This window comes from Tasmannia lanceolata, unplaced genomic scaffold, assembly GCF_043159265.1.
Source record: "Tasmannia lanceolata isolate RefF3 unplaced genomic scaffold, GAP_Taslan_0.1 ptg000002l, whole genome shotgun sequence".
NCBI lineage: Eukaryota > Viridiplantae > Streptophyta > Magnoliopsida > Canellales > Winteraceae > Tasmannia > Tasmannia lanceolata.
In genome coordinates this window covers 36719219-36966217 of record NW_027518679.1, presented here as the reverse complement: position 1 = coordinate 36966217, position 246999 = coordinate 36719219, and the positions used below count along the sequence as shown (strand labels likewise).

Here is a 246999-nt window from a genome sequence, read left to right as displayed (position 1 = left end):
TTGGAGCATTCCAGTGCCTCCAAGAGTTGGAGCGTTAGGTTGGTCCGCTTTCCGGAGTAGCCTTGAGATTACTGATCAACGGATCCGTTGATGCAAAATTTTCATTGTAGATCCTTGTGCCCTATGTGTGGGAGCGAGCGAGCCTATGGCCCACATGCTAATACACTGTAGATATGCGAGAGAGATATGGAGCAAGATATTGGACCTCTTTGGGATTTCCTAGGTCTTTCCAACCCTCATGTCAGATCTTTTGGATTGTTGGAGTTTTGTCCCTTGGCCTAGTAAAGGAAAGACCCTATGGAATTTGTCCCTGATGGCTTTCATTTGGGAGCTATGGAAAGAAATGAATGCTCGTATGTTTGATAATGTGGTTAAGTGTGCTTCCGGCTCCTCCGAGATAATCTCTTTAGTCACTTCTTGGATTAAAGTCCTCCCTGTCTTCTCTTTTTATTTAGCCTCATATATAAAAAGATTCGGAGGGAAATTTGTATGAGCAGGGAAGTGAAGCTATAGTTGCCCGTAGATGGTCCCCACCCGACACTTATTAGATGAAGTTAAACTTTGATGGCTCAAGCTTCGGAAACCTGGGGCCCTCGGGTATAGGAGGTGTTCTTAGAGATGAGAATAGCTTCATTAAGTGGGCATTCTCTGGTCCTATAGGTATTACAGACTCAAATGAAGCGGAAGTGAGGGCAATCCTCTAGGATATTAGATTGATGTCAGCGATAGACATGGACAACCTTATCGTGGATGGGGATTCCCTAAACGTCATCACTTGGTCGGAAGGCCGAACTCCATCGCCCTTGGCGATTTTTAGAGTTCACTGACGAGATCTTCGATTATGTCGAGGGACATTTGGTTTGATTCCATCGCGTTAGGGAGTCGGCGATGGAGAGGCAGATCACCTTGCTTGTATAGGAATAGCTAGAGTGGGTTTAGAGACTTTTTATTATTCACTCCCCCTTGAGGATTTTTTAGCGTTTGCATCCTTGACTTCTTTGTTATGTTCTCTTGGTCTCGTGATCGCCTTGGTCATGGTGCCCCCTTCCTTTATACATGAAGATCTCCCCATTTCAAAAAGAAAAAAAATGACTAACTTCTGCAAGTTAGACTAATTTTGATGTTATTTCCGCATGCGCCTTTAGCGGAGGCTGACAAATTCCGAGATTTCACTAATTCTTGGATAAATTACAAACAGAATTGATGGTGCTTATATAGAGCACTTACACGATAAGTATAGAATGAAATCAAGAAAACAATGGAAAGAAATGATAATAAAAGATTCTAGTCTAGCCTAATTTCTAATTCAACCTTATTGCTTAATCTAGCTAGGTTACCTCTCTTAACCTACTTGCCTAATCTACACCAAGACAATCCAACGGTGAATCTCAACCAAATCCAATGTCTCACATATTCCAACATGCCCCCTCAAACATATATGGATTGAAAATCGATATACGTTTGATTACAATAAAAATCCCCAATATGAAAAATAAAATCTTCCACTTGAAATTCTTATAAGAAAATAGAATCCTTTGATTTGAGCACACTGACGAATTTTGATGATGAATATCCCTTGATGTTATGATATTTCGATGTTGTTGATGAAACACCGCTTGTTGATATGCCGCCAAGAGGGCTTATAAAAGCCAATGGATTATAGATCATAGCCTCAATAGACTAGAGAAGACTCAAGCCTCGATGGGCGAGTGAGAATGGGTCACTATGGACCAATGCCTCGATGGGCAAGAATGGGCCTCGATGAGCAAGAAATGGATCACAATGGACCAAAGTCGCAATCAGCAAGAATGAGCCTCTATGGGCAAGAAACCTCAAGAATATGAAACTATTCTCTCGGGCACGCACTTCAAGGATCACGGGCATATTGCTTGAGGGATCGAAGCACCTCAACTGAGTAGAGCAACTTTATCTATTTCAGGCACACACCTCGAAGAAAAGTACCTCAACTGAAATGAGACGGAGAAGAATGAAAGGTTTCAAAAAAAAGAAGATTGAGAAGAAGACAACGGGTGGTTAGGATAGAGCGACGGCATAATACAACGTGAAAATGCAAGGGAAAACTTTTGAATCAAAATGAAAGGGGTGCAAATTCCATTGAGATTGGAGAAAATATGTAAAATTGGGAAGGAAGATGTGCCTCTATCAATGTGGGTATTTGCAAAGAACAAGGAGAGGTTATTCCCACTCTGTTTTCTCACAACAGCGCACGAAAACCCCCATGCATGGCAGCCTTCTTTAATTATCACTATGCACATCTAGCTCCCAAAAATTACTCATCATTGCAACTCTCAAAATTTCTCATCCTTTTCTTTTACAGCCACAAGCAACCATAGCCGAGAGAAGCAATCCATGGCGAAGAGAAGGAGACCATGGAGATTTCAGATGCGGATTCATCCGGAATGATGATCATGGCGACCACGAGATAAAGATTTCCACGGATACTTTTGTAGAACATAGGCACAAGGGAGATAGTGGGGAGACAAGTTGAACATTGTGATGGGCTCAACAGAACCCCAAAGGGAAGAAGGATCAAGGCAATGGAGGAGGTGGATTTAGGATAGAAAGAGCACACGGATCATGGCTCGGATAAGAGTATGGGGCACAACAGGCATTGGGTGGGCAGGAGGAGATGGCTTAGTGAAGGTTGGTTATTTGGAGGCCGGGCGGACGACCATTGTGGCCGTCCGCCGGAGAACACAAATTCTGAGATTTCACTAATTCTTGGATAAATTACAAGCAGAATTGATGGTGCTTATATAGAGCACTTACAGGATAAGTATAGAATGAAATCAAGAAAACTATGAAAAGATATGATAATAGAAAATTCTAGTCTAGCCTAATTTCTAATTCAACCTTATTGCTTAATCTAGCTAGGTTACCTCTCTTAACCTACTTGCCTAATCTACACCAAGACAATCCAATGGTGAATCTCAACCAAATCCAATGTCTCACATATTCCAACAGAGGCGATACAGATTCATCCTCCATTCTTCTTGACCTCCCATTTTCCATTTTCCAATCTATGACAAGAAAAGGAGCACAATCAACAACATCTCGAGACGAAGCGAGATGAGAGCGAGGACTCTGCTAATTGACATGTCACCTACTCTAAATATTGAATTGGCATTGTGAAGAACGCCAAGGAGAACGCCAAGGAGAACACCATCTTCTCTGATACCATGGCCCCTCACACTTTTTCTCCTCGTTGAACTCTTTGGGATTTGGATCGTGTGGCCACCAGCCCTCAATCAATGATTCATGACGATGTTGATCATCACATGACAAATCCTAGGTACATGTTGCACACATCCACATCCATTGATTTTTAAGTTATACTTACAATTACTATTTTCATATAAAAATTAACTTTGTAAATGGGTCTCTTTTTTAAATAGATGGCATGTGTATTGAAATTTGGAGAGAAGACGAGTCTTCAACATCAACAGTTGATTTGGCTTGATGTGGGTGACTCATGAGGTGGTTGGAAGATATCTTGCCAGTATGAAGGGTATTTATCTTAAGTAATATATGTGATTAATTAAAGGATTTAGGAAGCCTTGGTCATTTCCCTGATATGGGAATTAAAAGACTTAAAAAATCTGTTATGGTTGAGATGAAAAATAACTTTCGATAGGTGCTGCAATGTACAATGTACAATCAATAAGCCACCAACAGGAGAAACATAAGAAGACTTGTTCTTTTAAAAGAACTTAAAATCCACACTCCATAAATATACATGAATGAAAGGAGGGGTTGGGATCTTCATCAACAATTTCGATTTGTTGTCTGCTACCTTCATGCTCTTTCCTCTTTGATCCTTTGGTTTGAATTCTGCTGAAATCGAAGGTTTGGAATTAGTTACTCCATTAGGTAAGTTGAACATGATTTTTTATTTTAATTTGATCTTTATGATCAAGATGATAATAGTGATGAATTGATAGAACGATGCTAGAGATTTATGATTTGATTGCAAAATTTGTCCTCTTAATTTTCAGCCTTGCTCACGAACCCACTTACAGGGTAGGCCCATTAACACCCCTAATCCAAACCCATGCATAGGGTGGGGCCAACAGTTTTTCACCTCACGTTTTGATGGGGTGGGCCCATCATTTTACACCCATGGACGGGCCACCATCTCCACTCAAACCCATGCATAGCGTGGGGACCACCATTTTACACCATGTTTTGGGGATGTTTTATATATGCCCCATTTTGTTTTTACTTGGGACAGCCCCCTCTAGTGTATTGTTGACTTTTCTTTTACACTGGATGGGCTATCGCGCTGAAATCCTGTCCATTAACATTAGGATCCTCATGATCTATCGGATTTCAGGTCCATTGACACCCCCTTATCTAACCCATGCATAGAGTGGGCCCAACCAGGGTCGGAGCTACATGTGGCATGAGGGGGGCAGCTGCCCATGTTGAGTTGGGCCAAACTCCTTAATAGGCCTAGCCACCTTTAAAATTTGAAGACTGCCCCCCTTATGCATAAGCTTGCCCCTCTTATGTATAAATCCTGGCTCCGCCACTGGGCCCAACCATTTTACACCTGATGGGATGGGCCCAACCATTTTGCACCAATGAGTGGTACCACCATCTCCACCCAAGCCCATCCATAAATAGGAGTTTCAATGGATCTAGACGGTCTGATGGATACTCTGAATCTGAACTTGAATGGACGGGATATGGGCATACTAGAAAGATCCATGGATGTGTTTGGGATCCTCATTATAGGATCCGAAAATATTTAGGATCAGATCCAGACACACAAAGAAAATCCACAAAGAAAATCCGATGGATAGTCATGATCCGAAATATTTTTACAAGAATACCCTTATAAAATATGTAATGTGCAGGGTATTTTCTGTAAAAGTGAATAAATTTCACATTTATTTGACTTCATGATTCACTTTCCTTTTCCTCTATTTTCGTTGATCGATACATGTCTTTCTCTCCCTCCATCGTTTTATTCCCGTAACCCTAATCCATTCACGCCATTCACACCATCACTAGTTGCTCATACATACCCTAATCCACTAGGCCACTCCATTCAGTCAATAATCACAATCTTTTTTTGAATGTGCTCCATCCGCAATAACTAGAAAGGGACGGACTATTTGGATCACATTTTTAGCTCACTCTCTATTTGGAATCTTTGAGTTTTAGTCAAGATGAAAAAGAATCACATTTTTATTCATCTGTATATTCAAAAGACCTGTTTGGATTTCATCCAGTGAATAGCCTCTCTTCATCGATTTCCTTCATTGTGCAAGCACTAGACCTCTGAGTCATTTGAGAGAAATTGCATATCTTATGATCTCACAGTGGATAGTGGTTTTCTCATAGCTGACTAAGAATTCTAACGTCTTTTTAACATTGTGTACAATGTAATTAGGACATATTAGGACTCTCATATGGACGCTCCAATTTGAAAAAGGATCATGAGCGGGACACCAGAAGTAGGATCCGAAGAACACTCTGAATCCGATCGGACCGGTAAGGGATTTGAATGGATCGTGATTCGTGACTGAAACATACGTGGATCCGATCCATTAAGGTGGGGCCCACCATTTTACAACATGTTTTGAGAGTACAAAATCCATGCATAAGTTGGGCCACCATTTTACTAGAAATACTATAAAAAGGGGGTGGAAGGCAATTCGGCAAACAAACACCCCATCATTTTCCCCTCATTCCCGTGGTTATTCCACATCTTCTTTCTCCTTCTTCCCACCCAAACCCAAACCCAAACCCTTATCTTCTGATCTGATCCCTCTCCCCCTCGCATTGATAACGACACCATGCCACTCTTCCTCTCCGACGAGGAATTCCGCCTCTGCTCTCACGATTCCTCTCTAGTAGCCGAAAAAGCCGATTCATATATACAAAACCTAACCCTTCAGCTCGAAAATTTCAAGGCTCAAGTTGAAGCCTCCTCCATAACCGCCGAGCAAACATGTGCGCTCTTAGAACAGAAATATCTTTCCCTTTCTGCGGAATTTTCCAATCTCGAAGCCGAGAATTCTCGGATTTCAGCTTCTCTTGAGAAAACCCTTTCCGATCTCGCTGAAGCTCAGGCTCATAAGCACCAGCTCAACATCAAGGCTGTAAGCTCCCTTTTTTTCCCTTCTAAAATAGATAAGAATTAGGGTTTTTTTTTTCCTTTACTACTCTCTAGGTTCATAGATTTTTTTTTTTTTTTTGTTTGATGTGCTTGATTCACCAGCTCCATATAAAGGCTGTATTATCCCATTTCTAATAGATAAGAATTAGGGTTTTTTTTTATTAGGGTCTTTTTCCCCCCTTTACTACTCTCTAGGTTCATAGTTTTTTTTTTTGATTCATCAGCTCCACATAAAGGCTTAAATAAATAAGAATTAGGGTTTTTTTATCAATTTTTCTCTCTCTTTTACTACTCTATAGGTTCGTAGGTATTTGTTTATTTATTTTTTGATGTGCTTGATTCACAAGCTCCACATAACGGCCGTAAGCTCCCTCTCCTCCTTTCCCAAACAAATAAGAATTAGGGTTTCTTTCTTCTACTACTCTCTAGGTTCATGGGTATTTATTTATTTATTTTTTAATTTTTTTTTATGTGCTTGATTCACCAGCTCCACACAAAGGCCGTAAGCCCCTTTTTTCTCCTTTTCCACACAAATAAGAATTAGGGTTTATTTCTTCTATTATCTAGGTTCATATTTACTTGTTTTTTTTTTTTTTTTTGATGTGTTTTCAGATTGGCAAAGATGGAGATGCAGAACGACTGTCTGTTGAAATCTCCGAGCTTCATAAATCCAAGAGACAGTTGCTGGATTTGCTGGATCAAAGAGATTCGGAGATTGCGGAGAAGAATACCACCATAAAGGGCTATCTTGACAAGATTGTGAGTCTTACCCTCTTCCTTTTTTTTTTTGTTTTTTTGTTTTTTCATGGTTATCGTGTATTGAATTCGCATAGTATTTGCTTTTTTCGTTTCCATATTAAGTGTATTCTCCCGTAAGGGTTGCTGCAATTGCAAATTTATGGGTCATAGAGTTGCTATTTATGAGTAAAGTTGGCATCCGACAATGATCTTTGTTGTATTTTGTAAATGCTGGAAATTGAATCCAATGACATGTGGAGTGCTTAAAAGCATCCATCAAAGGTCCGAATGGTACAATATGATTTGGGACGGATCGTGCCAGGTTTTCTGAAACATAATGCACTTTCCCTTGGATGTAAATTGAACTCATAGTGGTTTTAGGAGGAGGACTATTTTGGCATGTTTGGTAATCCCAAATGGAGTTAATTGGTGAAACTACTCGTCATTAAGTCTTCACCATTGCAATGCATTTAATTCACATGCACACGTATGTGTGTGTGTGTGTATGTCACTCAACTCAACTCAACAAAGCCTTTGTCCCAATCTAGTTGTGTGTGTATGTCACTGATGGTCTATATTGAGAGGGCTTCTGTTAGGTCTGTTAGGACAATCATACGGTGGCTGTGTCACTTGAGGTAAATTGGGTTGCAATTATGGTGTAGGAAGAAGTTTCCAGGGGTGAATGTTTTCTCAGGTGGTGTTTGTTAAGTTGGGTAATTGTTTGAGATGTTGCAAAGATTGGCCAATAGTCCCCATGGTGAACACTGCATTTACAGTTAATGTTGATTCCAGATCTCCCAAGCTCGAACCGCCGAAATTCAATTACGTAACACTAGGTGTGGTACTCATCCTGGGAATGACCCTACCATGCATCTCGTTACTTTGCAAATAGTAAGGCCTCATCATAAGTAGGTTTGTCGCACCCACGTCCATGAAAACCTTCAACGGCAGTTCCCAAACCACTGCTTATTTGAAAATGATTATCGTAATTGCGGCTACACTTCTACTTTTCCCTTTGAAAACTAATGGTAATAGTTTCATTCCACTTGGTCCAAACTATTTCTGGTAAACAAAGGTACTGTAATGTCTTGCCTCATGTTGACCTCAAGCAAATTGGCCAATTGAGCAAAGATAGTGTGGATCCCCACAATTCAGTGGCAATGGAGGCTATGGATCAGAAGGTGGTCCGCCGATTCCTTGATTGCAACATACATAATGCAATGACTAGATATGTGTCGCTACTCGCTAGTGATGAATGAGATGATCAATTGTGAGAATATTGTCCAAGTCTCTTGTCCAGCACAAGGTAATGACTAGATGGTCCTAGAAATGCTCACAATAGGTATGTTTGCGCTACTCCATTTCCTGTTTGCCACTTCCATATCCGCCTGTACTTGTCCTCATTCCACATGTATGCCTTCTAATAAAGACATTAAATATGTCGCCACATCTACCCCCCTATCCATAAAATTTTGTTTGAACATAGGTGTCCACATGATTCTCTCACTGGTTCTTGTATAAAAGTCTGCTATGCTAGGTTTCCTATTCCTGGGTATGCTGGGTTCCCTATGCCGGGCGTCTTGCAAGTTGATGGATGAAATGTATCTCCACAACAAGACTCTTTCCAAATCTTGATTTTGTCACTGATCCCACCTTGTATCTTATTCCTAAAGAGAAACCCTCTCACATTATTGATAATTCGCCACACTTCGGATCCCACACCTCTGTTGGCTCTTTAAGCGTCCGCCCCCGATCTGCGCCGTACTTTTTTGGCAGTTAGATTGCTTCATAAACTTTTTTTTTTTTTTGAATGATGATAAGCTTCGTTGAGAAGAAGAGAAGCAAACGACAATTGAGATGGTCAACAGCACATGATAAAAGCCATGAAAAAAAAAACAGCACAAGATAAATAAAGAAAACAAACAACCTCACTTAGAAAAGCTCTTTAATAGGGAAGTTGGCACTGAGAAACAAGGTTTGATGTAGAAGATGGAATGAATGATAAATTTTAAAATAGGATAGGGAGGACTCATACTCAAAATGACAATTGCAAGTATGCAATAAAAGCAAGCAAAAAACATGATATTTAATTTGGAGAGAGTGAGATTATTTATGATCAGTGATAGCTTTTTTGACCACCAGATAGGTTTTTTGACCAAAAGAATATCCGTGAAGTATCTGGTATGAGTATCCTTATTGTATCGTGTCAGACATGATACTTTGGTCGCTGGGCCTCCACTAGTATCCAGATATAATAGATATTATCAACTTATCATGATGTCATTGTGACATCATCATAATGTCATCTTGGGTTCGATGTTCCTTCAACTTTTTTGCAGCTCATTGTCATTGCTTCTAGCATTGGTTTGCATAAGATACTTGCAGTCCATTGATGCTGTCCACCAAATATCATTATCTACATTAATGAAATGAAATGAAATGCATAGTAAAATGACTTACAAAAACATTTCCCCTTTTTGTGCTTATTAGTTAGAGACTCATCATTTGTATGATGCATAGGTTTTGAAATTTGAAATTCCCGTGACTTATCATTGAGATAGAAATTGGGCCCACCCTCGATTAAGCTAGGATGGGCCCACAAAGCATGTTGACAGAGATAATTTTTTTAATATATTTTCTACCTTAGCAATTGGTATTGACACCACTATTTGAACTATTTACATCCGAATGACAATTAATCTATAAGTGCATCAAATCAAAGGTTGAAAAATCAAATAAACACGCTTTATGGAAATATTCCAAATGCTTTATGGTTTTACAAATTAGGGTTTTCCAGAAGAAATTCCAAAATTATTTATTTTTTCTTCCAAAACAAGTGTTTCCATAAAAATTCCATGAAAAAGCAGGGCAAAACGTGTTTCTTTAATTTGTAGGGTTTTTTTTTCCAACTTGTTGCATATTAGGGAAGATCTTTTTTATTTTGAGGAAAAACATTTTTATACGCTATAAATCGGAACGTCTTTCCTTTTTTTTTTTGGTTGTTTCAACTGTTTCAGTCAAATTTCGGTAATTTCGGTCGACGAAATAATGAAGTGGAACGAATCCTTTGAGATTTCATTTCGGTGGTGATGGAAACGGGAACATTTTGGCAATTTCGTTGGAAATTTAAAACCATGGTCATGAGAGAGAAGTCCCATAACCTATATGTAGTTACTGTGTAGGTGTCCCTAAGATGTATTTAGAATCACGGCTAGTCAAAGAGAGTCTGCTCACAGCTAGGACGTGGAGGTTCGTGTAAGAGAGCTTTGATCTTTGGGAGTGCGAGTGAGGTTTGACCTTTGGGAGTGGGGTTATCATAATAAATAACTTATATTATATTGTATGAGGGAGGGAAGACCTATTATAATTTATATCATAACAATTAAGGTATATTCGAATATCAGAGGTAATAGTAGCTATGAAAAATAAGAAATTAGGCCTGACGGTATTCCTATTGAGACTTGGAGATGCTTTGGTGATGTAGGTTTAGTTTGGTTAACTATATTATTTAATAATAGTTGAAGACTAAGAAGATGCTTGTGAGTGGAGGAAGAGTACATTAGTACCTATTTATAAGAATAAAGGGGATATTCATAGTTGCACCAATTATCGTGGAATTAAGCTAATGAGTCACACCACCATGAAGCTTTGGGAGAGAGTAATTGAGCATAGACTAAGAAAAGAGACTAAGGTGTCAGAGAATTAGTTTGGCTTCATGCCCGGACGATCGACTATGGAAGCTATCTTCTTCATTAGGCGGTTAATGGAGAGATTTAGAGAAAATAAAAAGACCATCATATGGTTTTAATTGATAAGAGAAAGCGTATGATAGGGTTCCCAGGAGTGTTATGTGGTGGGTCATTGAAAGGAAAAAAGTGCCTACTACGTATGTTGATGTGATTAAGGACATGTATGATGGAGCAGAAACTAGTGTGAGAACTGCGGATGGCACGTCGATTGAATTCCCAATTACAATAGGACTGCACCAAGGATCAGCTCTAAGCCCTTATCTTTTTACGCTAGTTATGGATGAGCTTACGGAGGGCTATGAAGCACGGGTACGGGTATGACACGACACGGGTACGTGATTTTTCAAAAAAACAAGGTGCGGGTACGTTCGGGTACGCCGAATATAATAATATATTTTAATATTTTATTATATATTTATAAAAATTAAAAAAAATAAATGGAGAGCAATCAAATAACAATAACATCACCAAAATGGAAAATTCTAATATTACTCTTTATTTCATAAGTGATTAAGTTCCATATTTCATAACATGAGGCTTCAATACATCATTCATTTGAAAAAGAGTCTTGTCGCCAGTGTGTTGACCAGTGCCTGACAAGATAAATAATTTTTAGAGACCGAATTATGAGATTTCTTTTACCGGACTTTTGAGATTTAATAATGTTTGGACATGATAGATTTTATGAATTTTTAAAATTTGAAAAATACCCCCACTGTTTGGAAGTTAAGAAAGTTAAAATTTTGACCTAACCCTTTTTCTGCGAATTTTGTACTAGAATAGGAGAGTTGACTTTTTTTCCTTTTAAATTTGAGTCTTGAAACTATTTTTAATAAATCTAAATGGGGGTAATCCGTTATTTACATGTAAATCTTACTTAAATGGTTTACATGTAAATACTAAGTACAGAAAAGGAGAGAGAAGAAGCATGAAGGGTTTACAGACCAGGTAAGAGAAGCAGGGTGTGTCGGGTACGCGTGGGTGCGCACCCCTAACGCACCCGACACGCACCCAGTACAAGAAAAAGGATTTTTATTTTTTTAATTTGGGGGTAACGTACCCGGGACGTACCCAGGGCGTACCCGAACGTACCCACACCCCATACGTGTTAGGTACGGGTACGGGAGGCCCGGGAGAGTACCCGTGCTTTCTAGACGGAGGGTATTCAGGATGAGGTGCCATGGTGTATGTTATTTGCAGATGATATAGTATTAATCGACGAGACCAAAGCAAGAGTTAATGCGAAGTTAGAGTTATGGAGAACTACCTTGGAATCCATAGGTTTTAAACTACGTAGGACTAAGACAGTATATGGAGTGCAACTTTAGTAATGTAAGGAGGCGAGGCGAGGGTGTAGTAAATATGGCTGGACATGAGGAATGTAAGGGGGATATCTGTTGCTATCTTGGTTCAATTCTATATCAGGAAGGAGAGATTGAAGAGGACGTTAACCATAGAATAAGCGCAGGTTGGTTGAAGTGGAAGCTTGCCTCAGAAGTTCTGTGCGATCGTAAAAGCCCTTCCAATAGTTGAAGGGAAATTTTTATATGACAGCTGTGAGACCCGCCATGCTGTACGGCTCAGAATGTTGGGCCACCAAGAAGCAACATGTGCATAAGATGAGTGTAGCGGAAATTCGAATGCTTCGATGGATGTGTGGCCACACAAGGTTAGATAGAATTAAAAATGAAGACATTCGTAAGATGGTGGGGGTGACACCAATTGAGGAGAAGATGAGAGAGCACCGCTTAAGATGGTTTGGACATATCCAACGTAGGCCTTTGGATGCTCTAGTGAGAAGAAGTGACTGGTGCCAAGTTGGTTGATTAAAAAGAGGTAGGGGCAGACCGAAAACGACTTGGGTAGAAACAATGAGGAAAGACTTGATGGCTAGGAACATAACAGAGAACATAACCTTGGACATGAGAGAATGGAAGAAAATGATCCACGTAGACGAACCCAACTAGGGCCAGGATTAGACTTAGTCCATTTGAGCCGGGTAGATTCCTTTCACCTGCTTCATGAAATTTTTCTAGAGGATTCATTTAGCCGACCCCAACTATTCTGGGACAAAGGCTTTGTTGAGTTGAGTTGAGTTGAGTTGAGTATGGGTAGGAGGGAGGGAGGAGCTATTATAATTTATATTTTAAAAAGTAAGGTATATTATGCCGTAAAAAACAAGTTATATTAAAAGTTGCATAATATAATAGCTATAACCTAACTCGAGTTAATTTTATCATCATAATGAGGTATAAATTATGAGTAAAGTGTTCATGCGCAGCTGCTCATATAGCTTATCTGAGCAGCTGCTTCAAAAACTCATGTGGCCCCACATATTTGGGGTGATCCAAAGCATTCATTTGGAAGGCCCTTCCATGAATAGGGTGTGTACAAAAAATGAGCCCTTTAGGATCATCCTAACCCTGCCATTTGTGGAGGGAAAAAATGGTCAGAAACAATGTCTGTCCATTTTTCCCTCGACCTTTGATTGGGTTAGGATGATGCTATAGGGCTGATTTTTGGTACACACCCTATCCATGAAAGGGCCTTTCAAATGAATGCTTTGGATCACCCCAAAAATGTGGGCCACATGAGTTTTTGAAGCAGCTGCTCAGATAAGTTATCTGAGTAGCTGTGCAGGAACACTATTCTCATAAATTATAATGAAAAATAAAATAGCCAGAGATTATTCTTGTAATACATTCTTTTTTTAGAATATTATTACGATGGTATATTTATTATCAAGATAAATTGAATCTGGGGATATTTCTTGCAATAAATTCATTTTATTTGGATATTATTACGATGCTATATTATTTATTATCATCAAGATAAATTGAATTTATTGCTGATAATTGTCATATAGGTCTAACATGATTAGTGTGGTTCTAATGTCAACTGCATAGTTGAACAGTACGCACAAAGTGACAATAAGCCTGTTGTTAGCTAGCTCTCCCAATACGTAGGGTGTGGATCTAGAGTTATATTATGAATAAGTTCAAAGAAGAAATCAAGATCAACACATTTGGTTAATGCTCCTCAGATGAATTAAATAAAATGAAGAAACCTCGATTTCTTAGGTTCTTCAAAGAGATGGAGGTTATATTGAAAGATTTTGACGTGTATACCTTCCCACCAAGGTTTTAAATTTCGGTTTTGGTTTCAGTTGCCATGGAAACAGAAACGCTTTGTTTTCACTTTGAAATTTCAGTAAAAATCTTGTTAAATCACGAAATATATGGAAACATATGCAAACCATAAGAATTTCAAGATAAAACTTCATGAAATGCTAGAACAAGCACAAATGCACACTTAGAAACCATCACATAACCAAGAAAACCATCTACAATGGTTTAACAATATCGAACACCTAGTGAGATGCACTGTCGCGCATGTCTCATAATTCATTAGGTACCACATTTCACATGTATTCGTATAAATATTTAGACATAATCGTACACCACATTTTACATGCAATTCATATATAAATATAATTATGTAACACATACTGATATAGTATACCACTAATACACTCTCGGTTTTTGTTTTGGTGGAGATGGAAATAGAAACATTTCAGTCATTTCATGTTGGTTTCGGTGGAAATTTAAAACCATGGTTTTTTCTTACCTATATAGAGAGAATGTCAGTGATGGACTGATGGCGCAATTTTTGTATTTTGCTATGATTTGTGGACACGGACACGAGTGTTGTGTGTTGACACTGAGACGGAGTGTCGGACACGGCAAACCCCCAAAATTTAGCAACTGGGACACAGCTAAAATAGAAAGTATATATAATCATAATTTGTCGATATGGATTCGTGTGTCGACTCATACATCCTCATAAAATTATTGATTATTACACAAATGCGTGTCCACACGCGCACATTAACTCACTCGCAATACATTTAAAAGTGTCCAAAGGAGTTTCGACATGTGTGGTCACGCGTGTCGTGTTGGACCCATCAGGGCACACGTGTCAGCAATAAATTCGAAGTGTCAGCTGAATTATAGATATTTTGTAGTAATATAGTCTATTGGCATCATATGCTTAATATTTGGTTTTGATTCAGTGTTTGTGCTCTTAGAGATGCTGGGATGTTTTGATCTGCATTTTTCTTTTTGTTTTGCACACTTAAAAATGGAAAAAAGAAGAAACAACAATATTTAGAGAAAAACAGAGTGATTACCTTGTACTTTTCTCTAAGGCTTTTTTGCTTGACCCATGTCACAAATATCTCCCATATTTTCAAAGTATCACGTTTTTATCTCGACTTTTTGATAAAACGACAAAATCCCGGAATAAACCCAAGATTTTAAAAATGTAGGGGTATTTTCTTTTTTATCACAAAATATAGCAATAATATCACGATACTATATGGATATTTTTACGATATTTTTTTATTTTTTCTTGAATTTTAAATATATATATATATATATATTTAAATAATTTTATTTTTATCTTTTTTTCCGATATAAACCCGAAATTTAAAAAAAAAAACATCCCGAGATTTTCCCTTGCCGAGAAATTTCCGAGAACGATATTTGTGACATAGGCTTGAACCCCATTATCCTTATTTACATAGAGGACATTAATAACGCTAACTCATATAGCTAAATGACATAAGGTAAGGACAATAATGCCCCATAGAAAGGATAAAATACTTCTCAATAGATGCTACCCTGTTTCAAGCATTTATTTGGCCAATACACAACTCCAGGTTTTTGGTATTACTCGTATTATACTACTTCTGCACCATGCTAAGTATCGCCATGGAACTGTTATTTTAGATGTTGGATTCACTACCACACTATTCTATGTTGTTCATTTGCAACCATATCAATTGCCTGTAATCTGGTCGTCTGGTCTCTTTAACCTACTGTTGATTTTATTTGGCATAATTAATCCCATCTCCCACCATTAAAAAAAAAAAGATCAATTAATCTCATTTCTCATATCCTTTTTTCTTTTTGTTGGTTGCGATTTAATTTATTTAAATTTTGAGAGCCTTCATACAAATTACATTAGAGTCATTGTACAATTTCTTGGAATTTTCTTGCTAGTATTGCATTCTGAAATTGCTATTATTGGATACTGGTGCTAGGTAGCGCGGAAACCAATCCGATAAGAGGTTTCAAAAATGGTTTTGAATATACATCAACTTTTGGCCTGTACCTTTAACATTTGTTTCAGTGCATTAAAGATTGGATTTTAACATAAATCAACTTTTATCTCTTACATTTGACTTCATTTACAATGATTGCTGCTCAGAGATTGTTGATGTTGGCTTTGTCGAATCGTTTTTGAAAATGCTTTATGTTGTTATCAGTAGTTGTACTATTTTGATATTTATGTACTTGGTTCATATAAGATGTTGTCACCAAATACATCTTCATGTTTATTTTTGTTACTTTCTGGTAAGTATGCAATATCTATTTATCAAATTTATCTAAGTTATCTTTTCTTTCCTTGCGGTAAAGGTTAACTTAACAGATAATTCTGCTCTGAAAGAGGCTCGATTGCATGATAGCGAGGCAGAATTGGCTCGCTCCCGGGCTACGCATTCTCGTCTTTCACAGGCCAGTGAACATTCTTTCATGCTTTCTTTAAGACAGTCGATGTCTCTCATCCGTAGTTTCATTTATTAAGCTGTTGCCTAGTAATGGTAGGGTTTTGTCCATTTAAAAATAAAAATAAAAATAAAAATGGTAGGGTTTCGTCCATGATCCTTCTACTCTATTATAACATGCAGTTGCCGTAAATATATTCATGCATTTCCTGTATATAATTATACATTCAAAGCATATTGAGGTTTTTCTTTTAGCTTCTTTACCTTTTGCAGCTGAAGGCATACGCATAGAATAGATGCCTGTTCTTTACTTCTCATCAGTTTCTTAAATTCAACAATTGTTAAGGGACATTTCTACCCTATATAAAATTGTTTTTGCTCTTTTTATCACTAGACATGGACCGTATAAGTATCCTTGTTTTAAGTTGTACAAACCATTTTACTAGTTCCAATTGAAGAAAAACAGTTTAGTGCCTTATTCTACTGGATGGTGTTTTCACATTAGCCAAGTGAATTACCCTAGTTAAAGAGAAAAATAAAACAATAACAATGACTAAACTACCCTTGACTAAAGTACAATAACAATGACATTCTTACAATTCACACCCCCCCACCCCACCCACGCACCCACCGACACCCACATGTTGTGCCGATATTTCTTCTTGAAACACCTAAAGTAAGAAATTGATGCCAGGCTCTTGACACACCTCTTATAAAATATAAACCACTTGATGTATGTAAGACATGCATTTTGGAATCAATTCACCATTTCCTTTTCACGCTCAAAATAATTTCCTTTGTCAGTGTGTCTTGTTCGCACATGAAAGACTGATTTAAATAGTTTTCTAGAGTGGCAAGTGATGATCTGCTTGCAATGAGAAGCTCAAAGGATGTTTAGGGGTTTTCTCAGACCTCCTCTAGCTTTACCCTACGCTTGGTATTATTGATAAAGATGGATATACAAAAGGGTGCTGATCGTCTTGAAGAGTGTAGGATGATTGATCTTCGATATGATGGACTTGCAGATGAGTGAAGGGAGATCGGGAATTGAGGTGGTGGTCGGGATGCTCTGAAAGTTGGAAGAGCTAATTGTGGCGTGATCTTTAGTCTCATGGTGGGAGAGTTAGGGGAGGCATAGACCCTCTTTTCCCTTCGCAGACCGCCTAAGGAGAGCAATTTGTGGAGGAGTCTTGCATCGAGCAATATATGATCACATCTCCGTTCTATGCCGCTCGAGCCATATGTTCCAGATGATTGTATAGGGAATATACTTCCACATCAATTGCCCTAATTTTCCGTAAAATGCACCACCCCAATTTAGAATGACCTTCGTTACACTCCCCTGGGTTACCCACATTACTCCGAAAAACAAAAGATTCCCATCCATATCTTGTGAGAGGAGCAATGTAGAAGGAGATGAGCTAAGGTTTCTTCCGCAGAGTGACAGAGTGTGCACCAGCTTGTGAGGTTGAGTGATCTTTCTTTTAGGCGATCACAAGTGTTAATGCATTTATATGAGACGGTCCAAGCAAAAGCCGCGATACGTGGGGGCAGCGTGATTTGCCATATGCGGACGTGCGGAGAAGTCCTTCCGCGATCGTTGCTAAGTTTCCAGGAAAATGATCTGGCAGAAAAGCCACTTTGCGGATCTGGAGTCCATAGACATCTATCCGCTTGATTTGCTGATAAGTAGCACTTGGAAAGTATTTGAAGCAGATTCGCAAAGGTGTTTATCTCACTCTTCTTGAGGTGCCTCCTGAGCCGGATATCCCAAAACTGATCCCCAAGGGCAGCACCTCTTACCATATAGTCTGCCACAGTGGCCTCCGGATTTACTGCAAGCCTGAAGATCTCAGAGTAAGACTCAGATAGGCATGAGTCCCGTGACCATAAATCCTTCCAAAAACGTACATGATCTCCCACCCCCACCCTGTATCTCACGAGTGATTGAAAATCCGATCCAACAGAAGATATCGATTTCCAAGCTCCAGAACCCTTTCCCCGTGGGAGCTCACGAGTGATCCAGTCTCCCCATCCCCGGCCGTATTTCCCCCCTATAATACTGTGCCGTAATGCTTCTTTTCGGTTCCAAATCTCCAAAACCATTTCCCAGTAGGGATTTATTCTGTAGCTTTATCTGTCCGATGCCCAGGCCCCCATTCTTCTTGGATCTGCAAACTTTCTTCCACTTTAACAAATGTCTCATTCTCTTGCCCTCTTCAGACCCTTCACATAAAATGTCTCTTTGTATATTTTCAATCCGACTTGCAATCTTAATCGGGATTTTAAAAAGGGACATGTAATATATGGGCATTTTTTACAGGGCCGCCTTAATCAGGGTAATTCTACCCCCAAAGGAAAGGTATGACTTCTTCCAGGATGCTACCTTCCTTTCAATTCTTTCCAGTACCGGATCCCACATCGCTTGCTTAGGAATCCCAAAGCCCAATGGTATTCCGGGATAGGTAATAAGGAATTTGTATTCCGCGCACCCCAAAATTTCAGCAATGGCAGCAGTACAATGGTCATCCAGATTGATGCCAACGATACCACTTTTAGAGAGATTTACCTTTAATCCCGTAGTTATGTTGAACCACCAGAACAACCGTCTCAAGTTGGTTATCTGCTTTATATCGTCTTTCAAAAAAACCAGCGTATCGTGAGATGTGATACCGTTTCAGAATTTCGATACGCCCGTAACCCAGAAATATAACCACACAATTCCGCCTTCTTAAACAACAAACTCAATGCTTCTGGTTACATGATGAAAAGGTATGGAGATAGAGGATCACCCTGTCGGAGGCAGCGAGAAGATCCAAGGAAACCTTCAGCAGAGCCGTTGGTGGAGACTGAAACCGAAATTTGCCGAAATTTCGGTTAATTGTAATTTAAAAAAAAAAAAAATGTTACAAAATTTCGAAATGAATTAAATATTCTTTTTTAATTATTACCAAATTTTGACCGAAATTTCGGTTTTCCGAAGGTCCGAAATGGTTACCGAAACCGAAATTTTAATCCATAGATGACACACAAGCATTCTTCCACCCTCTCCACTTCGTACCAGAACCCATCCTCTTTAAAATATAATCTAGCACGTTCCAATCAACATGATCATAAGCTTTCTCAAGATCCACCTTGACAATTACGCCTCTTTCCCTCTGGCTTTTCAGAGTATCTAGAATCTCATTAGCAATTAAAATCGCATCCAAGATCTGCCGCTTCTGCACAAAGGCTCAATGTAATTTTGAAACAACATCGCCCATCACCACCTTCAATCGTATCGCCAGAGCTTTAGCAAGTAGTTTATATAAACTATGTAAAAGACTTATAGGCCGGAAATCCCCGATTTCAATAGCACCAACTTCTTTTGGTATAAGAGTGATAAAGGTAGTATTGACCGCCTTGTTCAGTTTGCCTCGAGCATGGAATTCATGCATGAAAACAAGTACCTCATCTTTTATGATATTCCAATACCGTAGATAAAAGCCCATTGGAAAGCCGTCGGGTCCAGGTGCCTTTTCCTTCTGCATGATGTTCAGAGTCTTTTCCACTTCCTCCATTCTAAACGGTCTTTCGAGCCACGCCATTCTATCCTCTGATATTCTCCTAAAGTTCAGAACACCAAGCTTTGGGCGCCATCAATGCTTTGCCGTATACGTTGTCGAGTAAAAGTCCACAATGTGGTCACGAATGACGGCCTTGTCCTCCACCAATTTGTCCCCCACCCAGAGGCAATTTATAGTGTTTATCCTTCGATGGACACTTGCCATACGATGAACTTGGTATTTCTGTCACCTTCTGTTAGCCAGATAGCTCTGGATTTTTGCCTCCAACTGATCTCCTCACACAGAATTATTTCTTCGTATTCGGTCTTCAACTCAGATCTTTTTTGCTGGTCAGCATCCACCAACATAGCATTCTCCTCCAGATTTTCCAAGGCCCCCAATTCCACCAATAATTCAGTTTTACGATTCTCAGTGGCTAATTTCATCCGTTTTGCCTATTCCTTTATCCTTACTTTGAGTGCTTTAAACTTCTCGCACAGAACGTGCCCCCTCCACCCTTCGAACTGCAACTCTTTCCACCATGCTACAATTTTCAAGGAGAACTCTTCAGCTTCACAGAGTGCCATGTCTAATCTGAAGGGTCGCGGCCCACCTGAATACTCCTCTAGCTCTAGCATTACCTGATTATTATTTGAGATCGGCTTCGGCAGTGCACGCTGATGGTTCTGTGGGTACATCTCCTCCCATTCCTTTGAAACTAGAATCCGGTCCAATCTACTGAGACCTAATCGTTCCTGGTTATTCGTCCACGTAAATCATTGACCTTCCAAAGGTAAGTCGATCAGCTCACAATACTGTATTGTGTTAGATAGATTACGCATACTGGTGGTAATTCGACCCACACGGTTTTTTTCTTCCGGGAACCGAATGGTATTAAAGTCCCCACTGAGAATCCACGTTCCTTGCCATTGACGGTGTATTTCCTTCAATTCCGTCCGTAAGGACTGCCTGTCCCGAGCCCTAGATGGTCCATGGACAGCAGTAAACAACCATTGAAGGTTAGAGGTGCGGGATGTGAAAGCAACCGATATGGTATGTTCCTTGATAAATGACTCCTCCATATCAAACATATTGTCCTTCCAGATCACTATGATCCCCCCAGAATTGCCTCTGGAACCTTTAGCAACCCAACTGCTATTAGTTCTTCCCCAAATGGTATTAATAGCATTCTCCGTCACCATCTCCATTTTTGACTCAATTACCGCAACTATGCAAGGGCCCCTTGCCATACACATATTTTTTACGGCCAACTGTTTTCTTTCCGAACACAAACCCCTAATATTCCAGAAGATTACCTTCATCTTTAACCTCATTTTATCCCAATGTAACCCGAAGCTAGCACCCGCCTCATTGCAGTCGCGCTAACTCCCTACTCCCCTTCCCCCTCCCCCTCCCCCTATTTTTCACCACGGAGGCCGTCTTTTCATCCCTCACTACGATTTCAGTGATAATTTCGCGAGTGGTTTCTATGTCGTCCTGAAAGAGAATACACATATCACACCCCATTTCAGACATGGCTTCAAACTCGTCCGACTTGTTACTGTCGGAGGATATTTGTACTTCTGTTCTTTGCATACATGCCTGAATTTGACCATGGAGGTCAGCCTCTAAAGAGTCCTCTTTACCCCGATTTTCCGAATCTCCAGACATAGCTTCCGTAATTTTCATTCCTTCTCCATGGTTCTCAACATCTTGCTTGTTTTGGTTCATCGTCTCTGGCATCGACTCCATACCAAATTCCTCAGCCGGGGCTCCTGCCCGTTTTTTTTCGCCTCATCAAAAGTTTCTTTACCCATAATTTGAGGAATAATAGAATTCTTCCCCACCGACGATGGCATAGCCGAAGTATTTTCCATTCTACTCCATTTTAGAGCAAGATATTCTTGAATTACCTCCTCCGTTTTGTACGGACTTTCCTTGCAGATACGATCATTAGAACCCCATTTTGTCACCAACTCCACAACTTGTTGTACAAGACTTTCAATCTTAGATCCAGCGTCTCGCCGGTTCCTTTCCTGTCTTTCCCCCGTCATTGAAATACCGCCTGAATCACTACCGCCAGACCTGCCCAGGGATATTTTTCTTTTTTTCTTCAGGTGAAAGCTACTATAGTGGTGGTTTGCAGCTTTGAAATACCTGTCCATTTTTTATGGACATCTGTTGTAAGACGTGTCCCGCCTTGTGTGGGGGACCACACCGCCCAACACTTGTCTGTCATTATCAGAGCGCACCTTTGACGCGTTATCAAGACATAGAGCACGCTGCACGCGTCTCTTTTTCGTCCACGATTCTGGTACGGATTGTGTTTGAAACAATGGTGCTGATCGTCTCGGTTGATGCGTCTGTCTCATTATCTGAAGGACCATTTTCCAACCAATTATTTCCATCCACCTTGCCCCCCCTTAGTCGCCACGTTATACCGGCAGCTGTAGTGCTTATCCTTCCCGTTCTCAGCGCGCCTTTTTGACCAGTTTGAATCAACGGTCACGATCTCCTTACTCGGAAAAACCGCCCCTGGATCCAACGGCTCTTTCCCTTTTCTCAATCTTTCTCTCCGCCACTCATCTTCCTGTGGGTCCACCTCTTTCATGTGATCCAATGGCACAGGGATCGTCTTCCCGGAATTAGTTTTTGCTTTTTGTCCATTGACTTTAAAGTGGTTTTCCGTCCTCCCCTCTTCTTCCGCTCCGTTTTTACCAATACCTCCCTCGTCAAATGGATAAGGTTCTGTATTGGCAATTCCAGCCGCCGCCGGAATTTTGATTTCATCCCCGAACTCGCCTGCCACGCCGATGGAGTAGCACCTCTTTTCAACTTTCAGATTCACCACTGATCTTAGGAATGCCCACTCCGATGTAAACACCTTCGCTTTCGCATACTCCATGCTTTGAGAGTTGTCACCTTCCATTTTCACCCCCATTACCGTACCAAACAGACTTCCCATATTGCTCTTGGAGCATCTTTCGTCACTTACTTTCTTCTTCCTGTTAACTCCCGCATTCTCGTTCTCATTTTGCCATCCCCTTGGTCGTTAGTTCCTTTGGTCCTTTGTGCCTTCGTACCACGTCTCCTCTATTGTTCCGTCGCCTCCTCCATCCTTCCAACTTCCACCACCTCTCTCTCACTCTCTCCACCTAAAATTCGGCGAGTATTTTTTTGTACTATTGATTATTTTTTTCTGCTGAGTTGCCACCAAACTATCTATTGGATGAGGAAGACAAATCCGCGAGTTTGCCGACGATACGTTGGTTTTTCGACAATACGTCATTGTTAATTTTCAAAAAATAATAATTTATACATCATTGTTTTCTCTATTTGAAGGCTATATCTATGATTTCCTCTCAGATTGTTTTGACACTCCGAGTGCGTGGAAATTAATATCCACTTAAATGCAAATCTGTCATAACACATGAAAATTTTCCTACAGCAACTCAAGGAAATCGTAGCCAAACAGGCGGAGTTAGGCGTTGAAGTTGCTGTGTTGCCACCAAACTACCTATTGGATGAGGAAGACAAAGCTTATGAAATAGAAGATCAAAGCCGTGTTGGGAATAAGATGGGCAGATTCCAAAACAAGTTTAATAAAAGATTTAAGCATTTGCCGACACAACCAGCGTTCCAAAAGGCAAAGGTTAGATTATGAGCCATTGCAAGCACCCAACTCAGACATTAGGAAGCCAACCCTTTTGGAGAAGCTACTGAGTAGGGATATAAAGTGGGATAAGAGCCATATATTGCAAGTTTTCAGGTTCATGATTTTGAACTCTTTCTTCAAGGACTGGCCTGAGAAGCCTTTAGAGTTTCCAGTGATTACATTGAAAGATGGAGGCTGCAAGGATGAGATTGTCAATGAGAGATTTCCTTTAAAAGAGGGAAATGATTCTGTTTCTAAGGTGGTTGAAAATGTCATGGTTCAGGAAATTGAAATTGAAAACTATGATCGCAGTATAGTTGATGAAGAGAACAATGACGATGATGATGAAAGTGGAGAAGAGATGATTTGTGAGGATGTTGGTGTAAAGGATTTTCTGGAGAGCAAACTGAGAAATCAGAGGGAGAGGAGGGAGAAATCGCGTTAATGGTAACATTGGAACGATGAATCAAGAGGCTTGGAGATTGGTATTGGAAGTGATGCAACTATGTAACTTAAAATATAGACAGTGTTGGAGATTCTGCGGAAAACTATGATAGAAGAGACAAAGACAGACCACAATGCAACTGTGTGGGAGCTGAAGGGAGGTAGCCTTGCAGACTAATCACTGGATGTCATCAATCTTCTCTCTCATGCAGGGATTCTTTTTCATGTAGGGATTCTTTTCTCTCTACTGGCTGAGTTGTTTGTCTACTTTCTTTAAGGCCTATGAGGTGGATTTCTTTTGCAGAATTCAAGTAGATCTTGGTGATATGATTGTTTTCCAGCTTAATATGTTGTTGACGCAATTATTGTGGCTGAAGCCACTGTGAATCAAGCAAGAACATAAACATCTTCTCGTTTTTATAGAAGAATCCATGGGGCGAAGGATTAATTGGATTAAATTGTTGTTACGTCGCCTCCTCCATCCTTCCAACTTCCACCACCTCTCTCTCACTCTCTCCACCTAAAATTCGGCGAGTATTTTTTTGTACTATTGATTATTTTTTTCTGCTGAGTTGCCACCAAACTATCTATTGGATGAGGAAGACAAATCCGCGAGTTTGCCGACGATACGTTGGTTTTTCGACAATACATCATTGTTAATTTTCAAAAAATAATAATTTATACATCATTGTTTTCTCTATTTGAAGGCTATATCTATGATTTCCTCTCAGATTGTTTTGACACTCCGAGTGCGTGGAAATTAATATCCACTTAAATGCAAATCTGTCATAACACATGAAAATTTTCCTACAGCAACTCAAGGAAATCGTAGCCAAACAGGCGGAGTTAGGCGTTGAAGTTGCTGTGTTGCCACCAAACTACCTATTGGATGAGGAAGACAAAGCTTATGAAATAGAAGATCAAAGCCGTGTTGGGAATAAGATGGGCAGATTCCAAAACAAGTTTAATAAAAGATTTAAGCATTTGCCGACACAACCAGCGTTCCAAAAGGCAAAGGTTAGATTATGAGCCATTGCAAGCACCCAACTCAGACATTAGGAAGCCAACCTTTTGGAGAAGCTACTGAGTAGGGATATAAAGTGGGATAAGAGCCATATATTGCAAGTTTTCAGGTTCATGATTTTGAACTCTTTCTTCAAGGACTGGCCTGAGAAGCCTTTAGAGTTTCCAGTGATTACATTGAAAGATGGAGGCTGCAAGGATGAGATTGTCAATGAGAGATTTCCTTTAAAAGAGGGAAATGATTCTGTTTCTAAGGTGGTTGAAAATGTCATGGTTCAGGAAATTGAAATTGAAAACTATGATCGCAGTATAGTTGATGAAGAGAACAATGACGATGATGATGAAAGTGGAGAAGAGATGATTTGTGAGGATGTTGGTGTAAAGGATTTTCTGGAGAGCAAACTGAGAAATCAGAGGGAGAGGAGGGAGAAATCGCGTTAATGGTAACATTGGAACGATGAATCAAGAGGCTTGGAGATTGGTATTGGAAGTGATGCAACTATGTAACTTAAAATATAGACAGTGTTGGAGATTCTGCGGAAAACTATGATAGAAGAGACAAAGACAGACCACAATGCAACTGTGTGGGAGCTGAAGGGAGGTAGCCTTGCAGACTAATCACTGGATGTCATCAATCTTCTCTCTCATGCAGGGATTCTTTTTCATGTAGGGATTCTTTTCTCTCTACTGGCTGAGTTGTTTGTCTACTTTCTTTAAGGCCTATGAGGTGGATTTCTTTTGCAGAATTCAAGTAGATCTTGGTGATATGATTGTTTTCCAGCTTAATATGTTGTTGACGCAATTATTGTGGCTGAAGCCACTGTGAATCAAGCAAGAACATAAACATCTTCTCGTTTTTATAGAAGAATCCATGGGGCGAAGGATTAATTGGATTAAATTGTTGTTACGTCGCCTCCTCCATCCTTCCAACTTCCACCACCTCTCTCTCACTCTCTCCACCTAAAATTCGGCGAGTATTTTTTTGTACTATTGATTATTTTTTTCTGCTGAGTTGCCACCAAACTATCTATTGGATGAGGAAGACAAATCCGCGAGTTTGCCGACGATACGTTGGTTTTTCGACAATACATCATTGTTAATTTTCAAAAAATAATAATTTATACATCATTGTTTTCTCTATTTGAAGGCTATATCTATGATTTCCTCTCAGATTGTTTTGACACTCCGAGTGCGTGGAAATTAATATCCACTTAAATGCAAATCTGTCATAACACATGAAAATTTTCCTACAGCAACTCAAGGAAATCGTAGCCAAACAGGCGGAGTTAGGCGTTGAAGTTGCTGTGTTGCCACCAAACTACCTATTGGATGAGGAAGACAAAGCTTATGAAATAGAAGATCAAAGCCGTGTTGGGAATAAGATGGGCAGATTCCAAAACAAGTTTAATAAAAGATTTAAGCATTTGCCGACACAACCAGCGTTCCAAAAGGCAAAGGTTAGATTATGAGCCATTGCAAGCACCCAACTCAGACATTAGGAAGCCAACCTTTTGGAGAAGCTACTGAGTAGGGATATAAAGTGGGATAAGAGCCATATATTGCAAGTTTTCAGGTTCATGATTTTGAACTCTTTCTTCAAGGACTGGCCTGAGAAGCCTTTAGAGTTTCCAGTGATTACATTGAAAGATGGAGGCTGCAAGGATGAGATTGTCAATGAGAGATTTCCTTTAAAAGAGGGAAATGATTCTGTTTCTAAGGTGGTTGAAAATGTCATGGTTCAGGAAATTGAAATTGAAAACTATGATCGCAGTATAGTTGATGAAGAGAACAATGACGATGATGATGAAAGTGGAGAAGAGATGATTTGTGAGGATGTTGGTGTAAAGGATTTTCTGGAGAGCAAACTGAGAAATCAGAGGGAGAGGAGGGAGAAATCGCGTTAATGGTAACATTGGAACGATGAATCAAGAGGCTTGGAGATTGGTATTGGAAGTGATGCAACTATGTAACTTAAAATATAGACAGTGTTGGAGATTCTGCGGAAAACTATGATAGAAGAGACAAAGACAGACCACAATGCAACTGTGTGGGAGCTGAAGGGAGGTAGCCTTGCAGACTAATCACTGGATGTCATCAATCTTCTCTCTCATGCAGGGATTCTTTTTCATGTAGGGATTCTTTTCTCTCTACTGGCTGAGTTGTTTGTCTACTTTCTTTAAGGCCTATGAGGTGGATTTCTTTTGCAGAATTCAAGTAGATCTTGGTGATATGATTGTTTTCCAGCTTAATATGTTGTTGACGCAATTATTGTGGCTGAAGCCACTGTGAATCAAGCAAGAACATAAACATCTTCTCGTTTTTATAGAAGAATCCATGGGGCGAAGGATTAATTGGATTAAATTGTTGTTACGTGTAATTAATATTGGTGAGGAGTTGACTACTAATTTGATCTCTGTCCATGGTTGTGAGTTTTTCTTTCTTTGCTACTTAAGCCTTTCACTAGAAAGGGTGATATAAGTCATCATGATTGGGACCTGATGGTGGAACGGATGGCAGCTATGTTGGAAAATTAGGAAGGTTAATATCTTTACCTTCCCGGTAGGCTTAATCATGTACAGGTGCCTTAATGTGACATTTTTGGTTATTTTCTGTCTGCCCAATCAAATAAATTCATATGGATTTTCTTTGAAACGATGACTTCCCCCATACCATGAAAGTTCACCTTGTAAACTAGAATAAAGTTTGTTTTTCTAACAGGGTTGGTGGGCTTTGAATTAAGAACATAAGGAGTCGCAATTTTGCCGATTTTCTATCCATTTATAGTATTCATGCCCCTTTGAAAAAAAATTTGAAAAAGTTCATTGGAATTCTCCTTGGGCTGATGCTCCCCTAATCAAAGAAGTTCACTTTGTAAATCGACATCAAATTTGTCTGAGAGGGTTGGTGGTGGACTTGCCATTCAGAGCATAAGGAGTCAAAATTTTCCTTTGATAGCTAAGGATTGTGCATTGTCTAAGAGGGTTGGTGGTGGACTTGCCATTCAGAGCATAAGGATTGTGCATAATCATATCCAATTCTGACAATCTTAGGGCCAAAATCATCATCACAAAAATACAAAATCAAGGCAAATGTCTCCAGTTTGGGTGATCGAATTTGGAAGGATCACATATTTTTTGTACTTAGAACCAAGGATATAAGTCTTCCATCGGTGGATTTATATATGATATTGGATATGTGGCTACCTTTTCGGGTTGGATAAGTGGTATGAAGAAACGACTTTTGCTTTGACTTTTCCCACTTTATTCAGAACGGCTATAAATAAAAAGAAGATATTTTTGTTACTTTATACTGAGATGCTTGTAAGCGCCTTAAATAGATTTTGATTAAATAGCTTCATTTTGATGCGGATGTATACGAAAGTCTCCTCTTCCCTCTTTCGCTTCTCCTGTTCACTTTTACAATCTTGTCCACGAGCTATAAGGATCCAACCCTTTGAAAGTATGAAGTTACCATTGGATAGCTTGGTGGAAACAAGTTCAGGTAAGAACAAGAAGGAAAGAAAAAAGAAAAAGAAAAAATTAGGGTGCCATTAGATGCAACCACAATAGGAGTACAAACTGTTGCCATCTTGGCAACATGGAGCAAATGCCTCGTCATAACCAATGCCATTGGAGAACGATGTATTTCTGATAGTCAAAACTCAATCTGATGGGAGTAAAGAGCGCTACAAATCGCGTTTGGTAGGTCAAGGTTTTTCTTTGTATTTGGGGGTGATCAAGAAAGAGTGAGACAGAGTTATGATGCTTACAACATGCACGTAAGTTAAGTTACCATGCTTTTGCTAACCTGCACTAACTTAAGGATGTGTATTGTAGCAAAAAAAATTGAACAAAACAAGTGAGAGATGCAACTACTAAAAGTGGTTTTGAAGTTAGGGGTTTGAATAGAGAAAAATAGGCCGAAAGAAGGGATAAGGCAAATAAAAAGGAAAACATGGGCTGACAGTAGAGAAAGGACACATTAGGGATTTGAAATGAAGTTCAAAGAAGAAATGAGAAAGATTTGATAAGAAGAAAAGGAACCAGAAGAGGAATTCGAGGGATTTCACAAGAACAAGAAGGGATACCTTTACTCGCAATCCACTATGTTATCATGTTGGACAAATTAAAGAAAAATTAAGGATGAGAAGAAGGATGAAAATAACAGAAGGGGGGAATTAGGCTGGATGGACATTTTCCACTATTAAAAGCATGGGTCAAATGACATTTAAACCGCAAAACAAAACAACAATAAAAAACTGACCAAACGACCCTATATGTATATATTTTGAAATGATCCAAACTACCCTATATTATCAAATATTTACATTCTAACATATGCATATATGATGATATGTATATATAATGATATTCACACACGTACATCCTTAGGCCATTTTGTGGGTCAAAGTCGTGACAAAGGCAGGGCAGTTTATCTTGGAATAATTATGGTCTTAACATCCTGCCAAGCAGTACATCTTTACAATTCTTTTTTTTTTTTTGAAATGGCAATATATTGAAAAAGAGAACCGAGATGGTCCTCAAGGAATACAATGGATTACAAAGAAAAAAAGAAAACATCAAAACAAAACAGCTCACGGAGGGAGAAAGTCAAACCACTCCAACCCCAGTCTATGAACCCCCGATCTAGCAAGGGAGTCAGCTTCACCATTAGCTGATCTCCTAACTTGCTTAAACACAATAGAAGAGACTGAGGTAAGATCAGAGATCTCCTCAAAGTAGCTAAGGAATCTCCAAGGAGGAACCACTCTCCCCGAAAGCCAACTAATAACATTGGAGGAATCACCTTCCACTATCACCCTATCATAAACCTCTCTACTCAGATGCTTTATCCCATGATATGCCGCTCCGAGTTCCGCTTCAGATGAGTCACTTCTACCAATAGGACCCGAGTAAGCCCAAGATACCAGACCTAGATAATCTTTACAAAGACCTCCAACCCCCTATTGCCCAAGATACCTCCAACCCCACCTTTTTCTACAAAGCCCAAGATACATCTTTACAATTCTATCATGGGATGGAAGAATCTTTTTCACTCAAATCTAGTTTAATGCCTCTTTTTTGTATCGTAGTTTATTATGCAGTTTCTTGCATCACATAAGCTTAAGGTGCTTAATATGTGGCCATACTTCGTGAGTGTTTTCATGTTGTTTTACTTGAAAATGGATGCAATTAATTGTTACATGACTTTGATGTCATATTTTGCGATTCATATTTGGACAGGAGAAAGAACTTATTGAGAGACATAACGTGTGGCTTAATGATGAGTTAACAGCGAAACTAAACAGTCTCATTGAACTTCGCAAAGCACACACTGAATTTGAGGCAGATATGACGGCTAAACTTGTTGGTGTAAGTATGTGACCATTTTCTCCAGGCTACTGATGTCAGAAGTTTTTGAACCATTTTCTAATTTTGTCTTTCAGGTTGAGAAACGAGTTAATGATTGTTCAAGTGCTTTAAAGTGGAACAAAGAAAGAGTCAGGGAACTAGAATTGAAACTGACATCAGCCCAAGAGGTATGATTTGTTCTAGCTGGAGTACATCAATTTGCATGTCTTGTTCTGTATCTTACCCAAGGTTTAAAATTTCGGTTTCAGACATATCCGAAACCGAAATTTCAGACGAAATACCGAAATTTTGTCCGAAATCCTTAAAAAAAAAAAAACGAATATCATTATTTGGCCAAAATTTCTGAAAACGTAATTTTAGAAAAAAAAATTTTAAAAATAATATTTTTTCCAAAATTTTGGACTCTTGCTGAAATTTCGGATTCATGTGATTTTGGTTTCGGTCCCAACCAAAATCCGAAATTTAAAACCACGATCTTACCTTATCCATTTGCTGTATTTCCTCAATGCAGGAATTATGCTCATCTAAAAATACTGCTGCGGCTAACGAAGAGCACTTCTCTGCTGAGCTATCAACTGTAAGATTGACAGGAAACAATTATATTTCAAATTGGAGCTTTCTAAATATCGGAATCTTGTCTATTGCATGATTAATTTAGTGCTGCTGTGATTAGTGTAGTCTTGAGAGGAAGAATATAATTTCTTCAAATGGATTATGAGTTGGTACAGTTTGGAAGTTATCTATCCCTAATCTTAGGTTTCTGTGTCACTGGTTAAGTTATTAATTTTCTTTCTTGTAATCAGGTTGCAATACCTAATCAGAAAAAGTTGGTTTTGGTTAGCCTTATGGGTGTGTGCAGTTGTTGGTATATATTTTTTCCATTGGTTGGGATAACATTTACTAGTCTTTTCTCTTGAACAAACAATGTGTTTTTATTTGTTACATGAGATCATGGTTTTTTCTTCCTTTCATTGATTCTGCTAGAATAAGTTTGGTTTCGAGGGCCAGAAATTATACCTTGGGAAAATTTCCTTCCCCATGAATATGGGAACTGGTGGGTGCTAACTTCAAATATCTTGACAGAACTTGGGGTTTCCTTGAAATAGTCAGTGAATACCAATGGGAACTGGTGGGTGCTAACTTCAAATATCTTGACAGAACTTGGGGTTTCCTTCAAATAGTCAGTGAATACCAAAGGGACAATCCCATTTCTTTAGCCAATTGATTACCAGCATAGAATAACCTTTGACCCACACTTAGGAAAGACTCAATTCTGCCAAAAAACTTGAACCTGCTCCAAAACATTTTTACTTCAGCATCATTTGCATGATAATCACCCGATTATACTACATAAGGAAAAACTACAACCCTTGATGAGTCAGTAATTTGCTTTAACTAAGACCATCTCAGTCTGTTTTTAAATGAAACTTTGACCATTCAAAAAAAAATAAAAAAATAAAATCCTTAACTCAGAAGATCTTCACATGAGAAAACTACAACCACTGAAGAGTCCGTAATAACAGCTACATTGCCATCAATCTGCTCTTTGCATTTCCATTATTAATTAATTTCCTACTTTTGCCAATGCTGAGTTTCATATAACCAGGAGACAGTTTACAACACATGCCCTTTTTTCTTTGGGACTTAGAGAAATCCCTACATATCCCACCAGTCATGAACAAGTACGTTTAAGGGGATACAAATGAAGCAATCCACTTTTAAGACATGCTCTGAGAGTTCGATAATGATTGACTGAAGTATCTACCTTAGGCTAGATAATACGCCAGACTTAAGGTCTTTATGTTTGCTAAGCCAGAGAAACAGAATTTCCCATGGACTTTTTTCTCTTATCACCCATTTGTCTGCGAAACCATTTCCACTATTGACATTTTTTGGATCAATTTTTAAAATTATTTTCATTCCGTCCTTGTCACTAGATGAATGTTGTCTATGGACACGGGATGAACAGGTGGGAACGATTCTCAATTCTAATCACAAAATTTGCAAGCAGTCATAGTGCATATCCTGCTAGTCTTCATTTGATTGCTAATAGTGAAAATCCACTATCCCATGGGAGGCAGTTTTGTCCCAGATCGATGGGTAGGTTAAGGCTAGTCATAATTTTTACAATTGGCCAATGTATCATGTCATGTATGAAGTGGGAAAAGGAATTTTTAGACCATTTGCCTATTCATTCTATTACTATTCATATTGTTTGGAGTTTCATTTTGTCTGTTTGGTTGTTGTATTTGGGTAAAGCTGAAATTTTGGCTCTGTATAAATTGCTCCTTGTCTGTCAAGAGGTAAAGCTCAAAGAACATAGTAAAAGGATATTCCAAAAAAAAAAACAAGGAGGCAATGTACTGTCTCAAGGATCATTCTCAAGACTATAGTTTGGTGGGCGATCCTCCTTAAGTGCTTCCATGGGGTTGGGGTGTATGAGCTTAGAAAGATGTGGGATTTCTATCTCAAAGTTCTGAGATTCATGATAGGGTTTTCCCCCATTGGTATCATTTTCTCTTAGAGCTCTCAAGCTGAATTTTGATGGGTCAAACGTTGTCAATCTTGGTTAGATAGGTGTTGTTGCATTGGTCCTCAGAATAGTTGGGGAAAGGATTTCATTGAAGCGGAAATTTTTGCTTTTTGTCAAGGAATTAAGCTTCTTACAACTTTTTGCGGTTCACTTTTTTGTTGAAGAGGATCCCCTCAATGTGTGATGATTTGGAATGGATATGGGCTGGTCTTTCCATGGATGTTGGCAAATACGATTGAAGAGATGTCGGAGCTCTGTTGAGTTGTTCAAGCATTCTTAACTTACATTGGGATTGGGAGAGATGCTAACTCTGATGCGGATTCTTTGGCATGTGAAGGTGTCCAATGTATGGAGCTGGTGGCTAGCGATCATTTCTCGATCTAGGGAGGGGGCATTGCCACAATTTTAGTATGTTTAGTTCTTAGCACGGTGTATGTTTTTTCTCCTTAAAGAAATTTCTCCATTCAAAAATAAAATAAAAATGAAAGCCTATGAGATGAGTCAAAAGCCCAAATTTCTTCATCCTCAACAATTGAAGGCTCCACATACACTCCATGGAGGTATGCAATGAGACTCAAATTCAGTTGAAACTTTTTAGGATACATAATCTCTAAGAAGGAGTGACCAAGGTTTTAAATTTGGTTTCAGTTTCGATTTCGGTTGCCATGGAAATAGAAACATTTCGGGTTTTAGTTGAAAATTTTGGTGGAAATACTGTAAAATCACGCAAACATATAAAAACCTATGCAAATGATAGAATTTAAAGATGAAACTTCAGGAAAGGCCAAGCATTGCTTGGGATGTTGGGGTACGGTAACGTGGAAGCAAAAGTGAAAAGTTTTATGGCATGTGTCCTTTCTTGCAACCATATGGGTTCTATGGAAAGAAAGAAATGCGCGAGTCTTCAAGGGAGTTTCATGGAGGCCGCTATTTCTCTTCAACAAAATCATTGCAATCACAAGCACATGGGTAAAAATGCTTCCGTAGTTCGCCTTTATATCAGCATATGATCTATGGTATGGATGGAAAGTAATTTGCACTGAGGCTAGTGAAGACCAAAGTCTCATCCAAGAATGGAAGCCGCCGGATCAAGGATTGCTTAAACTCAATTTTTTTTGATGACAATAGGTATCCCCACCCAATTTTTAGGGTGGGACTATTCCCTACGGATGTGCGCAATCACCCGTAAACAACGTGCATCGGGTAAGCCCAGGGGATTCGAACTCGCGTCACTGGGGAGCATAGATATAAATTCCGTTCCGTTCCGGCCGGAACGGACCGGATTTCCGGTTCCGGACTGGATTCCGGAACGGAATGGGCATATTTGCCGTTCCGGCCGGAATTCCGGTCCGTTCCGGTCATTCCGGTCGGAATTCCGGTTTCCGGCCGGAATGTCCGGAATTCACTGTTCCGGCCGGAAATGCGGAAAAATTCAAAAAAAATAAAAAAAAAAAAAATTACAAAAATGCCATTAAGGCGGTTGGGGAGTGTATTTTACAGATTTGCCCTCGTTTTATGACCGTTTTATAGTTGTTGGGAGGGCATTTTTCGTCTTTTTACAAAAAAATTCAAAAAAAAAACAAAATCCAAAAAATTACATAAATTCATTTATGGCTGTTGGGGAGTGTATTTTACACATTTGCCCTCATTTTGTGACTGTTTTGTAGTTGTTAGGAGGGCATTTTTTGTCTTTTTGTTATTAAACTTTGGTTTTTAAGTAATAAATATGTCTTTTAGTTCATTTAAGTGTTTCTTATATTTTTCTAACAATTTCTAATTTTTAAGGATTTTTTTCATATTTTTAACTATTTTTTTCAACCGGAACGGAAAGTTTCGACCGGAACGCTGAACGAAACGGCCGGAACACCGGAACGTTCCGTTCCAGTAGCCAAAACGGAACGGCGACCGGAACGGAATTTATAACTAAGCTGGGGAGCATACCCATGACTTTAAGCCAAAGAGCCACACCCGTACGGGTTTCTTAAACTCAACTTTGACAGGTCTAGTATTGGAAATCCGGGCCTATCTGGAATCCGGGGAACTCCTAAGAGATGACCAAGGGATGGTACTATGGGCTTACTCAGGCCAATAGGGATAACAAACTCAAATGAGTTGGAAGTGAGAGCGGTTCGCCATGGAATTAAACTTTTACATAGTACAGATTTGGAAAAAGGTGGAAATTGAAGGCAACTCGTTGAATGTCATCAGGTGGCTCAAAGGAACATATCTAATTCCTTGGAGATTTGCCTCCTTTGATGAAATCCACGATTGGGTGGATGGGGCATCTTTGTCCGTCCACAATATCAAGCGCTCAGCAAATGATGAGGCGAGCAGACTTGCAAATGGGTATCTAGAGAAAGCATCGAGTTGTTCAATTCTCTTCCTCAATATGGGTTGAGGCTATGCCTTTCCCTCTTCTTGTACTTTTATTTTAGACCTTCTCGGTCTATTCTTATTAATAATATCTTTTCACCATTAAAAAAAAAAAACAAAAACATGCAGGAAAGGTCGAAATAAGGAGAAATTCTCATTTAGAAAACATCGTGTGAGCAAGACAGCCATCCATAATGGTTTAAAACCATCAAACACCTAATGACATGCACTGCCACACATGTTTCATGATTTAGTAGATACCAAAATTCATATGTAGTTCATATAAATATATATACAAAATACATGCACCACATTTCACATGCAATTTATATAAATATAATTATGTAATACATACTAACATAGTATACCAATGTTACACTTACAATTTTTTTATGCGTTTCGATGGGAATGAATATGGAAATATTTCGGTCGTTTCGTGTCGGTTTCGTAGAAATTTAAAACCACGACATGGAACGTTATAGTGACCATACCCCGACCATCTTAGAGCTCATTATAGTATGGAACGGTAGGTGGGGAAGTTATAGCCGCTTTGAACATGCAAGTAATGGTATCTGCCCAAACTATCAACTATCGGCTCAGGATGCTGAGTCACCCGCATACGTTGAACCCTCGAAAAAACATCCACCAGGGTGGGAATGGGTGGGGAACTCACAATCTGCTGTCGGAGTTGAAGATAGTGAGGCCCTAACGAGTCAAGAAAACGGACAACACGCAACTCCTCCTGTCGTTTCTTGAGAACGACTGGATCAGTTGTAAACTGCTGCAATAGATCAAGTTCCTAACAGAGTGCGAGATAGTCCATGTAGTGGCCACTCACCGACTTGTCTCCCCTCTGAAGTCTAAACCATTCTGATAAACGATCACAAATACGCATATGATTATCTGCCCCAGAATACATTGTGGCTGTTTGTCCCAAACCTCCTTCGAGGACTGAAGATACATCAAGGAGGCAGCTATAGGGGGTTCCATACAACCCCAGAGAAATGATCTAACAACGGCATCATCTTCACGCCACTGATCATACTGCAGATCAGTAGTAGCTGGCGGTACACGTTCTAGAAAACGTATTTTTCTATGTCCAAGGAGATAAGTATATACGGCCATCTTCCACGGAGATAAATAATTTGTCCCATCTAACCTGATGGACGTCATCTGAAGGGGGGTTCCACATGCGAATTACTTGATTGGCCCGTAGAAATCGAAGAACGGGCCTCATCAAGTCGGGGGCAGCAGTTTGGTGGGAGGTTTGATCCTCAGAAGCCATAACAAAAGCACTACCAATCGCCAAAAAAGACAACAACCAACACCTTAAGGAATAAATCAAATCTCACAACCACTACAATTACCACAACGAACAATCAACTGTATAAAGTTACTAAAGAAAACATCTAGGAATCACCAAACGACCCCCTTCAACAACAACCACCAGTAATGAACGAAGATAACCCTTAGAAGAAACGAACAACACACCAACCAACAAAATCCATATGCGACAGAATCAACAATAACATAAACTACGAGAAGGGAACAACTCACATTACGAGAGGATAGGGTTAGGGCTTGGGTGAAGGGCTCTGGAAAGTGTATAGGTTGGAATAGAGGGTGCGGTTAGGGTTTTGGGTGTGAAGAGGAGGTGCGGTTAGGGTTTGGGTTTTGAATAGGGGTTGCAGCTAGGGTTTTGTGTGCTTGGGAGGTGCGGCTAGGGTTTTGAGGAGTGGAGAAAAGGAATGAACACAACTCAGAAGGGTGGAGAAAAGAAACGATCACGACTCGGAAGAAGGTTGGGTGGGGAGTGGAGAAAAGGAACGAACGCAACTCAGAAGGGTGTGGGTGGAGAAAAGAAACGAACACGACTCAGAAGAAGGGTTAGGGTTTAGGGAAAGAAGAAGAAAACCTACCTTTCTTCACCCATGGCTCTGATACGATGTAAAGTTACCAACTTCTCCAAAAGCTTAAGCTGTTGGAGAAAGGCGTTATTTATCTTTTATACTTTAACAAAACCAATATCACATTAAAATCACAGGACATTAGAGCTGAATTTGTTTTTATTTTCTGGAATTCCATAATGAAGAGGCCCTGAAAATGTGGACCCCATCCGTAATCTCCATGCCCCTCTTTTGATAATTTCCTTTTCCTGCTTACTTTTACACATTAAGGTCCAAATAATAAAATGAAAGTTTTTAAACGAGGCCCTCGAAGAGGGTGGGTGGGTAGGTTCGGATGGGGTGGGGAGTAATTTAATTCCATAAGAAATCTCTTTGTATTTTTTTAATTCTATTAATGCTCATCAAGAGAATTGTAATCATTGATTGGTGAAGAAGTTGGGGTGTTGGCTAAAGTAACCTTAGTAATTATTATTTTACTTGAAAAATATCGGTACTCAACTCTCAATGATTTGAGTTAGAGTCTCCATTTGCTCCACTGCCCTGATCCCATTCATGCTCCGTGAGGCCTCTCTTCTTAAGTGGAAGCCCAAGGTATCTAGGTGGGAATTGAACAGTCTCGCATCCCATGTCGATTCAATTAACTGTAACCTCTTCATCTAAGCATGTGTATGATTTTCCTTCATTGTTCATTTGTCCAATTTTCTTGTCAATAAAAGTAATCAGAGGCTATGGTTTCTTGCTCGATAGTCCGATTCTTCCGATCACTCTATAGGGTCTCCACACCATTTATCAAGCCCATAATTGGTATTCAACCCATCGTTTTTCCTCAATCTGTCTACTTGAACAATCATGAACACCGTGGTTTGGAGATCTTTAATGAAAACAGATTCAAATCAAAATGGAGATGCCGCGTTTTGAATTATATTTTCTTAGAATTCCTTGTGGGGGATCGACCATAAATCCATTCACCTAAATGCAAAGACTTTATAGTAAATCACCTAATATCGTAACTCTTAAGATTGAAAAATCTTCACGACCATTTGGCTAAGAGAGTCGCATGTTGCAGCCCAATGTTCTTTGGTTGAGACACCCGCTCCTAGTTCATCAAGTAAACTCTCCTAAATTTGGGGTCATCATTTCTTTTGGAAGTTCTGATGGATCCTCTCATTTCGCTTCACAACATAAAGGAAGATATTCTACACATGGAGAGAAAGTAAGTGGGATGTTAAATAAAGAGGCCATTAGGAGGGTGATCTTGCATGGGGGAGAGAAATATATACTTTCCCATGTCTCTAGTCTTGGCTGAATCCATTCTTGTAGTTGATCCTAGTAGCAGGGACACAGGCTGTCGTCTTGTAAGTGAAGGCTGAGGCATGGATGCCACATTGACTCCCAATTGACGAACGCCGATTCCATAGACGAAGGACTTGTGTCTAAAATTTTTTTGTGCGCTTATATTGTCATGGTGGGTGGCGTAGGGATGACATGCAGCATTGACCAGGCGAGCTAAAGAGAGGGGGGCAAGTCAGCGTCCGGTGGAATGAGCTTGGCCTTGATACTCGTTAGCTTCTTGAGCGATATCACTCACGGGCCAGGATAGCCACCAACCTTTGCACAACTCTACTCTAACCCATGGGTGGACTCACCCATAAACATCCCAAAGACACCATACAACTAGCCAAAGAATAGAGGACAATTTAGCAACTGGTTGATTTCTGGAGGGTGAAGTCCACACACCAAGTACAAATAGGGCTCCCTAGATAGTTCAAAGCCGAAAGCTCTATGCCCGCAAACTTCGACAACATGATAATGCACTCTCTCTGGCTGCTTTAGCTTGACAGATAAGCTAGATGCCAAAAAAAGTATTCGAAAGGTTAAATTCCTATCCAAGGTCATGTTTTAGGAACCCTATAAGCAAAAAAGTGAAGAAATTGTCCTCTATTAATTACAGTGGGAAATTGAACTGTGGAGATACATCATTGAGTCCATTTTTTCCATATGAGACTCAACTCCACTCAATTCAACTAAGCCTTTGCCCCAAACTAGTTGGGGTCGGCTAATGAATGCTTTAGAAAATTTTCATGAAGAAGGTGGAAGGATCTACCCGTCTCAAATTGACTAAGTCTAATCCTGACACTAGTTGGGTTCGTCCACATGGATCAATTTCTTCCGTTCTATCCTATTCAAGGTCATGTTTTCTGTTATATTCCTAGCCCTCAAGTCTTTCCTGACTGTTTCTACCCAAGTTGTTTTCGGTCTGCCCCTACCTCTTTTTACTCCATCAACGTGGCACGAGTTTTTCCATTTGAGCTATGCTTTGGCCGACACTTTGAATTTATTCCCGACACACGTGTCGTGTCCGACACGACACCGTATCCACACGTGTCGACACTCCTTTAGACACTTTTAAGTGTACTGCTAGAAGTGTCAGTAACTTCATATGTATGTATGTGTATGAGTGTGACACTATTTCTAAATTTTTAAAGTTGCTATGTCAGATACCTCGTATCCGTGTTGAAACTCGGCACACAAATCCGTGTCCACAAATCATGATTTTATGCACTTTCTATTTTAGCTGTGCCCCCGTTTGTAACTTTTTGGAGTTTGCCGTGTCGGACACTCCGTGTCCGTGTCCACAAATCATAGCATTTGAGACTAAAACCCATTTTTTCTTAAGTGCACGAGAGCAATGGCCATCCAACCTATCATATTCTATGTTGCATGGATTATTCAGAATGGGCGATGTACCTGTGTTGGATACAATCGGATTCCGATACTTTAGGATTCACTGCGATACTCTTTAATCTATTTTTTTCAGTAATACTGCAACAAATTTACAATTATCTTAAGTTTGGAGTTTGTTTTTTTTTCACCATCATTGTTTCAATAGTAAGTTTTTTATATGGAAACAAAAAATTATATGTACTTAACCTACCAAAATTCCCACTATATTACTGCTTTTAACCATATTATCATGTAACCTTTTTTTGAGTGTAGTCGAATCTGACAATCGGTACCCATGTCGAATTTTGGCACTTGTACCTTTACCCATGCACCATAAATCATTAGCAACAACAATGGCATCAAGAAAATTTTACCCACACCCAAATCACTCTGATTAGAAGCAACCCAACTTTTTTTATTCTAATGGAGAGAACTTTGGAGATGATTTTGTATACTGTCCCAATAAGACTAATCCACCTAAAGTCAGATAAAGGGCTCATTAAACGCTCTATTAGTGCCATGACAATAGAAGAATCTTCGATTACTTGCATAGATTAGATTAAAGATGGTCCAAAACTCTTGGAAAAAGCGAAGAAACCGTTAGGGTTTTGGGACTTGGTCTTTGAGAGACCAAGACACGAATTCCTCTTGTCTGCTCCCTAGTAGTAATTAGAATATTAATTAGTATTGATAGGGTTGTTTTTATCCACGTTTATGAAGGAGAGTTCCTAACCATATTTGATATTTAAAATTTAAAAGCCACGGCTGAGGGGTGGAGAGGGAAGGCAGGCGGTGGGGGGTGGGAGTTGTTGAGTGACCAAGACCCTAATTTGCTCTTGTCAGGACCCTAGTAGTAATTATAATAATAATTAGTATTGATAGAGATATTTTTTATCCAGGTTTATGCAGGGTAGTTCTAACCATAATTGGAAACTATAAGCCACAGTGGGTAAGGTAAGTTTCTCTGTTTGGTTTGGTACAGATTTTCTTTATTTCTGGTTGTTTCCTCATTGTTCTTGCCCTTTGGGAAGCAAGAGTACATCTCACCTGACTTGTTTGTAACCATCCTAGGAGGTCAAATAAGACGGCTGAAAAATAATGTAGTTGAATTATGGGGACTTGGTACCATTAGACGGGTGAAATTATGGTTAATTCAATACCATTTGTGCCAGCGAATGGGATGTCTTTTTTATCACCTGGCTTGGCTGGCTCTTTGTTTAGTGTCTTTCTAAACTTGCTACAACGAATAGTTCTGAGAACTTTTGAAACTTTCCCTATCCATTTTCAGATTCCTGCATTATTCTTTTTTACTTCTTTTGGTTGGTTCTTGACATGAAGGATCTGTGCTTTTATTGCCTAAAGCTGGTCAGTTTCTTTCTGATTTTGTCAATGTTAGCTTGGTTATTTTAGAAGCAAACCTTGTAATTTGTTTCACAATATCCTTCTTAAATGCGCAATGCAATTTTCTTTTTTGTTGATGTCTATCAATTTACTTGAGGACTGATGTAATAAACCTACTATTTTTTTTAATAGTTTCATCAATTATGACTATTCATGTTAATTTTTTTCCTCACGGTCTTTGATGAAGGTTAACAAACTTGTTGAACTGTACAAAGAGAGTTCTGAAGAGTGGTCCAGAAAGGCAGGAGAACTTGAGGGTGTAATTAAAGCACTGGAAGTAAGATTTTTCTGTGTGGCTAATCGATTGCTAATCACTGTACACCGTCCCAGCAGATCATTTTAATTGCTTGATGATTGTTTTGAATTTTTAATGCATATGCAGACACATTTGGGCCAAGTTGAAAATGATTATAAAGAGAAACTTGAGAAGGAAGTATCGGCAAGAAATGATATCGAAAAGGTATGTTGTTGTTATGGTTTTTGCTTTAGATCAAATATGAGAAATGGAGGATGGGGATGTAAAGCCTCTTTGTTGTATTCTTCATTTTGGTGTTATCCATCATTATATCTATTTCTCTATTATTCTGTTTTCTGTTATCTTTTTCCATTAAGTAGGTTTTCATTTTTCATGTGCATGTATGTATCTATGGCTTTTTGCATACATGATCTTTTCTTATTTGTGTTGCATTTGAGTTATTTTTTTGTTGTTGTTTTGATGCTAAGGGGTTTCCCTTTGGTGGTTGTAGGAGGCTGCAGCTTTGAAAGATAAACTGGAAAAGTGTGAGAGTGAAATTGAGGCTGCTAGGAAGGCTAATGAATGTAGCCTTCTTTCAATATGCACTTTCCGGAGCGATTCAAGTGCTGAGCAAATGTAGGTTTTATGCAATTTAGCAGCAAACAATCTTTTGAATACTTTCTCTTTCTCAATTATGTTCGTTTCTGGATGTTAGCCTATTGAATTTATTATGCTATCATAATCAAAATTACTCTCTCTTTCTCAATTATGTGATTGCTTTGTCATCAATACTGGATATGCTTGTTCATCACAACATGAACTATATTCAGCTCTTATTTACCGTGAAGTTTGACTGGTTATGACTTATGATTGCCACTGTATGTTGTGCACTGTTATTATTTTCCCCTAATTCAAGGATACTTGTAGTTTTCTATATTTTATTGGTAATATGTTACGAAACTGTTCAAAAAAAAAAACATGTAATATGTTACCATATGCCCAAATTGCAGAATTTCAGCTTTTGCGTCTTACAAAGTGATATGTCTTTGTTCTCTGCACGTGGTCCCACGATCAATCGGTTTTGGTCTTTTAAATATCTCTTAGTTACCAAGCTGGAAAGAACAATTGGCAGTTACATGCATGGAAGTGTTCGGCGTTCAAGAAACACACTCAGAAATGCTTAGGAATGATTTGCGACGCTTTTGGGAAATGTTTAATCTATAGATACCAAGGTCAAAGATTGATACGAAATGTACGCTATGTGTACCAAGTATGAGAAGGTATATTTATGCTGTATATAGGATACAACCAAGTATATTAAGAAATATAAGCTATGTATACCAAGTATGATAAGGTATATTTATACTATATAGTATACAGCTAAGTTTATTAAGTAATGAAAAGGGAGAGAGTTTCTAATATGCTATGTAAGCCAAGTATGATACGTTATATTTATACCTATGATTTGTGGACACGGACACGGAGTGTCGGACACGGCAACCCTTCAAAATGTAGAAACAGGGACACGGCTAGGGGTGGCAAAATTGGCCGAACCGAACCGGAACCGAACCGAAACCGAACCGAAAATTCGGTTTCGGTTTGGTTAAACCAAACCGATTCAAATTTCGGTTTGGTTCGGTTTGGGTATCAAACCGAACCGAAACCGAATATTTGCAATTATTATGTGTAAATGGTGGCAAAATTGGCGGAACCGAACCGAAACCGAACCGAAAATTCAGTTTCGGTTCGGTTCGGTTTGGTAAAACCAAACCGATTCAAATTTCGGTTTGGTTCGGTTTGGGGGTCAAACCGAACCGAAACCGAACCATTGCCACCCCTAGACACGGCTACATACACATATTAAAAATCAGTGCCAACACTAAAATTATGAATTTAAGAGGAAGGATACTAAAAGAGGGTTTTCCTTCTAGGAAAACAAACCATAGAAAAGGGTTTTCCTTTTGCACTCATATTCCAATATTTTAAATCTAGGGAAATGGTTTCAGCACACCCATATTTTGATATTTCCACAAACCCAGCCATCTTTTCTTCTGTAATTGTCTTGTGAGAGCTTTTGGGAAATGTAAATAACCTTTTCACAACTCTTTAAATACTAAAAGACAAGATGGTCTATGAAAATATCAAAATATGGTTGTGCTGTATGATTTCACTAGTCTTTAAATACTAGAAGACAATATAGTCTGTGCTAATATCAAAATATGGTTGTGCTGATATCATTTCCCTGAACATAGTGTCCAATTGAATCTAATGACTGTAATCCTTGTTCCTCCACGAAAGTGTAAATACATCCTTGAAACGTACTATCCTCACTTTAATGTATTCATGTTGACAGATGCTATCTGTCAGGTGCTGTCTGTCTCAGATAACCTGTCACCTCATAAGTCTACGTTTAACAAAAATAAAATATAAAAAGAAACCCTCTTATCTGTAATTCACAGTAAATAAAATTTAAAAAGTTGTAAAGACGAATGCTTTTCACAGTAAATAAATAAAGTGTAGGTGTATTGACAGCTGGTCCCATCACATCATATCTCTGCTTTTCACAGTAAAAAGTTAAAAAGAAGTTTTACAGTGAATAAAATGTACAATGACAGAGACAAGCCTGGCACACAGTATATTAAAAATTTTAAAAAGTTAAAAGACATAGTGTAAATTAAAAGGTTGCAGAGAAAAGCCTTGGAAAATTCAGTGGACGTGTCTGAATCCGTGTCGGCACGTGTCCACAGCCGTGTCAGTGTCGACACGGGTCTAGACTAAAAAACCGACGTGTGCACGAATCATAGATTTATACTACATATAGGATACAATCATACAACCAAGTATATTAAGAAATATAAGCTATGTATACCAAGCATGTTAAGGTATATTTATACTATGTAGTATTTTTTTTGAATGGTATCTATACTGTATAGTATACAGCTAAGTATATTAAGTAATGAATAATGTGAGAGTTTCTAATCATAATCCAATCGGTAATCTTGATGAAATTGATCTTTGAACCGTCACTTCAATTTTCTGTCAGTTTATTATCTCATCGGACTTGGAATGTAAAATCTCCTTGACTCTCCCAACTCCAAGTTATGACTGTAACTGATTACTTGGCTGCGTCAACCAAGTGTTCGATCTCGTTGCACCATGTCAACTAGGATTTGCCTTCGCCGCATTTTGGCCCTAATTTTGTCTCTACTCAAATTCGATTGCAATGCTCTAATAATATCCCTCGGGATAGAAGGACTATAATAAAGGCGGCAACAAGTTTCGAGTCGAAAAGTTTACCTATGGAGTACTTGGGACCGTCCTTGTCCAAAGGAAGAATGAAATTATTTACTTTGAGAAGTTTATTGAGAAAGTTAGGGGACAGCTAGGTGGCTGGAAAGGAAAGCTTCTTTTGTTGGAGGGGAGCTGATTTTACTCAATAATGTGATGTCGGCTATGCCTATCTACATCATTTCAGCCCTTAAGCCTTCTTTAGAGGTCCTTGAACGTCTTGAAAGCATATTTGCTAATTTTTTGTTTGGACCTATAGAGCATGGTAAAAAGCATCACTGGGTCGCATGGGACAAGCTTTGTTAACCTTAGGATGAACTGCTCTCAATATGAAGTCCTTAAAGGATTCTTGTAGTGCTTTCAGAGTTGAGAGCATTCATAATCTGCACCAGAAATCAAACTTATGGAGTTTCTTCATGAAGTCTTGGTATTTAAAAGGAGAGAGCTTTTACTTAATGGCTGTCAAAGCAGGGGACTTGAAACTTTGGGGAGACATACTTTATATGAAGGAAGAGTGGACAAATAATAGCATATGATTTATTGGTGATTTCACTGTTTTGTTTTGGATGGACAAATGGTTTGGTGATAATCCTCTTACTAACCATGTTTCTAATGTTGCATGCATAGTTGTCAACCCGTGACTCGATTTCTTAATTTTATGACTCGTGACTTGTAAGAGTTTTTGACAAGCATAGAAATTTAGTTGAAAAATTATAGTTATATATCGAAAGATGAAGCTTGTGAAAAATATAACCCAATAGCTCATAAATAAAGCGCTAAGCCAAAGATATAAATAGCTATATGCTTGTAAGTTGTACAAAAATAATTAAGTTCTAAGTTCCATTTCCAAGTTTTCAACTACCCAAACAAGAAAAATTCAAACCATCTAAGTTCCCAAAAAGAAATAAGAAAGAACTCAATAATCTCCAAAGTCAAGATCCTAATCATAATCAACTAATTTATTAATGATTCAAAATTTATCAATAATAATAAAATTAACACGTACTTGGGTTTAAAAAAATAAGTCGTCGCATGAAGAGGTCTATGAATTTGTTTATCCGGTCATTCATCAATTATCTTCAATGTCAAAGTACTCAACCGCATAACCATCATCATTCTTATTTTTTTCCATTATCGTTTAATAATTTTACAGACGACCCGTGACTCGATTCGAACGACTCATGACTTGATTCGAACGACTCGTGACTCGACTCGGATGATTCACCAGATGACTCAGACGAGTCTTCAACAGAGGCGAGTCAACCGTGCGGCTCGACTCGAAATCCCAGTGACTCGACTCAACTCGCGAGTTGGACTCGTATGACTCGTACAAGTTTGACATCTATGGTTGCATGTTTGAACTTTGAACTTGAAGCTTTATGTTAAAGATGGTGAATGAAATCTTTCTACCATGGAATATAATCTTCCTATTCCTATTGGGGTTATTAGTAGCATCAAATGGTTATCATTAGGAATCATCCCCCCGACCCACAAAAAAAAAAAAAACAAACAAACAAAAACACACACCAAAAAAAAAAAAACACGCTCGCGCGCACACATCTAGTGACAAATTGGTTTGGAGGGCCAACAACTCGGGTTTGTTCTTCGCTAGGTCGGCTTGGAATGTGGTTCGTAATAAGGCTACTCTAAAAAATTGGCCCAAGTATATTTGGAAGGATTTGCCATTGAAAATCAGCTACTTCCTCTGGAGAGTCTTTGAAAGGGCGATCTCTGTAGACAGTAGGGTAAATGATATGTTTATTCCTAACCCTTCAAAATGCATTTTCTATGAAGATGCTAAAGAAGAAGCCCTCGATTAGCTTATTGTTGACCGACCTTGCTAGAGCTTTGTGGAGCGGCCATTATGCGAATAGTTTAGATGTTCCTTTGGTGCATAATCAATCTATCTCTGCTAGGCTTCTGCAATGGTTTGATTTATCAAGGTGTAAGAAAGGTTTGGATGTTGACTTATCTTTAAAAATCATCCCATCTTTTATCACTTGGGAGATTTGGAAGGAAAGGTGTAAGTGTCATATGGAAGGAGTTTCTAAACCTCCTAATATCATATTTAAGGTTGTTTCAACCTGGTGCAACTTGCTATCTAGATCTTTCACTCCTACTTGCGAAAGCTCTCTCTGGGAGTTTGCTGAAACTTAGAAGCTTGAAGATAAAGTTGAATGCGGATGCTGATTCTAAATGTAATCCTAGTACTCTGGTTGTGGTCCTCTCTTTAGAGATCATAATGGTAAGCTCATCTTTGGCGTCTCCCTTTTTTATGTGGTTTGTACTCGAGTGCAGGCTGAAATGAGGGATTTTAGATAGGGGTGCAACTCGGGTAGGGTTGAGGCCAACCCTAACCCAACCCGAGATAGCTTTCTCTCAAACCTAACCCAACCCAACCCGAGCCTCGGGTTGAGGATGTCAACCCTAACCCAACCCGCCTCCAAATCGGATCGGGTTGAGTTGGGTTGGGTTGGGTTTGGGTTGAGTCAGGTTCATCTCGGGCCAAATAGAAAAATACAAGGAAAAAAAGCATAATCCTAGAAAAACAAGAGAAAACTATAGGATAGAGGTCGGGTTCGGGGTCGGGTCGCCAACGCCTCAACCCTAACCCAACCCGAAATTAAATCGGGCTGGCTTTTTCCAACCCTAACCCAACCCAACCCGAGAAAATGCCAACGCAACCCGAGCCAAAATCGGGTTGAACCCGTCGGGTTTGGGTTGAGCCCGACCCAAGTTGCACCCCTAATTTTGGATGGCCTTAAATATTCTAAGGTCTTAGGTAGGGGTGTAAACGGATCGAATTCGAAGCGGATATGGCTATATCCGAATTCGAAGATAGTTCACTTCTAATAAGAGTTCGGCTCTAGGAACATCCGGAGCATTTGGAACACCTGTAGGATCACGATCCAGCAATCACACTTGGATTCACAAAGGAACCGATGTGCCCACCTCGACGGAGGATGGATCAAATAGGTGTTCCGTGGGGTGCTATATTAGTCCTTGCTTTTTCATTGAAATAAATAGTTGTAGACCAATACTAAAGATAAGAAATAGATAATCAACAATAAAATAAAAAGAAAGAAAAATCAATTAGCTCAAGTGAAGGGGCCCTCCTCACTACTCCCCTTCCCCTTATCATAGAAGCCACTTCTTGCCGATACCAATATCTCTGACGAATCGAATATTTTGATATACTAATGGCCGGTTTTGTATCTCTTTGATTTGTCCCTCTGGTCGTGAGAAAAAGTGCTGACCGAAGGGGCTTAGGTCAACACTTATATATTAGCCAATCATCATTTGGAAGCGGGCAAGATGGTGATGAATTGCGATTGGTCCAAACCTTCGACCAACGGCTTCTTGTGACCTGCCCAGAATTCCTATACATACCTTCGGTTCCAAGACCTTGTTTGCACAGCGAATAAAGGCCGGGTTGAAGGGGGCAGTCCGCTGGCTGCTTCTTTGCCACGCCCCCTGCTTATAGATACGAGATACTTGATCTAAATTCTCAAATAGGAAATTGCATACCATTAGCCAATATACGTATAGGAACATGGGTACATGATATTGAATGTAATCCAGGTCAAGGCGCAAAGCTGGCTCGAGCCGCAGGAACATTTGCTAAAATAATGAAGGAACGAGCACCACAATGTCTTGTGTGGCTACCCTCGGGTGTTGAAAAACTCATTGATTCCCGATGCCCAGCCAATAATAGCCCCCTCTTAGCCCTTATTAGCCTCTCTCACGTAAGTTGACTTTGGAAGCTGGCCGACTATATTAGATTAGTTATTATAGAGCAAACTAAAGCTCTTCTTCGCCAAGAAAAGTTTCGACTGGAGATTTCCAAAGGAAATCATATTGATAGAGAGGATCCCCGAAAGGAGTGAATATCCCTGCCTTCTTTTATCCATCTATTGTCACACTTGAACAGCAAACCATAACGAAAACGATGACTCGTTACTTTGGTACTCTTGATGCGCAAGCACACATAATGTAATCGAATTTGGATTCGGATTTGAATTTGACGGATATTTAATATCTATTACAGAATTCGATTCCGGCGGATATTGTTCGAATTCGGATATTATCTGTATTCGTTTCTCCTATAAATTCGAACATTTTATGGCAACACTTTGTCTTTCTTCTCCTTTTTACTCCTCGAATGAATTTTTCAAACCCTAAAACCATCCTCTACCTTCTATTCTCAAAATTAACTCTCAAGCCCTAAAATATATGAGATCCTCTTCTTCCTTTTAAAACAAAGGCAGAGAGACAGAGAGAGAGAGGCGGTGGGGATGGATGATGGTGCTGGTAGTGGTCTTTGGTTTGCTTTTTTTTTTTTTGGTGTATATGATGGAATAGGTTTGGGCTATTTTGAACAGGGGAAGTGGGAGTGCTGATGGTGGAAGATGAAGAGAAATGGGGATGGAGATGGGGATTGGGTTAGAGATGGAGGTGACTGGCGGTGATGGAGGTGGCCGTGAGAAGGTGGAGAGGGGCGGTGGTGGATTTTGGTGGGGGTTGGGGGCGCCAAAGAATGCCGGAGATGGTGTCTCGGTCTCCTTTCTCCTCTCTCTTTCTTCTTCTTGCAAACCTTAGAAGTCTCATCTTTAATTGCATTTTGGGTTTTTATATAACCCTAAGTTGGAAAATTGATCTGAGCCGTCCATTTACCATAAATGACCTAGATGGCCTTTTTGCTTTAGAATTCTCTAGAAGCTATGCCATCTTCTTTCAATCACCATCATCTATTTGTCTCTTTCATCCTACAGTCCACACTTGTTGCTGTATAAAGAAGCCATGTCAAACTCCAAGAATGTCCTTAAAATGAAAGATTACTCCATTTCCCACCCAAAACACTTTTTGTTTTTTTTTTTTTCTAAAAAGAAAATTCAATTTTCTTTTAGAAACAAAAGATAGTGTGTCATTACTAAAAATAAATATTAATGATATTATTAATAATAAATAAAAAGGATGCACTTCTCGGATTCGGATGTTAAATGGATCGGATATACCATTTACCAAATTCGCAGCCGCTAAGAGCCGGATATCTCATAAACGGATTCGGATAATATCCGCTTGAAACGGATTCGGATAATATTCGCTTTAAACGGATTCGGATGCGGACGATTATCGAATTTTCCAATATCCATTTACACCCCTAGTCTTAAGGTTCACTGAGATTTTGGTGGAAGCTGATGGTAAAGTGTTGATAGATTGTAGGTTAAAAGAAAATTCCATTGCAGTATTCCTTTTTATTGAATGTAGTTGTGCAATGGATGATTTCTGTTCAAAAGATCCTGGATTTCCATTCTACTGCTTCTGTGAGGCTCTTTTCACACTTCATTGATTTGAAATGCTTATTGCTACTGTATGGTTTCTTTGGTTTATTCTATTATACAGGAGCTAGTATTTTATAACCAGAGTAGCAATCAATCTCAATAACTTTTATCTATTGTGTTATTTCCTCTGCCATTATTTGTTTTTCAGATGGATTGGAGAAAATGAGACTGATGACAAAAAAGAGCGTAGCCTCATGCTCGTACCCAAGATACCAGTAGGTGTTTCTGGTACCGCATTAGCAGCTTCTCTTTTGCGCGATGGTTGGAGTGTAAGCACATTTCTTCTTTTCCTAAGGGGGCCGTTTGGATACGCGGATGTTAGAATCTTGGATTTCCACAAAATTCTGGATGGAAGAAGAGAGAAGAAGGAGACCATCTGTTGTTTTCTGATTTCTCGCCGTTCTTTCCGTCGAGCAGGAGAGTAGGAGATCGACGTGTTTCCAGGTTTTAGAAATCTCGGGATGGGGGAGAGATTTCTAAAACCTGGATTTCTTACTCAAAATCCAAGATGGCAGACGAGAGAAGAATGATGCCCCTCGTTTTCTGCCCCTCTTTTACACGGCTTTCAAATTAAAACCTGGATTCTAAAATCCATGTATCCAAACAGCCCCTAATGGTTTCTCTGCTTCTAATTTTTCCACTTAAATTTGGCCTCTTCTAAATTCTCTCGTTCATTTTAGCTGGCTAAGATGTATGAAAAATATCAAGAGGCAGCTGATGCTCTGCGGCATGAGCAATTGGGACGAAAACATGCGGAAGCCGTTTTGGAACGGGTAAGTTATTATCTATTTTTAAATTAGTTCAATGCAATAGATTCGTATCTCCAATCCTTTTAAGATTACATTTTGTGTGTTTTAACTTTCTTTTCTGGGGCATTTATTAACTATTAGATCACTGCTTGTTGATTTATTTAGCTATTGGTTTATTAAGCCTCTCTTCTTGGTACTTCCAGTTTTTACCTTCTTGTTTTCTAGCCATATTCCTTGTCATATATGCACCTTCATATTTGTGTAAATTAGTTTATTTTATTTAAAATAAAGTCTCGAGTGGCATCTTGAACTAACTTTCGTGCTCTTATTTAAGTGACTTAATAGAAGTGTTGTATGCATACAAGTGTTGATTGGTTCCTTATATCAGTTTTTTCATGTTAATATGGTTGTTGAACACTTCTTTTCTACTGGGTTGCCTTTAAGATGGCTGTTAATAGGAATGAGAGTTATTGTCTGTTCTTGTTAGTTATTGTTTGTTCTTGTTATTTATTATTTTTTATGTATGCAAAGTGTTCCTCTTATGTTACTACTGTCCTAACCGCATTGTGCGGTACATACATTGTTTCAGATGGCATGGACTAATAACAAATGAATATTGCATCTGGCAAACTAGGCATGCACTTTCTGCTACCTATGATTCAACTGAATCCAATACATAGTTCTTGGATATGTATCTTATTGACGATACTTTAGGCATGGATTTAAATTTCGGACACTGAAACCGTTTTTTTTTTTTTTTTTTCAATTTTAGGTCATTTCGGCTGAAATTTTTACAATTTTGGTCAAAATGACCTAATTTTGGCCGGAATCCAAACTGAAATCCGAAATTTTCAGATTTTGGACCCAACCGAAATCCAAAATTTAAAACAATGACTGTAGGCATTCAGCGTCTTGCTGTTTCGCTTCATTCATATAGCTGAATGTGTTGGTTTTTATCTCTAGAGGTATCCCTAATAGCACACCCAACTTACTAAAATTATGAATCGTTGATTCTGATTTTATTACTACAAATCCTTTTTGTTGTAAAATGCTGCTGCAATTTGTTAGGAGCTTAATTTCTCTTATCCGTGTGGTATTACTCATAGATAAAGACTTTATATGTCCAGTTTTGTTTCATTTTTTTTTGGCGTATTTGCAGGTTCTATATGAAATAGAGGAAAAAGCTGAAGTCGTTCTGGATGAAAGAGGTGACTGATTACAGTTTTATGTAATGAACAAGAATAGTCTTTCTATATAACTAAATTTTATTATGGTTGATTTCCCTTGTTGTAATATCCTTTCATCTTCTTGATTAGTATTTCATGGAATGTTGTGTACAAATCTCCTATTTACTTCAAATTCGGTGAATTCACTGCAATTGATTTACAGTCAATTGGTGTCATTGTTGGGCTTCCTAGTGTCTCCATGGTTACTTTAGTTTTTGCTTATTGGAGACAAAGAATGTGGAAATGAATTATTTTCCTGTATGTGCAAGGTTTAAGTCCATCTAAGAATACCCAAATACCCCTTAAGACACTAAAAGAATATTTTCTTCCCTCTATTTTTGGAATATCACTGAATGATGTGATTTAGTATGGATGATATCCAGCTACTAAAAGAAAAGTATGGATGATATCCATTATTTGCTTTGGGAATGGAAAAAATTACATATTTATATTATACCATTAAAAAAGAAAGATACATATTGATTGGCGGTAATAATGTTGCTTGACTTAACCGCATTGTAGGCCCAAACAGTTAGTGGCGTTATGTACTTAAAGTTACAACTTGGAATTCTTGACATAGTATTTATTTTAGAGATGTAATCTTCATTTGCCTTCTCAATGGTTGTTCTTGTCCTCTTTGCTCCATATCAGAACATAGGAGGTTATGCTTATGTTCATAAGTTAATGAAGTGAAGGGAAGAAAGAGGGTTTGAAATGACTGAACTTTGCTAGAGGCGGAGTGGGGAGGTAGGAGCTGGAGTTGTTTGATTTCCTCCTCCCGTGATGATTGTTTTTTTTTTTGGCTTCTCCTGTATTTGTCTTTTCTCCTTGTCACCTCTCACGGTCGGCTCTTTCATTTTTGTACTTCTGTTTTATATTTATTTATATCATACCATTCAGAAAAAAAAGGGCTCAACTTCGCATGGCACAAGATATTCATCTCCTTCAGCTATTTCTTTTATACTTAGTGTTTTGTTGCTGCTTCTGTTTTTTTTTTTTTTGTTTTTTGGTGGGCTCCTTTTGACCCCCTTCTCTACTCTTTTACGCCTGGTGTTTTGTAAAATTTGTATGATGGATAAAAAAATCAATTTAATGTATTAGTACTAGGATCATTGCCATGTGTCTGTTCTTTTGCTTCACTTTTTCTAGACTCACATTTAAAATTTGGTCTGATGAGTTATTTTCTTTCTAATTCATCCTAATTATTTCGTTCTTTATGTGATATTGTTTCTAGTAATTTGGTATGTTTCAAAATTTTGATCAGCATCAATTTACCTATCTCAGCTGAACATGAAAGAATGGTTGAGGCATACAATCTAATGAATCAGAAATTGCAACAATCACTTTCTGAGTATGCTAGTTTTGAAAATACTATACGGGAATTAAAGGTATATGAATTCTGACTTATCTAGTACCATGAATTTAGTGCCGACACACGTTGATTCACTAGTCTCAGTGGCTCCTTTGTGTATCTTTTGCTTCTGTTATATGTTCCCTTTTTTTCAGGCTGACTTGAGGAGGCGTGGACGAGACTATGATGTTGCACAGAAAGAAATAGTTGACCTCCAAAAACAGGTGAAACCATATGAAATATATTACTCCTGTTCTCAGTGGCCTGTCATTTGTGTTGGCATTTTTCGATGATTTTAATTTTGATATGAATGTTTGATCTTATCAGCTGCAATAAACGTGCTTGTGATTCCTTGTATTTTTATATGAGATTCCGTTATCATGTGTTGGGAACACGGTTTTGAATTTCGGTTTCGGGCATGGCCGAAAACATAATTTCGGCCAAATACTGAAATTCAGTAAAAAAAAAAGCAAATTTCAAAGTTGCGCAGAAATTTCGGCCCAAATTTTGGAATTTTTTTTGATAAAAATTGCAATTTCCCCAAATTTTGAGGCCGAAATTTGGGACTGGCCAAAATTTCAGTTCATGTGGTTTCGGTTTCGGTCCCAACTGAAATCTGAAGAAATTTTGGTATTTCAGACGAAATTTAAAACCATGGTTGGGAACACAAAATAGGCAACCTTTCAGTTTATATTCTGTGTTATAATGGTATTCTTTTTATTGAATTTTATTTGTTGGGAGCTGATATTTCAGGTAACAGTTCTTCTTAAGGAATGTCGTGATATACAACTTCGTTGCGGAGCGACATTTGAGGTTTATGCTATTGATTCTCCTACTATCCCTATGATTGAGATGGGTGATGAGTCTGAAGCTGAGAAGGTTATTTCAGAACGCCTTGTGAGTAAGCTTTTTTATTAAACCTAAATTAAATCTTATTTCTTTTTTAGTCAGGATGGATTCCTAAGACTTTCTCATTACTTTGGATTTAACCACTGATGCAGTTGACCTTTAAAAATATAAATGGGTTAGTTGAGCAGAATGTCCAGCTTCGAAGTCTTGTCCGCAGTCTTTCCAAGCAGAACGAAGAAAGAGATGAGGAGTTAAGGGTAGCTATGATATCTTGTTTTATATTTTTATTATTTATTGGATTACTTGCAGGAGATCATATTGTATTGTTTCCTGAACTTCCAGATTTTGATGACTGTAGCTTTCTTTTATTCTATTATCTTTCTCCTATGGGCAGATTTTTTTAAAACTTAGGGGCCGTTTGGTTATGCGGATTTTAGAATCTTGGATTTCCTCAAAATCCTGGATGGGAGACGAGAGAAGGAGACCGTCCGTCGTTTTCTGCTTTCTCTCCCTTCTTTCCTTTGAGTGAGAGAGTAGGAGATCGTCCCGTGTTTCCAGCTTTTAGAAATCTCAGGATGGGGGAGAGATTTCTAAAACCTGGATTTCTTACTTAAAATCCAGAATTTTACTCCTCTTTCAAACTAAAATCTGGATTCTAAAATCCACATATCCAAACAGCCCGTTTGTTTTCATGATTATTTATTTTAAAAATATGGAGTTATATAGTTGATAGATTAGACCCACTTTGTGGGCTTGCAGGAGAGGTTTGAAATGGAGCTCCAAAAGCATACTGATGGGGCCACTTCGAAAGTTGAAGCTGTGTTGGAAAGATCTGAGGAGCAAGGGCGCATGATAGAATCACTTCACAGTGCTGTAAGTCTTTGATTTTGATCTGCCCTGTGTTATTATTTCTTGTCAACTGTACTATAAATCATAACAGGGTTTGAATCATAACGAATGGCAAGTGGATACCAGTTCTAATCAAGTTTGAAAATCGGAATCGAATTATAAATCATAATAGGGTTTGAATCATAACGAATCATAAATCGGATCGTAAATCGTAAGATTTTTCCATATCTTTATACATAAATGAGAAAATATTTTTTTGAATGGCAAAAATGGAAAAAATATATTAAAAAATATAAAAAGGTCAAAGACAAGAATAAAATGAGTAATTATCTATTTTTCATTTAAAACCATTAAATTAAATTAAATATATAAGGAGGAGAAGCGGTTTATAGGTTATAAGTTGGTAACATGTAGGAAGGACGAGGAGGAGAAGAATGAAAGAAGAGTAGAAAAAGGAGGAGAAGAGAGGTTTTTTTTTTTTTTTGGAAGGTAGGAGAAGAACAGGGTTTGAGCTTTCTTTACTTGTTTTTAGGTTATAAGTTGGGGCGAGGGGTTTATATACGATTTATTTCTAATCGCAAAGGGTCCATCATAGAAGAAAAACAAGCAAAAAAAAATCGTAAAAAACGTAAAAAGAAAAGTAAAAATCGCGTAAAAATCATGCGATTTTTACAAACAATTGATTTTTCATTCCGATTTGAATTGTTTTACCCACAATTCGATTTGAATCGTACCATTCAAATCGTGAATCGTTCGATTTTAACAACATTTGTTCTAATATTATACTAACTTGAACAGGTTGCTATGTACAAGAGATTATACGAGGAGGAGCTCAAAAATCATGCTTCTTATCCTAATTCTGCTGAAGCTATTCCAGGTTTTGTTATCATCCATTTTCATGTCAACTGTCTAATGGATTTCTGGTTGTAATTTATGTCTGTATTGTGACTTGCATCATTTGTAATTTTGTAGCACTATTCTGCCTTTTCTTTTTATTTTGCATACAAGTACATGTACTTGAGCAGATACGGCATTTCTTAATATTGTTGTAAAGATTCGTGGTTTGGTAAAGTAGATTATGCAAACTCTCTGTGCTTTTTATGTGCATGTGTTTCTTTAAACATAACTTGCATTTGATCATTTCAGATGGAAGGAAGGACCTTATGCTTCTATTTGAAGGTTCTCAGGTAAGTCCAGTAAGTCCAGTAAGGGATAAACTTGAACATGGGTAAGCTTTTTATCAATATTGATGTTTACTATGTTATGCAAATAATTTACAGGAAGCTTCCAAAAAGTCCCATGAGAAGGCTGCTGAACGTGCTAGAAATCTTGAAGAGGATTTGTCTAAAGCTAGGTAGCATGAGTTCCAAACCCTATTGGTGTCCTTTTTGTATGAGAATACTTTTCACGGTGCACCATACTTCCATTTTCTTGGAAAATTGAACAAAGTTTATATTTGATTTGTACCAAGTTCTTTAATGTCTTCTTACCATTTGGAAGTGGTCCTACAAGATGACATTTCTAGATGACTTAGTTGAACTGACCTTAGATGACTTGGAATGCCCATGGTCAAGGTTTGGGCTGCATCCGAGTTTTAAGATACTTCTTGTAACATACTCACTAGTGGCCTTAATTAATTTACGAAACTGTAATGTTGATTCAAAATTTGAAATGGACATATATTTCAATTTGCCACTATGTTTTTGATTATTCCATTTTGTAGTGGAAAATTTACACTATCTTTTCTTACCTCATGCTCTTTCCATTCCTTCATGTGAAGTACTTGCGAAACTTAATAAATTTTGAGTTTCATTTCATGATCTATCAATCATAAATAATGTTTTTACTCTCCATTTCGTCATGCCCCACTTTCCGTTTAAAATTGTGTAATGTATTATTTTGGAACATTTTGGTCAGGGGTGAGGCTATCTCATTACGTTTGGAGCGTGATAAAGTGGCAATGGAAGCAAATTTTGCACGAGAACGGCTTGATAGCTTCATGAAGGAGTTTGATCATCAGGTATTTTGTTTGTATTATATACTGATGTCTTGTTGACATTTTGACACATGCCATGGGTATCATATGCCAGAGAGATGAAATCAATGGAGTTCTAGCTAGAAATGTGGAGTTCTCGCAGTTGATAGTTGATTACCAACGAAAGCTTCGTGATAGCTCTGATTCATTACAAGCTTCGGAGGAACTTTCACGAAAGTTATCTATGGATGTCTCTATATTGAAGCATGAGAGAGACATGCTGATTAATTCGGAAAAAAGGGCTTCTGATGAAGTACGTAGTTTGTCAGAGAGAGTTCATCGTCTCCGGGTAGAAATTCCTTCTATAACAGAAAACTCACTTCAAGTTCCTCGTTTTTTTTTTTTTGCTTTGCTTTATTTAAGTTTTTTTTTTTGTGATACAGGCAAGCTTAGACACCATTCAAAGTGCTGGGGATGTTCGTGAGGTATGCTACTCCATTTGTTTGGGTACTGCCTTTTATCTAAGTTTTCTGCCTCAATTAATTTCATGTATTCACTTTCTCTCATTCGTGGATATTGTAGGATGCAAGGGCTATGGAAATTAGAAAGCAGGACGAGTATTTGAAACGAGTTGAAGTAAGCCTTCTTTTATGGCGTCAAAACTTTTTTTCTTCTTATGTAAAGCATACTTGGTGGGTTTATATTTTCCTTTTATCTTATATTAGTCATGGTATGTGGTTTTACAGTGTAATGGTTATAACAGAATGCCAGTTAGGGCCACTTGGCTAGAAAAATGTTGGCATCTGGAATGAATTTCGGAAGCATATATTTTACTGTTGAAATGTTTCATGGAAATTGTTTGTTATTATGAAATTTATTTGTTGATTGCTTTACTAAAATTTGGCCTTCCCTTAAGTGTATTTTTATTTACAGGCTGCACCTTTGTGATATTTAGTGATGACATTGCTTTTTGGGTCATCCTCCATTTTTTTATTTGCTTTCCTTCATCTGCTGTTCCTTCGACACTGATTCGTGCGTCGAGTTTCGACACGGATAAGAGGTGTCTGGCGTTGCAACTCCTAAAAATCTAAAAATGGTGACACGCCCATACACGTTCATACATATAAAATTACATATTACTATCATAATTTGCAACAGTATAAATACGGTTTCATGTAACAAACTAATAAATCTTAGGATTAATCAACTATAATCTAAAACAAACAAGAGATAAACAAATAACTAGCCATTCATCAAGTTTGTTAACTTACCAACTTCTCCAAAAGCTTAAGCTGTTGGAGAAAGGCGTTATTTATCTTTTATACTTTAACACTCCCCCGCACGTGTGGCCCACTTGGCAAACACGTGGCACATGTACTTTAACACTCCCCCGCATGTGTGGCCCACTTGGCAAACACATGGCACATGTGGTCCCACTTTGGGCTGACTATCGCATGTGGATTTTTGCTATCCGGGAGGTTTGAACTTGAGTCCTTTGGCTCTGATACCATGTTAACTTACCAACTTCTCCAAAAGCTTAAACTTTTGGAGAAGTTGGTAAGTTAACAAAGTTAATCAATTCTCTTTAGTTTCCAATATGCAGTGAGAGAGGTCAGTAGGATATGGGTCTTTGGTTTAGGGGACGGGATATAACATCAAATAATAGTCAAAGAAGAGTTTATACTAAAAGAGAACACAATATTCAAATATTCAATAATAAAACAAAATGTCACACTTGAACTCAACTCGACTAAGCCTTTGTCCCAAACTAGTTGGGGTCGGCTTTCATTTCATAGAAGAGTGGCAAAGTTTACGGCTAGCTGCCAACCTAACGCCAACCCTCCTCCTTTATCCTGGCTTGGGACATGTTGTGAAAAACACATGCGGAGTTAGAATGTCACACTTGACATGATACGAAAACATGTTGACATGCCCCCCTTAATGTCACACTTGACACGATACAAAAACATGTTGACATGCCCCCCTTAAGTCTGACACTTCTAGCGGTACAATTAAAAGTGTCTAAAGGAGTGTCGATACGTGTGGACACGCGTGTCGTGTTGGACACGTGTGTCAGCAATGAGTCAGCAATGAATTCAAAGTGTCGGCTAAATCATAGGTTATTCTCTTTTTGTGGGCTGTGCACAGTATATATTTCATATTTATGTTTTTGTATATATCAGACATAAAGTTGCCTCAAGTCATCCATCTTGATATCCAAAGATTTTCCAAAACATGAATAATACAACTAGAGCATTTGGATATAGTAATTATTTGGCCATGAATGTTAAAATTCCAAATATACTTGCATGATTAGGAGGGCCAATATAGACAATTTCCGCAGTATCGCCTGCCAAAATTTGGTATGCAATGTTGATGAGAGGTGCGATTTTGTTTATTGGGAAATTGACACTTCTGTTAAAGTCACTGTTTTAATCAACCGCTTCTCAATAGTTTATCAAGATGATTTTTTTTTTTTTTTGAATTTTGTTTAAATTGATTTCCTTTCTTTTTTTGATCTTTTTTTTTTCTTATGCAGAGAGAATGGGCTGAAGCCAAGAAGGAGCTTCAAGAAGAACGGGATCATGTTCGAACTCTTACACATGATAGGGAACAAACAATACAAAATGCCATGAGACAAGTAGAAGTAGTGGGAAAGGAGTTAGCAGATGCTTTGCGTGCAGTGTCTGCTGCTGAGACAAGGGCAGCAACTGCCGAGGTCTGTCTTTATGCTGAAACCACCAATTTGGCTGCTCTTAAGTTTTGTTTTATAAGAAATGCAACAAATGTTTTTCAGGCTCATAGCTCTATGTTGGAGGCAAAGCTTAAAGGTTCTGAAAGAAAGGCATGTTGTCTGTTCTCATATTACTGGCCTGCATTTTTAAAATTTTCTAACTTATACGGAAAGTTATCCAAATATATGTTTAATTTATTAACGAAAATTGGTTCAGGACTCTCTTCTCATATAAACAGACACACACGTGGGAAGTGATATTCATTTTGTGCTTTTTTAGTAATGGCACATTTATTCATTTTATGCTCTTCTAATTAGCCGTTAAACACTGTTACAGTTCTTAAAGACCAACAACCAATCCAAAAAGTTTTTGATAAAGTGAGGAGTGCCTTTATCAATATAATATGCTATGTTTTGAGAAAATACATTTATTTCATTTTCCTATATATGCAAATATAATATTCTATGTTTTGAGAAAATGGACATACTAGAATTTTTGCTGAAAATTCCATTAGAAAGTTTTTGGCTCTTATTTACCAAAAGTGATAGGAATTAGGAGATTGCTGCAACAAGTGGAGCTAAGCTATTTTATTAGAGATTTGCTAGTGTCCATCGCAGAAGGCATTTCACGGATGGTCTGTTGCATGTGAGCGCAGCCACGTCATGAATGAAGACAAAATCTGCTGAAAAGTGAGCCTGTGTGGCTGCTCTCACATGCAACAGACCATCTGTGAAATTCCTTCTGCGATGGACGCTAGCAAATCCCATTTTATTATTAAGGGTTACATGATTCATGGGCTTAAGATGTGGTGCAAGTGGCTGATGAGTTGTTGATTTGTTCAACTATAAGTTGGCTCTACACTATTCAGATGTAATTTCCTTAGAATTTGCTCTTTGTATGTGATTCACCTTTGAAAATTATGCAACGTCCCCTAGTGTAATGATTGACCCCATTAGCAATCTTTCCTTTCACTTTCCTCAAGTCTGGATCCACCTCTTTCTTTTCCTTTATTTTCGGCAATAAAAATGGCTGCACTTTGATGTTGGCAAAAGTAACCCAAAATCTGTTTGTATCAGCTGAAGGGTTCTAATCACAAATGTCTTCAAGTAATTTCCATTCCCTTCCCATCAAACAAGCAATCTCAACTATAGCCAGTCTTTCAGCTTAACGTATCGGCTACCACATTTGCTTTCCTGGGGTGGTAGGTAATGAAACAATTTTTGTCATCTAGCTGCTCCATTCATTTCCTTTGCCTCATATTTAGTTCTGTCTAGGCCTCTAGGGGAATAAATACTTTAGGCTTTTGCGGTTAGTGAAGATTTCAAACTTAGCCCCATACAAGTAGTGTCTCCATTTTTACAAAGCAAACACAATAGCCGTCAATTTGAAGTCATGCACTGGATAGTTATGTTGAAAAGGCTTTATCTGATGAGAAGCATAAGCAATTACCTCGCTGTTCTGCATAAGTTAATATCTCAAACCCTTCTGTGAGACATCAATGTAAATCACAAAGTGCTGATTGCCATCTGGAAGAGCTAGAATAAGAGCCAAGGTCAACCTATGATTCAACTCCTGAAAACTGTCCTCACACTCATCTGCCCATTTGAACTTTTCCTCTTTTTTATCAATCTAGACAATGGTGTCGCTATCCTGGAAAATCCTTCAACAAAACGGCGATAATAACCCGGCAAACCAAGAAAGCTGCGAACCTCACTAATTGTAAAAGTACGGGGCCACTGCATCACTGCCTCCACTGTGATGGATCCAGTGAAATGCCCTTGCAAGAGATGACATGGCCTAGACAAGAAATTTGCCCCACCTAGAATTCACACTCATTGAACTTGGCATATAACTTCTTTTCCCTCAACAATTTTAGCACCACACACAGATGTTGTTCATGCTCTTTTATTCTTTTGGAATAAACTAGTACATCGTCAATGGACACCGCAATAAAGTAATCAAGATAGGGTTTGGAGATACTGTTCATGAGGTCCTTCAAGTTGACAAGGGCTTTAGTAACCCCAAATGGCATGACTAATAACTCGTAGGGCATGTTTGGATCTAGGTTTTTTTCTTTCCTAGAAAAAAACTTTCTTTGCAATATGCTAAATCCAAGGTTTGGTTAAGTATTTTAATGGAGATTATAAAATTCTCGCATTAAACTTTCCACTAAAAACAAGGAAAGAAGAAAGCTTCCTTTTACTTGTTATTTCCTTTTCCAAGGAAAGTAAATTTCTTGTGTCTCGGGGTATGACAACCACCCCAGGTCGATTTGTATTTATCTCTTCCTTCTCTTTCTATCAACCATAAACCCTAAACCTAACCTTTACAAAAGATCATGGATGGTGGAGCTACCATGGCGGCGATTATCGAATCTGCAATAATAATATTATGCCATCTTGTCTTGGAAGAGATTTCTTAGACCCTTGCTCAGCACTTCTTCTGCAGTTCTGCGATAATAAACAAGGAGATAATGGATCTCCTTGGTGAAGACCCCTTGTTGATTTAAAAAATCCATTCGGTTCACCATTAATGCAAATAGAAAACCAACAATTAGATATAAACCTCTTTATCAATTGAATAAAAGAATCCCATCCAAATTTTGCCAAGACTGGTAGAAAAAAATCCCATCTCACACTATCATAAGTTTTTGCCACGTCAGTCATGAATATCACATTTCCACCATATACCTTCCTGGCAATATTCTAAACCATGTCTTGCACAATGAAAATGTTATCTACAATATTTCCACCTTTGATGAAGGCACTTTGCTTAAGTGATAAATTTTTGAAGAATAGTAGCTAGACCGTGATCACCTTAGACATAATTTTATAGCTAAAATTGGAAAGACATATAAGGCGGTAATCACACATACCTGTTGGTGGCTCCTTGGGAATGATAGTAACAAAAGTTGACGTATATGATTTAGGAAGTAGGAAGTCAGTGCCCCAGAAAAGTACAACTTAATAGCTTCTAGGGCATTTTTTTTAATAATCTCCGAGAAAGGGGGATGTGGCCACTGCCCGATGTGCGTTGAGGCAGGGGAAACTATTGGTCACATTTTTATTCATTTCAAAGTAACCAGAGCAGTGTGGGGCCGTATCCTTTCCAGGTTTGGTATCGCGTGAGCCTTTCCACTCGCTCTTCCCGATCTTCTAGAAAATTGCGTGGGAATACCTTGGAAGAAGAAAGGAAAGGTCCTTTGGACATTTGCCTACTGGCTATTTTGTGGGTTATTTCAATTTGGAAAGAAGGAACGCAAGGATTTTTTACAGGGTTGCAAAGTTTCCCGGCTTCCTATATATCAAAGTGATTGCTGCGGTTATTGCTTGGGCTAGAATTCTTTCTCTATTCCAATTTGTATCGGCATATGATCTTTGGGAAGGTTGGAAGGAGGTTTGTTTTAGTGTGGAGAGGTCACCTTTGGTGGTCCAAGTATGGGAGCCTCCATCGGAAGGGATGTTGAAGCTGAACTTTGTTGCCTCCATTTTGGGCAATCCCAGACCTGCGGGCATTGGAGGTGTTATGAGAGATTCAAGCGGTAATACTATTTGGGCCTTCTTGGGGCCAATAGGGACTTTGGACGCAAAGGAAGCGAAAGTAAGAGTAGCTCGTCAGGGTATAAAGTACTTAGACAAAGCCTTATTTAATAGAACAATCATAGAGGGTGACTCTATGAATGCCATTAGATGGTTGAGAGGGATGCATGTACCGCCATGGCGCTTTGCTAATTATTTTGATTAGACTCAGGATCGGATAGGTGGGTCCTTTATTACATTTAACCATATTAGAAGATCTGCTAGTAGTGCAGCAGATAGATTAGCTCGGGATGGAGTTGGGAGGCAAGGGTTAGAGTTCTTTGACTTCCTACCATCTTGATGATTATGCATTATCACTAATGACTGCTATAACCTCTTCTAGTTTCTTTTTGTACGAATCTCGGTCTCTTTTCTTGAATGAAATTGCTACCATAAAAAAAAAAGGTGCCATCAAAACTGTCAGGATCGGGGGCACTCACTTTCAACTGGCATACCAAAAACCAAATCTTTGATTTCATCCTTAGTAGGCTGCAACATAAGCATCTTATTCTCCTCAATGGAAACCATATTAGGAATGAACTCAAGATTGTCATAATTCCTGAAGCTACCATCTTCTGTCCAAAGATTACCATAGAAAGAGCCCACGCCATATTGGATTAAGAGCGGGTCATCCACCGTATCACCATTATGCCAAAGTCTGGTAATACATGAATAAGATTTTATTTGGGCTGCTGAGGCATGGAGAAACTTGTTATTCTTATATCCATTCAATCATTCATCTCTCGACTTGTCTCATAAATATTTCTTCCTTCAAGAGAGCAACATGAAGTTTTTGTCCAGCTATAGCTATAGCTTCTCCATTATGAGCAGAAGGATTCACGTCGTACATCCCCAAAAACCTCATTATTCCATTTCCTTAGTGTTTCTTTCTATCATTTTAATTTTGCTGTTAGGATATATATCTTACTACCATAAGTGGGGTTCTGGCAATCCTCCTTAACAACTGAATAAAACCTTTCATCAATGGTCCACACCTTTTGGAATCTAAAGGGCCTTCTAATCTCCAGGTTAGAATTAATGAAAGAAATTAAGAAAGGAGCGTGATTGGATTAAGTTCTAGAAAGATGGTTGATTTTAGTTTGAATACTCTGCTCATTCCACAAGCTATTAGAGAGCAACCTGTCAAGCCTTGTCCTCACCCTTCCACCTCCTCTTCGATTCTTTCATCTGGTAAATCTACTACCTATGTAGCCAACATCCACTAATCCAGTCCCATTAATAGCATCCTAAAAGTCATGCACGAATGATCCCTTCTCCTGCCCTTTTCTATGGATTTAATATCGCATTGAAATCCCTTCCAATCACCCATTTTTCACTTTTATTGGTACTGCAATCCACAAGATATCCCAAAGGGCTCTTCTTTCAATAACAGGACAACTTGCAGAAACGAAACTAAAAACAGTTGAAACCATACCATCATTGTAACTTACGGAAAGTGAGACAGCCTGATTCATCGAACTGATAATAGAGAAAGTCAAGTAATTCTTCCCCATCATCCAAATTCTAGGACCAACCTCATTGATCATAGCGTGATCCATACCTATTTTACTTGCAATATCATTGGTTTTTCCCTCATATACACATGTTCAGAAATGGCAACAAATATAATATTATGAAGCTTGATCAATTGTTTCAATCCGTGGACAGGGGGTTTATTCTTAATCCCTCTGTTATTCCATATCAATTCAATAGTTATTGGGACACATATCGTGTTGACCTTCTTGTGTGGGTTTTAACCCCATTAACTGCTCGTTTATCCCTAACCTCTATGATATTTCATATCAATTCTATAATTCCCGCTCGTTTCTTGCTATACACGGCCAAGGTAAAAGGGAGTCGACTTGGGGGAGTCCACGATGACACAAAGGAGTTTTGAAACTACGCTTATAAGGGCTTGCATATGACAACACATATAATATGATGGAGCTTGATCAAATGTTTCAATCCGCGGACAGGGGGTTTATTCTTAATCCCTCTGATATTCCATATCAATTCGATAGTTATTGGGACACATATTGTGTTGACCTTCTTGTGTGGGTTTTAACCCCACTAGCTGCTCGTTTATCCCTAAACCCTCTGATATTTCATTTCAATTCGATAATTCCTGCTCGTTTCTTGCTATAAACGGCCAAGTTAAAAGGGAGTCGACTTGGGGGAGTCCACGATGACACAAAGGATTTTTGAAACTAAGCTTATAAGGGCTTGCATTTACATCAGAATTGGTGTTTAGGATGAGGTCAATTGTTTGTTCAGTGAGTTAGTGTAATAATTATGAGTTCCATGAAAAAAAGAATCATAAGAGGCTTATTAGAGAATATTACTCATTATGATATATTTTATTTTTTTTGAAGTCTTGTTTTTATGGTTGGTTTATATATTAGTATTGATTTATTTAATTTGTTGCCCAATTGAATAGGCTCATCGTAGTCCCAAGAAAATTATCATTAACCATTGTGTGATGTGTTTATTGGCGGTGAAAACTGCAGACCACATCTTTCTTCATTGCAGGGTGGCCAGCGAGATTTGGTCCTTTGTTCTAAATCTGTTCCTCACCTACATCATATTGAGGGATTGACCTATGCTCCCTTGGCTCAGGAGAGCTGGATATCGTGGAGCTTTCCTCTTTTGGCTTGGCTATGGGCTATTTGGAAAGAATGAAATAGTCAGATTTTCAAAGGATTGGTTAGGAGCGATTACACCATTCGACAAGTAGTTTTATTTATTGTAGATCAGGTCAGACTTTTCCCAGATTTTAGGCGAGTCTCTAACATTAGAAACATTGGGTTGAGGTGCGAGGGAGTAAGATAGTTGCTAATAAACCGACCCCCGCATGGTCGCCGCCTCCTGATTTTGTTAAGCTGAACTTCCAACAAGTATCTTGTTGGGAACTTGGGTCCGACAATTAAGGGGAATTTTCTCCGTTAAGGCAACTGATGTCATTAAGTGGGCCTTCTCTAGATCACTTTGTTAGATGGATGCTAACGATGCAGAAGTACAGGCCTTGCTAGCTGGGATCATTTGATTGACCATAGTGATTTTTGACCATTTGATTGTGGAAGCGTGGAAGGTGATTCGCTTAACGTAGGGTTCGAGCCAAGGTTGCCAGAGCGGGAATCGAAAGCGGGAGTTGAAACGGGAATCGAAAGCGGGAATCGAAGGTTCCCAGGGAAAAATCCTACTCAAGGTTGCCAGAGCGGGAATCGAAACGGGAATCGAAGGCTCCCAGGGAAGAATCCTGCTTCCTTGGTTCGAGCTATCAATTGAGGTTTGCTAATGCGATCAAAGAGATTCTTGATCATCTCGAGGGGCTACTATTTCAAAACACCGCCAAAGCAATTCCTAGTTGACTTGGCATGGTGCGGTTGAGTACTCAGCTGACGCGGTTATAACTTGTGAGAGTCAAAGAAGTTTCTATTGAATTTATAGAGCAAAACAGGGACTCAGATAAAAACGCTGCAAAGGTAAAAGGGAGTCGACTCGGAGGAGTCCACGATGACTTTGGGGGGGGGGGTGTTGTTTGAAACTATGCGAGAGGCATCCAATGACATCCCAACATATGTTATGCTTCAATAATGAGGTTGGCTATTTGGCCTGTTTGGGAATAGATAGACCTGTATTGGAGTATTTTGACTAGCTACCACCGTGATTTCTGTTTTAGATTTGTTTCCTCTCTTCTGCTTTGGCATTTCTCTGACCATCTTGGTCCCTAGGTTCCCTCCTCTCCCCTCCGCCCTTTTTTTACTAAATTATTGGCATTAAAATAACCATGCTATAAGCATTTATTTTCTTTTAGTTTACTTTGTTGGAAGTTCAATCAGCCAAGATTAAACCGAAATCTATTTCATCTTGCTTCCTTAGTTTTGTTTTTCTTGTAATACATGCCACTTATATTAATGGTGCCCATGTTCATTTTATTTTTCTTATAGTTTGAATTGGTGCTGTTTCTTTTCTATATGAGACTCCTTTTTGTTATTGTTTTTTAATCTTTTCATTTATCCCACTTATGTGTGCTTGTGTTAATTCTATTTTCTTTAACAAATTATTGTCATTCATGTTTTTCCACAATTTGTTTTGTATCAGACTGTTGAAAACAATGGTGGAGATGGCCATTCTATTTCCTCGACCAATGAGGTCAACATTTACTCACTTCTCTGTTTATTTTCTCCTTCATCAATTTTTATCTGGATGAAACTTGAAAGAAATGGCCATATACATGAATTTGGGAGTGTGCCTAAGAGTGGTTGTGTTTTTAAAATGGTTTGTGTGACTGGAATCTTCACATCAATTGGTTTGATTGTGATGCATTTATTTTTTACTGTAACCCGATTCAAAATTTGAGAAGGTTAGAAATACTTTGAACTAGTAGTTGTTAACAGGCTCTTATTTGTTGTACCGGGGCTGCCAGTGCTTTTGATTAGTGGCTCCATTGGAATAAAAGAAAAGAAAAGAAATGTACAGGTCGAGTGGGAGCAGCACCCTGGGCTGTGCATTCATGCTATCCGGGAACACAGTTTCATGGGATTCATTTCTCTCATTCTAGTGTGTGAGAAGAAGTAGGAATAAATTATGTGACATTGACACATCTATTTCAGGAACTGTTAGCTTTGGCCTTCGGTTGGGCTATGGGTGAGTATTAATAACAAATAGCCACAGCTCACAAATTTGCAAACAGAAGTACAGAGGGAATTCACAGTTTGAAAATAAGATATACAGGTCTGGCAGTTCATGTAGCCATGGTTTTAAATTTCCACCGAAACTGACATGAAATGGCCAAAATATTTCTGTTTCCATCCCCATCAAAACCAAAACTGAAACGACCGAAATACATAAACCAAAATCGTACGTGTAATAGTGGGATACTATATCGTAATTATATTTATATGAATTGCATGCGAAATGTGGTGCATGTATTATGTATAAATATTTATTTGAATTATGTGAAATTTGGTATGTGCTAAATTATCAGACGTGCGGGACAATGCATGTCACTAGGTGTTCGGCGTTTTTAAACCATTTTGCTTATGTGATAGTTTTTAATTATGTATTTGTACTTTTTCTAGCTTTTCCTAATGTTTTGCATATCTTTCCATGATTTTACAGTATTTCCATTGAAAAATTTCCAACTGAAGCTGAAATGTTTTTGTTTTCATGGCAGTCATAACTGAAACCGAAACTGAAATTTGTAAACTTGGATGTAGCAACATACAATACCTAAACATCAGAAGTGGTGGGCCGTTTCTTGATGTTTAAGGTATTTAACTAAATAGACACCCCCGGAAACAACTAGAAACTTTCTTGCCGTACATCACATCCCAGCTCTTCTCACTATTCAGTTACATTCGAATTTCTAAAATTAGAGTTGTTGTAGCTTGGCCCTAATAGGTAAGGTTTTATGCAAACAGGAGATTACAAAAAATGACCCATACTATCATAGAGAAACTCTATTTTAACCTATTGTATATTGTGATCGTAGGCTTTAAGTTGCCAGCAGCATTACTGGATTTGGTGGAAGTTTGTTTATTTTTAGATCACAATGTTTTATAACATTATAATTCACAAGACATTAGTAACCACTGACATGCCAAGTGGATAGCCTATTTGCACTCTGCTTTTTCTTGAAGCACAAGGCAGAAACACAGGATTGGGTAGCTGATGCATTGATACTCACAATTAGTGCACAAGTTGTTAAGTTGTGGGATATCTACTACAATGTGGCCTGATTGTGTTCGTGGACATTATGTATGGCAACTTTCACTTGGCAATTGTCTTGGTATTCTTGATTGGTTCATTTGAGAACATTATTGCGGAGCAACATGGGGGATCTTTAGGCGGGCATTTTGCACTCGACAAGACCATGAGGGGAGATAATTTGGGTCAGCTCAGAGTGTGACAGCTTGTGGAGGCACTTCAGTCCACACAAAATCACATCAGACCACATGGAGGCACATCAGTCCACATGAAGCCTCCTCGTAGCAAGACTATCACTGTCCACACAAAGATTGTACAACAGTTACACAGCAAGATTGAGCTACAGTCTACAAGAAGCATGCACAACAATCCACACAAAGGCTGCACCACAGTCCACGAAAGATTGCACAACAGCCCACACAAAGCAGCTCCAAAGTCCTCAAAGGCAACACAACAGCCCAACCCATGTGAAAATAAGCCAGGCACAATGACAGATTAGGGCAACAAACTAGGTATTCCACAAGAGGCCAACACAAGTACAAACCAGGGTTGCACATTAGCTACTCCGCACTAAGGCGATGCAATCATAAATTAGGCCAGTACCGTAGCAACTTCACACGAGATGCCGACAGAAGCTCATACCAGTGCTGCATACTTGCTACTCCACACTAAGGAATCACAATCACAAATTAGGGCAGCACACTAGCTTTCAGACTGGTAGTCCAATACCAGATTAGAGCAACACAATACTTAGCCCGCATGAAGGCAGCAAAATCACTAATTGGAGCAGCACACTTGCTACCAACTCAACGCAACTCAACTCAACTCAACTAAGCCTTTGTCCCAAACTAGCTGGGGTCGGCAATTGAATCCTTTTGAAATTTTTCATGAAGAAGGTGAAAGGATCTACCCGGCTCAAATTGACTAAGTCTACTCTTGACACTACTTGGGTTCGTCTACATGGATCATTTTCTTCCATTCTATCCTATCCAAGGTCATGTTCTCTGTTATGTTCCTAGCCATCAGGTCTTTCCTCACTGTTTCTACCCAAGTTGTTTTCGGTCTGTCCCTACCTGTTTTTACTCCATCAACTTGGCACGAGTCACTTCTTCTCACCGGAGCATCCAAAGGCCTACGTTGGATATGCCCAAACCATCTTAAGCGGTGCTCTCTCATTTTCTCCTCAATTGGTAGCTGCACACTTGCTACCATGGTTTTAATTTCGTCCGAGATCGGTCCGAAATTTCGGATTTTGGTTGGGACCAAAACCGAAATAACAAAATTAATAAACTAATACTTTTTTGGTTTACTGGATTTCGGCTGAAATTTCGTCAAGGCTGAAATTGAAACCGGAACCGAAATTTAAGTCCATGCTTGCTACTTACGCAGAGGCAGCAAGAGATCATTCATGCCACACTAACAAGCAACATGAACGCTCTACACTTTCATGATAAGGTTTCTGGAGTTCTCTTTGTTCCATTCCTTGGTGCTGACATTGCTTACTTTGTGGTTATTTCAACTTGCTTATTTTTCTGTCCTGTTTCTTGTAGGGTTAATGTTTTCTAGTCCATTGTTTTGTAGTTTACTTTATTTGGTGGAAGGTTTTCACCTTTACAGTTCATTTTAGTGTTTCGCCACCTAATTGGATGTAAATATTAATCGTGTTTCAATTATTTTGTTCCTGATTTTTGTTTCCTTTGTGTTATTGTTTGTATTTTCTGCTTGCTATTTGGATTTAGTTTTGTCGGTTAATGAGAGTTACCCATGATCATGTAAAATCTCAGTTTTGTATGCTTGAGCTTGTAATAATCATAGGCGGTCCCATCTGCAAAATCTAGTTCATGTTCTTATGGAAAGTAAAGAGTGGGCTTTTGTTGCTGTTCCATTCTTTTCACAGATGCTTTTATTCGTGTTCATTCCTGTCTCACTGTCAGTCTTAACCAGATTAAGTACTAAGTCTGATAGTTAAACCATGCGTAGGTTTTTGTGGACCCGCAAAATGCAAAAGAAGAGATAGAAAAACTAAAGGAAGAAGCCCAAGCTTATAAGGATCACATGCAACAGGTGTGTTTGATTTCGAGGCGGGTTTCTTTCTTGAAGCTATGAAAATCTGATTTGTATTTGTATTTCACGTTTATGATGTTATTTATGAAGGTTGACCTTCTATTTGTTATTCTGCACAAAAAACTTTATCTGATATCTTACTTGGCAGTACAAAGAAATATCCCAAGTGAATGAAGCCGCTTTGAAACAGATGGAATCTGCTCATGAGAAATTCAAGGCCGAGGTAAATTCCTTCTACTCCGAATTCTATTTGTAAGGAGATAACTTTAAACTTTGTATCTTTGAATAAGATACCCTTTCTTTCTCTCTGTTTTTTTCCTTTCTGGGCCGCATGTTTGTTTGATTGGGTGCACAAATCTTATTTTATACAGGCAGAAAAATTTAAGAAGTCACTGGAAGCTGAAGTTCTTTCACTGCAAGAAAGGATTTATGAACTTGAACAAGATATTATCTTGAAGTCCGGAGAATCTGCATCTGCGGCTGCAGGGAAAGAGGAGGCTCTGTCTGTTGCATCATCTGAAATTGACCGCCTCAAGGAAGAAAATGCTAGAAAGACGTGAGCTTTACTGCTTGTTAGGTCTTTATCTATGTCACAAATATTTCCGATATTTTCAAAATATCGCGTTTTTATCGCAGCATTTTGATAACACGACAAAAACCTGAGATTTTGAAATATAGCGATATTTTCAGTTTTTTCATAAAATATCGCGATAATATCCCGATATTTTTATGATATTTTTATTTTATATTTTTTCTTAAATTTTATATATTTATATATTTTAAATAATTTTATTTTTATCATTTTTCCTGATATAAACCCGAAAAATAAAAGAATTTAATATATGCGGAGATTTTCAATTGCCGAGAAATTCCTGAGAACAATATTTGTGACATATGTCTTGATGCCTTCGGCAAATTTGTTATACATATGGGTTAAGATCAGTAATAATCCAGAATTCTTCTTGCTTCAGGTCCCAGCTAATGGAGATGGAAATTCAAATATCTTCTTTGAAGGAAGATATGGAAAAGGAACACCTGCGCTGGCGCACAGCCCAAAACAATTACGAGAGACAGGTTACCCTTAATTGCTTAGTTAACATAGATTTTTAATTTTTTTTTTTTTGAATGGTAACATCCATAGTTTTTAACTATTAATATCTGTAAACAACCTTTATCACCCTGAACTGCTTACATAAATTGGCAACCCCACTCTCTAAACCCAAATCCATTTGTTAGCTGATTTATGTATGGACTGTGGTATGTTCACCTCGGGCACATGAATTACCCCTTGCATCACAGTTAACATCAATTTTTATTTTCACAGGATATCCTTAAAAGGTTATTTATGTGACCTCATCACTTGAATATTAGGCCTAGGGTCGATAAAGTGTGTAGATTGGGTTCCAAACAAGTAATTAAGAGGACACAATTTATGAAGTTACTGGTGATAATCTTGCATCTATTTAGGAGATGAACTATTACTCTGGGAGAGTATTTTTCAATCTAAGTGTGGGCACTTTTAAATAATTCTTGTCATTGAGATAGTTATCAGCTAACATCAATTTTTATTTTCACAGGATACCCTTAAGAGGTTGTTTATGTGACCTCATGACTTGAATATTAGGCCTAGGGTAGATAAAGTGTGTAGATTGGGTTCCAAACAATTAAGATCACACAATTTGTGAAGTTACTCGTGATAATCTTGCATCTATTTAGGAGATGAACTATTCCTCGGGGAGAGTATTTTTACATCTAAGTATGGGCACTTTTAAATAATTCTTGTCATTGAGAGTGTTATCCGTGCCACTTTTGGTTACCATTCTTTAGAGCGATTCTGTGCTTCTAGTACTTGAGAGAGTGGAAAGTGGCCCATAATGTTGCTTAGACAAAAAAAAGAGAAAAGATTCCTGTTCTTTTGTTCCTTGAGCGTGTTTTAGGCATAATTTTACAAAGCGACAAGGAGTCGCTCGCTATTCTCGCTCCGCTGGAACCAATTCGAGAACGGCAAGTGAACGCAACCCTAATTTACAGTGGTGCTTTTTTTTTGAAATGGCAATATATATTGATAAAAGAGAACCGAGATGGTCCTCAAGGATTACAAAGGGAACAAAAATACAATCAACTCATGGAGGGAGGAAGTCAAACCACTCCAACACCAACCTATGGACCCCTGATCTAGCAAGAGAATCAGCTTCACCATTTGCTGGTCTCCTAACATGGTTAAATGCAATAGAAGACCATATCAGATCTGAGATTTCCTCAGAATAACTAAGAAACCTCCAAGGGGGAGCCACGTTCCCCGAAAGCCAACTAATAACATTGGATGAATCACCTTCCAATATCACCATATCATAAATATCTTTATTTAGTTGCTTTATTCCTTGAATTGCCGCTCTGACTTCCGCTTCAAACGAATCACTTATACCAACAGGACCTGAGAAAGCTCATAATACCAAACCTAAAGAATCTCTGCGAAGACCTACAACACCAGCTGGACCCGGACTTCCAAAACTGGACCCATCAAAATTGATTTTAATAAAACCAACAGGAGGGGCTTTCCATTTCTGAATAATCTTGACTCTTCTAACACCTTCGAAACACACTATGCGCCAACCCTCCCAAAGGTCAAAGGCCGAAACAAATCTAAACAACGGGAGACTTTTCGCCCAAGAGATAGCCAAAGCGATAATTTTCATGAAGAGCCAATAAGAATATTTGGCCACTCTCTCAAAGACTCTCGAGTTTCTTTCTTTCTAGATAACCTCACCACATAGCCAAAAGACAAATCTTCCATAATACTTTCCCTTTCTTTTTCCAAGGAACAAACTCCCAACTCTTCAATAGCTCAGGAACCGATTTTGGGAAAACCCAACAAATACCATACCTTTTCATTATGAGCCCCCATATTTCTTGCGCTACCTTACAAAGAATAAAAAGATGATCAATTGACTCCCCATCTTCCAAACAAAGGAAACAATGATCTACAAGCCGCATACCCCTTCTTCTTAGGAAATCAATTGTCTGAATTTGCCCACTACACACTGCCCAACTGAAAAAGTAATCGAAGGAGGACAATGAAATTTCCAAACCTCAGCTAAAAGGGTAACCCCTCTAGAAGGCACCAAACGAAAGTAGAAAGATTTTACCGAAAACAACCCAGAGGGGTTCTAAATCCAAATTCTTCTATCAACCCCACTTCTTTTGATATAGCAACCTTCAATCACTTGTAGCAACTGAGTAATTGAATCCAATTCTCTGTCAAAGAAATTCCTCCTAAAGCTTGGCATCCAAATCACCTTATGATTACCCCGCTCAAAGCATTCACTCACAAGAGCTTCCTTATTCAACGCCACCACAAACAGATCAGGGAAGAGAACCCTCAAAGGTTCGGCTGAACACCGAGCATCTATCCAAAATCTAATTCGATCCCTAGAATAAACTTTAAACCGAACACCTTTCTCAAAGACATGACTTAACCTAAGAATGTCACGCCAAACTGTCAATCTTTTCTTATTATAGGTATCATCCGACACCCAATTTCCATGCAAGAAACCATACTTGCTACCAATTACTTTTACCCTCAACGAAGATTGCTCCACCCCAAAATGCCATAGCCACTTACCCAAAAGAGCACGTTTAAACTCTTTCAAACTTTGAATGCTCAAGCTTCCATTTTTAATCGGAATACAAACACTTTCCCACTTCACTAAAGGAATGCCATTCTTATTATCTGAACCTCCCCACAGAAATCTGTGTCGAATCTGTTCAATTCTGAAAACTACATTGACAAGACAATTAAACAAAGACATGAATTACACAGGAATATTAGCCAATACCGCCTTGACCAAAGTCAATCTCCCTCCCTTAGAAACAAGATTCCTTTTCCAAGTTTCCAATCTTCTTTCTATTCTTTCCACAATGGGGACCCATAAAGATTTTCTCGGTCTTCCCACCCACAAAGGAAGACCTAAATAAGAGGAGGGCAGGGACTCCAACTTGCATCCCAAAAATTTTGCAAAACCTATAGCTTCAATTGAGGATAAATTTAAAGCATGTATACTTGATTTTTGAAAATTTGAACATTAACCAGTAATCATCTCATAACATCTTAGGGTTGTCTTCAAGTTCGAAATCTTGTTCGTAACGGGAGCACATAATAGAAGAGTGTCGTCTGTAAATTGAAGTTCCACCCTATCTTTTCCAATGATGAAACCCTCAAACAGCCCCCTACTACTCCCTTTAAGCATCAATCCGCTAAGAGTTTCCGCAATAATAACAAAGAGAAAAGGAGAAAGAGGATCCCCTTGCCTCAATCGCCTAGAAGACTTGAAAAAACCTTTTGGAGACCCATTAACAAGGATGGAAAACCAAACTGAAGAGATACATTTCCTTATCCATCCTTTCCACTGATTACCAAAACCCATTCTCCCAAGAAGGAAATCAAGACACTCCAATCCACTATATTTTATGCTTTCTCCATATCAAGCTTGCACAAGACACCCCAGCACCACTTCTCAATAAGTAATCAATAGCTTCATTCGCTATAAGAGAGCCGTCCAGGATTTGCCTCTTACTAATAAAGGCACTATGACTACCAGAGATAATAGATTGGAGAACCATTTTGAGCCGGTCTGCCAACACTTTAGCTAACAACTTATATAAGCACCCCACCAAACTAATTGGACTAAAATCAGCCACCCTTGAAGCGCCATTGACCTTGGGAATTAATGTTATAAAGGTAGCCATGTGCCCCTATCAAGAGACATACCCTCATAAAACTCCTTGAAGAATCTTAAAATATCATCTTTAACAAAAGACCAGCAAGCTTGGAAGAAGGCTAAACAAAAGCCGTCTGGACCATGAGCCTTATCTTTAGCCAAAGAGAATAATCCTTTCTCAGTTTTCTTCTCAAAAGGACTTTCCAATTTTTAGTTTTCTTCCAAATTCAAGCTGTTGAAATCCATCCCTTATGGAATAGGATGAGAAATACCTTCTGAGGCATATAAAGAAGAATAAAATTCGACAATTGCAATAGAGTTATCTTCCTTACTAGTCACCAAGAGACCATTCACATTGAGAGATTCGATTCTATTCCTCCTTCTAGCACTCGCCATCGCATGAAAATAACCTGTATTCTTATCTCCTTCCTCCAACCACTTCACAATTGACTTTTGGCGCCATGTAATCTCTTCATGAAGAAGCAGACCTTTGTGTTCTTGTTTTACTTTTCCCAACTCCTCCCAATCCTCCTCTGAACTCAAACCACACTCCTCCAAGGCTATCAATTCCAATAGCCGATTTTCCAACCAGAACTTTCAACCATAAGACTGAAGCTTTTGGTCCTTAGACCATTCTTTTAACTTTTTATTGACATACCTAAGCTTGTGACCTATCAACACATCGGCAGGACCCTCCACTTGAGAAGAAGCCCACCAGCTTCCTAATCTATCCTCCATATGAGGACAACTAAGCCAGACAATTTCAAATCTGAGAGGAGGACGACCCCAAGAATCTAATCTCGGGTCAAGAAGAAAGGGACAATGATCCGATATCGAGTGCACCAGAGCTTTATGAAAGATTTCAGGAACCAGGTCCAACCACCCAGAACAAACAAGAAATCGATCAAGCCGACTTCGACTTTGATCCCTAGACCAAGTAAAAGAAGCACCAAATAAGGGAAGATCTACTAATTCAAATTTGGCTATGAAATCAACAAAGGCCTTCATGTTTGAATTTGATCTCAGGCAGCCCAATCTCTCTCCCACTTCTTTAACTTCGTTAAAATCTCCCCAATACACCATGGAAAAGAGCAAGAGGCCCTAACCTTATCCATTTCCTCCCAAAATAACCCTTTCTCCACTTTAAGAACCGGACCATAGACACCAGAAAACAACCACATAGAATTATCTACCACCTTTCTTAAAGCCACAGAAAGTGAGAATCTACCTCGCCATTCCTTCTACTTGCTCCAGCTATTCTCATTCCAGGCTACTACTATACCCCCTGAAGCACCAGTGGATCCCACAAAAGAAAAATCCCATTCCGCTTGAACCTCCAGACTTTTTGATATCATTCCTATTTATAGATTCCATTTTTGTTTCTTGTAGACAGATACGATCAGGCTTCATCTTTTTCACCAACTCCTTAACTTGAATTCTTTTCTCCTGATGTCTCAGGTCATTGACATTCCAAGAGATTATCTTCATAATTAAACGATATTTGCAGTAATCCTTTTCTTTCTACCACTAAGTTTAGTCCCAAAAGCCCCTGATCCTCCGAGTCCCTTAACTCAGTTGACTTGATTTCAGCTAAGTACTCATACTCAGGCCCAGCATACACCAACCCCAATTCCTTGCTAACTCCCAAAGTATGCTTCGCAAAGATGTCAGTGGAATCCTTATGAGAAACCTCCCAAGGACCACTTCCAACAGAGCAAACTGGTTCTTCCAAACTTGAATTCTTCAAATCCTCTAAAGAGGCAGAGGAGACAAAGCCCTTTACAGACAAGGAGTCTTCAAAAACTTGGGAAACAACATGTTTCTGCTTTCTGAAATAGCTACTAAAGAATCTCTTCAAAGGACGAAACCCATCCATCCCCTCCTCTACAACAACAGGCAAAATCTTAAAATGATACTTCCCCGCAGCATAATCAATTGGGACCTTAAAAGAACTAAAATTCCCCGGGACGATTTTATCTAGATTAACAAAAGCAGAAACCATTTTTGGGCCCCCAGCCATCAAATCCACCCAAAGAACATCACGCACCTTTGAGGAAACCCCCCTCGAGTCGGATAGGAAGCAGATACGAAGGAACATCTGGTTAACCTGCACACGTCCACAGCCACATGGACCAACTACCACTACTCCTTCCCTGGATAGGCACCTATCATCATTATTCATAACCTTCTCAGCTGAATCATCCACTTCCTCTACCGAATCAAAATCCAGTTGAGATGCCGCTTCATGCAGGACCAACCGTGAGGGATGAGACTTCGTGCTACAATCTTTGGTCAGAGAACCTACGTTGAGGATTTCCTCCAAAGGTGAGAACGAAGAGCAAATTGGACTCACCGTAAAACCTTCCCCGACTTCCATAAAAGTGCGACAGGTATCAGGAGAAATAAAAGATTGATTTTCGCCCAGAGGACATTCGGGGGATTCCACTAAAGCCCAACACTTATAAAGACCACCGGTCCCTTCGCTAATGGGCTGGGACCCAAAACCACCAGCTCCTTCGAAATTGGCCAAGGCCCGAGGCCCACCGCATGCCACAGGAGACAAGTGGGACAAGTCTCTATCACACATTCACACCTATCCGCACCTAGCACGACATTAGAAGAAGGCCTCGGGGAAATCACAACCAAAATGTCATTAATACTATTAATTGAGACAGAGGGGTCCATCACCACAGCAGAAGGGAGATTAACACCACACAGGCTTCGCCACCTATAAGCCACAGGGGTAAAATCTCTTTGAATTTCAAGAATTCCACCTTCGGAAGAATATCTATCGTGCGCCGCATGCAGCGCAAGACAGCAGAAATCACTATCTTGCGCCCCCACCATCGTCTCTCCCAAAATCGGACCAGATAACTCCTCTTCCTCCTCCGCCACTTCTGGGATCTCTTCACCAGCCAAAACCTAGCCTCTGGGGGCAGTTCCTTCAGAAGAAGACTCACTCTCGGAATCCTCCTCCCTTCCGGAGGTAGAAGAACCACTCACGGATCTGGGATCGCATCTTTTCTCTTCCTTCTTCGCCAGAACCCATCTAATAGCACCATCTAAAGATACTTGAATGGATATTTCCTTTCCACCTTCTCCGGCTGAAGAGATCAGCACCCTAGCACAAGAATACCCTTTACCCGCTTGCCAAGAGGGATCAATCTCTACCACTTTTCCTATCTCCCCCCCAATTCTTCTAAAATTATTCTCACACCATGCCTCCGGGGGCACTCCCGCTATGCTCCACCATTGAAAGCTTCCTTCCTTAGAAAATTTAGAGTCTGACAAGCACAGATCTACAAAGGGAGAATTTATAGCAGATTTCCAGGATGGCATAAGGTGAAGTCTATTAATACGCACTGGTGGAATGATTAGAACCTCCAGCATAGATATTTTGAAGACTATCACGTCACACAAAACAACACTTTTTCGACACAGCCACCTCTCAAAAGCCCTCAGATATCCCGACCACCCAGGTTTAATGCTTCCTCAAATGCCCAAATCTGCATTGCTAATAGATTTAACAGGCACCACCTCTAAATTAAAAGCTACTCCTTCCGATGTTGCAGGATTTTCCACACCAGCTTTCGAATTTAAATGGATCTTCATCAAAGAATTAGGGATCTGCTTGCTTACAAAACCCTGATGAGGTAAGTTAAAATCCAAGCTCGACCAGGTCTTATTACACTTCCAACAGACCGATCTTTTCTGAAATTTTTTAAAGCCACGTCTGCAACACCTCCAATCTCCGAAGGCCCCATTCCACACTTCCAACAGACCGATCTTTTCTGAAATTTTTTAAAGCCACGTCTGCAACACCTCCAATCTCCGAAGGCCCCATTCCTCCGCTTCTGAGACATTCGATCCACTCTGGAAGTCCTCTTACTCTTCGCAATGAACCATCGGTTCTCAGAAATAACAGCCTTACCTCTAGATTCTCCGCCAAATAAAGCTCGACCACCATTAGATCCGTCTTCAGGTCCGCCAAGCGGAACCAAGTTAGCTCCTGACGCTTCTCCATTTACCACCTTCAACCAGTCACCTGAAACTATATTATCACTTAAGATCTGTTAGAATAAGCTTATGTAGCCTAAGGGCATTATCACTACGGTATCTTGTAGATATAGCTCGAACCATTCTGTATCAGATGCATGTTCCCAAATCTTTTTGGGCTGACGCTATGCTTACAACCTGCTTTCTGGCTAATCGTCTACCATCTTCAGTTCTTAGCAATCTGTCCCCTTTTTCGGTGTTACACCCTTCTGGGGATCCGTTTCCGTTACCTCCCAAGGTGTTTGGGTGTGTTTGCTTTGTTCAGAATCTCACCCCAGAACTTGATAAATTGGCCCCAAGGGCAATCAAGTGTGTTTTCCTGGGTTATTAACGAACCCAGAAGGGTTACTGATGCTACAGTCCTCAGCTTCGCTGCAAATTTATTAGTGCTGATGTCTCCTTTTTTGAGGATACTCCCTACTTTCCTGCTTCCTCTTCTTTACCGGAATCTCCTCCTCCGTTGCCATTGCCGGTTCCGGTTCCCAGTTTGCCACCACATCCGGTTCTAAGTTTGCCACAAGATCCGGTTCAGCGTGCCTTCCAGGTATATACTCGCAAGCGTTTTACTACTTCATTTGAGCCTTCATGCCCTGCCATCTCTTCTCAGCAAGCAGGTCATTTACCCTCATCCTCTGATGATGCAGCTCAGGTTGTTGAATCTCTTGATGCCCCCATTGCGAGCTGTACTCGTTCTCGTACCACTCATCACCCTATTTCTGATGCGGTAACTTATGCTCGGTTATCTCCTTCGTATACCGCATTTATATCATCTTTGTCATCGATTTCTATTCCTCGCTCTGCTCGAGAAGCTATGCTTGATTCGGGATGGCGAGCAGCTATGGAGGCTGAGATGGATGCTTTGGCCAAAAACCAAACATGGCAGTTAGCTTCCCTTCCTCCTGGTGCTCAGGTAGTCGGATGTAAGTGGGTGTTCACCGTCAAATACCTACCTAATGGCTCTGTTGAAAGGTTAAAAGCCCGTCTTGTTGCAAAGGGCTTTACTCAGAGTTATGGGATTGATTATGTTGAGACATTCTCTCCAGTGGCAAAGATTCCATCCATCCGTGTATTGGTTTCTTTGGCCGTGAATCAGTCTTGGCCACTATATCGGTTGGATATCAAGAATGCGTTCCTCCATAGTGATTTGTAGGAGGAGTTGTGTATGGAGCAACCACCAGGGTTTGTTGCTCAGGGGGAGTTGCAGCATACCGTCTGTAAGCTTAGAAAGGCGATTTATGGTCTTAAACAGTCCCCACGTGCTTGGTTTGGGAGATTCAGTGAGGCCATCCTACGATTTGGTATGAAACAATATGTTGTAGACCATTCTGTGTTCAACTCTCGAAGCAAGGATGGTTTGATTCTCCTGGTTGTATATGTTGATGACATTGTTATTACAGGAAATGACAAAGCAGGAATACAACGCCTCAAAGATTTCCTTCAGAATGAATTCAGCACAAAAGACCTTGGTGTTCTGAGATACTTCTTAGGCATTGAATTGGCACATTCACAAAGGGGGCTATCTTTATACCAAAGGAAGTATGCTCTTGATATTTTGGAAGAAACAGGTCTTCTGGGGGAAAAACCTGCACAAACTCCTATGAATCCGAATGTCAAGCTTTCACCTGATCAGGGGGAGCCACTAGAAGATCCTGGTCGATACAAACGGGTAGTAGGACGGTTGATCTATCTCACAGTCACTCGTCCGGACATTGCATATGTTGTTGGTGTAGTTAGCCAGTATATGAGTGCGCCTTGGGCATCACATTGGTCAGCTGTGATTCAGGTAGTGAAGTATCTGAAGAAAGCTTCCGGGAAAGGTCTTCTCTTCAGGAAGCCTAACCATTTGAGAATTGAGGGATACTCTGATACAGACTGAGCCGGATCTCCTGCTGACCGGCGATCTACTAATGGCTATTGTACCTTCATAGGTGGAAATCTAGTATCTTGGAAGAGTAAGAAGCAGGACATTGTGTCACGATCCAGTGCGGAAGCAGAATAGAGGGCTATGGCTTACACAAGCTGTGAATTAATTTGGCTACGGTCGTTTATGTCAGAGATTGGATTCTCATACTCCTCACCTGCGTCCCTCTACTGTGACAACAAGTCAACCATTCACATAGCTATGAATCCGGTATTTCACAAACGAACTAAGCATATAGAAGTGGATTGTCACTTTATTCGTCACAGGATTCAGACAGGCCAAATTCAAACTGAGTTCACTCGAACGAATGATCAAATTGCCGACATGTTTACCAAGCCGTTGAATGGAGTTCGATTGAGTGATTTATGTAACAAGCTGGGCTTGTACGACATTCATACTCCAGCTTGACGGGGAGTGTTAGAATAAGGTTATGTAGCCTAAGGGCATTGTAGTCTTTTCATATATTCTTTTCATAATAAATATGTATGTGTGTTAGGGCAACTAGGCTAACACACAACATTTCATTCTCAAATCTCTTTGTTAACAAGATCCTTCCAGCCAAAACACCCCCATTCCCTAGAGGAACCAGATTAACACCAGAAGCTACTCTAGCAACACCCCTCACTTCCCCATCAAGAAACGATCCACCATTACCCGCACCTAGAACCGATCCAGCATCCGCAAAACAGCGCTGCATATTCACCCCCACAGAATTCCGCGCTTAGACAATTTTTTGGATATTGGGAGAATTTCCACCTCTTAGCATCTTACCCATCTACCATTTGGCTTTAATCCTAGTAGAAAACACCCTTCAACTTCTGGAATTGATATTGGAACCCTTCTTGTTGCAACCACACTGAAATTCAGCTCCAAGGGAAGAAGACCTACACAGGGATTACGTTTCTGCATGCAAGGCCGCTCAAATCATTTCCCAGTATACAATGGTGCTATTTTCTTCACTTAGTACATGCGACAAGTAAAACTTGCATTGAAACCAATTGATGCTTTGGTGTGAGTATAGGCATTTAATCCATAGTGTGGAAGGGACAATATTAGGAGCCATGTAGAAGTATCATAAGCTTTTTTTTGTTGAAAGGCAAGATTTTATATATAAATGTAGAGAAAAATTGCGATCACGGGTACAAAGGAGAAAAAAGAAACCATACAAGAAAAAGAAGACATTTGGATAAGACCATGACTTAAATACTTTCAAGGAGGCCAAAAGTCATAAACCACAAGGCTAGCTTTCAAGACGCCTTCCTTTGCCAGTTGGTCCGCTTCCCTACTAGCTGACTTTTTCAATACGAGAATAAGAGATGCCCCCCCCCCCCCCCCCCCCCCCCCCCCCTCCTCTCTCTCTCTCTCTCTCACACACACACACACACACCTTGTCTTGAATTTCAACTAACCAGTGGGGGAGACGCTATATTGAGAAGATTGGGGTCAATTAGCCGGATCCCCTGAAGTACTGCCCTCACCTCCGCTTCATTATAATCCACAATGCCTATTGGTCATGGGAAGGCCCATAGGGTGTTACCACCACCATCTCTAAGAATCCCACAGACCCGGATTGCCCAAGCTGGAACCATAATAAGTTTGTTGCTATTCTCATATATTTCAATGTTACTTGCCTAATATATCTTATGTAGTGAGTTTGGTTTTTCAGTTCCTGAATGCTCCTTGGGTTCTCATCTTGAAGTAGTTTATGGAAATTTAAGGCATCTCAAGTCCTTTCTTGGACAAGTATTCTTATATTCTAAGCATCGACATTTGGAAGTAGAAGCATATTGCGAGTTTGTGATTCAAATGAGACAGGTTCTTTGACTGATACAAATCCACATCATGATATTACACAATTGTTGGAGGAAATATTACAGCTTGGAAGAGTTAGAAACGGGAAGTTGTTCAAGTTTGTTTTCAAACTGATTGCATCATGCGGCATGCAAACTGGTTTGGCTAAGAAAGAGCTTGCAATCTTATTGAGACTTTCAATTGAGTCTTTAGTGATAATCAAGTGGCAATTCCCATTGCCTCTAATATAGTGTTTTACAAGGTGACTTAGTGATTTTGACTGGCAATGTGTTAAGGAGATCAGTATGCCGTATATGATGTCTAAAACTAGCTTGTTGACATTCTCACGAAGGCAAGAGATAAAAGAAAGTTGTATGGGCTTATTTCCAGATTGGGATATCTACCCCTAACTTAAGGTGGGTGTTGAGAAGTGACATATCCTTTATAGAGGGATGTTAATCATGTCTGCCATAGATGCATATATGGGTTAAATGTGGATAGGAGGAGGATTAGAGTGAAGTGAGTTGACTAGTTTCTTTGTCTTATGGTTCTTCAATTTTTTTTTTCTATTTCTCTCATTCCATGTCAGGTTCCTCAAATTTGTTATTTCTCCATCTCTCCTACCATTACTTCTACAAATCAATGCCCTTCAAAGAAGATATTGGAGATAGGCTGGTGAGTTTATAGAAAAAGGAACAAATGGGTTATTGATGCCATCTATGTGATGAAAATTCCAGGCTGGTGTTAATGTGTTATTTTGTTTGATGGAAATTTATGACGATTTTAACCATTCTTTCTGAGTTTGAGTCAGTGTTGAGTGGGTCTATCTTAAAAAATGTCAATGGTGATTTGTAGCTTGTTTTTTCCTTCTTTTACTTGGATATCTCTTTGGACTTTGGAGAAGCATGTTGTCATTCAAACTGGGTGTCTGAATTTAACTTGGCATTTAAGAAGTTTAAAAGTCCAGAACTTTTTGTTGTTGAGTTAGCTTCTTAAAAATAAAATTAAAACCTATTTTCTATCAAAGTGTGATTAGGATAGAAAATAGAAGGTATCTCATTGCTGTTACAATTATTACTAAGGAAATGATATCAGCACAACCATGTTTTAATAATTTTACAAACTCGGTGCACAAACTCAACTGTCAAAGGTTATTAGGGATCTGAAAAGCTCTGACAAGCCAAATAAAAAAGAAAAGACAAACTGAGTTGTGCAATTATTAAAACATGGTTGTGCTGATATCATTTCCCAAATATTATTCATTATGGGGTCGTTTGTATACGCGGATTTAGAATCTTGGATTTCATCAAACTCATGAATGGGAGTCAAGAGAAAAATGAGACCAGCCGTCGTTTTCTAATTTCTCGCTCTTCTTTCCGACCGCAAGAGAGCAGGAGATCATCCCATGTTCAGGTTTTAGAAATCTCAGGGTGGGTGAGAGATTTCTAAAACCTAGATTTCTTACTTAAAATCCAGGAAACGCTGTCAGGACAGCATACAACAGCTTGATTATGAATCCTCTTTTACACTGTTTTCAAACTAAAACCTGGATTGTAAAATCTGCGTATCGAAACGACCCCTATTTGTTATGGGAAATTCCAGATTTGGGCACAGTATGTACAACTCTAGATTTGGGCTATTTCGCATGTCATTTTCTTTGAAAAATTAAAATAATCAACTTATGCTCTATTTTCTCCAATCTTGGTTTGTTAAGTTACTTTTGGGGATCGAAAATTCATGTTATTGATTTGTTTTCATTTCTTCATAACAAATTCGAAATGGTAATGATTAGACAAATCAACATGTTTAAGAGCCTTTGATAAACCCTTCGATAAATGGGTGCTATGTTAAAAGTTTAGAGCTCAATCTAATGGTCCTTTTGTCCTTTTAGAATAAAAGGGCTCTTTTAGTTTTGTCTATTATAAGTATAGTCACAAATATCTCCGATACTTTTGAAAAGTCTACTGTTATTGACGCAGCCATGTTTCGACAATGAGATGAACTTTCCATAGTTTGAAAAGTCTACTGTTATTGATGCAGCCATGTTTCGACAATGAGATGAACTTTCCATAGTTTATATGCTTTAACCAGCTATCAAAGAATATTATAATTCCCGAAATGCTCTCAGTAGCCTTTTGGCGCGGTTAAATCATATAAAACACAGTGACTTCGTCTGATTATCAAAACATGGTTGCATCAATATCAGTAGCCTATTGAAAATATCGTAATATTTTGCAATATTTTAACAAAACGATTTTTTTTCCCTAAAATTAAGAAAAATCGTTGAGATATCTTCATATTTTATTTTGGCTCTGATTTTGGCACTATCCTGGTTCAATAATTGCACAAACCCACTTTGTCTTTTATTATTTAACCAGATGTCAAAAGTTATTAGATTTCCCTAAAGGATCTCAAAAGTGAATTAAACAAGGAAAGAAAATATGAGTTTGTGCAAGTATCAAAACAGGGTACTGCCAATATCAGTAGCCTTTATTTTTTGTACCAAAAAAATTTCTTGATATTATTTGTTGTTCTAATTTTCTTCTTAAATTTTATATTTTGTATTTTCTTTCTTTTTCCATTTTTTTCCCGGTATAAACCCAAAATTAGCCAAAAAAAATTTAAACGATCCCAAATATTACCATTCAAAAAAAAAAAAAAAAAAAACCTATCCCAAGATATACACCCTTCTCAGGAAATTCCTGAGACTAATATGTGTGACTATGATTATGATTTTCAAGTTAATGAAAACATATTAGGTGCAGATTAGAATCACTATGTATACTTTCTCCTATAAGTAATTCCCATTGTTTTTTACCTTCTTTTTATTTTAATATTATGTCAGTTCTCTGTTTAAGGGTTATTACAAATCCTTAATCACCTTGAGAGGGTATGTTTTAAGGTGCTGATTGATGGGAGAAGTTTAGGAGATGCCATATGGCCATATGGCTGACCTCAACATTATATAATTTCTCGTCCTTGTTTGAGTTTTGCTCTGCCAACATCATACAAGCTGAAGATTTCAATGATTTGGGTCACTTGAAATATTTTAGTCGAAATTGAAGTAGATTGGTCAATAGTATGCTTTTCCTCATTTTTTGAGTCATTTTTTAGGAGTGGAATTCCATAATCTTCAGATAAAAAGCATAGAAAAAGTTATTACCACAATCATCATTAAGGCCTGGGCTTCAAAAGCAGATCCTTATTATGATATTTCTCTTAGTTTTCAATATCTAAGTCGGCTAGTGCATATATTTGCTTGCCTCAGGATGGCCTGCCACACATAGCACCAAGTATAAGACGTAATGTTAAACTTTTATGTTATAATTTTTTATAAGCAACAAAATAGTATTGCCATTAAAAAAAAGCAACAAAATAGTATACTGAATTACTCTCTAAAGTCTAGGTTTTTACAGAAAACTCTTTTACCTCATGTTCTTATTGTTTCCAATGATTTCTTTAATTTGAAGATTCCCACCTAACCAGAAGCTTCCGGTAGCTATGGTAAAAATAAAAGCATAGAAATCGTGAAATCGTGATTACCAAAATCGTTGTTGAGTCCTTTGAGCATGCTTCGATGGCAGATCTTTCTGATGATATTTCTCTTAGTTTTGTTATCTAATCTAAATCATGGATATGTCCCAAACTTTTTGCATGCCTCAGAATTTGTTATTACAACTTGACACTTGTTATTATTCCAACAAAATGATATTGTAAAATCCTCCTTAAAATCTGAGTTTTATTTTCCAAGAAACTCTTTTAGAACGTGTTATTGTTTCCAGTGATTTCTTTACTCGGCATTGTCTGCTTCTTGAAGACATCATGAAGTGTTTTTGTATATATTGGCCAAATATTTTCTTCTCAATCTAGAATAAAATCGAAAGCTTTCCATTCTTGCTGTGAAACTTCATTTTTTTCAGAAGAACAGGTCACCAATAGTTATTTTTATTCATTTGCACTTCTCATTATCCAATAAAAACCTACTGACCATACTTAACTTAGCCATGGCACTCATTTTTGCTGAAACTTGTTAGTAATCAAAATCACCTAGACAATTATCAGGCCAGCTGTTTTAATTTCACAATAATATTGATATTATTACCTATTTAATTTCTTAAACATACCATTTATATTATTATTTCTTTTTTTTTGGGCATCCTGATGTGTTAAATTTATTTTATAATTTTTTGTTGTACAGGTTATTCTCCAATCTGAGACAATTCAGGAGTTGACAAAAGCTTCTCAGGCATTGGCTACGTTGCAAGAAGAAGCATCAGAGTTACGTAAACTTGCAGATACTCAAAAAAGTGAAAATGTAACTGCTCTTTCTTTGTTATCTTAGCATAGTTACTGTTTCCATGCTAGGCTATATAACAAGATTTGTTACTCTTGCTTTCTGCATGCATAACAATTTACATCTGCATTGGTAGATTTTGTACATAAATTATAGTATTTTGCCAATTAATTTAAATGGTTGTCAGGCTGCTTATGATAGAAAATGTCCGTTAGAGTAGCTAGTGGTGAGTCTTATTTTTTTATTTATTCAATAAAAAGGCATCCTTCTCATATTCATTAAAAAGGCATATTAAATCTGTTGATGGGGAGACCTTACGTCCCCCCCCCCGCCACCAACATTCTATAAACTATAATGAGTATCTTTTTTTTTTTTTTGAATGAGTATATATTGTCTTATCTTCAGAAAATTCAAAGTGAGCTAAATATATAGATGCAAAAAGTTAATCAAATGGTAGTAAGCAAATTAGTCATCTACCTATTTTTTTTTTCATGATTATTCTTATTCTCTAGTTTAGTCAATTATATATTCAACAAAAATCCTAATGGATCTATGGCTCTTGCCTAATACCGACATTTTGGGCCCCACTGTGTGATGCAGACGTGATCAGGCCCATTGCGTTGAACCAAGCTTGATCAGATGATACTAGCCCATTATCCATGAAACATCATTTGAGGGTTCTGTCAAGAAAAAGCTAAACCTTTTGATGTTTACGGTCCTTTATCTTAAGGGTGTGATGCCTGTTTGACATGGACCAGGACCCGTAGTCTTGGTCTATTTAATATAAAATGTGTCATGCAAGTCTAAAGTACTTCATGTGAATTCATCTGATTTAACTGTCCAATTGTTGCAAGATGTTTCTCAACAAGTATATAGCTGCCATAATAAGCCATTGAAGATTAATCATATGTGAATAGAATGACTTTCTTTCCTAATACTGACTTTCTGGGCCACACGTAGTGAGTGATGCAGACATGATCAAGCCCATTGTCGTTGACCCCCATTGATCAGTTGATATTAGCCCGTTATCCATGAAGCCTTGTTTTAGGGTTCTGTCAAGAAAAGCTAAACCTTTTGATGTTTGCAATCCTTTCTCGTAGGGGTGCGATGCCTGTTTGACATGGACCAAGACACATGATCTTTATCTATTTAATATTAAATGTGTTATGCAAGTCTAATTTACTTCATGTGAATGCATGGGATTAAATTCTAACGATTCATTTGATTTAACTGTCTGGTTGTTGTAAGATGTTTCTCAACTAATATATAGCTCTGCCATAATCAACTCAACTCAACTCAACAAAGCCTTTGTCCCAAACTAGTTGGGGTTGGCTAAATGAATCCTTTAGAAAAAATTTATGAAGAAGGTGAAAGGAATCTACCCGGCTCTAATCCTGGCTCTAGTTGGGTTCTTCTACGTGGATCATTTTCTTCCATTCTATCCTATCCAAGGTCATGTTCTCTGTTATGTTCCTAGCTATCAAGTCTTACCTCACTATTTCTACCCAAGTTGTTTTCGGTCTGCCCCTACCTCTTTTTACTCTATCAATTTGGCACGAGTCGCCTCTTCTCACTGGAGCATCCAAAGGCCTACGTTGGATATGTCCAAACCATCTTAAGTGGTGCTCTCTCATCTTCTCCTCAACTGATGCCACCCCCACCTTTTTGCAAATGTTTTCATTTTTAATTCTATCTAACCTTGTGTGGTCGCACATCCATCTAAGCATTTGCATCTCCGCTACACTCATCTTATGCACATGCTGCTTCTTGGTGGCACAACATTCTGAGCCGTACAGTATGGCTGGCCTCACAGCTGTCTTATAAAACTTTCCCTTCAACTTGGTAGGGATTTTACGGTCACACAGAACTCCTAAGGCAAGTTTCCACTTTAACCAACCTGCTCTTATTCTATGGCTAACATTCTCTTCAATCTCTCCTTATGTAGAATTGAACCAAGATAGTGAAAGATATCCCTCTTAGGCACCTCCTGTCCAGTCCAGCCATATTTACTACATCCTCGTTCTGCCCCCTTACATTACTAAGTTGCACTCCATATACTCTGTCTTAGTCCGACTCAGTCTAAAACCTTTGGATTCCAAAGTAGTTCTCCATAACTCTAACGTAGCATTTACTCCTATTTTGGTTTCATCGATCAATACTATGTCATCTGCAAATAACATACACCACGGCACCTCATCCTGGATACCCTCCGTAAGCTCATCGATAACTAGCGTAAAATGACAAGGGCTTAGAGCTGATCCTTGGTGCAGTCCTATTGTAATTGGAAACTCATTAGACTTGCCACCCGTGGTTCTGACACTCATTACTGCTCTATCGTACAATCCTTAATCTCATCAACATATTTAATATGCACTTTTTTCCTTTTAAGAACCCACCATATAACACTCCTGGGAACTCTTATCATGCGCTTTCTCCGAATCAATGAAAACCATATGAAGGTCCTTTTTATTTTCTCTAAATCTATCCATTAACTGCCTAATCAAGAAGATAACTTCCATAGTCGATCGTCCGGGCATGAAGCCAAATTGATTCTCTGACACCTTAATCTCTTTTCTAAGTCTATGCTCAATTACCCTCTCCCAAAGCTTCATGGTGTGACTCATTAGCTTAATTCCCTAGTAATTGGTGCAACTTTGAATATCCCCTTTTTCTTATGAATAGGTACTAATGTACTCTTCCTCCACTTATCAGGCATCTTCTTAGTTTACAAAATATTGGTAAATAATCTAGTTAACCATTCCAAACCCACATCACCCAAGCATGTCCAACTCTCAATAGGAATATCATCAGGCCCCCTACCACCTAATTTCGTATTTTCCGTAGCTAGTCTTACCTCTGATGTTTGGATTCAACGAACAAACCTTCGGTTTGTATCATCAAAAGCGTTATCAAGTTCTCCCAAATTCGCTACAGGTTCTCTATTAAACAACTTATCAAAGTAGCTTCTCCACCTCTCTTTAACTCGTTTTCTTTTACTAACGATCTTTGATTCTCGTCTTTGATGCATTTTATATGATTCAAGTCCCTGCTCTTCCTTTCTCTCATCTTAGCAAGCTTGTAGACATCTTTTATGCATTTTATATAGCTGCCCTAATAAGCCATTGAATAATAGTCACAACACGTGAATATAATGGCATCACCAATGTTCTCATGAGTTGCTAGTAGGAGATTTTTTCATGTTAGTTGACATTCCTTTATATATGATTGACTCGACTACAGCCACATAAATGCTCACACCAATGTATGAAACTCAATTTGTTGATCATTGATTCACTTAAGGTTTTTTTTTTAAATGATGAGAAGTTAAAATAAATTTCATTCACCTGAATTAATCGGGTTTTAGTGCTTTCTTATGAATACAACACTTTCAACTCATCCACGTTAGTTAAAAACTAGCAAGGTTAATGATTGACTTTCCTATTTGAGACTATCTTGTGTTGGCCAAGTTGTTGACCATGTATGAGCTTTTAATGGTTCATACATAGGTCTATGGTTGTTGTTTTTTTTTAAATGGTAGCAATTTCATTAAAGAAGGGGAAAGACCGAGAAAGTCCAGCCCACAGAGATACAAAAGAAAAAGTGACTAGATACAATAACACAAAAAACAAAGGGCCCTCTCAAGGGGGTTAAAAGTTAAAACTCTATATCCTGCTTGTGAACGCTGGCCCTAGCAAGTCTATCGGCAACCCCATTCGCAGAACGTTTCACATGCATGAAAGAAACAGAGACGCCTTCAGATTTATCTTTGATCTCATAAAAAAAGTGAGCAAGTCTACACGGAGGAACTAAGGAGCCTTTAAGCCATTTGGTAACATTCAGCGAGTCTCCCTCCACTATTAAATGAGCCAAACTATGACTCCAAATGCATCATACCTTGGAAACAGCCCTCACCTCTGCTTCACTGGCATCTGCTTCCCCAATGGGCCCTGAGAAAGCCCAAATAACTTCCCCTGCTGCGCCCCTAAGAACCCCCCAATACCGGCCACCCTGGATTACCAAAGCTAGAACCATCAAAGTTCAGCTTAATCATGCCATTAGGGGGAGGCTGCCATTGTTGTACAATTGATGGACGACCTTCCTTGCTATTACATAAACTAGTGTGCCGCCCGTGCGATGCACGGGGTGCTAAAGATAATTTATATGAACCACGGGAAAAAATATGATACAATCTCATAATGAGTAAACTTCCTTAATCATTTTGGAAAGAGTGAGAGAGATGGCGGCCTCGAGATATTAGGTTTGAAGAGAAAAATCACAAAAATCACAAACAATCGCATGGAAAAAGAAAACTTGAACCGATTCCGTATTCAATTTTTATTTAGAGGGACATTCAATTTATGATTATATCCCTCTAAATTAACCATAATTATATCATTTCCCTCTAAATTGTGGAAAGAAAAAAAATCTCAAGAAAATATTTTCCATCCGAAATGGTTCTCTTACAATAAGATGGATGAAATGAAAATTTATGGATAAGTTGAATCCCCAAAATGCTTCAGGGAAATTAATTTCATGAAAATGAGGCTTACACAATTTAATAAGATAAAATTGTCCGCCGAGATGATTTTTTTATCAAAACAATTAGAACTCTCTCTATCTCAAAAGAAATGGAAATCGGATTGCCGATTTAAACTTACTACCATAGGACAATACTTGCAGCCTAAAATGTAAGATGAGTATAAAGATGCCATTTGTTTTGGGACCTTTTTAGATCAACATGGGCCGAATTCCTTTTATTTCCCAACCTTTTATCTTTTTGCAGAAATCAAGGGCTAAGATAATTTAATTTGCGAGTTTTTTTTTTGGTCAGCGAGATCAAATAGGTGAGAAAGGCCTAAAAGGGGCTCATAAAAGTGTCAAAACACTGCATCTACTCCTTACAAGCTCATAACAGAAGAGGAAACTCTGAATTCTCATGAAATTGATAAGGATAGAAACAGTAAAAGTGTGACTAAGATGGGTCTCCTAGTAACAGCGTCTATATCACATATATTATCTGCACATATGAAAATGAAACTCTGTCTTTGCACCCTTTTTAATTTCCCAAACTAAAGGGAAATGATACAATGAGAAGCTCTTACCTGCCTACAATCTGAGGTTAGCTTGGGTATGTTCACTATGGCTCCAAAATCCTTTATATAGATATCAAAGTTCCAAGTAATAAAGGTTTGATAGAAGTCCCCTCTCTTCCCTAAAAAAGAAATGCAGCGACTATAATTAACGAATATTGAATACATTTCCATCCTTACTCTCGGGGAAAAAAGGGGAAAAAACTGGAAAGACTCTTAGAGAACTTGGAAAAAATACAAATAATAGAATGGAAATTGCAGAGAGGGTGAGAAGTAGGATGACATAATGAGAAAAAAGTAAAACATGTACGGTGTTTATAACATAATTTAGTGATGGGCTTTCCAGGCAGATGGAAAATGAAATTCGAGAAATAAAACATGTACAAAGAAGTAAATTCGCTTACCTTCGGTGATTGCCTTATGTAGGAGATTCCATAGTTGTTAAGTGTTTTCTCTGAACCCTAGAAATGAGAGAGAGAGAGAGAGAGAGAGAGAGAGAGAGAGAGAGAGAGAGAGAGAGGGTAGAAGAGATAGAGATAGGAAGAAAGGAGAGAGGGAGCTGGGGAAAGACGGGTGAGATTTACGTTTTAGGGTTTCAAAAAGGGAGAAGATGAAGATGAAGATGGCCGAAGGTTCCATAATAACCTCTGCCACTACTGTGGTCGTCGAGCTTCCCTTTCTAAGAAACTTGCATGGAGAGTAATAAGCCAGTCTCCTCTGGTTGGCTTTATTTGAGGGGGTTGAGAATCAAAGGGTCAGAGAGACACAAAAGTTAGGGGGTTAAAGAATGTAAGCGTTACGAAGGGGAATCGTATCCTGGAGATGGAAACGAATATGGTAGCGTTTCCTATTCTATTCAAACTCTACTAATTATGAGCGATTTATTGCTAAAATAAAGGTTTAATTAAGGAATTAAAGGAGTAATAAAATCCAAACAGAAACATCATGAAATTTTGCCAAGCTGATTTTTCGCCTAATTATTCGACTTATGACCGATTTAGAAGAATGGTAAATCGAATCCTTTTTCAATTTTTTTAATATACGATTATAAAAAAATTGATGCCACCTAGGATATTAACCGGATGGGGAGGCTGTCCACGTCAACGTGAACAGTGAAACCCTGATCCTGCTATATTATAATAGATTCTCCAACCCTCCCATAGCTCAAAGGCCGAGAGAAACTGAAATAATGGAATAGATTTAACCCAAGCAATAGTAAGGGCAATAGCTTTAACAAAAAGAAAATAGGTAGACTTAGCTACTCCTTCAAATACCCCGTCATTTCTTTCTTTCCATAATTCTCATATGGTGACCTTTCAAAAAATAATACCCATATGGTGGCCAGCATAGAAAGCGACCAAAACACCCTTCCTTTTTTCCTCCAAGGGACCAAAGATCACCCTCCAAGTAGGTCTCTAATGTTTGAGGGGAAGACCCAATCAATCCCAAATCTAGACAAAATACCACCCCACACCTCTCTAGCAAACCTGCAATGGATAAAAATATGATCCACTGATTCGCCCGCCTCGATACACATAGCACAATGATTCACAATTAGTATTCTATGGGTCCTTAGAAAGTCCACCGCTTGAATCCGTCCATGAAGCGCCGCCCTACCAAAAGTGCACAACCTTGGAGGAGCTTGGATTTTCCTTACTCTTGCTTCAATTGGAAATACAGAACAAGGAACCAGAATATTGTAGAAGGATTTGACAGTAAAAAGCCCAGTAGATTCTTAGATCCATATTCTCTTGTCATACCCAGATAAGCTGATATACGAACCTTCTAGCATTTGAAGAAGTCTGTCAACCGACTGTAGTTCTCCATCAAAGAAATTTCTCCTAAAAAGAGGCTTCCAGATCACCATACCTTCAACTCTCTCGAAGCATTCTTTGACCATAGTGACCTTATTTGAAGCTACAAGGAATAAATCGGGGAACATCTCTTTCAAAGGAACTGTGGAACACCAACACATTTCCCAGAAGCTAATCTTATCTCCGTAGTACACTCTGTATCTGATACCTTGACTGAAGCTGAATTTCAAACGCATTATGTCTCGCCAAACTATAACCCCAGATTTTCTATATAAGTCAGAAGGAGTGCAATGTCCTGCCTAGAACCATACTTTCCATCACTTTCGCCCATAACTGTGACTGCTCCTCACCAAATCTCCATAACCACTTCCCAGTAGAGAATGATTACCTTGCTTTATCTTTCTAATCCCCAAACCCCCCCCCCCCCCCCCCCATTAAGCGGTTTGCCGACATCTTCCTAACTTACCAACGCTAAACCCCTCTTCTCACCCGACCCCTCCCCATCGGAATCTTCTTTGAATCTGCTCAATTCGCTCAACTGACGAAGGGCACATGAACAAGGATAAATGATAGATGGAAATTTTTGCCAAAAACGGCCTTTATAAGCGTTATTCTGCCACCTTTTGATACCAAATTCCTTTTCCATGTATCTAACCTCCTCTCTATTCACTCCACAATGGGATCCCAGACAACTTTTTTTGGTCTTCCCACCCCCAACGGAAGTCCAAGATATGTTGTGGGGAGGTTTTCCAAGGGACAACCCATTAGATTGGCTAATCTAACCACCTCTGCGACATCAATGTTTAAAGAAAATAACCTGGATTTCGAGAAATTGGATCGTTGACCTGTAAGGATTTCATAGCACCTGAGGATTGCTTTGAGATTCACGATCTTGAGAGTATGGGGGAGCAAAACAATAATGTATCATTCTCGAACTGCAAATGAGACACTTTTACTCCATCATGGCCATTATTAAAACCATCCACCAACCCTTTTGATCAACCCTTCTCCATGAGAAGACTTAGCATCTCAGCCACTATAACAAATAGAAAAGGAGATAACAGATCACCCTGTCTCAGACCCCTTGTAGACATTAAAAACCTTTTGGGGATCCATTAATTAGAATAGAAAACCATGTCGAAGATACACAACATCTCATCCATCGTCGCCATCGTTGGCCAAAACGCATCTTTCCCATCATATGATCCAACCATTGTCATTCTACTCTGTCATACGTTTTTTCCATGTCTAACTTGCTAACTATACCCCCAATCCAGGTTTTAGGTATCAAATCCACAACTTCATTTCCTACAAGAGAGCAATCTAGAATCTGCCTCTGACTAACAAAAGCACTTTGATTTGCAGAAATAATGAAAGGGTGGACCACTTTCAATTGTGCCGCTAAAACTTGCGCTAAAACTATGTATAGGCACTAGGGGTGCAACTTGGGTCGGACTCAACCCGAACCCGACGGGTTCAACCCGATTTTGGCTCGGGTTGGGTTGGCATTTTCTCGGGTTGGGTTGGGTTGGGTTAGGGTTGGAAAAAGCCAACCCGATTTAAATTCGGGTTGGGTTAGGGTTGAGGCCTTGGCGACTCGAACCCGACCTCCATCTTCTAATTTTATCATGATTTTCTGAGGATTATGTTTTTCTTTCTTGTATTTTTCTATTTGGCCGTAGATGAACCCGATCCCAACCCGACCCGATTTGAAGGCGGGTTGGGTTAGGGTTGACCACCATCAACCCGAGGCTCGGGTTGGGTCGGGTTAGGGTTGAGGGATTGCTATCTCGGGTTGGGTTAGGGTTGGCCTCAACCCGACCCAACCCAACCCAACCCGAGTTGCACCCCTAATAGGCACCCCACCAAACTTATGGGCCTGAAGTCTGAAACCTTAGTTGACCATAAACAATATACACTTCAGCATAAGGATTGATTTGAACATGGGGATGGGGAAATGGTTCTCAAGATGTAATTTAGAATGAAAGATAAGATTGCCTTTCCCAGTTGAGTGCAGTTATGGCAATGGAAAGCTTGTTCTTGCCATGTCTACTTATGTTCTAACCAATGTACTGTAATAACAAATGGGGAGATTTGTCATGCGCTGTATGAGACTTGAGGAGAAGACACTCTGAATGATGTAAATGGGCATCCTTTTTTTTTTCCCATTTTCATGCATTTCCATCTTCTTCCCATGTGCTCAGGACGATCTTTATGGAGTTGTTGAACTGATAGACGAAAACTTCGGGATCCACCAAAAGTAGAGAGCTTTCTAGAGAATTGAGCAGTCACAAGAATCGCAATGTATCTTTACACGCACTACTATTCATTAATCTTTTCGAAAGTACATCAACACTTTATATTTATAGGTCCAAAACACCTTAAGCACTACCTTAATCCTAACCATTGTTATAGGTTCAATTTTGACTCTTAGATTAATCCAAATAAATCTTGTAATATTCTAGAGCACTCAATAAAATATAATGTGCATTAGTAGCCGTTATAGAAAATATACCATTTTATTGTAATGAAACTGCCCAATTTAGAAAGATTTCAAGTTCTAATATGCATAACTATTGAAGTTCTGTTTTCTCAAAACACGCCTAACTTCAGATTTTCTCATAATTTTTTTTTTTGAAATGGTAACAAACATTTACTCATAAAATAAATGCAAATAACTAGAAATCATTAATAACAATACTGATGGTTGCACCATTAAAAAAAACTGATGTCCCGCAGATTTTTATGACAAATGAATACCTATAAGGTCTGTTGTTGACACGGTGAGTGATGTTTTTGTCAAATTCGGTGTACTTGGATTAACTTTGGCCGCTATTGATGCTAGAGTAGTAATAATAGTGATGGCCAAGCGAGTACTCGATCGTGTTGTGCCAAGTCAACTAGGATTTGCTTTGGCCCCATCCGCGTTATGAAATAATATTTGTCGGGTCACCGGTTTTTTCTCTTCGTGTAGGTTGACGCATATGAGATTGCTGATTCCCTTGCTAAAGAAGAGGCTTGTAAAGACTCATATTGATAGGGTAATCTGTGGCCTTTATATAATGTTTTCTTTTCGTTTTTAGTACTGTTGGGAAAATCCGCCACGTGAAACAATCCGATCATGCGCAAATTAAACGGAAAACTAAAATACACAAACAAGCCACAGGATGAACACCAAGATTTTATGTGGTTCGGCCAAGCCTAAGTCCACGGGCAAGAAACATGATCTTCCACTATGAGAAAACAAAATACATGGATTACAATGAATTAAACCAAACCCATAAACCCGCAACCCTTTCCTTGCTTCTCTCAACCGAAGATCATATAAGATAAAACCCGAAAGAAAACCCAAGAGGAACCTGAGAAGAAACTCAAGAAAAACCCTTTTCTTCTTTCTCCTGTCTTTCTCTCTCCTTCTCTCTATTTTTCTCTCTCCCCTCTTGAGGCAGCCGACACACCCCAAGCGTCTCTTGCCGTTCTTCTCTTGCCTCTCACTTGCCGCAACTCTTTTCCCGCAAGACTTTTGAGACTTTATATTTAGGCTATTTCCAAATACCTAAAATATCTTGTTTCTATTTTTCCTTCCCACTATTCCTTCGGAAATAATCAACTTTCCAACCATCTCCACCTTGGCTTGTTTCCCAGCCACCTAAAGATTTTCCGTTGATTTCACCACCGGTCCGCTATCGCTACAAACCACCATTGGCCTTCAAAAGTACCAGCTACACACCCTCGAATCATCGGTTCTGACGTCTCCCAATTCGATCAACACGACCATTGCACATATGTAGTTGTCAACCCGTTGACTCACCCAGTCAACCTTAGAGAGGGATCTTGATCCATCCTCCCCAACGCAGGTATTGTCATCATCTCTCCATCTTCTGCTACCTGGAAAACAGTCTTTGCACCAACTGCGAAAAAGACCGTAAGTGCACACACACACACAAGTGCCCTGTTTCGAACTAGCCATCGAGATCTTAGGAACACCAGTCACCATGTTCCTAACTAGACGATATAATTCGCCACACTTCTTTCCCTTTATTAGAACCATAACGGGAAGATCTGGGGCGTGGTAACTCCCGGGAAGATCTTGGTAACCCCGGTGTGCTTTCGAGGACGATGGAATTCCCTCGGAGAAGATCTTATAGTTCCCATGTTAGGCAATCCTTGGAGGGGCGAGATTGTCCATGTTGCTTCCGCGCGGAAGGGGAGATTGTTGGGAGTTCCACGCAAAAGCAATAGGTCCCACATCGGATTTGTGAAATGGATGTGGATGGGTTATATGGGAAGATCTTGCGGGAAAAGAGTTGCGGCAAGTGAGAGGCAAGAGTGGAACGACAAGAGAAGTTTGGGGTGTGTCGGCTGCCTCAAGAGGTGAGAAAGAAAAATAGAGAGGAGAAAGAAGGGGCTTTCTTGGGTTTCTTCTCGGGTTATCTCTTGTATGATCTTGGCTTGAAAGAAGCAAGGATAGGGTTGCAGGTCTGTGGGTTTGGTTTAATCCATTGTAATCCGTGTATTTTGTTTTCTCATAGTAGAAGATCATGTTTCTTGCCCGTAGACGTAGGCTTGGCCGAACCACGTAAAATCTTGGTGTTCTTCTTATGGCTTATTTGTGTGTTTTAATTTTTCATTTAATTTGTGCCCGATCGGATTGTTTCGCCCGACAGATTTTCTCAACAAGTGGTATCAGAGCTGTGGTTGGAGCGATCGTCGAGGCCGGGTAGAGTGATCGTGGGTGTTGTGGTTGGATCGCGATTAGAGCTGTTTTTGGGAGTAAAAAGATTGTCCAAGAAAGATTCTTGTTCAAGGTGGAGCGCTACACCAAGAAATGTGGAGTAATCTAACATGGCGGTAAAATCAAGTTATACCCAGTTCAACATCGACAAATTTGACAGAAAAGGCAGTTTCACCCAATGGCAGATGAGGGTGAAGGACATCTTAGTTCAGCAGGAGCTTGCTAAGGCTTTGAAAGGAAAGGATGGCAAGCCTGAGAAGATGACAAATGCCGAGTCGGAAGACATAGAGTCGAAGGCGGTCAGCACAATTCGTCTATGTCTTGCAGATAGCGTTATGCTTAACATTATGGAAGAAGAAGATGCGCCTAAATTATGGGAGAAGTTGGAAAAGATTTACATGTCAAAAAGCTTGCCCAACCGGTTGTATCTGAAGCGGTAATTGTACGGGCTGAAGCTGCAGGAAGGCGAGAATCTTCTGGAACACATTACGGTGTTCAATGGGCTTTTGGATCAGCTCCACAAGGTTGACGAAAAGTTGAAGGAAGAAGACAAGACTCTTTTGCTTCTTACTTCACTTCCTGATTTGTATGACGACTTGGTGATGACTTTATTGTATGGTAAAGATACCATAAAATTGGAGGAAGTCACAACGTCGCTCTTATCGAATGAGATGCGGAAGAAACCTGTTCTTGGTAGAAGTGAAGAGCATGGGTTGGTTGTTCATGGTGGGAATCAAAGAGGAAGGTCGTTTGATATGGGATCAGGAAAAATCAGGTCAAGATCCATGGTCGGCGGAAAGGACGTGCAATGTTACCATTGCAATGAATATGGTCACATCTAGCGGGATTGTCCAAAGCGAGCTGACCAGGTGGAGAATGGTGCTATGATACTGTGGTTGCGGTAATGGATGAACAGAACGAAGCGGTTGGAGATGTTCTCACAGTCTCCACAGGTAATCACACTTCTCCCATGATGAGTGGATTTTAGATTCAGGGTGCTCTGTTCATATATGCTATAAGAGGGAGTATTTTGATTCGTTCTAGGAGACAAGGGCGGGTGTAGTGTCCTTGGGTGACGGGTCTACTTGTGACGTCGCAAGAGTTGGGACGGTGAGGATCAAGATGTTCGATGGAGTAGTTCGTACTTTGGTTTGTGTGCATCTGTCCCAAAGATGCGAAGGAATCTAGTATCTCTTGGCCTGTTGGACTCTAGGGGTTGCAGGATTTCAGCTGCAGGTGGAGCCATGAAAATCACACGCGGCTGTATGGCTTGCTTGTGCTTAATTTCACTTTTCTTTTCGCACGATCAGATTGATTTGACTTCTGACCATAATTTCATTGAGGTAGATGTGAGTTATCTTATTAGGTTGTGGGCCATCAACCAGACAACCATTGTGAGGTGATATTCGAGTTGGTAAAAAATTATGGTGGTTGAAATTCCTAGAAGTCTTAACTCTAGGACGTTTGGGAAGTTAATGCCCAGTTTATGGTCTCTGATAGAAAGAATGGGCATTTTTCTTGGAAGCTAACAAATATTTAGCATGTTATGTAGAGTTAATTTTGGTCGTTTTAGTTGCCCAGATGAAACTTTTGATCATGAAACCAGTGGTTATTGGATTTCTCTTTAATGCTCATTATTTCTTTGTTTTTACTATTTAGTACCTCTTAGATCGGACTTTATTGAAACCGCTGGTTATTGGCTATCTCTTAAACCTTTGCTGTCAATTAACATGATGGGTCAACTTCGTATTTGAAACCTGATTTATTGATTAGTTTTGGAATGCGCGTATTATTTTTGGCTAGTATTGTACCATGTCTATGTGGGTCAATAGGTTATTTATACTGAATCTAGCACTACAATTCTTGTGATTTAGTGTTTTCAAATCTGGTTTCTTTTATGTGATGCTTTACCTTTGAGCTTTCTGCAGGATATATTGAAGTCAACGTGGGAAACAGAGAAGTCCATGTTGCAGGAATCAAAGAATGAAGCTGAGAGAAAGTACAATGAAATCAATGAACAGGTGATAATTCTATTTGACATGCTCGTGCAGTACTTGTTATTATCTATTAAGATATCTAATTGGATGAGAATGTGGTATGTGAAACACAAAGTCATTGACGTCAAAGAACTGGCTCTTCATGTTTAATGGAAGATACATAATTACCCTTTTGTTATATTTTCATTTCCCAAAGACGTTGATGGGTTTATTAGCTTGCGACTCCTTTATCTCTCCAGTTTCAGATTGTTATTCTGTAGGGTACATGTACTTATTGTATATGCTTTCTTCTTCCTCTTCTTCTTCTTCTTCTTTTCATTACCTTTTCACAATCTAGCATAACAACCAGACCGAAACCGAAATTTCGGTAATTTTGGTCCGAAATTTCAATTAAATGCCATTATTTATTAAAAAAAAATGTTAGAAAATTTCGGAAATTTGGTCTGAAATTTCGAGCTAAAATACCAAATTTCGGCCCGAGATTTCGGATTTCGCCAAAATTTTGGATTTCGGTGGGGTCCGAAATCGGTTCCGAAACCGAAATTTAAAACCTTGATAACAACTTCCCAGAGAAATAAACCCTTCAGCAAAACTAGAGCACCATTTCAATATAAATAATTCATTTTTATGTTCCCCAACCTGACTAAGCATGTATGCAAGTATATCTACTAGCATTTGTGCAAGTTGGCTAGCTTAACTTCCCAGTCGTCACCTATACCTTAAACATAATTTGCAGTGACTTAATAAAATAGTTGGCCCAACCTGTCGGTTCTAAAAATATATTTAAGCTACCCATCATCATAGTTTTCACTTTTCAACCTATCATTTTCACTATGGTTAGTCCACCCTTCGCCTCCAGGTACCAATTTTTTATAATGTCAGACCCTCAACATTTTAGTTGTCAATTCCGTTCCATATGTGGTTTCGTCTTCTCCTGGATTGAAAGGTTATGGTGTTCCGTTTCTATTGGGATGGGTGGAACACCTTAAGGGCTTCTGATTTTCCTTCAAAGATCTGACAAAATTAGGAATTTTTTGAAGAAAAACCATGACAGTAACTGTAAATGTGTTTTTAGTTCCAAAAGGAACATGGTATTTCAGAAGGGATTTCTAGAACTCCCTTTTCATGAGTAGATTCATGTTAATTCAGTCAAGCTTTTGGTTGTTGACAGATAGGGTTTGAGTCATGGTTTTTCTGAATTATTTATTTTCTCCATGTTTATCATTGAAGTGTGTTTTTCTATTTTTAACAAAAGCCTTCAGAATTTTTGGCTAAGCCACATCAAACCATGTTTGGGGAAATTAAGCTTTTGATTTATTCATGTTGAGTCATAGATATTAAAAATTACCTTACCAAGTTACCAATCATGTTCATTGTTTGTTATTCTGTTGGGCTTGCATGGTCATTTACTCATTCACCTCCTATATTAATTTAGCTGTGACCTGCATTATCTATGTAAATTAATTTAATTTCTTTCTTTCCATTATTTATGTTATGCACTTAATAGTAGTTCTTTGTATTTTTCAATTCATTATTAAGAATGTAAGACTTTCCTTATCTCACTACCCCCCTCTCTCTCTACACACAAATAGCTAATTAGCTACATAAGTTCTACCTACTTGTTCTTCCTTTTTAGTCACTAGAAAGTAGCCTATGTGACTATGTCACCAATAGTGTTGAGGTTGACTCAAACCGCCAAGTGGAATGCCAACTATGTATATAATCGCCTTTTTTTCTTGTTTATATCATGGAATTTCTTTCGTGCTGACTAACATGTGATGTGACCTTGTCAGAACAAAATATTGCATACTCGCTTAGAAGCTTTGCACATTAAACTAGCGGAGAAAGATCGTATTTCCGCTGGATTATCTTCTGTAAGCATGAGTCCTGGTCCGCAAGGTGGTGATGACATACAAAATGTGATTAATTATCTCCGGCGATCAAAGGAGATTGTAAGTTTCTTTTTGAATTGTTGTTGTGGGATTATTGCTTATTTTATAAATATGAACCTTTCTTTGTTTTCTTTTACAGGCAGAAACAGAGTTCTCTTTGTTAAAACAAGAAAAGCTACGTCTACAGTCCCAAGTATGTTATCTCATGATCTGCTGCTGAATGTATGCATTTTGAATTATTCGCATGCACGAAGATCAAAGCCATTTTGAATTATTAGTATAAATGAAGACATGGTTTTAAATTTCGTTCGAAATCCGAAATTCAGATTTTTGGGCCAAAATTTTAGAAATTTCGGCTAATTTCAGCCGAAATTTCTGGAAATTTCGGTTTCGGCTAAGGACGAAATTGAAACCGAAACTGAAATATAAATCCATGAATGAAGATCAAAGCCAAATGCATTTATTTTTTTATCATGATTCTATCTAATTTCACTTGTACTTATCAACTATTGTACAATGAGGTAAATTCAGGTTGTTTGTTTTTTAATTCTGTATTTTATTGTGAGATCTCTGTTACAGAAAAGCAATTTTGTTTTTTCTAGAGCAACACCCAGAGTACATGATTTTTTATCACAAACCTGTCGAACAGACAATTTTTGAATCTTATAAAAGCTGAAAATTGCAGTTAGTGAATTTTGCAAAATCCTGCATACAAGAAAATATTTCTGATGCTTACAAATGAAGAAAATAAATTGAAAAGTGTAACTTTAATTATATTGACTCTTTTCGTTCCATAATGTGCTTTTTTTTTTTAATATTAGTCCCATAATGTGCTTAAAAGACAAGTTAATTTTAATATTAAAAAAAAAACAAGTTTATTTTTCCTCCTGAAACCTATTTCAAATATCTAGAATAATGCCGAACGCATTAGAAGAGTCCATTTTTTCAAGGATAGTAGCAACAAAGAATTTAATTATTTAGGTTCTACTTCTGTCCATACTCCCTGGTGGTCTTACAAGCGATGTAAAGTGCGGATCTCTTTTTTATGCATACATTCATAGTGGGATACATGTATTTGTAACTTTGTATTCAAACTCCACTGTTTTGTCATCTTTTCTCAAGAAGTGCGTCAGCTGGTTGTCAAACTTTACCCTGAACTTTTGTATTTTGTGTATATTTTGTGTGGGGCCAAATATTTAGAGCTTATAAGATGCGTCTTATTGGATGAACAACTCCATGCGGATATTCTTTACCCATAACAACTGTGAAAGTAAAGGGAGATGGGGTTTGGATTTTTAAAAGCTTTTTCTGTAACATTTGTGTAACAGTTTTCGCCTGGATAAACTAATATTAAGCAAAATAATTAGATAACCTCCTTATGTTATGTGCCGCATGCTACTATTTGTATGCATATCCTCTTATCCTTATAAATTGCAGAGCCCTTTCAAAGTTCAATTCAATCTTACTGCACTAGGGAAATTTGGTTTTGGCCTATATTACATGGATTCTTCTGGATGGACGAAGAATCTGTGGCGGACACGTCTCGGATTCCAATACTTTAGGATGCACAGAGACACTTCTAGGTCTCTTTTAATTGTTTTTTTCCTGAATACTACTACCACAACCTTACAAGTACTGTATGTTTGAAGTTTTATCCATCCAAATAGCAAGTTTTTTTATATTTTTCATATGAAAATTGTTGGACACACCACTCATTAAGGGTATTCTGGTCATTGTATCATAGACACATGTGTGTGTGTGTGTGTATAGAGAGAGAGAGAGAGAGAGAGAGAGAGAGAGAGAGAGTAGAGTTCCTGAGGTTAACCTCATATAAGCTTATATGAGGTGGCGCTCACAAAACATAAGGCGCCCACTTTGTTTGGATGATCCAAACCATTCATTTGCAAGGCCTCATCATAGATAGGGTGTGTACCAAAAATCAGCTCCATTGGATCATCCTAACCCCTCCAAAAGTGGAGGAAAAAATGGGCAGATTTGTGGGCAAAAAGTGTGTATCCATTTTGCCCTCCACTTTTGGATGGGCTAGGATGATCCAATGGAGCTGATTTTTTTTACACACCCTATCTATGATGGGGCCTTTCAAATGAATGCTTTGGATCGTCCTAACAATGTGGGCCCCTTATGTATTGTGAGCGCCACCATATAAGCTATATGAGGTTAACCTCAGGAACCCTTTTCTCATATATATATATATATATATAATATGAGCATGCATTTGCTGCGCTCGAGCGCAGCTAAGCTTAGCTGAGCTCGAGCACAGAAACAGGGTGGGGCCACATTTTGGGTGGGATCCAAAGCATTCATTTGATGGGCCCTTTCATGGGTAGGGTGTCCACCAAAAACCAGCTCCATTGGATTAGCAATGGGTGTCCATTTGTGTGGCAAAAAATGGACAGATTTGTGGCAAACAGTATTTGTCCATTTTTGGCCCCACAAATGGACACCCATTGGTGATCCAATGGAGCTGATTTTTGGTAGGCCCCCCATCCATGATGGGGCCTTCCAAATAAATGCTTAGCATCACCCCCCCAGTGGCCCCACCCCCCTGTTTCTGTGCTCGAGCACAGCAACCCTTTTCTAATATATATATATATATATATATATATATATATATATATATATAGAGAGAGAGAGAGAGAGAGAGAGAGAGAGAGAGGAAAGTGTTGGTGAGCTTAAGCGCCCCAATCACATGGGTCCCACATTTTCTGTGGTGATCCAAACCATTCATTTACAAGGCCCTATCATAGATAGGGTGTGTACCAAATATAAGCTCCATAGGATCATCCTAACCCCTCCATTTGTGGAGGACAAAAATGGGCAGATTTGTGGACAAATAATGTCTGTCCATTTTGACCTCCACAAATGGATGGGTTAGGATGATCCTATGGAGCTGATTTTTGGTACACACCCCATCTATGTAAGGGCCTTTCAAATGAATGCTTTGGATCATCCTAACAAAGTAGGCCCCAATGTGATTGGGCGCTTAAGCTCACCATTAGTTTGGTGAGCTTAAGCTCACCAACACTTTCCTCGTGTGTATATATATATATATATATATATATAGAGAGAGAGAGAGAGAGAGAGAGAGAGAGAGAGAGGAAATGATGTATTGATGCCTCATGTTATGAAATATGGAACTTAATCACTTATGAAATGAAGAGTAATATTAGAATTTTCCATTTTGGTGATGTTATTGTTATTTGATTGCTCTACAATTTATTTTTTAAATTTTTATAAATATATAATAAAATATTAAAATATATTATTATATTCGGCGTACCCGAACGTACCCGCACCAGGTTTTTTTGGCAAATCACGTACCCACGTACCCGTGTCGTGTCGTACCCGCACCCCGTACCCGTACCCGTGCTTCATAGATGATTGGTATTGGTTATCAACACAATAACATTCTACCAACAATGGGAATGCTATAAATCATCTGACCGCCCCATGCCTCCTTAAAGTTGCTGAGGTCACTCATTCCTCTTCAACGCATGAAACTTATTCTCATGTGGAGGCTCCTCTTCAGATGAACTCCATTAGACTTGATGGGAAAAATTATGCTCCTTGGCGAGGGGCAGTTCAAACATATCTTGTTGGTCGTGGTAAGGCTAGATTCCTTACACGTGACCCTCCAGCCACTAGCGATTCCTCCTACAAGAGATTGTGTCAGGATGATGCTGTGATCATATCCTTTCTATCGGTGGGGCTATATGGAATCCCAAGTTGCAGCTACTATGATGTATGTGGATACTTCTAAAGTCGTCTGGGATTATGCGGTTACTTTATACTCTAGAGTTAATAATCTTACTCGAGTATGTGACCTCTTCTCCGATTGGTTTAAACCCGAGCGTGGAGATCAATCCATGGCAGATCATTACTGTTCTTACGGTGCCCTCTGCTAGCAGCTTGATCTACTCATTTCCTTTATAGTCGATCCCGTCGTTCTTGGCAAGCGTCAGGAAGAATTGCGGGTTGTTCGCTTTCTGGATTCATTGGGCTCTGATTACCTACATATCTGTCAGCATATTGTCAGTTTGGGGTCCATTCCATCTCTTGCTGATGTGTTCTCCATGGTCCAACATATGAGGGTTGTTCCGACTACTGACATTCGGGTTGATGAATCTGCCTTAATGACTTATAGTTGTGGAGATTGAGATAGTGCTTTTGGTTGATCTGGCCGTGGATAGGGCTGCAAATGAACCGAGCCGGCTCGCAAACATGTTTGGGTTCGGCTCGTTAAAAGCTCGGCTCGAGCTCGTTCATTTACTAAACGAGCCGAACCCAAGCCCAAAAATTAGGCTCGCCAAATAAACGAGCCGAACTTGAGCTTTGTATAGTTTGGCTCGTAAAAGCTCGCGAGCTTTTTAGGCTCGGTTCATAAACGAGCCGAGCTTTAAAGCTTGGATTATGTTTGTTTTTTATATATAAAATAAAAGAATGTGGGTTGTTTATCACAAATGAAAGTTTGGCCGAGTGGTTAAGGCATTGGATTTAGAGGGGGCAGGGTTCAAATCCCACAGATGTATGTTTTTATCATTCTTGAGACGAGCCGAGCTTAAGCTCGATTCGTTCCACTTAACGAGCCGAGCCGAGCTTTCTACAATATTTCACGAGCTGAGCCGAGCCGAGCTTTTTCGAAAACTAAACGAGCCGAGCCGAACATGAGCCTTCATAAAAACTAAACGAGCCGAGCCCGAACACCCCAAAGCTCGGCTCGGCTCGTTTGCAGCCCTAGCCGTGGACGTGACAGTGGTGGCCGTGGACGTGGCCGTGGGCATAATTTAAGGAGAGGTCGTGGGTCTCAATATTGTACCCATTGTTGTTTGGATCGCCATAGTGTTGACTATTGTTATGACTTACATCCGGAGCTCCGCCCACGTCGTCCTACTATTACTTCGGTAGCTATTTCTGATGATACCCACCCTCTCCACCGGCTCCCAATGACTCCATAGTTGTGAGTCGTGTTGACTATCGAGAACTTATGCGCATCCGTGATAAAGGCAAGCAGTCTACGGCCACATTCGCTCAACCAGGTTGCTCGTCTTGTTTTCTTTATTGTTCTACCGCTGGATCATGGCTCATTGATTCTGGGGCATCTCACCACATAAATGGTAATTATCATATTCTTTCATCTTTCTAGTCAGATATCTCTAGGATCCCTCCTACTGTTACAGTAGCAGATAGAATTAAATCCCCTGTCTCTGGGGTTGGTATGGTGTCCATCTCTAGCGGCATTCATTTATCTTTTCTATTTGTTCCTTTGTTTCCTGTAAATTTGTTATCTGTGCGTCAATTAGCCAAATCTCTAAATTGTTCGGTTTCCTTCTTTCCATCTTATTGTATATTTCAGTTCCTTCTTTCCATCTTATTATATATTTCAGGATCTGAAAACTGGGACGAGGATTGGTTTGGGCCGTGTGGTTGGTGGCTTGTATTACCTTGATTCAACCCACGCTAGTGTTGCTCTTCGAACATCTGTTGTTGCCTATTTGTGGCATTGTTGGTTGGGTCACTCTCCTGCAGTGAAGCTTCGCAAATCTCCTATTTCTGACTAGTGTTGTTGATTTGTTGTCCTCTAAGTCTTGTGAGTTGGGAAAACACCATCGGGTGTCCTTCCCTTCGCGTGGTAGTCGTAGATCGTCGTGCCCATTTGGGGTCTTTCACGCACTATTTTTTTGCATGGCTTTCGCACTTTGTTATCATCATGCTACATGGTTATTCTTATTGGAAGATAGATCTGAAGTATTCAATGCATTTAAATCATTTTACTTTGAAATTGCAAATCAATTTAAGTGCTCCATTTCTTTTTTGCGTACTGATAATGCAAAATAATACTTCTCTAACTGTAATGGCTTTACTCAATTTCTTGGTTCACGAGGCATCATACATCAATCTTCATGTGCGTGCACTTCGCAACAGAATGGTGTTGCTGAGAGGAAGTTACGGTACTTATTATATATGACTCGTGCACTTATGTTCCATATGCGAGTTGCCAAGATTTATTGGGGAGATGCAGCTCTTAGGGCTTGCTTTCTAGCGAATCGTCTTCCTTCTTTTTTCTTGTCTAGCCAGACACCATTCTCTGTCTTGTATCCTTCAGGCGGTCCTTTTCCCTTGATCCCTTATTTCTCTGGGTGTACCTGTTTTGTCTACTACCTAGCTTCTCGTCGTGACAAATTGGACCCTCGAACGGAAAAATGTATCTTTTTGGGTTACTCTCGTACTAAAAAAGGATACAAGTGTTATAGTCTTAGGCTCCAGAAAATCTTTATTTCTGCGGATGTCACATTCTTTGACGATACCTCCTATTTTCCTGATTCGTCTCTGAACCCTGTTGAGGTACCTAGTTTGCTTTTTCCACTGCCATCACGCCGTGTCGATCCCCTATAGTGCCTCCTTCAGTGACGACTGATACAGAGACTCTAGCGGACCTTTCTACATCTGCACCAAAAGTGTACACTCGAGCACTACGAAAGGTGGTTCTTCCTACAAGCAAGCCATCATCTCAAACCGTTGATCCTCGTCCTCAGTCGGATACATCTCCATCATGTAATCCTCTTGTATCTAATTTGTTTATTGCTTCTAGCACTCGATCTCACACTACTTCCCATCTAATATCACAGTTTGTTTCTTATGAGCATCTCTCGCCTTCATTTCATTCATTTGTTTCTAGTGTTTCTTCTATTTCTTTGCCTAAGACAGTTTCAGATGCTCTTGCTCATCCTGGTTGGCAGGCTACAATGGATGCCGAGATGGCTGCACTAAATTCTAATAAAATGTGGCAACTTTTTCCTCTTCCATCTGGGGCACAGAATGTTGTGTGTCAATGGGTCTTTGCTATTAAATACCTTCTAGATGGGACCATTGAGTGCCTCAAAGCACGTCTTGTGGCCAAAGAAGGCATTTGGGGTCAATTATCAGGAAACATTCTCACATGTGGCCAAGAATTACCTTCCGTCTGTGTTCTCATCTCTATTGTTGTTGATCATGGTTGGCCATTATCAGTTGGATGTAAAGAATGCTTTCCTTCATGGCGATTTGACTGAGGAGGTATATATGGAGCAACCTCCTGCGTATGTTGCTCAGGGGGAGATGTGTTCCTCCATTTGTCGCCTTAGGAAAGCAATTTATGGACTGAAACAATCTCCGAGCGCATAGTTTGGGAGGTTTAGTGATGTAGTTCTGCGGTTTGGCATGAAATAGTGCGCGGTTGATCACTCTGTTTTCAGCTATTAGTCTACTGCCGGGTTTATCTTCTTGAAAGTATATGTGGATGATATTGTGATCATGGGAAATGGCCAAGTTGGTATACAGAGATGAAAGACTTTCTTCTAGGGCGAGTTTTCCACCAAAGACTTGGGATTCCTCAGGTATTTTCTTGGCATCGAGGTAGCACGTTCTCGTTGTGGGCTTTGTCTGTCACAGAGAAAGTATACTTTAGACATATTTGAGGAGAGAGGCTCTATGGGGGGTAAAACCTGCATCCACACCTACAGATCCTAATGTCAAACTCCTTCAAGATCAAGGAGACTTGTTGGATTATCCATGACAATACATGAGTTTAGTTGGGAATCTTATTTATTTGACAGTTACTCGACCTGATATCTCGTTTGTTGTAGGAGTTGTTGGTCAATTTATGAGTTCTCCTCGCACATCTCATTGGGTAGCAGTAATTCAGATCATCAGGTACTTGAAGGGTACCCCAGGAAAAGGACTATGCTTCAAGACGAATGGTCACGAAAGAAAAAAGGAGGTTTACTGATGTAGATTGGGCAGGGTCTCCAGCAAACAGGAGATCTACAACTGGCTATTGTACCTTTGTTGGAGGTAATATGGTATCTTGGAGAAGTAAGAAGCAAAATAGTGTGTCCAAATCCAGTGCAGAAGAAGCAGAATACAGGGCTATGTCATATCCAAGTGAAGAACTGATTTGGTTACGCTCTTTTCTATCCTAGATTGGTCTTTCATCTTCAGATCCAGCAAGATTGTATTATGATAACAAGTCTGCAATTCATATTGCCACTAACCCAGTCTTTAATGAGCGAACCAAACACATTGAAGTAGACTGCCACTTCATTCGCTAGAGAATTCAAAGAGGCAAGATATGCACTATGTTCACTCGATTAGTAGACCAGCTTGCAGATGTGTTCACTAAACCATTAGGGCCTGCTTGGTTAAAGGATGCTTGTAACAAGTTGGAATGTATGATATATACATTCCATCTTGTGGGGGAGTGTTGGACGCACCACTCATTAAGGGTATTCTGGTCATTGTATCACACACAGATATATATATATATATATATATATATATATATATATATAGAGAGAGAGAGAGAGAGAGAGAGAGAGAGAGAGAGAGAGAGAACGGTTCCTACACATATGTGTAGAGAGTTCTCTACACACTAGCTTAAAATACAGTGGGGGCCCACATTGTTTGGGTGATCCAAGCCATCCAGTTTAAAGGCCCTCACATAGATAGGGTGTCTACAAAAAATCAGATCTATAGGATCATCCCAACCCTACAATTTGTGGAGGTAAAATGGTTTAAACCTTCACAGATTAGTCCATTTTTTGCCTCCACAGTTCGAATGGTTAGGATGATCCTATGGATATGATTTTTTGTGGACACCCTATCTATGTGAGGGCCTTAAAAATGAATGGTTTGGATCACCCAAATAATGTGGCCCCCACTGTATTTTAAGCTAGTGTGTAGATAACTTATCTACACATATGTGTAGGAACCGTTTTCTCATATATATATATATATATATATATATATATATATATATATATATATATATATATATATATACATATTATTTTCGTGTGGAGGGAGCACTCTCTCTTTCTCTAACGCCGTTTTCTATCTCCTCTTTCTCTCTTCAACTCTCTCTCTGTCTTTAAACCGTGTAGTAATCTAACAAAAATAAAACATTATATTTACTTAACCTACTAAAAATCGTAATATATTATTTATTATAATTAAAATTTCAGAATTAATTAAAATGTTTTGGCGAATCAACGAATCTTTCTTTTTGAGGTTTGCCGAATCCGACACTCGATACCTGTGTTGAATTCCTCTCTCTTTAAACCGTGTAGTAATCCAACAAAAATAAAACATTATATTTACTTAACCTATTAAAAATTGTAATATATTATTTATTATAATTAAAATTTCAGAATTAATTAAAATGTTTTGGCGAATCTACGAATCTTTCTTTTTGAGGTTTGCCGAATCCGACACTCGATACCCGTGTTGAATTCCGACGCTCATACCTGCACAAATGTAACATAGGTTCTGGCAACCCTGAAGTGCTTCCTAGGACCCACGTTGAATTCCGACACTCGTACCTGCACGAAATATCTGTCGAGACCGACACCGAAATCACAAATACCCGGAACAATACTTTATTTCTACCGAAATTTTGTTTTTTCCCCAAATTTCGTCCGAAATTCTACTAAAAATCTCGATTTTTTTTTAATTTATATTATTTTCCTGAAATTTCGACTGAAATTTTGTAATATTAAAATATTATTTTTAATATTCTGTCGGATTATGGCCGAAAATTTGAAATTTCGGTTTCGGTGTGGTCCAAAACCGATATTTAAAACCATGGATACCGTTATGCAATTCTTGAGGATCATCGGGTCCCAGCAGCATCAATGCATGTCCCGGTAACACTCGTTTTATGTGCTTTTTAATTAAATCTACAATCAGTCATATTGAGATTTCTAGTGGTATCTAGTTTATGATTTGTATTTTACTGTTTTCAGGAGTTTCTGTTTGATTTGATCTCAACAGATGTTTATCTAATATTAGGAGTTGATTGTGGCTAGGATTAGGAATGCCGGTATGAGATTAGGTTGAATTTCAGTGGAGAAAGGTTCATATTTATGGGGCTGTAAGGGTGAATTTGATACTATGAATCAGCTCGAATTTTCTGAGTTAACAGATTATTTTCTGATTGTCCGTTAGCTGTAGCTTGCCTGTAATAGCCTGTTACACCCAATTCTTTTGTTCATCTTTCTTATGTTTTTTGGATCCTGTGATTTTCCATGTGATTTCCATGGCTGATCCAGGATGGGATTCAGGATCACATCCACCAAGTGACGCTTCCAAGGTCTTGAAAGTTACAAACCAGCAAGAGTACGTGGCGAGAGAATAGACAATTCCAACAATTTCATCATGAATCTGAGTAGGGCCTCCAGGCTATGAATAGCAATTTCCAAAATTAGATGATGAAATTCTTACTAATATTGGAGAATCTTGCCATCAAAGTTAGAAGACTAGATGAACAAATACAACGATGTGATTGTCGATTTCCAGTCCCTCCCTTATTCAACCTGCGATGAAACCTCTCATCACTCGACTTGTGGACGAGACTTGAGTCCTAAGGGACCCGACCATAGAAGGATTTCTTTGGTTGCAAAACTTCCCAACTTTCAACCCTTTTACCCAGTTCAATTTAAAAAAAAGAACTGCTCATTGGGAGGAGTACTTAGGAATAACACATTGATGTGTAAGTGCCGTCGAGTGATGGTCTGAGACAAGGTGACTGAAACAAAATTGACTTTATCGAAATTTAACATGGAGTTGCATGTCAAAGAATTCCTTAATTGGTTCTATAATCTAAGGTGTTTGAATTGCTGGAGCTCAAAAGAGAAGAAGATCTAGTTAGTGGCTGTAAAATTTTGTAGATATGCATTGACATAGTGGACAAGGAGACTGGAACAAAATTGAATTTATCGAAATTTAACATGGAGTTGCATGTCAAAAAATTCCTTAATTGGTTCTATAATTTAAGGTGTTTGAATAGCTGGAGCTCAAAAGAGAAGAAGATCTAGTTAGTGGCTGTAAAATTGTGTAGATATGCATTGACATAGTGGAGACATCTACAAGAAACATGCAAAAGAAGAAGCTGAAGATCTGCTGGTTGGAGTTGATAAATAGAGGGTTAAAAGATAAATTTCTACCCATAAACATGACCAACTTTAAACCTTGGCAGGGAAATATTGATTAAGAATTCATATGGTCAGGTTTGTAACTGTAATTTTCTCTTTCATATATATAAATATATATATATATATATCTATATATATAGCAGAAGAGAAAATGAGAGAATTTTGTCCATTTAACATGTCAATGTGGATGATTTTTACCGTTTTTTGCCCTCCCCACATATCTGTACATATTATCTATGTGAGGGTGAAAAAGGTATGAATGTTTGGAATTATTTGCAAAATCGGCTAATTTCGAATCTTAATTTGCTAGCCACCTTCTCCAAATGCTATGTCTCGCCCATCAATGCAATTGTATGTATTCAGAGATTTGTCTTATTAAATGTGATGAAAAACTGCACGGAAATACTATTTCTTGAAAGGTTGCCAGTAGTAATACGTAAAGAAAGAAGCTAGTAATAATAATCATTACGTAGTAAAGTTTGGGAGGGAAATTACGGACAACAGGTACCTGGATATGACAATTACAGAAAAACTACAAAGAAGAGGTATCAAAATATGACAATTACGAAAAAACTACTATACCTTATTAATTTTTTGAGGATATTACGAATTCCGCACACCTGTAAAAATATTTACAAATTCTGGGCACCTTCAGACGAACAACAGATTATGGAAACCTCTATAGATTGGAGGGCTAGGATCAGCCTATGAAAATGATTTTACGGGCACAACCTATTGATGTTGTGTTCCATCACATGGACGGTTTGGATCAACCTATGTGGTCCGTACAGTTCTTTGTCGGCCCGTGCATCGCACGGATTGTGTTCCATCACATAAGGGAAACGTTTTCTGCGCGATACCTCAGATAAGTTATCTGAGCAAGAGCTCAAAAAAACATATGGGCCCACATTGCTTAGATGATCCAAAGCACTCATTTGGATAGTCCAAAGATAGACAGAGTGTGCACAAAAAATCTGCTCCACGGGATTATCCTAACCCTTCGATTTGTGGAGGTTAAAGCGGATGGGTATAAACCTCCACAAATCTGTCCATTTTTAACTTCCAAAAGTCGAAGGGTTAGGATGATCCTATGGAGCTGATTTTTTGGGCACACCCTATCTATGTAAGGGCATATCAAATGAATGCTTTGGATCATCCGAACAATGTGGGCCCACATGATTTTTTGAGCTCTTGCTCGGATAACTTATCTGAGGTATCGCGCAGAAAACGTTTCCCATATATATATATATATATATATATATATATATATATATTAGCATTCATGCCCCATGCTATGCAGGGGTGTCAAGTGGTGGGTGCTACACCATCAAACTATGAGGTGTCAATGGTGGGCTCCACCCAAAATGCATAGGTTTGGATAGAGACGGTGGACCCCACAACATCTGTAATATAATGGGTAAAATGGTGGGCCCACCCATGCTAGAAATGGTCATCAAATGTCGGGCCCCACCCTGTCATAGCATGAGTTGTAAAATAGCATGGTCAACCATATGCATGGGGTTTGTGTGGAGGTGTACCCACAAAATCAAAACTTGAGGCGTAAAATTGTGGGCCTCACTCATGCCCCACTCCATCTTAGTATAAGGTGTAAAGTAGTGGTCCCACCATATGTTGGGTTGCAAGAAATTAGCAATGGGAGAAGCAAAATGCAAACTAAAGAATAGAGACGTGAAATACAAAACCTACTTTCAAGGAGAAGTTAACAATAAATATTGCAATTACAGGCAATAATTCCTCCCAGAAGGTTTGGAAATATTGTGGAGAGAGAGAGAGAGAGTGGATACGCCTAGAATCGGCAACAAGTCCCTAGATTTATGCTAGAAATCATCTAATAAATGGAATTAATTAATTGTGGAGATTTTGTAGTGGCCAAAGTATCAGTATATTTTGGAGTAAATCTTATTTAGAAATCGAAAACCGAATTAATAAGCGGCAAAATCAAATTTTGAGGGCAATTTTCAAATTTAAGAGGGCGATTATGTAGGGCCAAATTAGTAGCCTATTTTGGAGGGACTATTTTGCATGGGCTGTAAATTAGCAAAAGAAAAGGAGAAAGCCGATTTTATAGGGGCGTGCCATCTGTTACCTGATTGATTTGGTTACAATGTAGTGAACATATTTTTGAAACAAAGGTGAATATGTAGGGATGATCATCAATAAAATCATAGCTGAAATGGCTGAAAGGGCTTCTAACACTCGTTTTTTATGACATTTCTCTCTGTGACATACTTGGTGATTGGTATGTGATTTGTAAGGATTATTTGATACCCCAGAGACCTCTTGACATTTGGACTTCCCTGAGTGTGGATGTGTAAAATTAAATTTTGATGGTAGCATTTGGCTAAAGGGGTTCCATTTCTGATGCTCTTGATAGATTTTTTTTTTTGTGTGTGTGCCTGTGCGTGTGTGGAGAAAGTTAGGCGACTGATGATGAAGTTAGGGCTACTTGTTATGGCATATGATAGCTGCCAAAGCTCGAGGCTTCTAAAGTTTGGTGGACAACAATGGATATAAGGGCTGCTTGATGAATTTGACAACGATGTCATCTCATGCCAATCCATTATATAAAAACATAATACATCATGATTTGCAAGCAAGACTGACCTAGAATTTCCTTGACGATGGATATGACGGAAGGAGATCATGTATGTATGAGACAAAGGAGTTATTTGCGATATCTGAGACAAAGCAGTCTTTGGTGATCTCCAACCAAGAATATCTCATCCATAACTGACATTTTAGAATTTATAGATCAGTTGTTGATGAACATGGTGTTCTTGAACCAAAGTTTTAAATCTCGGTTTCGGTGTCGGCTTCGGCCGAAATCATGTGAAAATATGATAATAATTTTGGTTTTTTTATAAAAATTTTCACTGAAATATCTAAAATTTCGGTGGAAATCATAACATTTTGGTGGAAATTTTGTAAAAAAGAGTGAAAACAAAATTTCTGCGACAGTGGAATTTTGGAAATTTTTTGCCAAATCTTGTAAAAATGCTATTTCATGTAATTTGTTTCAGCCTTGGCTGAAACCAAAATATCTCGGCCGAAAAGTGTCATTTCGGCCAAAATTTAAAACCATGTCTTGAACTAGGCTAGCATGCGGCCAACTCTATATAACTTCATATTACGTTAAAGACTAGACCGTTCCTTAGGTTATGCAAATTGTACCTACCCTTTGCATGGTTACAGCCGTGCATGCATGTGAACTTCTGGTAAATTATACATGCATACTTAACATGCAACCAAATTAACCAATAGTAGTTAATTTTCAATGGTTATTATGCTGCTGCACATAACCATGTGGTTTTCACTTCTTTTTGGATAGTCTTGCCATGATCTAAGAAAATGATTACACATATACAGGACATTATGTTTTTTTTATGCCAATTCATGTTTCATCAAGTTGTGTTGATATAACCAAACTGTGTTTGCTGTGAATGTAGCTTGAAAGTGCTTTGAAGGCCTCTGAGATTGCTCAGACTTCACTTCGCGCTGAACGTGAAAATTCTAGGGCAATACTATTCTCAGACGAGGAGTTCAAGTCCCTCAAGATTCAGGTGTATTTCGCATTCTTGAGCATGAATTTTCTGTTACAAGAGCCCATTTTGTAAGATATTTGTTGATGGATTTATAAAGCTTTTAAAAGAAACTTTCCTCTGCAAGGAGAACATTGCATTGCTGAATTTGGTCATCTCATGAACATAAATATTCATTCTATTGCCATTCAAAAAAATATTATATATATATATATATTCATTTTATCTCACTGGCATATCCTTGCAGGTAAGAGAAATAAACTTGCTTCGTGAGAGCAATATGCAGATTCGAGAGGAGAACAAGCACAACTTTGAAGAATGTCAGGTTTGTCTCTTAGAAGTCCTCTGTCTTGTATTAAAATCTACCATTAGGGATCTTTAGGGAGGATGGTTTTGTGTATAGATAACCGTAGTTTGTACTTACCCAAGTAAACTTTTTTTTCTCATTCTTCAGAAACTTCGTGAAATAGCTCAAAAGGCTAAGCTGGATACTGAACATTTAGAAAGTCTACTAAGGGAGAAGCAAATTGAGATAGATGCTTGTAAGAAAGAAATTGAGATGCAAAAGATAGAGAGGGAGCACTTGGAATGCAGGATCTCCGAGGTATCTCTTATAATAATTGCATATACAAAACTACATATCACTTTATATTATCCTTATCTCATCAACTTGGTTCCTACTTCCATTGTAGTTGCTTGAGCGATCCAAAAATATTGATGTGGAAGACTATGATCGTATGAAAGAAGATTCTCAACAGAGTCAGGTAATCCAAATTGTTTTAGTTCCTTTTTCATTCACCCAACATCTATTGGATTGACTGGCTCTATATCTTCATGATATTCTACACATGATAGAGCTTTCTAGATATTTCATCATGTTTTCCTGTATTGTTTTTTTTTTAATTCCTTTCTTATACCTGTAATATAGATTCTGAAAGAGATCATTCCAAGCAATTTAGTTCTAGTGAACAATACATGTTAAAATTTCAACGGAAATACTTGGTATGTTAGATTTAGGCTTTGTATAGTTGAATTGCATTACCCAAATCTGGCGTAAGATATGAATATCCAATAACGAAAGAATTAAATGGAGGACTTGTGTTGTAACCTGGAGGCTTTCTAGTGCTATTCTTTTCAGCACTCTTTTATTTTATTTTAGTTTTTTCCATTGTTTGTAGAGCCTAGATGTGGGGGTTGTCCACATCATCTAGGGCCCACACACCTCTTCACCTATGTACTCCCAACTGCCCCTTGAATTGTTTGTTTCTTCAGCCTTTAAGGAAGGACATTTAGGTCTTTAGTTAATGACTTAAATGGACTTTTAAAATAAGGGCATTTATGTCATTACCAATGACTCAAGTGATTTGATGTGATTGGGCAAGGAAGGGGCCCACTTAACTTTCTCCAAAGGATATAAAAAGAGCCAACGGGGAACAAAAATCAGTTTGGAACGTGCAAACACCCCCCTTTGCTATTTACAAAATTTTGAAAGTTTTGTCCTTGCCGAAAGGTGAAGATTTCTTCTCCTCTCTCTACCTCCCAATCTCTTTCCTTTCTCCCCTCTACTTCCTCTCCTTATTCTTCTAATTTCCCTGCTTTCTTCCAGCCCCATCCTCGGTACTACTGCACAATTGGACAACGGTCCTTAACAACGCAGTCGCATTCCCCTATCTCCCTACTGGTTTATCTTCCATTGCCTCCCTGTCTTTCCTTCCTTTTTCATCGTCCATACTCCTACTACCACCCCTACACTCCAAATCAGTTCTCTGGCAGATCCTTGATGCCCACTTACTGTAGACCAGTTTTTTTCTGGCCGTAGGTCATACTCAACAATCCCTGCTCTCCCTCTTTTACTTCCTTGCACCTTCTTTGTCTTCCCCTCCTTCCATGGGCTGAAGCTTTACTGGTTGCTGCCTTCTCATCGCCCCCCTCGTCACTCCCTTTTGCTTGCTTCCTACCTCCTTACTCCCCTTGTGATCGTCTTCTACACCTTGTTGTCCGGGGGTTGCACGTGTATATCGACATCACATTGTCTTCCCTTGGCTCTGCAGGACGGTGACATCTTCTATTTGCTTGGACTGATTGGATACTCAGTTGTTCCACACATTTCTTGAGCCCTTTCACACGAGATTTGAGGCTGATGCACATACATACCGTTGAGATCATTCCTTCGTTACCTTCAGTCCTATGTTCCATTGCTTTGATTTGTTTGGATATCCTGTGACCTACACCATGAGCATATGTGCCTTGAGATTTTTACCTTAGTTTGTGGATGTTTGGGCTCTAGAATAGGCATTCCTTGCTTTGTTCCAATTGTGACAAGACCTTGTATTTTGTTGTCCCATTTATATTTGCTTTCGATTGGTATGATTCATTATTTTCAGATGCCTAGGTAGAATTTTAAATTTCGCTATTGAACCATCTCAATGGCTAGGTTAAGGCAAACATCCTAGCATGGATGGTTTGCTTATCGAACAATTAATTTGTTTAGGAATTGTGTTGAACACTTTGAAATTCTAAGATTAACCTATTGTGCTCCAAAAGATTCTCCAGCATTCATTCTCGAACCTCTGGGTTTGCATCAACTTGTGTGAGGTTTGATATTCCCGTACATTATTTCAGAGGATCTGATTGAAGTATTGTTATCCACTTATCTTAGAATACTTCAATTTTCCATTATTTTGAAAAACCAAAGTACTATAGCCATAGATTTGAAACATGTAAAATTTTCCCTTCATTTGGTTGTTGGTTCCTGCTTGCTCGGCCAAATTGGCTCAAAATGCTTTCGGCAATTTCAAATTCTGTGCCCATGTTTTTAAACGGTTTTGCTTATGATTTGGCTTTTTAAACAATGATACTGTTGAGTTCCCCTATGTGGAATCAATGTCTGTCCACTTCTTATATGGTTTCTATGATATAATTATTGTATATATATTTTGTAGTAGTTGCAATTTAGTTTATGCTCGTGTCAAAGTTGTTTGATGGAATTGAGTAGTTGTCTATGATACCTAGATACCTGTGTGAGCCCAGTGTACCATTTCTTGAACACAAGGTTTTAAATTTCGGTTTGGGAGCCCACGGAAACGGAAACATTTCGGTTTCGGTTGGAAATTTCGGTGGAAATCTGTTAAACTCAAGAAAACATATGCAAATGATAGAATTTAAAGATGAAACTTCAGGAAAGGCTAGAATAAGCACAAATACACACTTAGAAATCATCATATAAGCACGACAACCATCCATAATAGTTTAAAAACATCAAACACCTAATGACATGCACTGTCGCGCATATCAAACAATTTAGTACTTGCCAAATTTCACATGTAATTCATATAAATATTTATAAATAATGCGTGCACTACATTTTGCATTCACTTTGTATAAATATAATTAAATCATACACATAATGCACCACATTTTGCTCCCTTGTCGTGCATATTATTTGATTAGTGGGATATTAATTTCATATATTCTCTATTTCACATGGTTAAGATAAAGCTGAGAGAGAAGGAAATTGAGGTGGAGGAGACTAAGAAGCTTTTCTCAGAGAAACAAGATAGAATATCTAAGTTGGAGCAAGACCTTGAAAACATCCAGTTGGAACGTACTCAAATGGAGAAAATGGTGAATGAAATTGAGGTACTTTGCATATTCCTTTGTTGAATTGATCATCTTCTTGCTTCCTTTCTCATTATTTGGATGAGCCATTCATTTTTTTCTACATGCAGGCTACTCTCAAATCGGATGTTGAAAAGCAAAAGAGGCAACAATCCCTCTTCAAGGTCTTGAAATCCCTGTTTTTTTTTCTTGTCAAGATGAAATTTTCACCTTACATTAGTGATTGCTTACCTTCAGAGGCATAGATTACAATATCTGTGGTTTATCACTTTAAGCCATTCTGTGTGTATTCATATTGTTCTGTTTCATGGTGCAGAAGAGAAATGATACATTGACGAAAGAGAAGGAGGAATTGAAAACGAAAAGTGATGCATTGATAAAGGAGAAGGAGGAATTGATCAAAGAGAAACAAGCCCTTTGTAAACAGATAGAAGATTCTAAAAGTATACCTTTTCCATTTTGCTTTGACTCTGAATAGACAATGATATCAACCACTATTGTATTGCTTCTCTTACTTTGGTTATGTTTGGTAGACAAGCAGCCAATTGGAGATATTGCAAGTGAACTTACTGCCTTGAAGGAAAAACTAAAGGAGAAGGACACCAGGATACAGGTTGGTAGCGCAATTACCTAAGATCCTTCTTTTCACTTTTCTCCTTCACACGGGATTTGCTTGGGACCATCGCAAAAGCCATTTTGCGGGCCGGCTGTTGCATGAGAGAGCAGCCACCTCAGATGAATTTAATGAATAAGACAAAATCTGCTGAAAAGCAAGCCTATGTGGCTGCTCTCTCTTGCAACAGCCGGCCTGCAAAATGCCTTCTGCGATGGTCCCTAGCAAACCCCATATTTATTGTTTTTAATATATGTGGGTGTGCTCCCCTGTTTCGTGAATGCTTCATGCCAGATGCTGGAGAAAACACTTGAGAAAGAGAAAAGTAGGAGGTTGAAGACTGAGAAGACAGTTCTAGATCTAGCTAAGACAGTTCAACAGGTTATTTATCTACTTGGAACATATCTATTTACGGATTGTGGTTGTAGCAGTTGGATGGGAGACCTTTCCCTCCACACTATTTTATATATTGTTTATATGCTATTTTTCTACTTGGAGCATATCAATTTATGGATTGTTGATTGTAGCAGTTGGAGTTTTCTTTGCACACAATTTTATATATTGTTTAGAAAATGTGTCATCATTATGCGATCATTTTCAGCCTGTTTTTGAAAAAGGCCTTTAACATAGCTGCGTGGAAATTGTAATGATACTTAACGAGTGGGATACGCATTTTAACACTAGATATATTCTCTACCAGTCTTTGAAAAAGAACATTAAGTGACCATTTATATATTTTGCTTCATTCATGTGTCAACATTAAGAGCATTGATACAATTTTCCAATCACATGCCATGCAACGTGTTCTTTTTGTCCATCTTTTAGCAACGTCTTCTTTAAAATATCCCTCTAGCGTGAAAGTTCCAGATTTTATTCTTATGACTGGTCATGAACACAATGCTATACTATCTTAGTCAGAACAAAAGTTACTTGAGCTCTCTTATTTATGATCCATGGCGTCATCTACACGATCTTCTTGTGATACATAGCTTATAGCTCCATGGTAGGTGGTTCCTCATGTCATAGGTAGCCTCTTAACTAAGCTACTTATTGTGCTCGTGTAATTCACACCCTCCATCCACATCATATACACACTTTTTTTAAGTGCTATAGTTAAAAAATACACAGTCCAGTATTCAAATTACATAACATTGTTATGTATATATTACCCTAATTGGGTCAACGGGTCAGTTTTTTCGTTGTTAGGGTTTGTATTGTTTATTTCATGCAACAACCTCCTACAAAAATATAACGACAGATAGGAATGCTACTCTGGATGCAGGAAACAATACATGGTAGGACTATAGGAGCTGATGAAAAATAACGGCATTAGAGGAATTGGAATCATTGATAGTCTTTTTAAAATATTATGAACATTGAGACGGAGGTACCTAAGATTCTACCTGTTCAACAAAAAAAAAAGGTACCTAAGATTCTACATTTAACCTCCAAATAAACAGGGTATTAAAGTATATAAAGCATCTCTAAATATTGTAATACTAACGATGATACACTTAATATAATTATCCTCCCTCTACTAGATGAGTTTGTATTAATAGGTATATGGAAGAAACATGAGCACTCTGAACTAGGATTTAGTTCACGTTCACACACAAAAAGAGAAAAATAAATAAATAAATAAGTCTGCCTCTTACTGTGGGCCAAGACATGATGACTATGTTGCATCAGTACGGGTACGAGGGATTTGCCAATTTTTTTTATCAATTCTCAAATTTTAATTTTTTTTTCCATTAATATATGGTTATAACAAGTAATATATTGAAATTTTTAATAGGTTTTGTAAATATAATGTTTTATTTCCATTTAAGAAACTATTAGGATGGTAAAACTCAAAACATGCTATAGTTGTAAAGTTGTGGTAGGAATTCAGAAAAAAAAAAACAGATAAAAGAGATGTAGAAGTATCTCAGAGAATCCTGAAGTATTGGAATCCGAGACGTGTCTGACACGGCTACTTTGCCTATTTAGAAGAATCTATGTAACATGGCATGACGCATCTCTTAATATTGATGAGTTATCTTTTGTTCTTATCAAATCTGTATTTATAGTATGCTATGATTTAGCCGACACTTTGAATTTATTGCCAACACACGTGTCCTGTCGTGTCCGACACGACACGCGTGTCTAGCCGTGTCGACACTCCTTTGGACACTTTTAAATGTATTGCTAGGAGTGTTAGAGTTAATGTGGGCGTGTGGACACATATTTGTCTAGCAATCAATAATTCTGTGTATGTACTTGTCACCATTTCAAGATTTTTAGATGTTGCCATGTCAAGCTATTCATTTTCGTGTTGAAACTCAACACATGTTTCCATACCGACAAATTATGATTGATATGCTATCTATTTTAGCCGTGTCCACAAATCATAGAAAGTATGTCATTTATGTAAATAACTATATCTGAAATCTCCTTGTCAATTACAGGAAAAACAGAAACTGCTTGAGGAACTTGAGAGACATAAGAATGCGAACAGTCAATTTGAGGTATTTATGTCAATAAATGGTTCTTCATAAAATGTTGTTTATCTCTCTTTCAAATAACCGATTGTTAAGCGAAATAATTAGATTACATCCATGCATTGCCCATCACATGTCAGTGTTTGTATAAATATCCTATTATCCTTATAACATACAGCCCCCTGTCAAAGCTCAACTAAATTTGACGGAACTGGTGAAATTTTAATTTTCTTCTTGGAACCCTGAACCGCTTCCCATATATCCTGATGCAAATTTAGTGAACCCCCAGCCCCACGGGCATCTATGCACTCGACACCAGTCTCAATGCACTGGTGGCCATTCCTGAGTCCAATCACTGCATGAATTGAGGTTTTTGTCTGTTTTTAATTATAGGGTTTTAGGTGATTTTTAATTAGTTGAAGGAGCAGTCTTAATGGGTTTTTTTCTGAGGTTTAGTTTATGATTTCTATTTTTACTGTTTCTAGGTGTTGCTCTTTAATTTGATCTCAACTGCTATTTGTATAATATTAGGTGTTCATTTTGGTTAGGTATGGATGCATGCCATTGGGTTGAAGTTCAATTGAATAAAATTTATATGGGAATGTGATCGCGAATTTGATACTTTGAATCAATTGATTTTTTGAGTTGCAGTTTATTTTCTGACTGGTTTAGGGTTTGATGTCTGAACCTTTTCTACTTCTATCTGATTTCGTTGTTTCATCTTTCTAATGTTATTTATTTTTTCTGGAATCAGTAAAAAAATGTTAATTTTTTCTGGAAATTCTCTCCCCTATGACACTACAACAAAGTGGCCAAAATCTTTTTGAATGCTGTGATTTTCCTTATGTTTTTCATGGGCGGTCCAGGATGAGGTTCAGGATCACATCCGACAAGTGAAGCTTCCGAGGCTGTAGAAAGTTCAAACTGGCAAGCGTATGCGCTGAGAGAAGAAAAATTCCAACATTTTCGTCACACAAAGATGTGACTGTCAACTTCCTGTCTGCCCATTATTCACCTAAAATTCAGCCTCTTATTACTCAACCTATGGATTGGACTCAAAATCAAAACTACCCATCTGTAGAAAGATTTAATTGGGTGCCAAATTGCTGTAGTTTTCAACACATGATCCCATTTCAAATCCAAAAAACAGCTGGTCATTGGGAGGAATAATTGGTTCAGCAAGGGGACTGCATCAAAATTGAATTTTCTCGAAATTCAACAGAGTTACATGTCTAAGAATTCCTTTAATGGTGCATTTAGTTGAGTATCTTTCAATACATGGACCTTTCTGAAGAAAAGACCTTGGTAGTGGCCGCATAATTGTGTAGATATGCATTGGAAGCAGCTATGAGGAAAAGGTTCCAAATGGAGGTGCTGGAGGTCATCTGGTTGGACTTGGAATTGTTGAACGGGAGGTTAAAAGTTCCTATTCAATGATCATTTTGTTTCTTCTTGCCAAATCAAACGCTTCTCTCACCAATCAAAACTACTAAAGTGAGGAATCTCATTATCTCTTTCGACGTTTCTTTGCTTCAAAATTCATGCTTTTACTTGTGTAATGTTATCCATATCCCTTCACTTATGTAAACCCTGGCTCTCTCTCAACTATCTTCTCTCTCTTATTTGATCTTTGAATCCATTGTTCAAATATATATATATATATATATATATATATATATATATATATATATATATATATATAACTGCTCACCAAACTTATGGTGAGCTAGCTTGCCCAATCACATGGGTCCCACATTTTGGGGAGTGATCCAAACCATTCATTTGCAAGGCCTTATCATAGATAGGGTGTGTACCAAAAATCAGCTCCATAGGATCATCCTAACCCCTCCATTTGTGGAGGACAAAAATGGACAGACTTGGTGAGCTTAAGCTCACCAACAGTTTCCTCTATATATATATATATATATATATATATATATATATATATATATATATATATCATCCTATTCTATGACCAATACTTTCAACCGCTTTAATTCCTCCTCTTTTACTTCCTTCCATATCCTATCTTAGTTCTGTCCCATATGCAATGCACACAGCCAGATACCACCCTGGCCCGGCATCCCTCTTGCGGCATCATGCTAGCTTCTCTCTTAACTGGTACTATAATGAGCTTTGGGCTGAGAAGATTGATCATTCAAGATTTTGAGAATGCATGTAAGGTTGAACTCCCTGGTGACCTATGATTTGTGGACACGGTCCCGAGGGTCGCTTGTCGACATGGACATGAGAGTCGTGTGTCGACACGGAAAACCCCCAAAACTTGGAAACGGGGACATGGCTAAAACAAAAGGTATATATAATCATGATTTGGGGACATTAATTTGTGTTGAGTTTCAACTCAGATGCAAGGTGTTTGACATGACAACTCCTAAAAATCTAGAAATGGTGACACGCTCGTACACATACACACATAAAATTACTTGTTACTATCCTAATTTGCAACAATATAAATAAGGTATTCACTTAACAAACTAATAAATCTTAAGTTTAATAAACTATAATCTAAAACAAACATGAGATTGTTGAACTACATGATAGAGAGAGAGTGGTGTACTTGTGAAAAGAGAGAGATGAAGAAGGGGAAGCGTGAATGGGAGAGAACGTTAACTTTTCTCTTCCCCACACGCATATTAATATATATATATATATATATATATATATATATATATATATATATATATGTGTGTGTGTGTGTGTGTGTGTGTGTGTGTAATATATTACATATTTTCCAATTTGCCCTTATTATTATTACTTCTAACACTCTCCCTCAAGCTGGAATGTATATATCGTACATTCCTAGCTTGTTACAAGAATCTTTCAACTTCGCACATCCTAATGGTTTGGTAAACATGTCTGCAAGCTGCTCTGTAGATCTAGTAAACACAGTGCAAATTTCACCACTCTGAATCCGATGACGAATGAAGTGACAATCTACTTCAATATGCTTGGTTCGTTCATGGAATACCGGATTAGTTGCAATATGATTGCAGCTCTATTATCACAATACAGTTGTGTTGGAGATGTCAAAAAACCAATTTCTGACAAGAAGGAACGAAGCCTGATCAACTCCCCACTGGTATAGGACATAGCCCTGTACTCAGCCTCAGAACTCAACATAGAGACAACATCTTTGCTTTTTACTCCTCCATGACACCAACTTATCTTTTACAAACATACAATATCCTGTGGTTATCTTCTGTCTGCAGGTGATCCTGCCCAGTCTGCATCACTGAACCTTCTACATTTTCATGTCCATATTTTCACCTTTACCTGGAGTACCCTTTAGATCCTTGATGATCTGAATGACAGCTGCCCAGTGGGAAGTACATGGAGCACTCATAAAACGACTAACCATACCCACTGCAAACGCTATGTCTGGCCTGGTGACGGTCAGTTTTATCAACTTACCATCCAGTCTTTTGTATCTACCAGGATCATCCAACAACTCACCCTGATCAGGAAGAAGTTTCACATTTGGATCCATAGGAGTTGCTGTAGGTTTCACCCCCATTGATCCAGTCTCCTCTAAAATGTCTAACACACATTTTCTTTACGATAGAGAAAGGCCATGATGAGAGCGAGCTACCTCAATACCAAGAAAAAATCTGAGCTGACCCAAATCTTTAGTGGAAAATTCCTTCTGAAGAAAGGATTTCAAATTTTGTATCCCCACTTTGTCATCTCCTGTAATCACAATATCATCAACACACACTATCAGAAGGATATATCCAGCTGCTGATCTGTGACTGAATACAGAATGATCAACCGCACATTGCTTCAACCCAAAACGCAGAACTGCACTACTGAACCGACCAAACCAAGCCCTCGGTGATTGCTTCAAACCATAAATTGCCTTCTGAAGACGGCATACTGAGGTGCACATCTCCCCCTGAGCAATATACCCAGGAGGTTGCTCCATATAAACTTCCTCAGAAAGATCGTTGTGGAGGAAGACATTTTTGACATCCAGTTGAAACAAAGGCCATCCATGATTAACAGCCAAAGAGATCAGTACCCGTACTGAAGGAATTTTAGCCACTGGAGAAAACATCTCCTGATAGTCAACACCAAAAGTCTGAGTATACCCTTTTGCAACAATGCGAGCTTTGAGGCGCTCTACAGACCCATCTGAAAAAGATACTTTATAGCAAAGACCCAACGACACCCAACTAGTCGTGCACCAGAAGGTAGAGGAACCAACTGCCACGTTTTATTTGAATGAAGGGCAACCATCTCTGCATCCATGGCATCCCTCCACCCCGGATGATTGAGGACATCTGTAACAGACTTAGGCAAAGTAACAGAAGACATGCGAGAGACAAATGAACGAAATGAAGGTAAAAGATGCTCATAAGAAACAAATTTGGACATAGGATGTGCAACAGTGCGAGATCTAGTGCGAGTGGCAATGGGTGAATCAGGAGGAAAACAAATACCTGAAGCCGGACAATCTGACTGCGGAGGAGGATCAGCTGGCTGAGATGGTGCCTCATTTGTAGCAGCAGGTGGAGATGATGTCTCATTCATAGGGAAAACCACTTGTCGAGAACCCCTAATATAGGTCCTTAGGTTTCTCTGAAAAACCCGGAGGAGGATCAGGGGCTGCCAGTGAGATAGATTGGGGAGAACTCATCACAAATGGGACTGGAACACTGGGTGTGTCCACAGATACATGAAGAGGGGGGTCAGCCGAATATGGTTAGTCCTCAAAAAAGGTGACATCAGCAGAGATAAAAGTTTTCCTAAGGCGAGGGTTGTAACACTTATAACCTTTTTGGGTGCGAGAATAACCCAAAAAGATACACTTTTCTGCCCTAGGTTCTAATTTGTCAAGACCAGGGGACGATTTCTGAACAAAGCACGTGCACCCAAAGACACGCAGAACTAATGGAAATGGCTCTCCTAAAGGATATAGAACTGAGAAAGGTGTTTTCCCAGATAGAATAGAGGAAGGAAGACGATTCCCTAGATAGCATGTTGTAAGAGCTACATCTCCCCAGTGGAGCTTACGAACTTTCATCTGAAACATAATGGTGCGAGTCATATCAAGCAGTTAACAAATCTTCCTTTCTGCAATAACATTCTGTTGCGATGTATATGCACATGTTGATTGATGAATAATACTATGAGATGCAAGGAAATCATGAAATCCATTATCCACAGAAAAATATTCCTTAGCATTATCAGTGTGTAAACAATTAATGGAACATTTAAACTGATTAACCACTTCAAAATAAAAGGTACAAAAGGCATTAAAGACTTGAGATCTATCTTTAAGTAAAAACAACCAAGTGGCACGAGAATAATCATCAACAAATATTATAAAGTATTAAAACTATTTAATGAAGTAGTTCTGAACGAACCCCAAACATCAGAATGTATAAGTTCAAATGGATGAGAGACGCTACTACTAACTCGAGAGGGGAAGGACACACGATGGTTCCCCAACTGACACGACTCGCAATGAAACGATGGAATAGTATCTGAAACAAAAGAAGATTTTCTAAGCATATCAGCAGGTGGGTGTCCTAAACGACAATGCCACCGATATGCATCAACCGATGCACGCACCAGCTCCATCCTGGTCGAGGTAATATAGGCCATCGATCTCACGGCCCGAGCCAATCTTCATCCCAGTTTTCATGTCCTGAAAAACACAGTAGGAAGGGGAAAAAAAGAAACAAAACAATTAAGAGATTTTGTTAATTGACTAACAGATAACAAGTTAACAGGAAAATATGGGACATAAAGAACTGAAGAAAGTTGAAAATCCGCTGAGGTGGAGATACACCCATGCCACTGGAGAAGTAATTCCATCAGCTAAAGTAACAGTACGAGGTCCAATAGAAGGAAATGACTGGAAGGAAGAGAGAATGTTAGGATTACCAGTCATATGGTGGGATGCTCTTGAATCAATGAGCCATGATCCAGAAGGCGTACCTGAGTGAAAACAGGAGGGACTACCTTGATCGGCAAACGTGGCAACATGATGCTTCCCTTTGTCTCTGTGACGCACAAATTCATCATATTCTGCACGAGATACTACCAATAGTATCAGGGGTAATAAAGGAAGTCGCAGAGGCATATAGACTATCAGAAACAGCAACAGAAGCACATGAAGGTTTGTAGGGACGAAGCTCAGGATGTAAGTCGTAGCAATACTCAACATTATGGCCATCCATAAGACAATGCGTGCAATAACGGGATCCTCAGCCACGACCACTACCATGTCGGCCTCCCCCTGACTCACGGCCACCCACACGACCTCAGCCTCTACCATCGTGGCCACCCCCACGGCCAATCCGACCACCCCCACTACCACGATCAGCTCCAACATAAGTCACATGAGCAGACCCATCCACCAGTGGGTCACTAGACCGAATCACACGCATACACTACACACGAGAGAAGACATCGGCCAGCGATGGAATCGAACCAGAACTAACAATCTGCTGGCGAAGCTGAAGATAGTCCGATCCTAAGGAATCAAGAATCTGAACAATCCTTTACTCTTCCTGGCGCTTTTTAAGAACGACAGGATCTACAGTAAAGGATAACAATAAATCAAGTTCCTGACACAGAGCAAGGTAATCACTATAGTGAGTCCCCACCGGCTTGTCGCCTCTCTCAAGACGAAACCACTCAGAAAAATGATCACAGATACGAGTCAGATTATCTGTCCCAGAGTACATGATAGCGGTATGGTCCCAGATTTCCTTCGATGACTGAAGATACATCAAGGAAGTAGCAATAGGGGGTTCCATATTTTAACTACAGAGAAACGAGCGGATAACGGCATCATCTTCACGCCACTGATCATAGGACAAGTCAGTGCTAGCAGGAGGTGGCTTCTCAAGAAACCTGATCTTCTGACGGCCAAGCAGATACGTGTAAACAGCCATCTTCTAGGGGGGGTAATTCGTCCCATCCAATTTTATAGAAGTCATCTGAGGGGAGGCTCCACATGGGAATAACTAGGCGTAACATTGGATATAACAGTAAATATTAGTTAAAGAATAGCTAAAAGATGAGTTTATAATAAAAGAAGAGTTAATAATAAAAGAGGTAAACAAAATATTTAGTAATAAAACATAATGCCACACTTGACACGATACAAAAAGGTGTCGACACGCCCACATTGGGTATAACACTACTACCAGCACATTTAAAAGCGTCCAAAGGAGCGTCGACACATGTGTTAGCAGCAAATTCAAGGTGCCGGCTAAATCATAGCTGGTGACTTGGATATCTCACCAATATTTAATGTCGCTAACGTCTTCTTACCATGGACCATTGACCCAGTTTGATAAATACTTAGTCAATGGCTTCCAAATTAGCGCTAATGTCCACTAAGACTCTAACATCCTGTTCTCTTTGATCTTTTGTTCTACTTGTTTTACTGGAAATTGTTTTTCCTCTACAAGGCTGCATCATATATATAATTCAAATGGAATGTCATTTGACTTGGCTCATCAACATGGGTTCCCTGAATTTACCGATCAATTTATCATATTACATCTTGACTATTCTAGCCTCCAATCTGTGGCAGTGAATATAAACCGTTAGCTCTTTGTTTTCTCATAGTCCATTCAACGGTCAACATATTCTTACTAAAATCTTGTACCGCTTTTACTTTTGCTTTATGGTTCACCATTTTTATTTTTATTTTGAAAATTGACATTTATTATTCCCAAGAGTGCCAAATAAAGGACAAGCTGTCCCGTAACAGGCTACAACAGTACCTCCCCCTACATACAGTAGGATTAGCTTGCATATACGTTATATGCTACCCATGCCCATTCCCCCATTACATTAAAATGGTTCACCATTTTGCTTGTAAATGAACCATTTTACTGCTTAAAATGGTTCACCATTTATACTGTTACAGCTGACAGAATTGTATAATTAGTTTCTAGCAGCTTTTTCATGTAAGCTTCGAAATGTATTTTCTTTTCATTATTTAATCTGAGCTTTTCATATTTTTAGGCACTGACTACCCTTAGTAGTGCTATAGTCCAATTTAACTTCCAAAACTTTGTACCGTTGTCAACCATGTCTTCTAATTAATGCATTAATTTTTTTGCCTTTTAAATCGATACTTATTCATGCATTTTCTCATTCTTATTTTATCAATGGTACCCAGACTAGCGGAATACAAGCAAATCAACTTTCTTCTGAAACTGGTGTAGATGACCAGACTGCTGCCTACTTGCGTGCTGTAGATAAGTTCGATTGTGCCGTTGATGAGGCTCGTTCCATTCCTAGAGAGACTTCTCCAGTTGCAGATACCTCTTCAAGGGGTACGGCTATGTGGTTTTTTAAATGGTTACTGGATCTGTATTCTGCACAAACAATATTTTAAGCTGTTATTTTCCTGGTTGTATAAATTATCGGTTGTTGTATTTAACAATGTTGATCTCCTTTCAGGTCAGCAAGGTCCTTCACAAGCCATAATTACCCAACCCCCTCTGATAGGCACCACTGCAAGTCCTCAACTTAAAATAACAGAAGAAAGAGAGAAAGGACCCAGTGTGTCCAAACCTAGTACCGAAGCTCGTAAAACTGCAAGGAGGCTAATTCGGCCTCGTCTTGAGAGATCCCAAGAGCCTACTGGTGATATTGAGATTTTTGATATGGAAGGGTCCTCTACAGCTGAGGGGGTGAAATTTGGGATATCTCAAGACCCTGAACCCCAAGGTGAGCTCATTCTGCCACAACCCTCATCTGCTCGCAAACGCCTAGCATCTTCTTCTGTGTCCGAAATGCGAGAAGAATCATTAATTCAACAAGAAGCCTACCCTGATGTGGCACCTCTCTCAAAGAAGCCTAAAGGTCCAGATTCCCCGAAAGATGCTGCTAATGAACAATCTATCCTCCCAGTTGCCGAAAGTCCTGAAAGAACTCCTGTGATGGACGATGTGGTTGATATTGCAGCTGACTTTGTTCATGCTTCAAATGAGGAGATTGTCGACGCCACAAATGATGAGGAGTTGGACACTGGGACGGGGCCAATCAAGGAGCCAAAGGAACCTTTGGATGGCATCAATCAATGTGAATTGCAGAATGAGCACAATACTACCTTAGTGGAGTTAGCAGAGAAGCCAGAGGAGGTGTTTGATGGATCTTTGAAGGGTGCCGAAGTGAACAATTCACAACAGTCCACGGAGGATGCTGAAAATGAGAGGGAAGAGGGAGAACTGGACCCAGATGGGGCAGAACTACAAGAGGGTGTTGATACTTTGGACGTGATGGCAGACCTCGAACCCGGGGAAAGCCAGGGTGAACCCGTCACTGGTGTTGCAGCCAGCATTGAGGAAGGGTCTGTTGTGGATATGGTTTATACATCCAACGTTGCCTCCCTTGATGCCCTAAACGAGGATAAAAATGAGGGTGGCGAGATTATGGAGGAGATCCCAGAAAGTTCAGATATGTCGAGTGTTAACAGCAATAATAAGAATCAGAGTGCCGCAGAGTTACAGCAGAGTTCCCAAACTGGTTCTGGTGCTGGTGAGGGATCGCAGACTATTATTGCTGACAGTGGTGTTTCAAAACAGGCAAGTCCCAGAGTCATGGCAGAGTCAGAGGAGGTAACGGGGCGCACTATACATCTAAGCTCGAGAGCTAGAGAACGGGCCGCACTTAGGCAAGCTGGAGTGCAGTCTCCTCCACTGGGCAGAGGCCGTGGCAGAGCCATTTCGAATTTGAAGGTACAAATCATTCCCCCTGTTTTTAGTAGTGCCGCCCATTTAGCCTGGTCACTTCCATTTCATAGTAAAATGATATTTCCACCCCCATTCTGCTTGTCTTTTCCCGAGAATAAAAGCATCCCCACCTCTTATTTTCCTGAAAATAAAGTCATTTTCAGGGAAAAACTAATCAAAGTACCCCCGGACGCTTGGAAAGTGGGGTGGAAAGATCATTTCTGTTTTTTTAATTATATTTTGAGCATTGGATGCAAACTATTTTGGTAGATTGAAATGTATGGTTTAAGCAGGGCGTGAGGACATAGCTCAATTGAACTGTGCTTCTGTTTCAATCTTGTTGTTTCAGATTTAGTGGTGCAACTCGGGTCGATTTTTTGGAATTTGGGTTGAGCTTTTACCATTAAATCGGGTCAGGTTCGGGTTGTTTCCAATTCACTTTTAGCGGAAGCTCAGCCCGACCCGACCCAAGTTGCACCCCTATTTAGATTCCATCCCAACTTACCAACCAACAAAAAACAGAACTATGGTATTGCATTGTGTTCCTATTACATGCCAACTCAAATTGTTAATGGTGTTTTGTCATATTCTCAGACTGGCCGTGGGGGTCGAGGTGCGAGAGGACGAGGCGGGAGAGGACAATCATCAGGGGACAATGATAAGGGTAGTATGTAGAGATGTGAAAACTGGTTTTGGTAGACATTTGGCAATTTTTTGAGGAATGGTTGACAGGCCTAATATGGTGGTTTGGAGAGGCTTGGGTGCAAGAAAAAAGACAGCTCTGAAGAATCTCCTTTTGACAACATTATATTGGAGGCTTTTATTATTATTTTTGATGATGCTTCAGTGCTTCCATATTCTTTAAAAATGCTTTGAAAAAGAGGAGCCCTAACTAGTTTATACAGGTAAAAACAAACTGGTTGTGAATGACGAAACTGGAATTCTACAAGATGGATTTTGTGCTCAGCTTTTTTTTGGCAAATATTGAAGTAGCGGTTTGTGTAAAACAGAGCAGCTTGGATGTGTCGATCTTGAGTTTAAAGCACTCTTCCTCACAATTTAGGCCCTGTTTATTTTGGATTTTGAGTCCATAATTGATTGTCAGGTCTCAATTTAAGTTTTTCTTCTGCTTTTTTTCTCATTTTTTTCGTGAGATAAGGGTGTTTTAATCATGTTCTATGTGAAGGGAAGGAGCCGCTGTTGGATTAGAAGTTATATCCGTTTAACAAGGATTGAAGATTTTTACCACATTTTAATCCAACCGCTCTAGAGGTGCGTTTGGATTGCAAGAATCTGATTCCTATTCCGGTTCTGGGGGGGGGGGGGGGGGGGGGGGGCGGGCGTGGGGGTGGGGGGGGGGGGGGAGGGGGTGGGGGGGGAAGGGAAGAAAGGAAAAGAAAAAATAAAAAATGGGTCAGGGCAGAAATGACATCATGGTAGAATTAAATTAGGAAAGGGATGGTCATTCCGATTCCAATCCCTATTTGTAAATGTAATAGTAAGGCTTCTGTTTCAATATTCTAAACCTATTATAGCTATTAACCATATCTAAACTTCAAAACTATATTCGTACAAAGATAATAATTTTGGCCATACCAAATACCTTTTCAATTTTAAAGCAGAATTTGCTGCATAATTTTTCACTTCCTCATATATTTTTTGGTAGGTAGGATTGAATCCAGGTTGAAGAACAAGGGCTCAATACCAAATTCTTGACATCTCATAGTAGGGTGTGACCTCGTTGTAATACAATTCTACGCGTAGTTGGTCCCACATTTGATTGATCCAAACAGGCCTTTTGATGGGCCTTGCTTATGATAGGCCAATAATCCAATCTTACCATAGAATAGTTTCTTAAATTTTTAGGATAATAAGCCTATGTGGATTATAGAGGGAAAATGTGGATTATACTGTTGCCAAACATTTCCCGATTTTTTTGGGCATTTGCTTCACCTAATTAGAATAATAAATCCATAATTCTTCACATTCTTAATTTTGTTATTTTTAAAAATTAGAGAAAATAAAGTATGTGCAGCTGCACAATAAGTTTATCTGTGCATGGCTCACAAACCATAGGAGGGGGCACATTTTTTGGGGGGATCCAAAGCATTCATTTGATAGGCCCTTCCATGGATAGGGTGTGTACCAAAAATCAGACCTATAGGATCATCCTAACCCTGCCATTTGTGGAGGGAAAAAATGGGCAGAAATAGTGTCTTTCCATTTCCCCCTTCACCTTTGATTGGGTTAGGATGATCCTATATGTCTGATTTTTGGTACACACCCTATCCATGGAAGGGCCTTCCAAATGAATGCTTTGGATCCCCCAAAAAATGTGGCCCCCCTATGGTTTGTGAGCCATGCACAGATAACTTATCTGTGCAGCTGCACAAACTTTTATTTCTCTAAATTTATTGCTAAGAAAAATTATGATAATAATAGTAGTTTATTTAAGTAGTTTATATTTATTTTAATTTTGGGCAAATGATGAGAAAAATGCAATGTTTATTCGAAATTATGAAAAAATGGTAGTAATTTGTAAATTATTAAAAAAGGGTGTGAGGTAAGAGAAAAAATGTATAAAGACAAAAATACCCTTACTTTAGGTTTTTACCTTTTACACTGTTTATACTTTTGTTTTTTACTTTTCACACGGTTTTTTTTTTACCTTTCTCTTCTCCGACGAGAACTCTCACCGCCGGTGGAGAAACGACCGTTGTCACCGTCGTACGTCCGCGTGAATCTCGGTGACGCACCACCTACTCGCCGGAAAACATCCCCTCTTGCCGGAAATCTGCTTCGTCCACTATTCAAAGGTAATTTTTAAACATTTGATGTAGGGTTTTCTTAAATTTGGGTTTTTTTCGTGATGGGTTGGATCTCACGTATCTGAAGCTGTTTTAAGTACCTCTTTGGTAGTTTGTGAGAGGGATTTGCATGAGTATGTAGTTTTGAAGCCTTTGAAATGCTTTGCAAAGGGTTTCATTTGTATGGATTTTAAAAATTTTGGATTTTAATGGGTTTTGATATAGGGTTTATATCAAAGGGTTTCGTTGGGCTTTGATTTTGTGTTTGAAAGGGTTTCGTTGAGGGCTTAAAATGTGAATAATGAGTAGAAAAATCATAGGAGATCTAGATCCCAAGGGGCATTGTGAATCTTCCGCCATTTTTCCTTCGCTAACGATTTGGGAGTATTTTTGAGAAGCAATTGCATTTTGAATCTGTGTCCTTGTATGTTCCTTCTCTTTTGGTAAATGAACTCAACACTAGTTATCTACAAAGCACCTACATGCAAATACACAGATATGTTAAATCAATGGGTTCTGGTTTTTCTATTATTTATACCCAGTTGCTATCTGATATTCTGTAACTTGGGATGGTTTAAGGTTCTCTACAGAAGCACATACATGCAAAAAAAAATTTGCTTTTAGAGTTTCATATTGGAAATGTTATTTTTTAAATGTTAAATTATGAAAGCCCAATATTTAATTGTAGGGATTTATAAGTCAATACAACTTTCCCAGACCTACTTACTTTTAGAAGCATTTACCAAAACTTTCTTGAGAGAGATGTCTTCACTTAATATCAGTTCCAAGATTAGCTTACGCTTCAAGTAAATATAAGAAAAAAAGGAATATTTTCCATCTCAAACTTATGACAACCTATGCAACAATTTAGCACTCTAGCAAATGGAAACTGAAGTAGACAAGAACTATGTCAAAGTTGTTCTATATTACCCCCTCTCAAACTTGTTCTGTATTACCCCCTTCAATTCCATTAAATGTTTAATCCATGCCATAGTTTCAAAACTCCCCCACATCATCATGGACTCACCCAAGTGAACTCTTTTTAACTTGGCTGTGTTCTTGGCCGAGTCCGCGTTTTGTCCTACAAAGTCCATCAAAGCTCCTCTGGTTCTCCTGATTTATGTGGGGGAGTCAACCGATTACTCAGTCTCATCAACCAAGTACTCAGCCGCATCAACCAAGTCGACTAGGATTCACTTTCGCTGCATTTTCACCCCATCGGCATTTTGAAAAACTGATCCATACTGAGTTACAGAACAACCTGGTAATCATGGAGCAACTTTGCCTGTATTTTTTCCCTTTTAAGATTCCCTCCTGTTCTTGAATTTCTTTTTGTTGGTTAAGGTAATGCTAGCCTCGAACAAAGTTGATGATTTGAAGTTCTAATTGGCATTGTGATGAATATTTGTTGTCCCTTTTGTTCTTCAACATCTATAATGAAACTTTCATGTAGTTAATGTATTTTTTTTTTAAAAGGAAAAAATACAGATACACCCCTTGTGGTTTGGCCATTTTCCACTTTTAACCCCGTGGTTTGGAAGTTAGCAATGACACCTCCTCAACTTTATGACATTTTTTAGTAGACCCCCGCTGTTGACGGTCCGTTAGTTTAACCTGATGGAATGAGTAAAACTAAACATGGTTAATATATTGAGGACAGAAATACCCTTATCACTGGTTTGAAGCCATTTGCAGAGGGATTAGGGTTACGCCATTTGCCACCGCCACCTCCTTCCACCGCCACCTTCGCCATCTCCGGCCACCGCCGTCACCTCCACCACAGACAATGAAACCCCACCCCATGGGTACATTAAACCCACATTTTAAGAAAGAGAACATTGATAAAAACAAAAAAAGCCCTAAAATATTAGGGTTTTTGTGGAAATCATGATATTTGGACGTGCTCATTAACGGGAAGACCACGAGGCTTCAGTGTACATATGCATAACTCGCAACTTCGTGTTGGAGGATGCTATGCCGTTAGGCCTACAATTTGCGAATGACTTTACACCCGTGAAGGTCGTAAACTTGGAGGCCCACCCTAGGGTGGAAAAGGTGTGGAAGTAAAGTTCGTAGAGTTCCATCAACCTCACGACAATGCCCTTGTACGACTACCAGGTGATACAAGGAATGGAGTTCTCATGTGCAGCAAAGGTAGGTAGTTCCCATACCTCATCTTGTAGTGGTAAGTACCATGGGCGAGTGGTTCCCATACATGTTCCCCATTGTACATACGAAAAATGGCAAGGATGGGAGAGTCTCAACCTTACAATTAGTTGAAGGCCCTATGATGGAAAGAGCAATATGGGCAAGAAGGAATGGGCGCTTGGAGTGTCCCAGTCGGTCGAAGACTCGATGGGAGGATCGAGCTCCTCATCGGAAGAATTGATGGAGGAATCGTTGAAGGAGGTGGTATGCTGAAGGAAAGAAAAGGACGTCAACGAGATTTGGTAGGGGAGGATTGTCCTGCGATGACAATTGGTCTCCCTTCATATCATTTTATAGGCCTAAACGAGGCTCAACCAAGGTTTTAAACTTCAGTTTTGAATTCGGTTTCAGTTGTGAGAGAAACAGAAATGTTTAGGTTCGGAATTTTGCTGGAAATCCTGATAAAATCATGAAAACCTATGGAAATGCTGGACATGTAAGATGAGATTTAGGAAGTGCTAGAATAAGCACAAATATCTAATCTCTGCTATTACGTCATCTTGCTTCCAAGGTCCTGACGATTTACTAGCAGCCCAAGCGATGGCGTTAGAGGAGTCCCCTTCGATGATTAGTGGCTCTAGTCTAGCATTTGAATACCATTTCAACCCCCATAGTAAGGCACGGGCTTCTCTTGTTTTTCTGTCCTTGTAATCTTTGGAGTTTCGACCATCTTGGTCTTCTTCCTTTTAATGAAAGCTTCAACATTCAAAAAAAAAGAAGAATTAAGGCATGGGCTTCTAGTTCATTTGCATCACATATGCCCAGTGGTACAGAAAAAGATAAGATTTTTAAAGATATTTTTTTAATGGCATGGGATTGTTTACCCATCGTAGTTACGGAAGATTACCCCAATCCTTACCCAGCCCGGGCTTCCTTTGTAACTTCTGTCAAAATTGAATTTGATTGATCCAAGGGGTGGGGTGTACCACTTTAGTGAGGTTTTAGGTTTTCCACTCTTCTCCATGAGATTCGTTGTCCGACCCCTTAGAATATCACTCACCGTGTTTGTGGCTTTGAGCTTGTTCCCTCTTCCCCATAGTATAACAATCTTGATATCCAGCAGTATTCTTCCTATTTCTCTCTCGCGCTCCTTCACTATTCAGTTGTTCCTTATTTCGAAAGTTGACATATCAAAACAAATGGGACATTCTTCCATGTGATTCAGCCAGCTTCGCCGAAAGGGCCTATACTCCAATTAAGAGTGACTTTCTTGATTGATCCTTGAGATACCCTAGCTATGCCAAAACTCTTGATAACGTGCATCCACAGTTGATAGGAGAATTGGTAAGTCAGCAGGAGATGATCTTAGGATTCTTCGCTTTTGTTGCATGCCACATACCTGGTGGTGTCGTTGGTAACTTCCAAACCACGAGGTTAAAAGTGGGAAATGGCCAAACCACAGGCTTCTGTCTTAACTCCACCAAAAACAAGAAATGTAACACTAAAATAAGAACTCTTTATGCTCTGTATGGTTGCCAGGTTTTTTTTGTTCCTGGGAGTTATGTGGGAGAAAAAAATACCCTGGGAGATAGGTGGGAAAAAAAAGTCATAGAAGTATCCCGGTAAAATAAAAGTCCCATGTTTGGTTATGTGGGAGAAAAAAATACCCTGGGAGATATGGTGGGAAAAAAAAAACCTTTGTTTGGTTGGTTGCACTGTTGGGTAGAAAAAAAATCTTCGCAAGCTTATTTTTGGTTCCTGAGTTTATTTTTGTTCCTGGGGTTATCTTGGGATGGGATGACATTTCAATCATTACAAAAGTGGGATTAAAAATTTCACCCCAGAAGTAATCATTACAAGAGTGGGATTAAAAAAAACCTAGTGCTAAAAGGCAACCAAACATGGGATGGGACCAAAATTTAACTTACTCTCCATAACTGACACCACAATCACTCAAAACCAACTCCATTACATAGATGGGAGTGACCCTACGGGAAAATTAACATAAAGGAAAATAACTAAATAAGTGGTACGGATTCTGCACGTAACAAGGATCCTCTATTTTGGCATTTTTCAATAGGTTCATATGGTTTCTCTTTTTGTATATAGTTCGAACCAATTTTAGTTCCAAAGGGTTTCAATAGTATAATTTTTGGTTTGAAAGGGTTTCAATGGTTTAGGCTCGCATTTATGGTTTCAATGGTTTGCCTGGTTTCATTTAGGGTTTAAATGGTTGCATATAGGTTTTCAATGGTTTCAAGGGTTTCATTTGGGGTTTCCATGGTTAATGCTTTTCAATGGTTGCATTGTTTTGAATTTGTTTGAAGGGTTTCAATTAGGGGTTTGAAAGTTAGAACCGTTATTCCATGGAAGTTGCATCCATGAAACCACTTATTCTGCCGAAGTTGGAACCAGTATTCCATGGACCCTGTATCCAGTATTACTGGTTCAAACTGTGTAATTTGTGGTTCTGTACTTCCTCTATCCAGTTATTGTGGTTTGAACTTTCTAATATGTGGTTCCACTAATCATATTTGTGAACTTTCTAATATGTGGTTCCGTAGTTCCTCTATCCTAACATTGGTTTCAAGTGGTTCGAAGTCTCTAAATAGTGTGTTTGTACAAACTTTCTGAAATATGGTTTTCTTTGAAGTATCTTTAATTTCAACTTTTCAACTATCTCCTACTTAAAGTATCTTCCCCTCCAAGTTATTCTCCTGCTTTGTGCAGATAAGGACCGGAGCGGCTCCCCTTTTACTTTGTGAACCCCACTAACCACCTAACCCAAAACCCCTATAGTCATGCAGCGCGCGAAGCAAAGAAAGAAGAATGTGAATGTAGATGCAGGGTCTTCCACCCGCAAACGGCGTGGGAAGGCTATCCGTGAGCCCTCCCCTAGTCCTCCTGCCTCTGATGAGGATATGGGCAATGAGGATGCAGATGTAGAGGTTGGGTCCCTCGGTCGTATAGAAAGGAAGGGCATACTCCGAGGTAGGAAAGTCATTTTTAAAGATGTCGAAGTTTATAATGTGAAACCCTTATTTCTGGCCTTTCGATGGGTCAATTTTCTCAAAATTCACTGTGACTCGTACCCGACTCTCGTCAAGCAATTCTATGCCAATTACAGATTCGACAGAGATTTGAAGGTCTTCCAATCCAGAGTAAACAACAAAACCATCCATATGACAGCTCAAAAGTTTTGTGAAGTTGTCTCTCTTTCCACCACAGGCGACGAAATCTACTTTTGGCCCGGAACCATGGATGACATTAGTGCCTGTATAGATGATCCGGTCGCCGCCTATGGGGAGCCTGGTTGCGAAGGCCCACCTACTGACGGGTCAACCAACGTATCCTACAATTCCCTGACCCCTATGTGCAAAGTCCTACACAAGATTCTAACGAGCAATATCACGCCTCGCGGAGGCAATGCTGACATGGTCCGGCCTTTTGAGGCTTTTATTATGCACTGACTTCTTCGCGGCACGCCCCTTCACCTTGGCTATATCCTCCTTAGGTTCATGGAGGACACGAGGACAAAGGCCTTGGCTAGTCTACCATTCGGGATGCTTCTCACGCATGTCTTCAACCATGAGAAGTTGATACAAGGTGGTGAAGAACGCCTTAGTCCCGCAACTGTGTTCAATGCTAAAACTATAAAGGCCATGCGGCTTGATATACAGGGCCCTGCTCCCCCTCCTCGTCAGCCGGCTCAGCGTTTTGCATCACAGGAGTTTGTTGCGCAGGAGCTTCGTGCACATCGTCAGCACCTTGACGGGCAGTTTACCGCGGTTCATCAGCTTTTACAATCCCATCATCAAGAGCAATTGGCGACTCAGCAAGCTTTGACTGGGGTACGCACCGAGATCTCCACCCTCCGCCAGGACTTCGGCACAGCGGTCACCTCACTCACGGAGCAGCTTTCTTCACTGACCAACTTGGTCCACCATCTGTTGCCCCCAGATCATTAGAGCGTTGCTGTGGTTGATTTATGGATAGATGGATGTTATGTTTCTTTTAAAAATTAATTTTTTTTTTAATGGTTCATGGATGTTATGTTATATACGGGTTTCATATGTTATTATGGATGGATGGATTAAATGTTATTATCGTTATATTCTGTGTCTTGCTTGCATGGTATGTTTATGATGGTTCTTATGAATTTGATTCAAGTATCTATATAGCTATGGTTGTTTTAAGTGATTTTTGGTGGTTTAAGTTTGAATGGTTTTGCTTGACTCTCGTACGGTTTGTTATGGTTGCTATTACTTGGGGAGCCATATGTTGTTTGAACCGATGTTTGATTGTTTAAATTTGAAGGGATTAGCTACGGTTGTCATATATGGTGTTCATGATCTTTACGTCTGGTTGTTTCCAGTTATTTGGGGAGCCCTGTGTTGTTTAAAGTGATTACATATGGTTTCTTTATCCTTGTTGTTTCAATGGAGTAATACTGTGTTTGAATAGACTAATATTGTGTTTCAAGTGATTGTTGGTGGTTTCGACAGATACAGACGAAGTTAACAAAATTGTTGATCTTTCCCAACAATTGTTTCCATTTTCGTGATGGTGAGTAACTGTTATATTTTCAGTCTGCATCTCCTGCTGTTTCTCGCTCAACTGTTTAATAGTGCCATTTTTGCAGGCGAAATATGTCTTATCTAGATGCTGTCCATCACGCTTTCACGAGTCCCTACAAAATATTCGGTTACGGGATGTGCATAGGGATTTCATAAAGGATACCCCATTTACAGATTTGATTCTGCATGAGGGCCTCGAAGATGTCGAGTTGCGGAAGAAGATTTTGACGATAATGGTAAATAAATGGGATCCCAAATGGAAAGCTTTTTGTTTGGGCGGCATCATACTCCCATTTCTAGTTAGTGATGTAGCTAAAATATTAGGTTTAAGTATGATTGGGGAAAGGCCGCAATTTGATTGGTCTAGCAGTGATACTGTGGATGGTTGGAGGTTTGGGGGTCCAACCGCGACCTTTGACGAGGTGGTCAAGGTTATTCATGCCGATATGGATTCAGACGAAGAAGACTTCGTGAAGTCGACTGTGAAGCATTTGATATTGTTATTCTGCAGCACTGTCTTGTTTGCGTAGAGGGACCAGAAGGCATGTTCTTGCCTCTTCCCGTATATTGATCTGCAGACTATAGGAAATGTTGCATGGGCTTTTCCCGTTCATGAGTTCTTGGTCAGATCATTAGATTCACATGCTGCACTCGGTGGAAAGGGACATATATTGGGTTGCTCTATCATTTTACAGGTAATTTTCCATTCATTGCATATAGTTTTTTTCTTTCTATCTTATGCGGATCTAATCTACTTTGATATCAGGTATGGCTATTTGAGCATACCACGTTATGGGCACCTAATTCTCCTGATGCGTATCCGCGTCTATTTAAGTGGACCGCTCAGATGAATACGAAGAAGATGGAGCATCAACAGTTGATTAACTGTATTATTCATGGTACGGTGAAAGCTGCAGAGGTGAGAGTATAATGCATGTTGGTCATTGTATGTCTTTCGTGTTATTTTTACAGTCGTATTTGTAATTAGTAATATGGAATGTATTCCAGGTGGTTAGGAGGGTCGAAGCTACGGCAAGGGAAGAATCTCTACTTCGACTCGATGATCAACACGACGATGGTAGTATTCCTTGCGATTCAGTCGGTTCAATTGTGGTCCCAGTGGGGGATTGCATGGGTCAAACTCTGCCTGTACTGAGGGATCCAATGAGGCCAATTGCGACATATCAGAGGAGGGAACGAAGGAGGAGAAGTACGAGAGGAATAGGGGAACATGGGAAGTCTGAGGTACATGACTCCGTTACAAAGAGGTCATTGGGGGATGGCATGGGTCCAATTGTGCGCGTAGTGGGGGATTCAATGGCGCCAACTGCAGCAGAGCAGGGGATGGAAAGAAGGACGAGGAGTAGGAGAGGAAGTGGGGCACATGAGAAGTCCGAAGTAGATGAATCTGTTACAAATAGTTCATTGTTGGAGAGGTTAACCAGAGTTGAACGTGAAATGAGGGAGGTAAAAATTCATTTGTTCGGGAGAGGTTCCAGAAAGAGGGAAGGTTTGGAGTCAGGGAATAATATCCCAACGAAGATAACGAGAAAGAGGGAACGAGAGGCCGACAATATGGATGGGGAAGCCGAGATAGTGACTGCGAAGGGGGAAGTAGGGGATGGTGTTTTTGTAGATGATATGGGGAAACACATAGTTGATGATAGCGTAGAACATATCTCTATTGATAGCCTAATTACTAGGGATGTCAGGGATGCTGCAGCTAAAATGGTTATCTTGCTTGACAGTCCTGATTTGAACCTCAGTAAGAGTAAGAAATCAAATAAGAAAGAAGATGAAAAAGTTATTGGGAGCATTGAAAAAAATGTGAAGCAACGTCGAAGGAAGTTACAACCTAGTAGAGCAGTCAGTTCACCGTATGTCATAAGCAACCGGAAAAGCATGTATGCTCTTCGCAATATCACCGGGCCTGCAGCGATGAAGGTGGATGCATTGGCAGCGCTAGCACCTAGGTTAATTTTCGTACAACCTACATTGTTTTTTAATTCTAATATCTCCGATTAATTTCATACATAGGTTGTTTCAGTACAATTATATGACCAAAGGTCCATAGAGGTAGGTGACTTTTTACTCGATTTGCAGTGAGAGAGTCATTCACAGTGATGGGTACCACATGTGTAAAGAAGACTTGCTTATACTAACCGATCGTAGAGGGTGGATATCATCTCCGGTAAGATGTTATATGGTTCAGTTAGTAACGTAAAGCGTGAATAATGCGTTGGTACACATATCTTCTTAAATTCCTTCTCGTTGACCTATGGTCTGTTCTGTAGATTGTTAATGTATATACGGATTACTTGAACTTGCGGGACGAATGTTGGCGAACAAAAAAAAGGGATCATGCATTTGCCTTGCTACCCATCTACCTGTGAGATTAAATTAACTTATAAGTAATGATTTTTGTTTCTGAAGCTGCGGGCAATTCTAACATTTCTTTTTTTGGTTGCAGCAAGTTATTCTTGACGAAAGATGTGAACGTCCCGATGCATGTTCCAGATTCGTAACTCGTGTAGAGAACACCCCTCTTCAAGAGATACGAAAAGTACTCATTCCAATTAACATTGATATGGTTCATTGGGTACTTCTCGTGTTGGATATGGGGCATCGTACCTTCCTTCTTTACGATTCTCTTTACAGTCACACAGATTCTAGGAAGGTGCAACCCCTTGTGAGTACTACTCTTTACTTGATTCGTATGGCAATTATTAATTAATTTTTTCTTACTACTGCCCTAACGTACGGAATTCTTGATTTGTAGGTCGATTACTTTGTTAAATGGTTCAGAATGGTCAAAGACATTGATATAAGTGCATTCCCCATTGATGTAGTGGTCGATCGGCCCCTATAAGGTAACAGGTATGTTACGTGCAATTACTTCAGTTTACGATACCTCCGTAAACGATTAATTCTTCTTCTCGGTTTTGCTTCATGTTTTGCAGCCACGACTGTGGGCTGTTCGTTTTGAAAGAGATTGAATACATTACCCGTGACGCTAGCCTCGATTTCACCCAGAAAGATATTACGGCTATGCGAGCTTCCCTACTTTCGGAAATGTTGAATGGGGTCTATGGGAAAGTATCCATATAAGTTGTTCACATTCTTACCTGGGAGTCATTGTTGTTGGTTGTACATGCATTAGAGTTCAATTGCTTGGCGGGTGATCCGATACTTGCTCTCCTCGTTCCTGAAGTAGGTGGCGGAAATCAACCTGTTAGGGTGAGTGGATATTTTGCACACAATTGGGAAACACCAAAATGTTCTACTTATTCATTATGATAATTGTGCTTGTTTGCAGGTAAGGCTTGTTCCAAATCCTGGCTCTCTTCAGCGTTTGTGGCAACTTGAAGAAGTCGTGGATGAGGAATGGCTTCAACATCTGGTCCTTCAATAGCAACCTTCTGGATGAGGATTGATCTATTGCCACCTGCAAGTCTCCCTTGGGAAAATCTTTTCAATGATCAGAAATCCACCCCTTCATCTCCAAGCTATTTTGCCCCTACCAAACGCAAAGAAATCACTCCTGGGGAGGAAGAAAAATCTCAGCCGTCCGGACTTCCCGGATTCTATTAAGCTTAAAACATCCTCAGGTGAGATCATTCAAGACCTGAGAGGGCTGTAGCTGTGGCTTGCTCCTTGCCTGGTGATCTGCCTCTCTGGTTGTTTGTTGCTCTCATGCTTGTTGGGGCTTCGAGCTTTGTTTTTTTGTTTTGGGCTGTTTTTGCAGGTTTTGTCCTGTGTTTGGATGTTGTTGTTTGGGCTTCTTGCCTCTTTTTGTTCCCCCCTTTTATGTAAGGGGGTTGTTTTCTTCCTTCATGTATATCTTTGGTTTCCATAAATATATCTGGTCGGGGTCCTGCCTAACCCCAGCTTACTCATAAAAAAAATTTAAAAAACAACAAAAACAAAAAAGCTTCTGAGTGACCAGGATCGGGAAAAAGCTCTTTCTACTGGGATAAAGATGAAAAATGTAGTGGGGACCGGTAAACTGACATGTTCCACAATTCCACTCTTTTCTCCATCCGACACAAAAGATATGTGCTTTAAACATCAAGTTCTTAACATTACGAGTTCACCACCCAAATGATCATCATTAATATATAATCTGAATGATCTTGCGCCACAAATGATGTATACATGTGATCAAGCCCATTGAATTGGTAGATCCTCGTGTAGTAACGTACATGAACCCGGTCCTACACCATATATGCTGTTGTACTGGACTTCCTTCGGACTTCCGATTGAACTTCGGACTTCCGAGTCGGAAATCCGAACCAACTTCCGGACTTCCGAATGATGTCCAGTAGAGTTGCCAACCTACTGGACTTCCGTCGGAAATCCGGAAGTTGGTTCGGAATTCCGAGTCGGAAATCCGAAGTAACGTCCGGACTTCCGAATGATGTCCAGTAGAGTTGCCAACCTACTGGACTTCCGTCGGAAATCCGGAAGTTGGTTCGGAATTCCGAGTCGGAAATCCGAACCAACTTCCGGACTTCCGAATAATGTCCAGTAGAGTTGCCAACCTATTGGACTTCCGTCGGAATTCCGAACCAGGGAAATCCGAACCAACTTCCGGACTTCCGACGGAACTCCTGTAGACTTGCCAACGTACTGGACTTCCTTCGGAAATCCGAGTACAGGATCGGAATTCCGAGTCGGAAATCCACTCGGAATTCCGGACCAACTTCTGGACTTCCGAATGATGTCCAGTAGCTTCCCAACTCTACTTCAGTTCAGTCGGAAGTCCGGACGTTGGTTCGGCAATCCGAGTCGGAATTCCGAACCAACTTCCAGACTTCGGACGGGAAAGAAGTGATATTGCGCTTCCGCTCTCGTCATTGGGAAGTCCAACGCTAGGTTCAGACTTTCGAGTAATCGTATGTACACTTTGTTCGTCCACAGATGGAAGGATTACCTCGTTTCGATGGACCTGATTATTTGAGCACACCCAATATATGTGATGGCGTATCAAATGAACGATTTAGATGATCCAAACAATGTGGGCCGACTGACTTTTCGGTAGTGAGTAAAAACCAATGATATTGCCAACACCAATGATACATTAATGATAAGTTTTACAACAGTCACAGTCAGCTGTACAACCAATGTAATACTATAAGTCTATAATAACGTTTAATTTATACAAATTCTGTGTGAGTAAATATTTATGTGCAGTATGAAGAGTCCCAAAATCAATGCCACTTTGTACAAACAAACCAACAACTCCATCCCTAAGCAAAGAAAGGAGGTGCGAATGAGACACCGGACCTACAAGAAAAACATGCAACAATCAATAAAATGATGGGTTTGATAGAGAAATCATATCAAGTGAGTAATAATGGAACATACGTATTTTCTGTAGGTGCGGATGGACCGATGGGCGTCATATTTAACTGAAGATTTACAAGGGGGGGATTTTTGCACGTTATTTTGTTGTGTCCAGGTTCCCCACATGATTTGCAGTTGTGATGTTGTCCAAATTGTAGCCATCTTTCCATTCGTACTTTTTTGGGTCGTCCAGGCTGTCTTCTTACTCGTGGTGGCAACACTACTTCTAAAACATGGGATGGCTCCGGCCATTGTGTGCGATCTAAAGTAGGGTGAATCACGTCGTCATATGTAGTCCGATAAGTTGAAGCCAAAAACCAATCCTGGCAGTACCTATATTTGTCCAGCTTGTTGACTCCCATGGCTGCTATGGCATGCCCACACGGCAATCCCATAATTTGGAACAGACCACACGTACATGTTCTCTGCTCTAAGTCCACACGATCCGTATTAGTTGACGATATCACTTCATATTCATTCCAACTACACGGCCGGGGTGTGAACTTACTGCCATACAGACATGATCTGGCTAACCATTTTTCTGCATTATGGGTCAAATGCGTTTTCCATTCAGAAGCAGCCTTGCGGCGAAGGTAGAAGTACTCTTGTACTTTCCATCTAGTGTGATCGACTAGAGCCGCGATGGGTAACTCCCGTGCGCCCTTTAATACGTTGTTGAAGGACTCCGCTGCATTAGTTGTCAACATATTCCACCTAGACCCTTTAAAGTATATATTAGCCCACTTTTCTTTAGGAATCTCAGATATCCATTTCTCTGCTTTTGCGTTCTTCGCTTTAATACATTCTATCGTCTCCTTATAGTCTCTCTCCCTTAAAGCATATGCGGCTCTCGAAAAAAGTTTGCAAAGTATTTGGCTCTTAAAGGTCTTCAGGAAATTGGCATTGACGTGACGAATACAGTAGCTATGGTATGATCTCGGCAATGCTTCGTCTATAGCTCTAGGCAAACCCTTCATCCTATCAGAGGAAATAGTGAATTCGTTGTTGTTTTTTTCGGCTGGTATCACCCTTTGGCGGAGTAAACGAAGAAACCATAGCCAGCTCTCATACATCTCATTCTCAACCACTGCATATGCTAACGAAAATAATCCACCGTCACCATCTACTGCAGTGGCAGCTAATAAAATTCCTTTATACTTGCCTCGCAAATGTGTCCCATCAATTAGTATCAGTGGTCTAATTGTTCGACAGAAGGCGCGAATGCTAGGGCCGAATGACCAAAATAAACGACAAAATGTATTATCTCCAGCCGTCCATAGCTGACGATTTCGATATACACACATAATGGTGCCAGGATTGCATCTCTCCATCTCTTCGGCATATGCAGGAAGGATGCGGTAAGACGCTTCGGCATTTCCACACATTTTTTCGTGTATAATGACCTTCGCATTGAAAGCCTTCACATAGCTTATGGTTATACCCCACTTATCCTTGATGTATGCTCTTATCAAAGTAGGCCTCACGTCTCCTGGGCAGGGAAATAACCCAAGACAGGTGTCTGCTGCCCAAGCTGCTGTGACAAGGGGATGGTCATTACCCCTCATAGTACCTGAGCATGTATGCTCTGGCACAAACCTTTTTACCACAACATGAGCCAAAGAAATTCTCCCACTGATTCTGAAGGGGCAACTTTTATCCTTGCATCTAACAGCATACTTTGTAGGCTTTGAATCTACTGGGACGAATACAAACTTTCGTTCAATTGCGTACTCTTTCACTTTGTTCTTAAATACTTTCAAATTCGGGAAGATTCCCCCCACCTTCATCTCCTCAAGTCCTATACGTCCCTCATTTAATTCATCTACAACCATCTCATCTACTTCCAACCGCTCCCTTCTATATGTATTACACAACGGGTCGCCCACAACGTTCTGTAGACCAACGAGGGGGCGTACAGCTTCGCACTCATCTTCCTTACCAAAGTCACCTTCGCGCACACTGTCCTCAACGAAGTCATCATCACCAAATGAATCATCACCCTTTATACTGTTACCATCCTCGCATTCAATGCCATCACTAACATGCATATCACTATGGAAATCCCTACTGAACTCTGCATCATGCCTGCACAGTAGGGAGTACGTTAGAATGAATATTGTATGAGAGAAACATAGAACTGGCGAAGTAAATGTAATTAGTAATTACAAGATTACATGGCAGTGCTCATATGTTACCATGTATTTTCCTCTGTCACATTAAAAATAGGGTCCTCATAGTCTTCGTTCAAGTCCACTGAATATCTTTTCGGATTCCGAGGAATATTGGTATCTTCTCGATTTCTGCCCAATATTTGTATGTTCTTTGGAGCACCAACGTCATTTCGATTAGGTGTTGCTGACGCTGCACGGATGGATTTATTTATGAGGTTCAATGGCGGTTCAAGAGGACGAGAAGAAGGTTCACAAATATTTCCATATAAAATAGGATCTTCATAATGTTGAATTCGATCCCTCATATTCCTGAGCAATGACAAATTTCACATCACCTAATAGTGTAATGGAATGAGAGCTCAAAGAATGAAAATTTCCACCTTACTGAATATTTTACCTCCGGATGGGGATCGGTGCAGAACTAATTCCTCCTACTCTGTACTCTTTGGTTATGTACAGGCTCATACAATTGAAGAGGCTATTCTCAAAAAGCATCATCACCATAGCTAGGTCATCGTCATTTCGAATGTCGTACAACACGATTTGATATGGATCGACGACATATCGACATTGTATAGATTGTGAGATACCGGTTGCTGTGGTATGGATTTTTTGGTGAACTAGAGACTCAAATTCTGCAAATTTTATATTCTGATTCACAATTAAAGACATCTTCGTCCCGCCAATATACTCAAATGATACTTTATCCTTCAAGTACCCATCAACGTGTAACATAAAAGAAGCCATTCTTTCCACCATTTTCGCAAACCCTATTAGGATAAGAACCAATATTAAACCCTCATAAAATTAGAATACAAAGTAATATATGAACAACCATTTACAATGATACAACCACAATTGGAACAATAAGTTACACTCTTGGAAGCACACTTTTATTCCTTCCAACCACAGCGGATCCACATTTTATACCTCGGGAACCATTACAGATTCACATTCTACACCTCCGAACCACTACGGAACCACATATTATACCCCGGAACCACTACAGAACCACATTTTCTACCCCGGAACCTCTAGGGAACCACATTTTATACCACGTAACCACTACGGAACCACATTTTATACCGTGGAACCACTACGGAACCACATTTTATACCCCGGAACCACTACGGAACCACATTTTATACCTCGGAACCACTACAGAACCACATTTTCTACCCCCCAACCTCTAGGGAACCACATTTTATACCACGTAACCACTATGGAACCACATTTTATACCTTCGAACCACTACGGAACCACATTTTATAACTCGGAACCACTACGGAACCACATTTTATACCCCGGAACCACTACGGAACCACATTTTATACCTCGGAACCACTACGGAACCACATTTTCTACCCCGGAACCTCTAGGGAACCACATTTTATACCACGTAACCACTACGGAACCACATTTTATACCTTGGAACCACTACGGAACCACATTTTATACCTTCGAACCACTACGGAACCACATTTTATACCTCGGAACCACTACGGAACCACATTTTCTACCCCGGAACCACTACGGAACCACATTTTATACCACGTAACCTCTACAGAACCACATTTTATACCACGTAACCTCTACGGAACCACATTTTATACCTCGGAACCACTACGGAACCACATTTTCTACCCCGGAACCACTACGGAACCACATTTTATACCCCGGACCCACTACGGAACCACATTTTATACCCCGGAACCACTACGGAACCACATTTTATACCACATAACCACTACGGAACCACATTTTATACCTCGGAACCACTACGGAACCACATTTTCTACCCCGGAACCTCTAGGGAACCACATTTTATACCACGTAACCACTACGGAACCACATTTTATACCTTCGAACCACTACGGAACCACTACGGAACCACATTTTATACCACGTAACCTCTACGGAACCACATTTTATACCACGTAACCTCTACGGAACCACATTTTATACCTCGGAACCACTACGGAACCACATTTTCTACCCCGGAACCACTACGGAACCACATTTTATACCCCGGACCCACTACGGAACCACATTTTATACCTCGGAACCACTACGGAACCACATTTTATACCACATAACCACTACGGAACCACATTTTATACCTCGGAACCACTACGGAACCACATTTCCTACCCCGGAAGCACTAGGGAACCACATTTTATACCCTGGAACCACTACGGAACCACATTATATACCCCACAACGACTATGGAACCACATTTTATACCACGTAACCTCTACGGAACCACATTTTATACCTCGGAACCACTACAGAACCACATTTTCTACTCCGGAACCACATTTTCTACCCCACAACCACTATGGAACCACATTTTATACCACGTAACCTCTACGGAACCACATTTTATACCCCGGAACCACATTTTATACCCCACAACCACTATGGAACCACATTTTATACCACGTAACCTCTACGAAACCACATTTTATACCCCACAACCACTATGGAACCACATTTTATACCACGTAACCTCTACGGAACCACATTTTATACCTCGGAACCACTACAAAACCACATTTTCTACCCCGGAACCACTACGGAACCACATTTTATACCCCACAACCACTATGGAACCACATTTTATACCACGTAACCTCTACGGAACCACATTTTATACCTCGGAACCACTACGGAACCACATTTTCTACCCCGGAACCACTACGGAACCACATTTTATACCCCACAACCACTATGGAACCACATTTTATACCACATAACCTCTACGGAACCACATTTTATACCTCGGAACCACTACGGAACCACATTTTCTACCCCGGAACCACATTTTATACCCCGGAACCACTACGGAACCACATTTTATACCCCACAACCACTATGGAACCACATTTTATACCACGTAACCACTACGGAACCACATTTTATACCTCGGAACCACTACGGAATCACATTTCCTACCCCGGAAGCACTAGGGAACCAAATTTTATACCCCGGAACCACTACGGAACCACATTTTATACCTCGGAACCACTACGGAACCACATTTTATACCCCGGAACCACTACGGAACCTGATTTTATACCCCACAACCACTATGGAACCACATTTTATAGCCCACAACAACTATGGAACCACAATTTATACCTCACAACCACTACGGAACCACATTTTCTACCCCGGAACCACTAGGGAACCACATTTTATACCCCGTAACCACTACGGAACCACATTTCCTACCCCGGAAGCACTACGGAACCACATTTTATACCCCGGAACCACTACGGAACCACATTTTATACCCCGTAACCACTATGGAACCTGATTTTATACCCCACAACCACTATGGAACCACATTTTATAGCCCACAACAACTATGGAACCACAATTTATACCTCAGAACCACTACGGAACCACATTTTCTACCCCGGAACCACTACGGAACCACATTTTCTACCCGGGAACCACTACGGAACCACATTTTATACCCCACAACCACTATGGAACCACATTTTATACCACGTAACCTCTACGGAACCACATTTTATACCCCGGAACCACTACGGAACCACATTTTATACCACATTAACCACTACGGAACCACATTTTATACCTCGGAACCACTACGGAACCACATTTCCTACCCCGGAAGCACTAGGGAACCACATTTTATACCCCGGAACAACTACGGAACCACATTTTATACCCCACAACCACTATGGAACCACATTTTATACCACGTAACCACTACGGAACCACATTTTATACCTCGGAACCACATTTCCTACGCCGGAAGCACTAGGGAACCACATTTTATACCCTGGAACCACTACGGAACCACATTTTATACCCCACAACCACTATGGAACCACATTTTATACCACGTAACCTCTACGGAACCACATTTTATACCTCGGAACCACTACGGAACCACATTTTCTACCCCGGAACCACTACGGAACCACATTTTATACCACGGAACCACTACGGAACCACATTTTCTACCCCGGAACCACTAGGGAACCACATTTTATACCCCGGAACCAGTACGGAACCACATTTTATACCCCACAACCACTATGGAACCACATTTTATACCACGTAACCTCTACGGAACCACATTTTATACCCCGCAACCACTACGGAACCACATTTTATACCTCGGAACCACATTTTATACCCCAGATCCACTTGGGAACCACATTTTATATGCCAGACCCAGTAGGGAACCACATTTCATACCCTAGAACCACCACGGAACCACATTTTATACCCCTGAACCTAGTATAGAACAACATTTTATACTCCGGAACCACTTGGGAACCACATTTTATTCACCGGAACCAGTACGGAACCACATTTCATACCCCGGAACCACTACGAAACCATATTTTATACCCCTGAAGCACTACGGAACCACATTTTACACCTCTGAACCACTCGGTAACCACATTTTATACCCCGGAACCACTTGGGAACCATATTTTATACCCCGGAACCACTAGGGAACCACATGTTATACTCCAGAACCATTACGGAACCACATTTTATACCTCGTAACCACTAGGGAACGACATTTTATACCCTCGAACCACTAGGGAACCACATTTTCAACCCTGGAACCACTTCGGGACCACATTTTATATACTGAAACCACTAGGGAACCACATTTCATACCCCAGAACCACTAGGGAACCACATTTTTTACCCTTGAACCTAGTACGAAACCAAATTTTATACCTCGGAACCACTTGGGAACCACACGGAACCAGTACGAAGCGACATTTTCTACCCCAGAACCACTACGGAACCACATTGGGTAGAAACAAGTAATGGTCTTTTTCCAACAGAGAAAATGGTGGTTCTGACTTTCGTTTAAAGCCCAAGAAAAGAATGACAACAATTATACAACCTACAACAACTTTGGTAATATCTCTGTTTTTTTCAACACAAAACAATTGGGCTTTTCTACTCCGGAACCCCTTTCGAACCACATTTTATACCCCGGAACCACTACATTCTAACATGTAACCAAACATGATTGTATGCATAGAGAGAGATAGAGAGAGGTCAAGATAAACATTGCAACCAAACAAAGAGTCTCATAAATAGGGTGAAAAAACCTAACCACAAAAAACATGAAAACATTAACAGAAGATGTTAAACCTAACCGAAGCTATGTTGACCACCCAAATAAGCAATGGGGATTTTTTTCCCAAACTACAATGCCGCCATTGGAGCTATATCACGTTTACAATGGCAATGGACCTTTATCACGTTCCAAATGGAGTTTCTTTTTCAACACTAAAATGCTACTGGAGCTTGGAAACATTGGCAATGGAGCTTGGAAACGTTGGCAATGGAGTTTTTTTCCAAAACTTCAATGGCAATGGCAAGCTTCAAAAACCTTCCATCAAGCCTTGAGGAAGAAGAAGGTGGTAGGTAAATGGCAACCTTCAAAACCCTCTCATGGAGTTTTGCACGTTACAAATGCCTTGACGAAGAAAAAACCCTCCCATGGAGTTTTCCACGTTACAGATGAGTTGAGGGAGAAGACGGTAGGTGAGAACGTATAGGGATAGGGGAAATAGTGGAGGGAAAAAAGAGGAAGAGGGGTATATTTGTCCTACATCCCATCTTCTCTCACCTCACTACACGTTTTTTCTAATTTTCAAATTACTACCCTCTATTCACAATTTCAAATAAACTTTGCATTTTTTTCATCATTTGTGGTCTCAATCTGTGTATCTTTTGCACTACTTTTAGTTTGTGACTGATATTTGCAGGAGTTTGGCATCAAATGGTTTTTCAGGAACATTCTCACCTTCAATTACCAAACTAAAGTTCTTGGTTAGCTTGTAAGTTATCATCTTCGTACTGTATCATTTGTTTTGTACTCAGGATTTATTTCTGTAAAATTAATGTGTACCAAATTAAGATGCTCACCTTAATTGAGTGAACGATGTGGCATGAGGGTTAACTGACATGAATTTACGATGATTTCAGCTTTTATTACTGATTTATGCTTTATACCTTTATCTGTTAGGAATGACTGTTATATAGATTGAAAAAATGTTCTTCCTAACTGATTCGTTTCTTTTTTATTGGTATCTGACATGAATTTACGGTGATTTCCACTCGTACTACAGATTTATGCTCTATATCTTAACTGTTACGAATGAGAATGTTGTATAGATTGAAAAAGTTCTTCCAAATATGTTGGTTCTTTTTATTGGTCTGTGTGATGAAATTAAAGAAAGCTACTCATATAATAACATTTAACAACTAACCAGCAGTCGGAACTTGGAATGCCTTTTGCATTGTTGTACCTTTTATATTTAAAACTTAAACTTAATCAATGTTCACTTAATATGCTAGCATTATTTGGCTTTCTTATTGTTTGGTTTGTATTTTCAGCATGATATCCTTCACATTTGGAAAGTTATGTTGGTTGTGGTTATGCGCTTTTCTTGGATTGTATTTGTATCTACTGGAGTCATTGCTTCCCTTATCTGTGGGATGCTTTGATAGTGCTATGACTGACATATGTCAACCTGCTTGTAGCATTTTTTAGAAAAATAAAATTTCAAGACCATGAATTATGTGGTTAATGGATATTTTTATGGGTTTATTTGAATGAAATTCATGCATGAATTCTTCTGTATCACTCTATGAGTCTGTCATGTATGTATGGCATAATATGGCAAGGTTTTAAAGAACAAGAGCACAGAAAAACAGAGCATGCTGCTAAAAACATACATTTCTTTTCTTTATCAAAGTAGAACATGTAATTGTCCATGTCCATTGAAGTTCAAGAAACTGATACTGATAGCAAATAAAAGCATTGCAAAGCAGAAAAAAAAGACTAAAAAAGATTGACACTAGATCTTATATTGTCCGAAATCAAGTTCCCAAGCATACATATTCAACTTCAAAACATTACAACCCAAAAATAGTGAAGAAGTGGTCACAATCTCAAATAAACTCCACAAAAACACCAATAGGTAACCTAGATACAATCTGAATGTTACAAGGAATATATGATACCCATATGCGGCCACAATCCATTCAATGATTGAAACATTATGAGATAAAAGAAGGGAACAAACCTAGTCAAGAGAAAGGGATTCTGTCACCTTGTATTTTAAAGATGTTGCAGAGGTGCTGTTTCTATGGCAAGAGAAAGCAAATAGGGAGTCGAAAGGAACGAATTCTCCCGCATAATGTTTTTTCTTGTAAAGAAATTTGTTTGTTTTCCATCAGCTGTAGCTAGGGAGTCATTAATTGGTGAGAGTGAGTTTCCTGAAACTTTATTTTACAAAAGAGGTTATATACTAGGGGATATCTGCAATGCGATGGTTCCTGGATGGGGAATTTGTTCAATGGGGTGAGGACGAGAGAGAGAGGGAGGGAGGGAGATTTTCGTCTCACCTCACACCCTTTTTTTAAACAGTGTAAAAGGTAAAAACCTAAACTAAGGGTAATTTTGTCTGTATACATTTTTTCTCTCACCTCACACCCCAAATGTCCCGTACAAAACAGCTACAGAAACATGCATGCTTTTCAAAGTTCTTGATGTTCTTAGTTCTTACACTTCTTCGGCCAGATCACAAAAGAATCATGGTTAACAACGTTCTTGACCGGACATTGCAAATTTCTCAGACGGCAATCCAGGAAGAATCATTTTTCAGTTTTTTTGTAAAGAGCTGAGCTATCTAAGCATATTTTTTTAATCTCGACCCTAAAGTGAAGGCCGAGTTGTTACACAACCTCACAAAATTTATAACGGTTACCAAAATGAGTTCCTAATCTTTTTTTCAATAACCTCTCTCCTATCCTGTTTCTAGTAACAGCTATCTTGCTCTCCTCTACTGTTTCTTATTTCTAGCAGTGAATTATTAAAATCATATATGAGAATATCAAATTGTATTTGACCAAATAAACTCATAATACCCATATACTTACCGATGCTAATATAAGTATAGGTCTTTGGGCTTTTTCAGTTTCTGCCAATATCAAGTCTTCAAGGAACTCTTAGCATGTAAAATTCCTTTCAAAAGAAATAAAATAGAAGATTAAAAAGCAATGCTAGAAAAAATTGCTTATTGAATTATAAATTACTCTTTTTTAAAACGTTAAAGATGATACCTCTTCCTCTTGCACTCGCAAAATCTGAGGAGGTGAGGAAGAAGAAAGAAAAACGTGGGGACTAGAGCTTCCAAAGGATGACAATGGCTGCACTGGTATTTTTCACCCTGGCTGGGTGAGGAGAGGAAGAAGAAAGAAAACCGTGGGGATTAGACCTTCCAAAGGATGGGAATGGCTCTTTGCTATTTTTGACGTTCCCTGGGTAAGGTGAGGAAGAAGAAAGAAAAAGAGCTTAAGAAATGGTGGGAAAATGAATGAAAGTGAGGGTATATTTGTCATTAAACTGATACTCTCTCACCTCACAGCCCTTTTTTAATAATTTTTAAATATCTACCCTTTATTAACAATTTAGCATAATATTTGCATTTTTTTAATCATTTGCCCTTTAATTTTCTAATACACAATAAATACTTGAGAATAATATATTTGATAATGTCAATTTGAAATTCAGAAATTAGGAAAAGCGCTTTGAACTACCCAATTGATTGAGTGTAAGGGATAATAATACAAATATAACTTTTATTTTAAATGGGATTTGCTAGAGTCCATTGCAAAGGGTCTGTTGCATGTCAGATGAGCCACCTCATAAATGAAGACAAAAGCTGAAGTGACCTGTGTGTCTGGTCTGACATGCAACAGATCATCTGCGATGGATGCTAACAAATCCTTTTTTCTTTCTTTTTTTGACACCGACAAATACAACTACAAATGCACCTTTTATTTGGCAGATAACTTTAATGCCTTTTGACGTCAAATCACATTATAAGGGGTGCGTATGCATACTCCAGGGTGCATACTCTATGGTGCGAATTTATCATTGCCTTGTCATATATGAAATTATGCTCTCCCCTAAAATTACAAAACCTTTGTTTGGGAACTGATGTTTCATATTAACTCATGTCCATATGTCATTGGACACGATATGCTATGTTTGGTTGCAAAAAAGCCGGGATGGCTTAGGGGTTTTGCTTGGCATTTGAGTGTCATGTTCGCAAAACCCCTTGTTTGGTTGCCAATATAACATTGAAATCCTTAGCCTCCCAAAGAAATGTTGCGGCTTTTAGCTTGGATTTATTGTGAAGGATGCTTTTTCTCTATTTCTCTCTTCCCCTTCTGTCCATATTCTCTATACTGGTAATGACACTCCCTACTACTCTACGAGGTTTGTAGCTGGGCCTAATAGATAAATGGTTTGGATCATTGAACAAGTGGACCCTCCATTACCTATTTCTTTGGTGCCAATCAATATTTTGGGCCAGGCTCAACCGGATTTCGGGCTATTTCCTCCCATTGGGTCAGCCCGATTTAATTTTGGATTGGGCTATTCTTGGGGTTCTCTTTGCTATTCTTAGTTTCTACCATGAAATTCTTTTATTTCCCTTTAATTTCATAGGGTTTTGAGTTGCTTGGGTTTGCTTCGTTGATCAATGCTTTGTTACTATACAATTTTCAGAAAGGGAAGTTACTGGGGTATCTTTATACAGAGGAGGAATCTCATGCTGATCTATACACATGAGGAATGTTCCGATCTTGTGCTGCAATTTATACAGAGGAGGAATTTCAGTTCTCTCCAATTTATTGAAAAAATGTTCAGCGCAGATGCTTCAAATTTAGGACATTTTGGCTTTCAACCTCTATATCGACAAAGCTCAATCGCTCAAATCTGATTTTGGTGTTCATACAAAAAAATATAGGTCTCTGTGTTCATTGCTTGAGAGGGAGAGGAGATGGTTTGGGAGGAGAGAAAAATAGATTTCCTTGTGAAAATCCAACACCAAGGGCAGAGATGTCGTTATTCCTAACTCTAATGCTTTTCCAAACACTAGAATCAGAATTAACATTCCCTTCATCATGGGAATAGGAATAGGATTGGAATTAACATCACCGATTCCTGATTCCTATAATCCAAACGAACCCAAAAGCGACTATTGGACTCAAAATTAATGTAATTTGATCCCAATAATCAGTTTGGAGGCTCATCAGTTGTCATAATCTCAAACGAACAGGCCTTAGGGTTATGGTTTTTTTTGTTTTTCTTCCGGGGCAACCAAACCTGACCCCAATTTGGATAATTGGGTTGGGTTAGGGTTCAGTTGAGGTTGAACCTCGTCGAACCGAGGCTCAAGTTGGGACAGGATAGGGTTTTGGGTCCTTGGGGTAGGCTAAGGTTGGGCCTCAGCACCTGACTTGCACCCTTAAAATCCATCCTTTCTGGTCATCTGGGTTCAGTTTTGTGCCTTCACTGTAACCAACCCACTCACAGTAATTAACTAGTGGAAGAAAAAAAAATCAAAGCCCAAACATGCCTATAAAATGTACTTCATCAACTGAGAATTTTCAGCTCCTCAACATAGTTTTTAAAATCCTGAAGTACAATAAATTTATTCATAGATGACAAACTATACCAATACCGCCGCAATGAAAAGCAAAAAGGGCAAATTAAACAATTCTTACCCCACACTAGCCGCAAAAATTTAGAACCTGATTGAGGATTTACTGAGCGACGAAATCCTTCATCTTCTTCAGCCACGTCACGTACTCTCTGCTATCTTTGTTGATCATATATTCATGCAGAAAGTTTGTTGTGCTGGGTTTGATTCCCCTGATTTCCAAATACTTGTGGAGGGCCTTTTGCAGGTTCTCATCCAAATCCCTTCAGAGAAAAACAAATAAAAACAAATTGAGATAAGAAAGTACGGTAAAGAAATAACATTAATCTTTAAGAACAATGACTTACGTAAAGTCCGGTCCTTCATAGGCAAGCTCATCTTCTGAAATTTCCTGATTCTTAACAGACATGCTCTCAATTGAAACTTCATCTGGGTAAGCAGTACAATCAAACACCAAACAAGGCCCATCTCCTTTAAAAATAGAGATGATAAGTGGAATGCTAGACTGTCCACCCTTTTCATCGTCATTGTTCCCATCGTCGTTGTCGTCATCCTCTTCATCGCCCGTAACAAGATCAGGCATATGAACCTCAACTTGGATAGTCTCACCTTCATACTCTCTTTTTAAAAATATAGTTTGATGGCCGGGATTATCTTGGATTTCAAAAGGAAACCCATCTGGGATCTCAGCCACCTGTAGGAAAGAGAAAGAAAATCGCCTCATTTTTTTTACTAGAAATGTGGTCTAACCACTACAATCCTCTAGTTTATAAACTTCAATAATATGAGCAAAAAGTTGTGTCATGAAGGAAACAGTAATACTAAAAAATATGATATAAAACATTAGTACTGGAGGATTGTAAAAATGTGTAATTTAAACATTAGACATGTAAGGAAAGAAAAGACGAGGCATGTAGGAGAATAAGTGGATCTTAAGATACACAGCATCTGATGGTTTAAAAGTTAAGTTCTTAAAAAATAAAAGGTCTAAGCAGGGAAGAGTAACAAATGCCAATAGAAGAAAATCTGCAAAAGCAGCTTTTCACTTGTGGAGAAACTAGTAATGGGTGTGTGCTTGTAATAATTCCAAAGCATTCAATTAGTTGAACCAGAATCTATAGATAGATAAATTTGCTACATTTCAAAATTAAACATAAATTTGAGTCCAATAATCAGCTTTGGACTCAAAATCCAAAACAAACAGGGCCTAAGTGCTACACACAGGCATATACATTTTGTCTTATTTACTTTCCTTTTATGGTTTCCAACAATTTGTGACATCAAGCAATCACAAATAGCTTAAGAGAACCATGTTCGACATCATGCAAAGAACCATGATCGACAAAAACCTAGCATACCTTATCAAGATATATACATCTGTTTTGGTTACAAATTGTATCCATGCAATTGCAATTTTAAATGACATACATAATCCATATTATAACATCGTTATAACTTTGTTTGACCATCTCCCCCCTTAAGTTCCTATTAACAGCGCTAAAATTCAAAATTCCCAAAAATCATATAACACTGAATGCAAGAGAATGATTAGTGATCTCGACTCCGGAGACCACTATGACAGGCTTCAACTTCCCCACCGATAATTGTCACCAGGATGAGCCATTGTTCAAAACTCGCACAAACCGGATAATCTTAACCATCCAATCAGTGGCATACAAATGGACACCTAAAACGAAATATGTGCAATGATATCCACTTTATAGGCAACACAAGCTCATCAATCAGGATTAGCTAATTGAAGAGCCTCCTTGCCAGGATGGGCCATTTGGTCGAAACTTGCTCATCAATAGAACAGCCCCCTACTTTACCACCACTGGTGTGGTCAACATCAATTACCCAGAAAATAACCCTTCATCCCAAAACATAACGACCAGAGTACAAATCACTGAAAGCCAAGGACCAATCTCAAGTTTGAAACCTCTGCTACCTCATTTATCTGTATGCAAAAGGGCACAACTAAACCATATGATAAATTCCAAATTTCAAATAAGATTTCGCCAATCTAGGTAGACCTAGACTCAACTTGCATGCTCAAGCAATAGCATTAATAGAGTATCCTTCTGCTACACCACCAAGCTAGATACTTAAAAAAGACATGAAAACCTTGAAGAATGGTTCTGAATCAATCCACCTACCAATGGGGACCCATGTTTCTACTCGAGCTTCCATCAAAATTAAGCTAGGCATTTCATCCAGGAATTTTTTTTAGGGGGGGGGGGATGGCGAGAGATTTATTAATGAAAAATAAGAGAAAACATCAACCGAGGAGGCCAATGCACGAGGCTCCAGCCATTGCGGGGTCTGGGGAGGGCTAGATGTACGCAGCCTTACCCCTGCTTTGCAGAGAGGCTGTTTCTGTGACTCGAACCCGTGACCACCAGGTCACAATAGAGCAACCTTACCGTTGCGCCAAGGCTCGCCCGCTCCAAAGAAGAACAAAAAAAACCAGAAAAATATAAGACAATCCCTCAAAGGGGGAGTTGGTCAAAAACTTCAAAAAATGCATTTCCCAAGCCCATCGGTAGGTGAGCTGGAACAAGATCTCATTCCATCCAAGTTCTTCAAGTGTAGTTTGGACGGTTATCTCTTCTGCTATAGTCTTCTAAGACTGACTTCTAATTAACATGCAAAACTTGTTCACTCACACACATAGCTCTAAACTACTTTTGAGTCCTACCCAATGAATTATCATGATCAGTGTTTCAAAATGCAGATGTGGGCCAAAAAATGGCCAAACAAATCCAAGTCGACTCTGCACGGAATGGTCAAGTACTCGAAATACGCAATCATAACATGGGAGAGTCAAAAAGAGTTTTCATTAGACTTACAAGGGCAAAATGCAGACCCAGACAAAAACTTAGCCAAAGTAAAAGGCAGTCGAGTCAGGCGAGTTGATGATTGATGCAGGGAGTTTTGAAACAATGGGCGTGACTTTAATTCTTACATATTTTAAGTAGGAATTATCACTGAAAATTCTACCATTTTCTCTCACAAATCCTCACGAGGGCATGATGACCAAAGGATGCAACCTTTGAACCTCCTAACCACGCACCAAATTTTCCATTTGCACTGCATGGATAGCTAACTTCCTAGTTTTTTGAACAATTAACAGGCAAATAAAAAGTCATTATACTATAACAGCTTTTTGTTTTGGTATCAACTACTTAATCGTAAGACACGACGTGCGATGCACGACACAACAAAAAAGGAAATGAATTAGGAAAAAGAAGTAAATAATGACATTAAGAGAACTTGGATTTTGATCCCTCCAACTCCTACAATTCAACACATACACAAAGAAAAAAATAGATCAATAAGCATTAAAATTCCTCTAAGAAGCATAGATAGAAATTGGAAATTTCCAGAGGACCTCCACAAATTTCTAGTTATTCAAATCCAAGAACCGCCCGAAAACATGACTTTTGCAGTTAAATAAAATAGAGAGAGAGAGAGACGAAAAGACATTATATATATATATATATATATATATATATATATATATATATATATCTTTCTCAGAACAAAAGACATATATATCTCTTTCCCAGGACACCAAAACCCAGCTTAGGTCAAAAGTTTGGGGATGAAGCAGAAAACAATCTCAAAACTTACCAGAAAAATTCTATAGAAGCAGATTGCTATATTATAATAGATAAAAGCTTGGGGATGAAGAAAGAATACAATCTATGATACATGGACACGGACACAAGTATCGCGTGTCGACACAGGCGTGGAGTGTCGGACACAGCAAACCCCCAAAATTTAGAAATGGGGACACGGCTAAAATAGAAAGTACCTATAATCATGATTTGCAGATACAGATTCATGTAACGAGTTTCGACACGGATAAGAGGTGTCTGACATGGCAACCCCTAAAATCTAGAAATGGTGACATGCCCATATATGTACTGACATGGCAACCCCTAAAAATCTAGAAATGGTGACATGCCCATATATGTACGTACATATGAAATTGCTTTTTAATATCATAATTTGCAAAAATATAAATACGATATTCATTTAACAATCCTAATAAATCTTAGGATTAATCAAATATAATCTAAAACAAACATGAGATAATCAAATAACAATGCATTTGTCAATTTAATCTAGTTCTCTTCCGTCTCCAATATGCAACGAGAAAGGGAGACCAATAGGATACAATGCAAATAATATTGGGATAAAAGCTTATTTATTTAAAGAAGAGCTAAAAGAGTTTATAATAAAAGAAGAGTTAATAATAAAAGAGCTAAACACAATATTAAATGATAAAACAGAATATCACGCTTGGCACGGTACAAATATGAGTAGACACGCCAACATTAAGTCTTAATACTTTTAGTTGTAATTTAAAGGTGTCGAGACACACACTACACGACACGTGTCTCAGCAATAAATTCAAAGTGTCAGCTAAATCATAGAATATAATGAATCAGATTCTCATTAATTTTGGAGACTGACTTAAATTATAATAAAAAAAACCCAATATGAATCACACCCATCTAGTCTACAAAGGTGTTTGGCTTGTTTGTCCGTTTAGTTAGAACGAAATTAATCATTCAATCATGACTGCAGGGGCAAGCATTGTAGTTCATCCATGTGGTGGCCCACCATACCAATTATCCCACTTTCCTTCACAATATTTAAACATGTGTTTGCCAAATTAATCATGGGGAACATTAATAGCCGTATAGCTATGAAAAAAATAAAAGCTGGGGGATGAAGAAAGAATATAATAAATCAGATTCTCATAAAGAAGCAATTTCATAAATTCCTTTAAATACAAAAATAAGGAATATCTATCAAAATTTTCTATTGACAAGTAAAACATTCCATTTACCACTAACTCCACTGTTTCCTTTCAAAAATAGTAAAATTTATAAACAATTGACTCCTATTTCTTTGTTATAAACAAATGAAGCACGAAGAAAGTCGATCTTCGTAATTCATAAATGTCCTATAACTAGAAGCACTTATCAACAGTTCAATATATTTTCAAGAATTTTCAGAAACAATGGCATTCAGAAAATGTTGGTGCAGGCTACATAAACATTTCAAGATAATCAATAAAGATGGAACTGAATAGAAAACCTGACATTTTATATGGTAACCATTTAAAAAGTCTTTGGTCAATATCTATTCAGTTTCAGTGAAACGTCCTAAGAATCAACAGCAAAGATCAAATGGTTCAAGGCTTCAAGCCTCATAGCCTAGTGGTTACAACTTAAGGACCCAAACATAAAGCTGATGGGTATGAACCAATCTTATTACCCACCCAAAAAAAAAACCCCGCAAAGATAATAGACCAATCAACCTATTCTCCCAGAGCTATTAACATTACTCTATGTTCTTTTTCCTCATTTGTTTTAAAAGATTGAATGCAAGCTCATATCAAATTGAAAGTAAGAACAAATAAATAGATAAATAAAAAGGTGTTAGGTACCTAAGCAATACTCCAAAAGATCCAGAGCTGATGGAATGTGTTAAGCTAGGCCCTTTAAACTTGTCCTATACCAAGTTGGGTCCCACCTAGTCCCATACCCAGGCAGGCCCCCACTCAGGACCGTAAGTAGTTTTTTTTTTTCCAAATCAATCAAGAAAACTATCCTGAAAATTGTGTTTGTGCACACAAATGAGGACTGACACTTCCCTCCAACTGGATTGAGAGGCAGATATTCCCTATAAGAAGATCAATCACGTAGCGAACCGATTTGGGTTCGAAACTGTAGGCCGACCTCAAGGTTGAAGGCCAAAAGCCTTTACTATTGAACTAGAGGCTCAATCCAACCTTTTTACATCTCTCATATCATATCAAATGTAAGAATAAATATATAAACAAATAAAAAGGTGTTAGGCACCTAGCCAAGACGCCAAAAGCTCTAGAGCTGATGGAAGGCGTTAGGCTTTTGCCTTTTAAACCTGTCCCATATCAAGCTAGGTCTCACCTAGTCCCATACCTAGGCAGGGCCCCACTCAGGACTGTAAGTAGTCTTTTTTCAAATCAACAAAGAAATCTATCCTGGAAATTGTGTTTTTCACACAAAGGAGGACTGGCCCTTCCCTCAAGCTTCCCTCAAGTGGATCCAGAGGCCAATCTTCCCTCTAAGAAGATCAATCACGTTGTTGTAACTATAGTCTGACTATTCTGGAAGATTTTACATCTAGAAAATCAGAAAACAAATTTTTTAAGAAAAATTAAATAATTTCAGGGAAAAAATCATTTTTCAGTGATAGGATTTATAATCCCTTAAAAAATAGAAAACTGAAACATAAAAACAGAAGAACAAATAATTTTGGGAAAAATCATTTTTCAGTGATAGGATCTATAATCCCTCAAAAAAAATACAAAACTAAAACATAAAAACTGAAGAACCCCGATTTCTATTACCTCCTGAACTTCTCTACAACTAATCTAGAAAATCCATAAACAAATATTTTAAGAAAAAATACATTATTTTGGGAAAAAATAATGTTTCAGTGAAAGGGTTTCTAATACCCATAAAAAATCTAAAACTAAAACATAGAAACAGAAAAACCCAGATTTCTTCTAGCACCCAAAACTTATCTACAACTAACAAGAAGAAAAAAAACACAGAAATCAAAAAATAGAAACATGGGTTTCCCATAAATGGATTGAGAGTCTCACCATCACGTGATCGTCCGATTCCTCGGCGCATTTGATCTCTGAATCGATGGTTCTCAAAAGATTAGCATCAGAGCCTTGCTTTGCAGCCAGTGAAGAGAAATGAAGAGGGGAAATAGTAGTTTTTTTGGAAAGCTTTTGAGAGAGGATGTTTTGCAAAGGGGAGAAGAGCGTAGAATGGTGATTTCTCCGAACTCCCATGGCACGAATAGCCAGAGGAGCCATAGAGGAAGCCATTTTTCGGAGGTAGAAAGCCATTTGCAGGGATGTTCTGTTTTTGGGACAAAGAAAGAGGCTTGAGGGGTTTAGGGTTTGGGGGCTTTGAGGGTTTTAAACGAAAACAAAGAAAATCTCAGCCCCCTTTTTCTTCATTTCCACCCCCTTTTGTTTGTCTTTTGTTTATGTTGCTACCCAAATGTTCAAATCGATTTAATTGGTGTTTTTTTTTTTTTTTTTTATTAGTTAGATTTAAGGGTACCCCGGGTATGGATTTCAAGCAATTGAGAAGAAGAGGGGGACGGGAACTTTCTTCTTCCTTAAAGTTCTTATTGCCTTTAAAGAAATAAAATGACTTCAAATTACTAGAATGCAAACCGCAGAAGACATTATTTTGCCGGTGGAAATTTAGACAAATAGGGACCGGTGCGTTAATGGATAATGAGAAACTAAAAGAAAAGGCTCACCGTTGAAGACGATTTTATTCCGCTATTAGCATATGTACCTAGCCGACCCCAACTAGTTTGGAAGAAAGGCTTTGTTGAGTTGAGTTGAGTTGAGCTAACATATGTCCCAGAAGATTAAATTAGACTAAAGAACTAATGGAATTAAGAAAATAAAATAAATAAGAATATTTTTGTGATAATCACGAACCTCTCATCCTAATGAGTCTTTGCCTTTTATATAGCCTTCCTTTACAAAATCGCCTTCAACATGTTAACTCAAATTTATTGATTTGATTGATGAGATCAGCGATCGTGTCGGAACCTACCTTGTCCAATCAGTATGTCCGCCGGAAGCTACCTTGTCTGATTTCAGTATGTCTGTCGGTCACCGAGTAATGAGAAGGGTCGTTTAGCTAGGAATGGGGTAAATCGGGCGTCTTGGAGATATCTAATTTCCTTTTGTGATCTATTTGATTTTTTTCATTTTCACTATGTATCTTCCTTCTTATCATGTATTTTGCTCATTGACCTCTCCGATCTCCGGCTTTCCTCGCTTATTATACATATTTTCACCATTTCAAAAAAAAAATGTTAATTTGATGATTTGAGGAACCCGTCATAACTATCAATTATAGCTATTTTGAATTTTGAATTTGGAAATAACTGCTATCATTTTTATTTTCTAAAGAATCTCTGATTGGTGGATTACTGCTTAATAAATTTGTTCTAAATCCCGTGGACAATATTTGAATAATTCGGTTTGCTAATGCCAACAAACTCATTTTAAATAGGGATTTGCTAGCGTCCATCGCAAAAGGCATTTCACGGATGTTCTTTTTTCATGTGAGAGCAACCAGGCTTACTTTTCAGCAGATTTTGTCTTCATTCATGAGGTGGCTGTTCTCACCTGCAACAGACCATCTGCGAAATGCCTTCTACGATGGACACTAGCAAATCCCTTTTAAAAGGCAGGTGTAAAACAGTTAGCCAACAGATATTTCATTATTTTAAAATAGCATATTTTTATTCATTATTTTTTAGGAATTTCACATGCCAGTCTTCCCAATCGCACCCTCAAATCTCTCCCCCTTTCTCCATCTCAGCTCCTCTCTTACTATTGGGCCCATGAATATTTCATGAAATATTTTTTCATTATAGAAAATTAATTCTTGATATTACAATATCTATTCCCCACCTCATAAAATATTCGTCATAAATGCACAAATTTTTTTGCATGAATTTTGTTCATACATGGCAATTTGTATTTATTTGTAAAATAAAATATGTATTTCCATCTCATAAAATCTCGGTTATAAAGGCACAAGATTTTTTTTCTTGCGAAGGAAGTTTATTCATACATGGCGCTTGGTATTTACTTGTAAAATAGAATCAGATTGAACAATTAAGAGGATTTACATTGAATTATCTCATATGTCTTTTATTCATGGCACCATTCCTTCTTATTGAAAAACTTGGCAAAGTTTGTCTTTTACTGTATTGTCCCCAATAAGACGATGTGTACACATTGTTGTAGTGTATGCAAATCTTGCACATAAAATCATTCATTTTATTTGACGAAACCATCCAACTTTCTTCAATTGCTTCTCTTGAAAATGGTGTGATGACAAAACAAAGGTGTTAAAGAGGCTCCCTTGCTTTTTGATACCATGCACCCCTCCTATTTTTTAACTATGTCACTGGGCATATGCTGTGGGAATCATGGTTTTAAATTTCAACCGAAATTCGAAATTTTGGACCTAAATTTCGGATTTCGGTGGAGATAGACACCGAAATCACATATACCCGAAACAGTATCTTATTTCGTATGAAATTTAGGAATTTCAGTCAAAATTTTGTTTTTTTTCCGAAATTTCACCCAAACAACTGTTTTTTTTTAAATATTTTTAATATTTTATATCCAATAAAATATTGTTTTCCTTGTTTCGTCGGATTTCGAAATTTCAAATTTTCGATTTTTGTGGGGACCGAAACCGGTATCGAAACCGAAATTTTAAACCATGGTGGGAAATTGCAAAGCAGAGAGCCCGCCTATTGGAATGGCTCAAAGTTCAAAGGAAAACTATATATTTGCCACCTTTTCTTCTCCACCCACGCCCTTGTACTATAAAAACGTAGTCACAAATAGACCAGAGGAAGGTGGCCTGGGCAAGAAAAGGAGTTGAATAAATCACATCCCATTTTTCATTGATTTGTTAGTCCCCAATTTAGATTGGATTGTATCTGCTCAGACTACCAAATTGCTAAACTATAGTACTATACATAGACCTCGCAAAACCGACCCATGCCCGCGGGTTGACCCAACCCACCCGCAAATTTCCGGGTATGGCTTAGTCCCCAATTTAGATTGGATTGTATCTGCTCAGACTACCAAATTGCTAAACTATAGTACTATACATAGACCTCGCAAAACCGACCCATGCCCGCGGGTTGACCCAACCCACCCGCAAATTTCCGTGTATGGCTTGGCATTTGAGTGACCCATCAAAATTGACCCGCGGGTCACCCAACCCGTCAAAACATGAGTTGGGTTGGGTGAACCCGGGGGTACTCGCATTTCTTTTCTTTTCTTTTCTTTTGGTTCGAGTAGATACCAGCCGCATTTCCTAACTCGCAACAAAGGGCAGCCTTCACATAAAAGAGGGGATTTCTCTTTTTTGGAGGGTATTCCAAGCATTTTGTGTTACTTCATTGAGAAGCAATCCATAAGAACTGTGAGATTAAATAAAAAGAGAAATTGACAGTCTAGATTGAGAGGAAATGGAACTTAATATAAAAGGCACAAAGGTTCGTTTGCAGTGGGGGTACTCCAGGCATTTTTCCTAAGTCTCTTCTTTTTTTTTTTGTTGCTATAATTTCCTTATTCACCAAAAAAAAAAAAAAACTCTTTGGCAAAAAATTGTGGGTTACCCGCGGTTGACCCAACCCAACCGCAGTGGGTGCGGGTCACCTAAGTGCTGACCCGTAGGGATGCGGGTCATTTTTTACCCAACCTGTTTGACCCGCACCCGCATGACCCACAGGTAACCCAACCCACCCGCCTGTTTGCGAGGTCTTGCATGGTTGCCAAACATGGCCTATGTATAGTCTATACATAGGCGCAACCATGAATTTCTTTCGTAAATGTAACCCTTTTAAGCATTTTTTAAAATGCAAAGAGATTGTGCAAATCTCAATATATTTTACTTTAGGCTACTGATATTGGCACTAACATGTTTTTATAGTTTCACCAACTCATCTCAGCCTTTTATTATTTAAACAACAACCCAAAGTTATTACATTTCCCAAAAAAGCTCTCAGTGGCTTTACTTTAGGGAAAATGACCAAATGAAAGGACTTTCTACTGACTATGACATATGAAGAGGGGAGACTTGGAAATAACCAATTTATAGTGATGGTGACTGGTTTGCAAGGGTTTAGGACAAAAATACCCTCATTTTTAAAATACCGTCATCTCTCTCTCTCTCTCATGGGATGATCCCAACCATCAATTAGAGGGTCACAATTCCTCTCTCTTTCTCTCTCATGGGATGATCCCAACAGTCCATTAGAGGGCTCTCTCTCTCTCTCTCATGGGATGATCCCAACCATCAATTAGAGGGTCACAATTCCTCTCTCTTTCTCTCTCATGGGATGATCCCAACAGTCCATTAGAGGGCTCTCTCTCTCTCTCTCTCTCTCTCTCTCTCTCTCTCTCTCTCTCGTGGGATGATCCCAACCGTCTATTAGAGAGCCCCAATGCCCCCTCTCTCTCATGGGATGATCCCAACCGTCCATTAAAGGGCCACAATGCCCCCCTCTCTCTCATGGGATGATCCCAACCGTCTATTAGAGGGCCACAATTCCTCTCTCTTTCTCTCTCATGGGATGATCCCAACAGTCCATTAGAGGGCCACAATGCCCCTCTCTCTCTCTCTCTCTCGTGGGATGATCCCAACCGTCCATTAGAGGGCCCCAATGCCCCCCTCTTTCTCATGGGATGATCCCTACCGTCCATTAAAGGGCCACAATGCCCCCCTCTCTCTCATGGGATGATCCCAACCGTCTATTAGAGGGGCACAATGCCCCTCTCTCTCTCATGGGATGATCCCAACCGTCCATTAGAGGGCCACAATGCCCTCTTTCTCTCATGGGATGATCCCAACCGTCCATTAGAGGGTCACAATGCCCCTCAGGTTCGTGCACCTCTCTCCGATATCCTCTTATTCTGAGTGAACCTCCTCTCACAGGTTGGTAGTCTCTCCCTTTCAGTTGTTTAGACCCCTAATTTTTTTAGAAATCTATGGTTTAAAGCCTTAAAGTTTGGTTTAAACCCCCAATTTTCCCCAAATTTTTCACAGATTATTGGTTTAAACCTCCAAGTTTGGTTTAGAAAACCCTATACTTTCCCAAATTAGTTGAGAAAACCGTATATTTTGGAAAATCAGTTTAGAAAATTCTATAATTTTCCCAAATTAGTTTAGACTCAAACCAATAAGTTAGGGTTGGTACTCTCTCTCTTTCAGTTTGGAAAATCAGCAACTAAAACCCTAATTTTTTTTTAGAAATCTATGGTTTAAAGCCCTAAAGTTTGGTTATGTTTTTTAGAAATATATGGTTTAAAGTCGTAAAGTTTTGTTTGAACCCCTAATGTCTTAGAATTGTATGGTTTAGAGCCCTAAAGTTTGGTTTAAACCCCTAATTGCTTCCAATTTTTTCACAATTTTTTTTCGACCCACAATTACGGGCAACTTCTTCCCGCCGATGTATTCAAATGATACCGCATCATTTACAAAGCCGTCGACGTGTAAGATAAAAGAAGCTCTTCGTTCTACCGTTCTTCTGTTTACACAAAATTAAACCATTGTCAAAATAACCAATTGAAAAAAAATCATTCCAATTAACAAGTAAAGCAGCTATTTTAGAATTATGCACAACTTCAACCACTACTAAATCTCCATAAAACAACATAAACCACTACTAAGACAATTCGGGCCACTTTTTAACACTCTAGACCACTACTGAGTCATGACAAGGAAATATGAACCACTGCTTACCCTATATAAACCACTTATAAATTCTATAAACCACTGTTAAGCCAATATAAACCACTTATAAACACTCTAAACCATTGGCAATCCTAAATAAACAACTTATAAACACTCTAAAATCACTGGTAAGTCTATATAAACCACTTATAAACACTCTAAACCACTGATAGGGTTATATAAACCACTTATAAACACTATAAACCACTGATAAGCCACTCTAAAACCACTGGTAAGTCTATATAAACCACTTCTTACCCTGTATAAACCATGTATAAACACTCTAAACCACTGATAAGCCTACATAAACCACTTATAAACAGTCTAAACCACTGATAGGCTTATATAAACCACTGTTTACCCTATATAAACCAGTTATAAAAACTCTAAACCACTGATAAACCTATATAAACCACTTACAAACACTATAAACTACTTCTTACCCTGTATAAACCATGTATAAACACTCTAAACCACTGATAAGCCTACATAAACCACTTATAAACAGTCTAAACCACTGATAGGCTTATATAAGCCACTGTTTACCCTATATAAACCAGTTGTAAACACTCTAAACCACTGATAAGCTTATATAAACCACTTATAAACACTATAAACTACTTCTTACCCTGTATAAACCAATGATAAACACTCTAAACCACTGATAAGCCTACATAAACCACTTATAAACACTCTAAATAACTGATAGGCTTATATAAACCACTGTTTACCCTATATAAACCAGTTGTAAACACTCTAAACCACTTATAACCCTATATAAACAATTTATAAATACTATAAACTACTGCTCACCCTGTATAAATCATTTATAAATCCTTATAAATCCTTATAAACCAATTATAAATACTTTAAACCACTGGTAAGACTTAATAAACCACTAATTACGATTATAAACCACTACGAAGGATTCTTAACCAAAGAAGCTATATAAACCACTTATAAACACCCACTTCAGTACCGGTTTATGGTAGTGAAATACTGGTTAAACTTAAGAAATTAGTGGTTTACAGAAAAATAACAATGATTATAAAGTGTTTAAAGTAATCTAAATAAGATTAAATAGTGATTGAAGGCTTTCTGCAATGGAAGACAATAGTTTAACATGGAAAACTTTCATTCAAGTTTATAAACATGCCTTATAATGGAAAGAGAGGGGAGAGGGGTAAAAATACACACATTTCCATTAAATGGAAGCTTTCTGCAATAGAATGGTGGTTTCTAGTGAAGATTTTTAAGATTTCCAAATCCAATAACGTTTTTTTCCAATATTTGTTGAAAATGGAGGTGTTGTGCAATGCAATGAAGGGTTAGGAAGGCTTTCACATCTAAAAATGAGGTTTTCAGCAATAAAATGGAGCTTTTGGCATCTAACAATGGAGGTTTTTGGGTTTCAAAAATGGAGGTTTTTGGGTTTTTCATACGTATGTTTTTTTGGTAGGTGGGAGGAAGAAGAAGAAGAGAGAAAAAGGTGGGTTTTGGGATTTGTTTTTCTCTAAATGTAATCATTTCAAAAAGGTGATTTGATAGGGGGGAGAGAGAGAGAGAGAGAGAGAGAGAGAGAGAGAGAGAGTCAAGGGCATTTTAGTCATATGCACTCTTGATTGGTGATTTAGAAAATACCCCTCTTGAAATGTCATAGTCAGTAGAAACCCCTTCTATTTGGTCATTTTCCCTTTACTTTATTATGAAATATCTTTTTGTATTTTTTTTCTTACGAAAAAGATACAAAAAATATCAGCCTTAATTTCACCTCATTATTCTAGGATTTTCATTGTTCCATTAGTTAGTGGTAGCTTAGTCATTACAAATTGTTACATGTCCTTTCTAGTCATTTGCTTTGAGTAGGGTAGGATAGTATTTTCCTATATTTGGGAAGCCTTAATTAGAGGGCGAGCCTTGGCGCAATGGTAAGGTTGTTCCATTGTGACCTGGTAGTCACGGGTTCGAGTCACAGAAATAGCCTCTCAGCAAAGCAGGGGCAAGGCTGTGTAAATCTAGCCCTTCCCGACCTCGCAATGGCGGGAGCCTCATGCATTGGGCCGCCCTTTTATTTTGAACCCGAAATTAAATTTGGGGTTTCTTGTGTTATTTGAGAAGAACTTTCATTTGTTGGGCCTCCGAGTCTCCGACCCAACACCACGTTGGATATGTTTAGGTGGAAGAATCACTGCCCTCCATGTTACAAGCACGTGGCAAATCTGACGGTAAATCGAAATGGCCTACAAATTCTGACGAAAAGGAAGTGGGTGGAAATATCATTTTCAGAGGAATGAAAAAGCAAAGAAGAAAGTGAAAATGACCAAATGAAAGGACTTTCTACTGACTATGACATATGAAGAGGGGAGACTTGGAAATAACCAATCTATAGTGATGGTGACTGGTTTGCAAAGGTTTAGGACAAAAATACCCTCATTTTTAAAATACCGTCACCTCTCTCTCTCTCTCTCTCTCTCTCTCTCTCATGGGATGATCCCAACCATCAATTAGAGGGTCACAATTCCTCTCTCTTTCTCTCTCATGGGATGATCCCAACAGTCCATTAGAGGGCTCTCTCTCTCTCTCTCTCTCTCTCTCTCTCTCTCTCTCTCTCGTGGGATGATCCCAACCGTCCATTAGAGGGCCCCAATGCCCCCCTCTCTCTCATGGGACGATCCCAACCGTCCATTAAAGGGCCACAATGCCCCCGTCTCTCTCATGGGATGATCCCAACCGTCTATTAGAGGGCCACAATTCCTCTCTTTCTCTCTCATGGGATGATCCCAACAGTCCATTAGAGGGCCACAATGCCCCCCCTCTCTCTCTCTCTCTCTCTCTCTCTCTCTCTCTCTCTCTCTCGTGGGATGATCCCAACCGTCCATTAGAGGGCCCCAATGCCCCCCTCTCTCTCATGGGATGATCCCAACCGTCCATTAAAGGGCCACAATGCCCCCCTCTCTCTCATGGGATGATCCCAACCGTCTATTAGAGGGTCACAATGCCCCTCTCTCTCATGGGATGATCCCAACCGTCCATTAGAGGGCCACAATGCCCTCTTTCTCTCATGGGATGATCCCAACCGTCCATTAGAGGGTCACAATGCCCCTCAGGTTCGTGCACCTCTCTCCAGTATCATCTTACTCTGAGTGAACCTCCTCTCACAGGTTGGTAGTCTCTCCCTTTCAGTTGTTTAAACCCCTAATTTTTTTAGAAATCTATGGTTTAAAGCCTTAAAGTTTGGTTTAAACCCCTAATTTTCCCCAAAATTTTCACAGATTATTGGTTTAAACCTCCAAGTTTGGTTTAGAAATTTAGTTTAGAAAACCCTATATTTTCCCAAATTAGTTGAGAAAACAGTATATTTTGGAAAATCAGTTTAGAAAACTCTATAATTTTCCCAAATCAGTTTGGACTCAAACCAATAAGTTAGGGTTGGTACTCTCTCTCTTTCAGTTTGGAAAATCAGCAACTAAAACCCTAATTTTTTTTAGAAATCTATGGTTTAAAGCCCTAAAGTTTGGTTATGTTTTTTAGAAATATATGGTTTAAAGTCGTAAAGTTTTGTTTGAACCCCTAATTTCTTAGAATTGTATGGTTTAGAGCCCTAAAGTTTGGTTTAAACCCCTAATTGCTTCCAATTTTTTCACAATTTTTTTCGACCCACAATTACGGGCAACTTCTTCCCGCCGATGTATTCAAATGATACCGCATCCTTTACAAAGCCGTCGACGTGTAAGATAAAAGAAGCTCTTCGTTCTACTGTTCTTCTGTTTACACAAAATTAAACCATTGTTAAAATAACCAATTGAAAAAAAATCATTCCAATTAACAAGTAAAGCAGCCATTTTAGAATTATGCACAACTTCAACCACTACTAAATCTCCATAAAACAACATAAACCACTACTAAGACAATTCGGGCCACTTTTAAACACTCTAGACCACTACTAAGTCATGACAAGGAAATATGAACCACTGCTTACCCTATATAAACCACTTATAAATTCTATAAACCACTGTTAAGCCAATATAAACCACTTATAAACACTCTAAACCATTGGTAATCCTAAATAACCAACTTATAAACACTCTAAAACCATTGGTAAGTCTATATAAACCACTTATAAACACTCTAAACCACTAATAGGGTTATATAAACCACTTATAAACACTATAAATCACTGATAAGCCACTCTAAAACCACTGGTAAGTCTATATAAACCACTTCTTACCCTGTATAAACCATGTATAAACACTCTAAACCACTGATAAGCCTACATAAACCACTTATAAACAGTCTAAACCACTGATAGGCTTATATAAACCACTGTTTACCCTATATAAACCAGTTGTAAAAATTCTAAACCACTGATAAACCTATATAAACCACTTACAAACACTATAAACCACTTCTATAAACACTTTAAATCACTGATAAGCCTACATAAACCACTTATAAACAGTCTAAACCACTTATAGGCTTATATAAGCCACTGTTTACCCTATATAAACCAGTTGTAAACACTCTAAACCACTGATAAGCTTATATAAACCACTTATAAACACTATAAACTACTTCTTACCTTGTATAAACCAATGATAAACACTCTAAACCACTGATAAGCCTACATAAACCACTTATAAACACTCTAAATCATTGATAGGCTTATATAAACCACTGTTTACCCTATATAAATCAGTTGTAAACACTCTAAACCACTTATAAGCCTATATAAACCACTTATAAACACTATAAACTACTGCTCACCCTGTATAAATCATTTATAAATCCTTATAAACCAATTATAAACACTCTAAACCACTGGTAAGCCTTAATAAACCACTAATTACGATTATAAACCACTACGGAGGATTCTTAACCAAAGAAGCTATATAAACCACTTATAAACACCCACTTCAGTACCGGTTTATGGTAGTGAAATACTGGTTAAACTTAAGAAATTAGTGGTTTACAGAAAAATAACAATGATTATAAAGTGTTTAAAGTATTTTAAATAAGATTAAATAGTGATTGAAGGCTTTCTGCAATGGAAGACAGTAGTTTAACATGGAAAACTTTCATTCAAGTTTATAAACATGCCTTATAATGGAAAGAGAGGGGAGAGGGGTAAAAATACACACCTTTCCATTAAATGGAAGCTTTCTGCAATGGAATGGTGGTTTCTAGTGAAGATTTTTAAGATTTCCAAATCCAATAACGTTTTTTTCCAATATTTGTTGAAAATGGAGGCGTTGTGCAATGCAATGAACGGTTAGGAAGGCTTTCACATCTAAAAAAGAGGTTTTCAACAATAGAATGGAGCTTTTGGCATCTAACAATGGAGGTTTTTGGGTTTCAAAAATGCAGGTTTTTGGGTTTTTCATACTTACGTTTTTTTGGTAGGTGGGAGGAAGAAGAAGAAGAGGGAAAAAGGTGGATTTTGGGATTTGTTTTTCTCTAAATGTAATCATTTCAAAAAGGTGATTTGATAGGGGGAGAGAGAGAGAGAGAGTCAAGGGCATTTTAGTCATATGCACTCTTGATTGGTGATTTAGAAAACACCCCTCTTGAAATGTCATAGTCAGTAGAAACCCCTTCTATTTGGTCATTTTCCCAAGAAGAAAACCATGCAAAATTTTAAAGGGAAGTGATATCAGCACAACCATGTTTTGATGTTTTAACCAACTTATATGTCTTTTAGTATTTAAAGTGAGGTTATTACAATTCCAAAAAATAAACTCTAACTAGGACTGCAACAGGGTTGGGTTGGGCTAGCCCAACCTTGGATCCCATTATCTTGGCTGTGACCCGCCCGGACCTGAGTCAAGGCCAAAAGACCTCGACCCAATGCATGCCCTGCAGGGCTCAATACGGCCCAAATCCGTCCTGATTGGGCCGGCCTGGCCCTGATTGACCCTAGTTCAAATACACTGCTGTACATAATATAAAAGCGGAATTTTATATAAGGTGTGTGTGACTGTACAGTACAATATTTTTCAAAAAGTACCGTACAACCCACTTCATAGGATGATCCAAACCGTTCATTTGTTGGGCCACAACATAATAGGTTGTGTCCCAAAATTCATTTCCATATGATTATCCTATCCATCCGATCTATGGACTGGAGGGTTAGGATCATCCAATGAAGTAGGCCTTACTGTGCATTTTTTAAAAACATTGGACTACATGACCACACCATATAAAATCTCTATAAAGGCTCTGGTTATAGACCCAATACTACTTGGGTTTTTATAGTGTAACGAGTCGGGATCTAATGGCACTTATTTTTTCAAAAAAATAAAAATGTAGTGGAGGCCACCTTATTCGAAGATACAAGCCATTCGCCCTAATATAAATAGGGCATGCTCCTAAAATCATGTAAATAGGATGATCTTAAGTTAAGACCATTTGTGGTTTGGTAAGTCACACATATATTGTAAAGTGTAAATAGGGTCGGGTTGGGCCGGGTCAGGGGTAAAGTGTAAACAGGGTCGGGTCGAGTTGGCCCGAGATATCAACCCTGAGTCCGACCCGACCCTGAGTCAAGGCCTAAAAAAATGAACCCAAGCCCGCTCTCATGGTTGGATTTTCCAACCCTGACCCTGTTCGGGCTCAGGGTGGGTCACGGCCAAACTTGCACCCCTAACTCTAACAAACCAAATAAAGAGAGAAACGACAAGTTGAGTTTGTGCAATTAATAAAATATGGTTGTGCTGATATCACTTCCAAATTTTAAACGGTCCCTCTTGCAATAAGCTGAGTGCGTAGTACGCGCATACTTAGCCCCACCGTATGAGAGAGAATAATATTGGCAATGCAATAATTTGTTGGGAGTGGGAAAAGGAAACGCAAGTGAAGAGTCCATTTGAAGCGAAAGGGACACGCTAAAGCCACAACTTTTATTGCTTTCAATTCTTTATGACAGGCAGCGGGCCCATTAATGGATAATCTAGACCACTCATTTGATAGTCCGTGCACTGTAGGATGATCCTAGCCCTTCGATTCATGGAGATTTCTATACCGTCCCTTCCATCTTAAACCAAAAGAAATCAAAGGGATAGTACATCCTATTAGACCCATTTTTTCGAGCACAACCTTTCTACAGTGAGGACCGACAAATGAATGGTTTAGAACATCCAGTCATGTTGTTAGATGATCCAAACCGTCCATCTCTACAACATCAGTTCAGTTTTTGTTTAAATGTATACATGCGAAGTCAAGTATTTTTCAAAATAAGTACAGTGACCCCACTTCATAGGATGAATGAAACTGTTCATTTGTTGCGTCACGGCGTAAATAGGTTGTATCGTAAATCTTCTCCGTAGGATGATCCTAACCCTCTAATCTTTACGGATTTTTATAATGTGCAGTCTCTCTATAGATCGGAGGGCTAGGATCATCTTATGGAGATGATTTCCAATGTACGGCCTATTTAAACTGTGCCCCAACAAATGATGTACAGTTTGGATCGTCTTATGAAGTGGACCCACTATATTTTTTGACAAATATTAGACTTCATGCGCGAACAAATATATAATGACATCCATCCAAAGAAGCCATAATTGTAAAACCTCCCTCTAAATTTAGAGACAAAAGAATGATACCGAAGTGTTTTTCCACTTGCAAATCCAAACAGAGCCTTAGTACGTCCCTCTCACCCTCTACGCCCTCCCTCATCATTAAGTAAGCTAGTATTAACCCGGAAAGGTGTGGCTCTTTGGCGTAAAGTCATGGGTTTGCTCCCCAGTGACGAGCGTTCGAATCCACCTTGCTTACCCGATGCGCGTGGTTTCCGGTGTTTGCGCGCAGTAGTCCTACCCCCAAAGGGGGCGGGGACACCCTTCGTTGCCCAAAAAAAAAAAAAAAAAGTAAGCTAGTATTCAAATATTCAATGGAAAGGAAAATTCATTGTTGCCAAAAATGGCCTATGTATAGCTTAGCTCTTTGGTATTCCGAGGGGATGCATTCCCATCTAAAATGGGGCCTAGCAAATCATGGAAAATGGAAAGTGATATATTCACCCTCTTTTCTTCACTGTGCCACCTTCCTCTAGTCTATTTATGACTATATTTTTACAGTGCAAGAGGGTTGAGTGGAAGAGAAAAGGGGGCGAATTTATCACATCCCTTTGAAGTTTGGCCAATGTCAAGGTTAAAAAATAATAGAGAGGTGTATGGTATCAAAAAGCAAGGAAGTGTATTGTTATGTCTACTGACCCTACCGCTTCCATGATCCCTGCGAGCTATAGTTAGTAGAAGAGGGTGACTAATCTAGCAGAAAATGGGTTAGCTTAATTCTAGGAGGGCTAGACAAGAAATTCATGGAATGTTGCAAGTTAAATACAAGAAATTCCAACTATTCATGACTCTAACTGATGGGGTGTAAAAACTCCAGCCTCTCATAGGCCGCCACCTGTCTGGAGTAGGTGAACTCTAGCCTCTCACAGGCCGCCACCTGTCCTGGAGTAGGTGAACTCCAGCCTCTCACAGGCCACCACCTGTCCTGGAGTAGGTGAACTCCAGCCTCTCACAGGCCACCACCTGTCCTGGAGTAGGTGAACTCCAGCCTCTCACAGGCTACCACCTGTCCTCGCACAGGTCATCCCGGGTCACCACGTTTCCCTCTATAAAAGGGGATTCAAAGCTCAAACCAATGGGTAATGCGAAAAACCCTCTCTCCCCCCAAAACTCTTAAGACTAGCTCTGCACTCCTGCTCATACTGACTTGAGTGTCGAAGGGCATGTCCGGAGTAAAACCCGGGTTGGTCTTCTGACCTCGCTTGCCTTGTGCAGGACTCAGCCCTCATAGCAGGACTCAGCCACTTCATCTCACCTCACTCTGGTCCTCCGGGATTCAGTCCCTCTGGTCATCCAGCTCCGCTCTTACGTCACTGTCGTACCTGTTACCGATTTTCGGTCTAACAGATTGGCGCCATCATTGGGACCCAGTACTAAAAGCCGTTCTCAGACATCTCACGAAAATGGCAGGACGCAAGAGTGCGCGGATACCTACTGCACGGACTACTCAAACCGTGCTGCCCCGCAGGACCCGGAGCGAACGAATTGCCTCGCTGGTAGTAGCAGCTTCTGCTACAGCCGAGCAGAGCCCTGATCGCTCAGAACACCTGAATCCCCTGCCCACTCCGGAGCAAGTTCAAGCTCTATTTCAACAGATGACAGCTCTCGCTAGGCAGTACTAGCAACTGCTTCAGACGCCTTCACAACCTCCTCCAGAGGCTCCGCGATCTGTCCAAGAAAGGCCAGACATCCACAGGGGAGAGTCATCGCGCCATGGTGAGGATCGAACTCACCGCTCCACCAGACAAGTCCATCACCCCACAGCGAGGCATTCCCAAACAGAGCCTCACCGCCGTCAAAGGTCGCGGTCCCGCTCCGCACAAAGGCGCCGAGCTCATGAAGATCGTGCACCACCAGTGAAGTCCCGGCCTCGTCGTAGGAGTCTGGAGAGTCAGTCCGGCTCCGCGGCGAGCCAATCTATGGGAGGAATCAGGTCCTTGGAACGTAGAACGGATCCGCTCCTACAGAGAATGGAGGAAATGGACCACCGAATAGAGGAACTGGCGAAGGATCAGAGCCGGCCCGCCTCCAGGGCGTTCTCAAGTAGAACATCGTTCACTAATGATGTCCTGGGTGCCCCAGCACCCAGAGGGTTTAAAATGCCCGTTGTTCCGCAGTACGACGGGACTACTGACCCCGTGGACCATTTGGAGACATTCAAAACAATGATGCTCCTCCACAACGCCTCCGACTGCTTCATTTGCAGAGCGTTTCCAACGACGCTAACTGGTGCGGCAAGAGACTGGTACACCAGAATCAAACCAAACTCTGTCAGTAACTTCGATGACTTCGGGGAGGATCTGGTCCGCCACTTCATGAGCAGCCGCAGGCCAAGAAAAACAACAGCATCCTTGATGGCCTTGCGGCAGGAGGATAATGAACATCTGAAAGCCTTCGTCCGCCGCTTCAATAGGGAGGCACTTCAGGTGCCAAATCTAGATCCCTCAGCAGCTATGAATGCGCTCCTCGCGGGTGCCAGGTCTAATGATTTCCGTCGGACTATCGCTCGACAAAATCCCCTCTCACTGGCAGACCTCATGGCCGGGGCAGAGGAGTATATAACGGTGGAAGAAACACTGGCAGCTCTTAATTCAAATCGGAGGATAACATCTGAAGAGAAAAATCCCCCCAAGCAGCGCAGGGAGGATAAACCTCTAAGAAGAGAGAAGTCCCCACTTCCGCAAAGAAGAGGAGAGACCTTCACACCTCTCAATACCTCCAGAAAGCATATATTGGCTGCGATCAGCGAAGAGGAATTCGTGAAGTGGCCTGCTAGAATGATCTCCAAAGGAAACATGAGAGATCCATCAAAATACTGCCGGTTCCATAAGGACCACGGTCATGACACAGATGAGTGTTGGCAGCTCAAAGAGGAAATTGAACAGCTGATCGGCCGGGGTTATTTGAAAAAGTATATCCGAACTGACGCCCGCAAGCAAGAGCGCAGGGAAAAGAGCCCCCGAGGCCGCAGCTCTCGAACATCACAGCCGCCCCCTGCTCGGAACAAATCCTCTCAGCCGGCCAGTACGCAGCCAGAGGCACCACGATCTCAGCCAAGGGGGGTCATTGGTACAATCATGGGTGGACCTGCCGCTGGGGGCACGTCCCCCGCTGCTCGCAAAGCGTACGCACGACGGATCAACGCCGTGCACATGACCAGCAAGACGACAAGAACGGAGAATGAGATCTCCTTCTCAGATGCAGATTTGGACAACCTCATACTGCCTCACGACGATGCACTGGTGATAACCATGCTCGTCGTCAACTGGGAAGTAAAGAAAATCCTCGTAGACAATGGGAGTTCGGCAGACATCTTATACTATCACGCCTTTCAGAAGATGATGATAGGTGACGACCGCCTGAAGCCCGCAAGCTCAGACCTGTTCGGCTTCTCCGGAGAGGTTGTGAAAGTAGAGGGGCAGATTGAGCTCCCAGTCCTTGTCGGAGAGCCACCTTGCCAAGCGTTCGCCATTGTCAATTTCCTGGTAGTAAGGGCCACTTCGGTCTATAATGCTATCTTAGGGCGGCCTGGCCAGAACCTGATCCGTGCGGTCGCTTCAGCATATCACCAGAAAATGAAGTTCATAACGCCAAACGGCGTGGGAGAAGTTCGAGGAGACCAACCTCAGTCCAGGGAGTGCTATGCAATGGCACTCAAAGGCAAAAATGCAGTGGAATCACTGCCAATCGAACTACTCGATGTAAGGGACGAACTCAGGGGAACACAACCCGCTGAAGACCTCATCTCCATCCCACTATGCCCAGAGGATAGTGAGAAAGTCGCTCTGATCGGTTCCTCTCTTAGCAACAGCACTCAGCACCAGCTCACTGAGTTTCTCCAAGACAATGCAGATGTCTTTGCATGGGTTCCCGCTGATATGCCCGGCATAGACCCAGAGATCAGTACGCACAGGCTTGGTGTTGATTCAACTTGTAGACCGGTTAAGCAGAAAAGGAGGCATTTCGCTTTTGAAAGGCGACAGGCGATAAAAGAAGAAGTGGAGAGGCTTATGAAGGCTGACTTCATTCGCGAGATTCGATATCCAGACTGGCTGGTAAATGTAGTCCTAGTCAAGAAGACAAACGGAAAATGGAGGACCTGCGTCGACTTCACCGATCTAAATAAGGCCTGCCCTAAGGACAACTATCCGCTCCCAAAGATCGATCAACTTATCGACGCCACTGCGGGTCACGAATTGTTGAGCTTCATGGACGCCTTCTCCGGATACAACCAGATCAGGATGTACGAATCAGATATACCAAAGACCTCCTTCATCACAGATCAAGGGACTTATTGCTACCGTGTTATGCCCTTTGGCCTCAAAAACGCCGGAGCTACTTACCAAAGGTTAGTGAACCGACTTTTCCAGAACTAGATCGGCCGCAACATGGAAGTGTACGTGGACGATATGCTGGTCAAAAGCCGGAGTGCACGGGATCATGTGTCTGATCTCAGAGAAACATTCCAGGTCCTGAAAAAGCACAGCATGAAGCTTAACCCCACCAAGTGCACCTTTGATGTCAGTTCAGGGAAATTTTTAGGGTTCATGGTAAGCCAACGCGGGATAGAAGCAAATCCGGAGAAGATCAAAGCCGTGATGGAGCTCATCGCTCCAAAAACTATCAGAGAAGTTCAGCGGCTCACGGGCATGATAGCCGCACTGGGACGCTTCATCTCGAAGTCAGCAGAGAGGTGCCTGCCTTTCTTCAGCGCGATCAAAGGACTTAAAACTACGCCCTGGACGGAGGAATGCCAGACCGCGTTCGAGGAGTTGAAGAAATACCTGTCCTCCCCACCACTATTAACAAAGCCGGAGCCGGGCGAGGAGCTATTTCTGTATCTCTCCATTAGCTCCACGGCTCTGGCAGCTGTTCACGTCCGCGAAGAGCATCGCCAGCAAAAACCTATCTATTATGTCAGCAAGGTTCTTCACGACGCAGAAATAAGGTACCAGCGGGTCGAGAAATTGGTTTACGCGCTGGTAATGGCGGCCAGGAAGTTAAGGCCGTACTTCCAAGCCCACACCATAAAAGTCTTGACTGATCAGCCACTCCGGCAAGTACTCCATCGACCAGATATCTCTAGGCGACTTGTGAAATGGGCCGTCGAGCTAAGCGAGTTTGATATCCGGTACGCACCTAGGCCAGCCATCAAGGCTCAAGTACTGGCCGACTTCGTCGCTGAGTGCACCGTCCCGCAGCATTTCGTCGATTCTGAAGCTGTGCAGTTCCCAGTTGCGGAGAAAGCAGCTCCTAAAGAATGTATAGCGGAGGGAGCTGAAACAGAAATCGTTCATCTGCCCGCCAAGCAGGATTCCACCACCAGCTCACTAATCTGGGAAGTACATGTCGACGGGTCTTCGAATAAGAGTGGCTGTGGAGCCGGCCTCGTCCTCACCGGGCCGGATGACTTCACTGCAGATTATGCCCTGAGATTTGGATTCCGCGCATCCAACAACGAGGCAGAATATGAAGCTCTCCTCGCCGGAATGAGCCTCGCAATCCAAACCGGAGCCCGGAACTTAAAAGCATATTGTGACTCTCAGCTGGTTGCAAACCAGATTCAGGGGGTCTACGAAGCTCGAGACGAGCGTATGATCAAGTATCTCGCCAAGGTCCGCCTACTCGCCAGCGAGTTCGAAAGTTTTGAGGTCATCAGAGTCCCCAGAACATAAAATGCCAAGGCAGATGTGCTTTCAAAACTGGCTGCCTCCGGATATACCACCCTTGGGAGCATATGCATGGAGTTCCTGCAAAGATCCAGCATCGAAAGTAAAGCCGTGGAGATAATGCAGGTAGAGAATGAGCCGTGCTGGATGGACGAGATCATCAGTTATCTGCGCGATGGTAAACTCCCCGAGGTTAAAAAGGAAGCCCGCAAGGTGATACAGAGAGCTGCCCGATTCTCCCTCAGCAGTGACATCTTGTATAAGAGATCCTATACTCTCCCATACCTGAAGTGCCTTAGGCCGGGCGACGCCGCATATACACTCCAGGAGACTCACGAAGGAATTTGTGGAGAACATCTGGGGGGCAAAGCCCTGGCAATAAAAGCACTGCTCAGAGGTCTGTATTGGCCCACCATAAGGCAGGATGCGCTGAGTCTGGTTAAAAGGTGTGAGAGGTGTCAGAAATTCTCTCAAACTATCCACCAGCCCGCCGTGGCAATGGCTCCAATTATTAGTCCACTCCCCTTCGCAGTATGGGGGATGGACATCATGGGCCCCTTTCCACCGGCCTCCGGAAAGCGCATGTTCGTGGTAGTAGCGATCGACTATTTTACTAAGTGGGTGGAGGCGGAACCTCTAGCGCAGATCACAGAGCAAAATGTGCAGAACTTCTTCTGGAAATCAGTAGTTTGCAGATTTGGGATTCCTCGTGTCTTGATAACGGACAACGGCAAACAGTTCGATTGCCGGAACTTTCGTAAGTTCTGCTCCGATCTAAAGATTGAGCAGAGGTTCACTTCAGTAGCTCACCCCCAGACCAACGGGCAAACATAAGTGACTAATAGGATCCTGCTTCAGGGAATAAAGAAAAGACTAGATAAAAAAGCTGGCCGCTGGGCAGACGAGCTTTATCACGTCCTATGGGCATACCGCACTACTCCTCGCACGCCAACTGGTGAATCGCCATTCATCCTCTCTTTTGGAACAGAGGCTGTGATACCGGTCGATATAGGCACTCCGTCTCCCAGGGTCATCAGCTTCAACGAGCAGCTTAACAGTGACGGGCTCCGCGCCTATCTTGACTTACTAGAGGAGATCCGGGAAGAATCTCGAATCTGAGTCGCCGCCTACAAGCAGACGGTATCCAACTATCATGACTCCAAGATACGTCCCAGAGAATTTCGAATAGGAGATTTAGTCCTGAGGAGAGCAGCCGTCTCCCAACCATTGAAAGTCGGGAAACTCTCCCCGACTTGGGAGGGGCCATATCGAGTGAAAGAAATTATCCGTCCAGGTAGCTACAAGCTAGAGACACTGGAGGAGCGTCTATTACCCCACGCATGGAACTCCAAAAACCTCAGGAAATATTATCAGTAGACACATCGTCTGGTGTGAAAGGTGACTTTGTAAATTATGTTTATGATAATATGAATAAATAATTCTTTTTGCAGATTCAAATTTTCCTCTTATGATTGGAAACCCGGTTCGCTAAAACTGGGTACTCGTTGCTGAGAAACCCTGGTTCATTAAAACTAGGGTACTTGCCGCTTGGTTCACTGCGGCTTGTATCCATAAACAGGGTCATCAGCTTCAACGAGCAGCTTAACAGTGACGGGCTCCGCGCCTATCTTGACTTACTAGAGGAGATCCGGGAAGAATCTCGAATCTGAGTCGCCGCCTACAAGCAGACGGTATCCAACTATCATGACTCCAAGATACGTCCCAGAGAATTTCGAATAGGAGATTTAGTCCTGAGGAGAGCAGCCGTCTCCCAACCATTGAAAGTCGGGAAACTCTCCCCGACTTGGGAGGGGCCATATCGAGTGAAAGAAATTATCCGTCCAGGTAGCTACAAGCTAGAGACACTGGAGGAGCGTCTATTACCCCACGCATGGAACTCCAAAAACCTCAGGAAATATTATCAGTAGACACATCGTCCGGTGTGAAAGGTGACTTTGTAAATTATGTTTATGATAATATGAATAAATAATTCTTTTTGCAGATTCAAATTTTCCTCTTATGATTGGAAACCCGGTTCGCTAAAACTGGGTACTCGTTGCTGAGAAACCCTGGTTCATTAAAACTAGGGTACTTGCCGCTTGGTTCACTGCGGCTTGTATCCATAAAAACCAGGAGCCCACTCCTGGTTAGGAACAAGCCGGACAGCAAAAACCAAAGCCTCCTGGAAACCTAGTTCATAAAACTTGGGTACTCTTCAGAAACCCTGGTTCATTAAAACTAGGGTACTTGCCGCTTGGTTCGCTGCGGCTTGTATCCATAAAAACCAGGAGCCCACTCCTGGTTAGGAACAAGCCGGATAGCAAAAACCAAAGCCGCCTAGAAACCCAGTTCATAAAACTTGGGTACTCTTCAGAAACCCTGGTTCATTAAAACTAGGGTACTTGCCGTTTGGTTCGCTGCGGCTCGTCTCCACAAAAACCAGGAGCCCACTCCTGGTTAGGAACAAGCCGGACAGCAAAAACCAAAGCCGCCTGGAAACCCAGTTCATAAAACTTGGGTACTCTTCGGAAACCCAGTTCACAAAACTTGGGTGCTATCAATCGTCTACAATCCCAGGTTATTAAAACTGAGGGGTAAGCCAGGCAAGTCACTCAACAAGAGCTTATCAGAGACGGAGGAGGACAGAGGAGCACAGATATGGACAAGTATAATTTCATTGATGAAAATGTGGGGACCTCGAGGGCCATTACAGAATTAGCCTTAAAAGGCTGTCAAAAAAAAAGGAGATTCTGGGGTCTCAAGGACCATTACAAAAAGAAACAGAAAAAACTAAGAGATATCCGGGACAGAGACAGTGTCGACAGCGGCATCGGCAGTAGTATCAGCGGGGTCCTCCAGATCCTCCTCGACAATTGTCGGCCTAGCAGGAGGAGTCTTATCTGTCATCACCAAGTTTGGGTTGCATGCTTTGAGTTGGTCAAGGCAATCATAGTACCCAAGACTGTAGGCCTCGCTGGACAGACTGAAGAGTTCGGCCTCTTTGTCCTCTGCAGCCTGCTTCACCGCGATCTTTTGCCTCTCTTTGGCTCTCTCCCTCTGGACGTTCATGGCTTCGGCTGCCTTATCTAGCTTCTGCCTTTCGAGGGTCAAATCCTCCTCTAGCAGCTTCTTTTCAGCCTCCACCCGCCCGATGCTCGTTTGGAGCTCCTTGACCTCAGCGGCCAGTTTCCCGTTCACCTCTTCAGATTTGGTGATGGCTTCGGAGAATTTCTTGCTCTTCTCCTTGAGATCGTTGTAGTATATTCCAATCTACAGACAGAAACAAGCATCAGTATAGGAAGAAAGCAAAAGACGGACAGAAAGTAAGCAAATTCATTACCTGATAAAGTGAAGAGAACACTGCCTCTTCGCCAGTAGCCGGCGGCTCGTGGACGACCTGTTGCTTGTCCTTCAAGAGGAGACACTTGCTCACGATCTCAGCCGCTACTCGACTCTCGCCCAGGCCAGTGTCGTCCTTCTGAACGGCCCAATTGGGCTGAAAAACATTGTCACTCATCCTCACGGGAGGACGGGCTCCAGCTCCAGTTCCAGTGGATGTACCACCAGATTTAGAAGAACCACCTCCCTGAGCAAAGGGGCCCACTAGCCTCACTGTGGTCTTTGCCTTCTGAGCCGGGGGTGGCGCAGTGTCTCGTGACGGGGCCGGACTCGCCAGCTCAGTCGCCTTTCTCTTTTGGCGCTCTTGGAGTGCCTGTTGAGCCCCTTCCTGCGCCCTTGGCTGGGCTCCTTGCCTTATCTTCTCGACTGTTGATTGTTTCTTCATTTATGCAAGTAAGCAAGCAGTCAGAAGCAGATAAAAGGAAAAAATAGCAGTTTTTAGAGTCTAGCTACATACGTGCCGGAGTCGCGGTACTTATACCAAGTCCGACCAGAATATCTTCTCCTGAAAATTCCGAACAGTGAATGAGACCTGTTCGCTCCACTTCCTCCTGCATCAGGATTAATGTCCTCTTATCGTCGCCCTCAAGAAGCGGTTTGCGGCTCAGTCTGCTGGTATTCGGAGTATCCCACACCAGAGGAACCGGCCAGTCTTCCCTGGACTCCGAGTCCTTGACGTAGAAGAACCTATTCTTCCACGAGTGTATCGACGAAGGGATATCAGTAATGATTTTCATATCAGGGCGCTGGCTAATATAAATCCAGCCCCCTTCTTTGTGCCTCTTCAGATGAGCACAAGCACGGAATAGAGGCACGGACACGCCCCTCTCTAGCCGGCCATGAACAAGATACAAAAACCCAGTCAGTAACCTCCATGAGTTCGGAGCCACCTGGGCAGGAGCCAGTCCATAATATCGGAGCACCGCGACATAGAAGGGGTGCAAAGGAAAGCGAAGCCCTGCTCTCAACGACTCTTCATAAATGCAGAGATCCAAGCTTTCGTTGCACGCCCATCTCCCTCTATTGCCGCTCTCAGCTCGAACCATGGGGGCACACAATATTTATCTCTAATGTCCCTCAGCATGGACTCGGTGAGGTGACTTTCCTCAACTAGAGCCCGCATGTTGTACTTAGGGTTGGCCTCCATCCGTGCTCTAGCGATGACCTCCACGGCCCGGCCAAGAAGGAACGTTGTCGACACCTTAGCAACGTCACTACCCCCACTCCCCCCTACTCGGTGGAGACTATCAGTCGGGAGTGGGGTGGCGTTCAGATCTAATATCACTTCGCCCTTGTCCCCTCCGTCGTCGCTGTCTATAATATCTACTCTAGCGGCCAGACTAGCCCTTATAGGCTTCTGAAGCGGCCTTAGTTCTGAGCTACTACTGGTGGAAGACTCAGAACCGGACTCGGAACTTGAACTACTATCAAACATGTAGAAAAAAGAGGGACTGAGAAGAATACCGGTGAGTAGAGAGCTCCTAGATCCGCGCCCAACTCCAACCACGAACTGCGAAGTAGAACTGCGAGGCCGAACTCGCAGAGCAAGAGAAGAGGAGGAGAAGGAGAGAAGATGAAAAGTGAAAAGTGAAGAATGAGAGGTAAAAACCTCATTTTATAACCTTTCGAATGCGGTGGGGCATTAAATGCGATGCACGCGTTTCAAGGGCCTTCAAAAGATGCCACGTGTCCCTTATTAATGACGGACACATTCTCCCAGACGAAGATGTGATTGAGCACGCGCGCATGAAAACGCGCGTGTGTACGCCTATCTCCAAAAGACAACCAGTCCGGCCCAAGCGTGGCCTCTTCAGGTAGTCTTTCCCACTTAATCAAGACTTCTGAAATTGCCTTGTTATCATGTTTGACCCATTCTTCTTCCCAGAGTTTTGTGAGGAACTGGTGGAATTTGCCCCCTTTCATTTAACTTCTGTAAGGACGTTTGAGTGAGTATATGTGATCCAACCTTCTTCTTGAGCTGTGAAACATGAAAAATTAGATGAATCCTTGCCCCCGATAGGTAGTTCAAGTTTGTAGGCTACATTCCCAATATGTTCCTTCACCTAATATGGTACAAAATAACGAGGTGATGGTTTCATGGACCTTCGGCATACTACTGTGGATTGACGATAAGGCTGTAATTTGAGGTAAACCCAATCCCCCACAACAAAATATTATCAACTCGATGTAAATCAGTATTCCTCTTCACGTGATTTTGGGGTTTAATCAAATTATCCTTCAATCCCTTAAAACTACAGAGCTCTGTGTCTGTAGTTTTAGCTAATTGTCGTAATGACGTACACATTAATTTCCTTACATTTGCTATCTACAAGAATAAATTGCAGCCAATCTTGGGTGGGGAACATCATTTTTGTAACTCATGTTTTTGTTGGATGGGTCAGACCATTTTACACCCATGCATAGCATGGGCTGGGAATACTAGATCATAATTTGGAATTTGAGAAACGTCTCACTTCTTCATATCCCTTTAAATAAATGGAGGGTTGGGCAGATTAGTGACGAGTGGAGGTTTGGGCATATTGGCATCTGCCATCGCTAATGGGATATTGAAGGAAACATGTGCTTCTTTTACTATTATTAATTTAGTCCCTACAATTATGGAACACAGAGTATTTTTCTCTTCATCGCACCGTGCATTGCACGGGTTGCCTTACTAGTGTGTGTGTATATATATATATATATATATATATATATATATATATACACACACACACACTTGTAAAAAATCCCGTGCGACATGGAACACAACATAAATAGGTTGTTCCCTTAAAATCATTTCCATAGGCTGATCTGAGCCCTCCAATCTATAGCGGTTTTCAAAATTGGTTTTCCTCTTAAGGTGTCTGGAATTCGATAATATTTTTCAAGTTGTTCGGAATTCGTAATATCATGTAATCTATTCACAAAAATCCGTAGTATTATGTAACATATGTCCCCAATCCGTAATATTGCAAAGAAAAAAAGTCACTATGTTGACTCTGTCCACTTTTTTTATTACAAAAGCATAAAGGAGAGGGGTAAGATTGAAATTATGTGGCTTTAATGCGTGCCTCTATTAAAAAGCATAAAGGAGGGGGTATGATTGAAAATATGTGGGTTGAATGAGTTCCTTTGTTAAAAAAAGTCAAAAAAGTGATGTTTAACTCTATTAGAATTTTGGGAGAAATTCAAATAATTATCTCATTTTCTCTTCTGCTATATATATATATATATATATATATATATATATAAATATATATATATATATATTTATATATATATATACATATATATATATATATATAGATATATATATATATGAGAATAGAGTTCCTAAGGTTAACCTCATATAAGCTTATATGAGGTGGCGCTCACAAAACATAATGCGCCCACTTTGTTTGGATGATCCAAACCATTCATTTGCAAGGCCCCATCATAGATAGGGTGTGTACCAAAAATCAGCTCCATTGGATCATCCTAACCCCGTCAAAAGTGGAGGCAAAAATGGGCAGATTTATGGGCAAAAAGTGTCTATCCATTTTGCCCTCCACTTTTGGATGTGTTAGGATGATCCAATGGAGCTGATTTTTTGTACACACCCTATCTATGATGGGGCATTTCAAACGAATGCTTTGGATCATCCTAACAATGTGGGCCCCTTATGTTTTGTGAGCGCCACCTCATATAAGCTATATGAGGTTAACCTCAGGAACCCTTTTCTATATATATATATATATATATATATATATATATATATATATATATATAAGAATAGAGTTCCTAAGGTGTCACCTCATAGAGCTTATATGAGGTGGCGCTCACAAAACATAAGGGGCCCACATTTTTGGGGTGATCCAAACCACTCATTTGAAAGGCCCTTAGATAGATATGGTGCCTACAAAAAATCAGGTCCATAGGATCATCCTAACCCTTCCATTTATGGAGGTTAAAAATAGGCAAATTTATGGAGGTTTATACCCATCCATTTCAACCTCCACAAATGGAAGGATTAGGATGATCCTATGAAGTTCATTTTTTGGGCACACCCTATCTATGTGAGGGCCTATCAAATGAATGCTTTGGATCATCCAAACAAAGTAAGCCCCTTATGTTTTTAAGCGCCACCTCATATAAGCTATATGAGGTGACACCTTAGGAACTCTATTCTCATATATATATATATATATATATATAAAGAGAGAGAGAGAGAGAGAGAGAGAGAGAGGAAAGTGCTGGTGAGCTTAAGCACCCAATCACATTGGGGCCTACTTTGTTAGGATGATCCAAAGCATTAATTTGAAAGGCCCTTACATAGATGGGGTGTGTACCAAAAATCAGCTCCATATGATCATCTTAACCCATCCATTTGTTGAGGTAAAAATGGACAGACATTATTTGCTCACAAATCTGCCCATTTTTGTCCTCCACAAATGGAGGGGTTAAGGATGATCCTATGGAGCTAATTTTTGGTACACACCCTATCTATGATAGGACCTTGCAAATGAATGGTTTGGATCAACACAGAAAATGTGGGACCCATGTGATTGGGGCGCTTAAGCTCACCATAAGTTTGGTGAGCTTAAGCTCACCAACACTTTCCTCATATATATATATATATATATATATATATATATATATATATGAGAGAACATTTCCTACACACTTGTGTAGGTAAGTTACCTAAACACTAGTTTAAAATACAGTGGGGGCCCACATTGTTTGGGTGATCCAAACAATTCATTTGAATGGTCCTCACATAGATAGGGTGTCCACAAAAAATCAGATCCATAAGATCATCCCAACCCTACGATTTGTGGAGGTAAAATGGACGTGTATAAACCTTCATAAATTAGTCCATTTTTTGCCTCCATAGTTTGAATGATTAGGATGATCCTATGGATCTGATTTTTTGTGGACACCCTATCTATGTGAGGATCATTCAAATGAATGGTTTGGATCACCCAAACAATGTGGGCCCCCACTGTATTTTAAGCTTGTATGTAGGTAACTTACCTACACAAGTGTGTAGGAAATGTTCTCTCATATATATATATATATATATATGAGAAAACGGTTTCTACACACTAGTGTAGATAAGTTATCTACATACTAGCTTAAAATACAGTGGAGGCCCACATTGTTTGGGTGATCCAAACCATTCATTTGATTGGCCCTCACATAGATATGCTGTCCACAAAAATCAGCTCCATAGGATCATCATAACCCTTCGAACCGTGAAGGCAAAAAAATGGACAGATTTGTGAAGGTTTATACACGTCCATTTTACCTCCACAAATCTTAGGGTTGGGATGATCCTATGGAGCTGATTTTTTATGGACACCCTATCTATGTGAGGGCCAATCAAATGAATGGTTTTGATCACCCAAACAATATGCCCTCCACTGTATTTTAAGCTAGTGTGTAGATAACTTATCTACACTTGTGTGTAGAACCTGTTCTCTCTCTCTCTCTCTCTCTCTCTCTCTCTCTCTATATATATATATATATATATATATATATATATATATATATACTAATAAAAAACCCCATGCAATGCACGGGCCGACAAAGAACTGTACGGACCACATCATCCGTTGATCCAAACCGTCCATGTGATGGAACACAACAAAAATAGGTTGTGCCCGTAAAATCATTTCCATAGGCTGATCCTAGCCCTCCAATCTATAGAGGTTTCCATTATTAAAAAGGCATAAAGGACGGGGTAGGATTGAAATTATGTGGCTTTAATGGGTGCATTTGTTAAAAAGCATAAAGGAGGGGCTAGGATTGAAAATATGTGGGTTGAATGGGTGCCTTTGTTAAAAAAAGTCAAAAAAAATTGGTGTAATTCTCCTAGAATTTTGGGAGAAATTCAAATAATTCTCTTCTTTTCTCTTTTGCTATATATATATATATATATATATATATATATATATATATATATAGAGAGAGAGAGAGAGAGAGAGAGAGAGAAAAAGGTTCCTACACATATGTGTAGATAAGTTATCTACACACTAACTTAAAATACAGTGGGGGCCACATTATTTGGGTGATCCAAACCATTCATTTTTAAGGCCCTTACATAGATAGGGTGTCCACAAAAAATAAGATCCATAGGATCATCCTAACCATTCGAACTGTGGAGGCAAAAAATGGACTAATTTGTGAAGGTTTAAAGACATCCATTTTACTCCACAAATCGTAGGGTTGGGATGATCCTATGGATCTAATTTTTTGTAGACACCCTATCTATGTGAGGGCCTTTAAAATGGATAGCTTGGATCACCCAAACAATGTGGGCCCCCACTGTATTTTAGGCTAGTGTGTAGAGAACTCTCTACACATGTGTGTAGGAACCGTTTTCTCATATATATATATATATATATATATATATATATATATATATATATATGGGCCCCCACTGTATTTTAGGCTAGTGTGTAGGAACCGTTTTCTCATATATATATATATATATATATATATATATATATATATATATATATATATATAGAACGGTTCCTACACACATGTGTAGATAAGTTATCTACACACTAGCTTAAAATACAGTGGGGGCCACATTATTTGGGTGATCCAAACCATTCATTTTTAAGGCCCTCTCATAGATAGGGTGTCCAAAAAAAATCAGATCCATAGGATCATCCTAACCATTCGAACTGTGGAGGCAAAAAATGGACTAATTTGTGAAGGTTTAAAGACATCCATTTTACCTCCACAAATGGTAGGGTTGGGATGATCCTATGGATCTGATTTTTTGTAGACACCCTATCTATATGAGGGCCTTTAAAATGGATGGCTTCGATCACCCAAACAATGTAGGCCCCCACTGTATTTTAAGCTAGTGTGTAGAGAACTCTCTACACATATGTGTAGGAACCATTTTCTCATATATATATATATAGGAAAAGGTTTCTGAGCTCGAGCTTAGCCTGTGCTAGAGATCGAAAAACTGTTTCTGCGCTCGAGCGTAGATAGCTTATCTGCGCTCGAGTACAGAAAACAGGGGTGGGCCACATTTTTTGGTGTGTACCAAAAATTAGCTCCATTGGATCATCTTAAGGTGTCCATTTGTGGGGTGAAAAAATGGGCAGATTAGTGGACATACAATATCTGTCAATTTTCACCCCAACAAATGGACATCCTCTGATGAATCCAATGAAGCTGATTTTTGGTACACACCCCATCCTTGATGGGGCCTTTCAAATGAATGCTTAGGATCAGCCCAACAATGTGGCCCACCCTTGTTTTACTCTAACTTTAGCAGCTAAGCTAGCTGCTAACATTAGTAGGAACCCTTTCCTCTCTCTCTCTCTCTCTCTCTCTCTCTCTATATATATATATATATATATATATATATATATATATATATTATCTACTACTATATAGCTAGAGAAAAAAGCAATTTCTTTTCTTTTTCTGTGAGATTTACACATCAGCATTACTCTTTTACCATTAACCCATTTGCTGATATCTAACATCTATCTCTATGAGAAATTATTTGAGGGTAAAATCGTAATCTACATACGAAAAGTACCGACCAAGGGTACCTGTCTATGACAATTACGAAAAAAAAAACCAAGAAAAGGTAAAGACATATGACAATGACGAAAGAATTACTTTGTATTACTCATGCAAGACACTTGCAAAATATTGACGACTTCCGGGCACATGAAGAGGAACAACAATTATGAAAACCTCTATCGATTGGAGGGCTAGGATTAGGGGTGTGCATTAATCGGTTATAACCGAAATAACCGACCGAACCGAATTTGGTCGATTATTTCGGTTCGGTTAAAAATAAATTCGGTTCGGTTTCGGTTTTGTTTCATAATATATTTCGGTTATCGGTTTCGGTTTCGGTTTTCATCGATTTTTTATTCGGTTAACCGAATAACCGATTAGCCCAGAATCCATACCAAAAAATTCGGTTTTCAAAATCAGTTTTTGGTTTATTATGCAAAAACCGAATAATGAATACCCTTGATTTTTGAAAGGGATGTGTATATTCAGCCCTTTTTTTAAACTTGTGTAGGGACAGGGGTTGTCCCGAGTAAAACTGACGGGGTGATTAAGTTACAAGGCTTTCGTTATAAACTAAACTAAAATCTAGGGTTTTTCTTTTCATCTCTCTCTCTCTCTCTCTGGTCTCTGCCGCCTCTCTCTCTCTTGCCTCCACAGCTTGCCGGCTTCGCCTCCCAACTCCGGCCATCTCTTCTCTCAATGCCTCTCTCCCTCTCTCTCGCCTCCACGGCTTGCCGGCTTCGCCTCCCAACTCCGGCCATCTCTTCTCTCAACGCCTCTTTCACTCTCTCTCACCTCCACGGCTTGCCGGCTTCGCCTCCCAACTCTGGCCATCTCTTCTCTCAGCGATAAGAGTCTAAGATCCTCTCCCTTCTTTTTTTTTCTTTCTTTATCATTTTCAATTTTAGGGTTTTGAATCATTTGATTTCTCTCCCCTCTTTCAGTTTTTCTTTGGGAGTTCTTTTCCTTTTCTCTGGTCTGAGAAACTGAGAAAGGTTGGAGACTTGGAGAGCACGACCAAAGCCTCCATCATTTCCATTTTACTCTGTTGTAAGGTATGGGTTCTTTTCCTTTTTCCTTTTTTTCCTTTTTTTGTTACTTTTTTTTTCTTCTTACAGATATTTGAAGAGTTTTCATTACTTGATTTTTGCATGTCATCCAACAAAAATATTTTTCTTCGTTCCCTGTTTTTTATCTTAGTGCAATGATATTTTCCCCCCTCTGTTGGATATTTTCCCCTCTTTTAACAGAAATCATTAACTTTTAAGCGTTTTGGTGTTAAAAGATTCAAAAGGGGGAAAATATCACTAACTTTTAAGCATTTTTTCTTCTTACAGAGATTTAAAAGGGGTTTTTCCTCCACCCCTCTCCCTTTGAAAGGATTTTTTTCTTCGCATGCTCTACTGTTTTTTCTTTGATTTTATGAGGTTCTAATCCGTTATATATTTTGTATATGATGTTTTAGGAGGACAAATATTTATTTATTAGTGTGGCTCATGCTTTCCTTCATTCCTCAATTTGCAGTTTTTCATTAGAACTGTTGTCTCTCTTCATTTATTTTTCATTCTGATGTTAATGATTTCATTGTAGCTTTCTCAGTTATGGATTTTTCTTTAGAATTTTGGTCATGTAATGTTTGTTTAATTGTTCTTTTGAGTACATTTTCTAAGATATCTGTTAGGGTGGAGGGGAATATCCAACATAAGGGGGGAAATATCACTGCCCTTATCTTATATTGGTTTTTAACTTTTTTTATCCAAGTAGGGCATCTTCTCTGATATTATGTTTCTTTCTATCATTCTTTTGCTCTTTTCCTTTAATGTGAATTTTTTTTATCAAAGAATGCTAGTTTTTTTTGTTTCCCTGTTTATCTTTTGGTCATTTTCTCATAGAGAGTCATATTTTGATTATTTTTTTTGCTTAATTAGGATTTCTTCTTTGATCTTATGTTACTTTTCTATCATAGAATGCTATTTTCTTTGTAAGGTGGAAGTACCAACCTTGACATTTGATCCAACAGCAGCTCCTAAAAAAAGTGAGCTGCTGTTGGATCAAATATCAAGGGCGGTACCCCTACCGTATTGTTGTAAGGCCTTACACCATATAAAATCTTGCTTTATTAAATGATATGTCTCTTTAGATTAAATGTTGTAGGATAATAATTCCTACTTACATGGATTGAATGGTTTGGACTTTGGAGTACTTGATCGTATTGAATGGTTTGTGTTGCTGTCTTTTATTGTTATTGAGAAGTGGTGGTTTAATGTGTGGTTTTCTTTTTCTCCTAAGGGGCTAAGATGTCACAAGAAGGAGCTTCTACTCCTAATGTTAGCGATCAATCTTCAAACCCCATAGAATCAAGTCAAATGATTGCAACCTCACATAAGAGAAAGACCATGAAGCCAAGGTCAGATGTGTGGGATCATTATATAAAATTTGTTGATGGAGAGGGTGAACACAAGTCTAGGTGTAGGTACTGTGAGAAGGAGTTTCATAGTGATCCACGAAGAAATGGATCTTCCGCACTTAAGACTCACATTTCTTCATGCAAGAAATTCCCCCCCCCAATATAAACACAAAGCAGACACAGTTGAATTACCAACACATCAAGGGTCAAGAGGGGGACAGTAGCGGCACCCTTACCAACTGGAAGTTTGATCAAGAGGCTATTAGAAATGCCTTAGCTCGTATGATAATTGTGGATGAGCTTCCTTTCAAATTTGTGGAGAATGAAGGGTTTAGAGATTTGATGTTTGTCGCTTGTCCTCGATTCCGTATTCCATCACGTTCAACAATTACAAGGGATTGCTTTCAGTTCTTCTTAAATGAGAGGTTGAAGTTGAAAAAGATTTTTAAACAATCAAGTCAAAGAGTTTGTCTCACCACAGACACATGGTCTTCATTACAAAGAATTAACTACATGTGTCTCACTGCTCATTATATAGACAATGACTGGAAATTGCACAAAAAAATAATCAATTTTTGTCAAATTTCTAGTCACAAAGGTGAAGCAATTGGTAAAGCAGTTGAGAATTGTCTACTTGAGTGGGGAATTGATAAAGTGTTCACCATTACAGTGAACAATGCTAGTTCAAATGACGTTGCCGTGGGATACTTGAAGAGAAGAATAAACAATTGGGGGACTAGTGTTTTGCAAGGCAAATACCTTCATATGAGGTGCATTGCACACATAATCAATCTAGTTGTGTGTGATGGCTTAAAAGAGGTGGGAATTTCAGTTGACCGTGTTCGGACGGCGGTTAGATATGTGAGGGGTTCTCCGGCTAGGTTGAAGCTCTTCAATGAGTGTGTTGAGTTTGAAAGAATTCAAAGCAAGAGTTCGTTGTGTCTGGATGTTTCTACAAGATGGAACTCAACTTATTTGATGCTAAATGTAGCGGAAAAATTTGAAAAGGCATTTGAGCTGTTTGACGATCAAGATCCTTATTTTAGTAGTGAACTTGATTCGGGAGATTTGAATGGGATTAGGAAGCCCGACCGTGAAGATTGGGAAGCGGTTAGGAGGATGGCGGCATTGCTTCAAAACTTCTATGACCTTACCATACGAGTTTCGGGCTCATTGTATGTTACATCTAACTCTCTATTTCATGAAATTAGTGAAGTTCAAGGCCTTTTGCAACAATGAAGTGAGAGTGATGATTTTAAGTTGGTAATGATGGCGAGGAGAATGAAAGAAAAGTATGAGAAGTATTGGGGCGATATTGAGAAAATGAACAAGTTAATCTATATTGCGGTTGTTCTTGACCCACGAAACAAGTTGGATTTTCTGAAGTTTGCTCTCATTGATATTTATGGAGATGAAAAAGGTAAGGAGTTGGGGGCAAAAGTGTTTGATGCCACATTTGAAATGTTTAATGAGTTAAACAATAAGAACACAAGCAACACAACTTATGGCAATCAACTAGTTCACTTGGGGGATTCAAGTTCAAGTGAGAATTCTCAAAAGTCACAACCCCAAGAACCGAAACAACATGTGAGGAAGATGCTAATGGAAAAGTATAAGAAACATAGGATCGAATCCGGAGGCGGGGATAACAAATCAGAGTTAGATAGATATTTGAGTGAAGATGTCGAAGACGATAGTGACAAGTTTGATATTTTAGCATGGTGGAAACTACATAGTCCTAGATTTGCTATATTGTCGGAAATGGCTCGGAGTGTCTTGGCGGTTCCCATATCGACCGTTGCTTCAGAGTCCGCATTTAGCACGGGGGGACGTGTTCTTGATGCATTTCAGAGCTCTTTGACTCCGAAGATAGTACAAGCTCTTGTATGTACTCAAGATTGGCTTCGGTCCTCGTCAATGCCGATTAATGTCGAAGAAGCATTAGAGGAACTTGAAACTTTTGAAAATGGTAAGCTTTGTATATTTTGATTGTTAAATTTTTAAGTGTGTTGTTGTTTCTATTTTTCCTCACCTGGAACTTGATAATTTTCATATTTGTATTGTTATTTGCAGAATTTTCAAGTGTAACTATTGGAGAATCTCCTTCAATTATAGATCCTTAAAGAGTGAAAGAATGACGTTTCAAGTTTGTGGAGTTCCCTTTTGAAAGGTTTCATCTTCTTTGTAAAACTCTATGTTAGTTGTTAATCAGTTACTTCTTATTTAGTTGGTTTCTTCATTTATGGTTCTATCAATGAGAGAATATAACAACCTGTCAACCATGTTACCATATGATTATTCATTATCTGCATTTCTATTTCAGGATCGTTCGAAGCAAAAGGATAGAATCCAGATTTGTCTAGTCGTCGAAGGAGTGTTCCACAAAAGGATAGAATCCAAAATTTCAAATCTGGGCTTCTTAGTTTCTTATGTTCTGTTATGTTTCTCAACAACTCAACTGCTCAACATATTCTATTTGACTGTTTGTTTTTGCGCGCACACACACACACACACAAATATATGGATCACATACTAATTGTGGTATGCACTATGCAGAGCACATGTTTCATTTTGATTTCTGATGCTCAACCTCTTTTGATGGTGATTGGTTTGTAACTTTGTATGTAGAAACCTCACGAGCCTAGCCACAACCTCATTAGCCATTATTCTGTTGAAATTTTGAGAATGTGATGTGAATGATTAGATTTCAGAAGTTCAGAAATCATAACCCATGGGCCATGTCTGCTGGAAATATGATGGGAATGATCAGAACCCATGTTTGATGCTTCATTTTCTGATTTTCATTTTGTTTCTATTGAAAATATGATGCAAATGATCAGAACCCATTAGTGATTCTCAGCTTAAATTGAAGGGATATCTCTGTTGACTGTTGATAAGGAAATTTGTTCATTTGTTGATATTTCTACATTTATATGGAAGCTGTCAGTTTTTCTAATGCATAAATGGTTGCCAGGTGGGATATGGAATTTATTAGTTATAATTCATATGGGATTTATATGGGAGTTGTCTTTCTGTTCTTCATGAATCATGATGTTTTAAAAATATGTGCATATGTGTTTCTAAATGATGGCATTGCCATTTGCATCTTGGTCTTTGTAGTATATACAAAACTCCATGAAATTAAAGGGATTGGTACCAACTTCTACTCTACTACAGGTCTACAGCTTGAATTTGATTTTATGGATGGACTTGAATTTTATTTTACTAGCTGTGGCCTGTGGAGTATAGTTTACCTACCAGTTAATAAAACTTAAAACACAGCCAATAAAAGGGGGGCAAATTTATCATTCCCATTTTGAGAATTGATTTAGAGTCCAAAACTCTTCATTAGACTCAAAATTGCATTTAATTTTGAGTCCAGTAATCAGTTTTGGAGCATATCGGTTTAATCGGTTAATTCGGTTTTTAACTTCGCAAATTGGAACATATCAGTTAAATCGGTTTGGTGTTAACCTATTGGCTATAAAATTTTCACTATTTGGCTATAACCGAACTAACCGAACAACCAAAAGCATATTTCGGTTTCGGTTTGGTTCGGTTAGTACATAATTCGGTTGCGGTTTCGGTTAGCAATTTTAAGTAACCGAAATATTTCGGTTCAGTTAATTTCGCTTAAATCGGTTCGGTTATAACCGATTGAACAACCCTAGCTAGGATCAACCTATGGAAATGATTTTACTGGCACAACCGAATGATGTTGTGTTCCATCACATGGACGGTTTGGATCAACCTATAACCCGCTATAGATCGGAGGGTTCGGATCAACCTATGAAAATTATTTTTGGGGCACAACCTATGTAGGCAGTGGCCCATCTAATGGACGGTTTGGATCATCCTATGGTACGGGCCATACCATACATTTTAATAAAGAGAGGAGTGCGCTCATCAAAATACGGTGAGTAGTGCCATTATAAAATATGGTCGTGAGGACATTAGCACTATATATAATCTGAAACCATCGTTGTTATTTGGATGTTCCCACGCGGGTCGGGTTCAACCTGAATTTGGGTTGGGTCGGGTTAAGCTTTTTCGCAAATCGGATTGGGTTGGGTTGGGAAAAATCAACCTGAATCGGAAATCGGGTCAGGTTGTCGGGCAACCCGACCCGACCCGACCCGAAACCCGAATTTGGGTTCCATCTGAAGAAGTTCTGTATATGTGTTTTTCTTTTTCAACATTGAAATAGTCTCCACAGTCCACGATGGACGGTTTGGATAGTCCTATGGTGCGGGCCTAAAGTGAGGAGTGTGATCATCAAAATATAGTAGTGCGGATAACATTTCCCTTTGTTAATTGTTAGTCCCTATTTGGTTTGGATATTGAGAACCGATTGTGATTTAAAAACTGATTATTGGTGACTCACTATTGGTTTTCAAAATCCAAAACAACCCGGCTTAAGTTGAGGTGGTCAACAATTGATACTATATCAAATCGGGTCAACCCGACCCAACCCGACCCGAATTGGAAATCAGGTTGGGTCGGGATGAGGAAATTGCAAATCGGGTTGGGTCGGGTTGAACCCAGTCGGGTTGGAAATTGGGAACTACTTTTCCTTATTCACTATGTGCGGGTCAAATTACAAAAAGTTTGATATTACAAATGCAGGACATCTGTAAAAATATTGACGAATTCTGGGCACCTTAAGAGGAACAACAATTATTGAAACCTCTATAGATTTGAGGGCTAGGATCAACGATTTTACGGGTACAGCATATTTATGTTGTGTTCCATCACATGGACGGTTTAGATCAACCTATGATGTGGTATGTACAATTCTTTCTCGGCTCGTGCATCGCACAAGGTTTTTTGCTCGTATATATATATATATATATATATATATATATATATATATATATATATATATATATATATATATATATAGGAAAAGGTTTCCGAGCTCGAGCTCAGCCAGTGCTAGACCTCAGAAACCACTACTCCCATTGTTGGTTGAGTCATCCAACCCATTTAGTTTATAGGTTATGGCTATGGTTATCGTTAGGGCTATGGGTTATGGTTAAGGTTATAATCTATGGAGGTTTAGAATAGATGGCTAGAAATTATGGTCCTATAGATCGGATGGTTAGGATTATGGTATGGAGTTGGTTTGTTAGGACCACCCTATCTATGTGAGGTAGTGTAAAATGAATGGATTGGATGAGTCAAACTACTATGGGAGGTGGTGTATTCTAAGCTTTAGCTCAGAAACCACGCCCTCATATATATATATATATATATATATATATATATGTATATATATGTATGTATGTGTGTGTGTGCGTGCGCGTGCGCGCGCGCGCTATTTATATATGAGAAAAGAGTTTCTAGACACTAGTGTTGAAAAGTTATCTACAGACTAGCTTAATATGCAGTGGGGCCACATTGTTTGCCTGATCCAAAGCATTCATTTGATGGGCACTCACATAGATAGGGTGTGCCCAAAAAATCAGCTCCATAGGATCATTCTAACCATTCGAACAGTGGAGGCAAAAAATGGACAAATTTGTGAAGGTTTATACACGTCCATTTTACCTTCACAAATCGTGGAGCTGGTTTTTCAGGCACACCCTATCTATGTGAGGGCCAATCAAATGAATGCTTTGGATCATCGAAGCAATGTGGCCCCCACTTTATTTTAAGCTAGTGTGTAGATAACTTATCTGCACAAGTGTGTAGAAACTCTTTTCTCTTTATATATATATATATATATATATATATATATATATATATATATATATATATAGAGAGAGAGAGAGAGAGAGAGGAAAGTGAAGCTACACCGCCGGCTTAAAATACAATGGGCCCACATTGTTTTGGTGATCCAAACCATTCATTTGATTGACCCTCACATAGATAGGGTGTCCACCAAAAATCAGCTCCATAGGATCATCCCAACCCTACGATTTGTGGAGGCAAAAATGAACGTGTAAAAATCTTCACAAATTTGTCCATTTTTGTCTCCACAGTTTGAAGGGTTGGGATGATCCTATGGAGCTGATTTTTGGTGGACACCCTATCTATGTGAGGGCCAATCAAATGAATGGTTTGGATCACCAAAACAATGTGGGCACATTGTATTTTAAGCCGGCGGTGTAGCTTCACTTTCCTCATATATATATATATATATATATATATATATATATATATATATATATATATAGAGAGAGAGAGAGAGAGAGAGAGAGGATATATGGTTTTTGAGCTAGAGCTCAGCCTGAGCTAGAGTTCACATACCATATCTCCTATAGTTGTTTGACTCATCCAGTCCAGTCATTTTATAGGTTATGGTTATGGTTATGGTTAATGTTATGATTTGTGGAAGTTTAAAATGGATGGCTAGAAAATGGGCTTCGATAGATCGAGTGGTTAGGATTATCGTATGGAGATGGTTTCTTAGGAACACACTGTCTATGTGACGTCCTCTAGAATGAATGGGTTGGATTAGTGAAAGAACATGGAGATGGTGTGAACTCTAGCTCAGGCTGAGCTCTAGCTCACGAATTGTGCCCCTATATATATATATATATATATACTAGTAAAAAAAACCCGTGCGATGCACGGGCTGACAAAGAACTGTACGGACTATATCATAGGTTGATCCAAACCATCCATGTGATGGAACACAACATCAATAGGTTGTGCCCATAAAATCATTTCCATAGGCTGATCCTAGCCCTTCAATCTATAGAGGTTTCCATAATTAAAAAAGCATAAATGAGGGGGGTAGGATTGAAATTATGTGGCTTTAATGGGTGCCTTTGTTAAAAAGCATAAAGGAGGGGGTAGGATTGAAAATATGTGGGTTGAATGAGTGCCTTTGTTAAAAAAAGTCAAAAAAAGTGATGTGTAATTCTCATAGAATTTTGAGAGAAATTCAAATAATTCTCTCATTTTCTCTTATGCTATATAGTATACTAGTAATACCCGACGTGCGATGCACGACACTGCCAAAAAAGGACTATGATACCAATAAACAAATTAGTTAAAAATATGTAGAAACAATATTTTTAACCACGATGTGCGATGCACGACACGGCCAAAAAAGGGAATATGATTCCTGACATGCAATGCACGACACAGCAAAAAAAAAAAGACTGATAACCAAAAAAAAATTACTTAAATATATGTAGAAACAATAAGGAAAAAAGTATGCATAACCACGTACAAAGTAATGAAAAAAATTCAAAAGAAAGTGTTTTCTAATTACTTTTTTTGGAAAAAAATATGCATGATACGGCGGAAAAAAAGTATATGATACAAAATTTCGTAATTAATTTTTGTGTAAAAAAATAAAAATATGCACTACACGGCCAAAAAACAGTATATGATACAAAATTTCGTAATTAATTTTTGTGTAAAAAGAATAAAAATATGCATGACACGGCCAAAAAAAAGTATATGATACGCAAAAAATGTTATTTAAAAAATATGTAGAAAAAATAAGTAAAAAAGTAGCTAAAAATATAAAAAAAAGTATCATATACTCTTTCTAAAAATATATGCTTTTTATATGTTTCTAAAAATATTTTCTAATGCTTTTTAACAAAGGAGGGGGGTAGGATTGAAATTATGTCGGTTTAATGGGTGCCTTTGTTAAAAAGCATAAAAGAGGGGGTAGGATTGAAAATATGTGGGTTGAATAGGTGCTATTGTTAAAAAGCATAAAGGAGGGGGTAGGATTGAAAATATGTGGGTTGAATGGGTGCCTTTGTTAGAAAAAGTAAAAAAAGTGAGGCGTAAATTCCATAGATTTTTTAAAAAATTCAAAAAAGCTTGGGCTTTTCCATCCAGCTTATTATAGTAGATAGATGTATGTGTGTATATTATTTTTTTGTTGTCAAAGAGCTACAGCAGATGAATTAAATGTATAATACAAAATCTAGAAACGGTCAACATGAGTGGTTGCTCTCTCTCTCTCTGGTCAACATTTGGCTAAAGTACACACGTAGGCATGGGGATTAGATGGGCATTAAAGGTTTGAAAGGGAGTGCTATAGTATTTCAACACGTAGAGAGATAAGAGTGAAACCTAGCCAAGATACGTCATTAGAAGTGGGAGCCACAGGATGGAAACCATTGAAATTAAAACACAGAAAGGTGAATCGGATGGAATTTGGGGAAAGAAACAAGTCTATTTTGCCAGAAAAGCAGCGAAGGTCCACTTCGCAGCTTAATAGATTTTACAATTTTTTTTTTAAAAAGTCTAACTTTTCCTATCTGCTTTATATAATAGACTAGTAAAAAACCACGTGCGATGCACCAGCCGATAAAGAACTGTACGGACCACATCATAGGTTGATCCAAATCGTCCATGTGATGTAACACAACAGAAAAAGGTTGTGCCCGTAAAATCATTTTCATAGGCTGATCCTAGCCCTCCAATCTATAGAGGTTTCCATAATATGTTGTTCCTCTTAAGGTGTTCGGAATTCGTCAATATTTTGAAAGGCATCCTGAATCCGTAGTATTATGTAACATATGTACCCAATCCGTAATTTTGCAAAGAAAAAATGTCACTATGTTGACTTTGTCCACTTTTTTTATTACAAAAGCATAAAGGAGGGGAGTATGATTGAAATTATGTGGCTTTAATGGGTGCCTTTGTTAAAAAGCATAAAGGAGGGCGTAGGGTGGGTTGAATGGGTGCATTTGTTAAAAAAGTCAAAAAAGTGATGTGTAATTCTATTAAAATTTTGGGAGAAATTCAAATAATTCTCTCATTTTCTCTTCTGCTATATAGTGTACTAGTAAAACCCCCGTGTGATGCACGGGACGACAAAGAACTATACGGACCACATTATAGGTTGATCCAAACCGTCCATGTGATGGAACACAACATCAATATGTTGTGCCCGTAAAATCATTTCCATAGGCTGATCCTAGCCCTCCAATCTATAGAGGTTTCCATAATTAAAAAAGCATAAAGGAAGGGGTTAGGATTGAAATTATTTGGCTTTAATGGGTGCCTTTGTTAAAAAGCATAAATGAGGGAGTAGGATTGAAAATATGTGGCTGAATGGGCGCCTTTGTTAAAAAAAGTCAAAAACGTTTAGGCCGAAATTTCGATAATTTCGAACGAAATTTTATATCGAATAAAATATCCTTTCCTTTGTGGTACCGGATTTCGACCGAAATTTTGAAATTTCAGTCGAAATTTCAAATTTTCAATGGTCCGAAACCGGTACCGAAACCGAAATTTTAAACCATGCTCACTACCATATTTTGATAATGGCACGGAATCACATACTAGTTCCATTGCCTGACTGGCGCAATCCAAACAAAGGCACAAATCATTTTGTATTTCTTGAATAGCGTGGGAACATACAAGTAACGGCGATGGTTTCAAATTATATATAGTGCTTAATGTCCTCACTACCATATTTTATAATGGCACTACTCACCATATTTTTATGATCGCACTCTTCACTTTATTAAAATGTACGGTATGGCCCGTACCATAGGATGATCTAAACCGTCCATTAGATGGGCCACTGCCTAAATAGGTTGTGCCCCAAAAAGAATTTTCATAGGTTGATCTTAACCCTCCGATCTATAGAGGGTTATCGGTTGATCCAAACCGTCCATGTGATGGAACACAACATCAATCGGTTGTGCCCTTAAAATCATTTCCATAGTCTAATCCTAGCCCTCCAATCGATAGAGCTTTCCATAATTGTTGTTCCTCTTCAGGTGCCCGGAATATGTCAATATTTTGCAAGTTGTCCTAAATGCGAAATATCAAGTAGTTTTGTCATCATTGTCATATGTCTATGTCTATATCTCTTCTTGGTAGTTTTTTTCCATAATTGTCATAGATAGGTACCTGATGGGGCACAAATACGGCTACGCTCCCAGGTATCGCCACCTGTCATCCATGCACGACCAGAGCCCAATCATCATGAAGAAAGACGTTGGAAAATGGCAAAGACCACACAATCATGACACGTGTTACCCTCTCGCCGCCCAAGCCTCATCATCACAAATTATGGAAGGAAATGACCGCCAAAGCCATGCGCGCCGGCAAAGCAGGAGGACAGCCCAATCCTGCGAAAGAAGGTTTTCTCTCTATAATGATGAAAGGGGCCGCGCGCCTCCCTTTAAAAGGGAGGAAAAGGAAGAGCAAGGGAGGCCCCTTTCGCTGAAAAGAGGACTTTACCCATTCTCCACTCCGGACATCGGAAAAAGAGGCGAGGCAACAACAGAGGAGGCTAGGAACCCAATCCTACTCTCCCTGCTAGTCCCCTCCGACTCACTCACTCACACACCCAGAAAAGAGCCCGCGTGCTGCCCCTGGTAACCCTGATCGAAACTCCTTTCCCCTTCTCGCTGTTCTTTATATTGATTGGTCGAAGGATCTGACTTGGGTGTCGAAGTGGTCGTCCGGGACCCACCCCGGACCCCCTGACCCCCTTTGTTTGTGATTGCAGACTCGGTGACGCCCTCTACCGACCGCGCGATCGCAGACCCGGATTCAGACGCCATCATATTGGTGCCATCCGTGGGACTCGTCGAGTACTGAACGCCTTATGGCGATGAGAAACCACACCCAACAGCAAGAAATAGGGGTAATGACCCGAAGCCAGGCTCAACGCGCACAAATAAGCACCTCAACCTCCCAAGAACCCAACTCACCGCCCTCGGGCCGACACCAACCCTCCTCTAGCACGCCGCAGATGGTCCCCACCATGGAGATGTTCAACGAACTTCGCCGAGAACTACCCCAACGCTTGCCTCCTCCGGCCTCGGAGAGGCCCCCGATAGCGCAGGACCAGACAGAGGCCTATGACGAAGGCAACGAGGAACAACCAGGGGAATGCCATCCCCGGCGAAAGCGAGCACCGACTCGCCGGACGCCGTCCCCGTCAGCAAATAGCCCTCTGCCCCCCGCAACTAGGGGATACCAACGAGACAGCGGGAGGCAGGATACAAATAGCCGTGCTCCCCCTGTCCAAGCTACCCGCCTTCAGGAACCGCCCCTGGCTCGGGCGGAAGAAGTGGCAACCTCAGCACAACCGCCCGGCGTGGACCCGATAGCTGACCTACAGAGACAGATCCGGGAGGTAAAACTAAATGAAAAAACCCTACGCCCACGGCATCCTCGATGAGTGGGAAAGGGAGACGGCATCCCCATTCACCTCGGAGGTCTTAAAAACCCCAGCAGAAGCAGGCATAGACCTCTCCCGCTTCGGTCTGTACGATGGAAGCACAGACCCCCTCGAGTTCCTCCAAACCTTCAAAATGGTAATGACGCTCCGAGGCGCGTCGGACGGATTCATGTGCAGAGCCTTCGCGTCCCTACTAAGAAAAATCGCCAACGACTGGTACATGAGATTGGAGCCTGACTCCATCGCATCCTTCCACGAATTTGGGAGGAAGTTCAGCGCAAGGTTCGCCAACAACCGCCCCCGCCATGATCCAGTGGATGCCCTCTTAGCCCTCCGGCAAGGAAGAAACGAGACCCTTAGAGACTTCATGTTGAAATTCAACACCGAATTAGCCCAACTTTCTAACATGGACGTCCAAATAGCGGTCGCCACACTAAAGCATGCCACCACCGATCCGAATCTCAAGCTGCACCTCACCCTCAAGCCACCACGGGACCTACAGGAACTTGAATCCAAGGCTGATAAGTTCGTACGAGCAGAAGAAGCCTGCGCTCGAGAACAGAATCAGCCCGGCCCCGATGAAAGGAAAAACGACGGCTGAAGGGCCATAAGGCCACGTGCCGACGAGAGGCAGGCGGGCAGAAACCCCGTCCCCGTCTTCGAGAGACTGGGAACCGCCCCGCTAAAGTTCCTCCTCTCCCACGTTCTACTGGCCATCAGGGATCAGGGTCACCTGACCCCCCCCCCCAAGAGAATGGCCACAGACCCAAAGAAGAGATCCGCTCGAAAATTATACGAATTCCACGGGGACCACGGCCACGAAACTGACCATTGCTTCCACCTCCGCCTCCAACTGGAAAAGTTGGCCGAAGAAGGGCACCTAAATCAATATCTCAGGAGTCCTGACAAAAGCTCGCGCGAGGTCCAGCATCCCTCCGACGAGCCCAGAGGTAGGCATCGGTCACCCAATGGACGCCGGTCCAACAACCGTCGCCGATCCACGAGCCGACATCGATCCCCTAGCAGGCATCGCTCAAGAAGCAGACGCCGATCCCGAAGCAGACGCGACGCGCACCGCCACCAGCTCCCCCGGAAAGAGGAGCCCCCCGAGCAACCGCAGGCCCGCGAACAGCCGCCCACCATTATCGGGAAAATCAATATCATCACGGGCGGGCCAGCAGCGGGAGGGCCGACAACCGCCGGCCGGCGGGCATACGCGGAACGAATATTCTCCATGGATATGCCTTCCAAAAAGGCCCGAACGGATCCACCCCTACAAAACCAGATCATCACTTTTTCCAACGAAGACCTCGACGGGCTACAAGTCCCGCACGACGACGCACTGGTCGTCAGACTGGTCGTCGCCAACTTCGATATAGGAAAAATCCTAGTGGACACAGGAAGCTCCGTCAACGTGCTACACCTCGAGACTTTCGAAGAAATGAAACTGGGCAAAGAAAGGCCGGGACCCCCGGAATACTCTATCTACGGGTTCTCCGGTGCGTCCGTACGGGTCGACGGCAAGATCGACTTACCAGTAACCTTCGGGACATACCCCCTCCAAAAAACCATCCTGACCACCTTCCTGGTCGTAGACATACCATTCACTTACAGCGCCATCATTGGACGCCCTGCTCTAAGAGATTTGGGAGTAGTAGTCTCCACCCCCCACCTCAAAATGAAATTCCCCACTCCGACCGGGGTAGGGGAGGTCCGGGGACAGCAAATGATAGCACGCCAGTGCTACGCCGCAAGCCTGAGAGGAACCAACGCCCCGGCCGAAAATTTCACGATCAGTAGTGAAGATCCCCGGCAGCGGGCCCGCACAATCAGAGGAGAGCCCGCCGAGGAGCTAGACTCCATCCCCCTAGCCAAAGATCAGCCAGAGAGACAAGTCCGGATCAGCTCCCTGCTAAAAGGCCCCCTGCGTGACCAAATGATCGACTTCCTCAGAACAAACAAGGACATGTTCGCATGGTCCGCTAAGGACATGCCCGGGATACCCAAGGAACTGGTCGTTCACAAGTTAAATGTGAACCCAGCCCTTAAACCCGTCCGGCAGAAAAAAAGGAACTTCGCGATAGAGCGTCAAACTCACATAAAGGCCGAAGTAGAAAAACTACTACAAGCCGGGTTCATCAGAGAAATCCGGTACCCCGAGTGGCTGTCAAACGTCGTCATGGTCAAGAAAGCTAGCGGAGGTTAGCGGGCCTGTATAGACTTCACAGACCTAAACAGGGCCTGCCCAAAGGACCCCTACCCCCTGCCGCGCATAGACCAACTCATCGACGCCACATCCGGACACGAACTTCTCACCTTCTTGGATGCGTTCTCAGGCTACAATCAGGTCAAAATGCACGAGCCAGACATCTCGAAAATGGCGTTTATCACCGATCAGGGCGTCTACTGCTATACTATTATGCCTTTCGGTTTAAAAAACGCGGGCGCCACCTACCAGCGGCTCGTAAATAAGCTGCTCCAAGCACAAATCGGAAGAAACGTAGAGGTGTATGTCGACGATATGCTGGTAAAAAGTCTGGAAGCCTCCAAACACATCTCCGACCTTCAGGAAACTTTCAGCACCCTACGACGAGCCCGAATGAAGCTCAACCCCGCGAAATGCGCCTTCGGGGTAACTTCCGGAAAATTCTTGGGGTTCATGGTCATCCAGAGAGGGATCGAGGTCAACCCCGAAAAGATCCAAGCCATCCTAGACATGGAACCCCCGGCAACAGCGGTAGAAGTACAGAGGCTCGCAGGCCGAATCACGGCCCTCGGCCGAATCACGGCCCTCGGCCGATTTATGCCCAAATCGGCAGAAAAATGCCAACCCTTCTTCAAACAATTAAAAAACATACGGGAGTTCGAACGGACCCCGGCCTGCCAAGAGGCCTTCAACTCCTTGAAGCAATACCTTCAGACACCGCCCATACTCGCCAAACCCGAGCCAGTGGAAGAGCTATTTTTATACCTGGTCGTCAGCCCCACGGCAGTGAGTGCGGTGTTGGCCAAACAAAGCAACAAAAAGGAACACCCGGTGTACTACGTGAGCAAGACTCTCCACGGTGCAGAGATCCGGTACCTAAACATAGAGAAATTCGCCCTCGCAGTCGTCAGCGCCGCTCGAAAGCTCCGCCCCTACTTCCAGGCCCACCCCATTGTGCTTCTGACCGACCAACCCCTGAGGAAAATTCTCCAGAAACCAGAGACCTCGGGTAGGATGGTCAGTTGGGCCGTCGAGTTGGGGGAGTTCGACATACAAGTCCGCCCGAGACCAGCCATTAAATCCCAGGCCCTCGCTGACTTTATAGTGGAATCCACGGCCCTGGCCGAGGAACCAGCTACAACGGAAAATGGCGACGGCCCCACCAAACAGACGGCTAGCAAAAATGTGGCGAAACGAAGCGACGAGGTTCATTGGACCCTGCACGTTGATGGCTCAGCAGGCCAAAAAGGGCGCGGGGCGGGGGTGGTCCTCCACGGCCCAGAAGGATTCACACTGGAATACGCCCTCAGGTTAGATTTCAAAGCCTCCAACAACGAGGCTGAATACGAAGCCTTGCTGCAGGACTAAGTCTAGCCGCGGAGCTCAGCGTAGGAAAGTTAAAAGTCCATAGCGACTCCCAGCTCGTCGTCAACCAAGTGAACGGCGTATACGAAGCCAAGGGCCCCAGAATGAAGAGATACCTCCAGAAGATAAAAGAAAAGCTGCAGGGAATGGGAGAGGTAGAGAACCTCCTAGTACCACGGGACATGAACAACCGAGCAGATGCATTATCGAGGATGGCCACCGAAGAGACCCATGACTTCGGTACCGTGCTCACAGAAATACTGCCCCACCCCAGCATCGACGAGGTGCAAGTCTTGGAAATCCCACTTGGACCAAACTGGATGGACCCCATCATACGATACCTGAAAGACGGTATACTACCCGCTGATAAGCTGGAAGCTCGGCGCCTAACGGCAAGAGCCGCCCACTACGTGGTCCACGGACCCAGGCTCTACAAACGGTCATACACATGGCCGTACCTCCGATGCCTGGTGCCCTCCGAATCAGACTACGCCCTGCGAGAAGTACATGAAGGGATCTGCGGAGACCACGAGGGTGGAAGAACTCTGGCTCAGAAAATCGTAAGGCACGGCTACTTCTGGCCTACGATCCTCAGGGACGCCAAGAAGTTCGTCAAAAAATGCAGCCCATGCCAAAGGTACGCAACCACCCCCCACCAACCGGCCACACCATACACCGCGATAGCAGGACCCCTGCCTTTCGCCATGTGGGGCATGGATCTACTCGGACCCTTCCCGAAAGCCCCCGGGGGATAGACCATGTTGTACGTCGCCATCGACTACTTCACCAAATGGGTCGAGGTCAAAGCCGTGGCAAAACCCACTTCGAAAGCAACAGAGAAGTTCTTCTACCACGACGTGGTTTGCCGCTTCGGCATTCCAAAGACACTTGTAACGGACAACGGTCCCCAGTTTGCAAGCGCCGAATTTGGCAAATTCTGCGATAACCTAAGCATCGAACACTGTTTCGCCTTCGTAGCACACCCGCAGGCCAATGGGCAGGTAGAGGTAACTAACAGGATCTTGCTTCAGAGCCTCAAGAAGCGATTAGGAGAAGCTGGGAAATACTGGGTAGAAGCGCTACCTAGCGTCCTCTGGGCCTATCGAACGACGCCGCGGACCGCGACTGGAGAATCCCCTTTTAGTTTAACCTTCGGGGCCGAAGCGGTCATTCCGTTGGAAATTGGCCTCCCCAGCTTCCGCACCGCGAATTATGACGAACAGGGAAATTCCGAGCTCCTCCAGAACACCCTCGATCTCGTGCTCGAAAAAAGAGAGCAAGCCCTTCTCCGAACCGCCTCCTACCAGCAAAAGGTGGCACGGTACTACAATGCCCGGGTAAAAAAGCGCTCGGTGAAACCCGGAGACTTCGTACTACGGCGTACGGCGGTATCCGACCCCCGCAACACCAGAAAACTCGCACCTAAATGGAAAGGACCCTACAGGGTCGTTCGAGCACTCCGCCCCGGGGCCTACCAGCTAGAACGTCTCGACGGGATCCCAGTCCCTCGAAGTTGGAGCATGGACAACCTCCAAGAATTTTACCAGTAAAAGAACAGGGTAAGCTCCGTGTTTTTCTTTAAAAGCATGACGAATGTTTGTTTGTTTCTTTTTGTATCTTTAGAGGCAAAGATGTATCTTTTCTCCTTAAACGAATCAATGGAATAGCGTTTCTAGTTAAGGCATACGTATCTCCACTTTCCGGCCCATGATAAACGAGGGACCCGAAAGAAGACAGGGAGCGAGACAGAGGGAGCATCGGGGCCGATCCCCCCGAGAATACCCTAAAACACTCCCCATGAAGAAAAGACCTCCCCCTAAAAGGGCAGGCGAGACCCATTAACCCCGAACTGATCACTCAAGGGGAAGATAGTCCTTCCGCAAAAAAAGACACCCCACGGGGTGCACCAGGAACATTCTCGATGATCAGATTAAAATTCAAAAGGCTCGAATAACCCGGAGCGCACCGTGTATATAAAGAAAAAAGAAGAAAGCAGAAAAGAAGAGAAGAGGAAGGAGAATTCAAAAGTTATTACAGACCCACAAGAAAAGGTAAAATATAAGATCCAAAAGACATCCTGGCATCACTAAGCCCCCTCAGAGGTCTCGGTAACTACAGGATCCACCAGAGCAGCCACCACCTCATCGACCAGCTCCGGTGCTTCTACTGGTACCGACGGAGGATCGGCCTCAGCCTCGTGCATCAGTTTGTCCAGGGGAAAGGAAGGATCAACCTCGTGGACACGCCGCCGGCATTCTGCAAAAGCATCAATCTCAACATCCACGCTGAACGCAGCCTGTGGACCCCGATCCGAGAGAGAGGCGGGGAACGGGCCCCACGCGCTAAGGTCTCTATGGATCATCCACGTGAATGGAGAGCTCTACCAAGGAACTCTCGAAAGAATGTGCCTCTCACAGCATGAGTGGCGATATAAAAGGTGAGATACCTCTCGATTCGGGGACTAGCCCAGATTCGAGGCGTACCTTAAACAAAGAAGAGTCGCCATCCAAGGAAAAAAGCAAATGGGCCCTGGATCCCATACTATGCTCTGTTGCAACGGATAACCAGAGATTATAAAAGAGGGTTCGTGCCTGGTTACGATTTTGGAAGGTCTAAAGAGCACCTCATCCGCCCAAGTGTAAACACCTGGTCTCTTATGCCATTTATTTAATGATTTTGAAGAGTTTTGAGCAAAAGTCATATGAAATGAGAATCAATATCTCCGAGAAGACGTCTATCTAATCATGCATGTCTCGGAGATGAATTATAATCACACATAAAAGAAATGAAATAAGTGTCGCCTAAGCAAAACTAGGTTATAAGTGACATGCCTAATGGGTGTCTAAGTTCTGGTGAACAAACACATGCATGACACACCAAAAAAGTATAAGGTCTGCGTAATAAAGTAAGAAAACACTGCAAAACATAGAAAATGACTCGATACCATACAACCCTAAGACTCTAATCTATACCTAGGCCCGAGTCTTTAGATGATCTGATGTTCATCCAAAGAAGCCTACGTATCCTCGCCTCCACGAGAATCAAGGCAACGTAGTTCTTCGCACCTATTCTAAGCTATGATGCCTAAGACATCTAGACCTCTATTCTAGACTCGATCTAAAAGACCGGACTAGTTCTTAAAGCTTCTTGTGTGATTATTTAAATTCCAATGGATTGTATATTTTAGGACACCCTATATGCCCTAACTAAATGCAGGTTAGCCCTAAGCCAATGCAGGTGGTTCCTATAATCTATGTGTAGCTAGGCTGTATATCCTAAGAAAACAGTAGGATCTATCGCATCTTAGACCTAGTCATCAATTGGCGATGTGGATCGCCAACTGACCGGACGGAGGCATAAAACTCCTAGCTAGGACTCACTCCTAACTCTAACATAAACAAATAAAACACACAGCAAACAAACAACGAACGAGGGAGCAACTCCCGACTCAAAAACTCTCTAACTAGGACAAGCTCCTAACTCTAAAGGAAGATCTTTTCGAAGAAAACAATATTTTGAAAGATTTTTGTAATTTTTGAAAGATTTAAAATGCTTATTTTTAAAGGTTTGGCTGGACTTGGGATGTGGATCCCAAGCTGCACTACGTACCCTGTTGAAAGGGATCAAGCCAACGTAGTTCGGAACAGATTTCCTAACTACTCCTAATGACTCAAGATTTTTGAGATTTTTGGTTTTTCAGATGTTTTTGATGTTTTGGTTGTTTTATAGTGTTTTTGACTCAAGGGGGACAAATCTTATCATCATAAGGGGAGGACAGACTCCTGATATCCCGCAAAGGTTGGACAGCATCCTATGCTTTGCGGGGGAAAAGAATAGAAACACAGCTCTGCAAGGGTTGGACAGCATCCTATACCTTGCAAGAGTGGATAAAAACATGATACGATGAGAGGTAGAATAGAATCCTAACCCCTATGATGATAGGACTGACTCCTGAAAGAAAAACAGACTCTCTAGCTAAGGACAGACTCCTAGGCTAAGGACTGACTCTGAAAATAGGATTCTAAGAAGGAGGTGCTAATGAGACAAAGCCTGTCTCCTAAAAGAAAAAGAGATAAAGAAGGGTGCTAGTGAGACTATCAAGCTAAGATAAAACTCACAAGTAACAAGGAAAAAAGACCTTGCGCATATTTAGCAAAGGTAAAACACCCAGCCGGGCCGGACAGCTACCTAGCCCTAGGGTGCAACAAATGTGCAACCCAATACCCATAAGGGTAAGGGGTATGTTGCCAAGCCGAGAAAGGTGTTCTCCCAAAACCAAACGACGCACAAAGAGGAGGTTTAGCAAGAGAATGAGACTGGGTAAGTCTCTTAGACACAGTGGTAGGATAGAGAAAAATGCTAGCAAGACTGGGCAAGTCTCCTTAGCATAAGGATGAGACAGAGAAAAATGCTAGCAAGACTGGGCAAGTCTCCTAGGATGGGCTTGAGCTATCACCTTTATCGCCCTACAAGAAAAGGGGATTCTAATATCTAAAGAAAATTAACAGCAATCTATAAGACTGTGTTAGTCTATCAAAGAGAGAAGAAAAAGCTCCAGATAATTGCAAATTTCACTCTATTTTTATAAAAATAAATCAAGTGCTAAGCAAAGAAGAATTTTCAATAAAAAAACAATACACAATCTAAAGCAATCATAAAATGATAAACAACATTAATTAGTCCAGACCAGCCGCTGGATAGCCTAATAAAGTAAAATAAAACAATATCAAACACTTCTAAACCAACCACAAACCCCAATACGGGGACTCCAATGAAATCAGATGATGCCAAAGTAATCATCTGATATCAAATACACATGATAATATTTCTAATCCCGCCTTGAGATCAGACAGTACTCATGTCGATAATATCGAACAGAGTAGTCATCTGATCTCCTTCTTCCTATTAACAATTTATTTAAATAAATAGGAATGAATATAAGAAGCTTTGAGATAATCATACCTGAATAATCCATTTATCTTCAGAATCTAACTCAAAACTATAAGATGAAAGAGAAATATTAAATTTCCAACAGATTATAGAAACGCATTAAATGATATTTGCATCACCCTAAAAGATGGGCTTGGGATAACTCCTTCATCGCCCTGGCAATGACAAGGCTCCTAATGAACAAATTTTTGTTGCCTCCACCAAAGTCAAAGCAATTGATAAAATGAGATATGAATGAGATCATTTTAGTACAAAATATCATTTCATTAACTATTTTTGTCTAAGACATTCCATCAACCAAACGGTTCGTTTTACACACTGTTAATCAACAAATGTATAACTCTTGAGCAATGATAAGTAAACATATTCACACCCTTGTACATGCAAATCCCACATTACAGTTGCTTTGCCAGCATAATCCCCCAAACTGTAAACGGTTAGTATCCAAGCATATCACAAATTCACTTACATAACCAAAACTTGATAGTCAAACACACAATACCTTGTCCCAATTCAAAACGCCAATTTTAGTGGCAACAAATGCATCATTAACATCACATATCATATAACGCTATGTTTTCTTGGCATTCACTGGTACAAGTAGAATGAACCAGGCAGGAAGCAGAAAAGTATCAGGTTTTCCTCAAAAGAGTGAAGTTCTACGATTCAACCCAAATCTATTAATGAGAAAAAGTATATATATATGATTATTTGACCCATGGAATTTAGAAACATCAGCCATAAAACTGTCCTTCATCATTCTGAAACTCCTCAAGATTTTAGATAGCATAACTCACTGTGTAAATATGCTAGTCAAGGCATGAATTGCGCAACCCTTTAGATATCACAATTATACAAGTAATAGCATGGCAGAGCAAACACAAATAAATAAAATGGCTTCACCTAATGGAAATACTAAGAATCTGCTAAAGTTACACAAGCAATAGCCAAGACAATGAAATAGATATACCTGTGCTGTTAGCACCTGGCGAAGGCCATGAACGACGAGTAATTAACCATAATACATGTCTGGAAAGCTTACCGGAATTCCGTTCAACACCAAGATATCACCAGATGTTAATGGGAAAGAACACTAAAGAATCAGCTAGAGGAACGACAAACTCCATCGATCCACTGCGATTAGAGCTATCAATAAGAAGGATGGACCACTTTATGACAGAACTCCTTGGGTCATACCTCCATTCGCCATCAATTTGCCTAACACTTGGTGGCTCTCAAAGTGCAACAAGATGGTTTGACTGAGCAATAGTGCCAGGCCTGAAAGAAATTTGATTTGTAAGAGATGATGAAAACTGGTATGTCATTATCCTCAGCAATCACTTTGCAACAGCTACAACATATGCATGCCATGCATCTTGTTGTTCGAAAGATGAAACCTCCTCGTATTTAACATCACGACCAACATCAAATTCCTCTGAGTTTTCGCTTTCTCGTGTATCCGGCATCTCTCGAATCCAAAAATGCACAGATCGGAATCCAGCCTCTTCCAAGCAATCCTTGATTTCTGGCAATGATCACAGCCTCCAATTATAGGAAAATGCATGGCGAAGTGTCTGCTGCTTCTTTCCAAGATGAAAGTGGAGGCGAATTCTTGTTGTGCGATTTATAATATCAAACTCAGCTTGCTCCCAGACATATGTAAAACTTGAAAATCTCCTTTTAAGCCTTAGCTTGCACTCTGATGAGGTGCCTCCGTATAAGTCCATGACGAATATACCACTTTTTCCAGACAAGGTGCCAAGAGTATGCTTAAAATACAAGATCAGATCCTTACGCCTTTGGAGGCAGCAACAGCTGTAATTGAAAGCACATACGATGTCTCTAGCTGGTAGTGAGCAGCTTTTTTTTTCTTAACCTCATAATCAATAGAATTGCCAGTGCTCGCTTGATTAGTAGATTGGGATTCAATAACCTCCTCAACAGTCTCTGCGCACCCTTCACGTCCATTCAAACTTATGTTTTCAACGAGATCTTGAAGTTTGTATCTCACAAGGCTGGCCTCAAAAGGTTGCAAAACATTTCTATGGAACAGGGATATTCTAGAATACCCATCAGGCCCGATCTTATTCACATTGTTTTCCAGACACCACGTAAGGGCCTCAAGGTCCAAATCAACTCCTACAGCAGTTCTTCTCGGATCAATACAGAGCCATTCTGTACTTAAAAGAGCAGTTCCACAGAAATCTTCTTGTAAATGAAGAGGCAATCTCCCGCCAACATGCAATAGAAAGAACTTCTGCAAATAGCTAATGTCTCCTTTCGGCGACTGGACAGATTTCTGATAGAGGAGGAATTTGGTAGGAATTGAATCGATTGGAATCAACTGATTTTCAGGGGCATTGTCGATAGATTTCTCAAGATCTACGATTTTTCTACTGGTGAAAAATAGAAAATCCATTTTCTTTCTCTAACAGGAGAAATGATAGATTCAAGAGAAAATTTTGGCCATGGTGATTACTGGCAGCGAGAATCGATACTCCAGTATTCAAAAATCAACGAGAAAATACATCGATTAGAATCGAAATATTCAACAAGAACCCTAATTTCAAACAAAAGAAAACCATTTTTCCTGCTCTGCTCTCTGTTTTTCAGATCTTGGTTGAAAATTGATTGAAACTGAATGAAAGTTATCAAAAATTAGGGAAAACTGAAATTAAGGATAGAGATGAGCAGATTTGAGCTCGAAATGTATGGATCTAGGGCTTTACTTGATCGGAGAGTATGATCGGAAAAAGTAAGAAAGGGGAAGAGATCTACACCTGGAGGTCAGAGATCCGGCGCCAATCTCACCGGAGAAGAGGATCTTTAATCGGAAAATATGAGCACAAGGTTAGGGTTTGAAGTGGAAAAATGGGGTTTCTCGAGATGAACTCTTCAAATCTGGAGATTAATAGCAGGCTTTAGGCCAAAGAAAATGAGATTTGGCCGGCCGGAGTTTAAGATTCCGGTGAATTTGGGATTTTCTCTCCTCTCTCTGCTTCCTCTTTTAGTCTCTTACTATTTATGTAGATATAGAAGAAATACCTTTATTGAAGCTCGGCCGGAGTTTGAAATCTCATCAGAGCTTGGCCGGAGAGGCGATCGAAGAGGGAGATCGGAGAAAATGGGTTTCTCTCTCGCTCTTTCTCAGATCCATCTTTACGAAAATTCGAGAGCTTAAAATGAGAAAATAAATCTATGTTTAAAGGCATTTTTCGGGTGATGATAATGGCACTACCAACTTGACGAGCGCGCGGTTCACGCGGATTTTGATAAGGCGTGCAAAGAAATCATGTCCTTTCTGGAATAAATTCGCCCCCCTCTCAGGATAAACTCACCCCCCTTTCTGGATATATACTATAACACTTCTTGGTTTCGTTCGCTAGGCAAACGCGCTCGAATTTCGACGAAATTTTATGGGGACCTAGCTGGGACCCTAACCTACCTTGGTGCGAAATTTGGGGTCCTAAAGCAATGGTTTGATAGGGTTTTACTCAATCATGAAGGGTTTAGGGTACGGTCAAAATGGGGTGTCTACACAGCCGCAGCCTTAAGGAACTCCTCTGAGCCACGCCACTCCTCCCGCGCCTTCGCCAGCTCCCGGGCGTGCGTTTACCGGGCCACCGCCAATTTGTCTGACGCACGACTTCTCCCCTCCATGGTTTTCCGGAGGTCTTCCCGAAGCTGAGCGACAGTATCATCAAAGGTCGCTCTCTCCGCCCGGGCTCTGTCCAAGTCCTCACTTAGCCGCCGGTTTCGCTCCGCAAAGGCACTTATCTCAGCCTCATCCTCGAGCAGGCACTGCACCATCCTCCTAGCGTAGCTCTGGGACTGCAAAAGCAACCTATCAGAAAATTTCCGACGTGCGTTCTCCAAATGGCAAAAAGAGAAACGTACAAACAGAAAACCGGCCGCCCGGTACTTACGCAAGATGTTGATTGAAAATACTGAGCTCCAAGGGCCCTGCGATCATAGCCCTCCAACTCAGCCTCGTCGCCAGGAAGGGCGGTCGTCACCCCCAGCTCCACCCCAACCCGGGGATTCGAAAGAACGCTATCCTCGACACCGATCTTCCAGTCAGGCTTAAACAGCTCTCCTCGCACCTGGAAGCTCTGCAGAGGAAGCACCACTCGTTCCCGAAGAAGTTTGGTCATAACTGCCCCCTCCATTCGGCTTGGCACGTCCTCCGCAAAGACAGGAGGACGCGCCACACGAATGACATCCCCCTGTCGAGCGCCAAAAGAGGCCGCCCTCTTGGCGGACGGCTCCGACTCCGAAGGAAAAAGCCTAGCCGCCCCCTTTTCTCCGACCGCTCGAACAGGGGGGCTAGAAGGCACGGATGCCGCAAGTTTTGCCTGTGACCGGCCCAACCTGGCCGCGGCCATGAAATCAGAAGGGATCTTCTTCTGACTCGTCAGACCCTTCGTCACCACTGCTACCCCTTTTCCCTTCCCAGCGTCACCGGAAGAAGACATACCTCCTGCCAAAAAAAAACGGGAAAACAACAACTGCTCAGAACGAGGGAAAGCAACCAAAAAAAAAATGGCGAAACAGAGAGAGAGAGAGAGAAAGAGGGGAGGGGCTCACCACGAGGACTGGCGAAACTCTCCCCCATTCCCTCGCCCGTACAATGGGCCCTCTTCTCCACAGCTCCCAGCAAGCCAAGCCTCTTCAGGCTCCTCTCCCATTTGAACTCGGAAACGTCGATAGCCTCCCCGGAGGCGAGCTTCCCCAAGTCAAACTTGCTATAGTCAGACTCGTCGGGGAGGGACTTCCTTCGCCACTCAACGGAGCGCCTCCAAGAGCGAGGAAAGCCCCAGCCAGCGTCCAACGGAGGGGTGATGAACACATACTCCTCCTTCCACCCTTTGATGGAGGAAGGCAAATTCGCCGCCATTTTCACCCGAGAACGCTGGGTCAGATATAACCAGCTATCCTCCCCCTTCACCAACGGGCTAAGGGCAACACAGGCCCGGAGCAGCGGAAGGGTAGGTTGAACCCTGTGAAGGCCCGCCTTAGCCACAAAGGCCAAGAGAGTACGCCAACTATTAGGCGCCAGTTGGGAGGGAGCCACCCGGTAAAACTCAAGGGCCTCTACTACAATGCCCAAGAGCGGGAACCTAACCCCCGCCCGAAAAGCCTCCACGTAGAAAGCTACCTCTTCCTCAGTAGTACCCCCACAAACACTCTCTACAAAGGAAGGAACCCTAATCCCATAATCATCGGGAATGTGGAACTCCCTCCTAATTTTCTCCGCAGCCCCTTCTCCCAAAGTGTTCCTGAAACACGCCACCTGACCAGGGCAAATAACGGCACCAGACCGAATATCCCCAGCCTCCGCCTCACGAGCAGAAAAAACTCAAGCCAGAGATTCCGAGGGAGCGGCCCCCACCGATGACCCAGAGGCCCCGGAGCTATCTCTCAACTCCGTGGGCTGCTACATATCCTCAGAGACGACGCCCCCACCCTCTAAAGATAACCGCCTCCTTTTTCTTGGTAGAGCCCTCTTCACCACCTCCACCGACTCAGAAGAAGGGCTCTGAGGTACAGTCGCAACAGACATTGTAAACTATCAAATCGCGGATGAAATAAAAGATACGGAACTCACCGAAAGAAGTTTGGTGAATAAGCAACGCGTGAAAAAACCGTCGCGGAGGAAAACCCGTTCACCCGAGGAAGACGAAGCAATAAAGTAAAGAATGAAATCCCCAAAAAGGCTTTAAAAGGGCTAGGGTTTAGACACGCGTCGTTTCAACTCCCGCCCTTTCTAAATCCGATGGGACACGAACACGTGGCGCCGATTGGGAAACCCAAGGGAACCGCCATAAGTCGAAGCGCCATACGGAAAGGACGTCTCTACCCCTACCCACGAAGTAACTTCCCAGCAAGCCATCCATAGACCCTCGCCCCGTTCGATGGCAAAAGGCTCGGGACCCGTCACAAGGGTCCGGCATACATCTCCACAAGATGGAAAAAACCACGTTCATAAGGAAAGGGCTCGGATCCCGTCACAAGGGTCCGGCATACATCTCCACAAGATAGAAAAAACCGATTTCAATGGCAAAAGGCTCGGATCCCGTCACAAGGGTCCGGCATACTTCTCCACAAGATGGAAAAAACTGATTTCAATGGCAAAAGGCTCGGGACCCGTCACAAGGGTCCGGCATACATCCCCACAAGATGGAAAAAACCACGTTCATAAGGAAAGGGCTCGGATCCCGTCACAAGAGTCCGGCATACATCTCCACAAGATGGAAAAAACCACGTTCGATGATGAAAACCCGACACAATGTACCACCGGGCGAAAATACCAAACACAGCGAAAAGGGCTCGAGTCGCGCGGGAAAGCAAACACGCAAGAAGAAGGCAAACACAAGATATAAGATTGTAACAAACGGACAAAGGAAACAAAAACAAAGAGAGCCATTCATAAACTACTTCCTTCTGGCCCACAGGCCTACAAAAAAGAAAGGGAAACAAGAAAACACAGCACAGGGCACGCAGGCCTCAGAAATCCCATAAAAAGAAAGGGATAGGCACGCAGAGAAACAAGGAAACACAAAGCCTAATCGGAGAACGACTCCTCTCCCGAAGGGTTCCTCTCCTCCTCCCAAGAGGTCTCCAGCAGGGGGTCCACCTCATATTCCAACAGCTGCTCGTTGAGAAGGTGAACCTTTTTCTGTAAAACCTCGTTCTCCCGCTTCAAGTCCTCGATCTCCTTGCCCATCTTCGAAACACGGCCGCGCAGTTCCGTTCCCTGATGATAGACTCGAGAGAAAAACGACCACTCCCTGGCGACGCGAGACCGAGACAATCTGTCCTCCCTAGGCAAGGAGGAAAGGCGAAGGGGGGGGGAGCCCGAGGAAGGACTTGGGCCTCTCCTAGCCTTCTTCCGACGACCCACGAGATCCTCCCCCGGATCGGAGGACAAGTCAGGGTCACTCGACGACTCCTGGAGGAAACGGGCCTTGCCCCTAACTCGTGAAGAAGAACCAGACATGTTACTAAAGAAGATACAAAAAGAACCCCTACTGAGAAGGAGAGAAGAAGAATGACGCAGCACCACAAAAAAAAAGGGGCACCAGGATAATTCCCTTCTTTTAAAAACTCGGGAAAGAAATCCTGGTGCCTCGAGACAACGCAACCTCCCTAACGACGCTGCCGCGTCCCGAGGACAGCGGCCGGATAAAACGGCACATCTCCTCGTACCCCGGAGCCCTCGTTAATATCCTCATCATGACTTCGCTCAAACCAAACGTTACTCCCTTGGCCCATTCAGTGGACCAAAGGAGTAAGGGGGAGTTATGATGGGGCACAAATACGGCTACGCTCCCAGGTATCGCCACCTGTCATCCATGCACGACCAGAGCCCAATCATCATGAAGAAAGATGTTGGAAAACGGCAAAGACCACACAATCATGACACGTGTCACCCTCTCGCCGCCCAAGCCTCATCATCACAAATTATGGAAGGAAATGACCGCCAAAGCCATGCGCGCCGGCAAAGCAAGAGGACAGCCCAATCCTGCGAAAGAAGGTTTTCTCTCCATAATGATGAAAGGGGTCGCGCGCCTCCCTTTAAAAGGGAGAAAAAGGAAGAGCAAGGGAGGCCCCTTTCGCTGAAAAGAGGACTTTACCCATTCTCCACTCCGGACACCGGAAAAAGAGGCGAGGCAACAACAGAGGAGGCTAGGAACCCAATCCTACTCTCCCTGCTAGTCCCCTCCGACTCACTCACTCACACACCCAGAAAAGAGCCCGCGTGCTGCCTCTGGTAACCCTGATCGAAACTCCCTTCCCCCTCTCGTTGTTCTTTATATTGATTGGTCGAAGGATCTGACTTGGGTGTCGAAATGGTCGTCCGGGACCCACCCCGGACCCCTTGACCCCCTTTGTTTGTGATTGCAGACTCCGCGGAGGCCCTCTACCGACCGCGTGATCGCAGACCCGGATTCAGACGCCATCAGTACCCATGTCGGTACTTTTCGTATGAATAAGACAAAGAAATTGTGAGAAAAGCATAGACATCTAATAGAGACATAAAATATCAGGAATATATTGACGATTTTACCCTCAAATAATTTCTCATAGATATAGATGTTAGATAGTAGCAAAGGGGTTAATAGTAAAAGAGTAATGCTGACGTGTAAATCTGAAATAAAAAGAAAAGAAATTTCTTTTTCCTCCCGCTATATTGTAGTATATATATGAGGAAAGTGAAGCTACACCGCCCGTGTAGCTAACTTTGCTACACCGCCGGCTTAAAATACAATGGGCCCACATTGTTTTGGCGATCCAAAGAATTCATTTGATTGGCCCTCACATAGATAGGGTGTCCACCAAAAATCAGCTCCATAGGTTCATCCCAACCCTACGATTTGTGGAGGCAAAAATGAACGCGTAAAAACCTTCACAAATTTGTCCATTTTTGCCTCCACAGTTTGAAGGGTTGGGATGATCCTATGGAGCTGATTTTTGGTGCACACCCTATCTATGTGAGGGCCAATCAAATGAATGGTTTGGATCACCAAAACAATGTGGGTCCTACATACAAGAACCAATAGGAAACGTTTTAACAACTTGAGCACACCATTTTGGCGTGCGCTTGAGCGCACCAACACTTTTCTCATATATATATATATATATATATATATATATATATATATATATATATATAGAGAAAACAGTTCCTACACATATGTGTAGATAAGTTATCTACACACTAGCTTAAAATACAGTGGGGGGCACATTATTTGGGTGATCCAAACCATTCATTTTTAAGGCCCTCACATAGATATGGTGTCCACAAAAAATCAGATCCATAGGATCATCCTAACCATTCGAACTGTGGAGGCAAAAAATGGACTAATTTGTGAAGGTTTAAAGACATCCATTTTACCTCCACAAATCGTAGGGTTGGGATGATCCTATGGATCTGATTTTTTGTAGACACCCTATCTATGTGAGGGCCTTTAAAATGGATGGCTTGGATCACCCAAACAATGTGGGCCCCCACTGTAATTTAAGCTAGTGTGTAGAGAACTCTCTACACATATGTGTAGGAACCGTTCTCTCATATATATATATATATATATATACATATATATATATACATGAAAAGGTTTCTGAGGTATCGCGCAGCCTGAGCAGCCCTCTAAATAGACCATCTCCCATGTTGTTTGACTCATCCAACCCATTCATTCTATAGGAGCTAACATAGGTAGGGTGTCCTTAAGAAATCATCTACATAGGATCATGGTAGCTGTTGATTTGTGGACTTGTAGAATGGACGGCTACAAAGTGGGCTTCTACAGATCGAGTAGTTAGGATGATTGTATGGAGATGGTTTCTTAGGAATACCCTATCTATGTGAGGTTCTATGGAATGAATAGGTAGGATGAGTCAAACAACATGGAGATGGTGTGTTTATAATGGCTTGCTCAGGCTGAGCTATAGCTGATGTGTTTGTATGGGATTTGCTAGGGACCATCATAGAAGGCATTTCGTGGACCAACTGTTGCATGGGAGAGCTGCCACATAGGCTCAAAAGACAACCAGAGTTTGTCATATTCATTTAATTCATCTGAGGTGGCTGCTCTCTGATGCAACGGCCAGCCCACGAAATGCCTTATGTGATGGTCCCCAGCAAAAAAACTAACCCCAAGTTGGAACCATTTCACCCAACCGTATTTATCATTCCTTTAATTTTGTAGTTTTTAGTACCGTATAAATGCAGTTGGGGGGACACGGATCCAACAAGGCACCCATGAAGTTGGGTTTTTTAGCATTTATATATAGGTGCAAGTATATTTTTTTTAAATATAATGGCGTCTATATGGTTCAATCATCCAGACCATTCATTTGTTGGGCTCGACTTAGAAAGTTTTGACCAAAAGAAAAATCTCCATAGCATGATCCTAACCCTCAAAGAAACAACAAATTACAGAAACCTCTACAAATTGGAGTGTTAAGATCATCCTATGCAGATGATTTTCAGAGAACGGTGTACCTAAGTCAGGCCCACCAAATGACTGATTTGGTTCATCAAACAATGTGGGCCCACATTGGTTGGATGATCCAAAGCATTCATTTGATAGGCTCTCACATAGATAGGATATGCCCAAAAAATCAGCTCCTTGGGATCATCCCAGCCCTTCAAACTGTGGAGGTTAAAAATGGACAGATTTGTGAAGGTTTTTTACCCGTCCATTTTGACCTCCACAAATCGAAGGGTTGGGATGATAATATGGAGCTGATTTTTTGGGCACATCCTATCTATGTGAGGTCCTATCAAATGAATAGTTTGCATCACCCAAACAATGTGTGCCCCACTGTATTTTAAGCCGACGGAGTAGACAAGTTATCTACTCGATAGAGTAGATACACCTCTCTCTATATATATACATATTAAAAAAAAACCTGCACCTACGTAGGAACACTAACAATTCAGCCTACTCTCGTAAGTGGAAATCCCGCCTACTCTCATACGTGGAAGAAGTGGAACCTATATCTTGTCATTAGGGTCTCACCGCTCCCACCAATGAGAGTATGCACACAAAAGTCGGCGCAGACCGCCAGCTATTTTCCGCATATTAAAGGGTGTTTTACTTTAAAGCAATTGGGTTAGCTCTTTCAATCATCTTTATTTAAACAAAATGAGGCATGTTCATTGAATCCATATTATATGTCCCTTCTTATAAGTTTTTATAAAATATATTCTCTATCTTCACATTTTACATAGTTTTATAGTGTAATTGACCTTTTTTGTGGGTGGGTGCATGATATTTCCCGAATTCATTAACAGGTAGTAGACAAACGGTGTATATGAGCCGTATGCAAAATTGTAAGTGATATTTCCACCCCTTCTGTATTTCCACCCACTTTTGTTTGACGTCACAAGCAAAGGAGGTAGAAATCAACATTTAAAAATTCTCCAAGTCAGTTATCAAGACTCTCCCAAGTCAACTCCATCATACCTTAGCAGAGTTCGAGTTTTACCCTGCCGAGTCAGTAAACTTCTTAGACTCAACAGAATTAGGCACTTTGGATTGCAGGATTTTTATTTATTTTTATTTTTTTGGCTCTGTTTCTTTCGACGTAAAAATGGATGTAAAATTTGTTTCATGTTTATTTTACGTTCATTTTTACGTTGAAAGAAACAGAGCCTTTGGAAAAGTTTGGAAAGCAAAAATATTTCTAATATTTCCTACTTTTTTACACAGAGAAGATAACTTAAATCAACCCTATTCAATTTTTATTCAGACGGATCTTCAATTAATGTGGTATCCTTCTAAATTAACTATAATCATAGCATTTCCTTTGAAATCGTGGAAAGACAAATTTTCAATCAGAAATCTTTTTTTTTTTACTCGCAATTCAAACAGGGCCCCTAGTTGGATTGCAGGACAAAACATTTCTAGTAGAAAAAATTCAAAGTCATTTTTTCGTCTCCACAATTTGAAGGAAAATGATATAATTATGGCCTATCTAGAGGGATATGAGTATAAATTGAAGGTCTCTCTAATTAAAATTAACTTGAACCTACTATGGTTCAAGTTAATATTTTTCATATGTGATCAAACTTGGGACATCCTCTTCTAGTGTATTTGTCACTACTCTTTTACATAGAGGACGCTATCCCAAGCATGGTTTTAAATTTCAACCGAAAGAGAAATATGCCGAAATTCATTATTTCTCCATTTAACAAATTTTGGGAATTTCGGTTCGAAATTTTGATTATGTGCCTTTTTTAATTTTAAAAAAAAGTCTTACAAAATTTTGGCCAAAATTTCGAACCAAATTACCAAATTTCGGATTTCACTGAAATATCGGTTTTCGGTGGGGTCCGAAACGGTTACCGAAACCAAAATTTTAAACCATGATCCCAATTAAGAAAAAGGGGCAAATATATCATTTCCCAAAAATGAATGTGTCAAATATTGATCGACACGAGTGAATTCACCAAGTTCGTGTCCAAGTTTGAGTTTCAGAACTCAGGTATAAATGCTAAGAAATAGGGTGGAAATATCATTTTTGTTTCAAAAAAATTAATGTGCAGCCCCACACTACTTGTCCCCATCACTTTCATAAACCTTGTTTTTTGTTGGACGGATTTGAGAGACTTGGGGTTCTGTCAATTGCTCCAACCAACACTTTCTTTATGTGGAAAGTCTGACTCTAGAATCTACATTATAGCAAGGTATCATTATATTTCTCTCTTTAGCTAGTTCTGATTTTCTTATTACAAATCAGAAGCACAAAACAATGTAGAGGGTTGGAGAATGGAAAGTTGAATTGAGAGGTAGTTGGTCATAGAAAACAAGAATTAGTAATCGTTGGGCTACTTAAAGTTCATAATTATGGCGATTGAAATGAATCATTCGGTAGGGCCCACCGTCCAACAATCGCACCAATTAATCGATTCTAGACGTCCGATTCGAGGGCTTGCAGATGCATGTTTAAAACAAATGTTTGTTAGGGATTTGCTTTCAAGTAATAGAAGTCCGTTGATTGGACAGTTAGGATTGTCATAACCATCATCGTTGGTTGGGCCCACTGCGGACACCATTTGGTTTTATGGAATTGATATATTCGCTCCCTTTTCTTCCCCGGGTCCAACCCTCTATGGTGTATTTATAACTACTCTTTTTACGCTACAAGAGGTGGCCCAGGAAGGAAAGGGCTAGAATATATTATTTCCTTAGTTTTATAGGGAGGATTATAAAAAGTATATGCTAAGGCCCTGTTTGTTTTAGATTATGACAACCGATTGTGGAGTCCCCAACCGATTATTGGACTCAAATTTAGTGCAATTTTCGGTCCAACAATCAGTTGGGGACTGTACAATCGGTTGTCATAACCTAAAACAAACAAGCCCTAAGTATTGCATGCACTTGCATTTTAAAAACTGTGTTTAATCACTAATGCAAGATTAGAAGAGTCTTGAAATTCTTCAATAAGAGTATGGAAATTCTTCAATTATGTAGCTTTTTCGATATACAATGGGTCCTCCCGTGCCATGGTTGTTTTTTCTTCACAAAAACAATGCCTTTAACAAAAGATTTTTCCAATTATGTATTTACATAAAGGCTCCATTTCTTTCAACGTAAAATGGATTTAAAAACCAATTTACTCCCATTGTACATCGAATAAAAATGGCCAGAGGGGAAAAGCTTTTTTCATTGAAAAGAAAACTTACAAAATAACAGTTCTTATCAAGAGTATGATATTATGTGAGTCAACTACAGTGACTTTGGTTGTGGATCAGTCCCATAACATGGGTGTGAGTCGTGTGACCCTCCGCACCTGATCACCATCGAATTAGAATCCGAGGGTGGTGATTTTAATATTGGTGAGCATTGTGGGGCCAACAAAAACTAGAAGGCCTCTTATTGGCATCTGATTTTGATTAATCCAACTTTTAACACTCGGGTTGGGTTGCCCAAACCCTCAACCCAAACCAGAACCCGAACTCAACCCGGGATGGAAAAACTCAACCTGAACCCGAACTCAACCCGACCTGGCCCGACTTTTTTCCGGGTTGAACCCGACCCGACTTGTACCTTTATAATAACAACTTCCCAAGTAATGCCGTGTTTGATTTGGATTTTAAGGACCGATTGCGAGTCCAAAATTGATTATTTGACTAAAAAATATGTTGAATTTTGAGCCAACGTAATTTTGAGTCCAATAATCAATTCTTGACTAGCAATCGGTTCTCAAAATCGAAATACGACAGAGCCTAAGAAGACAAACTGTTTGGCTAAAAAATAGGGGGTTGAAATAGTGACACGTGAACAAGAAGACAAGAAAGACAACGCTAGATAGTTGGGGCAGAGTTTTGACCTCCAATAAAAAACAAAAATCCCCTACGTCGGGCCTAAAATATAGCTTCGGATCCAACCAATGCCGAATGGAGTCTCTCTGCTTGACGCATAGGGCATTGGAGAAAGTGTCCACTCGAAAAAGGTGATGTGGTGGCCCTTGGACTCTCCTTCCATACCGTATTGGCCAAGCATAGAGACTCGGTAGATGTCGGAGCTAGTGTCAACTTTTGTAATGGTGACATTTCTTTGAAATCTTATGTCATGGTATTTCTATTATGTTAATAATTATTATTACTTCCAAAATTATGAACATAAGATGAAATAGTGGTTCAATTCATAGTTACAAAGTTTGGATTCAAGAATAATGTGTGGAACATGGTTTTAAATTTCGATCGAAATCCGAAATTTTAGAAAATCGGGTATACCGAAAAATGTTAACAAATTTCAACCGGTCGAAATTTTGTTTTTAATGAAATTTCATCGGAGATTTAAGGAATTTCACACAAAAATCTCGATTTTGTTCATTATTTTCTCGAAATTTTGGTTTCTGAAAGGACCGAAACGCATTCTGAAATTGAAATTTGAAACCAAGGTGTGGGAAGAGTTGAATGTGTTTGTTTATTTGCCATGGGCATCTATAATATATACTAAACGTCTTTCTTTCCTTCTTCATTCATTTTCTTTTCATGAATATTTATTTTAGGCAGGTAAGCTGGATTAACCCCCGACCGCGAGGTTGATGAATGACGCCTAGACCATTGAGCTAGAGGCTACTTCCATGAAAATATTTGTTAGAGAACCTTCTCAAAGATTTTTTTATATTATGGGATTTCTTTTTTATTAGATTTTTTTTACACCCCATGCATTGTATAGGTGTGATCCATCATTTTACAATATGCATAGGTGGCGCCCACTATTTTACACCTCATGTTTTGATATGACAGGCCATCAATCTCCACCCAAACCTATGCACATGGTGGGACCCACCATTTTACACCATGTTTTGCTAAGGAGGGTCCTACCAACTCCACTCAAACCCATGCATTGGGTTGGGCCCACCTTTTTATCTCATATCTTGATGGGGCAGGTTCCACGATCTCCACCCAAGCTCATCATAGGTTTGGGAAACTATTTTACACCTTATGTTTTAAGGGGTCGGTCCACCATTTTACACAACGTTTTGATAGTGTGGGTCCTACTAACTCCACTTGTATCCATGCATGGGGTGGGACCCACCATTTTAATCACATCATGTTAGATTGAGGTAGGGTCCATTATTTTATACCCATGCATGGGCCAAGAATGCTAGTTTTACCGTGGAAAATGATATATCCCTCCTTTTCTTCATAGGGCAGCTCTCTCTAGTGTATTTATGAGATATGACCAGCCTTTTACACTACAAGGAGCTGGCCCAAATAAGAAAATGGGCGAATATTTCATTTCCCTTCTACTAATATAAACTAATTTTTTGAAAATAGAAAGCCAATAAAAGCATAAAAAAGTTGCTAAATGCATTTGTCTGCTCGATGAAAAATGGTAAAGATGCTAGACTTTCCCTAATAAACACTTTATCTGCATATCTGGTGCCATGTGTATGTGACTAGATTCGTTGATCCTACTGGCAACCACACCTCCGACCAAATGCCGATGAGAACACCTTGATTGGATGATCCTAGATCTTTGATTGAAACAGTGATTGTTGGTGTTTTATACCTTAGGCATGAAGATTTTCTTTGGATGGGACCAATACCATGTGGGCTCCTCGTGATGTTCTACAAGATCAACAGTCTTCATTGCACATACAAAGTCTTATGTGAGAATCTAAACTTGATCTTAGCATTGATCTCATAACACAACAAGATTTATGAGGTTGGTAGGTGTTGGAAATTTCTGCTGCGGAGATGGGGAAAATAGAGAAGAAAAGAGATGCTTCGTGGTGCGATGTCTATTTTTTTAAGACAATATTTGCCCCCACCAGTAAGTGTGCAAGGGTACCACGAATTTGCCTCCAAGATACAATGAAGCCCGGTGTAATCTATACCAAAATGGTTGTTGACGCTTTGCATTAAGTGGAAACAAACCCAAAAATCACCTTTTGAAGGAACAAGTATTTGAGATGCAAGTTACTGTTTCTGTAGAAAATAGTATACTTAAATGTAATTTCGAAACAGTAGTTTAGAAAGGCTTTCAAGAGAATAAATTGCTTTGGAAATTGTCTAAATAGAAGTCCCACAACTGTATTTTGTATTATGTTTGCAATGGACCGATTCTACTGTTTTTATAGAGTTTCTGGCACCCTTTCTGATTGATTTGCACCCTTACAGAGTACCTATTCAGAGCGGGTTCAATTCTGGCCGTTAGATTGCGCCCATCCGCTACTCTACGGTCCAGATCGATTCTGGAGTGACTGTTGGTTTGTGTAAAACCTCCCTCTAGCCCCATAACCACTAGATCGATCATCCACGGTGTGCATTGCTCCCGCTGGGCTCATGACCGTTGGGACATTGGGACACAATCCAACGGTCGTCATCAGACTCGATCCCACTAGCTGTTAGACATGATCTGACGCCTCGGATCGCACCCGCTATTACACTAGCCGTTGGAGTGCATTGGGTCGACGGTTCGGTCATCCATATGTCCGAGCTCTCAGACCGACCGCTAGGTCATCCTTCGGGTCCGGGCCCTTAAGTCGTTCCGACTAACCGACCCAACCTGGCCGACCTCGAGCCGACCGACCTACCGAGGCCGAACCAATAAACAATCCAGGTCTAATCTGGAAAATTTTAAGTGCTCCAATTGCTCCTTTCGACGAAGGGGTCATGCGAAATGCATAGTGCAAAGTGCGCACTAGTGTCCTATAGCCCATTGCCCACACCGCGCGTACTCGAGCGGTGTGTTGCACCGTCCTGTGGGTCCACCCATTGGCTAAAACCATTGTGCAATAAAGTAATACAGAGAAGTGGTAAAAGCTATATAAACCTCTCTCTTACTTTTTGCCTCACCGATGTGGGACTACCTAGTCAAAGCTACTTTATTCTATTTCTTAAAAGCAACCACTTTTACAAAACAAAGGCACTTTTCTTTGAAAATACTTTTCAAAAGCTATTTTATTTTGAAAATACACTAACAGTAGGATGTCTGGGTCTAAAAAGGAGAAGAGAAAAGTTTTACTATATCTGAGATTAGGGTCATAAGCTTCCCTTGTGGTAACGATCTCCACCCCGAATCTAAAAAAATGAATCCCCACCCCCACGCCCCACCCTTCCCGAAAACAAACAAACAAACAAACGATACGGCCAATAACATGGTAAGTGAAAAACAATACCACCAATATTCTCCTGAAAGTCAGTCATGGCAGAATACAAGAGTTTTATCATTACTAGGAGTGCAATTTGGGTCAGGTCGGGTTGAGCTTTTGCTAAGAAATGAATTGGAAACAATCATATAATGGAATATGAAGAACTAAGAAGAAGAAGAAGGTTTTGCAGGGGGCCTACATAGGCAATCTCTTGGGGAGTTTCCTTTTAGTTTTCGAGGCATACCATTTGTTGTGTCTATCACCTAGTTATATAGAAACTTGCCTTTATTCTTGATCGTTGTTACGCCCCCTTTCTTCCATAGTGTTTTTGGAAATGTTACAACTCCCCATCCGTTATGGACTCAGCCATTATGGCCATTACCATAACATCTCCCACTTTCCCACATGCCCAAGAGCATCCCTTTCATATTTCTTGCTGGAATATTTCTCCCAAACACCTTTACTTAGGCCTTTTCTAAGTCCCACTAAGTTCACATTCATATCACAGGTATGTATATAAGTTACCTTCATTTCCTGTTTCTCTACTATATCTCTAATATAGTGATATTCCACGCATATTGAAATCCCAATAGGCAACACAAGAGGGGGGGTGAATTGGGTGATTAAATTTTTTGCCTTAATTAAGTTGAGTATTAAAACTAATTTTACCCATTTTGCATTTATAGATCTAACTCTTGTTCATTTAAGCATATTAAAAATAAGTAGGGTTTAGATATTACCAATCACCACAAGAAGTAGGAAGAAGATAGGAGACGACGCAATCATGTATAGTGGTTCGGTCTCAAATGGACCTACTTTACTACCAAAGTACTTGGTCTTTCCTTGGGATTTTCTTTCATTATTTGAGATTTCGCATGCCAAATTTCCGGGCTTTACAACATAGACTCCTTCAAGGGACAAACCCCTTTTATACAAATCGCCTCCAAGGAACAATCCCTCTTCCCAAAACCGCCTCCAAGGAAATCACTCCTCTTCGCAAACCGCCTCCAAGGTAGTGATCCCTCTTCGCAAACCACCTCAACGGGAAAAGCTCATCTTCGCGTCGGATTCACCTTTGTTGTTGGGCCAAATCGTAGACCCCAATTACAATGAATAGGAAGAAGATAAAAGCTCACTCAAGCCTCTTGATAGGCTATTACAAACGATGAATAGCTCACAATTTCTCCAAAATAGTATACCAATAAAGCCCTATGGAGATCCTCTTGTTGAATGTAAATCCACAAGTCAAAGCATAGGAAAGGATTTAAGAAAAACCTTAGATTTGAAGGTGTAAGCTCAAAAAGATGTGAAATGATTTTGCAAAAGGTTGTTTAGATGATCAAAGATAAGATATATATATATATATATATATATATATATATATATATATATATATAGCCCAAGTAGTAATATGATCGTTTGGGGGTAAAACCGTAAATAACTAGTCAATAAAATCAAAGTCGCTTGAGCCCCAACGACGATTTTTCCAGACGGGCGTTGTCGACCGGGGTGTCGCGGTCGGCTGCCGTGAGCAATCTGGACATTTTATTTTTGGTCCAGAACCCTATCCGCGGTTGCTCGACCCTATGGCAGTCAACCGGCCTAACCATTCTGGATGACCTTTGGTTTTCCAGAAGCCCATCTGCGGTCAACCTGGGTGCCTCGGTCGACCGGCCCTCTAAGTTTGGGTAGGTTCTGGAGTTCTAGCACACTTCCCGCGGTAGCCCGGGAGACCCCAGTCAACCGGCCCTGTTTTGAAAACTTGGTTTTACATATTGAAATTGTAGGGCTTTGGGCCATGGTCTTTGGGCTTTTGTCTAAGATTTTCAAATACATTTTGGGGTGTGTAGATGGTTTTCAAAGATATCAAGTTTGTTATGAAAACTATTTGAAAACCTTTTGAAAGTGTAAATACATTTTGACAAGAGGACTCCAATACAATCTATAAAATATAGAACCTTGAGTCTTCTTGGATTGTCTTGGCTCCTTAGCACTTTCTTGGACATCTTCGACTTATGAGTGAACTCTTCAACTTGCTTTGGGTCTTGTGACTTCCTCCATTCTTTGAACATCTTGAATGGTACATGAGGTGGTCACCAATGCTAGTTCATCTCCAAGCTTGTTTTGGCACTTTGATAGGCATGCTTGTGGGATCTTTGACTTGAGCTCTTGACTTGAACATCTTCCAAGGATGATGTCTCCAATGTGTGTACAAGCTTTTTGGTTCATTTTGCATGTTAATCCGCAAGCTGTGTGTTGAGTTGTATTGTGCTAGATGTGCTAACTCATTTAACTTTCCTATCTAAGGCACAATAATACAAAGCAACACATTAGTCCATAAAGACTAATCAATTTGGGTTTGCTAGCATCAAAACAACAAGGTAAAGGTAAATTGTTGAACCCATAGGAACCCTTGGGCTAACACATATGTCTACCCTTAAAGCTATTTGCTACACTATATATAAGGGTTATTACTGCCTGATTATCACAATATAATTCTTTTGGTCCATCAACCAGACCAACGTCTAAATTGTCTAATCCAGACTGCATGAGTAATTGCCATACTACAGGCTATATACTTAGCTTCCTACATGTATCTTTGCACACAACCTTGTTTCTTGCTAGACCAAGAAATAACCACACCCTCAAATGTAAGTACATGTCCAGAAGTGGACCTACTGTCATCTCTGTCACCTACAAAATCTGCATAAGAGTAACCATGAATGCTAAGCTTTTCCACTTGAAAACACCTTTCCTCGACTAAGACTTTTTCTAAGTCCCATCAAGCCCATATACTTGATGAACGTTACTACTAGGATATTTCTCCCGAATACCTTTCCTTTCCTTGACTTTTCTAAGTCTCATCAAGCCCACATGCCTGATGAAAGTTTTTGCATGAACTCCTTTCGTCAAAGGATCGATAATAATATCATATGTAGGTATATAGGTAACCTCCACTTCCCGTTTCTCCAATATATATATATATATATATATATATATATATATATAGTGATATTTAACGCGTATGTGTCTTCATTTAGAGCTATTCGCTACACTGTATATATTATTAGGCTTATTGCTGTCTGATTATCACAATATAATTTTATTAGCCCATCAACCAAACCAAGGTCTAAATCAACCAAAAATCGTTAATCAAGATGGCATTGGTAGTTGCCATGCTACAGCCTATATACTCAGCTTCATGTGCGTATCTCACCACACAACCTCGTTTCTTACTAGACCAAGAAACAATCACACCTCCAAATATAACTACATGTCTAGAAGTGGACCTACTGCCATCTTTGACACCTACCAAACCCGCATCAAATAACCATAAACTTCAACCTTTTCAACTTGAAAACATAATTTGAGGTGCTTAGTTACTTAAATGTATTTCATTGTTCTTTTAAATATTTCCCAATGAGCAATACCAGGATTACTTTGATATCTACTTACTAGACCCACTGGATAGGTCAAATCTGGTCTAGTATATAATATAGCATACATCAAGCTTCCAACAGCTTGAGCATATGGAACATTAAGTCTTTCTTGTCCATCTCTTGGCCATTAACTTACAGATAATCTCCTGTCTACCACTATGGTTATCTGCCCAGTATTGTAATTCTACATTCTAAAATGTCTAAGTACTGTATTCAAATACATTTCTTGGTCTAAACACAACGTTTTATTCTTCCCGTCCTTAGTGATTTTAATCCCCAGTACATAGGATGCTTCTCCCATGTCTTTCATCTCAAACCTTAGGCTAAGTTCCAACTTATTTCTATTAATCATTTCTAACTCATTTCCTACTAGGAGTATATCATCCACATATAAATCATTTCTAACTCATTTCCTACTAGGAGTACATCATCCACATATAGGGACGAGATTGTAATCTTGCTCCCACCTTTTCTGGATATATACACAATAGTCTAACTTGTTAGCTACAAAACCAAGCTCGAGAATAAACTGGTGAAATGTCAAATACCAGTGACATGAAGATTGTTTCAGGCCGTATAGATTTCTTCAATCTATATACTTTTTCCTCCTAATCCTTCACCTGAAAACCCTTAGGTTAGTTCATATAAATGGTTTTCTTTAATTCACAATTGAGAATTAAAGAAAAGTTCTAAATACAGATGAGCCACCTGGAAAAGTTCTAAATCTAGATGAACCACCAATGCCAGTATGATCTTTATTGAGGCAAAGTTGGCAACAGGCGAGTAAGTTTCTTGATAGTCTATGCCTTTTCTTTGTGTAAACCCATTGGCAACTAATCGGGCCTTAATCCTGTCAATGGACCCATCGGACTTGTACTTCTTCTTGAGCATCCATTTACACCCTACGACTTTTTTTCCTTAAGATAATTCACATAGCTGCCATACCTGATTCTTTTCAACATAATCAATCTCATCTTTCATGGCTTTTAGCAATTCTTCTGACTCACGTAATTTAATCACTTCATCAAAGTTCATGGGATCTATAGTCTTATCCGTGTCTAATTCTGCTGAATAACACATTTCATACACAGATTAAGATAATAATCGTCTAAATAAGATGATGGTGCTCTAGGTCCTTTGTTGCCCAACAACAGGGGTTCTTGGTCAGGAATTTCTGATTCTGAAGGTACACCTATTGTACCAGGATGATCTTCAGGTTCTTTAGACCTGTCATTATCATCCCCCATTATTATCAGAGGTTCTTCACTATGACTACGGTGGTTCTATTTCTTGATCTTCTAGAAATTTTGCATCGCGGCTTTTTATCAACCCTTTCTCATTGTGAAAGAATTATAACCCTTAGATTGTTCATGATATCCTATGAACTTATACTTCCACGTCCGTAGATCTAATTTATAACCTACTTCTGTTAGAATCATTACATGGGCTTTGCATCCCCATTTTCGTAAGTTTCTTAGGTCTGGTTTTCTTCTACTCCACAATTCATAAGAATACGAGAAATTGATGAATTATTAATTAAATTTGAATTCCATTGCTATAATTAGAAAATTCCCTACCATTAAGAGGCTCTCGGGAGCCACAGGCCGTGGGAAGAGCCTATCACAAGTCCCCGACAGGAATTGAACCTACGACCAATCAGTTAAGAGCCGACCGCTCTACGAAAAAAGAATTGAATTTAACATGATAAACACATTTTAAAAAATTGAATTGTTGTCAATTTTTTGAAGTTTAGAATGGGGCACCAAAATATTGATATTTTTTAAAAATCTTCAATTATTCTTTGAATTTTGTAGCTCCTTACCATCATGTTAATGTGGGTACCCTGCAGTTGGTGGGACCCACTCATTAGAATATACACCAGATGACTGCATGTGTATTTTTTTTAAAATGAGCATTTTTCACCAGCAACCCATATTGACACAACCGTGTTTTGATTTTTGCACTAATACAACTTGTCTTTTGTTTCTTAATTTGGTTCAGAGGGCTTGTTTTGGAAATTGTGATAACAATTGACAGCCGGTTAAATGTTAAAAGACAAGGCGAGTTAAAGCAATTATCAAAACATGATAGTGCAAATATCAGTAACCTTTTCAAAGGGAAGTGATAAATGTGCCCATTTTCATTACTTGGGACACCTAGCTGCACTGTATCTACGACTGCAAAGGTTCTGATGTACTTCCACATTTAAGGAATGAAGTGACCTGATTGCCACGTACAATGCAGCTGGGTGTCTCAAGCATAGTTAGCAAAACTCCGTTTTAAACGGTGTTTTATTGAAAAAAAAAATCGTTTTTATTGTTGTGTCGTTTAAAACTTTTACAACGAATAAAACTCCGTTTGTTTGAGGCAAACGTTTTAAACATTTAAAATTTTTTTGGCCAACTTCGTATTTTACCCTCACCATATTTTGTAAATGACAAAAGGGAAGTGATAAATCCGCCCCTTTTGGTTACTTGGGATGCCCAGTAGAAGTGTACGTGGCAATCAACCTCATTGAATCCTTCTGACATGAACTAATCAACCCCTCTGCATTCATTGATACACTGCTGCTGGGTGTCCCAAGTAATCAAAAGGGGCGGATTTATCACTTCCCATGACAAAATTCTAAACTCACTCATTTTCTTGTGTTTCCGGTTTTTTTACTATGTTTTTTTTTTGAATTAGTACCGGACTGGAATTTTTGCCATCCCGTGTTTTTTGCCGAATCTCGTTTTGCTAACTATGGTCCCAAGTGATGAAAAGGCGTGCATTTATCATTTCCCTTTTCAAATTAGGGAAAATTATTAAAAAAAAAGATGAACAAGGGGTGGACATTTCAAATCTATAAAAAAAGGGCTGTCATGTACGAAAATAGACCATTTAGGACGAAAACACCCCCCCTTTTCTTTTTCCCATCAACTATGTAGGATCTAATCCCTAAGCAATTTCACCTACCACCTTTTCTTTTCTTTCTTCTTCCCCAAGTTCCAACGTGAGAAACAACCATTGCCAATACCTGGGTTGATGAAAAACAGCCATTGCCAACGTAAAAAACAGCCATTGTTCTTTGGAAAAAAAATGGGAAATGTTATCTGCACTACCGTATTTTGATGAGGACACTTCTCACTTTATTAAAAGTACTGTATGGCCTGCACCATAGGATGATCCAAACCGTCCATTAGATGGGCCACAGCCTAAATAGGTTGTGCCCCAAAAAGCATTTCCATAGGTTGATCCTAACCCTCCGATCAAAATGTTAGAGGGTTGATCGTAACCCTCTATAGATCGAAAAAAGTTTCGGACTTCCGAATGGAGTCCAGTAGAATGGGCATTGTAGTGGACTCCATTCGGACGTCCGAAATTTTGTTCGGACTTCCGAGTAGGGCTAGCAGCCGATGGTACGTCCTCAGATTGAAGGGTTAGGATGATCTGATGGAGCTGATTTTTTCGGCACACCCTATATATGTGAGGGCCCATCAAATGAACGCCTCGAATGATCCAAACAATGTGGGCCTACTGTGTACCTCAGAACCACTAGGGAACCACATTTTATACCTCGGAACCACTAGGGAACCACATTTTATACCCCGGAACTCCTATGGAACCACATTTTATACCTTGGAACCACTAGGGAACCACATTTTATACCCCGGAACCACTACGGAACCACATTTTATACCTCAGAACCACTAGGGAACCACATTTAATACCTCAGAACCACTCTTGGAACCACTTAACACCTCAGAATAACTATAATATGGTTCCCAAGTGATTCCAAAGCCTATGTAATGGTTCCAAAAGGTTTAAAACACTCATGATCAGTTTTAAAATACTATTAGAATGTTCCAATCACAAGTAGCACTCTTGAAACCATCATTTAGACTCTTGGAATTACTTTACACCTCAGATCAACTATAATATGGTTCTCAACTGGTTCCGAAACCTATGTAATGGTTCCAAAAGGTTTAAAACACCCATGATCAGTTTCAAAACTAATTTCATATTATTAGAATGTCCCCATCACAAGTAGCACTCTTGGAACCATAATTTAGGCTCTTGGAACCACTTAACACCTCGGAACAACTATAATATGGTTCCCAAGTGGTTCCGAAGCCTATGTAATGGTTCCAAAAGGTTTAAAACACTCATGATCAGTTTCAAAATACTATTAGAATGTCCCAGTCACAAGTAGTACTCTTGGAACCATCATTTAGACTCTTGGAACCACTTAACACCTCGGAACAACTATAATATGGTTCCCAAGTGGTTCCGAAGCCTATGTAATAATTCTAAAAGGTTTAAAACATTCATGATCAGTTTTAAAATACTATTAGAATGTCCCAATCACAAGTAGCACTCTTGGAACCATCATTTAGACTCTTGGAACCACTTAACACCTCGGAACAACTATAATATGGTTCCCAAGTGGTTCCGGAGCCTATGTAATGATTCCAAAAGGTTTAAAACACTCACGATCAATTTCAAAATATAGTTAGAATGTCCCAATCACAAGTAGCGCTCTTGGAACCATTATTTAGACTCTTGGAACCACTTAACACCTCGGAACAACTATAATATGGTTCACAAGTAGTTTCGGAGCCAATGTAATGGTTCCAAAAGGTTTAAAACACTCATGATCAGTTTTAAAATACTATTAGAATGTCACAATCACAAGTAGCACTATTGGTACCATCATTTAGACTCTTGGAACCACTTAACACCTCGGAACAATTATAATATGGTTCCCAAGTGGTTCCGGGGCATATGTAATGGTTCCAAAAGGTTTAAAACACTCATGATCGGTTTTAAAATACTATTATAATGTCCCAATCACAAGTAGTACTCTTGGAACCACTTAACACATCAGAACAACTATAATATGGTTCCCAAGTGGTTCCGGGGCCTATGTAATGGTTCCAAAAGGTTTAAAACACTCATGATCAGTTTCAAAATACTATTAGAATGTCCCAATCACAAGTAGTAGTCTTGGAACCATCATTTAGACTCTTGGGACCACTTAACACCTCAGAACAACTATAATATGGTTTTCAAGTGGTTCCGGAACCTATGTAATGGTTCCAAAAGGTTTAAAACACTCGTGATCAGTTTCAGAACCAATTTCATACTATTAGAATGTCCCCATCACAAGTACCACTCTTGGAACCATAATTTAGACTCTTGGAACCACTTAACACCTCGGAACAACTATAATATGGTTCCCAAGTGGTTCCGGAGACTATGTAATTTTTCCAAAATGTTTAAAACACTCATGATTAGTTTCAAAACCAATTTCATACTATTATAATGTCCCAATCACAAGTAGCACTCTTGGAACCATAATTTAGACTCTTCGAACCACTTAACATTTCGGAACAACTATAATATGGTTCCCTAGTGGTTTCGGGGCCTATGTAATGGTTCCAAAGGTTTAAAACACTCATGATCAGTTTCAAAACCAATTTCATACTATTAGAATGTCCCCATCACAAGTATCACTCTTGGAACCATAATTTAGACATACTTGAAGCTATGTTTATCACCCAAGTAGTTTAGTAAGTAATGGTATTTTTTTTGGAAAATGTTGTCTACACTACTGTATTTTGATGAGGGCACTCCTCACTTAATTAAAAGTATAGTATGGCCCCCACATAGGATGATCCAAACCGTCCATTAGATGGGCCACAGCCTAAATGGGTTGTGTCCCAAAAATCATTTCCATGGGTTGATCCTAACCCTCCGATCTATAGAGGGTTAGGATCAACCCTCTAACATTCTGATCGGAGGGTTAGGATCAACCTATGGAAATGCGTTTTGGGGCACAACCGATTT

The 246999-nt window shown here is 40.1% G+C and overlaps 5 protein-coding genes and 1 pseudogene across 5 annotated transcripts; 2 read left to right on the top strand and 4 right to left on the bottom strand.

Moving 5' to 3' along the window:
• The first annotated feature begins 5684 nt into the window (after positions 1-5684).
• On the top strand, positions 5685-135564 carry NUA (nuclear pore anchor). Its single transcript, XM_077376677.1, has 48 exons — positions 5685-6131; positions 6761-6907; positions 16116-16214; positions 30115-30243; positions 30318-30410; positions 30755-30820; positions 41369-41458; positions 41564-41641; positions 41928-42052; positions 50195-50315; positions 50727-50819; positions 51955-52003; positions 53306-53409; positions 53528-53596; positions 54126-54269; positions 54374-54478; positions 54981-55094; positions 55869-55947; positions 56217-56257; positions 56351-56424; positions 56988-57090; positions 57161-57394; positions 57489-57530; positions 57628-57681; positions 59585-59764; positions 59843-59890; positions 67460-67510; positions 71048-71131; positions 71280-71354; positions 71503-71687; positions 72103-72205; positions 87816-87932; positions 101479-101571; positions 103341-103499; positions 103579-103632; positions 117895-118008; positions 118235-118312; positions 118442-118591; positions 118680-118751; positions 121480-121626; positions 121716-121769; positions 121922-122048; positions 122139-122218; positions 122513-122599; positions 124666-124725; positions 132866-133022; positions 133150-134429; positions 135018-135564. Exons 1-48 carry the CDS (start codon positions 5826-5828, stop codon positions 135096-135098), a joined length of 6195 nt encoding a protein of 2064 aa, XP_077232792.1. The 5' UTR covers positions 5685-5825; the 3' UTR covers positions 135099-135564.
• A 13132-nt stretch (positions 135565-148696) lies between these two features.
• On the bottom strand, positions 148697-151499 carry LOC143891337 (uncharacterized). Its single transcript, XM_077395932.1, has 5 exons — positions 151468-151499; positions 151106-151386; positions 149508-150994; positions 148987-149067; positions 148697-148903 (listed from the first exon to the last, which is right to left on the bottom strand). The coding sequence occupies exons 1-5, from the start codon at positions 151497-151499 to the stop codon at positions 148697-148699; spliced, it is 2088 nt and encodes a 695-aa protein (XP_077252047.1).
• Positions 151500-161917: 10418 nt separating this feature from the next.
• Positions 161918-168977, bottom strand: LOC143884444 (uncharacterized protein At2g39795, mitochondrial-like). Its single transcript, XM_077388025.1, has 3 exons — positions 168672-168977; positions 162352-162698; positions 161918-162267 (listed from the first exon to the last, which is right to left on the bottom strand). Exons 1-3 carry the CDS (start codon positions 168924-168926, stop codon positions 162108-162110), a joined length of 762 nt encoding a protein of 253 aa, XP_077244140.1. The 5' UTR covers positions 168927-168977; the 3' UTR covers positions 161918-162107.
• A 21431-nt stretch (positions 168978-190408) lies between these two features.
• On the bottom strand, positions 190409-191402 carry LOC143891328 (uncharacterized). The gene is made up of 2 exons (XM_077395924.1): positions 190959-191402; positions 190409-190888 (listed from the first exon to the last, which is right to left on the bottom strand). The coding sequence occupies exons 1-2, from the start codon at positions 191400-191402 to the stop codon at positions 190409-190411; spliced, it is 924 nt and encodes a 307-aa protein (XP_077252039.1).
• A 10540-nt stretch (positions 191403-201942) lies between these two features.
• LOC143884437 (zinc finger BED domain-containing protein RICESLEEPER 2-like) lies at positions 201943-203930 on the top strand. The gene is made up of 3 exons (XM_077388012.1): positions 201943-202932; positions 203037-203133; positions 203287-203930. The coding sequence occupies exons 1-2, from the start codon at positions 202230-202232 to the stop codon at positions 203084-203086; spliced, it is 753 nt and encodes a 250-aa protein (XP_077244127.1). The 5' UTR covers positions 201943-202229; the 3' UTR covers positions 203087-203133; positions 203287-203930.
• A 17995-nt stretch (positions 203931-221925) lies between these two features.
• LOC143891312 (uncharacterized) lies at positions 221926-223025 on the bottom strand (annotated as a pseudogene).
• Positions 223026-246999: the final 23974 nt, after the last annotated feature.

Coding starts and splice junctions, on each gene's coding strand:
- NUA (XM_077376677.1), top strand. CDS start 5,826: ATGCCACTCTTCCTCTCCGACGAGGAATTCCGCCTCTGCTCTCACGAT. Junction 42,053..50,194: donor GATTCAAGTGCTGAGCAAAT/GTAGGTTTTATG, acceptor TTTGTTTTTCAG/ATGGATTGGAGAAAATGAGA. Junction 50,316..50,726: donor TTTTGCGCGATGGTTGGAGT/GTAAGCACATTT, acceptor CGTTCATTTTAG/CTGGCTAAGATGTATGAAAA.
- LOC143884444 (XM_077388025.1), bottom strand. CDS start 168,926: ATGGCTTTCTACCTCCGAAAAATGGCTTCCTCTATGGCTCCTCTGGCT. Junction 162,699..168,671: donor AATCGGACGATCACGTGATG/GTGAGACTCTCA, acceptor TCTTTCCTACAG/GTGGCTGAGATCCCAGATGG. Junction 162,268..162,351: donor TATGAAGGACCGGACTTTAC/GTAAGTCATTGT, acceptor TTTTCTCTGAAG/GGATTTGGATGAGAACCTGC.
- LOC143891328 (XM_077395924.1), bottom strand. CDS start 191,402: ATGAAGAAACAATCAACAGTCGAGAAGATAAGGCAAGGAGCCCAGCCA. Junction 190,889..190,958: donor TGTTCTCTTCACTTTATCAG/GTAATGAATTTG, acceptor TTCTGTCTGTAG/ATTGGAATATACTACAACGA.
- LOC143884437 (XM_077388012.1), top strand. CDS start 202,230: ATGATGGCGAGGAGAATGAAAGAAAAGTATGAGAAGTATTGGGGCGAT. Junction 202,933..203,036: donor ACTTGAAACTTTTGAAAATG/GTAAGCTTTGTA, acceptor TGTTATTTGCAG/AATTTTCAAGTGTAACTATT.
- LOC143891337 (XM_077395932.1), bottom strand. CDS start 151,499: ATGGTAACATATGAGCACTGCCATGTAATCTT. Junction 150,995..151,105: donor AGATGAATTAAATGAGGGAC/GTATAGGACTTG, acceptor TCGTCCCAGTAG/ATTCAAAGCCTACAAAGTAT. Junction 148,904..148,986: donor TTTTTACTCACTACCGAAAA/GTCAGTCGGCCC, acceptor TCAAATAATCAG/GTCCATCGAAACGAGGTAAT.